At 41.6% G+C, this 241,786-nt stretch overlaps 5 protein-coding genes and 1 pseudogene across 9 annotated transcripts; 4 read left to right on the top strand and 2 right to left on the bottom strand.

The window, feature by feature from the left end:
* The first annotated feature begins 11,848 nt into the window (after window positions 1–11,848).
* Window positions 11,849–30,122, top strand: LOC134363046 (lysine-rich coiled-coil protein 1-like). 3 transcript variants are annotated; one of them, XM_063078578.1, is made up of 4 exons: window positions 11,849–12,021; window positions 23,569–23,620; window positions 25,972–26,084; window positions 28,756–30,122. In XM_063078578.1, exon 4 carries the CDS (start codon window positions 28,778–28,780, stop codon window positions 29,555–29,557), a length of 780 nt encoding a protein of 259 aa, XP_062934648.1. In that variant the 5' UTR covers window positions 11,849–12,021; window positions 23,569–23,620; window positions 25,972–26,084; window positions 28,756–28,777; the 3' UTR covers window positions 29,558–30,122. The 3 variants fall into 3 exon arrangements, with proteins under 3 accessions (XP_062934648.1, XP_062934646.1, XP_062934647.1); XM_063078576.1 differs by having other exon boundaries at window positions 25,910–26,084; XM_063078577.1 differs by having other exon boundaries at window positions 23,569–23,670; window positions 25,910–26,084.
* Window positions 30,123–51,064: 20,942 nt separating this feature from the next.
* Window positions 51,065–51,793, top strand: LOC134362582 (zinc finger matrin-type protein 1-like). The gene has a single exon (XM_063077796.1). The coding sequence runs from the start codon at window positions 51,065–51,067 to the stop codon at window positions 51,791–51,793; it is 729 nt and encodes a 242-aa protein (XP_062933866.1).
* Window positions 51,794–61,126: 9,333 nt separating this feature from the next.
* CD8B (CD8 subunit beta) lies at window positions 61,127–75,401 on the top strand. Its single transcript, XM_063078912.1, has 6 exons — window positions 61,127–61,169; window positions 64,023–64,382; window positions 68,578–68,667; window positions 72,901–72,990; window positions 73,259–73,295; window positions 75,350–75,401. The coding sequence occupies exons 1-6, from the start codon at window positions 61,127–61,129 to the stop codon at window positions 75,399–75,401; spliced, it is 672 nt and encodes a 223-aa protein (XP_062934982.1).
* A 36,118-nt stretch (window positions 75,402–111,519) lies between these two features.
* CD8A (CD8 subunit alpha) lies at window positions 111,520–115,695 on the top strand. 2 transcript variants are annotated; one of them, XM_063078903.1, is made up of 6 exons: window positions 111,520–111,568; window positions 111,657–112,022; window positions 112,568–112,678; window positions 112,798–112,908; window positions 113,526–113,556; window positions 115,644–115,695. In XM_063078903.1, the coding sequence occupies exons 1-6, from the start codon at window positions 111,520–111,522 to the stop codon at window positions 115,693–115,695; spliced, it is 720 nt and encodes a 239-aa protein (XP_062934973.1). The 2 variants fall into 2 exon arrangements, with proteins under 2 accessions (XP_062934973.1, XP_062934974.1); XM_063078904.1 differs by lacking the exon at window positions 112,798–112,908.
* A 4,677-nt stretch (window positions 115,696–120,372) lies between these two features.
* On the bottom strand, window positions 120,373–183,841 carry RMND5A (required for meiotic nuclear division 5 homolog A). Of its 2 annotated transcripts, XR_010021661.1 has the most exons (10): window positions 183,176–183,841; window positions 164,865–165,007; window positions 147,072–147,206; window positions 145,486–145,586; window positions 132,984–133,150; window positions 132,009–132,174; window positions 128,876–128,978; window positions 126,618–126,772; window positions 123,131–125,023; window positions 120,373–121,841 (listed from the first exon to the last, which is right to left on the bottom strand). XR_010021661.1 is itself a non-coding variant. In XM_063078306.1 (9 exons), the coding sequence occupies exons 1-9, from the start codon at window positions 183,315–183,317 to the stop codon at window positions 124,960–124,962; spliced, it is 1,176 nt and encodes a 391-aa protein (XP_062934376.1). In that variant the 5' UTR covers window positions 183,318–183,841; the 3' UTR covers window positions 120,373–124,959. The 2 variants fall into 2 exon arrangements, 1 of the variants encoding a protein (XP_062934376.1); XM_063078306.1 differs by having other exon boundaries at window positions 120,373–125,023.
* Window positions 183,842–208,759: 24,918 nt separating this feature from the next.
* LOC134362581 (synaptosomal-associated protein 47-like) lies at window positions 208,760–210,248 on the bottom strand (annotated as a pseudogene).
* Between the last annotated feature and the right edge of the window lie 31,538 nt (window positions 210,249–241,786).

The following is a 241,786-nucleotide window of genomic DNA, read 5'->3' as shown; positions in this document are numbered from 1 at the left end:
TAGGCACCTCAAAAAGTACACATCACATGTTCCCAAGGAAAAAAATATATATTCAAAAGGAGTTTTTCAGTCTGGGCTAGCTTCTAATCAATGCCCTATATGCACATTGTCTGGCAACTCGGGGCTGTCCAACAGCTAGTCTTCCCACAGGGGCCAGCAGCTCAGCCTGGCAGGGATTAGGTTGCTTTTCTCTAGACAATGTACCCCTGGAATAGGTTCAGCCCAAGCCATGATCAAGGAAGAAATATACCTGCCCTGAGACTAGAAACAGAGAGGAAGCACCAAGCTCAGGGCTTTAGTTATATCCGTGGGTCTCAACCTTATCAGAACAATGATTATTATATTATTAAAGTGTGGTGGACAGAATAATGGCCCCCCCAAAGACATTCAGGTCCTAACCCCTAGGATTGTGAGTAAGTTACCCTACACAGCAAAAGGGACTTCACAAATGAGATTAAGTTAAGGATCTTGAGATAGGGTGATTATCCTGGCTTATCTGAGTGGGACCAAAGTAACCACGAGGATCTTTATAAGAGTAAGGCAGGAGGGTCAGAGTTAGAGAAGGAGACTGACAATGGAGTAAGAGAGTCAAAACCAGACAGATATTTGAAGGTCCTATGCTGCTGACTTTGCAAATGGAGGAAGGGGCTATGAGCCAAGAAATGCAGACAACCTCTAGAAACTGGAAAAGGGAAGGGAACAGATTCTCACCCTAGAGACTCCAGAGAAAGCACAGCCCTTGATTTCAGTCTGGTGAACCCCATTTCTGACTTCTGGCCTCCAGGATTTTAAGATATTAAATTTATGTTACTTTAAGTCACAAAGTTTGTCCTAATTTATTACAGCAGCAATAGGAAACTAACACATAGAGTATTATACTTAGTCTCATTATAGGAAATATTTTATAACATCCCTTTTGCTACTTTGAAATGAAATTTATACATAATATAATTTCCTAGTTCTTGTACCTAAAAAACATAAATTACTACCCTAACCTTACAAGGGAGAAAGAAAATGAAAGTTAACTTATAATAAGTTAATAAATATTAATTGTAAATTAAGTATGTAAATGTGCTCACTATGCATGCGCTTGGGTACAACTACAGTAGAAGACATAAAAATGTGGTCAGATGTTTGCACGTCTAAGTGAAATCACTGTGACAGTGAGAGCTAAAAATGCAGATTGATTTGGGGGACACAAATACCACCCAGGGCATTGTTGTCTGTCACACGATTTTCTGAAATGGTGAACAACTCTTAATGGAGTTCTGAACAAAAGAAAGTATAATGTTCCTTCGGTTAACAAGTTGCATTCCTGGAAAATTCAGCGTATATCAAAACTTTACAAAAACAACTCCATAATTACATACAAAACAGAGTTCTAGACTCAGGTAATTACGAACATGTTTTTCACCTACCTGAAATGCACATCTAGATATCTGAGGTTGAGCAGGATGACCAGAGACTCCTCATTGTATAAGGCTGTCCCTTGCTTCCCAAAACTTCTAGCATCTCTGACCAGGATCAACGAGAGAGGGGATGTTGGCACTAGTTCCCAGGCTGGTGGTGGGGAAGGGGCACAGTGTTCTACTATGGTACATATCAACACAAATCCTATGTAAAAGTTTCTGCCCATCTGCTCTTTCTTGCCTCCCCACCCCCTCCAAGAGAGAATTCTGAGCTAGGAAATTCCAGATGAGGGGTGACAAGAATGAGCACTATAGAACAGGATGTCCAGGCCATCGTTCTATCTACCTCTATTTCAGCTAACCCCCCCTACCCCCCAGAGCGCGCACGCGCGCACACACACACACACACACACACACACACACACACACACACAAGAACATTATTATGTCTACCTGGTACTTCCATACCCTAAAGAAGGTGAAAGGCAGTTGGTGCAGGATATGCTAAGCAAGAGTAATGCTGGGTCTCTAATCAGGCACCTCAAGGGAGAAGAAGGTGACTTGAAGAGGCAGGAATGGGGGCTGTTTGGAGAACTATCAATGTATCATCCAAGACTAAGCATGGGTTTCAAGAATCCTCTTAATGTAAGAAGGGGATCCACTTGTTAATTTGCATTGGGTAGAATCTGTTCCCGGCTGCCACATTGTAGTCAGCAAATTTTTAACCATAGCCTCTATTCGTATTATTGTCCTGAGCCTTTAAGCTAAAAACCTCAGTGGCCTTGAGAGAGTATAGATGTACAAATAAGTGTGAAGGTGAAGACGTAAACCAAATCCATATGGTTTGTGCTAAGTTTTGAATCACTGGGACAATTTCTGTGCCTGTGTTACTACTGTGTTTTTTTTTTTTTTTTTTTTTTTTTTTTTTTTTTTTTATTTTTTTTTTTTTATTTTTATTTTTTTTTTTTTTTTATTTTTTATTTTTTTATTTTTATTTTTATTTTTTTAATTTTATTTTGTCGATATACATTGTAGCTGATTAATGCTCCCCATCACCAAAACCTCCCTCCCTTCTCCCTCCCCCCCCTCCCCCCCAACAATGTCCTTTCTGTTTGCTTGTTGTATCAACTTCAAGTAATTGTGGTTGTTATATCTTCTTCCCTCCCCCCCCCGATTTGTGTGTGTGTGTGTGTATGTGTGTGTGTGAATTTATATATTAATGTTTAGCTCCCTCCAATAAGTGAGAACATGTGGTATTTCTCTTTCTGTGCCTGACTTGTTTCACTTAATATAATTCTCTCAAGGTCCATCCATGTTGTTGCAAATGGCATTATTTCATTCGTTTTTATAGCTGAGTAGTATTCCATTGTGTAGATGTACCACATTTTCCGTATCTACTCATCTGATGATGGGCATTTGGGCTGGTTCCAACTCTTGGCTATTGTAAAGAGTGCTGCGCTGAACATTGGGGAACAGGTATACCTTCGACTTGATGATTTCCATTCCTCTGGGTATATTCCCAACAGTGGGATGGCTGGGTCGTATGGTAGATTTATTTGCAATTGTTTAAGGAACCTCCATACCATTTTCCATAGAGGCTGCACCATTTTGCAGTCCCACCAACAATGTATGAGAGTTCCTTTTTCTCCGCAGCCTCGCCAGCATTTATCGTTCATAGTCTTTTGGATTTTAGCCATCCTAACTGGGGTTAGATGGTATCTCAAGGTGGTTTTGATTTGCATTTCCCGGATGCTGAGTGATGTTGAGCATTTTTTCATATGTCTGTTGGCCATTTGGATATCTTCCTTAGAGAAATGCCTACTTAGCTCTTTTGCCCATTTTTTAATTGGGTTGCTTGTTTTCTTCTTGTAAAGTTGTTTGAGTTCCTTATATATTCTGGATATTAATCCTTTGTCAGATGTATATTTTGCAAATATTTTCTCCCACTCTGTTGGTTGTCTTTTAACTCTTTTAATTGTTTCTTTTGCTGTGCAGAAGCTTTTTAGTTTGATATAATCCCATTTGTTTATTTTTCCTTTGGTTGCCCGTGCTTTTGGGGTCGTATTCATGAAGTCTGTGCCCAGTCCTATTTCCTGAAGTGTTTCCCCTATGTTTTCTTTAAGAAGTTTTATTGTCTCAGGGTGTATATTTAAATCCTTAATCCATTTTGAGTTGATTTTAGTATACGGTGAGAGGTATGGATCTAGTTTCATTCTCCTGCATATCGATATCCAGTTATCCCAACACCACTTGCTGAAGAGGCAGTCCCTTCCCCAGTGAATAGGCTTGGTGCCTTTGTCAAAGATCAGATGGCAGTAAGTGTGTGGGTTGATTTCTGGATTCTCTATTCTATTCCATTGGTCAGTGTGTCTGTTTTTATGCCAGTACCATACTGTTTTGGTTATTATAGCTTTGTAGTATAGCTTAAAGTCAGGTAGTGTTATGCCTCCAGCTTTATTTTTTTTGCTGAGCATTGCTTTGGCTATTCGTGGTCTTTTATTGTTCCATATAAATGTCTGAATAGTTTTTTCCATTTCTGAGAAAAATGTCTTTGGAATTTTGATGGGGATTGCATTGAATTTGTATATCACTTTGGGTAGTATGGACATTTTCACTATGTTGATTCTTCCAATCCAAGAGCATGGAATATCTTTCCATCTTCTTGTATCCTCTCTAATTTCTCTCAGCAGTGGTTTGTAGTTCTCATTATAGAGATTTTTCACCTCCTTGGTTAACTCAATTCCTAAGTATTTTATTTTTTTGGTGGCTATTGTAAATGGGCAGGCTTTCTTGATTTCTCCTTCTGCATGTTCACTATTGGAGAAAAGAAATGCTACTGATTTTTGTGTGTTGATTTTGTATCCTGCTACTGTGCTGAAATCATTTATCAATTCCAACAGTTTTTTTTGTAGAGGTTTTAGGCTGTTCGATATATAGGATCATGTCATCTGCAAACAGGGACAGTTTGACTTCATCTTTTCCAATCTGGATGCCCTTTATTTCCTTCTCTTCTCTGATTGCTCTGGCTAGTACTTCCAACACTATGTTGAATAGGAGTGGTGAGAGTGGGCATCCTTGTCTAGTGCCTGTTCTTAAAGGAAAAGCTTTCAGCTTTTCCCCATTCAGGATGATATTGGCAGTGGGTTTGTCATATATGGCTTTAATTATGTTGAGATACTTTCCCTCTATACCTAACTTATAGAGGGTCTTTGTCATGAATGAGTGCTGAACTTTATCAAATGCTTTTTCAGCATCTATAGAGATGATCATATGGTCCTGGTGTTTGAGTTTATTAATATGGTGTATCACATTTATTGATTTGCGTATGTTGAACCAACCTTGCATCCCTGGGATGAATCCCACTTGATCATGATGAATAATTTTTCGTATGTGTTGCTGTATTCTGTTTGCTAGTATTTTAGTGAGGATTTTTGCATCTATATTCATCAAGGATATCGGCCTGTAGTTTTCTTTTTTGGTTATATCTTTACCTGGTTTTGGTATCAGGATGATGTTTGCTTCATAGAATGAGTTTGGGAGATTTGCGTCCGTTTCAATCTTTTGGAATAGTTTGTAAAGAATCGGTGTCAATTCCTCTTTGAATGTTTGGTAAAATTCTGCTGTGAATCCATCTGGTCCTGGGCTTTTCTTTGTTGGGAGCCTTCTGATAACAGCTTCAATCTCCTTTATTGTTATTGGTCTGTTCAGATTTTCTACGTCTTCACGGTTCAGTTTTGGGAGCTTGTGTGTGTCCAGAAATTTATCCATTTCCTCCAGATTTTCAAATTTGTTGGCGTATAGTTGTTTATAGTAGTCTCGAATGATTCCTTGTATTTCAGATGAATCAGTTGTAATATCGCCTTTTTCATTTCTCATTTTTGTTATTTGAGTCTTCTCTCTTCTTTTTTTTGTTAGCCATGCTAATGGTTTGTCAATTTTATTTATCTTTTCAAAAAACCAACTTTTTGATTCGTTGATCTTTTGAATTGTTTTTTGGTTTTCAATTTCATTCAGTTCTGCTCTGATCTTAATGATTTCTTTCCGTCTGCTAACTTTAGGATTGGATTGTTCTTGTTTTTCTAGTTCTTTAAGGTGAAGTGTTAGGTTGTTCACTTGCCATCTTTCCATTCTTCTGAAGTGAGCATTTAATGCAATAAATTTTCCCCTCAATACTGCTTTTGCAGTATCCCACAGGTTTTGGTATGATGTATCATTGTTTTCATTAGTTTCAATAAACTTTTTGATTTCCTGCTTGATTTCTTCTTGGACCCATATGTCATTAAGTAGAATGCTGTTTAATTTCCATGTGTTTGCATAGTTTCCAGAGTTTTGTTTGTTATTAATTTCTAGTTTTAATCCATTGTGGTCTGAGAAGATACATGGGATAATTCCAATTTTTTTGAATTTATTGAGACTTGATTTGTGACCTAATATGTGATCTATCCTGGAGAATGATCCATGTGCTGATGAGAAGAATGAATATTCTGAGGTTGTTGGGTGGAATGTTCTGTAGATATCTGCCAATTCCAATTGGTCTAGAGTCTTGTTTAGATCTTGTGTTTCTCTACTGATTCTTTGCCTAGATGATCTGTCTAATATTGACAGTGGAGTGTTCAGGTCCCCTGCTATTATGGTATTAGTGTCTATTTCCTTCTTTAGGTCTAATAGAGTTTGTTTTATAAATCTGGCTGCTCCAACATTGGGTGCGTACATATTTATGATTGTTATGTCTTCTTGATGGATCAGTCCTTTTATCATTAAGTAGTGTCCCTCATTGTCTCTTTTTATGGTTTTTAGTTTAAAGTCTATTTTGTCAGATATAAGAATAGCCACTCCTGCTCGTTTTTCTTTTCTGTTTGCATGGTAAATCTTTTTCCATCCTTTCACTCTTAGTCTGTGTGAATCTTTATGGGTGAGGTGGGTCTCTTGTAGGCAGCATATAGTTGGGTCCTGCTTTTTGATCCAGTCAGCCAGTCTGTGTCTTTTAATTGGGGAATTTAAGCCTTTAACATTAAGAGTTGTTATTGAAAGGTGTTGATTTATTCCTAGCATTTTATTGGTTGTTTGGTTGTCTTAGGTGTCTTTTGTTCCTTGCTTTCTGATTTACTGTTTGGTTTCTTTGTTTGTTGGTTCCTTAGGTTGTAGATAGTGTTTTTGTTAGCTTGTTTTCTCTTCATGAATGCCATTTTTATTGTACTAGCGGGTTTAGATTTTTCTTAGGTTTTTATGGCAGTGGTAGTTATTTTTTGAGAACCAAACCCAGTACTCCCTTGAGGATTTCTTGTAAGGGTGGTCTTGTGGTAGTGAACTCCCGCAGTTTTTGTTTGTCTGAGAAATATACTATTTGCCCTTCATTTCGGAAGGATAGCCTTGCAGGGTAGAGTATTCTTGGCTGGCAATCTTTGTCTTTTAGTATTTTGAAAATATCATCCCATTCCTTTCTAGCTTTTAGGGTTTGTGATGAAAAGTCTGATGTTAACCTGATTGGGGCTCCCTTATAGGTGATTTGACGCTTCTCTCTTGCAGCTTTTAAGATTCTCTCTTTGTCTCTGAGTTTTGCCAATTTGACTATGACATGTCTTGGAGAAGGCCTTTTTGGGTTGAATACGTTTGGAGATCGTTGAGCTTCCTGGATCTGAAGATCTGTGATTTTTCCTATACCTGGGAAGTTTTCTGCCACTATTTTGTTGAATATGTTTTCAATGGAATCTCCATTTTCCTCCCCTTCTGGAATACCCATGACTCGGATATTTGAGCGCTTGAGGTTGTCTGATATCTCTCTCAGATTTTCTTCCATGTCCTTGATTCTTTTTTCTTTCTTTTTGTCTGCTTGTGTTATTTCAAACAGCCCATCTTCAAGTTCAGAGGTTCTCTCTTCAACTTCGACAAGCCTGCTGGTTAAACTCTCCGTTGTGTTTTTTATTTCGCTGAATAATTTCTTCAGTTCAGCAAGTTCTGCTACATTTTTTTTCAGGACATTGATTTCCTTGTATATTTCCTCTTTCAGATCCTGTATACTTTTCCTCATTTCATCATGATGTCTAGCTGAGTTTTCTTGTATCTCATTCAGTTTCCTTAGAATTATCACTCGAAATTCCTTGTCAGTTATTTCAAGGGCTTCTTGTTCTATAGGATCTAGAGTATGAGATTTATTAACTTTTGGTGGTGTACTTTCTTGATTTTTTGTATTTCTGGTGTCTTTTTTTTGGTGTTTATTCATTGTGGCAGGGGGTTTCACAGTCCACCGGTTTGAGACTAATGACTAACTAGGATGTTGCTGTGGTTGCTAATTTGGTATGGCTCCCGCCGTGACTGCTCAGTTGGCCTCTAGTGTCTTGTGTGTGTGGTTGCCTCGGGTCTTGGGCTTCTCCGGGGATCCACCTTTCTGGTCAGCTTGTACTCTGCTGGGCTGGTGGATCACGTACCACAGGGTGTGTGATCTCTGTTGAGCTTTCACTTTCTGTACAGGACTTCTCCCCGTTCCGTGTGCTCTGGCCCAGGCTGTTAGATCGTGCAGTGGCGACCCCACCGGGTGTGTGGTTTCTGTCGAGTCTCCCCCCTCTGTGCACACTGTGCTGGGCTGGGGCGTGTCTTCTGCACCCCTCGTCTATCAGCTGGGCCTTCAAGACCCTGCTCAGCACCGCCTCGCCCAGGAAGTCTATCAGGTTTCTGCTAGGCACAGACAACCGGTCTCTCTGGGTGCCTTTGTAGCACTGTGTAGATCTTTCTCGGGTCTTGTTCACCTTTGTATCCCCCCGGTATAAACCGAGTCTAGTGCCTGCCTGCAGCCTGCTCTCCGGCAGGTTCAAGCGGACCTGGGAACTCTCCTACCACACTATTCCCAACCAGAAATTCGTTAGGCTTTTTTCCAAACTGGTGGTCGCAGAGATGTTATCTGCCTCCCAGTAACAGGAAGTTTACCGGGGCCGGAGTCCAGGGTGTGGTGGAGTGACAGTCGGCCCGCCCGTACTTTCTAGCCCTCCCAACACTGGTCGGGACGCCCCACACCCCCAGCCCCGCCAGAGAACCGCGGAGGGAGTGGGAGAGGAGGCCGGCCCGCAGGGTCCGGAAAGCCCCGCGCCAGGCCAAGCAAATGGGCTCAGTGATGGCCGAGCAGGGCGGAGCTGCCCGCACCTGGGAAAATGGAGGCAGCACCGGGGCAGTGAGTGGCCTGGTGGTGCAGGCGGGAGCCGCGTAGGCCAGGGATCACTCACAGTGCTGTGCCAGGTCGGGCGCTCGCTCTGTCTCTGGTTTGTTGCCTTCCGTGTTCTCGGCGCTGCCGCCTCGGGCTGTTCAGTCGCGGCGCCGCTCGGGCGCTCCCAGGAATCTTCTTTAATGCCGGCCTGAAACCTCGAATCCTGAATAGGGCAGCTGGCCGCCTTCAGTGCGGCCCCAGCCTCTGGGATCCTGGCTGCATCCACAGCAGCCCTGGCGCCATGTTCCCTGTTTCAAGACTCGCTTTTGCAGCTAAGAATCAGTTCTTTTCCTGCTCCACACTTCAAAGCTGTTGCCTGTAAATGAGGCAGCCTCTCCTGCCGGGGGCAAAGTGGCGTTGAGCCCCCACGACCGGCCAGCAGCAGCAGTCCTCCCTTAAGAGATGGCCAGAGGAAGGTCCACAAGTTTCCCGGCTGCCTGAGGCCCAGTGGCCACCTTTTCCACCTCAGCTACTCCGCGCCAGCCGCCGCAGCCGCCGCCATCTTGAAACGGTCCTTGGAATTTAACCACGTCAATATGGTCTTTTTTACATTATTAACTGAGGAAAAATGGTTGTCCTTCAAAGATGACTTAAGATTGAGAAACAAGAAGTCAGAAGGAGCCAAATCAGTACTTTATGGTGGATGCCTAATGATTTCCCATCAAAAGTCACAAAATTGCCTTTGTTTGATGAAAGGAATGAGCAGGAGCATTGTCGTGGTGGAGAACAACTCGCCAGTGAACATATTCTGGGTGTTTTTCTGCTAAAGCTTTGGCTAACTTTCTCCAAATACTCTCATAATAAGCAGATGTTATCCTTCTTTGGCTTTCCAGAAAGTCAACAAGCAAAATGCCTGGAGCACCCCAAAAATTGTTGCCGTGACCTTTGCTCTTGACCTGTTCACTTTTGCTTTGACTGGACCACTTCCACCTCTTGGTAGCCATTGCTTTGATTTTGCAGTCTTCAGGGTCATACTGATAAAGCTATGATTCATCTCCTGTTACAACTCTTTGAAGAAATGCTTCAGGATCTTGATCCTACTTGCTTAAAATTTCCATTCAAGGGCCGGCCCGTGGCTCACTTGGGAGAGTGTGGTGCTGAGAACACCAAGGCCCCGGGTTCGGATCCTATACAGGGATGGCCGGTTAGCTCACTGGTTGAGCGTGGTGCTGACAACACCAAGTCAAGGGTTAAGATCCCCTTACTGGTCATCTTTTAAGAAAAAAAAAAAAAATTTCCATTCAAAGCTCTGCTCCTGTCTGCAGCTAATGTAGCTGCAACAGTTTTGGCACCCATTGAGCAGAAAGTTTGTTCAACTGTAATTTTTCAGTCATAATTTTGTAAGCCAGACCCATTAAGATGTCTACGGTGTTGGCTATTGTTTCTGCTGTTAATTGTCCCTCTTCAGTTAGGGCACGAACAAGATAATTCTTTCCTTGCAAATTGATGTGGATGGTCCACAGCTTCAGGCTTCATCTTCAACACCTTTTTGTTCCTTCTTAAAAGGAAATATCCACTTGTAAATTGCTGATTTCTTTGGGGCATTGTTCTCATAAATGCTTTTTATAAAGCATCAGTGATTTCACCCTTCTTCCACCCAAGCTTCACCATAAATTTGATATTTGTTCTTGCTTCAATTTTAGCAGAATTCATGTTAGAGGCTCTTTTCAAACTGATGTCTTATCCTTCTTAGTGACTCAAACTACATCCTGTTCAGACATGTCATAACGAGTTACTACGATTTTATTTTGGTGCAAAAAAAAAAAAAAAATTTTGAAATTCATGCATAGTTTTTTCATAATGTGCATTTTCCATAAACTTTCTGAAGACCCCTCATATGTACTAAAGGAATACAGAAATGGAGGGCCGGCTGTTTAACTCGGTTACAACGCAGTATCATATCACCAAGGGCAAGGATTCAGATCCCTTTACCAGCCAGCTCCCAAAAAAACAACAAAAAAGAAATACATGAGAATGAGAAATGCTGAATTCAGAATAGTATTTACTTCTGAAGGAAGAGGAGTTCATTACAAAGTAGGGGAGAGGCATTCCAGGAAGAGGGAGCAGCATATACAATAAAAGGGGTTATGCAATAGCATGGTATTTACAGGAATCAGTGCTGTATAGGTTTAATGCCACCAAATCATAGGGTGAAAGCAGGAGGGAGGTGAGGGCAGTGGGAAGATAATGAGGTTGGGAGGTGCACAGAAGCCTGGTAGTACTCGGTTTGACTTTGTCCAACAGACTATGGGGAGCCAGTAATGACTGCTTCCTAGATAGAACCCCTTGGTAGCAATATAGAGAGCAGATTGGGGCAGTTGAACTCAGAGGAAGGGAGATCTGAGCATGTTCCTAGCAAGAGATGATGAGAATCTGAAATAAGGCAATATAGGTATGACAGGAAAGTAGAGGATATCCAAGAGATACTCCTGCACGGTGCACCAGGAGACATGCCCATCAACAGGAAAATAGATGGACTATTGTGCAGCCATGAAATGAATTAATTACAGCTATATGCAACAGCTGAGATGAATTTCAAAATGTTAAGTTAAACAATCAAGTCCCAGAATACCACATAAAGATATAAATCGTATAAAGTTTTTTAAAATCTAAACATATTTTAGCCATGCACATGTGTGATAACATAGAGAGAATGGAAATAATGAATACAAACCAGGATAGTGATTCCTTTGAAAGACAGAGGATGAGATGACGAGATTTATACATACATATGTATTTATGTGTGTGTATAACGTGTATATATGCATATACTGAGAGAAGGGGAGAGAGAAAATGATCATTTATGGACCAATGATGACAACGTATCATGACCAAGGACTGTGCTTAATCTATTCTGTGTATTAAAGGCCATAACAAAAGAAAGATAAGGCAGGAGATAACGTATTTTTGAGATACTTTGAAGGTGGATCTGTAAATCTGCAGACTTTTGCCTCCCTTGGTTTCAGGTTCACGCCCCCAAGGTGAGCGGCCTCGCGTGTGTCTCCTTCCCTCCAGTGAGAGGGCGGAGGGACAGGCGTGAATCGGCCCGCGGACGAGGTCACAGCTGAGCCCGGAACCAGCAGAAGTGGGCGGGACAAGCAGGTAGGCGGGACTAGCAGGTAGGCGGGACTAAAGGGGCTTTCTGGCAGCCAGGCTCCCGGCGCAAGCGCAGTAGCGCGCCTCGCCGTCATGGCGTCTGCGCCGTCCAGTCAGCCGCCGGTGGTGGCGGCCACTTCCCGTCAGGAAGCCGGGTCTCCGCCTCCTCCTCCCACCCCGCCTGCTCGGTGGCGGAGGCGGCGGCGGCGGCAGCGGTTGTTCCTGCCTCTCCGCCACCTCCACCGCGGCCTGTTCCCTGGCCGGCGGCGTTGGCGGGGAGGGGGACAGTAGTTGTAGAAGCCCGCCCCTGCCTCAGAGAAGGTGAGTTCCCGCCCCGGCGGCGGGGGCGGCCCCGTCTTCAGGCCCTCAACTCCCGCGGCCCAGTGAAGGCTGCGCGCTCAGCCCGAGTGTGCGAAATGGCCGACCGGGGCGCGGCCTCAGTCCCTCCGCTCCCCTCACCGCCCACCGCCACCGGGAAGGGGCGCCAGGGCTCGCAAGTGGAGCGCGGAGGGCAAGGGGACGCCTCAGCATGTCGAGAAAGTTGAGGTCTGAGAGGAAAGAGAGGCGGCCGGGCCGACTGGACCTGGAGCGTCAGGAGAGGGAAGGGAGGTTGAGGAGACAGATGAGCGGAGAAAAGCAGTAAACTTCCGTTTGGTGACATTTTACATCCCGGGAAGTGGAGTCTTCACAGCAGGATACCTAATTTAGGAAGAGGTGGAGTTAGAACTGGGGGGAGCAGGAAGTAGCGTGGAGCTCTTCAGTTGCAGGGGCCCTCGGAGGAAAAGGAGACGGTGAGGTTTGGGGAGATCACTTGGGAGACTTTTCCTAGGCTTTTTGAGGATATGGCCCTGTAAGACAAGACGGTGTCAAAGATGAACAAAGCTGGACGTTACAGCTGTAAGAACAGATTTTATGCCGTAACTGCTGACTGTAGGAGAAAGAGCTGAGCCCCATTCCGATTTGCGCAGAGGTGACTGGGCGTTTTGAAGGGAGAATGAGGCAGAAGGGAGTGTTCAAGTAGAGTCAGGGAGGGAACGATTACAAAGGGCTGGTCAGTGTAAATGCAAGTAGGCCAGCTGTGTCTGCTAGCTGGTAATTATCAGGATTCTATCCTCCCACAGGGACTGGCAGGCAAAGGCCCTATCCTACCTATTTACATTTCAAATGGCTTTCAGGTCCTTGAGAAAGACACTCCTGATTTGCAGGAGATACTACATCTCAAAGGGTCAGAGGAGTCACAATTATGAGCCTTTTGAAGTAAATGCTTTTCTTAAAAAAAAAGGGGGAGGTCACGGGCCTCTCAACAAGTGTTGGCCAGAACAAACAAATCCTTTTGACAGCCCAGAGATTTTATACCAAACTTTCTGCCGGTGACCAACAAGTAAGTGAGCAGTTTAGGATGTCAAGACTACAACTCGGTTTGGCTCCCATGGCCAGATCACAGGAAGATTTGGAAACAGCTTCTCATGGAAAAACAGCTTTTACCAGACTCCACATTTGTTTTTGTTTTTATTTTTGTTTTGTTTTTTGCAATAATTTTGAATATGTGCAAAAGAATTTAAAAGATGTCAGTTCACAGGATGATAGCAATAACCTTTCTATACCACTTCAAGGTGATAAAATGAGACTAGTGAAATAGGAGTCTGACTAGTAATCGGTTCTAGTGCTAGTTTCTCCATTAGCTGTATGACTAAGTCCCAGACTTTCTGAACTTAAGATTTGTTATCTGAGGGATGGGGGAATTGGACTAGCCCAGTGGTTCTCAAAATCCCCAGGGGCAGTTTTGCCCCCCAGAGGACATTTGGCAACTTCTGGAGGCATTTTTGGTTGTCACCCTGGGCAGGGAGAGATGGTAAGCAAGCACAGATGCTGCTAGCATCTACAAGTACTTCAAAAAGTTCATATAGGGGTGTGCAGCCAAAAAAAAATTGCATTGAAAAATTCATACTTTAATTCTGTTTTCCACGAACTTTTTAAAGTATTCTCATTTGGTATAGGCAAGAGATGCTACAAATATCCTAAAATGCACAGGACAACCCCACACACACAGCAAAGGATTATCTTACCCAAAATGTAAGTAGCATCGAGGTTGAGGAACCCTGGACCAACCAAACTCTGGGGTACTTTACAGCTTTAAAACTGTGGACTGACTTAGCAGCTGTGTATTGGTATTCTTTCCATGGCATGGCTATGTACTAGTACACAGTACTAGACCAGTAATTCTTAAAACGTGCAAAACTTTGAATATCATCTGATGGCCATTATAGGTCAAAGAGTAAAAATCTCTTCTGAGTTAGAGACTATTCACTAGCATTGGAAAAACAAAATATAAATTTTACCTAAAAAATTGCTTCTTGTCACTTTATTTCAAGTAAATATACCCCATTAACAGTTCAGTTAACTGCCACTTGACAAATGATAAATCTTTGATATGTTACACTATTTGAAACACTGTTAGGACTCAATATAATTTTTTTTTTTTTTTTTTTAAAGATGACCAGTAAGGGGATCTTAATGGTTGACTTGGTGTTGTCAGCACCACATTCTCCTAAGTGAGCTAACCGGCCATCCCTATATAGGGATCCGAACCCGTGGCCTTGGTGTTATCAGCACCACACTCTCCCAAGTGAGCCAGGGGCTGGCCCTAGGACTCAATATGATTTTTAGATATTTATAAAAGCCTTAAATAATTGCCAGTTATGACTGGATAAACAAGAAGAGGGAAAAAAATGTTGCTTGGTACTTAGCCAGGATCTTTTTTTTCCTAAGGCTTGTTAGGAAATTCCTTCAAAAGCTAAAGAATTGTTATGCTTTCAGTTATTACAATTCCATTCTCACTTTCAAAATCCTGGTAGGACCATTAAAACTGATTTGAAGAGTATCTGCAAATTCATTTTTACCTATAGCTGTATCACCCTTATGAGGAACTCCTCTGTATTGGGCTTGATAATGAGCAAATGTCAGTAAGGATTAAAAAGTGGCAAGCAAGGAAGATATAGAAGGTATAAGTTTACAAATAGGAAATTAAACTCAGTCACAAAAACCCAAAGAAGTACCATGTGACCAGAATTGAAAGAAGTATACATACTTAAATCTTATGACACCATGACCATAATTTCTTCCAGTACACTTTGTAATTCATTCAGTGGAGTTTCTCAAATATTTTTGATAAAAAATGTTTCACCACGTAATGAGATCACTGAGTAATCATAGTAAAAACAACCTCAACAAAAACTTGTTTATCTACCTCTTCTTTTTAAGAAAAAAAATTAAATCGACTTGGTTTTGGAGTGAAGGATATTTCTGACTTCTTTTTGAGTTATTATCCCTTTTACATAGTAATTGCTTAAAAATATTTTCCTTTGTTTCAATATTATTCAGAGATTGAAGTTAAATGACAAAAAATCTAGCTAATGGCCCTTCCTACGTTTACTCAGAAAACATTTATTGAGATCCTGCTATGTAGTACTTTTCAGGTACTACACTCAGTATGAAAGATATACAGATGAATTAGGCCAGCCCTTTTAAAGGGATCAATAGTAATGTTAGTGAAATTAGGAAGAAAAAAAAAGTGGAGAACATGTGTCTTTAATTATGGATAGGCTCCTGAGATATCGGAGTAGTTTGTTTTTTATAAATATGTGCTCTGCTTATGACATGTTTGCTCTATGCACACCAGAGCACATTATGTTATTGAAATCTAATGTTGACAGCTTGGAAGAATGATGGGGGAGGAAGATGTTGAGAGACATTAGTGATTATTTGTTAGTCTCAGATCTGCTGCCTTTATTAGGTGTCAATATGTGAAAATACTGACTAGGCATGTTAAACTAACTAAGGATTGCTCCTGCTATATTCATCATATGTATGTTAGGACATGAACATTGGTATTTTCCCTCTTCTTACAGACCTATTCACATTTATGAACCATTAGAAGGAATGGCATACATTTGATGACTTTCTGATGCAGGATATCTGCTCAGATCTAAGTAAAACTAACTTCACAAGCATGATTGATCCCTGAGCTAGCTAGCCATAGAGTATTTGTGATTATTGATGTTCAAAGATTTATTTTAAATAAAAACATAAATTTGGTATTAAACATGTAATTACTACTCCCAATTAATGATTTTTTTAATTCACTTGTATTTTGTCACAGGAAATATGCCATAATAAACCCTTAGTTATTTTTTTGATTGTTGTATTAGTGTGAAATAGCTAGAACTTGGCAAACCAAGTCAGATACTAATCTCATTTCCTGAAAAGGCAAGGTTAATAACTAGCATTATAGCTAAGAGTATTCATGATGCTGACAGGTACAGGGCTGCGTTTCCAGCACGATTAAGATCTCTGAAAATGCCTTAAATGGGGTTTGACCTGGGGCAGGGGGGAGTGTGGAAGAAAGCAACATGCTTTGGCAAAAGCCAAAATCAGTTACCTAGTCTACTAAAACAGTGCTGTGCTTTGCTTAGTCTTTCCTAAGATTATAATGCTATTAAAAGATTAGAAAATTCCCTAAGATCAGGAACAAAACAAAGCTGTGCATTCTCACCACTTCTATCTAGTATTGTACTAGAGGTCCTAGACAGTGCATTCAGGCAAGAAAAAGAAAAGGTTTACAGATTGGAAAGAAAGAAATAGTATTGTCTTTATTTGCAGATGATCATCTATATAGAAAAACCCAAGGAATCTAGGAAAAGGCAACTAGAATAATAAGTGAGTTTAGCAAGGGTGTAAAATACAAGGTCAAAATACAAAATTAATAGTATTTCTAAATGCTAGCAACAAGCAATTAGAAATTGAGATTTTTTTAAAATACTACTATTAAAAAACATCAATTACTTTCAGATAACTTTAATGAAATACACTGAAAACTACATAACATTGCAGAGAGAAAAGTTGCAAGTAATGGAAAGAAAATGTCTCGTAATATTTTTTAGTGAATTAGATTGAAAAGTATAGGACTGTGTCATTAATTTGATATAATCGTGAGAAGGAAAGAATTGATCTAATTACACCTAAAACATAACCATAATCCTAATTTTGATCAAAAATTAAAGATAGTTAAGAAACATTTAAAGTTAATTTTGCTGCATTATGTTTAAATGCCATGTCACAACACAAATAATGTGCTGTGAGACACAAACATTTTTTGCTCAAATTCAGTTGATTTATTCATCAAACAGGAAGCTTCTGTAGTTACTAATGAGGAGAATATCTCACTATGTCAGTTAAATAGACAAAAATCCCAAAAATACAAATAGTTCACCCATACAGCACTTACTATGTGCCATGCACTCTTCCAAGCACTTTACTTACATTAATTTTCTTAAGGATCACAACTTTTTATTGTTGTTGTTTTTTTTTTTTTTTTTTTTTTAAAGATAACTGGTAAGGGGATCTTAACCCTTGACTTGGTGTTGTCAGCACCACGCTCAGCCAGTGAGTGAACCGGCCATCCGTATATGGGATCCGAACCCGGGGCCTTGGTGTTATCAGCACCGCACTCTCCCGAGTGAGCCACGGGCCGGCCCAGGATCACAACTTTTTGAAGTGGATATTATATCCCTGTTTTACAAACGAGGAATCTGAGGCAGATAGAGGTTGAGAAACTTGACCAGGGTTACATATCTAATAAGTAGCAGAGTTGACTCCAGAGTCCCTATGTTTGGCTCCAAGGAGCAGTGAGGTAAGTAACATGGCAGGCAGTAGTTTGCATATGTGACTTGGCCTTTGGTAGGTGGATGATCTTTTTGGAAACAAAACTAACATTTAAAAATCAGTTTAACAAATTATGGTAGGATTATCTCTTTTTACAAAAAAATTCATTATAGTTCTCCTTTAATACACTTTATTGAGGTACACTTCACTTACAATTAACTCTACATATTTAAAGTGTACAATTCAATGAGTATGTGGCAGGTGTCTACTCCCATGAAACCACCATCATAAGCAAAACGCCAAGTATTTCCATTAACCCCAAAAGTTTCTTCATGCCCATTTGCAATCCATTCCACCCTCCACCTCTGTCCCCAGGCAACCACTGATCTGCTTTTTGTCACTATAGATTAGTTTGCATTTCTAGAAATTTTTATAAATTGAATCATATAGTAGGTACTCTTGTTTCTGTCTTTCACTCAGCATGATGATTTTGAGATTTGTCTGTATTATGTGTGTTGCTATTTCTTTTTAGTGCTATATGGATATACCACATTTTGCTTATCCATTCAGCTGTTGATAGACATTAGGATTGTTTCAGTTTTTGGCTATTACAAATAAAGCTCTATGAACATTTACATACGAGGGTACTTCAAAAAGTTCGTGGAAATATTCATATAATCTTTTTGTTCTATTTTTCCACAAACTTTTTGAAGTACCCTCGTATTACTTTAGTGAGGATACTCAGATTCCCTGCTGTTTTTTTAGTTATTCAGCAATGTGCCAGGAAGATACTTGATGTTTAAATGGCACACTTTGGGGCTGGCCCGTGGCTCACTCGGTAGAGTGCGGTGCTGATAACACCAAGGCCACGGGTTCGGATCCTATATAGGGATGGCTGGTTTGCTCACTGGCTGAGCGTGGTGCTGACAACACCAAGCCAAGGGTTGAGATCCCCTTACCGGTCATCTTTTTTAAAAAAATTAAAAAATTAAAAAAAATAAATGGCACACTTTGAGGGCCAGCCCATGGCTCACTTGGGAGAGCGTGGTGCTGACAACACCAAGTCAAGGGTTAAGATCCCCTTATCAGTCATCTTTAAAATAAAAATAATAAATAAATAAATGGCACACTTTGTCCAAAGATTAAATGATGACTTTATATCAAATGGAAGTTTTAAGACAAGTTCAAGAAGTTCATGAGTTTTAAAGCTAAATCATGAAACTTGAAATACATTTTTTCATGATTGGTCTCTTCAGGCTATATGCCCCAGATTTTCTGGCTGCAAGAGTTAATTTATGTCTGCCTACAGATTGGTCTGGTCAAAATGAATGAGATTGAGAACCATTGCTGTAGAAACAATGGCTACAAGTTAGGAGTACATTTCACATACTTTTAAAAATCAGCAAATGAGAAAAATAAGACTTCAATGTGGTACAAATAGATTTGAATAATCAGACATAAGGGGGGAATGGTATGAAAAAGCACAAGTGTTTTAAAACATACTGAATTCGATTTTGGAGTAAGAGATTCCATTAAATTCTTAATATCTCTCTGATTAGACTCATAGACTGCTGATGAATATATCAATTCTAGATGCAGGAAGAAAGTGGATTCTTTGTGGCATGCCATAGGTATTATGTTTCCCTTGTCCTGCATAGTTTTCACCAGTGATATGAAAGATAACCTAGACAATGTATATAAAAACTATGTGTGGAAGCCATAGCAAATGTCAAGATAAAAAGAATGTGAATTTGAAAAGATCTTATTTAGGAATGGTGATTTAAACCCACAAGATGAAGTATTAATTTCTGCATTAAGAAAAAGAAATCTGTTACATAAGTATGAGGAGAAGATAGCCAATGTGGGGAAAGAGAAGCTACCTTCAGGATTTTAACAATTATAAAGGTCAATAGAAACCAGTAATATGATGCCTATTAAAAGAGAAAAAAAAAAACAAAACTAATGCTAAATAAAATGGTTAGAGTGAAAACTGTGTCCAGGTCAGAGAATGTGATAATTGCATTTTACCCCACAGTAATCACAGTCTGTATTCTTCAAACTATATAATTCTACAACCTTTGTAATGAGTAAATAGTAATCACTATGCAAATGGAATAGAAGTACCATCAAAATTTTCTGAGAGAAGATTTCTAAAACACGTAGAATTTGCTACCAAGCCTTCTTTCTTTTCTCTAATAGTTCCTGTTGCTTACCATGTGCACTGAAGTTTGATATGTATACAGTTAGTTCAAGTTCCCAACTACTTTAATTTGTAAGGAATTTTAAGGTACATAGAACATCTGCAAGTTATTTAAACCCACTTTCACACAGAAGAAATTGAACACAGGAATGGGAGAGGAAAGGATGAATGGGAAAGATATTATGAATTTGATAGAATCTGAGTTTATTCTAAAATCAAACTCACCATCTTTTTGACCACTTAATGCTTCTCCTCTCTGCTCCCTACTTCCCTCCTTCTGAAGAATAACAATAACTCTTCCTCCTCTTCATTACTCTCTGACGAAAACTTAACCCAGGGTCAAAGTCTTAGAATTATCTGTGCTTCCCCTCTCTCTCTTCTTCTCGCTCTCTTCCCAGCTATCACAGATTCCTTTGATTCTATCTTGAGAATGTCTTTTAAATTCTTCTCCTCCTTTCTGTTTTCACTGCCACTCCTTTGGTACAGCCCAATAATCCCTTGCCTGCAACAGCTTCCTAACAATATGCCTATTTTGAGTCTCTTTTTCTTCCCCTATTGACTGCAAAATTAAATCCAAATGCCCAAATAAGGCTTATTATGAGTTGGCCCCATCCCACCTTTAGCAATGTCTTTTACTACCTTTATGCATATGTTGTTTTATCTGAAGCAGAAATGCCTTCTCTAATGCCCTTACCTCCTCCAGAATACCCTTTCTTCACTCATTTTTCATTTTCTCTAAATTTTACCCGTCTCTTAAGGGTCAATTCCAAGTCCATTCATTATAAATCCTTTCCCTTGCTGTTGCAAGAAGACTTCATACCTTCTTATGTCTTATAGCACTTAACACATTTCTGTCTTGCATCATAGTTCTTTGCATATCATTTTTGCAAAGTTGTAAATTCCTCAATATTAGCAGCTATCTTGTTCATTTGCTACTCCCAGTGTGTGGAACAGCTATGTGCATTTAATAGAAAAAGTCAAGATAAGCCAAGGCTTAAGATCTGGCTCTATCAAATAACATGCATGGCAAGATATTTTAATTTTTTTAAATCTCAATATCCTAATCTTCAAAATACGGGAAATCCTACTTACCTTGCAGAGGTAAAAGACTGAAAGAATAATCTATTCTCTTGTTTGACACACAGAAGGCATTCAATAAATGTTCATCTCTTTTTTTTTCCTATCCCTTCCCACAGTACCCAACATAGTGCCTTGAAAACAAAATAATAAGTAGCAATAAAGTTTAATAAAGCCCAAAGGCATGGAGAACTTGAACTAAGTAGTGTTATGAGAATTGAAAAATGAAGGGATAGCTTTGAAAGAATATTATAAAGCCAAAATAGACTTGATTCGGGACTTGATAGGGAGTCAAAATGGCCGAAATTTTGAGTTTGGGAATATGATACTACTTAATAGAAAGAAAAATAAAGAGCTTGGTAAGTGAAGGAGTTAAAAATGACCCCAGATTTATTACTTTTACTTACAACATTGCCTTTTAGAAATGAGAAGTCTGGTATTAAGGGTTGAACTGGAAGAGAAATCATTCTATTTTAGGATATCTTGAACTTTACTAGTTTTCTTTTTTGTTTTGTTTGTGGTTCTTGGGTTTTTGTAGGGTATCTTGAACTTCTAAATGACAAGTCTTCAGTAAAGTTTCCATCTGTACTGTTTTGGTTGTCACCAAAAGACAATATTTACCTGTTCTTATTAAAGATTTTTAATACAAAAGTCAGTGTCACATCATCATGGTCAGTTTGTGTACATGAATTCTGAATCAAAGTGAGTCCTGAAAACCTTTGTAGTTAACCTTTACCTTGCTGACTTTAGAATCAAAGGTAATTAAATTATATATTTCAAAACAACTCAAAATAAATTGAGATACCAGCTATAATAGAGTTACATTTTTAACTATTGAAGTCCTTTCTAAAATATTTCTGATTTATAATTACTATCTTCAGCACATAATATTTTAAGCAAACTTTTTAAATCTATGCACTGGTGCTGAAATTAGTTCGAAGATACCCAGTATAACTTAAATATTTATGAAGTTTTTAAATACAAAGTCATATATGTTTTTTGCAAAAAATTAAAACAATACAGATGTACAGAGAGCAAAATGTTAAATGTTCTCCCCTCCTCCTTTCCTAACTCCATTTTCCATTCCCCAACCCCATTAAGTTTAGTGTATATTTTTTCAGATTTTTTCTATGGATCTTGAGCTAACACACAAGACCAAGCTGCCAAATCAGACTCATGAATCAGTAATACAACTGGCCCTCCATATCCTCAGGTTCCTCATCTGCAGATTCAACTAACCACAGATCAGAAAATATTCAGGGGAAAAAAATAAAAAATAACTAATATCCCCACACTGGCAGCAATAAAAATTTAAAAGATACAGCATAACAACACTTTACATAGCATTTACACTCTGTTAGGTATTATAAGTAACCAAGAAATTATTTAAAATATATGGGAGGATGTGCAGAGGTTATATGCAAATATATGCTCAGGGACTTAAGCACCCAGAGATTTTGAAATCCTCAGGGGCAGGGGGATTCTAGAATCAATCCCCACAGATACTGAATGATAACTGTATTACCCAGTTTCAAGGTTTACTAATTATTTCCAGGATACAGGAAATGAAGAGACAGATGAAGCACAGAGATGTCTGGTAACATGAAAGATGACTCCTAAGATCATGTTTTCCCATGTTGGACATATATCTCTGGCCCAGAATAATAAATAAGGTTTCTAAGTGAGGTTCACAGGGTCACTTCATACAGTGGGAATGTCTAAATTGTTAATCATCTCTATATTATGCCACAGAGAGTTGTATAGCTTATGTAGCATTCTTCAGGGAGCTGTGCCTCATAGATTCTGGTAATCTGTATAAGTAATCCTTAGCCAGGGACATCTTGCTAAGGACATTTTAGAGATAAGTTCTTTATGTCCTAGCAAATATCATTAGGCTCTTTACTCAGAAGTCCAAGTGTCACCTGCCTTCTGCTCTCCCCCCTTCCCCAAGAAAGGAAATGAAGCCTATCTGCATTAACTCCTTCCTTACAGTAAATACATATGTATATTTTTAATTTGGGCTTTTGTATGTTGGGTTATTTATACTCAATAGGATTTTATGATTGATAGATCAGTAGATGGATGGATGAATGGATAGATGGATAGATCTTGGTTTTTTTCCCCTAGCATATCATCATGGACATTTCTCCATGACATTACATGTAGTTCCAACTCAATCATTTAAATGGCTGCATAGAAAGTACAATTTTGATGTTACATGATTGGCAGCCTATTTGTAAACTGGTAAACTTCTATAAAATAAATTTCAGCTGTTATAGGAATTTTAGATTTAAGTGTAGACCTCAAGTGTAAATGTAATAATTTGGGCATAGATTATTATGGTGAGAAGCACTTTTAGCAAAAGTTCTAGAAGTTAACATGAATATGATTATAGCTTTGAAGGGCTTGGTCTAAGCTTTATTTGGTGAAATTTGTGTGGTTGTGTTTGTACCAACTGAGAAAGAAGTTTGCCTACCACGGATAACGATGGTTTGTGGTTTCTTCATGTGATTCTCGGATGACATTAGTGGTGTAGCTATAATCGGTGACTATCTCAAAGTGGACTGCATTTCCTGAGATTGTTTGCTGTAAAACAAAATGCCAAGACTGGATTTCTTAGCCCAGCCTTTCAGTATTGGTGCCCTAGATCATACCCATAAAATACAGCCTCCTATTGGTGCCCCAGTAAATTTTCATTCAGAATATTTTCTGGACTGAATAAAAATACATTACCATATTAAATACTAGAAGCTTACCAAATGTTTTCATACTAAAATTGCCATTCTAATGAGCTATTACTGTAGCCTTGCAAGCTCTCAGGAAATTAAGATTTGAGATACTATATGAAATGATACTAGTTGAAGATTGAAAATATTACCTTAGATGTTAAATATGATCTTCTGTCCTATCTCCCTTCATTTTCTTTGTAGATACCACGTTGAATGAACAGAGACAACTTTTTCCAGCTACTTTTCATAAAAGGTATCTTTGGGTAGTATTACAGTTTGAGTAACAGGATTTCACATTACGCGGTAGGTTAAAAATAAAGGGAATCTTTCCTAAAGCACCTTTTTAAATGTAGCAGGTAAACTTCACATATGTCATCTTATTTCTTACAAGAACCCTGTGAAGGAAGGGATATTGTCCTTTTGATGGAGGAGGAGACTAGCTTAGAGAAGGGAAATAACTTGCTGACTTACATTTGGGCAATTAGGATTTACACTCAGATCTTTCTGACTCTGAAGCTCATATTCTTTTCCTCATGCCATTCTGTCACTGTATCCAGAAAGCCAGTGTATCCTTGGTTCTTGTAGTAAGTATTAGAGAGACATTATAAAGCTTGAGCAGGAAACTATTAATATGAATCAAGAGATATTGTAGACTCTCAGAGTCATTCTCTACAATAATTGAAGGTTATAAACACAATATGAGCAGTTTTATCCTTGACTTAGCCTTTTCTTTGAGGCATAGAATTATAGAAGGCAAAATGTCTAGTGGTCTTACGAGATCCAGAATAGTAGTGATTCTCCTTAGCTGGTCATGAGCAGGACTAAGCCTGTAAATGAGATCTGATTCCCTATCCAGTGGAGTGCACTCTCATTTGTATCATCTTTTCTGCATAATGGCACACTGGAGAAAGAATAGTTTTTTGTACACTACATTACAGTAGTCTTTTCCCACTCTGCTCTTTTCATGCTCTGTCACCTGGATAAGTTATTGGATCTCTTTAATCTCTGATATCTGGGATATCAAAAGTACTAGATACATTTACTTAAATGAAGCATAAGGCCAGCTATGCTGGTTTAGAGAACTCACCTGGCTTTCCCCATTGGTAGTCTTTTTGGAAACTGCATTTTAGCTGATATTTGGTTGAGATTAAAGTACTGTAATTACAGTCATGTCATCATGTCTTGGTCTTGAATTGAGAGGACTTGGTTTCAAGCCTCAGCTCCACCATTAATTGCTGGGAAAGTTGATTTTCTGTCTCTGAGTATGTTTTGTCAACCTGCAGAATGGGAGTGGTAATCTCTGCCTTGCCGTAGTTGTGAAAATTAAGCAAAATCAAATATGTGAGTGTGTCTAGTGTATTCTCATTCCCCAGAGCCCAAAGGGCTAATGTTAGTGAAAAGAGACAATCAAGAGGCTCTGCAATAATTTGAGTTCCATTGAAATTTTAAAAATGACTTTTATAGGATTAAAGTAATATTCAATGTAGAAAAATAAATAAAAATATAAGAAAATAAAAAGCATTCATAATTGTGTTCAGAAAATGTTAGTTTCCCATTTCCCTACATTGACATTTTAGTTATTCTTATGTGGTTGGTTTTAAATTTATTCAGAGATTATTTTCTGTTATGGCTTGAGCCCATAAGAGTTTATTAATTCTCTCACTTAAGAGAAGTTTGGATAAAGGCAGTGCAAGGCTGATATGACAGCTCCATGATATCAGAAAGGACCCAGACATTCTCCCTCTTTTTGCCCTGAGGCACTGGCTTCTTTCCTCATGTTTCCTTATGACTGTTTGAACTCCAGCTGTGGCATCTTCATTACAGCAGTGAGAGGGGAGGAGCCTGCCTGGAGTCCTCACAGCACTTTAGCTTTCTCCTTATTGACCGGAATTTATTCACATGGCCAGAAGGTGTAGTCTCTTAACTAGGTACATTGCCTAAGGTTTGTTACTAAAGAACAAGAAAAAGTATGTTGGGAGGCAACTGGTAGGTTTTGTCACAAGTAGGAACATAAAAATTATTGGCTTCTAAATCATAGGATTATTTCTGTGGAAGCCGATATTTTGATTTGAACAAAACTCTATTTTTAAACTCTTAGTTCAAACCAAATATACTAAAACTCCTGAGTACTATTTTCAAATTCAGAGGTGTAAGAAGCATAAGAAATACAAAAAAGAAAAGAAAGAAAGAAAGAGAGAGCGAGAGAGAGAGAGAGAGAGAGAGAGAGAGAGAAAGAAAGAAAGAAAGAAAGAAAGAAAGAAGAAAGAAAGAAAGAAAGAAGAAAGAAAAGAAAAGAAAAAAATTTTTAATCAAATTCAGTGATATAAATTTAGGATAATTTATTCTTAGATAAATAAAATATTTTTTCAGGATAAAAAGACATGCTCAGAAAGTTAGGTTTTATTTTCAGATTTACAGGAAGCAAAGTAATAAGAAAATGAAGATGAATTTTGTGAATTTTCAGATAATTGGTCTATGTCGATGATATAATTATAAACTTTGAATTATTTAACCTGTATAATGAGATTGTGCTTGGTTTTAGGTGAATAGGAGTGGAATATTGGACAAAAATAGATTTTGTAATCTCCGCATCATGGTTTTTAGCTTCCCAGTTGTTGCACAGACTCACTATTTGGGGAAAGTTCATCCTGAAAAACTGAAGCAATTAATGGATGAATATGATGAGATTTCTCCACCAAGTTCTCAGCCTGATAAGGGTAATGTTCCATTCACCTCTTTATTATATCTGTGCCTCTGTGGTCTTTTGGTACTGGCTTTTTTCACTTAGCATAATGTCTTCAAGGTTCATCCATATTGTACTGTGTATCAGTACTTTATTTTTTTTACTGCTGAATAATATTCCATTGTGTGATATTCATTGTATGAATATACCACGGTTTATCCATTCATCAGATGGTGGACATTGGGTTATTTTTTCTTTTTGGCTGTTATGAATAATGCTGCTGTGAACGTTTGTGGATGAGTTTTTGTGTGGACATATGTTCTCAATTCTCTTGCATATACACCTAGGGGTGGGATTCCTTGGTAATATGGTAAGTCTGTGTTTAATATTTTGAGGAACTGCCAAATTGTTTTCCAAAGTAGCTGCACTATTATATATCCCCACCAGCAATGAAGGAGGGTTCCAATTTCTGCATTTTCACAGTTTTGTGTAAGTGGAATTATATAGTATATACTCTCTTGCCAGGCTTCCTTCACTCAGTATAATTATTTTAAGATTCATCCATATTGCGTGTATCAACAAAATTCCTTCCTTTTTATCACTGATATTATTCCAATGTCTGGCTATACCATTGTTTCATTTATCCATTCACCTGTTGATTGACATTTGGGTTTTTTCCTTTCTGGGCCTATTACAAATAAAACTACTCTGAACATTCATGTACAAGTCTTTGTATAGACAAATATTCCTTTTTGGGTAAATACCGAGGAGTGGAATAACTGGATCATATGTTAGGTGTATGTTTCCTAAGAAACTGCTGACTGTTTTCCAAGTGCTTGGACCATTTTACATTACTACCAACAATTTGTGAGAGTTGCAGTTTTTTCATATCCTCACCAACAATGGTATTGTCAGTCTTTTTAATTTGTCATTCTAGTGAGTACGTGGTGGTATCTCATTGTGGTTTTAATTCACAATTCTTTGATGACAAATGATTTTAAACATCTTTTTATGTGCTTATTGGCCATTCATATATATTCGTTTCTGAAGTGTCAAAGGGAACTCTTACACACTGTTGGTGAGAATGTAAATTAGTACAGCCATTATGGAAAACAGTATGGAGATTTCCTCAAAAAACTAAAAATAGAACTACCATATGATCCAGCAATCCCACTGCTGGGTATTTTTCCGAAGGAAAGGAAATTAGCATACCTAAGAGATAACTGCTCCCATGTTTACTGCAGTTCACAATAGCCAAGATATGGAATCAACATAGGTATCCATCAACAGGTGAATGGATAGAATGTGGTATATATACAGAAGGGAATACTACTCAGCCATGAAAAAGAGTGAAGTCCTGTCATTTGCAGCTTCATTATATTATTATGTTATGTGAAATAAGTCAGGTACAGAAAGAAAAATACCACATGTTCTCATGTGGGAACTAAAGAAAAAATTTGAGCTTTTTTACTGGTCAGCTGCCAAAAAAACAAAGTTGAGCTTTTAGAAGTAGAGAATAGAATTGCAGTTACTAGGGACTGGAAAGGGGAGGGGGGAGGGGTTGATAGGCAATGGTTGGGTAATGGATACAAAAGTACAGTTACATAGGAAAAATAAGTTCTAGTGGTATACAGTAGTGCTGGGCTTCATAATTAAGAATAATTTATTGTACTCAAATGACTAGAAGATGTTTTCATCACAAAATATTCTCATCACAAAAAAACTGATATATTTTTTGCTATGATGAATATACTAATTACCCTGATTTGATCATTACACATTGTATACATGTATTGAAATGTATTTCTGTACCCCATAAATATGTACAACCAATACATGTAAAGTAAAAACTAAATATTAAAAAATATATATAGGAAGTAAAAGTTAGTATTCCACTTTCATCCTAAAAGAGACACTGTAATTGTTTTCTTTAAACTTCCAAGATATATTAAGCATTCCAAAGTTGATAGGTATCAGTCCTACCCCCTCCTATTCTCTCCCTTAACCCTTTCACCAGTACTTTAAAAGAGAACAAACCAGAAGCATTCTAGAATGCATTTTTCACCAATCAGAAGTAGAAGAATGAAAGGCAGGCTGTACAGGAGATACAGAACTCTTTTCCTTCATTTTCCCTCATGCCCTATACCCAAGAGTAGTTTTCATCTCACCACTGAATTTCTAATTTCCAGCTTCCCAAACCATTTTACAAACATCCTTTTACTATTAAGCCATACAGTATTCTAGTCAGGTGAGTATACGTGATTCTTTGAAGATTTTAAAGCTCAAATTGCTTCACAATGGTTCTGTGACTTCTCTTAGAAAACAGTATACAGGAACTGACTAATCAGAACTTTAGAAGTTATCTGAACATTCAGGTCATGCCACCCACCGTGGATGTGTGGTTCTTATCCACACATCCCTACGTGTCTTACATTTTTTGCCCTACGACAGCATTCCTATGTTAGCTCCTTTCTGCTTTCTTCCTCCTACTTCTGAGAAAGGTAAAGTTACTTGTGAGTGGCCTGGGAGATATTTGACCATCCTGATACTGCTTTTTGGCATTTAATATCATGATATTTAAGTTTTACACTGAAGTAGGTTTTAATTTGTTTGGGGCTTTTTTGTTTTTAAAGCTTTTTACAAGAGCAGAGGAAATATTGAGAAGAAAATAATCTAGTAAGAATTTTCTCCCATCTTCTCTGCAGAGAATCCCTTTTTGTCAACCTAATGAAGCATTCACAGAAGACATCTGACTCTTTTCAAGATGAACTTGAAGATTATATTAAAGTACAGAAAGCCAGAGGCTTAGAGCCAAAAACTTGTTTTAGAAAGATGAGAGAGGACTGTTGGGAAACCTGTGGGTACAAAGAACAAGTTGATTCCAGACCCAGGTATAGAATGTTTGATCAAAGACTCTCATCAGAAACCGTCCAGACCTACCCAAGGTCATGCAATATTTCACAAACAGTGGAAAACCGGTTACCTCAGTGGTTACCAGCTCATGACAGTAGGTTAAGACTAGACTCTCTCAGCTACTATCAATTAACCAGGGACTGTTTCTCCGAAAAACCAGTACCCCTGAACCTTAGTCAACAAGAATATAAGTGTGGCTCATATAGTGTAGAATCTGGGGTTTATAAGCCCCTCTACTCAGAAAATAGTACCAGTGCCCATCAAGCCAGTCATAAACAGATACATCAGAAGAGGAAAAGGAACCCAGAGGAAGGCAGAGAAAAACCAGAGGAGGAGCGGCCCAAGCATAAGAGGAAAAGACGTTGTGAGGAAATGGATTTAGACAAACACGAGAGCATTCAAAGAAAGAAAACAGAGGTGGAAGCAGAAACTGTACAGGTCAGTACAGAAAAGCTTAAGCATCGAAAGGAGAAAAAACACCGAGATGCAGCCTCTAAGAAAGAGGGACGTAAGCATAGAAAAGAGAAAAAGGAACAAGGCAAAGAAAAGACAGAGGAAGAAATGCTATGGGACCAGTCCATCCTTGGATTTTGAAGCTCTTTAGTTGATTTTCCTGTGAGGTTAAATTGAAAAAATAGTTGAGTTTGTTTGTGATGTTCATGTTCATATCACTTTTCTTATGTGAACAGGTACTTTAACTTCTAACTAAGGCCGGGTGAACACAAGTACTTCGTATGCTTGCTCTCCAATACGGAGATACTTTTTCTCATTTTCTAGAAACGTTATTACATTTTTCTTATATATAAGGTAATTTCCCGTTAATGAGGGTAGCTGTACTTTTATTCATCAAATTGCTATGATGATGGATTTGTTTTCCCTTGGGAGGTCACTTACTTTAAGTTGAAGGATTAATAGACTTTGCAGAATCTATTTCTTGATTGGGTTTGTTTTAGTTTTGAGTTGGGTGATTTTATGTTCATTGGTTTTCTCTAGGAAGCAATATAGATTTTTTTTCCTTTGTTAGATCTAACTTGCAGTGTACTTGCTAGGTTGGAAACGGGAAAATGGAATGCATTATAATAATAAGCTTAGGTTACATATACTTTTAAAAGTTTCAAAGAGTCTTGATTAAAAAATCAGTTTATATTCTAGAAATATTTATAATAAAGTGTTCTAATTTCTACATGTTATCTTGTGTCAATGATCTTTTCCCACTCAACAATGATTTTCTTTTGGGAGGGAAAGAACAATAAGTGGGCAGTTTACAGTTAAGAGGCAAGATCTTTTGGGTAGATCACCCTTTAAATTTGTAAAAATCCCTTACATACTATACCTTGCTTATCCATATTTGAATCCAGTTTTTAGAATAGAAATCTGTGACCAAATCTTTCCAAATAGTTGAAACTGAAGAGGAGGAATTTATAAGAAATAAAATACCATTAGATTATTCTGTCCGGGCCAGTGTTTTCATTCTGATAATCACCTTTTTTATGATAAGCATATCTAGTATTTCAGCATTATTATTTTTATGTAGAAAGAGTGATGGCCCAGGGATCTGGGTCCCAGGATTCTAGTCTCAGCTATGCCATCAAGGCTTTACCTAGATTCTAGAGTGTGACTAGATGGATTGAATGCGTGACAACCAGAGCTGACAGCTGCAGAGAATATGAGGGCCCCCGAGAGACTGGATCAGAGGGAGTTCAAGAAACCAATAGGAAGGAGTTTGCATCATAACAGAGGGAGGGATGACTACAAGGCAGTGTTCCCAAGAGCTTAGATTGAAGGACTTGTGCCTGATGAGTCAAGGAAACAAGACAAAGGAAGTAGGCCACTCCTGAAACAGCCCACTGTGTGCTCTGTATACTTTGTTACATGAAACTTGAAGTTTGGGGATTAGGGGTGGGCAAGGTAAAAACCAAAAGCAGAAAGACCAGGCAGGAGGCTGTCTCAGGGTCCTGGGAAGAGACATGGTTAGTCTGAACCAGGTCAAGGGCAGTGAAGTGTGGAGGGAACAGCAAAGGCCATGCTCATGCCCATGTTTCTCCCTTGGGCAATCAAGTGATGATACTGTTCACTAACATGGAGAATCCAGCAGGAGGTTGGAGGAGTAGAAAACAGTTTAAATTTTGGCATGTTGAATCATAACCTGTTGGACATCCCAGTTGAGATGACCAGCAGAGAAATATATTGGAGTCTGGAGCTCAGGAGAGAGATCTGGGATGGAGATAATGTTTTGGGAATCACTTGCGTATACATTTCATTGAAGCCATAAGAATGAGTGATGCCCAGGGAAGACATGTAGGAAGAAAATCTAACAATGGATAAAGCCTACTGAGCACCAACATTTAGGAAAAGAAAAAGAACCAGGAAATGACAGGATAAATGGTCAGGAGCAGGTAGGAACATGTAATGTCACAGAAACAAAATGAAGAAGGGAGGAAAGTTCAACATCTGTCAAAGTCAAGGGGAACCAGAGCTAAAAAGTCTCCCTTGGATTTCCACAGCAGGTCATTGTGGTAGCGTTCCCTCTTCCATGTTTCTTCCTCTCTTTTCTCACAGTAAGAAAACCAGCTCCCATTATCCACAGTTTTTTATATATATATGAGGATACTTCAAAAAGTACTTCAAATATTGCCTAGCCACCTTGCCTAGACTCCTGTCTCACTGGGCCCAAGTATCAGAGAAAGAAGGGAGGGAGAGAGTTGATGACCCATTTTATTTTAAACTAATGACCAGAAACCTCCAATCTATCAAGTTTCTTAGTAAGTTCCCACTCTCAGAGATGTCTGTTTCATATTCTGCCCTCTCTTTTCAAGCCTTCCCCTCCCTAGTTTCTCTGGTATAGGCCCCTTCCTCTCAGCTGATGACCTGACCTCACACTCCAGTGAGAAAATAGACTCCTTCAAAGGGGTACTTATTATCCTACCACCAGATCTATAAACTTCCTTCAAACACCCTGTGTGAGACCGGCCAGTTAGCTCAGTTGGTTAGAGCACGGTATTGTAACACCAAGGCCAAGGATTTGGATCTCCATACCGGACAGCCAGCCACCAAAAAAAAAATTACTCTGTGTTATCTATCTTTCCTTCTGTTACAATAAAGATGTCTCTGCTCTTATTAAAGAGAAATCCCTCCCTCATGCACTGGATCCTACATACACCCTTTTACCTTTTCATGGACTTCATCTCTCTCCTGTACCATGAATCTCTCCTCTTCTACCAAACTGTTTGATCTATATGCAAGCATGCTTCTGTCTCCCCTTTCAAAAAACAAAAAACTCCCTTGTCTCCCTACATTATTTTCACCTATCTCCTTTCCCTTTCATATCAAAACTTGTCTATACTGTCTACACTTTCTCACTTCCCAATCTATTCTAGTCTAATCTTGGTTATTCTAATCAGATTTCTGTCTCTATCACTCTCTGAAGCTCCTCTTTTCAAGGTTTCCATTGTCCTCTAGGTTGATAAAAACAATGGATTTTTTTTTGTTTCTATACTTTCAGGAGCTTCCATCTAGTTGGCCAGGCCTGCTTCCTCTCCTGACTTCTCCATAGCACCACATAATCCTGATTTTCCCCACTTCGATAGCTCCTCCTTCTAATGTTTTCCTTTACTGGTTCCTCCCCCACCTACCTCTAAATGCATCATGAATAGTGCATCAGGGTCCAGTCCTAGGCCACTTCACTTTCTGATCCCTCATCCAAGTGTTCACTTCCAGACCCATGGCTTTAAATCTGTTGATGATTCTAAATTTCTTTTCCTACACTAGACATCCCCCCCTGAGTTGTAGGCTCATATCAGACTGCCTCTGTTGATATTTCCACTTCATCCCTCCTCACTAGTCATTCTCCGGTCTTCCCCACCTCTGTAAATAACAACACCAACTCAATTGGTCAAGCCAAAATTAGTAAAATCACTCTTAACTCCTCCTTTCCTACATCAGACCCATTAGTAGTTCTTCCTGGTTATATCACCAAATTATCTCCCCTATTGTCCAATTCTCTCTTCACTGCCACCATCCCAGTCCATTTATCTCCATGCCAAACTGGACAAATGGTGCAAGAAGAACTGCAAAACTGAAAGAAGTCATCAGAGGTTCTGAGTTGTGGGTGAGCACAAAACCCACACAGAAACATTGGAAGATCAAATAGTATTATGGTCATTTAAACACAGGGATTTCAGAAAGGTTCAGAAGATATTTCTTCCAGAAGGACAACGCCTTCCCTGGAAAGAAAACTGCTAGGCTGGGAACCCAAAATGAGCAGGGTAGTAACACTGTACATAAGGGAAGAAGAGGGAGCAGGGGACGGTCCCAGATGAAGCAGAACCCAGAAGGGCCTGAAACAGCAGAACACAGAAGACCTGAGGTGAGAGTGCCACCTTGGCAAACAAAACCCGAAGACCTGTAGAAAATAGAGCCGAAAAACTTCAGGCTTAACTCCGAGAGGCAGAGAGGTAGCCACATTTTGAGCCCTTCACAATGACAAGGAAGGTTCCCTCGGCGTGTACGGCTACAGCCCCGAACGCTCACACTTCCCACTGGACGGTGACGAAGGTGGCGGCCTATGGGGGTGTGAGCCCTGGTGGCAGGGCCGACTGCCACCAACGCGAAGGTGCGCAGCCAATCTGCCCACTCCTTCCCTTCAGGCTGGAGCTACTCTGCCAGGGTTTAAAACTTTAAATGGGGATTAAAGGGAGTATTTACGAGGAAACGAGAGTGAAAAAAATCATCTCTAACCTCTTCCAGCCTTTTTTCTGCAAGAGAGACCACATTACACTTATAAGTGCTCCCGGCTGTGACTGACCATCAGCTACAGAAGGTGGGAGCAGAGCACGGCCAGATCTGAGAATAGCAAGCAACTCATCCCTTACGGGACATTCGCACTGATGTCCTGTTCTCAAGCTATTTGTACTGCATCATCCCGCCTCCATACCAGCAGTCTGTTCTGTGATCAATGGCATTCACAGAAACTTCTTGAGTAACAAACGAAACGAGCCAGGGGTGTGGAAAATATGACTTTTATATCGGTCTGGGATCGACTATGAGCTCCAGCATTTTCATTTGGAAAAAAAAAAAGGTCTCCTGCGACCTGCCAGAAAAGGCTCCTTGAGAGCCTGTCAAGGGGGTCGTGCATTGTCTTAAAGAATGTTTGTGGTGGGCTGTCTGCTGTCAAGCGTGTATAGAGAACACTTCAAGAAAATATAGCTGGATATTAAGATATCTGCGCATGCTATTTCAGCCTCTTATTACTGGAAAATTTTTAAACTTTAAATAAATCTTGGTTCTTTTTAGTCAAAAAAAAAAAAGAAAGAAAGAAAAAAAAGAAAAGAAAAAGAAAGAAGAGGCGGCCCTCAAACCATGGAGCTGGTAAAGAAACCCTCGGCCGTTCCCCTCTACACGTAAATGTCCTTCCAGTAACTTAGGTTCACACATTTCATTCAAACTTTGGAAAGGACGGGGAGCATGTGATCTAACCGTCCATTAAGTTGTTACAAGAGAGAGGTAAAAATGAACCATAAAATATTTGGCAATGAGAAGACACCAGAAAAATACAAACAGAAAGCAGATGAAAACTCTACCTTAACACTTCAAACAAGACTGCAGAGAATAAGAAAACAGTTAAAACTTTGAGAAAGAGTATAAAGTGGAAAAAGAAGAATTCTGAAATAAATAGCCAGACAACTAAGCAAGTGGGAAAAAAAGGGGGCAATTATTAATTTCAGGGACAATAAAATGTAGTGCAATAAAGAAAAAGTAATTATATTTTTCAGTCAGAAATATTCGTTGAGGATCACACTTGAGCCAGACATGGTGTCTTAGTCCATTCTGGCTGCCACAACAAGGTACCATAAACCGTGTGGCTTACAAGCAACAGAAATTTGGGCTGGCCAGTTAGTTCCCTTGGTTAGAGCATGGTGCTGGTAACACCAAGATCAAGGGTTCGGATCTTCATACTGGCCAGCCAGCAACAGAAAAAAATAAAGCATGATTAAACAACAGTAATATATGTCTCCACAGTCCTAGATTCTGGGAAATTCAAGATCAAGGAGCTGGTAGATTCTGTGCCTGGTGAGGGCCCACTTTCTGGTACTTAGCACTTTCTCACTGTGTCCTTGCGTGTGGCTCTGCCCTCATGATCTGGTCACCTCACAAAGGCCCCACCTCCTAATACCATCACCTTGGGGGTTAGGACTTCAACGTGTGAATTTTGACACAAACATTCAGACCATAACACGTTTACTAACGATGAAATCTGACAGAACACAGGAAAAAATTAGTAAAAGAAAAAAGATCATTTCAGAAATGGAAGTTGAAAGGAATATGAGAGGAATATGAGAATACACTATAGAAAGAACAGTTAGGAAAATTAGGGGGAAATAGGAGAATGAGGAAGAAATTCAACTAAAGTAAAGGAAATGATACAAAAGACTTGAGGAAAGTGATGAAGATGATAAGGGAACGCAAAAATATTTGGAGCCTCTAAAAAAGAAAACAGCAGCAACAAAGCAGACCAAACATTTTAAACTGTAACTGAGGAATTTTTTCCTAAAATAAAATGACTTAAATCCACATGTTGAAAGGGCCCCACTTTGAGGAATATTGATCTACACCAAGACACACCCTCATGAAACAGAAAATCTGAGACAAAGAGAAGACCATAAGAGCTTCCAGAAAGAAGTACAAGTGGCATGCAAAGGATAAAGATTTCAGCACCGCACTCTCCCGAGTGAGCCACGGGCCGGCCCAAGGATGAAGATTTCAGATGTCACTGGACTACTCAAAAGCAACACTGAAAGCCAGAAGACAATGCTTTCAAAATTTTGAGGGAAAATAAATTTCAATCTAGAATTCTATTGCAGTTAAATAATCAATCAGAAGTGAGTGTAGGAAAGGACTTCCAGTCAAGATGGCAGAATAGACAGTCCCCAGCATCACTCTCTTCCACAGTCAAGCAATTTGAAGCTATTAAAAAGCAGTGACAGCCAAGCTGGGGCCGCTAGAGCTCAGGGGAAGAACAGAAGAGACCTACGGAGTTCATGAAGGAGCCACAATGAGAGAAAGAAGGCTCCTACCTGGGGAGCACATGGAGCAGGAGCTGGCAAAAGCTGCAGCTGTGCCCTTCATATGAAGTTGCTTGGAGACTGCAGGGCAGAAGGGGGCCTTGGTAGCCCCCGGGCCAGCTAGACCACTAACCGTGTTCCCATGGACCCACAAGTTGGGTGAGGGGCCACAGACAACTGAAAAAAGAAGCCACTCAGAGGCCAGTGAGTCATTGAAAGGGAACAGTACACAGCCTGTCCCATGGGAAGTGTTTGGAGTGTGGGCAGAGGGGGAGACGTGCCCACCGGGGGAACACTGGGGCACAGCATGGACAGCCGATCTGCCCACCAGTTAGTACAAGACCACTCAGTGGAGACTGGTCAGGAATACAGAACTGCGGGGGTGCAATTTGCTGAAAAGACCCAGGCCCGACCAGAGCTTCCACACAACCCAGGGGTGCTGGATCTCATAAGAGCTGGAAGTGATTATAAGGTCAATAATTAAAAACGAGCTGCACAAAAAGCTTCCCCCAGGGAATCAGCAGGAAAGCAGCAATTTAGTTCAACCAGAGGGTTCAAATGCTGGTTCCCTTAGGAAATTCCCCCATTTTAGAAGTAACCAAAGGACAACAAATTAGTTCCATTGCAGAGTTCAAGTACTGTGAACAGTGAATAATCCAACAGAAAACTGAAAGAAAAAACAAAATACCCACAGATCAGAGACAAAGTTTTGATATCACCCAGTAAAGGTGTAACACCACCAAAGGTCACCTATAAAACCTAGAAGGACCAGAAGCCCCCTGGGCTCTCAAGCCACACTACACACACCCCCATGACCAATACAGCCCAGTGACCACCCCTGAGCTGCCATGGGAAACGCCTCAGGCTCTCATGCCAGGGCAGTGGGGGGCCAAGGGCCTCAGTCACACCCCCCAACTATGTCCACATCCAGCCCAGCAATGAGCAAGCTGCCACCAGAAGCCTCCTGGTCTCCCCTGTCAGAATGAGGGGAGTGCCATGGGCCTTAGCCACACACCCCTTTCTCCTCCTTCCACCTTATTCCCCTCCCCTCAAGTGCTCTGCAACAATATTTTAGAATGTAAAAATAATAATAATTAATTATTTTTCTTTTAAAAGAATGAGTATAGAAAAAAAAAAAATTCAGGCAAATATTACTCTTATGCATCCTTTCTCCAGAAACTACTACACACTATATAATATGGATTGAATTGTGCCCCCCAAGTTTTATGTATTAGAAGATTGATCCCCATTGTAACTGTTGAGGGTGGGAAATCTTATTATTATAATTAAAAGGTGGGGCCTTGAAGAGGTGATTAGAGTCTTAGGACCATGCCCTAGTGAGTGGATTAATAATGGTGGTCACGGATGTGGTTCTGAGGGCTTTAAAAGGAAAGAGCATGAGGAACTACCTCTCCTTTTGCTCCAACATTCTCACCACGTGACACCCTACACTGCTGCAGAGTTACCTCAGCAGATGTGTTCCCTGGACTTTGGACTTCCCAGCCTCTGAAAGTGTGAGCAATAAATTTCATTTTTTTACAAATCATCCAGTTCCATGTATTTTGTTATAAGCAACAGAAATGGACTAACACACTATATATCTACTGAAACGAGAGCTTGAGTTAAAGAGGAGGAAAGTATGAGATCTAGAAAATTGAGGACCCAACCAGAAAAAAAGAAAAGTGAATCCCCAAGACAATGGTGAAGGGAGATCCCAGGATGGTAGTTATATAAACACCTGGTCCAGACTGGAGCAGGCCAGAAGGCTTCAAGAAGATAAAATTGATGAAATACAAATTTGGTGGTAATGAGAGAGATATAAAACTTGGGGAGTACTGGGGGATCCGTTAGCAATAAATACATAGAAAACTAAGCAATTGAAAAGAGAAGACAATCATTAACTCCAAGAAAATAAAATGTAGTGCAGTAAAGAAAAAGTATTATATTTTCTGGTCAATATTCATTGAGCACCAAATTTGAACCAGGCATGGTTTAGGCCCTTGGGAAAACACAGAATCCCTGCCTTAGAGAATCTGCATTCTAATGCGGGGAGATACAGAACAAATAATGAACACAATAGATAAATAGATTACATGTTATGTTAGAAGATTATGTACAGCATGGAGAAAAGTCATAGGACACTACGTGGCTCAGCTACCAAAGCTGTTTAGATGGCCATCAAATACAACTTCTTATTTATTGATGTAACCCAAATTACAATATAACATCATGTGAAGATCTGTGCGGGGAGGATTGTTTAAGGGGAAGATGGGAAGTAAATGGTAAGGCCTAGAAACTGGGAAGGCAACACTGTAGAAAATGTCTAAGATTAAAACATAAAGAAATAACAGTAGAAGCCTGTCAAAATAATCAGCTGAAAGTAGGTGCCTCTGAGGTGCAGGAAGGGGGTTTTAGTTTTTTTACTACTTCTATTTTTTGAAAAAACAAGACTTACAGAACTATTGGACACTCTAAACTATGGACACGCATAACCTTGATAAAAATAAAAACTGATTTTTAAAAATCTATTAGTAGATCACCATGTTAAGAGACGTTAAAGGAATTTTCAAAAATATTTTAAAACAATCTCAAATTTGTAGAAGGGTTGGAATTAGAGTAGAAAGAACTTTTATTTTGTTTTGCTGAACTATCTGAGAGTAGGTTCCCTACCTAACCCTTTATCATCCCTGAATACTGTGTGTTTTCTACAAACAAGGACCTTCTCCTATAAAACTGCAATATAGCCATCAAAATCAGGAAGTTAACACTGGTACATTTCTACTGTCCAACCTTCAGACCTATTCAAGTTTTGCCAAGTCAGGATCCAGTTCAGAATCATGGTTGCATTTATTTGTCATGTCTCCTTCATCATCTTCAGTCTGGAACAGTTCTTCAGTCTTTCCTTGACTTTCATCACATTGACACTTCTAATACAGGCCGATTATTTTGTAGAATTTCCCTGTTTTAGATTTGTTGCCTTAAGATTAGATTCCGATTAGATATTATCAGCAGGAAAATCATAGAAATGACACCGTGTTCTTGCTGCAGACTGTCAGGAGGCCCATGACTGCAATTTGTCCTTACCAATGGTGTTCACTTTGATGATTTGGTTAAGGCGGTGCCTACCAGGTTTTTGACTGTGAGGTGACTCCTCCTTTTGTAACTAATGAGTATTTTGTAGAGAAGTGCATCGAAATTATGTAAATATCCATTGATTAGAAAATACATAAAACAAAATTAGACTATGAATTTAATAATACTTCTAAGTTAATTCACATGTTATTAACAACAACAGTATCTATATACATTTGCAAAGCAGTTGCAGATGTGTGTACAATGTCCTACAGGTTCTGGATTCCTAGATCCTGGGCAATAGCTCCAAGACAGTTTCAAACTTTCAAGAAAGACAAACTCGGTTTCGAATTCCAGTTGTACACTTACAAGCTATGTATGATAGAGTCTCAAGGGGAAATGGCAGCAATAATTCTTACCTCCTATTTCCACCCTTCTCATAGACCCTCCCAGACTGGCTTGGTTGGCCATGTGACCTGCTTTGGCCAATGGGAGACTAGCAAAGATGAAGCACTGAGCCTTGGAAAGTTCCATGCTTGCTACCCTCATGCTACTTTTGGAACTCAGCCACATCATCAAGCCCTGCTGGATGAGAGGTTTGGTGGTCATATCCCCATCACCCCACTGACATTGAGCTCCTCCTCCCCTCAAGAGATGAAGCTCCCTGGCCATCCAGCCCCCACTGACCCAGCCCAGCCAACTCACAGCATTGTTGAGAAATAAGTGTTAGCTGTTTGAAACCATAGCTGTTGGGTGGTTTATGATGCAGCAAAAGCTAACTTATATATTAGATGATCTCTGCTGAATTTTTTAATCCCTTTGAGTCTGTTATCTCATCTGTAGGATGAAGATCAGACAACCACCCTAGGAGGGCTATTTTGAGCCTTAAATGAGAAAATATATGTGAAGTGCTTGGCACAGCATAAATAGTCAACACGTGGTAATAAAAACAACCAACCTCTGCAGGCTGTCGTGGGGGCAGCCCTCAGGCTGGGACACACTACTCTAAGCATTCCTATCATATAATCATAGAATACTAGAGGGGAAGAAATCTGAAAGATGTGGAAGGATCAGACGGTGGAGGCCAAGGTCATTAAGGCGCGCTGCCCCAGGTCACAGCTTTAAACGCTAGAAGGATGGTTCAGATTCTTGCCTACCCCCATCTGTAGAGCTAGGACTAGGGCTCACAGACCCCTCGAGCCTGTTGCACAGACTGGGTCATAAACCCTCCACACTCAGATCTAGGAGCTAGGTCATAGGAAAAGGTCGTGGGAGCCATGGGTAAAAAATTAATAGGCTTTATTCAGAGCTAGGAGCAGCCGCCCTAGTGGCTTCTCAGAGCGTTCTGAGAAGCACGGTGTATCAGAGCTGTTAGTCCTTTATACTTAGGTCCATAACCCAGGACACCCCGGTGCCCATACGCAATTACATTAAGTAGTAACCAAGGAACACCTGAGGATATTTACAGCTAATGCTCAGCAAGATTCTGAACATCTGAGGGGCCCTGACCATCTTCCTATATTTTCCCAGCACCATCGCACCCCAACAATGCTGTCTTCTCCAGACAGGAGGTATGCAGGGGTGCAGCAGTGACTCAGCAGTCACCCAGAAGCATAAAGTATGGATTTCTACGGACAAAACTACCCAAAGAAAAGGATGACCCTGTATTATTCTGTTATGTGTTGTTATAACAGAAATACCTGAGACGGGGTAATTTATAAGGAAAAGAGGTTTATTTGGCTCACGATTCTGGGACAGCTGCATCTGGTATAGGCCTCAGGCTGCTTCTACTCATGGTGGAAAGTGGCAGGCAGCTGGTGGGTACAAGCAGATCACATGGCGAGAGGAAGCAATAGAGAGAGAGAGAGAGAGAGAGAGAGAGAGAGAGAGGAGGTGCCAGGGTCCTTTAAACAATCAGGTCTCACGGGAACTAATAGAGCAAGAACTCACTCATCAAATCCCCCTCCCCCAGGGAGAACATTAATCCATTCATGAGGGATCCGCCCCCATGACTCAATCAGTTTCCAACACTGCCACATTGGGGATCAGATTTCCACATGAGTTTTGGAGTTGACAACACATCCAAACTCCATCAGACCCCCACAGGCAGGATGGATATCCGTAAGTATCATGGTGGGCCTGGAGACTAGGGGTCCCTACTCACAGTATTACCACCACTTTACAAGCTGAGGCTCAGAAAGACTGAGTAATTTGTCGGGCGTTACACTGGAGCCCAGGCCTGAGCGTCGGGTCCAGGTTTGAATTCCCCCCTTTAGGGAGCTGGGATAGAATCCAGGAGGAAGGGGCCGGCCCGTGGCTCACTCGGGAGAGTGTGGTGCTAAGAACACCAAGGCCACGGGTTCGGATCCCATATAGGGATGGCTGGTTGGCTCACTGGGTGAGCGTGGTGCTGATAACACCAACTCAAGGGTTAAGATCCCCTTACCAGTCATCTTTAAAAAAAAAAAAAGAATCCAGGAGGAAGTATGCCGGGCACAGGACAGATAGGTGCTGGCTGGACTCCAGGAGGCCGAGGGTCTCCCTGGAGGGGTGAAGAGGGAGGAAGAGGGGTTTACCACAGACCTCGAAAGGAAGGAGGGAGGCACAGGCCTCAGCGTGTGTGAGAGTATATGCAGAGGAGGGTGGGCACAGACCCGAGGGCCTTGAAAGGAGAGAGGGCTGTACTCTAGTCTGGAAGGAAAAGAGGTGGCTAGTGGCTTCTAGGCAGAAAAGAGGGGACGGTCTCAAAGGGCCAACCTGCTGAACACAGACGGTGATCACACGAAGGCTGGGTGGCTACTCAGCCAGGCAGTGTAGCAGCCTCAAGCCTCCACCTCATCTTATTTCTCCTAACTTATCTTCCTTTCTCCCACCTTATCCTCATTTCTCCCAAATTTCTTCATATTGTAAACTTACTTTCAATAAAGTTCTTATCTTTGTAAACTGCCGCAAAGCTAATCTTGAAGTCTGACTTGAGTAAGCAAACAAGCAAATTTCACAAGCATCTTAGGGCCAGCCCGTGGCTCACTCGGTAGAGTGCGGTGCTGATAACACCTAAGGCCACGGGTTCGGATCCTATATAGGGATGGCCGGTTTGCTCACTGGCTGAGCATGGTGCTGACCACACCAAGCCAAGGGTTGAGATCCCCTTACCGGTCATCTTTTAAAAAAAAAAAAAAAAAAAAATTTCACAAACATCTTATGGGGCATTGGGCCTAGGACTTAAAAGTTGTGGCCTTTCATTATCTTGTGATTAGGAGAGGTTTGGTGGACAAAGTCAGCCATGCGGAACATAAAAGAATAAAGATTACCCAAATAAAAGGAGACATAAGCCATGCGCATATATTGAAATAATATTGGAACAATGTCAGTTCTGCTTAAACGGCCCTATAGATAGGGCAGTCCCAAGCAAAATTGCAAGTGTTTTTGAAAGTTGACAAGCCAGGGCCAACCCCGTGGCTCACTCGGCTGAGTGCGCCGAGGCTCTGGGAGCGCCGAGGCTCTGGGAGTGCCGAGGCCGTGGGTTCGGATCCTATATAGGGATGGCCAGTGCGCTCACTGGCTGAGCGCGGTGTGGGTGACACCAGGCCAAGGGTTGCAATCCCCTTACCGGTCACCAAAAAAAAAAAAGGAAAAGAACGTTGACAAGCCAAATTTAAAATGTATGTGGAAAGCAAAATGCTGGGAATAATCACACATACTCACATACTCGAATAAGGAATTAAGATAGGGAGAGGACTTGCTCAAGCAGATATAAACTCTTCTCATGAAACTATAGTAACTAACAAACAAAAAAACAAAGAAAAAGAAAAGAAACCATAGTAACTAAGACAGAGGGGTATTAGTGCAAAAATACAACAGAATACAGAAAGCAGAACCATGAACAGACATTTGTTTAATAACAAAGGCAGCACTTCAGAGCAGTGAGAAAGACTTTTAAACAAATGGTGTTGTGGGGACCAGCCAGTTAGCTCTGTTGGTTCGAGTACATTGTTATAACACCAAGACCCAAGGGTCCGAGGGTTTGGATCCCCATACCAGCCAGCCGTCAATAAGTAAATAAATAAATAAATGGTGTTAGGAAAGTATGGTATCTGTTATATACATGTGTTTGGTCTTTGTCCCATTTCCTAGCATACAACCTCTAAAATCCCTGGAATCTTCCAAGTGGTGACTGTCTGTTTGAATGTCCGTGAGTTGACATCCCCTAGGTACCTTCAGGACGGGGGCTGGTCACCTGAAAGACCAAGGCAGGATTAGGGTTGAAATTTTCAGCCCCACCCCCTAACCTTTGGGGAGGGGAAAGGGACTGAAGGTTAAGTTGATCACCAATGGCCAATGATTTAATCAATCATGTCTATGTAATGAAGCCTCCATGAAAACCTAAATGACAGGGTTTCGTGACCTTCTAGGTAGTGGAACATGCGGAGGTTCCCGGAGAGTGGTGCACTCGGAGCTGGCATGGAAGCTCTGCACCCTTACCCTAATACCTTGCCCTATCCATATCTTCATCTGGCGTTCATCAATATCCTTTGTAATAGCCTTTATAATAAGCCGATAAACATAAGTGTTTCTCTGAGTTCTGTGAGCTGCTCTAGCAAATTAATGGAACACAAAGAGAGGGCTGCGGGAAGCCTGATTGATAGCTGGTGAGTCAGAAGCCCAGGCAAAATAACCTGGGGCTGGCGACTGGCATCTGAAGTGGGAGGATGGGGGATGGTCTTGGGGACTGATCCCTCACCCCGTGGAATCTGAAGCTACCTCCAGGTAGACAGTGTCAGGTTGCATTGAATTAGAGGACACCCAGCTGGTGCCTTGTAGCAGAATCAATTGCTTGCTTGGTGTGTGAGGGAAAAAAACCCCACATATTTGGTCACAGAAGTCTTCTGTGTTGATTGTTGAGTGACAGAATAGAAAAAACACTTTAGCTTTTCACTTATATCTTCAGAGAAATGAAGTAGGATGCTTACCCCACAGCTTGCACAAGAATCAATTCCAGCTGAATCGTATATCTGTGAAGCTTTTTATAAGACATCAAATGAAAATATCTTTATGATCTATGGCAATGGTTCTCAAACGGGGACAATATTGCCTCCCAGGGGCTGTTTGGCAATGTCTGAAGACATTTCTGGTTGTCATTCTGAGGGAAGACGCATCTGGTGGGTAGAAGCCAGGGAAGCTGCTAAACGGCCAGTGATGCGCAGGGCAACCTCTACAACAGAGAATTATCTGACCCCAAATGTCAATAGTGCTCAGGAAGAGAAACCTGGCCTTGGGTTAGAAAAATGTCTTAAATATGACATTAAGAAGCACTAAAACCGAGGACCAGCCTGTGGCTCACTCGGAAGAGTGCGGTGCTGATAACACCAAGGCCACGGGTTCGGATCCCGTACAGGGATGGCCGGTTGGCTCACTTGGGAGAGCGTGGTGCTGACAACAGCAGGTCAAGGGTTAAGATCCCCTTACCGGTCATCTTTAAAAAAAAAAAAAAAAAAAAAGAATGTCCATCAAAAGATACCACCAAGAGAATGAAAATACAAGGCGAAGAGTGGGCTATCTCCACACACACAGAGCCAGCAAAAGGCTCACTTGCAGAATATAGATAAGGAAAAATGCCAACAACCCAACAGAAAAATGTTCAAGGGACCCCGACCAGCAACATCACAAAAGAGAAAATGCAGAGGGCCAATACATAGAAGAAAAGCTACTCAGTACCACGGTGAACAGGAAATGTAGATTAAAATCAGAGTTAGGTACAGAATTTAAGGTTTGACGATTCCCAGTGTTGGAAAGAATGTGAAGCCTTCAAACACTGCTGGAGGAGGGTATTACTATGTCTGGCAAAGCTGAATAAACTATGGTGGGTAACACAGAAATTCCACTCTTATGTAAACACTCTATCATAATGCAGGCTTATGTGCATCAGGAGAGCTACGAAAGAATATTCACAAAAGTGCTGTTTAAAATGGAGGGCTTTGGATTGTTGTGCCATGGTTAGAGCATCGTGTTATAACACCAAGGTCAAGGATTTGGATCCTTGTACTGGCCAGCCGCCAATAAATACATACATAAATAAAATAAAGTGGCCCCAGTCTGGAGACAAACACAATGCCCATGACTAGATAAATGATCTATGACTATCCCTATCTACACATATATATACACACACATACATGTGTTTGTGAAATACATACATATACGTATATGCACATATATATGTATGTATTTCATAGAATGGAATACTATACAGCTGCAAAAAGGAGCATGTTGAATGGCCGGCCCATGGCTCACTTGGGAGAGCGTGGTGCTGACAACACCAAGTCAAGGGTTAAGATCCCCTTGCCGGTCATCTTTTAAAAAAAGAAAAAGAAAAATGAGCATATTGTAAAATTCGGAAGTATGTTGAGCAAAAGAAGTGCACACTAGGAAAAAACAAAAAAAAAAGAGAAAAAAAGAAAATAGCATTAAAAAAGAAACAAAAAAGAAAAGAAAAAAGTGCACACTGTACAATGTCATTTATATAAACTTGAAACAAAAAGAAACAAGCAAAACTATAGTATTTTGAGACTTAAATACTTAAGTGATAAACTATCCAGAAAAATAAGGATGAAATTACTATAAAAACAAGGCTAGTGGGGGACAAGCGGGGCAGCTACCGTTAGGAGGGGAAAGTGTTCTGCTTATTGACCTGAATGGGGGTTGGATGGACATTGTCTTTACGATAGATCACTGTGCCGTAGATTTTTGTTTTGTGCACATTTCTGCAGATATACTATAGTTCACAATTTAAGAATTGTGTTTTATTAAACTTTTTCAATAGGGGCCAGCCAGTGGCTCACTCGGGAGAGTGCGGTGCTGACAACACCAAGCCAAGGGTTTGGATCCTATATAGGGATGGCCGGTTCGCTCACTGGCTGAGCGTGGTGCTGACAACACCAAGCCAAGGGTTAAGATCCCCTTACCGGTCATCTTTTAAAAATAAATAAATAAATAAACTTTTTCAAGATAAACTCTTCAAACAGGATTTAACAGCACTGATTGCATTCCTACATCCTTTGTGTTCCTGAATCACCTTAGGGGAGTGAGATTGGATTTGTTTTTCCTGAGATCCTGGAGCTGTGGCATGAGGAGACTTGCAACCCAGGAGCCCCAGACAAAGGAAGGGCGTGGCTTCCTGCTTTCCTGTTTACAGAGGTGTGAGGTGCAAGGACCTAGTATTCTCCTGGACCTCAGAGTGAAATTGCCACCCTGCGCTAGGGCTCCTGACTTCCTTCTCAGACTCTAACCAAGTAGACCTCTGTGCTCTGTTTATTTATTTTTTTTCTTTGTTGTTTTTTTTTTATTTTGTATTTGGACCTCTTGCTCTGTGGGGTCCACAGGACTTCGACTTCCACACCCCAAAGACTTGAGGAGGTGAGTGTTCCATCTGTTTATGGAAATTTCTCTCAGTAAACTAATGCATGGTGGTGATTCCAGGTAAGAGATGAACAGAACACATTTCTCTTTTGCTCTAATGCTTGGCAGCATTTAGAGTGCTAGTTGGGAGGGAAGATGGCTGCACAGAGGGGGCAGGTAGGACTCCTTAGATCTGCCATTCCTAGTGGATCTGAACACGTCGGGAGAGGTCAGGGTCTGTCTTCAGCCATTTATTCAATCAGCAAGTATTTATTAAGCATCTATGGTACTTTATGTCAAGTGCAATTTGACATTGATGAGGAAACATCAGTGAATAAGGAATCTCTGCTCATGAGGAGCTTATATTCAAATATGGTGAGATAGAAAATGGACCAAATTTTATAAATTAATTTATTTGTTAATCCTTGGTACTCACAATGTGGTCTGAGTTTGCTTGATAGAAATGCAGAATCAGAATTAGCATTTTAACAATATCCAGAAGCATTGTGTTACGTGATGGTGATACCATGGGAAAAAATACAGCAAGGAAGGGGCAGAGGGTGTCCCATGTTGGGGGCAGGGGTGTCAAAACTCTGAGAAGGTGAGGCTTGGATCCCCTTACTGCCAGCCGCCAAAAAAAAAAAAAAAAAAAGAGGTGACATTCCAGCTAAGACCAGGGAGGTAAAAAGTCTTCTGGTGTAGGTTAAGAGGTGAAGAGCTTTAGGGACTGAGAACCACAAAGGCTTGAGGCCAAGGGTGCTGCATGTTCCAGAGTCCAGAGCAGCTGGAAGGGGGACCCAGGGGGATGTTGTCAGACAGAAACCAGAGACCTCAGGACAGTGGGGCCACCAGTAGCATCAGGCCTTATAGGCACGGTGGGGATCTGGACTTCCGAGTGAGGGAGAGAGGAAACTGATAGTTGTTGTTTTAGTTTTTTTTTTTAAGATGACCGGTAAGGGGATCTTAACCCTTGACTTGGTGTTGTCAGTACCACACTCTCCCAAGTGAGCTAACTGGCCATCCCTATATAGGGACCTGAACCTGTGGCCTTGGTGTTATCAGCACCACACTCTCCCAAGTGGGCCACAGGCCAGCCCTAAAATGGTTTTGAGGAGAGAAGTGACATTAGCTGGGATTACACTACACTGAAAGGATTATTCTGACTGCTTGTTTGGAAATAGACTCAGCAAGCAGGAGCTTGGAGACCAGTTAAGAGGTGACTTAATTGGTCTGGCCCTGATCCGGCCTTGATCCAGAAGAGACGTGGCAGCCTGGCCCCCACAGTTCGGGTGAAGAGAAGTGGTCTGATTTGGGTGGGACCTGCTGCCGGTGCTGCCGGGGAGGTGAGGAAAGCGGGGAGCAGCGGTGGAAGGCAGGACTGGCTTTAATGGAGAGGGAGAGCCTGTGGGAAGGGCAGGCTCCCCAAACTCCCACAGATTCCCTTGTCAGGAGAGAGTGGACTGGAGTCTACTGGGTCTCAGGGGAGCTCTAAATGGAAGGCAATGCCTTAGAGGACTTGGTTTCAACTGGACCTGCTTTGCAAATTTTGCTTTCTACTCTATTGTGGCCATATTTGACTTAAATAGAAGAGCATCCCAGTTGAGAAACTAAACTGAGAGGGGCATGAGAGGAGGCTGAAGAGGGGGCAGGGGGATGACAACTAGCAGATATGTGAGGAAAGAGTAGACGTTGGCCAGGCAGGTCAGGGCAGGGGATAGGGACACTGGAGACTGCTTGAGCAGAGGATCCAGGAGCCTGGAGTTGAGAGAAAGGCTGGGAAAAATGGAGGGCCGCAGTGTGGGCAGCTCTTGGAGACCCAGGAATGGGCAGAAGCCAGACACAGGTGGTCTGGAGCCTTATTAAAGGTTAGACAATGGGGAAACATGGACATGTTTGGCTGTAGGAGTCAAAATCAGATGGATTTCAAACAGATTCCCCTGGCTGCTTCTTGGAGAATGGCTCAAAGGGAGGGTCAGAGTGGATGAAGGAAGACCACAATGGGGCTAATTTGTAGTGCGGGTGAGAGGTGACCGGGCAGCGAGGACGGAGGGTGCATTCCAGGGATGTTTAGTGACACAGGCAGTCTTGATGGCTCTCATGGCACATGAGTTTTCTGCCAACATCTGAGACCTATTTAAGCAAGGCCAGTGGTGGGGACAGAAAAAAGCAGGAACTGTCACTCTTACCAATGTCCGTTCCCTCACCCCTCCCATCCTCCTCCCAGTAAAACAGCCTGGACCCCATCTCTCTCTCCATGTGAATACTTGTCATAGTTGTGTTGCACACGTGGGCTGGGAGGGTGTTTATTGCCTGACCATCATACAAGACTCTAAGCTCCCCCAGGCAGAGAACATGTCCATTGAGTTTGCGTATGTGCCCAATGCCAAGCATCGCACCTGGCTCCGAGCACGTGCTTAGTGAAAATGTGTCCTTTGGTGGTGGGGACATCCCATATCATACCAATTTGAACCTCATACCACCGGGTGCACTACACATGAGGAAATTGAGACCTGAAATAAATAAGACAATTATGCAAGTCAGCACATGAGTAAGTGACCAGCCTGGCTCCAATCCCACACCTTCCCAGAGTTGTGGCCTGCCCAAAGTCATTATGACCTGTCCAAAGGCACTTGGACCAGGATTGCACATCTGAAACCAGCCACACCTGTGCCCTGGAGGCCTGTCCTCCAGGGGATGGGCACCCTGTCTTTTCGCACTGGCACCTTCCTCTCTCACCCTGGGCATGCAGGGCTCTGCACCGCCATTCCATACTAACAAAACCCTTTGCTGTTCAATTTCTCACTCTTCCTCATACTTCCATACTGAGGAGGTGATTTGAGCCCACTCTAAATTCCATTTCACCGTGCCAGAATCTGGATCAATCACCGAGAACTCTCCGCAAAAGAACCTCTGCTGGTAACTTCAGTCTCATTAGGTTCTATTCTAGGATCAGACTGCCAGACCTGCCCAAGGGTGAGGGACCCGGCCCTGCAGCCCTCCCTCTGGGCCCAGGGCATCTTGTGTATGCAAATCACTGCTGGCTTTGTTGGCCAGAGCAGAAGAGTAGGAATAACCTAAATTTGCAGAGATTTGGTTTCAAAAAAAAAAAATCATGTCCCACAGCTGCTCCAGCACACCAAGCAGCCCTCTTAAAAGTGAGATAGATCCATTATGCACTGAAATAGGAAACAGATCTATATGCATTGTTTGGGAAGAAAAAGGCTGAATTGCAAACCAGAATGTACAATCTGACTTCACACATGGTGGATTATGGCTCAGATAGCAGTCTGGAGTAATACACCCAAGATACCAGCCCTGTAGTTATCCCTGGAGGGTGGAATTAGGGGGAATTTGATTTTACTGTGTATATTGCTGCTGTGATAGGCTTTTATATTTTTAGCACAAACAATACTCACTTTGAGTAAATGGAAAGACAAATTAAAATGGAGGCGAGTTCTCAGAATAGACCACTGGTCTATTTAACACATTTAATGCTGCTGCTCGTTCCAGCATCCCGATGAGAATATTCATAGCTAACAGTCACTGACCATTGCTGTGCACCCAGCACTGTCCCAAGCCCATCATTTCCAATCACTCTTGCAGTCCTCATGACACCTGTAAGGTTGGTACCAATATCAGACATGAAAAGCATTCTGAGATACAGCGTGTGGCTAAGTCAGAGGCACTGGACCCTCTCTGCCGGTTCAAATCCTGTTTTCAATTTTTGGCCAGGAGTTAAGTAAGTTACTTAAACTCTCTGACTCAGTTTCCTCATTTGTAAAAAAAAAAAAAGGAATAATGACAGTTTCCAATTTTAACATGCTAAGTAGCATCTCCCTCTATTTTTTCACCCCAGCTATTAGATTTAAAGTAGATAGTGTGTGAGTGACCTGGGAATATGTGTATTGATCTCTATTATTTCTTTCTTCATATATAAGCTAGCCAGTTCTGTTTTTGCAGCATTTATGAATGATTTTAGTTCAATTTAGTTGCTTGATATTTTTTTCATTTTCTTTCTTTTCTTTTCTTTCTTTTTTGGCAGCTGGCATTTGGGGGACATGAACCCTTGACCTTGTGTTATCAGCACTGAGCTCTAACCAAGTGAGCTAACTGGCTAGTTCTTGCTTTCTTAAGATGACTTAATTTTCCTATTTTTATTATGCAAGTAATAGTATTTAGGGCCAAAAAAATAAAAAATAAAAAAATAAGAAAGACTAAAATAATACATAAACCACTGATAAATTTTAATACATATTTATGTGTTACATTTATTATATATTTATAGATCCTCAAATTTAGTGTGTTTTAAGATTCATTTGGTTGGTCGATTATATTTCAAGATTCTCAGTCTATGTCAAAAATATACATTTTCAACATCAATGACTACATACTATTTACAATATACGGCATAATATAATCTCCCCCCAGAAATTTTTTTTTTCCATGTGAGCATTTCCTGATATCCCCTAGAAAGTTGACTCTGATCTTTTCTGGGGGGCAAAGAAAACATTCATAGCAAAATAACACATTTAACAGAAAGTTTTCCCCCATTTTCCCTAACAGAGATTCATCCATGGTCAACAGAAGAGAAAATGCTAAGACTTATGACTCTTTTCAACATGAACTTCAGGATTATATTAGAAAACAGAAAGCCAGAGGATTAAAACCAAAGGTTTGCTTTGCAAAGGTGACAGAAGACTCTGCCTCCCAAGAAAGGAGCCACGCTGGCCCTAAACCTCCGAAGCTGGAGCAGCGACCCTCCTTTGGGAGGCTACAAGAGTTCCCCACGCCCTACGAAAGCCTGAGGACAGTGGACAGCCAGGTACCTCCCGGGCCTGAAATTCATCACCCCAGACAGAGACTGGAATCTCTAAACCACCGTCAGAAAAATCACGACCGCTTCTTCGGAAACCCATGGCTTCCAAGCCCCCCTGTGCAAGACGAGAAGCCTGGGCCCCACAGAGCACGAGGCAGGGACGGTCCCCGTGGCCTCCCCTGCGAGGACCGCAGCCCCATCCAGCGGGCGGGCCATCGAGACCGAGGCCAGCGGACAAGGGACAGGGAGGACCGAAGAGGAGGAGTCGCCGGGGAGGCTGATGCCCACAAAGAGAACAGAGGCCTCGGCAGGAGCGGGGCCGAGCGGCCACCAGCCAGTGCAGAGAAGCCCAGTCGCAGAAGGAAGAGCCACCGTGGAGCCACCGCGAAAAGGGGAAGAAGATCCCGCAGAGAGAAGGGGCCTGGCGGACACGGCCCGGAGGAGAGGGACTTGTGGGACGAGGCCATCCTGGGCACTTGTTACTGAGGGTTGGGGGTTGGGGGTCCCGGTATTACGTGATGTGAATCCATTGGAAAGCAATGAAGCAGCCACCAGCTGCAAAGAAAATAAAATCTCATCCCTGCCTCACACTCCATTCCAATATAAAACCCATCTCACCCAGGGGGCCGGCCCGTCGCTCACTCGGTAGAGTGCGGTGCTGATAAAACCCATCTCACTTAAGATACAGATGTAAAAAGTAAAATATAAAAGTATCAGAAGAAAGGGTAGGAAATTTTTTTTTTTTTAAAGTTGACCGGTAAGGGGATCTTAACCCTTGACTTGGTGTTGTCAGCACCACACTCACCCAGTGAGCTAACCGGCCATCCCTATATGGGATCCGAACCTGTGGCCTTGGTGTTATCAGCACTGCACTTTCCCAAGTGAGCCACAGGCCGGCCCCAGAAATTTGTTTTTAATCTAGGAGTAGGGATGGCCTTTCTAAACAGGACTCATTAGCCAGGGGCCATGAAACAAGAAAAATTAATAGATGCAATTGCAAAAATATTTAAAATGTATGTAAAGCAGAAGATTTTGTTGTAAAATTTGTAAAACGGAGATTTTAAAATAAGCATTGTATATATGCACAGAACAGCTCCGAAATGATACAGAGTACACTGATAACTCTGGGCTCTGGGGGACCAAGAATTGAGTGGGTGGGGGACAGAGGTGGGAGGCAGATTTTCACTTTTATACTGAGACTTTTTCAATAAATAATTATTTCTGAAGGCAAGCAACAGATTGAGGGAAAAAATCACTTGCAGCACTCTGTATTAATATCCCCGTGCCAGTTTTCGAATCATTGCCTCATCTCCAAGCGGCTCCTTTGTGGAACTGGACCACGCCCGTCTGGTTTGCCAGTTAGCTTGATGTTCATCTCGGCCAGTAGGGGATGCAGAGGGTCGTTGTAAGTACCTTTAGAAGGGACTCCTTTTCCCTTTGCCCTTTTGTGTGACAGCAAGTGTGTGTGATGTCTAGCTGCAGCCTAAGCCTTCCAACCAATTTCTTTGTCACTGGTGGGCTGTGCGACCCGGTTATCTCTGGAGAAGTCTGAATCTCAGTCACAAGGAAGAGACTCTTCCAAGCTTCTGGGTCTCTCCACCCCATAGGTGGGGCTTATAGCAGGGAAACTACCACCTGTGGGTCAAATCCAGCCTGCCACCTGCTTCTGTACTGCCCTTGAGCTAAGAATGGTTTTCACATGTGAACCCCAACTAAGCAAAGTGTTCTCCTAGCAAAATGGATTTCATTCTTCTCATTAACAGAACTGTATTCCAAAACATGTACTCGTTATTTTATTTTGAATTTCACCAGTAAAAAGGTTCCGACCATTTGTTTTCTGTGCTGTTATCTAAGTACCTACATCATATCCCTGATTGTGCCTCCTGCCCACAAAGTCTAAAATGTTTACTACCTGGCCCTCTACAGAAAAAGTTTGTCAACCCCTGCTTTAGAGTCCTCTTGGACCCCTTCTGACAGTTAACCATCTTTTATTAGTTAACATGTCTCTTTACTGTATTTAATTTTCTCTGCTTAAATTACTGGTGTGGTTTCTGTCTTCTGATTAACCCTGGCTGATATAACTTTGACAGATGAAGAGTTTCTGCAAATTAATAACAAAGTGTAAACAGCTTAGTAGGAAAGTAGGCATTCACTATTCGTTTAGTCGATATTTGATGAATTCCAGTCATTGTTTAGACACTGAGATCTAGTAGAGAATAAAATGAACAGCTGCAAAAACAGAAAGGAGGAAGGAAGGAGGGAGGCCAGGGGTGAAAACACCAGCCTAAACCACACTTCGTTATCTCGATCACAGGCTAAGAGGTTGGGGTTGGGGGTCAGGTAAAGACTTGAATAGATAGTAATTTAGGGGGAAATCTGGGAAGAATTTATGAGCAGAGAAATGTAGAGCAGTGTAAGGAGTTTGGAAACGTTTCCAAGCCAAATGGTGTGAGCTTTCTAGGAGAGTCTGGGCTGGTCGTGTTTAATAGAAAATGATAACTGCTTGGCTCGTGTGTTTGGCTGTTTCAGCTGCACTTCACATCATCTGAGCTCCCCAACTTGACTGAAAGTTTCTTCCTGGAGAGTTCATGCATTTACGTCATTGTCCCCCACAGCACAGGCACCATGTCTCAGGTCTGGGGAGAGGCAGGTTGAGAGGTTTGGTCCACTTCAGGGCCAGAAGCTGAGCAGAGGCTAGACCTGGCTGTCTCTGTGAACTGAGAAGAGGACTGAGAGCCCACGATCCAGGGTGGTGGGGCATCCAGGCTGCTGGAAAGGAAACTTCTGGAGATATGCTTGTCCTCTCAGGGATCCAGGGAGCCCAAGACTGAGACTTGCACCTCTTTCCAGAAGCTTGCACCATGGAGGAGTGGCAGGAAGGTGGGAGGGAGGGAAGGAAGGACAGAGAGGATGGAGCTCAGGAGACAGGAGGGTCTGGAGGGGAAATGGCCCCTGCCCTTCTCCATGCCTGCATGCCTTGGGCCCAATTCTGGCTCCCCTGTCCCACAGGTGGCTCAGGCTGCCTTACCTGCTGATAAAATTCTATTTCTCCTGGGTAGGTGTCTAGAGCAGAATTAGCCAGACAGAGAATTGTTCCTCGTTCTGATCCAGGTGGAGAAGGATCCACTCCCGGGGTCCCCTGATTCACAGGTATGCCCAAGTGTCTGTGTATATTAGGAACAAGGTGACTGAACGTGTCTGGGACCCCAAGTGTGGATACCCTCACTTGGGGCTGTCCTCAGGACATGAATGAGCAGCCTTGGGTGCTTCCAGGAGAGCTGGAAAGGGGTGGGGATGGCTAGGTAGGTGCTCTGACTGGCTTTCGGAAGAAGCTCCCCACCCCCATCCCTTAAGATCCCACTGAAAAGTGGCTGATTTACCCTCAAGCCCAGAAATGGTCATCCTCCAAGCCTCTCAGCCCCAGGCTCTGACCCAGTGAGCTCTGCAACATCCTACATAGAAGCTAGTCCAGGCCATTCAAAGGCTTATTAATACTTGTTGATCATTCTAGAACTGAAGGTCCCTCTGAAGAATCAATACACTGGGTTGCAGGAACCCAGGAAAAAGAGACCAGGTGAAGTAGCCATGTGCAAATTGTCACCCTGGACTCAGTTTTACTCATGGCTCAGGCAAAAATTCACAGTATCTTGTTATCAAGGCAAACAAAACTGTAATTTTACTTTCCCCAGTGTTAGGAAAAGCTCCTTTAGCACTATGAATGCTGAGCTAGCCATGAACACCAATCAGAATGTGAATACGCAGAACACTACATAGTAAGACATGCAAACGCATAGGCAAACACATTTACACATGCCTTCCATGCACAATCACACACATGAACACAGTCACACACACAGTCCAGCCTCGGGTCTCACCTGAGTCTCTATTTCTTTACCAGGCTCATTAATTGCACAATTTTTCATAGCTTTTATTATTTGTCAGTCCCACAATACTATATGCTCCCTGTGGACAGAAATCCTGTCTGCTTAGCTCACCAGTATACACACAATGCCTGGAAGGCACAGGGCCTGGAATGGCATGCACTCAGTAACCACGGCACATAGCACATCACACTCTGAGGCTGAGCCCATTGTCAAAACGCCTTGTGAGGTAGGTGTGATCCGTGTGAGAATTGCGAGACCCAGATAGGAGAGCCACTCACTCAAGGTAGGGCACCAGTAAGTGTCCAGCCCAGGCTCACATTTCTGTGTTGCTGACAGAACCAGAGCCACAAGGTATAGACGTTCAGCCAAGGAGGTGAGTGGAGGCCCCACTCTGCTTGTCAGGCTTGAGCTAAGCCTGCTAAACAGTAAGAAAATGTCCAGGGCTTGAGCTGATTTTAGATTAATCTCAGAGAATGTTTTGAACTATGTAAAGTAATATAAATGCATATGCATGTGCATCTGTAGATATAGATATACTACATAGCTATATTACTGTAGATATAGTTACAGATAGAGATAGAGATAGCTCCCACTGCCTAAGGACCTGAGCAAGGCCTTAACTGCCATTCAGTACTCCCACCCCCTCCACACCCCCTCATTTCCTTCCTTCTACTCCTGCATTGATGCACGAAGAAGGGAAAGACCAAGCAGGATGGTAAAGTTGGTATAAAAAGTATTTGAGGAAGAGAGATTTATGCTGAAATAAGTTTGCTGATTTAGATTTTAAAATGGTTGCTATAACAGCCAGCTGCCAAAAAACAAAACAAAAACAAAACAAAACCTCAGTGTTACCAGCACCACACTCTCCCAAGTGATCTAACCAGCCAGCCTACTCACGACTTTTCAAACTTCTAAAAGTAACATTCAAATTCATGAAGTCCAGACCTTAATAGTAAATAGTAAGTCAAATAGTATGTTCCCCTAAGGGATCAGCATACCACAGCATGTGGGCTAAGTCAGGGCCTGTTTTTATAAATAAAGTTTTATTGGGACACAGCCATACCCACTCTTTCACACTGGAGTTCAGTAATTGCAACAGAGACTGACCAGCAAAGTTTTAAAAATCTGGCCCTAAAAGAAAGTTTGCCAATCCCTGCTCTAGAGTATTAAAGAATCCTTGGCCAGGCCTGTTAGAATGCCCCAGTACAACATTAAAAGGATTGGCAGACATGCTTTTGTCTTGTTTGAATAATTTCTTTTTAACAAGAGGCTCACTCAGGGGTCTGGAATTGGCAGGAGCAGAAAAGAGACTTCCATTTCTGTACATGATTTTAAAAACACTGGATATTCTTTTTTTGTTTGTTTGTTTTCCAAAATTTTTGAATAAAAACACTAAAATAAGAAAATTAATTTGGCCAAAAAAAGAGTCAAATGTGTGTCCTGGGGGGGATGATACTGGTGGAGATACATATATGCTTAACTGACTTTGGGATATTGACCTTCAACAGGTACAGACCAGCCACATATTCCACTAACCTGGTCTCCAACTTGGAAATAAACTTTCTAAAGACAGTTTTTGTTTTGTTTTGTTTTATTTTGTTTTTTTTGCTTTGCACCTAATGTGATTTCTCTGTGTAAGGGGGATTCTGCTTTCATTTCTCTTATTGATAGTAGTGGAATTATTAATCCCTTACTTGAAGAGGTTTAATTCATGTATTTCTGTTTGGGGTTCCCTTAGATGGTGGTTAGTTTGATATTTGCAGCTTTTTCCTTTGGAGACTAGAAAAAGCAATGCAGACAGCTTTTCTTTGATTTGGTTTAGAATGAAGTATGAGATTTCCAAATGGAAAATGAACACCAACTTAATAAGCTTTTATTTCACAAAGTTTAAAATGTTCTCTGAGAGTCTGACCTAAAATCAGCTCATGTTCTGGACATTTTCTTATTGCACTATTTTAATATTTACGCTCATCCTTTGGTCCATTCTTTCCTTCAACAGCTATTTAGAGAGCACCCTCTGGGCTGGCCGGTTAAGTTAGCTCAGTTGCTTAGAGCAGCATGTTGATAACACCAAGGTCAAGGATTCATATCCCCATTCCAGCCAGCCACCCTAAAAAATAAAAATAAAAAAAAGAGCACCCCTTCTGTGCCCAGCACCACAGCAGGCATGGGTCACTCAGCCCTGACCGAATCCAGCAGTTCTGAACCTCATCAGACCAACACACTTTTACTGCCCTGACATGAGATTCACAGACAACATACTCTACCTACACACATTATTACAAAACAAATCCACATAAATCCTAAACTATAATATAAAAGAGGAGACTGCTTTACGATAAATTGATGAGTATTTTAACCAGCCAGCACTCAGGCACAATTGTAGGAGGTGACATAATGAAACCCCCAAACACTCCCACCACCTTCTTATGAACAAAGGTCCACTGAAGAGAAGTCAGAGCACGACCTGATCTGTAGCAAAGACTAGGAGTTTGGGACAGCAGAGGCACATGTGGTTTCTGGACTAAAACCCACTGTATTCAGAGCAAGTAAGACCTGAGAGGAAAAGATACTTTATGTTGATAGGTAAAGAGGAATTTCATTCTAAGTTCTGATAATTAATTGCAAACAGGTTATTCACTGAATGAATGTCCAAAGGCACACTTGAAAGTCAAAGGAAAGGTCCTTGCTGTGCATCTGGCTTCCCTGACCCCAACCACTAAAAGCCCATAGCCCACCCCAATCAACGTGACCACCTGCTACGGATCGAATGTCCCCCCCGCCAAACTCACTGAAGCTTAAATTGTGTCCCCCAAAGTTCCAGATATTGGAAACTTGGCCCCCACTGGAACTGTCGAGGGTGGGAAAACCAATTATGGTGATTGAAAGGTGGGGCCTTGAAGAAGTGATTAGATTGTAGGACCATGCCATAGTGAGTGGATTAAAAATGGTTGTCAAGGGCGTGGTTCTGAGGGCTTTAAAAGGAGAGCACATGATACGCTGGCTGGTTAGCTCAGTTGGTGAGAGCATGGTGTTGATAACACCAAGGTCCAGGGTTTGATCCTTGTACCAGCCAGCTGCCAAAATCAAAACAAAAGGAGAGCACATGAGAGATTAATCTCTCTCTGCTCTGCCATCTTCTGCCACGTGAGACCCCTAGGTCTCTGTCACCACCACCAAGATCTTCACCAGATGTGTTCCCAGGACTTTGTACTTCCCAGCCTCAGAGACTGTAAGCAATAAATTTCATTTTCTTTATAAATTACCCAGTACCAAGTATTCTATTATAAGCAACAGAAATGGACTAATATGCCATCTAAATGTCCTCATTGTGTTTCCAAACGCCATCCCACAAGAAGGTGGGATTTGAGACTCTCTGGGATAGCTCCTTAAAGTTCATCAACAAGAAATTATAAAGCAGATCTAGGATTTCATCTGGCCCTGAGATACCCAGTGTCTCACATGGCACAGCTGGTACTACTGTCCTCAATTATCTGTGTGGGAACTGAGGCCTGAAAGCAGGTAGGTAGCAGAGAAGCGATGCTAACCAGAGCTCTTTCTGCCATGTCCGTGTGGTCAATGCTGGTTAGGTATTCACTGATTCCATTTCCCTTCCCTCTTGGGAACCAACCTAAACTCCAACTTCCAGCCCCCTTGCAATTCAGTTGGGTCCACGTGACTGAGTTCTGGACAGTGGAAAGTGGACGGAGAGATTTTGACTCTTGCAGGCCTGGTCCCCAGCCCTATACCACCCACTCCCAGCTCCCAACACCATCCCCAGGAGTAATCCATTCTCTCTTTCTTTGCACAGTGAACCCTGGAGCCAGAGTTGAAGATGGGGGAAACTTGAGGCAGAAAGAGCCTGGGCCCCTGCAGAACTGAGTACAGCAAATACCCTCTACCACCTGGCACACTGCATTTGAATGTCACAGAACAATGCAGTGCATTTGTACTGGGTAAACTACTAAGATTTACGGGTTAATTTATCACAAGAGCAAGAAGTTCTTTAACTAACTTATCCAGGGTTTTCCTGTCTGTGGTTTTAGGGATACCCTGACAGAGCAGTAAGTAACTCTGAATCAGTGAGAAAGTCACTCCCTTCACAATGCTCTGGCACTCATGAGAGAGTGGGTAGACAGATGTAGGATGGGTTTTCTAAATAGCAAGTATTTTGAATAGACATACAAAGAAGAAATACAAATGGCCAACAAGCCTATGGAAAAGATACTTAACATATTAGTCATTAGGGAAATGCAAACCAGAGACACCACTTCACACCCACTAGGATGGATGCAAAAAAATACAAACAAAAACAGAGTAACAAGTGATGGTGAGGATGTGGGGAAATTGGAGCCCTCTACATTGTTGCACGTGTGTGCCCAGACCCCATGTGACAATTGAGAACTCAGAGAGGCCAGGATGCTCAGTGTCTGGGAATATAAAAAGGCACAGCCACTGTGGAAAACAGTTGAGCAGTTCCGCAAAAAGTTAAACATAGAATTGCCATGTGACCCAGCAATACACTCCTAGGTATATACTTGAAAAAATCAAAAACAGGTAGTCAAACACATACTTATACAAGAGTGTTTATAGCAGCACTATTCACAATAACCAAAATGTAGCTATAATAGCCAACACAAATATCCATCAATAGATAAACAAAATGTGGTATATACATACCACTGAATATTACTCAGCAATATAAAGGAGTGAAGAACCGACACGTGCTACAATGTGGATGAAGCATTATGCTAAGTGAAAGAAGCCATTCATTAACTGCCACATGTTGTATGATTCCACTTACATGAAATATCCAGCATAGGTAAATCCATAAGACAAAATGAAGACTAGTGGTTGCTAGGATCTGTGCAGAGGGGGTCATAGGGAGTGACTGCTTAATGGGTACAGGGATTTCTTTTGAGGAGATGAATATGTTTTAGAACTTGGTAGAGGCGGTGGTCACACAACACTGTGAATGTGCTAAATGCCACTGGATTGTACATTTTTAAATGGTTAGTTTTTTGTTATATGAATTTCACCTTTAAAAAACGCACACACTAGTGTGGGTCTCCCCAGGGCTATCTGCCCTGTTTACCTCCAGGCCTCAGCAGTTGCTCCTGGGAGCAAGGACAATATGGAGGGAGACACTGGCCTCTCCCGGGCAGATCTTCACGCACCCGGTTCTCCTGGCCTGCCCCCTCCTCCTCTCCTAACCCTCATTTGAACAGGAAAGGGCCCAGCCAGACCTGCCCTGGCGCGTGTCGGGCGGCTGCAGAGCAGGAAAGAGCCGCGCGGGGGCGCGCGCACGCACCGTCCTCTAGGTCCCTCCGGACTCGGAAGGTCTAGGTCTGGTTCGCCCCACCCCCCAGGCGGGGTTGGGGGCCCCTGTGCGGAGTCCCAGCTCCCCTCCCTCACTGATCACGCTGTGTGTCACAGCCAGTTAATTTTCCTTCGTTCCTCATAAGGAAGGACAAGACTTGGGTCTTGGTGACTCAATGTCCAGCGGAGCCCCGGGCACCCAGCAGGTCCTCAATAAATACCCGAACGGAAAAGAAGTGTCCTCGAGGTAGGGTCCCGCTCTCCACGGACTCCTGTGGGACCCTGAGCATCCTGACCTCTCTGAGCCTCAGGTCTCAGCTGTCACGTGGGGTCAGGGTACACACGTGCAACTGTTAGCGCTAGTCAGTGGCGTCACCTCCTTACGGGAAAGCAGAGGGTCCTCGGGCTCTTCGGGAACGCAGGCAAGACCTTTGAAATGAGGGCAGGATGAGGGCGGAGACCGTGCGATCCCCACACCAGACTCCCGCCCCTTACCACGCCCGGCCGGGCCCAGCCCACACCCGGGGTGCCCCTCCTGGTCCCGCTCCCCGCCCACGCCCCGCCGCAACTGTCTCCGCCGAGCCCTGCGGGGACCAGCTGTCCCGGGCGCGCCAAGATGCAGCCGCGGCTCTGGCTCCTCCTGGCCGCGCAGCTGGCAGGTGAGGCGGGCGGGACCGGGTGGTCCGCGCTAGACCCCGGTGAGCGCCGAGCTTAGGCATGGCTGGCCCGGCAGGACGCAGAGCCCAGACCCCCGGGAGGCGGCTTGGAGGGCACAGGCCCTGAGGGTGGGATCCGGAGAGCCCCGGGACTGAGGCCAGCTCTCCCCAAAAACCTGGCCCTAGGAGAAAGGGACGCAGGAGACGAAGAGGGAGGAAGAAAGGAAGAAAAGAGAGAGGGGGCGGAGGTCCAGAAGAAAGAAAGATGTCCTTGTCCGAGATCCCCACAGGGATGTGCCCCTAGAAAGGTGACACCTTGGCTCCGGCCCAGGGTCCTGTAGACATATTGTCATTACTTCCGGGAAGTGTTCATAGTACAATCCGACAAACGCCCCGCTATTGCCAGCTCTCAGACAGCTATGGCAGGGCACTCCCTGGGTCCTCTGACTCGGCGGTGTTGCCTGGTGTGGGGTGCCCTGTGTAGGGTGGCTCCAGCGGGGAGCAGTGCTGGAATCGGGATGCTGGAGGTGGAATGTAGGCAGGGGTCTAGGTGTCCCTCTGACTAAGCCCAGCCAGGCTGCCTTTTGGAAGAAGCCCCCACATACCCCCACGCTGCAAACTAACCTGTGGTTGATTTGCTTCATGCCCAACAAGCCCAAAGCTGGTCCTCCTGCCAGAGGGTGACAAGGCCTGCTAGCCCCAGGTTCTGACCTGGTGAGCTCAACAACATCATAAATAGAAATGAGTCCAGGCCATTCAAAGCTGCTAAAGTTATTGCCAGTCATTCTAGAAACATCAGGTCCCTCTTAGAGAGTCAGATGAGACCCCATGTGTGGTGAGGCCTGGCTCTGCATCTGGCACACAGCAGGGGCTGGCCATGGCTGGGTGCCCAGAAGCTGAAAAGCAAGTGGGCACAAGAGAGACCAGGGTGTGTCTCAGCCAGGAGAGGGTCACTCATGCTCACAGCACAGGAGGAGCCACTCTGGGCTTTCTTGGAAGCGGTCTGGGAGTCCGTGTATTGGCCGGCCTCACTGTGTGCTCATGGGCACATAACCAAGACCCAGGAGAGGGTCACAGGTTGCCTCAATTCACTGGCTCGAAGCTCAAGTTCTGGGGTCCCACAACCTGAGTTTGAATCTGGATCCACTACACACAGGCTGTGTGGCCTTGAGCACGTCTTTAACCTTCCCGAGCCTCTGTTTCATCCTGTGTAAAATGGGTGTAAAAGAGCATCTCCCCCACAGGATTTGGTGAGGATTAAATGAGATGATGTGCACACCATGCCTGGCACAGTTCAATAAATAATGGCATTATTGGTTCTTATGAACTGCCCCAAGAGGTCAGTGAACCAAAACAGTGAAGAACCTCTGCTCGGCTGAAAAGGCAGTGTGGTGTTTGGGGAGAAAAGAGCAGGCCTGGCAGCCACTTGGGCCCCAGGTGCTGCTTCATTCTCGATGCAAGCGGAAGCTCGAAGTGGTCTGGGCGTGAAGTCCATTTCATCAGTGTTAGAGAGGACCGTTGTGGGGCCAAGGAGCCCGCGCTGCAAGTACAGGCAGCATTGTGAGCATGGGCCGCTAACTCAGTAAGCGGGCTCCTCTTGGGTACGCGTGCACACACACACCCTCTGGCCTCTGCCCACCCAGGTCTGTGTCCTTTCTGTGCTTTGCCACTCTTGGTGCTCTGCCCTGGTCTGCAGGGTCTCCCTCTGTTCCACAGCCAAAATGAAAGTCTCACCAGGTCAGATTGTGTTTGTTGGAGTCCCTGTGACCTTGGCTGTGAATGGGACCATTCTGATCCTTCTCCTCGAGATTTCATTTATAGCCAGTAACAACCCTGAGATAGGAGACACATGGATGATATTTATCAGCTTGCAGTGTGCGTTCTTGGACATCATTTCATTTCTTTCTAACTCTCGGAGGCAGGCAGGACAACAGCACCAAGCTGCTCTCCTTTCACAGGGAGGAGACAGAGGGTCGGTGACTTGCCTGAAGTGCCACAACGGGTACAGGGCAGAGGCTGAAGGCCAGGTCTGTGAGTCTTGCTCCAGTTCATGAACAAGCCCCTGCTTGCTGGCTGCTTTCTGTGTGAGACTAAAATGAACTCCCAGCCTTGCTTCTGGGGTATCCGTCCTTCCACTGGGGAATGGGGACCCAGTGACTGATCAATTGCGGGGTTGGAGAGTGATGGGTTGGAATTGTGCTTACCAGGGGACAGTGAGATTTTTTTGCTGTTTGTCATCACTGTCTGGAAATAGTGGCTGGTCCTCTTTTAGGTTGACCAGATCAGCCATGTGCTCTGCCTGTGATCCTGAGCTCCTGTCCAGCTTGCCTTGGCTTTCCTCCAGCTGCTTGGAGCCTATGGAAGGTCTACACATAGAGTGGCACCTGGCAAGGTGAAAGGGAACCTACCTTGGCTTCAGACTTTGAACTCTTGAGTTTAAATTTCAGGCCACTTACCAGCTGCAAGTGGGACTTTGAACAAGTAACTTCATGCCTCAGTTTCCTCATCTGTGTAATGGGGATAAAAATCCCAAAGCCAGTTTGAGGCAGCGTGGTTGATATAATTTATGCAAAAGACCAGACATGTAAGCATGCAATCAACAAATGGCAGCTGTCTCCCCTGTCCCTTTGTAAAGCTGGGCATGGCAAACACTCACCTTGCAGGTGATCTCCTGAGAGGTGGGGTATGTAAGCTCTGAGTCCAGAAGTCACCAGCTACATTTATCACAGTCCCTGGTCCCTGTAACTGGGCAAGCTTTTCCTTTGACAGTTGACTCAGTGTGACTCGGAGGCCCCACAACTGTGGCTGAGAAAACGTGCTGATGTGATGGTCTCTGCTTCTTTTGGCTTCTCATAGCGCTCCACGGCAGCTCGGTCCTCCAGCAGACTCCTGGATCCAAAATGGTTCAGACCAACCAAATGGTGATGCTGTCCTGTGAGGCTAAAACCTCCTTCACTAACACACGCATCTTCTGGCTAAGACAGCGCCAGGCTCCAAGCAAGTACAGTCACCACGAGTTCCTGGCCGCCTGGGACTCCACAAAAGGGATTGTGCGTAGCAAGGAGGTGGAACAGGAGAAGCTAACTGTGTTTCGTGAGGGGACCCGGTTTGTTCTCAACCTCACAAGTGTGAAGCCCGTGGACAGTGGCGTCTACTTCTGCATGACCGTCGGGACCCCTGAGCTGACTTTCGGGATGGGAACTAACCTGAGTGTGGGTAAGAATTAGCCTCAATGCTATAAATGAGCAGCAGGCGTGTGCCAGGCACCAGGGCTGCCAGCTCTCAGCCATGACAAAGCACTGCCACTAAGAGTAGCGGAAAATACATATGGAGACTTACCTACAAGAGTTTTACAAAATTATCTCAGCTAATGCTGCCAACCACCCTGGAAAGTAGGTATACAGGGGTACTTCAAAAAGTTCATGGAAAAATAAATAAAAAGATAATATTAGTCTTTCCCTGAACTTTCTTTGTTTGTTTGTTTTTGTTTTTGTTTTTTTCCATGAATTTTTTGAGGACCCTTTATATTATGATTCCCATTTTAGATGAGAATCAGATGAGTCTGAAAGAGATGGGTCAGAGCCAGAGATGGGCGTCATGCTTCTTATGGGGACAGGGCAGTGCTGTCCTTCAGGCCACATCAGGGACACCTGAGGCTGTGGCTGGATTGGGCTGAGTCCCAGGGCCTATGGTCTCGGAAATCCCCACAGAGTGTACACACAGGGAAAGAAGGCTCTGGATGTTCTGACATACCCAGGGTGAGCATTTCCGGGGGTAGCGAGGTGCAGGTGCCCTTACAGTCTTCATGAGGGCTTTTGCTTGAACCGATACCCGGAGTTACTGAGAGCGAGGAGACGGGACCCCTGGCCCAGCTCTGCTGCAAATGTGCCATGTGCCTTTGGACAGGCCATTCTGCTCCCTAGACCTCAGTTTTCTCACCTGTATGATGGGACTGCTGATGTCCTCCTTGACCCCCTCCAGCCCTGAAAAGCCACATTCCATGAGTTAAGTCTGCAAGTCCAGTAGAAATATTTCCAGCTGCAGATGGAACTTTATTTTTTTTATTTTTTATTTTTTTAAAGATGACCGGTAAGGGGATCTTAACCCTTGGCTTGGTGTTGTCAGCACCACGCTCAGCCAGTGAGCAAACTGGCCATCCCTATATAGGATCCAAACCCCTGGCCTTGGTGTTATCAGCACTGCACTCTCCCGAGTGAGCCACGGGCCGGCCCCCCGCAGATGGAACTTTAAATTGTTTGACAGCTGTGTTAAAAAAGGTAAAAAGAAACAAGTAAAATTAATTTAAATAATATATTTTATTCATCCCAATTTATCAACAATATCATTTCAACATGTAATCAATATAACAATTATTACTGAAATATTTTATATTCCTTTGCCATACTAAGTGTTCAATGTGTATTTTATACATACAGCTCATCTGAATTTAGCGTGGCCACATGTCACATCCTCAGCAGCGTACATGGCCAGTGGCTACCATATTGGACAGTGAGGATTAAGCTATTAGGGGCAGGAAGGATTGTGGCAGAAATTCTCACAGATTTTAGCCCCTTCCCCAGCTTAGCCCATGGCCAGGCCAAGCCCTTGTGGTCCTCCCACTGCCCTACTTCCAGCTTGCCTGGGGACACTAAGAGTGACAAGGGGACACCCGGAAACTAGACTACTCAGTGTGGGAGGTGCAGGGACAGCTGGGGACAGTGGCAGAGTTAGTAAGACAAACACTAGAGTGATGCTCTGTCCCCTCTCCCCAGTGTTGGGTCCTAAATCGGGGGTGGGGGAAAGCCAAGGCATCCCTCAGGGTGGGGTCCAGTGATTCCTGTAGTGAAAAATGGCTTCGGGGGGAGGGAAGTTTGGTTTGATTTATTGGTTTTGTCTCTACAAGCCCCACATCTTCCCACTCATGAGATTTTGGGGTCATGGAAAGGTGGCTGGTGAAATAAGCACAGCTGGTCTTCAGAAGCTTCCCACCACCTCCACCTACTCACTCCTGTCTTCCATGTTCCCAAACCCCCACTGCCCAGCACTGCAGGAACGGCAGCGCCTCCACACAGCGTGTGTCCCACCACACTGCCTCCTCAGGGGGGGTATCCAGAGCACACCTCTCCAGCCGAAAGACCACTGTGTTTCAGAGGTAGAGAAAGTGGGGAGAGGCAGGGCCTTTTCAAGCCCCTTAAGCACACCATGGCCTCAAAAGGCCGATCCTTTTAAGGATTATGGAGAGGGAGAGGTTGAACTGGGAGGCCGGGAGCAATCAAGGAGGACCTGGCTCAGGGGCAAGAAGAAATTAAAACAGAATCTCTCCTCCCCCTTATGACAGTTCCCCACCAGGCCCAGACCCCTGTGCCCAGCCAAGCTCTGAGAGCCCACAGAGCTGGCTCCCTTCAGGGCTCACCGCCGAACGGCCGAGAGACCTCCCTGCTTCCTTAAGTACAAGACTAGGTGAATAGAACTACTTCTAGGGCCACGAAGATTAAAGGAGATCACACCCCCAGCAGAGGGCCAGGATCCTTGCATACTTTTTTTGGCAGCTGGCCGGTACAGGAATCAAACCCTTGACCTTGGTGTTACAACACCGTGCTCTAACCGACTGAGCCTGCTCAGCTCTCCTTGCATACTCTTGAGCACCATAGCCAATGCTGGTTTTCCTCTTACAATAGTTACTCTGATGACCAAGGGCCTAATGTGTTTAACTTTTTGACAGAAAGCATTTGCACCTGAGGCAGTATGGCGACACAAGAAGCCCGGGTTCTAGAATCAAAGACTTTTGGTTCTGATCCTGGCTCTGCAGTGCAGTGACTATCCAACTTCGGGCAAGTTATTTCAGCCCTCTGTGCCTAGTCTTCCTCGTGGATGAAATGGGGATAATAGTGCCTATGCCAAAAGTTGCCGAATTCTATAATCTTATGCTGAGAGAATGGAACTGAGGCCACCAGAGGAGGGAAAGGGGGAGGAGAAGGGGGGTTAGCAAGAAATTGGTAAAGGGCCACAAAAAATGATTACATTGTGTAATGCTGAATATGCTAATTATCCTGATTCGATCATCACATATTGCACACAGGTACTGGTATTCAAGCCAGTACCCCGCAGACATGTACAATCAACTACACTTCAATTAAAAAACATGAAAAAAATAAAATAACCTCATGCTGAAGTGCTTGGCACTGCCACCAGCACGGCGTAGGACCTTAATATGTGTTCATTCTAGTTAGTCGGTTCTTCCCAGAAATGGTGTGAAGGAGGCAGAACAGAATGTGTTCCCTCCACTTTCCAGAGGAGGCTCAGGGAGGAGAGGGGCCAGAGTGTCCACTTCTTATGTAGCACATGCCAGCCCCCAAATGACTTACCTGTTAGCTGCCCCTCGCCATCCCCTTGACTCTAGAGTTTAAGTTCATGGTGTCTCCTTATTCCCTCTCCTGACATTTTGGAAAAAGTCATCTCAGTGAAATCTGTTTCCTCAACTCCCAAAGGCAAGGCTGGATTCCCCAGCAGCCAGGGCTCACATCACCTTGAGCACCCTAGAAGCACAGGGTCTTCCTCGGCTCTGTGCAAGCCTCACTGCCCTATCCCAGCACTTTGGCATGGGGCACTGGGTTAGAATGAAGGAGAGGAGTGACCTGCCCAGGAACCAGGAGAGGGGCTTGGGGTTCCAGCCCAGCACCTATCACCGGTGGGCCTTGGGGCAGCCCCTCTTGTCTCTAGCGTTCACCTTTGAAATTAAATTTAGAGACTAAACATCCCTCTGGTTCTGATGTTATATGATTTTTAAAGGCACCCAAGAAGGAAAATAAATCCCAAAATATGCAACCTGCATCATGCTGTTTATGCAGAAAAGGGTTCCCCCTCCTTCCTGTGAGCCTCCTCCACTACCTCAGGGATGGACGAGGTGGGCTGAGGGGCTGTCATGCCAAGGGCCTGGGGGTCCTGGCTTCAGCTCAAGGTCTTCAGCTGGGTGAAGCCTTGTCTACCGCACACTTTGCTGGGCACGCTGTCCCCTTTAATTCTCACAACAACTCTGAGAAGGAGGTGCAGATCATCTTTATTTCAGCAGATGGGGAATATGAGGCACGAAAAAGTGTTGTGACTTGCCCCAAGTCACACAGTAGTTGATCAAGGGTGCTGGGCTCTGCTCAGGTCAGTGTGGCTCCAGAGCCTCTCTCTCTCTCTCTCCAGGACACCAAGCTGACCCCCCTTCCTAGGCCCTAGATACATCTCAGAGTTGGGAAAGCAGATCAAAAATTCTATTGCTCTGTGACCTTCAAGTCCCACAGCAGCCTAGGGAACAGTTATAAGGACTTCAGTACCTGAATGTAAGGCACACAGCCTTAAGTTGGTCTCCAAGTCCACCTGCTGTTTTCCTGGCTGACATATGTGTCTTGCTTAATTTCTGTAGTCGATGTCCTTCCTACCACTGCCCAGCCCACCATGGAGTCCACCACCAAGAAGAAAGTGTGCCGGCTTCCCAACCCTGTGACCCGGAAAGGTGAGTTCTCTGCCCCCTACACCACCTGAAAGGAGGTAGACATTCCCACTTACCTGCTCCCTCCTGCCTCCCTCCTTCCTTCAGCAAGCATTTGCCAAGTGTTGACTCTGTAGCCTGTTTTCTCTGGCACCGAGCTGGGGTCAGAAGGGACAGAATATGACGGCAACTCACAGTCTAGGGGAGCACAGACTCGCAAATCATCACAGGACAAAGCTTAATGGAGCCTACATCCACCCAAACACTTGCACACATGTTCATAGCAGTATTATTTATAATAGCCCCAAAGTAGAAACAACACAAATATGGATTAACAAATGTGGGATACTCAATACAATGGAATATTATTTGGCCATAATAAAGAATGAAGTACTGATACATGCTACTACATGGATAAACCTTAGAAATATTACACACTAAAAGAAGCCAGTCACAAAAGACCATATATTGTATGATTCCATTGATTTGTAATGTCCAGAATATGACATTCTATAGAGACGAAAGTGGAGAGTTGGGGACAAGTGGGGAGTGACTCCTAATGGATACAGGGTCTCTTGGTGGGGGGATGAAATGTTCTAAAATTAGATTATGGTGAGGGGTGCCCAACTTCGTGAATGTACTAAAAACCATAAAATTGTACACTTCAAACAGGTGGACTTTATAATATGTAAATTATATATCAATAAAGCTCTTAAAAAATCCAATCCAAAGGACCAGCATTTAAAATTTTTCCAGTTTTGATCCTTAACAAAAGACCGAACACATGGTGTGTGCTTAACGTGTTTGTAATTGAATGAGCGGACTTGCCTCTCTGTGCCATGAGCTCCAGACACCTCAGCTGGAGTGCAGGTCCACCCACACACGAGCACGCACAAACACATGCTTTCCTTGAACCCATGAGCCCAAATGTGTTTCTGGAAAAATACTGCCCTCAACCCCCCAAAAGTTACTGGTGACAAACAGAAAGTGCCATCTGCTGCTACCCATAGAACAAACCACAAGCAGTGCCACCAGGGCTGCCTCATGCTCTTCAGGTTGCTTTGTCTTAAATACATAAAGTACCAGAAAGCGCCTTAGGAAGGGCACCTAGTGAGATCCAGGAGATGGGGGTGGGAAGCTGCCACGTGAGATCACAATAAAAAGAAAAACAGAACCCATGAACAGAAGGGCAGAGTCTTAGGGAACATAAAGGTGGGGACAGAGTGACCTCAGTTTATAAAGTATTATGCCCTGACGACTTCACTTGGAGAATTTCAGGCAGACTGCAATAAAAAATAACACAAAATGCAAATACAACGGGACCATTAAGATGAGGAGGCATAAACTGGTTCTGTGCTGTGTCTCTGGAGGCCTCGCAAACTCCACTGAACAAAAGGATACTCCCAATACGTGGCCCCCAACGCCAGTGATAGAAACAACCCGGCATGAAAGGGAGAAACCATCATCCTAGAGCTAAATTCTAGTAGAAATCTGCTCTGTTCCATCTCATGTATGGACTGCTGAATGATAGTGAATTCAGTAACACTTTTAGAAAGGATGGAAAAAGGTCTTCAGATTTCTTGCATCATTTCTTATACCAACCATCAGTAAAATCCCAAGACAAAATGCAAATCGAACATTAGTAGGTTATTGAGAATAATCTGGGGCTGGCCCGTGGCTCACTTGGGAGAGCATGGTGCTGACAACACCAACTCAAGGGTAAAGATCCCCTTACTGGTCATCTTCAAAAGAAAAAAAAAAAGAATACTCTGGAAGTGTGTGAAGGTGGCCAGATGGAGTCAGGGTGGAGGTTGCACTGGAGGAGGGAACGTGAGGTGGCATAGCCTAGCGGTAAGTCAGCCAGGCCTAGGTCTGAATCCCAGTCTGCCGCTGCCTAGGCTGTGAAACTCCGTGTCAGTGATTCAGCCTCTCTGAACTTCAGTTTTCTCATCTGTAAAATACGATGTTCTCCTGGCTAAAGGTGAGGCAGGATTAAAGAGATACTATATGCAAGACCCTCAGAGTTCTGTGGGGCATACACGCGGAGCTCAAAGCTGGTTATCATGAATGAAACCCACAAGGCTGCCATGGGTAGGGAGGGGCCTGTCCTCTAAGGCTTGGAGCTGTCTCTTGAGACATGGACTCAGGAGCAGTGTGGTGAGATCCAGACTTCAGGAGACCCTGAGGCCTGAGCAAGGTGAGGAAGGTCAGCCTGGGGGTGTCACCAGGGTGGCTCTGGCCACTGGCTCCCCACCCAAGCAGACTTTTGTATGGACTTTATTAGAAGCAGCAGCTTTTCCAGGAGGAGTGACTGTCGCTGCATCACTGGCCTGCAGTTCAGTTATGACCACTCCTAGGGAAGCCTCCCAGACCCTGCCCCTCCTCAGAAGCAAGGGCCCTGTGACCTGCGCCCACTTATTTAAAAACTTTATCAGAGTAATTTGCATGCTATAAAATTCACCCATTTAATGCATACAAATTCAATGATTTCTAGTAAATTTACTGAGGTGTGCAACTGTCATCACAATCTCGTTTTAGAGCATTTCTTCACCCAAATAAGACCCCCTGGGCTTGTCTGCAGCTCATGTCCATTCCCTCCCCAGCCCCTGACAACCACCAATCTGCTTCTGTCCTCCCAGATTTGCCTCTTGTGGACATTTAATGTAAGTGGAATCACTCAATACGTGGTCTTTCATGCTTGGCTCCTTTCTCTTACCATCATGCTTTTGAGGTCCCTCCAGGTTGGGAGGACATTAGAGCCATCCAGCCTCGAATTCTTCCCCTCCAGCGATGGCAGGCTCCTTCCCATGGAGAAGCCCACTCCATTCCCGCTGCGGCCTCTCATCCCTCAGGCTGCCCAGGTGGGGCTGGAGGGGCTTTAGAACTGGGAGGACCTGTGTCCACACCCAGGACCTGTGTCCACACCCCGGTCCTGCCTCTGTTTTTTTTTTTTTAAGGTTGACCTTGTGCATGTGATTTAACCTCTTTGAATCTTGTTTTTTTCTGAACTGTAAAATGAGAGATTAAAATCATGATAATAGCTTTCTTCCTTACAAGATGGAAGTTTGCAGTTATTACTGTACTTGGCACATTATATGTATTCAGTACAAATTCTCTCCTTTCCCTGACATCCAGAACTCTTTCTAATTTTTTTAACCTCGAGCCCAAATCTGCAGCCTTGCCCTTTCACCCATGGGCTCTGGCCCTCAACTACTCACAGGGACCAGCCACACATGTTCAAGGGTTCCGGAGAAGGATCAGGGGCATTGATAATATAAACTCTGCTGTTTAAACAGCATACAGAATGAGCAGAGGAACCCATAGCCAACTCATAAAAAATCATATGAGTGGCCAATATATGAAAAGAGGATGAAGCTCATAAGAAATCAAGGAATTGACGTGAAATATTATTTTCCCCCCATTGGACTGCCAAAAACTAAAACACTTTGATGATATCAAGGGTTGGTAGGGTACACTGTTGGTGGGTGGGAATGGAAATCAGTGCTGGCTTTTTGGAAGGCATTTGACAGTATCTATTATAACTTAAAAATGGACAGTCTGTGGTTTGGTAGTTCACATTTTCTGTATCTGCCTCAGGAAAGCACTTGCGCAAGGAAACATACCAGGATTTTCTCTGCAGAGTTGTTTGTAAACCAACATGCCCACTGATGGCTAAATAATCCATGGTACATCCATACTGCCAAATGGAAAAAAGAATGTGCTGACATGATTAAGTGAAGGGAAAGCAGTTGCAGAACAATTTTTACAGTATAATTCATTGTATTAAAAAAATTTTTTTGGTCTATGGAAATTATGTATGTGTAAATGCAAAGAGAAAGGTACCAAATTAATAATGGTGGTTACATCTTTGAAAGAGCAAGGATGTCAAGGGACACTCTAACCATATATTTAAATCTTTTACAGTGAAAATATATTCAGCTATTTCTTGTGAAATTAAAATAAAAGTTTTAAAAATAGTAAAAATCCCACTACCAGGCATGAAAATTGTCTACCTCCTCTGAACATAAATAACTCCTGAGTTTAACTAATTTATTTTCAGTTAGGATGTGGGACATGACATTTTATATATCAATGATGTTTGAAGTGCACACAAAAAAGACTAGAAGGAAATACACCGAAATGCAAATGGTGTTATTCCCTGGGAGGTGCGGCTTCTGGTTGATTTTTCCCTCCCTGTATTTATCTGCGTGTCTCAAATGCCCAGTGTTGAGCACAAGTCATGTGTGTCTTTTCCAGGTCCTCCTTGTAGCCCCCTCACCCTCGGCCTGCTGGTGGCCGGCATCCTGGTTCTGTTGGTGTCTCTGTGTGTGGCCATCCACCTGTACCGTGAGTTGTTCCCCCTTGGGCTGTCATGGTGCCAGTGTTTGCTATTTGAACTGTCCCTGGGGGTACTGTCTTCTCCCGGGGAGCAGAGCAGATGACAGACTGGTGGAACTACCTGTGGTAGTTCTGGAGGTGATTCTTGGCCTGAGTTTAGAGACTAGGGCTGGCCATTTAGCTCGGTTGCTTAGAGCGCAGCCTTACAACCCCAAGGTCATGGGTTCAGATCCCCGTACCAGCCCACCTTGACTGGCGCCTTGCTTCTCTGTTCCAGGCCTGCGGAGGAGAGCCCAGCTTCACTTCATCAAACAGTAAGTGTGCGGGGCCTGGAGCAGTGGCTGAGAGGCTGCTCTGGTGTGGCTCTGGGTTGCTCTGCCCTTGCTGTAGCCCACAGCCTCCAACTGCAGCCGGGAGCCAGAGATAGACATAGCTTTCCAAAAAGCATAAACTGCATAAATGGATGGGAGATAGACTTCAGGGACAGAGATCACATTCACAAACAAAAACACTGAGTTTTGCAAGGATGGTAAGAGCTAGCTCGTAGCTCTTCTGACGGTAGCAATCAGCCTTTGCATGCATAGAATATGTAGGGTATCCCAAACTTTTTCCCACCCATTCCTTCTTTCTTTTTTAAAATAAATTTTATTTTGTATATTTGAGGTTTACCACATGATAATATGGTATACATATAGATAGTAAGATGGTTTTATTCAACTTGGTCCTGCGTGAGATAGGAGGGTTATGACTCCAGTCTTACAGATCAGTAGAGAGACAGCTGGAATCAGATTTGAAGGCAGGTTGATTCATACTACGGCCAGCCTTCTCCACCAGCAGTTGCTTCCTTTCCCAGGAGCTGTCTTCGTCCCACCCGCCATCCTCGACCCCACCTGGGTCCCAGGAGTTGGCAAACCCACAGGCTGGGGCGCATAGCACAGGGGCCAAGAAGCACTATCTAGGCCTGCTGAGCCGGCCAAGCACCCGCAGAAGCCCAGAGGCTGTCAGAGGCAAGAGTTCAGCCCAGGCCAGAGGCAGTGTTCTTGGATTTGACTTTTCTTCCTCAAAATAGTGACTGTTTTACATCTGTCTACCTTACTAATTACATTTGACTCTCAGAACAACCCCCTTCATATAGAAGTATTTGGGGGGGGGGGCGGAAATTCACTCCTGTAAGTTGAAGAGGTCAACAGGGCCTTGTGCTCAAGGGCTCTGGCTCCAGTGGGGGGCAGATCTGGGGTTGAATCCTGTCTGTCACTCACCAACCGTGTCACAGTCGGTGAGTCACTTCACCTCTCTGAGCCTCCGATTTCTCATCTGGAAAATGGGATAACAGTACCAGCCTCATGGCTATTGTGAGGACTTAGGAGTAATACCCATAAAGTGTTTAGCCCCTTGTCTCATAGAGTTGGAGCACAAGCTCATGTAACTTAAGTAAATTCAACCAAGAAACAAAATGTATTTTTAATTACACTAAAACTATAATTTCCATATAAACTCTCATTATTATACACATTATATTTATATAAGAAAGTTGCTTAAACATGCATGGTATATTTTATGGGCAATTTCTAATGATAATTTTGATTGTGTGCAATTTCCACCTTACATGTCAGGTGTACTCCCTACTTAAGAGATAATAACTTGAGCACATCTGTCTAAGCCTAGACCTCCAGAAAGTTGCCTTCAAAGTCTTCCCCATGGTGACCTTTTATGAAGAACGAATCCCCCTCTGGGTATTTCCTGTGGCCTGTCCCCACCCACCCCTTCATTTTAAATAGTTCTCCAGCAATCTGATGCCAGTTTGGAGGAGCTAGTTGCAGAACCTCATTCTTTAGCAAACCCAGGGATTCTGGGGATCAACTGAGGCAAAAAGGGGCCTCAGGGGTGGTCATGGGGGGACTGAACCCCTCTCACCCTCTTTATTCCAAACAACTCTACTCTCATCTGCTGTCTGGGTTTACACTTACCTGTAAGATGTTATTTGAATAAAAGGGTTTGTGGCTTTGCTATCATGATCCAGGTGCAGATGAAATAGTCCACGGGCCTCACAGATTGGCTGTTCCAAACTCAAGATGCAATTTGGGGTAGCTGTTCCCCAGCCACTAACTGTCCTTAGAAAATCACCCCATCAGCAGGCCAATTTCTTCTGGCCCCTTAATATGCATTTGTGCATAGCTTATCTAGGAAGACACTGCAGGAAGTAACACTATGCAAAGGTAGAGTGCTTTGGTCTGCATTTTTTTGAGCCTTTTAATTTTTTTTTTAATGACTGAGATGGGCCCTAAAAACATACTAATACAAAACTCGTGGCCCCAGGCTCTTTGGAGTAGAGCCCGGCCTCTTTATCTGCCATTCCCCTCTGTTACAGGAAATTCAATATCTTTTGCCTGAAAATAAGTGGTTTCACAACTTGCTGTTGATTTCAGGTTTTACAAATGAGCAGAGAATATGCTTTGGTGTCCTGCTACAAAAAGACATTGGTCAGTAATGAGCAAGATCTGGAAAAATGAGAGAGAAGGAACACACTCAACCATGGAGATTTCAATGACCTGCGAAGTCGCCTGCTTTTAACTGCTGCAAGTTTTTTCTGTGGGCCTCATTCCTGGGAGCAACTTGTTAGGTGGTCATCGGGACTCTTAGAGAGAAGCCTTCAGAGCACCAAGGGCACTCACAGAGTGTGCTGGAGAACTGAGTAAGAAATGCTGCCCATGACACCACTTCCGGCTCCTGGACTCTCCCTGAGCTGGGACCTTTGGTGGTGGCCATCCAGCCACCATCTTTGCAAGTTGCTTTGCTCTGGTAGGGCAGAGTGACACTGGGCCCTGGGTCTTTCATGGACGGTGCTGGATGGCTCCCCCTTGGTCCTCCCAGGCGGGACTGACCTTCCTTGCAGAGAGAGGCCAGATCCAGATTGGGAATGAGGCTTCATGAGAGGGGCTGCCCAGCTCCCATCAGCTCTGTCAGTCTCTGAGGCCTTCCTTTGGGGCTGGGAACCTGTGGATTTGGAGGAAGAAGTTCACTTCTTCTTCCATTAGGAAGTTTCTCAGCTTTCACTTCTACTGTCCCTTGGCTTGTATATTTCTTCTCTAACTTTCTGTTCTCTCTATGCAAATGCCTTGGTTATAAAAATAAAGTTCTGGGTTTAAAGATGCAAATGGCTCCTGTGACATAAAAACACATTAGCCCATCTGTAGCAACGATGTTGCTGCCCAGTGGAAAAGAAATAACGAGGATAACATTTGTACATCCTCATTTTGTGTCTGACATCCTCATTTGCCCCACAGTGTGTCCAGCCCACGTTGCAGGTGTAGAGAAGACTAGAGAGGTTGGAAAGCACCCAAGGTGCCCAGGGCACCCAGAGCCAACCCTCGGGTGCCTCGGGGCTATCTCCTCCCGGCCCACTCCCAAGTGCCTTCACTAGCACTTGCTCATTTCTACTGAGGGTTGAACCCCAGGGATTCACGGCCTCAAGGCAGCCTTACACCAAAGAGAAGGTAGAGGCATCCAGGTCTCTCTCATGTGTCCATTCGTTCTTTATTGTCTCTCAGCCTTGATGCTCAGACAAGGAAAGTGTGAGGAGAAAATGCTGAGCTGGAGGGGGAAGCAGAAAGGAGGACCTTGTGCCTTTTGGAAAAGTCCCTGGGTCTCAGCCCCCCACCCTGGGCTTTAGCAGCTTAGGAGCTATTGAGCCAAAAGAGAAAGCAACCCAAGGCTACATTCACAGGAGCACCATGGCCAGGTCAGAAGAGAATCAAGTCACAACTGCTTTTCCTGGCCAGCTCAGGGCAGAGAGATGCCATGTAAGAAGGGCAACCAGGTTACGTTCAGAGGCCTCAGAATGTGAAAAATGTTACAGAAAATGGAAAAGGAAAAACAGCTCAGGAGAGGGGGTAGTGTGCCCATCTCCTGGCATCTGAGAAGCGGCTGTAGCAGAACTGGGTGTGGTGGGCAGGAGTTAGCAAAAGTTTCTGCCCATTATCTCTGAGGACAAGGGACAGGCTGCCTTTCAAGGTTGAGGGGATGAGGGAAAAGGGTTGACGCTGGCTGGACCAGACTCCAGGTGCATTTTAAAGGTGAACTCTTTGCTTGGGCCAACCCATATAAATGTTAAGAAACTAAGGTCCTGACTGCATGCAGCCTGCCCTTCCTGAAGGCTCACACCCAGTCCGCAGCGGAAGTAAAAACAGGCCTCAAGGCCCTGAGTCCCACTGCCAGCTCTGATATTTGACAATGTCTCCCTGCTGCTGTTTTGCAATTGCATTTACTTGTTTGCAAGTTGATGTGGGGCTGGGTTGGGGGCAGGGTTGGTTTGTGCTCCTCGGTCTGTTCTCTGTGCAGCAGGCACCTGCCAAGCGAGGTGGGCTCAGCTCTGACCGCCCAGAAAGCCAGAGCAGCGCTGCGGTGAGGAGGTCTGCTCCTAGCACCTGACTTTTGTTTTGCAGAGGGAACTGAGCTGTTACTACATTCTGTAGGGCCATTATGAGAAGGGGATCATAACCTTAGGCTTAGTGTTGTCTGCACCACGCTCAGCCAGTGAGTGTGCCGGCCATCCTCATGTAGGATCCGAACCCGCGGCCTCGGCGCTATCAGCACCACACTCTCCCAAGTGAGCCACGGGGCCGCCCAAAAAACTTAATCTAGCTATCTTTTGACTAGCAATTCCACTTGGTATTTATCTTAGAGAAACATGTCAAAAAGTGACATACACAAAGAAGTATGCATCAAATTGTTCCTTACAGTGCTGCTTATTAGACAAAAATTGGAGACAATCCAAATGTCCATCAAAAGGGACCAGATAAATTACAATACAGCCTTATATGCATGTGGCTACTATACACGCATGTATTTTAACAACATATGTATTGATTATTCTCATTTTGATACAATACACGGTCATTGTTAAAATTCAAGCACAGATGAAAACAGGCAAAACAAATACACATTGTTAGAAGAGAGAACATGGTTACCCTTGGTGTAGGGTGATCGTTAGAAGGAAGCATGAGGATTGAGGGTTGGCATATTGTGCTTCTGGATCTAAAAGTGGTCATATGGGTGTGTTCAATTTGTAAAAATTCCACGAGCTGTACACTTATAATATGTCAACTTTAATATATAGGTATGGAGATAGATATATATTATGCTTCAACAAGGAGATATTTTAAAAATCCAAGTACAGAACATTACAGAAATGTGTAAAATCAGTATTTGAAAGTTTCTTGTTCTTTTTTCTGCACATATTTTTTCTAAACATTATAAATAAAATCTTATAGAATATAATATGTAACATATAGAATATATAAAATTGAAACTTTTAATATAGTTCTACAAATTTGATCTTTTTTCTCTAATAATATATCAAGGCTTCTGGGTATATTTGTTTGTAGATGTATAGAAAAAGGTCTGCAAGGATTTACTCCAAGCTATTAAGGGCAGTTACTTTGGGGAATTTCCATGTCTTCTTTGTACAGTTCTGAGTTGTATGAAATTTTAGAACAATCATGTATGATTTTGTAGTTGGGGGAAATACAATTAAAAGTCTGGAAAAAGAAACAACTTTCTTTAAAAAAGGGCTCTGGTAATTGTTATAGTAAAAGACTGGAATCAACTTAAATGTGTATAAATGAGAGCTTTGTTCATAATTGTGATGATTATGATGATTTAAAAATTCGTACCATGGAAATCATTGTGAGGCATGTCGGAGGTGGCCAGACAGCACAGCCCAGCTCTTTGCTAGTGTACAACCTTGGGGGAGCTACATAAGCTGCGAGCCTCGGTTCTCTCCTCTGAGACAGGAACATCACTAGCCTCTCCCTCTCTGCCTTGCTGTGGGCCTTACGTGACCGTGACCGTAGGCACGAGGGTCTGGGAGCAGCTCTGGTGTCCTCCCCTCCCTTCCTGTCAGCAGGAAGCAGCCTGCAGGTGCTGCGCCCACCAGAGTCTGTTCAAAGGAGGACAGGGGCTCCCACACCACCCCCTTTCCTTTCATCCTGACTCATCCCCACCCCCACCCAGCAGCTTGTGTCTCTACCTGTAGGAAGTGGGCAACTTGTTTTCAGAAAGTGATCCCTGGCCCCGTGTGGGCTGCAGAGCTGATCCGAATCTACCACCCAGTCAAAGGGAAAGAGAGAAAGAGCCCTGTCTGCAGAGGCATTTCCAGGCTGTGGAGGACAAAAGAGATTTCCTCTGTCACTTCTTGGGAAACCTCCTTCGACACGTCACTGCCACTCCTCGGGGACCATGATTCACTGGTTCTTGGAGTCCTCCTGGCTACATAACTCAGTGCGTCAATTCAAACAGAAGGAAACCATCTTCCCCAGCCCACATCAGTGTGGCAGTCACAGAAATATGCATGACACCTGTGATTCTTACCATGCTGCAAGCAGAGGTGCTGAAAAAGGCCCTTCTATTCCTGCACAGTATTGATGGCTCTCCTGGACCATGTTTTTTCCCATTAATTTGCTGCCTTTCACATGCAAGTACCCATCGTAGAGCTTAGTTTAGACTTCTCAATTTGGAAGGGAACCAGCTCAATTTCTTTTCACACACTTTTCATTGTGGGCCCTGTCCCATTCTGTCTCTCATTTGTGGCTGCACTAATCACCCCACTCCTCTCTCTGCACTCAGTTCTCCCCCTCCTTACACTGTGACCAGCACAGACACAGCCAGGGCCCCAGAGTTCACAGTCTTGCTTACAGGCACTTACCAAAGAGGCCTCTAGGCCTCAGTTTCGTCCTTCTAGCCGGGGGAACAAGGCCTGTAGGAGCCTGCTGGCTTTTTTCTGCCACCTGTAGAGATTGTCAACATTCCTAAGCCTTGAGACCAGAATCTAAACAAATAAATGAAAGAGTGAAAGGCTCAGCTAGGAGGTCCCCAGTCTCTCTCTGCTCCTCAAGGCTGTGAGGATTCCTCTGTGTTTACTCTGCCCCTTAGAGAGCTCAAGCTCAACAACTCAGATATTAATTGGGCCACATGTGTTCCAGGCACAAAGATGCGGCATAGACACTGTCCCTAACCCCACAGGCTTACATTATCATGGGGGGCCACAAAGACCCGAGGCCGGCACGTGCATGACTTTGAGAGTGAATGGACTTCGTGCCTCACTCACCTCACCCTGCTGCTAGTCCCGGACAGACGACAAATGGGTGAACAGAGAAATCCCAGATGGCACTAACACAGGGCAGAAGGCCCGAACTGCCTTCCCACGAAAGCTGTGTTCCACTGAGGGGAGAGTTGGCGGCCTCTCGCCATGGATTTTGTGGCTGTCTTTGCGGTTGGGTGGGGACAAATTTATGAGGGGAAGATTTGAGGTGGTGTTGGCTGGAGGGTGGAGGCCCACCTTCCCCAACACACCCCTCCGCAGCGCCCCTTCAGCATCCTGGGGACATAAAGCTGGCTGCTGGGCAGGACCTACAAGCTGGGCAGGACCAGGCCTGGCAAAAGGGAGGCCATGACTCCTGCTCCTTCCCCTCACCTCAGCCTCAGCCAAGTCTGGGGGACATGGGGAAGGGGTGACAGTAAACTCAACCAGCATTAAAGGTGGAGTCTCTGGCTGGGCCAGGGCAGAAGAAGATGGCATTTGAGTCATCCCTTTTTTCTATCCCAGCACCTACCCTGCAGCTACACAGGAGATTCTGGTTGGGAACAGGCAGGTTAGGTAACTCGCACAAGACCAGCGGGCCGGGGTGGAAGTCCTTTTGTGAACCCTGCTCAAAGCCCAGCTCCCTGGAAACTCAGAATCCATGTGTGGTGGCTCATTTTGTGGTGTGGGGGGCCACAGGAGGTGCCAAGAAAGACTCTCTCGGCCCCTGATGGGGGCCAGTCCCCACTAACATTTCCCCACATCTTTCTTCCTCCGTCAGGAAGCCTGCCAGCCCCACCCAGCATGTAAAGGAGTTTATCGGTGTGAGAGGGATTAATGTGCAGAACTTCAGAGTGAGTGTGTCTGTGTGTGCTCCTGCATGTGGCAGGGGACGGTGTGCAGTAACGTTTGCCTTGTGAACTATTCCTGATCATTGCTACACACAGGGGCTGTCCGTGGGCACCTGCCCATTTTTTTTTTTTTTTTTTTTTTTAAAGATGACCGGTACAGGGATCTTAACCCTTGGCTTGGTGTTGTCAGCACCACGCTCAGCCAGTGAGCAAACTGGCCATCCCTATATAGGGATCCAAACCCGTGGCCTGGGTGTTATCAGCACCACACTCTCCCGAGTGAGCCACAGGCTGGCCCTGCACCTGTCCCATTTTTGAGCCTGGTCAGACCCTGCTGACATTAACTACAAACCTCCCCACCCTCTTGCTTGCCCTGCGTTTAGTATCCAAACTTAAGACCTTGGCATGTGTGTCTAAAAGAGGAAGGGGCGTTCACATGTTCTCACTTCTCCTGCAATGACCTCCACATTAAAATCTCATTTTAGCACATTAGTTGTGTTGCGGGCATGGTTAAGAATACATTTTCCAGAAAAAATGGGAATCTATCACTTGCATACAAATGTCACTGGGCAGGTGGAAATGTGAGAGTAGCCACGGGCACTCAAGTGTTGCTGAGGGTGTGATGAGGCACTACATGCAGCCTTGTGCAAAACAGAGTGACAACATCTAGTAACATCAAATATGAATCACACAGTCTAACTCAGCACTCCTGGGCATCTGTCCCCTACAAAGTAAAAGCATCATTACCTAAGAATACATATGCAAAGACAATTATTTTAATATCATTTGTCTGGGCAAAATAAAAACTGGAAACTGCCCCAAGTTCATCAATAGGAAATCAATGAATAAACGGTGGTCTATTCACATCCCAAAATATCACTCAGCTATCAAGAGAATGACTTAAAAAGAGTGATTTGGCAAATTTTCAGGTTGTACTATTAGGGAGGAAAAGTGGGATGCAGGGAAATATTTAAAATATGACCCTATTTTTGTAAAGCAAATAATCACCTGCAGATAGTGTATGCATGTCTATAGCTGTGTGTATATCACAGCACGTGCTGGCAAATGCCGGTGGGAACAGGGTACCCGCCTGACTGCAACACAGCACATGGGTGTTAAAACACAAAATTTCCTCTGGAAAAGGAGTCAATTTCATTTAAGTAAAAAGAGAGTAAAACAAAAGTATTCCTCATTTTATTTTTATTAATGAGCTTGACTGTTAAAATTCAATTTTACAAAACATGGAAGAGCTCCTATGCATCAATGTTTTCATTTATTCTTGCACTGCCCAATTCCAAAAAGGATTTGGGGCAGTTAGGCAGAAAGGTAGACACACTAAGGGAGCAGTAAGATAAAGGCAAACCAACCATAGCATGAAGGGTGGGGGCAGGAACGGGGGGCATCTGAGTGGCACACGCCTTAATAGAGTTCAACATTCATGTATCACTCGAGCAGGTTCATTTGATGTGACTGAGCCCTTCATCTTATTCGATATGACGTCTCCTCTTACTTTCTGTCTTTAGTTTTATGATCACTCAAGGTAATTTATTTTCTCCTCTATATTTGCCTGACATTACAATTTACCACCCCCCTGGCTGTGGTTTCATGTGGAGAACATCAGGCTGCTCAGAAGTACAGTTAGATGAGAGAGCACAATTAAAATCCTTTTCCACTCATTTATACTTTCTTTACAGAAGTAGAATTTGTGATTACAGTAGGTAAACATATCACAAATTCCTACCTTTAAAATGGATCATTTGTTTGTTTTGTGTTTAGTTTGCTTTGTTTTTCTAAAAGTTTGAGAACAATATTTCCTTCACCTACCCAGCCCCTAGTCTTTAATTCTTTATCAGGAGAACCCAGAGTTCTGGAGTCCTAGAACACAGCTGACTTCTCTAAATCTCAGAGTCCCTGAGGCTGATCTTCAGTTTCTACTTTGGCCACCCCAAGCAGGGGGAACTCAAGTGTTCCCACAAGCTTTGTTACTGACTGGCTGTATTGTGGATTCTGGATTCCCGTTTCCTCGATATGATGCCTTGTTTTTCCCATCCTTAGTTCTTAGCACAGAGAAAAATTGCAGACATGGAGGAATGCAACTCACCCACCTTTTTAGAATCAGAAGGAAAAGATTTTCTTTCTTAAAGACTTTTGCCTCTCCTTCCCCATGGGACTATCTGCTACTAAATATTTACTGGTCAATTTAAAATTACTGATTTCAATAATTAAAATAAAGTGATGCATGAATAGATCCCATTAAAATACATGGATTACCTGATACATATGGCATTCACATACATGGGGAAAGAACAAATTATATAATACAGGGTGCTGAGAAAAAATGGCTATTTGGAAAAAATTAAGTTTTAGCCCTTCATATCTTACACCAAAAGAAATTCCAGATGGCTTAAATAAATGAATATTTTTCAAAAAATACAGAAAGAACAAAATCAAAGTCGGTAATTTAATTAGTAATACACTTTAATAAAAATTAAATGCAAACTTGTTTCTGATGAAGATTGGAGTTGTTTAAATGACAAAAAAGGGATCCAATCAATATGGCAGAATAGATGAAATGCAGCGCCACTCTCTCCCACAAATCAACCAAATTTACAACTTTAAAAATGTAACATCAGCCAAGCTGGGGCTGCTGGAGCTCAGGGGAAGAGGAGGAGCGACCTACGGAGTTCATGAAGGCAGGAGAAACCACGATGAGAAAAAGAAAAAGCTACTCTGAGCTTTTCGGACCACAGCTGCTTTAAGGCTCGAGCTGCTGAGCGCATGGAGCAGGAGCTGGCAGAAGCCGCAGCTGTGCCCTTCAGATGGAGTTACTTGGAGGCAGCAGGAGAGAAGAGGGCCTTGGTGGCCCCCAGGACAGCAAGACCACTAATAGGGTTCCCGTGGACCCACACAGGAGCGAGGAGCCAGAACAGCTGAAAAAGGGGAGCCATTCAGAGCCAGTGAGTCAACACAAGGAACTGGCGCAGGGCCCGTCCCATGGGAAGTGTTTGCAGCATGGGCGGTAGAGGAGACGGGCCCACCAGGGAAACACTGGGACACAGCAAGGACAGCTGATTTGCCCCCCCAATCAACACAGGACCACTCAGAGGAGACTGGTCAGGAATGCAGAACTGCATGGGGTGCAGTTTGATGAAAAAACTCAGGCCCAGATCAGAGATTCTACAGAACACAGATCCACTGGGTCTCTGGAGAGCCAGAAGTACCTATAAGGTCAACCATTAAACCCTGAGCTGCACAAAAAGCCTTCCCTAGGGAAACAGCAGCAAAGCAGCAATTTAGCTCAACCACACAGCTCAAGTACTGGTCCCCATAGGAAGTTCCCCCATGTTAGAAGCAAAGGACAAAAATTAGTTCCGGCCCAGGCACACTACCAGCACCTTGGGGCCTGCCTGGGAACTGGAGGCTTGGATCTGGGGACTGGACCCCACTCCCACTTCCAGGTAAACAGCACCAGTGCCTCGGGGCCAGCCTGGGGATCTGAAGCATGGAGAAGGGGACTGAACCCCCCTCCCACAACCAAGCACAACATGCCAGCACCTCGGAGCCCACCCAGGGACCCAGGGTATGGAGAAGGGGACCTTACCTCTCTCCCACAACCAGGCACAACATGCCAGCACCTCGGAGCCCACCCAGAGACCTGGGGCAAGGAGAAGGGGAACACTCCGCTCTCACACAACCAGGCACACTGAGCCAGCACTTCAGGGCCCGCCTGGGGAACTGAGGCATGGAGAAGGGGACTGGACCTCTCTCCCACAACCAGGCATACCAAGCCAGCACCTCGGGGCCCACCCATGGTCCCAGGGCATGGAAAAGGGGACCGGACCCTCCTCCCACAACCAGGCACACTGCACCAGTACCTCAGGGCTCACCCAGGACCCAGGACATGGAGAAGGGGACTAGACCCCTCTCCCACAACCAGGCACATGGTGCCAGCACCTTGGGGCCTACCCAGGGACCAGAGGTATGGAGAAGGGGACCAAACACACCCCACAACCAGGCATACTGCCAGTGCCAAGGAGCATGCCAAAAACAGCACCTGCACGTGGGTGGCCCACCACAGCCACCACAATAACCATGGCTACTGCAAAAGCAGCTAGATTCCACAGCCACCACGCAGATGGTCTGCCAGCCACTGGAGTGCATTCACACAAGAAGAGTCACCAGCAGAGACAAAGAAAAGAAGAGGATGTCTCTTTCCACAAAACCCATTCCAGAGTGACAGAAGAAGCATCTGCTCTATGATAATATTGGGGGACCTGATCACACCTCTCAGCATTGGACAGATCATCTAGGCAACAAGTTAACAGAGTAACCATTATTCTTTCAGAAGGAGAGAAGAAATCTAGGGCAATTAGAGGGGGGAGGGGGAGGGAATGGGGGAAGGGGAGAGGTTGGACAAGGGACATAAAGAATAATTACAATTTGTAACAATATATATGCTAGTAATATTGATTTAATCAACATTGGTTCAACCCCAAAAATACGTATAATCGATTTTGATTCAATAAATTAAAAAATAATAAAAATAAAAATAAAAGAAAATTTACTTAAAAACAACAAAAAATAAATAAAGTAAAATAAATGACAAAAAAGGAGCTGGCTAGTTAGTTCATTTGGTTAGAGTGCAGCCTGGTAACACCAGGGTCAAGGGTTCAAATCTCCAGGCCAGCTAGCTGCCAAAAAAATAAACAAATGTAAAATGATATTTAAAAAACAACAACAACAAACAAGCAGACCAAAAAAATGCGTTTTTAAAATGCATTGTACCAGAATATAATGTTTTAGGTGGATGAGAGTGGTGATAAATGGCCCTTCCATAGTGGAGTGCAGATGGGAGTTCAGAATGATGCCACCATGCCCAAGGGCAAGTCTGCAGTATGTATCAAGCCCCAAACTTGTGTATATTTTCTGGACCCAGCCATTCCACTTCTATAAATTTATCATGAAAAGATTATTATGGCTATGCACAAGGATTACTAATAGCAAAGACATGCATTATAGTACAGTTAGCATATTTGAAAACATGCTAACTAATCATCCACCCAGTGAAATAAATGAGAATACATCCATAAATGTAATAAGAGCCATTAAAATAAAGCTGTGTTCTATTTACAATGGCCAAAATATGGAATCAACCTAAATGTCCATCAATGGACTGACTACTGGATAAAGAAAATGTGGTATATATACACAATGGAACACTACTCAGCCATAAAAAATAATGAAATTCTGACATTCACGGCAGCATGGATGAGCTTGGAGAAAATTAAGTGAAATAAGCCAGAAACAGAGAAATACCACATGTCCTCACTTATAAGTGGGAGCTAAGAAAGAAGGAAGGAAGGAAGGAAAGAGAGAGAGAGAAAGAAAGAATTACTGTTTTTAAAAAGTTATGGAATAATAGGGCCGGCCCGTGGCTCACTTGGGAGAGTGTGGTGCTGATAAACACCCAGGCCATGGGTTCGAATCCCCATATAGGGACGGCCGGTTAGCTCACTGGGTGAGCGTGGTGCTGACAACACCAAGTCAAGGGTTAAGATCCCCTTACTGGTCATCTTAAAAAAAAAAGTTATGGAATAAATATTCTTAGTAAATATTATTTATCATAAATATTAATATTATAATATTTACATTATATTATAATATTGATTATATTATAATATTAATATTATTATTAATATTTATTATAAATAAATATTACCAGTAAATATTATTAGAGCAACTAGAGTATGGCCCCATTTTTAAGAGAGTGAAGGAATCTGGAAGATGATACAGGAGCAACGGGTGCTGGTTGCATCTTTGGACGTAGGACTATATGAATATTTTCTTTTCTTCTTCTCTTTGCTTTTCTGTAATTCCTAGATTTTTTTTTAAAGACTATGATTTTGATAACAAGAAAATAATATTTTTAAGGCTGTGCCTATTTAAAATATACTCGAATAGAATTTCACTCTTACACGTTGGCTCCAAATTTCACGGGCTTGCCATCTCTAGCCACTCCGAGGGTTTCACTTCTCTGTGTCAAGAGCCATTCCAAAGCCATGTTAACTTCAGAAGCAAGTTCAACAACAGCCTCTCCTGTAGTTGGAAAACTTCCTTTGAGAGGAAAAAATAATAATCATCAAATAATAAAAAAAATAAAAAGTTTCCAAAATATAAATGAGATTACTTTATACATCCATGTTAAAAACTTGTCTGTGGGTCTGAGCGCACACACGCACACACACACACACACACACACACACACACACTTCTACTTCTTATCAGAGAAGTGTTGCCACATTGAACCTCACTAAAAGTTTAAAGTGACCAGATGACCCATATCTCCACATTATTTACTGACATTTGTCCTCACTTGCCAGCTGCTATATCCATTTATTAAGCCATATATTTGTTATGTACTTAGCACTATACCATTTACCTGCATTCCCTCAACTCACCCCTTATGCACATACACAATCTTGACATTTTACAAGCAGGACACTAAGCCTAAGCTCTGTCAAGTCAATAAGCCTAAGATCAATCAAGTCACCAGGCTGGAAAGCAACACTGTGACAATAGGGCTTTACCCAAATACCACCTACCACCCAATGATACCTGGTGAGAAGTCCTTTCCCCCACCCCAACCCAGGGAAACAAGAACCAGGGCATTTTAATCCCAGGTTCTGCACAAGTTGACCTAGTCTTGTCACTCATAAAGCCCCAGAGTTCATTATCACCACTTATATATAAACTACCTGCGGGCTCTTTCTCTACTCTAGTTGTGGCTGAAGCAGCAGCAAACTGCAACTAAAACTTAAAAATCCATGCAATTGGCAGAATCTGATTCTTTAGTCCAGAGTCTTAGATGTCTACGTTAGAAAAAGAACTTAAAGTCTACCTAATCCAGCTTCCAAAACAATACTTGAACACCCTTTATGACAACCCCGCAAAGTACTTGTTGACCCCACACTTAAATACCTTCTGTGACATGGAACTCACTCTTCCTGAGAACCAATATCACATTTAACTAGTTCTACCTGAGAGTTTTTCCTCAATGGAAGTCCCTGCAAGCTTCCAAGAGTCGCTCAAAACCAGGTCTCTACTTAGTGGCTTACACGCGACTGCAGTTTTGAATCACTAATGCACCAAGATGACCTATTCGCTTCCACAAAATCCACAGTGATGTCCACATGTATGACCACTTCTGTGGCTAGTTCCCGATGTGCCGCTGTAATTCCACCCCTTCCTATTCCACTCAAGGAAGCCTACCACATCATACATGAGCAAAGTGACACTATCTTTTATAGGAATAATCTTGAACCTGCTCTGCTTTTTTTTAAGAAAATGGGTATTTTTAATTGCCATGGTTCATATCCAGCAGCAGCACAATAAGTATCTACGCAGAGAGGATTAAGATGGTGGGTTGCGGGTCTTTCCACGTGGTGGGGCTCAGATGATTCACCCAGGTCCATCATCACCTTTGCTGGGTCATCCACTTTCCCAACAGATCTGTTGGTGTCCCCTGACTCAGAACAACTGCTGCTTTCAACACTGTCATTATGAATTGATCAGGGGTTCCTGTTTCTACCTTACAAAACTCCACATGTCACAGAGTCTCAGACTATTCTACTACTCGCAAGAAAGTCACCAGTTTAGAGTCACTCCGTTTTGATTGTTGGGAGGAGCACATCGGCTTTGTAGTTCCATCACCCTGCAGTGGATGAGGTGACAGGGGAGGTGTCACTGGCTAAACAGGAGGCAGTGTGACCACCTCTTCCCACATGGCCCAGCTGAACCCTTCTGACAACCAGCAGTAGAGCTATGAAGACAACACAGGCCCTCCTGTTGCTTGCACAGAACTCCCCCACGAGACCACACTTCCTCCCAGCTTTTCAAGAGTACATCAATATAACATAAATGACACTTTCTAAAAAACCGCGTGAAAATGCAGATGGCTTGGCCTGCATGGTCCACAGATATATCAAAGCTGGGGGAAGCTGTCTTGGGTGTCTTCCTCCAACAGCGCCTGCTGCAGATGTCCACACATCCAAGTAGGAGCTCCTGTTCATTACCGAATCATGCCTCGTGTCCCTTCCCGAGGACAGGGTCTGCAGCTGCTCTTCATGGTGTGTCTTTGGGGTGACTGGCAGATGCATGCTGAGTCACGCAGCCTGATTCAGTCAGGTAAGGGCAATAAAGGGTGGGGTGGGCCGGTAGGAGGTGACTGGCACACAGGACATGGGCCGTTTCTGGGAGTATCACATACCTCCCTTATGGCCCACGTGCCATTCAGACTTGGAGGGGACAGCAAAGAATAGGCCACAGCAGTTCTCTTTGCTCTGGCTGCTGCTGCGTATATTTTCTGTTGGTTTTTTCCAAGAGAAGTCCGGTGCACAGTCACCAGCCAGTGCGAGGCTGAGTCGGCTGTAGCCCAGACTCCCAGGGCCCAGGTCTCTCCCAGTGCCTGGGAAGGCCACCTGGCACAGTCTTTTCCCACCTGAGACATGCCCGGGTCCTGCCTACAGGGCAGCCGTTGTCTGACTCGTGCGTGATCACAGCCACCGCCAGCCAGCCACAAGCCTCAATCTTAGCATGATGAGGGGGGGGGGGGTTTGCTGCGACAGTTAGGGATTCAAATGGGGTCAGGTTAAAATGGACAAAGTTCCCTGTACCCTGGACTCCTTCCCAAAGAAATTAAAAGGAATGGCCCAAGGAGAAGTTGGGAGGACCCTTGAGAAGGGTGATCACCCCCCAGGAACAGGGGCAAGTCAGGCAGAGCTGCCACCACTCAGGGTCCCACCTGTGCACCTGCCCCTTTCATGTGGGGATGTTATGTAGGGCAGCCCCTCCCCCATCCCGGCAGCCCCCACCACCACCTCGTGCTGCTTGGGACAGAGCTAACAGGTTCACAAACAAACGCAGATGTCGCCATCATCCCTGTTCCACCATCACCCCCCTCCTCGGCTGCCCAGAGCCACCTTAGCAGCTGCGGAGGGCCAGAAATGACAGGACTCAAAGAAACTGCTCGGACCTTTGGAACCCATTCTGGAGATCAGTCCTCAGGAAATACTACTCAGTGTTCCTATCCTTTTAAAATAACATTAGTTATGTATTTTAGAAATATTGAAAACAACCGAAATGGTAGGCTATAAGGGAGAATTTTAGTAAACTGTGGTCCACTTACTTGGTAGACAATTATTCAAACCTCAAAAATTGTGGTCATACAGATTTTGGAAGAGATTCAGAGAACATTTATGCAATTACATAAAGGAAAGCAGGATATAACATCACGATTACTATAAGAGGAGGCCTTAGGAAGGAAGCACATGGAGGTCACTCAAGTGTGCTCTGGACAGACTAGAATCTTCTTTTCACCTTAGTGGTGGGCCCTGCTCCCCCCTCTACTTCCCTCCACCCACAGGAGGCCTCTCTGGCCCAGGAGAGCCATGAAGAGCCCCCTTCCCCAGATCCTGTGAAGGAATAGGGGTGGGAAGCTGGACCCTTTTTCTCTTTTCATCTGCTCGTTCATTCAATCTCAGATTCACTCTTCTGTCACTTACTTGCTCTTCAGTCTGGAGTACATGGTTTCTCATCCTTGAGCCTGTTTCCACTCCTACCAATTGTAGGCAACAATTGCTTCCCTGTTGTATGCCAGGCGTGACAGACGCTGTACACACAGCTGCCAGCCATGCACAGAGACACAGAACAAAGTGGTGGTTCCAGCATGGGCCGTGAGGATGCGGCTGCTTTCCAGCTTTGTGAGAGGCGGTATTGATCTGCACCCTGGTCCTGCTGTCTGAGAAGTGGGGCTCCTCGCAGTACCTGGCCCAGGAGGTCACGCAGGCTAAGAGTGTGGCAGAGTTACTGCCCAGCAAGAACTACTGGCACTTGTTCCTCAGTCTTGGCTGTGCGCTCAGCCATAGTCCAGACCTCTCCTTCCTTCCTCTCAGGCTGGGCAAGGAGAAGAGGCTCCCCCATTCCAACTCCCCACTGCACCTAGAATGCATTCCAGCTCTGTCCCCAGCGCCACACACACACACACACACACACACACACACACACACAAACGCACAGTACAAAGGGCCTCCCTCCTCAGGCACCCTGCCCTGCTCCATCTGCCTGGACACCTCAGGGCCCCCTTGTCAGCCTCTCCAGGACCACTCCCCCATTCATCCTACAAATATTTAGCCTTTCCAGAAGGTCGTCTCTGTCACCACGCTTAGAGCACTTCTCACTATCTGTCATTCTTTTTTCTCTCCGTTTTTTCTTGTTATCTCTGTCCCACTACACTGTCACCTCCAGAGCCTACATGGGTTTCTCGAGCGTTGCTTAACCCCAGCCTAGCACAGTGCCAGACACTCATGCTGTGAGTGTACAATAAACACTAAATCAGTGAGCAAATGAACATTATGTCTAAAATGAAAACAAATCAGGGCCTCGATCCTTATCCTCAGGGAGCTTTTAAAAATGGTTGTGCAGAAAGGACGGATAGGGTATGATCCTACTTTAGGAGGTAATTAGAGTGGTCCCATGCATCGAAACAGAAAATAGAGTTGTGGTACCAGGGGCGGGGTGTGGAGGAGGAATGGAAAGTAAGTGTTTACTAGGTACAGAGTTTCAGTTTAGGAAGATGAAAAAGTTCTGTGGATTGATGGTGGTGATGTTGTACAACGATGTGAATTTACTTAAAGCCACTGAAGTGTACACTTAAAAATGGTTAGGATGCTAAATTTTATGGTAGGTGTATGTTTTCACCACAAATTGGAAAAGCTTAAAAAATGATTGAAGAGAGATATAAACACACTAAATGACTGGAGAATTATGAGACAACAGATAAATAAATGGCACAGACAATATGGGGCACGAAGCGACACACACTGCTGGATTCCAGCCCCCATGAAGAAAAAAGTCCAGCTCTGAAGGCTGTCTCTGGAATGAGGCTTTGCCCTGAGCATCGCTCTCCTGGAACGGAAGTGAATTATTTTTGTTTTCCATTTGTAAAGATAATATAATTGCAATAATATACATTGCAAAAATTTTAAGACTATCTCCCTACAGGCCAGAGGCCAAAAAAGAAAAAAGAGCAAGGGAAATTCACTTTGATATATTTTCTTCTAATGTGTATTAAACATTTTTTATATTTTACATAGCTGCAATCATGCTGAGTGTATGTTTTTATAAAATATCCTATCTGTGTTTTCCTTGTTCCTAAGTAGGTTTCATAATTCTAATACTATATAATGTTAATGCTTAAAACTTTATTGGATTATCATCTTTTTCTTAAATATTCCTTTATTTCTGAACATGTCAACGTTTAATATCTCTGTTCATACCCTATTGTGCCAAATCTAAGATTATTTCAACCGGAGAGACTTTCCAGATTGAAATTACTGAGTATGTGGGTATAAACATTTTTATAACTTTTAATACCTGGTATCAAATTGCTCCCTGAGGCCACCACCACTCTCACCCGCCATAGGTATCTTGTTTTTCCCCCTCCTGTTGGGTTATAGGTGGAAAATACTTCTTCAGCACTGCTATAATTTTGCTAGATTGCAGCACTTGAAAACTCTGCGTTTCCCAAGTGGACCATCTATCTTTAGGCGCACAGACCTGCCTGCTGTGTTTACAGAGCTAAAGCAGAGAGTGTGTGCTATAGACAGGGAGGGAACCCCAAACTCTAGGTGGAGGACCTGGCTCATCTCCGCTTGAGTGGCAAAAAAAAATTAAAAAGACAGGACGGAATGGAGCTAAGGAATTACCCAGGAGGCAGATTAGGAGGCCGGCAGCAAGAAAGCTCCCTTTGGAGACGACCGGCGAGCAGGGGCTTCCCGCCCCCCTCTGCAGCAGGGGCTTGCGAAAAGTGAGACTGATTTTCCGAGGGTTCTGAAGGCGTTTGCCCTGGGAGGGAAGATGTTCCGCTTGGGGGTCCCCACTTGGCTTAAAAACAGTGCCTTCAGCTGTCTTCAGTTACCGAGGCCCCTTAGCGTCTTCGGGCAACTCTGGATTGCTCTGAGGCTGCAGCAGGGCCCCAGCGTGATCTTAGCTCACGTGTGCCTGCCAGGACAAGACCCCATCTTGCTTCCTCCCTGCAATAGAACGAAAAACAACGAAGCTCTGATCTGCCGAGCGCTTCCCAGGCGCCAGCGTCGTGCTGGGAGCTGTGTGCTCCTTTTCTTGTTTACTTTCCTAACAGCTGAATGGGGTCGATATTAGCCACTCCTTTAACAGGTGAGGAAACAGGCTCAGAGAGGTTCAGCGACATGCTTGAAATCACACAGCATTTGATAAACTGGAGGGCGAGGATTCAACCCCAGGCGGCCTGACTCCAACGCCTTACCCTTTCCCCACACGTGCCAGGAGCCCAGCTGTTCTTTGAGACTTTGAGCAGCAGCAAGCCCCAAGAGTTTGGACAAAAACTTGGGAGAAGGCCAAGGTAACCCTGATAAAAAGTCGGAGTTATTAGATCATTTGGGGTAAAAACAAAAAAAGTAAAGGCGGTCCTTTCAAGAGCATCTATAAACCCAGTAGGTAAACCCAGCTATGCGGTGAGTGGTTCAGGAGAAGAAGTGAAGCTGGAGGGGAAATGGGTCAGAGCAGGTGTTACAGATAGGGTTGTTCAGTGGTTAGGGTTGGCTTCTAGCAGACACCGGCTGCCTGTGTGACCCTGGCCAAGTGAATTAACCTCTCTGAACCTCAAATCTAATACAAGGATAATGATAATGCCTACCTCACACATGAGCATTAATAAAATTGCACTTGCAAAGTGCATGGCACATGGTAATCAATGGTAGCTGCTAGCATTGTTATTTTCATTATTACATTATATTATATTCTAGCTATTTTTGACTAGCCTAAATATGACCCTCACTCAAGGCCCTGGAAAAGATGTTTTGTTAAATTTTTAAATTCCAATATTTTAAACAGTGCCAGTATTTTAAACTGGAACACAGCAGTTACTCATTACATGTAATTATTCCAGTAACCTAAAGAGGACGGGGTTTTAAATATTTGTTTCAAATTACAAAATATGTCAAATAAAAAGAAAAGTACTGAAAGTAATATAATAGATGCTCAGATACCCACAGTTAAATTTAACAAATTTAACATTTTGCCAAATTTGTTTCAGTCTTTTATTTCAAGAAATAAAATGTTAGTACTAAGACCACTCCTTCATCTCCATTCCATCCTCCATACAAACCCAACCTATCCTGAGCTTTGTGGGTTGTGCCTTCGGGCTTTTATATTTTTGTGGTTGTAATGCTTTTATTATATAAGTATTTATCTATAAATCATGATATAATAATGAATAGTATGTAGCATTTCTTACATGTGACTTTATTTTATAAATGATGTCAGGTTTTATGTACGCTTGTCAAATTTGCTTATTTTATTTAATATTATGTTTTTGAGATTCATCCCTGTCTATGCCTGTGGATCTAGTTCATTCACTGTCATATTTTATTGATTTATCACCATTTATCCATTCCCCTATTACTGGAGATTAGGTTGTTTCCAACTTTTGTAGTTACAGATTTTCTCACTTCTGTTGTTTGTGCTTCTGTGAACATTCTTACATGTCAGTTTCTTTGAGTGACAAACCTAGAAATGAAAGTGCTAGGGCCAGGACATCTTAATTTTCATAGATATTTTTACTAGATTTTGCCAAATTGTCTCCAAAGCGGTGGTACCAATTCATATTCCCATCAACATTGCATAAAAGTTCTCATTTGGCCATATTCTCACGTCTGCCTGATATTATTAGATTTGTTCATTTTTGCCAATCTGGGTATGAAGTGATAGCTGTTGTTTTAATTTACATTTCACTGATTAAAGTAAGGTTTAGTGTCTTTTTATTTGGATATTGGCCTTGTCACAAAATTTTCCCATTTTTAATTGTTATTTGTCTACCTTATTAATTTGTAAGAATCTTATATATTATGGATAATGATCTTCTGTTGCTTTTATGCATTGCAAATATCTTCTACCAATCTAAGACTTGGCCTTTAAATTTGTACTGCGTTTTGTCCTACATACTTAAAAAAATTTTAATATTATCACAGTTTTATGATTTGTGCTTTTATGTCTTGATCAAGAGACTCTATCCTTACCCTATGTCTTAAAGTCACCTTTTTAAAAAAAAAAAAAAAAAAAAAAAGTTTTAAAACTTTGCTTTTCACATTTAGTTTTTTTTTTTTTTTTTTTTTTTTTTTGTCAGCTGGCTGGTATGGGGATCCAATCCCCTGATGTTGGAGTTACAAGGCAATTCTCTAACCAGCTGAGCTAACCAGCCAGCCCCACATTTAGCCTTTATTCTATCAGGAATATACTTTTATGACTGATTTGAGGTAGAGCTCAAGTTTTGCATTTTCCCACATGGAGAGCCAATGGTCACAGCACCAGTGACTGAATCATTTATCCACTGATGCATACAGCCACCTCCGACATTTTCATCTATGTGTTTTCTGGTCCTCCTACTCTCTTTCACTGGTCTATTGCTATTTAAATTATTACAGTTTATAAATTATGATATTTGGAAAAGTGGGTTCCTCCCTTAACCTTCACTAACATTATCTTGGCTATGTTTGGTCCTTCATACTTCCATGTGAATAATAAACTTGCCAAGAAAATCAGGTTGACATTTCGATGTGCTGAATCTGTAGATTAACTGGGGGAAACTGACATCTTTACAAAGTTGAGTCTTCACGTCTGTTATAATGTGCTTCTGAGAGGAAGCTTTCATCTGGACAAACTTATGGACATTTGGGACAGACTGGCTTGTCTTCCAATGACTGAGATGACAATATCAACCCTACCTCACCACTCTGCTGGGAGAAATTTTAACGCATGAGGATGTCTCTAAAGTGTCTTGCAGCCATAGACTCACACATCCTTGATTCCAAATAGCAGGGAACTAACTAATTTGCAGGTCACACACTACTGAAATTCACCTCGATTAACTACAGCAGTAACATATAGAGTGATGCCCAAGAAGGAAAGGTAAAACCCTCATCCCACTTTCCCAAGTGAGATTAACTTGCTTACCTTTGGGGCATAATTACAATAGGCGATTCTGTATGTGTGATTTCCTCTTTCTGAGGAGAATTCAGAAGAAACAGAAAGAGTTTTCTGGCTTTGAGGTCCTGAATGAGAACGGATCCCATTATAAACCCTAGTCCATTGAGTACCTCATCCTTGCTCTTTCCTTGCTTAAGTTGACACAACACTTGACTGGTCAACTGAGTCAAAGAAAAATCAGTCATTCCTTAGCAAGTAACCAACAAATTGACTTGGTGAATGTATTGAGAGACTCCCTTGGTTTTTTATAGGGCCTCGAGGGCAAAGTATTTCAATAATCCCTGTCCCTTGATAATAACACCTGCCTGGAAACTACAGCAGTGCTATAAGCTCACAAAACCTGCTTGGCCTATGGGTCCCTGAAAATCATGGGCAAGAAGTACAGGTCCACATGAGTGGAGCTTTCACGCTTTCACCAGATTTCTGCCCCCAGGGGAGTCTTCCAGAACACTCCAGCACAGCCTTCTCTGTCCCCACCATCCCCCAAATTCTAGGGGGCACAAGCTCTTCCCTACCAAGCCATAGGTCCCATCCTTATGAATCACAGAGTGTCTGCCTTGTGGAACCAAGGGTGTCCACCTTTAATAAATTTGCCCAGTGTCCTAGAAAATGGGGAAAGGGCAACATTGAGATGGGCAAGCACTTGGGAACATCTTTGCTCCCTGCATCCTGGCCCTGGATCACCATGGGTATGGAACACCCATTTCAGATGAGCATCCCAAATACCAAAGTTAAAGACAATTGTTTATGTCAGGTACATCTTCTCTTCTTCTGAGGGAAAGCACTTTAAAGCTCCTTTCGTTTTATTTTAAAGCTTTAAAAAAAACTTATGAATATACGAATACAATTTTTGTCAGAAAAAAAGTGTAGCAAATAGCTCTTTGCTTTTCAAAGCCAGCATCAACACATGTGTCTATAATGCCAGAGCTTTTTCTGTGCATTTACACACACATGCACACACACAATTTTTACATAAAAGAATCATAATGTACTATTGGTATACAACTCACTTTTTTCACCTAATATATTTTAGAGTTTGCTTTATTCTAGGACATACAGATATATTGGCTTACTTTTAACTGCTGTCTGGTATTTATTTAGGTCAGTGAACCATAATTTAAATTTCCACTGCCCTATTGATGAACATTGGGTTTTCTTCCAAAATTCACTTTAGAGGCAGTGCTGCATGAACATCTTTGTACATGCATCATTGTGTTTAGGGGTAAGAAAGCATGTTTTGCTGCACACAGAGCTAGACATGATGTTGGTCGAGTGCTCAGGCAAGCACTGGGAATACACTGATAAATAGTTATTTAAATGGTTGGTGCAAGGTGAGTGGGACAATGAGCAAGTGCAACAAATAGAAAACAGTTACAAATGTACTAGATATTAATGCAATTGTATCAATAATCACTTTGAATGTGAATGGTCTAAATACACCAACTAGAAGACAGGGATTGTCAGAGTACAAAAAACAATTTCTAACCATATGTTGTCTATAAGAAATCCACTTTAAATATAATGACTCGTGAAAAAATGTTCAACATCACTCAGCATTTGGGAAATACAAATCAAAACCACACTGAGATACCATCTCACCCCAGTTAGGATGGCTAATATCCAAAAGACTGTGAACGATAAATGCTGGCGAGGTTACAGAGAAAAAGGAACTCTCATACATTGTTGGTGGGACTGCAAAATGGTGCAACCTCTATGGAAAATGGTATGGAGGTTCCTCAAACAATTGCAGATAGATCTACCATGTGACCCAGCTATCCCACTGCTGGGAATATACCCAGAGGAATGGAAATCATCAAGTCAAAGGTATACCTGTTCCCCAATGTTCATTGCAGCACTATTTACAATAGCCAAGAGTTAGAACCAGCCGAAATGTCCATCATCAGATGAGTGGATATGGAAAATGTGGTATATCTATCTACACAATGGAATACTACTCTGCTATAAAAAACAATGAAGTACTGCCATTTGCAACAACATGGATGGACCTAGAGAGAATTATATTAAGTGAAACAAGTCAGGCACAGAAAGAGAAATATCACATGTTCTCACTTATTAAATAAATAAATACACAAATAAACTGGAGGGGAGGGAAGAAGACACAACAATTACAATTCCTTGAAGTTGATACGACAAGCAAACAGATATGAGGTTGCTGGGAGGGGGGGGGGAGGAGGGAGGAAGGTTTTGGTAATGGACCACAATAATCAACCACATTGTATATTGACAAAATAAAATAAAATTTAAAAAATAATAATAATAAGTAAATATAATGACTCAGATGGGTTGTAAAGAAACGGAGAAAGCTATACCATGTTAACACTATCTAAAGAAAGCTGGAGTATCTATATTAATTTCAAATAAAGCAGACTTCAGGACAAAGGAAATTATAGGGAATAAAGAAAGGCATTATGTAATGTTAAGGGGTTCAATACTCCAAGACAAACAATCTTTAACATGCATGCTCCTAACAACAAAGCATCAAAATTTGTGAGACAAACGATAAAAATGCAAGGAGGAATAGTAAAATCCTCTATTATAGTTGGATATTACAGGATATTTCTACAACCCTTCCTTAATTGATAAATTCAGTAGGGAGAAAATCAGTAACGATTTAATTGACCTGAACAGCACTGCCAGCCAATTTGATCTAATTGACATTTATAGAATATTTAATCCAATAACAGCAGAATACATATTCTTCCCAAGCTCATATGAACATTCACTAAAAGAGACCATATTGTGCACCATAAAACACACCTTAACAAATGTAAATGAATAGAAATCATATAAAGTAAGCTTTCAGACCACAGTAAAATTAAACTGGAAATTAATAACAAAAAGATAGCTGGGAAATCTCCAGATATTTGAACATTAAACAACATACTTCTAAATAACACATGGGTCAAAGAAGAAGTCTCAAGAGAAATTTTAAAATATTTTGAACTATATGAAGATGAAAATACAACTTATCAAAATTTGTGGGATGCAGCAAAAGCAGTGTTTAAAGGGAAATTTATAGCATAAAATATAATAACTTAAAATATATATTACATATTTAGTTAATATAATATAATTTTAAATATATTTAAAAGAAAACATCTAAAATCAATAATCTAAATTTCTACTTTAAGAAACAATAGAAAGAAGAGCAATATAAGCCTGAAGCAAGTAGAAGAATATAAATAATAAAAATTAGAACAGAGATCAATTAAATTGAAAAAAGGAAAATAGAGAAAATCAATGAAAATAAAAGCTGGCTCTTTGAAAAGATCAATAACATTGATAAACCTCTAATCAGATTAACCAAGAAAGAAAAAGAAGACACAAATTATTAATATCGGACACAAAAGAGAAGTTGTCACTACTGACCCCACAGACAATAAAAGGAAACTAGAGGAATATAATAAAAGGATGGGGCCACCTGCATATGGCAGGCTGGGCCATTCCTTCTCTTTCTCAGTCCTGAACAAAGGCAAAGGGTCCCAGCTCCACATACTTCCTTCCCTCCTTCCCTACCCCACTCTCTTTCTCCAAAAGACATTGAAACAGAAATTTATCAATCCCAGGAAAATCATATAATCTCACTGAGCATTACTTTTCCCCATCTTTCAGCCAAAATACCCTAAAATCTCACTCCTCAAAAAAAAAAAAAAAAAAAAAAGAAGTTAAAGAAGGCCCCCAAATCGTAAAAGCTTTAGGCCCCATAGGACCTCTCCCTGCTTTGTGCACCACGCTAAAGGATCTGCTCAGGTCCAGGCAGAGCAGGAGAGAGAGTCAATCAGGGTGAATCTGAGGAATCTGGTTTGATGGCTGGAATTTTTCTTTTTCTATAAGGTGTTTTGCAGTGGAAGAAATAGAAACATAACTCCTACGGTGTAAAAGCTGGAAGAGATCACCTCCTCAAGTTAAGTTAGAAAACAGAAGCACAAAAGAACAAGTATGGACAATCCACATGTAAAACTGAAAATTCAACTGGTTATCAGAACTACGGGGGGAAAAAAATGTCAACCAAAGTAAAAATCAAAGAAAATTTTAAAAATTATCCCAGTTCTTGCATCTCTCAAAATAACACTGATATATACATTTTTTCATTCCTAGTGCTGACCAGGGTTTAGTAAAAAAAACAACCACTCTCATGCCAACCATATGTATTTGTCCAATCCTTAAAAGGCCGACTTGGCTTTAAAAGGCCATTTCTTTCTGAAAATCCTGTCCAATAAAATAATTTCAAATGCATAGAAAGATGTATGTGTGAATATTTTTTGTTTATTATGTGGTTTTTACACTTCATAATATCACTTTTAAATATATAAATATCACTAAAAATATACAAAGCACAAACAATTAGAAATATAAAAAAGAAATGGTAAATTCACAAACATGGAAAACTTACAGCACTTTAAGAAATTAACAAGGTCAGGTGGACAAAAATAAAGAACGTAAAAGAGATGGGTAATATATTTTACAAAGTTTGATATAATATACAGAATTTTGTACCCAATCATTCATACAGAACTATTTCTAAAGTTATTTACAAAATCAACCATCAGTCAAAACCTCAATAAATTCCAAAAATCATAAATACAGCCACATTCTCACACCACAGACCAATAAAACTATAAACAAAGGAAGCGGGGAGGGGGGGAATCTATCCACTTGAAAAATTGTAAACACCTTTTAAGAACTCAGGGTAACTAAGGAATAAAAATTGAAATTACATACTATTTAGAAATCACTATATCATAATGAAAAAGTAGGCATGACCTAACTGTCCAACTATTTGGTGGTGTCAGGTGAGATTCATGAAGAACATGTTATAAGAGAAATTGGCTGAAATATGATATAAGAATTTTTTAAAGCAGTCTTCATATTTCTTGAATAGGAAATATGATGACAATGATGAAAAAAATAAAAATACGTAAGTACAGGAAAAGAAATTTTTAAAAAGGCAAAAAATAATACAAAATAAATACACCATAAAGAGTGATTATAGTTCCAATACAGGCGATTATTCTTTTTTTTTCTGTTTTAAATTTTCCAAAATATTTTTAACCTAAAAAAGAAGGCACAACTACATCCGAGGCAGAGAGGAATTTAGGGATTTGCTAAAGTCACAAATTCTCAGCTCTGGACTCTTGTGAATGACAAAAACGACAAAAAACGAGGATTCACATCAGCAGAAGAAGAAACAGGCTGGGCTTAAGGACTTTGTGGCCGACAGCTGGGGACGTTTTGACCAAAGGGCTCTGGTTCCAAGCACCGCGAGGGCCAGCGCGGGAGAGAACGTTCCAGGTAAACAAAGCTTAAGAGCGGATTGAAATCGGCGAATCAACCAAAACCTCAGAAAAACCTCGGCTCCCATAACCTCCCGCCTCCCGTAACCTCCCGCCTCAGCGCTTCAGATTTCCCCTGTCCCAACCGGGCCAGCCCAGCGCGTGCGAGGCTGGACCGCAGCGCGGACCTATCTCGGGATGGCGACCTCTGCGCCCTGCGCGGGACACCAGGGACCAGACACTCCACAAGCCCTAGGACACGCCCCGAGCCCCCGAGCCCGTCCTCTTCCTGCCCCTTGCTCATCTCCTCCTCCTCCCGGGCCCAGGGTCCCCTTGCAGGGCTACAGGTACGAATGAGCGAGAGAGGACCCCACCCGCGGCCCACCGGAGCCTCTGCCGAGCCGTCCCAGCCGGGGACCAGCAGACGGCAGCAGGGTCAGTCCGGGGCGGGGTCCCCAGTGCCCAGGATCTCTACCTCCACTCCAGTCCCTTTCCTAATTTTTGACAAGTGAGGAGAGGAGAGTTGGGAGAACTCCTAGCCTGGCCCAGATAAGAGAGGTTCTCAAATTTGGGGACTTCTATCCACCGTTAAAGCTCTGACATTCTAGCCATTTCTACAGACGGATGCATTACACAAGTGGCACTAATTGCTAGATATTGAGGGATAGGGGGAAGTTAAGGGGTCTGCCCTCAATAATTCCCCACCCTGTCATGGGCCAGAAATTCCGCCATGGACCAGTCATTTGATCCCTTGCAAAATGCAAATCCCTCCCTCCACCCCACCACCCAGTAGTAATCTCGGTCGCCAAAGAACAGCAGGATTCTAAGGGGTCTGTGCTAGGACAGGTGGCTCTTGCCGGGGGCGGGGAGCTGGCGCTCGTGACAAAGGCGCCGGGCACCCGGTGGCTGGGCGGGAACGTGTACGCGCACGCGCGTCAGTGTCGCTGGAGGTCAAGCGAGGTCTGAATTCACAATCGCTCCCTCCCCGCCCCCCAACGAAGCCAAAACTGAAGCAACATCGCCCCCTGATGGGCTGGCGGGGCGTTCGCTTTCATTCCAGACGGGACGGGCGACGAAGGGGGTGTCCTGGGCTGCTAGTCCCAGCTTCAGTCAGGGCCCCCTGGGTTTCTTGGAGTATGAGGCTCACTCTTCCTGGGCCTCCGTTTGTCTTTCTCTGTGAAATAAAATGTGACTGGCCGGATCTTTTCTGAGTTCGCTTCCAGCTGCAGATTCTCTGAGCCCTTCTCTCTGTCGCATCCCACCCCGTCCCCCCTGCCGGAGCCCTGGACGGCCCTTCCTTCTGTCCCCGCCTCCCACACACACACTCTAGACGCCCCGTTTCCGCCTCGTGCGGCCGCGGAGCTGTGCGCGCTACCAGGATCTGACCTCCCCGGGGCCACCGTCTCCCGGGGCAACAGTGGGGAATTGTTGGCCGCCCCCACTCAGCGGCTTGCCGTGCCCGTGTGAGCAGTGGCGAGGGGACACTTTCGGCCCCTGCCGAGGCTGACCCAGAGAGTCGTGCAGGAGGAGCCCGGCTGGTGCGAACCGGCTGCACCTCCTCTCCGGCGCCCACGTGTTTCCTCCCGTCCTGTGCTGCTCGGTTCCCCCGACACACCAAGATGTTGTGCCTTTGCTCCTGCCTGCCCGCAGCCTGGGCTGGCCTCTTGCCCTTCCCGTGGCTCCCCGCCCCTCCCGCCACGCTGCCCCTTCGCCTCCTTTAAGAATGATTCGGGCACGGCCGGCTCTAGTAGCCCTGGTCGCCCACCCCAGTCCCCTCCCCCCTGGTCTGGGTGGCGCCCTCGACTGGGCTCCTTGTGCGTCTGTCCGCAGATGCACCCACCACATCCTGGCACCCCCATCGTGGCATCAGGCGTTCCCTCGTCTGTCCCCATTGCTGGAGTGCCCCTCAGCGCCGGGGCCTGCCGAACAGGTCAGCAGCAGTCCATGGAATAGGACGACGGCCACCCCCACCCCCGCACCCCAGCTTCACGTGGCTCCTGTCCACTACACACCCGCCTGGGGAAACGCCACCCTGTACCCTCCAAGTGAGAAGCTGACCGCGGGGCACAGGGGAGATCCCGTATCATGGCTCTGCCTCTGGGCAGGTGCAGGGACATTCGCGAAGGACAGTCGACCTCAGTGTCTGAGGGGTGCAGGGAGCGGCTCGTTCCTCTCTCTCCGGCTTAAACTGGGAAGGTGCGAACTCGAGAAATCCTCTTAGAGAGGGGGGATGACAAAACAAGGGGGAAGGGAGGGAAAGGCTCTTGGCTTCTTCCTCTTAACTTCTCTTGCTGAGCTCAGCCTTTTCTGCCTCCCTCTCTCTGGGGCCACAACTTCCCTCCTCCTCTTCCCACAGAAGAAAAGTCCTGTAAACGGGTCACCCGGCTGCCGCAGGACAGCAAGCCGTGCCTGGCGCCCGCCCTCTGACCCGGGTGGTTAGCGGTGGAAGCAGCCGCCCTCCCGTCCTGCAGGGTTGCCAGCGTTGCGTCCTCCCGCTTCCACAGCTCGCCCCGCAGGGGACCGAGCAGAACGGCTCACAGCCCCTCCGAAAGTTACGCGGGGGACTTGCCACCAGCAAGGTCACCGTTCGTAAAACGTGGGCGTGGAAAGCTTCGTATGAGGTCGAGTTGACGTTACTTCATGAATCCTTGGCCCGCGCCCAAATGAAGAATTAACCATCTTGGGTAAAAAGAAAATTTTCCACTAACTTTTTAAAAGTTTCTATTTTGGGTAAACTGTTTGAAAACAATAAGTCGCCTTTCTCTCTCTCTCTCTCTCTCTCTCTCTCTCTCTCTCTCTCTCTCTCTCTCTCTCTCTCTCTCTCTCTCTCTCACACACACACACACACACACACACACACACACACACACACACACACACACACACACACACACGAACAAGAAGAAAGAGAAAAAGAAAGAAAGAAACGAGCCTTGCTAAATAAGTTTATTTTGCCTCACCTGCGACTACAGCAGGACTCAGGACAGCCTTCAAACAAAAAGAGCTGAAGCCCCATTTGGTTGTTGAATTTAGCAGTACACACTTGGTTGGAAAGAAATCAGCTTCTCTAAGCACCAACAAAATTCACCTCTTAAGTTGACAGGATTTCTGGAAGGCAGGCGCCGAGCAGCGGGAGGTCTACAAACAGGCAACTTGCAGAAGAACAAAGCTGAATAGCCAACTTCAGAGAGACACTGTCAATCGCTATGGGGCCAATTCTTCAAATCGGTCATTCCCCTCAAGGTCAAGGTAATTCCTCCAATCATTCCTTTTCTAGGACAACACCCTAGAGAAACTCTGGTACTTGGACTCTAGGGAATATGTACAAGGATGGTTCACTGTAGTGTTGTTTAGAACAGCAAAAACTCCAAACAGCCTAAAGGTTCACCAGCAGAGGAATGGATAAATAAACAGTGGCAGCCGTCATCAAACATTATTGCTCTTGTATCTCTCCAAAATACGAAAGACTATGTACTGCACTCACTTAAAAAAAAATTATTATAATAAAATACACATAACATGTTTACCATCTTAACATTGTATAGTGTCCAGTTGAGTGGTATTAAGTACATTTGCATTGTTATGCTACCATCACCACCGTCCATCTCCAGAACTCTTTTCATCTTGCAAAACCGAAGCTCTATACCCATTAAACAATAACTCTACAGTACCTCTCTCTCTCCCCCCAGCCCCTGACAACCACCGTTCTACCGTGTCTCTATGATTTGACTACTCTAGTTACCTCCTATAAGTAGAACCATAGAGGTACAGCATTTATCTTTCCGTGACTGGCTGATTTCACTTAGCGTAATGTCCTCAAGGCTCATCCGTGGTGCAGCATGTATCAGAATTTCCTTCCTTTTTAAGGCTGAGTAATATTCCATTGCACCACTTTTTTTTTTTTTTTTTTTTTTTTTTTTTTTTTTTTTTGTCTTTTTCGTGACCGGCACTCAGCCAGTGAGTGCACCGGCCATTCCTATATAGGATCCGAACCCGCGGCGGGAGCGTCGCCGCGCTCCCAGCACCGCACTCTCCCGAGTGCGCCACGGGCTCGGACCCCATTGTACCACATTTTGTTTATTCATTTATCTATTGATGGACACTCAGGTTCTCCACCTTTTAGCTATTGTGAATAATGCTGCTATGAAATGGGAGTACTCCCTCACTCATTTTTAACCTGATATCAAACATTTTTCATCATTATAAAGGAGATAATTTCCAATGTAAATATCGGTATTTTAAAATAAAACCTTTATTTTGCCCTTTTAAATTGTTTCTAATAGCATGTAAATAATGTATCAATTTTATTTCAACCATCGCTCATTTTCAAAATACAAATTATTTAACTTCTGGAAATTTATTATTACTCTTTTTTCTCCTTGAACTCATGAATTGTAGTCTACTTCCTCCATAGAAAGTTTATTTTAAGGTAATATGTAATATCATACTTCTCTGCCAAAAAAAGCATATAAATTGAATTTTTAACTTCCTATAACCATAAATGTCTAAGTATTAAAAATTTATTTAGATTATGTCATCATTCAACTATTAGTACTGCACAATTGTTCCAAATAACATAAGTAAATCATAAATATTAAAAATTAATTAGTAAACATAAAAAGTAACCTGTAGCAGTATTGTAGTATAGTCATGCAAGATGTTATCATTAGTGGAAACTGAGTGAAGGATATGGGATCTCTCTGTATTATTTCTTATAACTGTATGTTAATCTATAATCATCTCTAAATAAGTTTTATAAAAACATAAATTTGGGTAGAAATCCAACTATTAATGAAATGGATAGGACCCAATTAATTAGTGAACCCATAGGATAATAAGACTTATTGCTAGAAAGGGACAGAGTTCAGCACTATTTTCTTTTTTGTTTTGTTTTGTTTTATTTGTCATACAATGTAAGCACTGAAAAATCTTTTTCGCATAAATAAGTGGTTGGTTTCATTAGAGCAGAGTCACTAAATCTTTTAACTTTTTCCAAATTCTTTTTGGCAAAAAGAAAAAAACAACGAACACAATAGCGGTGTATCATCAAAAATTAATTTTATTGCTCTATTAGTTGCTGCATTAGTTTGCTAGATCTGCTGTAACAAAGCGCCACTAACTAGGTGGCCTAAATAACAGAAATTTATTGCCTCACAGTCTGGAAACTACAAGTCTGAGATCAAAGTGTCATCTGGGTTAGTTTCTTCTGAGGGCTACGAGAAAGAAGGCTTCATGCTTCTCACTTAGCTTCTGCGTGGCTAATCTTTGGCTTTCCTTGGCTTGTAAAAACATCACCTCAATCTCTGCCTTCATTTTCAGATGGCATTCTCCCTGTGTGTGTCATGTCCTGATTTCTCCTTTTTATAAGGACACCAGTTTTATTGGAATAGGACCCACCCTTATGACCTCACTTGAACTTGATTGCCTCTGTAAAGATCCTCTATCCAAATAATGTCACATTCTGAGGTGCTGAGGCTGAGGACTTCAATAAATGAATTTGGGGGGACCCAATTCAACCCATAACAGTTGCCAACTTTAGTAGGTCTTCTTTCAATTTTTTTGGAAAAAAAAAAATTGACCAGCACCTGGACTTGTTACCATCTTTAGAGTCACTCACTTTCTCAGTTTCTGCAAGCCCACTTAAAATAGGCTTTTCCAAAGCCTTTCAAGTAACTATCAACTACACCCTTTTCTCACCTAAAAGCAATTGCATAAACTTAGAAACTCAGAAAGGGCTTGGGAAATAGAAATATTCTAAATTTAATTTCAATATAAATTTCAATACAAACAATATTTTGATAAAATGTTTTTATCTTATCATAGGTTTCAAACTTTATTTTCATCAAAACCTTAGAGCTAAAGATTTAGTTCATTTGATTCATGGAAAATAAAAATACTTCCAAAACCTTATTGGCAAAGCCAGTCTTCAATGTTAAACCAATCAGCAAATCAGACTTACTTTCTATTTGAAAAAGAAGTCTGATTTCTTTTGTAATCTTAATGAACACATTAATGTGCATCCCCATAACAACTGTCTCACCTCTGACTTCTAGCTCTACAATAGAGAGGTGGGTAGAGTAACGAGGCCCAAGAGTCTGCCACGAGGTGCTCTGCCTCCAGCACTTCTCCCAGATGCCTCTTTGCCTGGATCTCCGGGACTCTACTCGAGAGTCATTCTTTGGCAATTCCTAAGGGATGGACATTAAATGAAAAATATTTGGATTTGTCCCTTTGATTGGTGTCCCGGAGTGTTTTGTACCTGTGGGGCATAGTAAGGTACAGAAGGGTGGGAAGTCTGCCTTTCAGTTTTAAAATGAGAAAAGAACAGTCATGCAATGGGAGGCCAGGAAGGAGAACCAGCAAAACACAGGCACTTGTTCTTGGGCAGCTCTGTCTTAGGAAAGAGGAGCGATGGGAGTTGAGAGTAGAAGTGGGGTGACCAGCGAGACCACCATTGCAAAAGTCCAGACAAGAGAGGACAGCAGCCTAGATGAGCCTGGGGGTCCCGGGGTGGAGGAAAGTAAGGATGGCAAAACTGAGGTCAAACTGACAAGTATTTATGATTGAGATAAAGCAAGTCCCCCATAACTCAAGTTTCAAAGGCGTTTTTTAGCCAACAAGCTAACTCCTGCCAAGGAGACCAGTGACATCTCTGCAGACCTGAATTGGCAAGAGGACACAGCAGGTAACTTCACAGCCATGATTCCAGGTTGTCCCTACAGTCAGTGTCTAGGAGCTGTGGCACAGAGCCTGATGAATATCCTACCACTGCCCTGCCCAGTGATGCATTTTTATTTTTATTTTTCTCACCACTATACTTAGAAGGATAGTGATGCTTTTTAATGTCTTTAATTATCGTAAATAACAATTAATTGATTTCTTTGTTTTAAGAACAAACACTTTGAGAAAAACAAAAATCTGTTTAAATTAAGCATAGAAAGTGGTTACTATTTTACTCTCTGTGGATATTTTTTAAATAAGGGGCTTGCTTAACAGAGTGCGGTCATTCCCATTTCTTCACCCTGTCCTGTGTGAGTGCCATGGTGGGGGGTACGGCAGCTTACCTGGCAGTGATGGACAGGCCCATCCCAGCCCTCTGCACACCTGGTCTACAGAAAGCAAGCACCTCCACAGCTAGTGTATTCGCATCTGCTCTTCTGCTTGCTGCAGGGCGGATGTCACTGTGGTTACAAGGAGAAGCCACCACATTCTGTGAAAAATATCATTGGGGTCACAAAGCCTCCTTGGTGGGTTTGATATGTTGTCTTGGCATACCTTCCATCCCCCCATGGTACTCTGCCACCCCCATGGCTGATACTTTTAGCTATAAGGCTGGAAGTCCCCTGTATTAGTCCGTTTCTGTTGCTTGTAACAAGATACCTGAAATTGGGTAATTTGTAAGAAAACGAAAATTATTGCTTACAGTTTCAGAGCCTGGGAAATCCAAAGTCCAGGAAACACATCTGGTGAGTGTCTTCTTCGGTGGTGAAGAGGGGTATCACATTGTGAGAAAGGCAGGACTCTCACACGCTCTCCTTTTAAAGCCCTCAGAACTATGCCCATGACCACCATTATTAATCCATTCATTAGGGCGTAGTCCTCAGAATCTAATCACCTCTTCAATTCCCCACCTTTCAATTACCATAATAGGATTTCCAATCCTCTAAACGGTCACAGTGGGGATCAACCTTCTAATACATAAAACTTGGGGACACAATTCAACCCATATCAGCCCCCAAGCCAGCTACATACAGCTCACTTCTGGGAGACCGAGATAGAACTACCCCATTTTTTAGCTGTACACCTCCAAATCTGGCCATTATCATACTCAGGGGCCTGGTTCCCAAGATCTAAGTATCTGGAGGCTGACTCTGTGCCCCCTCTAATGCTTTCTCCACCCTGTAAGGTGTACTTTCATGTCTAGCCATTCTTACCACCCTCCTGGTTGTAGGCTTTGGCCAGTGGGGCCATTGGACAAACCTCCTGCAGTGAGAGCAGCAACCAAGCAAAATGGGAAACTTCCATCTAAAGCAAGGATTGCAGTGTTGGTGGCCTGTCTGGAATTGGTTGTTTCCTTGTTCCATTTATTCATGTGAGTGAAGGGACAGCATTGCGTCTATATAGCCAGGGACACACACACACACACATGCAAACACCTACCCCGCCGCATGCCTGCCTACATCTATATGCCAGTCATAACCATCATTGCAAAGGTTTTTCATTCCTCGACTCCCTCATCTTCCATTTGAAAATGCTGCATGTCCTTGGCGTAAGTCCTCAGTGATACAGGTACACTGTATCTACAACAGCCTTGCTAATAATTGCAAAAAATGAGAAACTGCCTAAATGTCCACTAACAGGAGAATTAAATAATGGAACACCCATATAAAATGCAACCATTTAAAGGAATGGGGTGAATCTACATCTGCTGACATGAAAAGCTTTCCTTCTACTGTTAAATAAGAAAGGCAGGTTGCAAATATACATATGCACAATACAATCCCATGTGTCTAAAACGATGTATAGCATGTTTATGCACAGATAATATCTGAGGAACACACTCAACTATAATAGTGGTTTTCTCTGGAGAGTAGATGACAGTGAGGAGAGATGAGACAGGGACTTCCTCTGTATTCATTTTTGTATTGTCTGAAATTCTTCAAGAATATATTATTCTTGTAATTTAAAAAGGCACTTTAAAAAACACTTACAAAATGTTCCATGTTCCATATTAGAGTAAGTACCTTGAAAGCTTTGAGAAGGCAGTGGGCGGGGGGGGGGGCATTGAAATCAAAGTAATTTTTTTAAAAAAGCTCATCCAACGCTGAAGTTTGGACCCCAGGAGGGGAGTGCAGTTCAGCAAACACAGCTGAGCCCACGCTGTGATGAGACACCTGAGGGGTGGAGGACACATCATGAAGTCTGGGACACAGTTCTCACCCAGCAGACTCACAAGTGGGGCAGACACATGGCACAGAGAATGCCAGATGGCTTGCCCCTGAAATCAAGCAGCAGCGGCAATGTGATGTGCACCCACTGTGAGATTCAAAGTGGGCAGCCCCAGTAACCTTGAAGAAGTGGGAGGAGGGCTCACCACTGGGGCTGGAAGGTTTCAGGAGAGCAACAGGCAAAGGGGAAGGGGACACATGTGCCAGGTACAGAAGAGGGAAAACTGCCTCCATTCACCAGGCCACACACACCACCCTGCAGAGCCACAGGTGAGAGAAATGAGATCCAAGTCACAGATCAGGAGAGCTGGCCCCACGGCTTAAACAGAACACGTTCCAGGAAGAGGGACAGCAAATGCAAGGGCCTGCAAGCACAGAGGAGCACAGTTGAGATGACTTGAAACCTGTGAGGCTGCAGCCACAGGAGAAGGGGAAGGGCAGGGCAGGGGACTGGGGCAGAGGCTGGTCAACCAAGCCAGGGTTTGAACTTGCATCCAGCAACATGTGTCCTGGGAGACTGCAGTAGTGGCACCTGTAGATCCCCTTAATGAAGATAATTTTCATAGCAGGGGGGCTGGAGGGCTGGTCAGGAGAGAGGCTGGTGTGAGGCTGTTGCCTCCAAGAAGGCCCCAAGAGGGGATGGGGTTTGGTGGTGAGTTTAGCCCTGAGAGAAAGTCCCCAAGAGTGTGGTCGGCAGAGGACCGCCAGGACCCCACAAGGCTTCTGCTGCTGCTGCCACCCATTGGAAGTCTCCTCGGTGGAAGGGAGAAGGCCATTCTTCGGTGATCACTTGGGTTTCCCTGCCTGAGTTCCCCAGAAGCGGGCAGGTCACTAACGCCTGTCCCTTCTCAGTCCTCAGTGCTCATTTTGCAGACAGAGCAGGAGATGCTTCGAACGAGGGCAAAGAAGTGGACAGTCCTCTTCTTTCCTGCCCACTCTCACCCTCACTTCTTGAAATCTTTCATCTCTTTACCCTCTGTCTCTGTCACTCCCACAAGAGGCATTGCCAAGTGCCATTTCTAAACCCTGTTCCTCATCTGTCAGTTTTCGACGCCCCCAGCTGCCCCATTCACCACTCACGGCCCCCGGCCTCCTCAGCGGGCTGGAAAGTGACGACCGCGAAAAACAGGGCGACTCTCTCCGTGGCGGGGGCTTCGGGTGACATCACATCCTCCAAATGCGAGATCGGGCTGGGCGGCCGGCCCAAGGGCGCAACTTCCCGCCTCCGCGCCCCGCCGGCCCCCGCGCGCGTCGGAGCTCGCGCTGAGCCGCGCCCCAGGGAGCGCGCCATGGCCTCGCCGGTGACCACCTCGCTCCTGCCGCTGGCCCTGCTGCTCCGTGAGTTTGCGGTCCCCGGGAAGGCAGCGGGTGGGGCAAGAGGGGCTCGCGGGGCTCCGGGCTCAGTCTCGCTGCCCGCTGCCCGCAGACGCCGGCGCAGCCCTCGGGAGGAGCCCGTTCCGGATGTCGCCGCGGGAGGTGACCGGGCAACTGGGCCAGCAGGTGGAACTGCGCTGCGAGGTGCTGCTGCCCAGCCCGGGGGTGGGCTGCTCGTGGCTCTACCAGCCGCGTGGCGCCGCCGTCAGCCCCACCTTCCTCCTGTACGTCTCCCAAACCCGGATCAAGACGGCCGAGGGGCTGGACGGCGAGCAGTTCTCGGGCCGGCGGGTCCAGAACGACGTCTTCAGCCTCACCCTGCGCCGCTTACGCGAGGAGGACCAAGGCTACTACTTCTGCTCCGTGCTGGCCAACTCCGTGCTATACTTCAGCCCTTTCGTGCCCGTCTTCCTGCCAGGTCCGGGCGCGGGGCGCGGCTCCTCCCCGCATGGAGGACGCCCCGCTTTCCAGCCTCTCAGCGCCCCTGGGGTCTACATAGATACTGTTCCCATTTCACAGACGGGGAAACTGAGGCTAAGGTGCCGCTCATCAAGGACTGGAGATGGCTTTTATCTGTCCGGCCGATCTGGGCTCCAGTCGGGTGCTTGTGTGGTCCTGGGCACGTTTCTTAGATTCCAGGCGCCTCTGTTTGCTCGTCAGTAAAATGAGGATACCCCAAGTTCACGGGGATGCGGGTTGAGCCCTGGAGAGGGGCTGGGCGGAGGGGAGCGGGCTCGGGTCGGGTGCGCTGCGTGCTATGGCCCCATGCCGCGAAGGGGTCCGCGCGTGCCCCGGGGTCCCCACCCCTTCTCCTCTGCGCCGGGTGCGGAGTTCGGCGACATACGGTTCCGGGGGTGGCAAACCCGGAGCAGGTGTCGCCATGGGTAAAGGCGCGAGGGGCGGAAGGGATGGCGCGTCCCCAACCCCAGCCTGGCCCCCAACCACGCTCTGTTGCTGCTGCAGCGAAGCCCACCACCACGCCGGCGCCGCGACCACCCACGCCGGTGCCCACCACCGCGTCGCAGGCCCCTTCCCGGCGCCCAGATGTGTGCCGGCCCGCGGCGGGCGGCCCAGGTGAGGCTGGCGGAGGGGCAGGTCTCAGGGCCGGGGCCGGTAGACGCGCCCGGGATGGCGGGGCGGGGTGGAGGGTCCCGGGCTCGCTCGCTCCTAAACGGCGTCTTCGGTGTCGTCAGTGGACACGAAGGGGTTGGACTTCGCCTGTGACATCTACATCTGGGCGCCCTTGGCAGGGACCTGCGCGGTCCTTCTCCTGTCACTGGTCATCACCGTCATATGCAACCACAGTAAGTCCTGAGGATTCGCGCGGGGAGGAGGCTGCCCCGCTGCAGCCCTTGGCGCTGCTCGATGGGGTTGAGATTTCTGGGACTCCCGAGCGGCACCGCAGGGCCAGGCACGGCCCGCTTCTCTCCTGGAGAGAGAGCGCGGGAAAGCCCCTCTCCGCCCCTTTCCACGCTCGGAGAGGCTTTTGGGAGGCAGCGGGCGTGTTCCAGTCGCGAAGCCCGCGGCGGGCGCGAAGGTCCGGACTCAGCGCAAACGTCCGCCGGGGAAGGGGTCGCTGCGGCCCTGCGACCCGCGCCCAGCAGGGCTGGGTGAAAACCACGACCGGTTCGAGGTTTGCCCTTGGTCCCCTCCCCGCGAGCCCCCACCCCGCTGTGGGTCCCACGCAGATGACTGTGCCCGCTCAGGTCTGCAGGTTCCCCATGTTCACCCGCATCTGTACTTGCAACGTTTTAAAAATTGATGCCTGAGAAGAGGGATGGAAAAGAAGCCCCCATCTAGGTTCTCAAGAGTTATATTCCTCAAAGAAATAGGAAAAGGGAAGGGGAAACAGTATCTGGGGACTCTTGGTTGGGGGGTCGGGGCAGGGGACTCACTGTTTGCCTTCTTTTTCCGTATCCAGGGAACCGGAGGCGCGTTTGCAAATGTCCCAGGTTAGTCTCTTTTAACCCCTAGACTGCTCTGGGAGGCCCCGGCCGTGCCCGGGTCCTGGCTTCCCCAGCAGTAGATGGTGGGAACTTTTCCCAGAGAGAGGCCATCGTAGTGGAATCAGGTAGTCCCTGAACTAAGAGAGGCAGTAGGCCGGCCACGTGGCCTGCACTCTTGAGAAAATTCAAGTCCAGGTTGGGCTGGTGGGGAGAGCAGTGTAACTTCAGTAAATCTATTTGGCCTAGCAACAAAAAATCTGTAGGAGGGATGCCCCCAATTCATCCTAGCTTCTCAGAGGACCTAAGGTTTTTTTTATCTGGATAATTCTGAGTTTTGTTGTTTTAAGAAAAGTTTTTTTTTTCCCTACTTGGCAAGTCTGGGTTTTTGAGGGAGAGCCAATCTTTTATCACCTGAAACAAATAAATAATGGCCTTGGTTCCTAATTTCCTGGTGTCAGTTCAGGGTCTTGATTTGCTGCAAAGGACAGGAGTGGAGGAAAGGGGGACCCAGAGGCAGGGACAATTAGCTCTCTGGCAGCTCAAGTGACTGCCCCATCCTATACTAGCCCATGAACACTCTGATATGATCAGGGTCTGATATGATTACACAGTCCGTAATAGAGGCCCCATTCTCCTCTCTCCTTCGCCCTTAGGCTGAGGCAGCCCTGTGGTGACATGTAACAAGTGCTTGCTTTGGCCCCAGCACAGTGATGGGGGTTCTACTCAGGATCTCTCTTAATCCTCATAGCAACTTTGTATGGTAGATGCCACGGTCCCAACTCACAATCTCCAGCTCAGAGTTAGGAAATCTACCCAAGGGGGGCAGAGGCAAAATTACACTCAGACTGTCAAAAATAACCATCTGAGGAAAGCCTACAGTTTTCCAGTTCTTATATATATATATATATTTTTTTTTTTAATTCCAAGTTTCATAACAATTGTTAAAGTAGTTACTATGACTTCCATTTTACAGATAAGGGAACTGAGGCTTATGACATTTAATGATTTTTCCAAGGCCATACTGCCAGCAAGCAGCCCAACTGCAACTTCCAGCCAAAGCTCAGCTTCCTTCTTGTGGTCGGGGAGCTGGAGCAGAGTGTTAAGAATAACCAGCTGTATACACCAGTTCCTTTCAGTAGATGAAAATATTTCATATTTTTTTACCTGGGGTTTGCATTTTGCACTCCTTGATATTCCTCTGAAGGAATCCAAATTTAGCATCTTACACATCATTATTTTCAACCATGGAAATGTAAAGAATTTCCAATGCATGTGTTACAGGTGATACACCAAGGGAATAAAGACTCTTTAAAAACAGAGAAGAATTTTTAGCATTTTCATTACTTGGGGTGCAGTTCCGAGCTTTTGCAAGATAATCCCTTATCTCTTTTTTTTTGAAAACTCTTATTTTGAAACAAATAGCTAAAAACAAAATCCTGCCCTGAAATACAAAGTGATGCAGATTAAACACATCTGAGGAATTCACACATTTAGGTTAATATACTTAGTGATGATGGAGGGCAGTTTAGCTTTAACAGATTGGTTCTGGAGGATGGGGTACTGCAAACATGACACTCGTGAAGAATTAGCCATTTAGGAGGCACTAGCCCAATACTGAATGAACATGCATTTTTAGCATAACATCAAGTTTGGGTTGTCAAAGGGACTTTTAGATAAAGCAGCTCTTGGCTGCTGATGGTGGTTCATGCACCTTCTCCTCTGTCTCTGTGATCCTCCTGGGCTGAGAGGTCAGATGAAGACTTTGGTTGTCAGCCTCATTCTCTCACCTACACAGGGACCTTGACAAAGGCTTCAAGAAGCCAGACTAACTTGGTTCAGGTCCTGGCTCAGCCACCTCCTAGTTGTGTGGCTTTGGTTACGTTCTCTAACTTCCCAGCGCCTAACCCCTAAGGTTGCCATGAGGATTACACAAGATGGTGCTTAGCAGTGTTGCTGAGGTCATTCACACAATCCCATGCCCAGGGACACACTCTCAGAACCTTCAAAGGCTGGGGAAATGGGGGGCTAGACTTGGATGGATACTCCATTGAAGGGGCTCTTGTTACAGTGACAGTCTCCTGCCTCTCTTTCAGGCCCGTGGTGAGACCAGGAGCCAAGCCGAGCCTTTCAGAGAGATACATCTAACACAGCGACCAGCCCTGTGCGACAGCCACTACACAACATCAAACTGAAACTGAGCTCTCTCCTTAAGAGGAGAATAAGTCCTTCCCTTTTGGTTTTTCCAGCCTTCCTTCCTTATGTATCCATTCTTGTTTTCACTAATTTAGTGATGGTGGGGTGGGAAGGGTTCCTTTTTTTTATGTTTACTTTAATTGATGCAAAAAAAAAAAAAAAAAAAAAAAACCATGCAATGTCTATGGTACACCGCAGGGGTCACAATACTGTTGTGCACACACATTGGGGTAAAGGGCGGAAAGGGGCAGGCCACTGCTCTCTCCCAGAGCTGTGTTCTCAGAACCAGGCTGATAGAGCTGGAGGCAGCCTCAGCACCCATTTGGTCTAACCCCACCCATTTTGCAAAGGAGGAAGCAGAAGCCCAGAGATGGGAGTAGCTTGCTCAGTCACACAGCAAGTCAGGGTTGGAGCCAGAGCTGAAACAACCCTCTTCTCCCAGCTCAGGACTCTTTCCTCCACACCATTCAGGTGTTTCTTCTGGAGGTCTCTGTCTCAGGGTGGGGTGCTTGTGTCTCAGACAGCAAGGGATAAGTATTTCCTGAGCACCTGTGATATACCCACTCCTGTGCCCAGAGCCTAGAGGAGATAATGAAATAAAGAGAATTTCTGCTTTCACAGCGTTCTATAAATGTAGTTGAATAGTATGAGATCCTTTAATAATCAAGCATAAAGTTGTATAGAAAGTGAGAATTCCCAAAATAAAGTGAAGGGGTGAACTGAATCCTGGAAAATGAATCCCTCCATCTCTAAAGAAAATCTCTGTGAAATCCCTATGGGGAGGCAAAATTGCTATCCCGGCCCTTGCACTGCAGAGGGACCCATGAAACGGGCAGCCCCCTTATAGATATGATTGAGCATCAGTAAAGTTGAAAGGAGGTCTTTCTGATTATTTTCTATGCATATATGTAAAATATATACCTTCTTTGTTAAAAATGGGATTGTACTATGCTTTTATAAGTGGCCTTAATAAACATTGGCATCTTTTAATGGCTAAATAGCATTCCATTTTCACTTGTGCCATCATTAACTCTTACCAGGCATTTGTTTCCAACTTTTCACTTTAATAAAGCTTCTAAAATTTTGCACGTGTTTGTTTCTTTAGGATAAATACAGTACCTAAAATTATTGGGTCAGTCCACAGCTTCACCCTGGAAACCCCATTTCACATCAATCAAAACAGATTGGCCACTTCTTGTATCATTTTTCTTCCTTTTGTTCTGAGTAACAAATGAGATGATACTATTCATAATAAATCACAAAACCATCTTGTCGAGGTAAAACATACATACTGAAAAGTGTGTTGTCACAAGTGTACAGCTCGATGGCATCATAAACACACTCCCATAACCAGCACCAGGTCAAAAAGAGAGCTTTACCAGCCCCCCAAAACCTGTGTTCCACAACCTTAATTTTTAACACCAAGACACTTTTAGAGAACAGAAAGCAAGAGGGAAAAGCATCCTGTGTGGAGGAAAGCAGAAGAGAAAGCTGAGAAACTTCGTATGAAACAAAGTCTGGCTCTTGCCCTTCCTCCCTGAACCCATCCAGCTGATCAGAGCCAGGAGGCACCCCAGGGACCAAGGCCCAGCTTGGAGCAGGTGCCAGGCTCTGAGTCCTGCAGAAACAGGGCCTGGGCTCTGGGCTGTCTTTGGATTCCCTGCGAAGGATGAGGAGGAGCATCCCACAATGGGCTCCTACCCTCCTGGGGCAGGGGAGAAACTTGTGAAGATGACCTTGGAGCACCAAGGTCAAAGATCTGGGCTGGGGCGAAAACAGGAAAAGGGCACTCCCACCCTGAGCAGCATTTCCTCTTCAACCTTCAGCTTGGTGGTGAGCAGTGGAGGGCCACATTTGGAAGGTTCCAGAGGGAGTCAAAAACTTACTGATGTTTTTTTCATATCCTCAGAAAAAAAAAAAAAAAAAGGATTTAACTTACCACAAGTTAAAATGGTAAACAAGAATTTGGAAATCAGAAGTATCAATATAGGAAAAAGTATTCATTAGAATTGGCCTCTAGGCCAGGAAGAAAATAGAAAACAAATCTGCATGCCATGCACGCCTCAAGCATGAGAAATGTAGGTGTGAATTTAGGCTCAGGGCTCCCTGATGACCACACCTATCCAGTTTGTTTTGTTCTGAACATGCAGAAAGAGCACTCAACAACAACTCAAAGCTCCCTGCCTCAGCAATATTGCCTCAACAATATTTCATTTGCCAATTGCTAGCCTGAAGCATTGGTTCTATAAATCTTACTAAGCAAAGATACCCACATTTTTTGGACCCTGAAAAACAGGGCAAGAGAAGTGACTCCTCTACTATGCCCTAAACTTTGTATCAGCTGGCTGGAATCCAGCCTCAATGTGGCTCATTTAATAAACATTCATTCATTAAACAAAAACATACCGTATTTGTGGAAGGAAAAAAACCGAGGAATTTGTCATTTCTTCAGCTGTTAACAACTGCTTTTGGGAAAATCCACCCTATCCTTGGAAATCACCCGTGAATCTCCACCTCTTCTACCAGCTAGAAGCTGGCCCTCCCTCCTGCCTTGGGTCTGCATGCAAATCCTTCTCTGCACACAGTTTTATGACCATCTGGGGCATGCACCACTTAACCTAATCTGAAAAGCAGGCTGGAGCAGCATTTCTCCACCAGAGAGAACTAAAGGAGGCAATGATAGACAGTGCTTAAATGCAGAGGCTATGAAACCAGCTTTCTGTGGGGTGGCTGAATGCTCCAGGATCTAGGCTCTCTACTCTTGTGTCTTCCAGCAGTGCATAAGCTGTTTCATCTCAGTGCCTGGTACACAGTGAGTACTTTAAAAATTTTCTGCATTTAATATATACACATCTGTTTATTAAATGAAAGGATTCTATTTGTATTGTACAAGCCAGTATTTAGTATGAGGCACTTATCATTTTTCTAAGCCAGAAGGAAGTACAGCTAAGTAAATGCAAAATTTCCTGACACACAGGAGCTCAGTAATGAGCTCTTGATTATACTTCTAATATTTAGACATTGCCACACTATGCTAGCAAAGAAGACTCACAGGAGTGTAAGAAACACCCCACTGCTATAAGGAAAGGTGGTGGTTATGTGTGTTACTTTCCATTACACATGTACTGACAGATTGGAAAATAGTCTTGTGAATGCATGGATCACTGTATCACCATCCCTTCATGCAAGGTTCTAAAAACTGTGGTTCTCAGTTCATTAGCAGGTCATGAAATCAATTTAGAGTCTTGATGAGCATTAAACAAATAAAAGAAATAGAAAATAGAGTGCATCACATTTGTAAAACTTGTTTCAGAACTATAAACTTTGTGTGTACACGGTTGTGATATTAAATTTATTTCTTTCTGGGTGCTGAAGAAAAAAAACGTCAGGGAAGCCTGCCCTCTGGGAAATATTTGTTTGCTGGGATACCGTTTATCGTCTCTACCAGTCAGGGATGAGATGGATCAAGCCACTGTTTTGTATAAAGGTGCATTTTCAGTCCTTATTTTGCCATTACAAAAATCCATTATTTTACACATCTTTGGTGCTTACTTTCACAGTTTTGGTGGGGAGGGGGTTGCAAAATGCATTTTACCATGCTGCACACACAACACTCTAATTACCTGGAGGGTTAAAGAAATACACTGATTTTTTAAATAACTAAACAGTTCAAAGCACGCTAAATTTAACTTTTCTTGATGACTCAGGACTTAGTCATCAAGAGAAGGGTAAATTCTGCTCAGTGTGATTTTTACCTCCCACATCTGAGAGGATACTTCATAACACAGGGAGCACCCCAGAGGCTCCTCATAAGGGAAGCCAGTTTGCTTGCAAGCATGCAGCTTTTGATTCCCTAAGTCTGGGCTGAGGCCTGAGACTGCACTTCCCATAAAAATGCCAATGCTGCTGATCCAAGGCCACACTTGGAATCCTGGAGAGCCCAAGTGCGGCAGAGAGAGGTGGCAAGACCCTGGTCTGGACTCTTCTATACCACCTGGGCCCCTAGCCCCAAATGCGACTGCGTGGGACACATACAGGCTCCCATAGGTAGAAACACTCTAAAATCCCAGATAAGACCAACTCTCTCTCAAAAAATATTCAAAAGGAGCACAAATAAATCCCTGGTCTCTACAACCTTACTTTGTCATTGAGTAAGACAGACAATTTGACCACTGTTCCTTGCTGGCAATGCTAAGTGCAAACACCCCACTGCACCCGCAGCCTGGACATCGAGCTGATTCAGAGCCCCTCTTGCCACACACTCACTGCCACTCTGGTGACAGCACAGCAGAGGGCCCCAGCTGTGCACAGGATGGCAGGAGGAGGCAGCAGCCTGGAAACACTAAGGCAACCCCTATTTAGAAACTGGGGAAGGTGCCCAGCCACCTCCCCTTCTCACACTGTTGGCTACACTGGAACAGGATGAGATGGTAACAAAGATATTTTCTTAAATTCTTCACACCCAGACCCTTCGCAAATGCAGGCAGCAATTTCCTCTTCTCACAATTTGCACGTCCTCACTCCCTCCCTCATACCTCTGTCACCTGGCACATTTATACAGACAGGGTCCACAAAACAATTTTTAAATGTGCATTTCTTTAATATTTAAAAATATACACAGGAGAAGCCATGTGTTTTACATAGGAATACACACATTAACAAAGTATTTCTTATAGTTTTCAGAAACTCTATTATATCGGTCCAAAATTTATAAATTAAACATTTCAGAGTTTTTTAAGTTAAAATGAAATCCCTGAAACTACTGAGTATGCTAGACTTTTTCTAAAATCAAATAAGCAGAGAATATGAATATGGTTTGTGTTAAATAAGGTTTATTGTTAGCTTTATTGCCTATAGTCTATAAGATACAACTTTATTGTGCCTCTGCAAACAGGATACATTTCTTAAAAAACTGATCAAAATTTTCCATACATATAACTTTATATGATAGATTACAGTGCAACACTATTCTTGTTACATAATTATAGAAATACTATAGAACCCAAGAGCACAGGGTAAGCAAAACAAATACAATCCTGAGCCATCTGAACAAGATGATTTAATGAATCCTTTTAGTGTAAGTTTAGAAAACACGGAAGAAAAAATACATGCACACTGCAGTCATGAGCAAAGTACATCAAACACCTGCTCCTTGCTAGACACAAGTGGGGGTAATGGTGAATTCCAGACACATGCACACTCACTCACACTCTCATTTCTTCTCTGCTTCTCTCCCATCCCAAATACATTCACTCCCACCCCTCCCCAAAAGAAAAGATCAGGCACAAAATCCTAATGAACCCCACATCTGCCTTGCTGTAGAAGGGTAAGTGACTCTAAAATAAGAGTGGACGTCTTCACCCATACCGCGAAACAAAGCATGTGCTGTAAGCCAGTTCCAGCTGCTTTTGCCTCTTTGGAAGAAAATGAAGCATATGCCCACTACAGTTTAAACTGTAGCAGAAATGTCTTGAAAACAAAACTTTTTTTCTCTCAATAGGTCTTGAAGTAAAATCAACAACACAGAATGCATCCTACAACCAATTGCCTCATCTGCTGTTAAAATACATTTGTCATTCTATTTTTGGTATCTATTCAATCATAGTTCGATAAAAACAGTTCGTGAAGCTTGTACCTCTTTATGGTAAACACTACCACACTACATAATACCTGCCACAGCTGGATAGGCTTATGAAATGCCAAACCTTCTGTGTGCCTCCCTCCCTCAAGACCACAGCATTTCTAGTGTTACTAAAGATAATATACTAGAGTTAAGTAGTGAAAGGTATTTGGTTTATGTCTTCACCTTACACATCCTACTGATGAAACTAACCAAACAATGCCTCCACACCTTCCCTGAAAATAACCTGAGTCTGCTGACTAACAGAGTGAATACCATGGCTATCAGTCCACTTTATCAGCGGTTGAGCTGGAAAGCCAGAGGGCTCATGAAGTCTGCAAGCAGTTTGTCTTGTATGGACAGCCAAGCGCTCCTGGTTTTTGCAATATCCACTGTCTCAAAGGCTGAAACCACTGAGGTGGAAATAACTCACAGCATAAAGAATACTGAACTTGAATGGCATGAGCTGTGGGACTACCTGGAGAGAAAAAAAAAAAAAGATCCTCATTCCCCACATAATTTGGTGTGGGTTTTAGTGTCTCTGTATACATTAGCTGCTGCAGAAAAGTTTAAAAAGATTTACTTCATAACTTTCTTATTTTCAATTAAATGCTCACACACTCACAAAATACACACCCTATGAAAATGAGGTGGCTCTTTTCTCAAAATTTTTAAAATAAAGAGGCACCAATACCCGTTCATTTATGTATTAGAAGTCTCATATAATCACCACTAAAACAACAGAAATGGCATCTGTGATGATCACACAAAGGAGAAAGATCAGAAGACAACCTTAGCCAGTGTAAAGACTGTACTTGAAAACACAGATATTCTGGCTAGGTCAAAACCTAAAGATTTGATAATATGATTTTATTGGTTTAGCATAGTCCCATGGCCTTTGCCCACAACTGATAAATGGAAACGGTTCCGAAAGAAATTTAGGAACCATTCTGAAAGTCTGTTTTCAATGTATATTATTATAATTAGTCTGACTATAAAAAACCTTGCCTGTATCATTTTTTGCAAGCGAACTCAGAGAGAGACAAATAGCATCACCCTCCCATACTGCTGACATACATATAGCATCAGCAATGATATGGTCAAAACACCATTTGTGAAGGTGTTTCTAGAGTAGGAAGGACAGAACATTGAACTTCAGCATCTTTGGTAAAAGTCTGGCCTCTTCAAATCCACCTCTCCTTCACATTTAGTCTCCAATGAATTTTAAGTCCGTGCACTTAAAGAAGATCACGAGACATAATTTTCATGTTAAATTGTCAGATCAACAGAGTTTCAAATTTTTGGCCTTCTGTCCAGTGGGACTATAAGGAGCTTAACACAGGAACCTGTAAGTCAAATGCTTCAGTTAATGTATGTTCTTGTTAAAGTTTTATGAGCTGCACAGAAAACTGTCAACAGGAGTCCCAAAACTGGGAGAGGGACAAAGCATAGCTCTGGCTTTTGTCCCTAAAAGTGGCCTGAGCCAACTGTGTGAAGTGTCTGGCCACCAAAAATATTTATCACCAGCCTCTAGAGCATATCTGTATCACTCAAACCTTACGTGAAGGCTAAATGCTGTATCAGTGGTTGAAGTGGAAAGGTGAGGGTAAGTTGTGAATAAGGCTAAATTTGGCCTAGGGAGAAAAAGGTTTTATAAAAAAAAGAAAGAAAGAAAGAAAAAGATACTCTAGGCTTTAATTCAAAGGAAAACTGTATCTAAGAAGCCAGTTAACACCCTCAACCAGAGTACTGGCTGGAACTCTCTACCTTCTCTTTGCAGTCCAAGGAGCTCGTCTCAGCTTTCTTCCTTCACTGCTTTAGTGGAGAGAGTGGCACCTTTACAGAGGGTTCCACCAGTGAAGCAGAAACATGCGGCAAAAGTCCTATGGGGCCAGAGGTTGGACAAGGCAGGCATTCTGAGCTGGGCCAATCCCGATTGCTGGCTAAGCTGCACAGCACACAGGAGCCATCAATGTAGCCTCACCACACAATAAGTAAGCAGGGCTTTTCTGCAGTACCCATTTTCTTCACAAACTAATCCCAGCTCTCCCAGGTAAACATTTCAGGATAAACCATTCAGGCTGGTATATTACTGCAAATGCTGCCAGTTTCCAATTAACTTAGCACCAAACCTGTTATTCCCCTCCCTCAAACTAAGTCCATTTGTAGTTTAAAATGTGAAGTATCCCATTTCTCTTTGCTTCTGATTTCTTCTTTTTTCACTTTCTCATGAATGTACTCGTACATTGATGATCAGTTCCATGTCAGATGAAATAAAGTTGCAAAATATTTGGTGATTTCCATAACACTCTTCTCATAATGAAGTAACTTCATGGGTTTAAGTCAAAATAATGTCCACATAAGTCTCTTCCATGTACATACAGGGAAAGACTCTTACACATGGCTATTTCTGGACAGTGCATTAAATGAAAATACCTCACAAGAGAAAAGATCATTATCTGTATCCTTCAGAATAATATACAGATTCACAGTCAATGAGATGATACACTTTGCAGAAGAGAGGCATTGAACAGTATACCATTCAAACACAAAAACAGCAGTAAACATATTCTGCATGACAGAAAATTTGCTAGCTTCTAACTTTAAGGATTTAAAGTGATGGGTCTGGTAACTGCATTTTAGGACTGGAACATGCTTCTTCCCTTCTAGATACACAATGTTTGATGCTGGTGCACATATATATACACACATGCACAACACTGTGTCTGCAATGACATACAAATGCAATTGACAGCCAAGTCCTGAAGGCAGATTTCAGAGAAGTGGGCTACCAAGATCAAGAGAGCAAATATCAACTTAAGAACACTTCTAACTTCAGCATTTCATTTTATTGAACATACTTTTAAAATAAGCACCTCTTGGCAATAAAAGCAAAAAAACAATAGTACTCCTTCCACTATCCAGTGGGAGACTTCTCACACCAGCCTGCTAAATTCATGATGGAATTTTAAACAGGCAGCCTGCTGGGGCTATAAGCACAGCTCAAATGCAGGTGTGCTGACTTCCTGGCAAGAGCTGGAGCAGAGAAAAACATGAAAAAGCAAATTTGGAGTCTATCACATCTTTCTTACTTAAGCGAAAAAATGCAAATTAGCTTTATAACCACAATTCCATTTATGAAACTTTTTCTGAAGAATATTCATTTAATTGTGTATACATAACAAGAAATAAAAACTTTTTCACAAACACTCTCAAGGCTTACAATTATCAAGAAAATGACAAAAGTAAAAGCAGGAGAAATATTAAACACATGGCGGGGAGGTCAATTTCTGTTTCTGCTGTTAAAAAGTAAAAAAATCACCGTATAATTAAGTACAAAAACCTGCACTGAATGACAACTGCTGGTGTATTTACTTGATCAGAAATGAAGACCAAGAATATAATAAAGCCCTATGATAATATTCACCTGGAGCGTTCCCCTCAGTGTGTGTACACTAACATGTTGGCAAAGTTTCTGGAGCATTAGCTTATATAAACACAGGAATCCTTGGTTAGCTGCATTTAATGGAACGTTCTCTTCTGATATGCACTCATAATTCAGTTTCACTTACAAATTGCACACTAAAGTTATTTCTTCAGAAAAATATCTGTTTGGCATCTCCTGGACTTTGTTCCATTGGACAATATGGACATTTTAATCTAAAGACAAGAAAGAAAACATTGAATCAAGGAATAAATCAGTACCAGAGCATTCCATTTTCATCTAATTATAGCACAGTTGTTCCTCAGTATTCACAGAGTATTGGTTCCAGGACCCTTGCAGATACCAAAATCTGCCAATGCTCAAGTGACTTATATAAAATGGTGTAGTATTTTATTTACCTATAACCTACACACATCCTCCCTTATAGTTTAAATCCTCTTTAGATTACTTTTAACACTTAATCCAATGCTTACACATCACTTCATTTGCGTGGATTCAAAACAGTACTCAGTGCATGACAAATTCAAGTTTTGCTTTTTTGGAACTTTGTGAAATTTTTTCACCCCGAATATTTTTGATCTGCAGTTGGTTGAATTCACAGATGCAAAACCCATGGATATTGGGGGTCAACTGTATCTTTAACAATTCAAACACACACACACACACACACACACACAACATGTCTGTCTATATTTGCTCTGAGGATTTATTATGCTATCCTTTAATAAAAATGCCAAGCTTTGAAGGGTCACAAATAAATATCATCCAAGACAGACCCTAAACTGAAAGCCTCTTCTTCAGTGGGAATCAGTGAAAACTGTTTTGTAAACAAAACAACTTTTCTAGACATTGCTTTTGGTGTTTCAGAAGTAAATCCAACTTCTCCAGAAGTTCCGGTTGTACCTATCTCTAAACGAATTTCAAATGTACTGGTCATATAGTCTATTCAACGCAGCAAATCTGGTGCCAGCTGCCAAGCTTTCACCAAGAACAGCCCACATACTTTGTAGCAGCACATGAAACCAGCACAGTTTCAGCTAAGATCAATGATCTATCTGGTTCTAGTCACCACTAATCTCCACTACAAGGGTTGCTGCATGGTCTGGGGAGGGCATAAACAGCATCTTTACATGCGAGGGCCTTCCCACAAAAGAAGGACCTTCCCATAATGGGTCTGAAATGAAGTCCAATGAAAAATTTTCTAGCTGCCTAAGTTAGAAATAGGCTTTTGAGACTGTTTTTCAAAAGCTGAGCTCATTGTCTATAAAAATTACAAATATATATACCCTTTGAATCAATGAGCAATTCCAATTCTAGAAATTTATGTATCACAATAGATAAGGTAATTCACTTCACTATTTATAGTAACAACAACTTAAATGTTTATCAATAGGGAACTGGTTAAATAATCGTATTTCCATATGGATGAATACTCTGCAGCTCTAACCAAAAAAGAATGAGGGCTCTTTCTACAGCATATAAAAAAATCCACAAAAAACACTAAAGTGAAAAAAGGAAAGTGCAGAACAGTGTATAGCACCCTACACTGTATAAAAAGGGGAAGGGGGTGTATCACCTACTCAAAAAGTTAAGAATTAAATATCACGCTTATAAATCTAATCACCAAATCCATGAACAAATTTAAAGACTGACAAAAGATCAGATACCACCCGCTTTGCCAAATGAATAGTTAAGAAATCTATTTATTTCTAAATCTAGCTACAATTATTTATCTTCTTGTTGCTTATCCTCCCACCAAGTTAAAAAAAAAAAAATTATTTACTAACACTTAAAATGTCAGATACTTACTTGCTACCATTAAACATTTTATTCAGGGCATCTCTTGATATAATATGACCACAGACCAATTTCATGGGTGGATTGTTATCTGTTGTTTGCTGACGAAGGATAGGACAGGCAAATATAGAGTGATACCAGCACTTTTTACCAAGGTCCACTTCAATCTGTTTTAAAAAAAAAAAAAGGAAAAAGCCTAAATTTGTATTTCAGAAAACCATCCACATGTGAATACGCACTGTGCAGCAAAGAACATTTCTCATATCTACGCATCTGAAAGTAACTTTCTACAGCACTGTTCTAAATAACTCAAAGATGGATAGTATCAGGGATTCAAAGTGCTAAATTAGTCTTCAAAATTATTTATAACACTATTTTTCAAACCAAATTCTGTTTAAGAGTTAGATTCAAAGACAAGGCAATGCTCTAGAAGTCAAACACTCTTGAAAATTTGTCATATACCTAAGAGCAAAACCCACCAAAACCCTGTTTTTTTTTTTTTTTCGGTGACCGGCGCTCAGCCAGGGAGTGCACCGATCATCCTTATATAGGATCTGAACCCGCGGCGGCGGGAGCGTCGCCGCGCTGCTAGCGCAGCACGCTACCGAGTGCGCCACGGGCTCAGCCCACCACCAAAACCCTGTTTTGTAGCACACTTAGCTAGGTGATAAAGTTCAGTGTAGTAACTTCTTTAAAGGTTGACTAATTATGGTTTACTTCCATGTGAGCTTCAGATCTGAGTTTCCCATTTTTTATGTGTAATGGTCAAGAGAAACCACCTGAAACAGGCTAAGTTTCAGCAGGACCTTTCGCAATCTGTACATCAATGCCCCTGGCACTTGTATCAATAGTTTCTCTCTGCCACAAACAAAACAAATCATCCAAGAGCTAAGAAATCACCAGCAGAATGGTTGACATATGACAGAGGCTCCACAAATGTCAGAACTCTGTTTTCTTTCCTTCTAAATAAAAAATGACTACCAAAGTCCATTACCCACACTCTTTCAAGAAAGTTGATGACAAAGTGTAAAACAATCCTCACGAAAGATGGCCAAATCACCACCTCCAATTGCTTTACCAGTCTGATACACAAACTTCTGGCAAATTCGGGTTTCAATCCACTCTGCTCTAGTGTACAGTGTCAAAGATGCTTCAACATAACTAGGAAACTGAGAGCTGCCAGGCACCTGCCTCAGCAAAGCAAGGGAAGGCTCACGTTCTTTTCACTTGCTCAAGTTAGCAGCAGTGGAGCGGGGGTGCTGCTTGTGTCCTGACCACACTCAGGACTGGGAATGCACCTGTGCCTTTAATCAAAAACGATCTTTGAGGAGAGGCTGGGGCACCAACTGACAGGGTTACCAGCTGAAAGAACAAGGTAATTACAGATAACCTGTGCACAGGTGTGGCAGAAAAGAGGCATAAAGCCAAATACCTATTTTAGCCCTGCAGGGTCTGTGACACAACTGTGACAGGAATGATAACTCCAGGCACAAGTCTTAGGGCCTACTGTCAGAGGCCTGGGAGAAGCACACATACAATGACCTCTGCTACTCCACATTGTAACTGCACCATGGCAGCCACAATCCGAGTACCTATTACGTGTCCCCTATTATTCTAAACCTTCCTATCCTCTCTCTAGCCTTCAGTAGCCCCATAAAGAGAAGGATGGTCCCTATTTTAGAGATGAACAAACTACTGCTTAGAGAAGTTACAGAGTTGGCAAGTGATTGGAGCTGATGTTTAAAACCATGGCCCTTTCCACAATAGCAGCAGACACACAGCACTGGAGACACTGATGACTGCAGGTGTCACGGGGATGACATCTATTTTAACAGCTATTATTTATTTCAATTGGTATTAGAAAAAAATAACCAGCACAAACCCATGATTTCATCAACATCAATGCTTAGGACAAAAATAAATCCAATTAAACTGATGCACTGCTTTATATTTAAAAGAAATCATAATATGAGTGGTTTATGAACTGCACTGCAGAACACACCGCATGCTACAGTATATACAACCCTCCCCACTTCTCATATTTTCCCTCATCAGCTTTCACTACCACTTTACATCAAAATATTAAGAACACTCCTTCAGTGCCTCTAAAATGTACTAGGTTCCTCATTTCTACTGACATAAAAGAACTACTCTCAAATGGCTACAATAATGTTTTCTGGTTAAAAGGCAAGATGAGCATTTTAAACCCTTAACATCCACAATCTTCTAATGGCTAGAAAAGTAAACAACCAATAGAAAGTGGAACTCACGGGTAATTCATCTTTCTGGTTCCAAACTCCAGTGCACTGCCTCTGTTCAATCACAGCTTTGATGTTAATTAAAGCTGGCAGGGCCACACAACCTGCCGAGAAACTGGGAGAGCAGAAGAGGAACTCAGTGACAGGCCATCTATCAGGTTGCTTGGTCCAACGAGATGTCAAGTCTTCCAGCCTTCGTGTGTCACAGACTCCAGCTACAGGACAGGACACAGAGCCTTCTGCTCTGCTAAGAGCAAACTCTGCTAAAAGCAAACTTCCATTTCTACTAGAAGAAAAATAACTTGCCTTCCTCTCCCACTCGCCGGGTACACTGGTATTTATTTCCCACAGTAATTGAAAAACAATCCCCATTTTAAAACAATAAAATACAAAACACTACATTTACTAAATAAACCTTACCAATATGGGGAAAATGCAATAAAAAAAAAACTTTAAAAAGAAATTAACTAAAACTATCATCTGGTAGGGTGCATAATTCCTCAATAATTAGAAAAATAAACAGTTCTATACATTAAAAAAGGAAGAGGCTTTGGCATCCAGTGTTGAAAGGGAGGACTCACCATTAAAAGAGGTATGAAATATGTTAATTTACATAAAGGAAAAAGAAAGAACAGGAATTAAGAACTACTGCTCTTAGAAATATGGTGTTTTAGCATTTGAGTCTGAAAGGGAAAGATGTTTTTGCATAGGATTCTTCACTCAACATTGCACAAACCTAACACCCTTTCCTGTTCTCTACCTTTACTGACTATAGACTAGCATACTTAAGTTTACTTTCCTTACAAAATACACTTACTAGCGCAATGATACACAAAATGTGGTCTGCTGACTGTTGCTGGTTCATACACCATTTTTGGCCCAAATGAAAAAAGTACAGGAACTGAGAATAAGGTTGCAGAGAATTTTATAACAATCTGACGTTAGTGCAAAAAAAAAAGTTCCTATGTTTTACAAAACAACCAGATTTAAAGGGCCCTGCTTATCAGTCATCATTAACATTCTTGCCCCTGAAACATTTTCTTGGATGGTTCCTGCTACACCAGGATCGCCTCTGTCCAAGGCAGATCATTTCTCAGATCTGGAAGTGTTGGCAAGCCAACTGTCAGCTGACTCCTTTTTCAAGACTGTCCTCAGTTGAAGACAGCCATCTGACCAGAGTCACATCCAGTGACTGCTCCATGTCAGGATACAAAAGCCCCGGCCCCACTGCCCCAACTTGGGACAACGTTGTAGGCCCATCACAGCCCCAGAGCACCTCAGGGATCGGGGGAGGACTTTGTTTCAACTGCATCAAGTCCAACTTTTCTCTCTGCCCAATCCTGATGCTTTAATTCCCCCCACAGGTGCTGATCTCAATAAATTTCCTGCATGTCTGTTCCCCAGAGAACCTGACAGCAACAGCACCTTGCACTTGCACGCATCTGTCTCCAACGCTAGGATGGAACACTCTGTGGAACGCAGACCATATCTTATTCATGGTTGTATCCCACACAGTGCCTGGCACATAGCAGGGATTAAAAACAATTGGGGAATAAAATGAAAAAAATTATTTTCTTAAAACAGATTCTTAAACTTTTTGGTTTCAGGACCCCTTTACACGCTTAAATATTAAGGATGTCACAGAACGTTCCTTTTTGTGGGTTATATCTATCATTACTTAATGTAATTTAATCAGAAATTAAAACAGAAATTTTAAATATACTATTTCATTTAAAAATAGTACACATGCTATGTTATCATAAATAACATTTTTATAAAAAATAACTATATTTCCCAAAATGATAACACAATTGTGAGAAGAGTTGAACTGTTTTACATTTTTACAAATCTCTCAATATCTAGCTCAAAAGAAGACAGCTGGATTCTTACAGCTTCCTCTGCATTCGTTGGTTGTGATTTGTTCTTCTGGTTGAAGTAAATGAAAAAAAATCTAGCCCTACACAGACATATAGCACTTTAATGGACTTTTCAGGTAATTGTGGATATTCTTTGATACCACACCAAAATTCAACAAGTGGTAGCTTCCTAAAGGTTAGTCACAAAATGAAATATAAAACTGCACCGCCGAATTTTCTGTATCCTACTACATTACAATCCATTGGTCTGTCTTACACTTAGAATGACTCTAGTACCCATATATAATTTTGTAAGATCGCACTGAATTAAGACGTTGCAAATGTTTTTTCCAGTATACAAAATTTAAAAAAAGAATAAAATTGGTTATATCACCACCAACCTAATCAGAATAGCCTTAAGTATTAGGAAGCTGACAAGCTCAAAGTGGAGGATATCAGTTTTCTAAAATTTCAATTTTAGCTTAAAACCTTGAATCTTATCACGGCAAGAGATAAGAGATAACGTCAGTTGCTTTCCTTGTCAGTTGCTTTCCTTGACGTAACAGGTTTACTTCGTTCATTTAAAAAATGACTGCCAAAAACCTGAGTGTGAATAACAGTAGTTTATGTGTTAGTGATTCTTTCAAGTAAAAACTGTGTTTCATGAAAAATGTGACTAGTTTAAGCTCATAACTCAAACAACATACAGGTGCTTTTTCCTGAGACAATCATACTTTGGCATGAAACTTAAGTGCTTTATGTGAATTTCCTATTTTGTCACAAGGAATATTTAAAAGATGTGTACTCAAAAGTCAGGAATTAATGAAACTAATAAATTTAAAAAATTTTTTCCTTTCTTTCCACAGGCTGCTGGATAGAAAAATCTAATAATTTTTAATGTTTCATCAAAAACATTTAGTAAAACGAGCGTTTTTTAAATGGCAAGTGTGTAGTAGTGAGGAATCCAGTGAGTACATGTGGAGTTTGGTACCACTCTCGACTTGTGCTACGGCTCTAACACTTTAACCTACCCTTATTTTTGCATCATCTGCATAAATGTAACAGTGGAAAAGGCTCTCAGGACCCCCTGAAGTTCACAGACCACACTCTGAGAACTGCTGCCCTAAAACTGTGTCACTGCCAATTGTGACGATCTCTTGAAATACCAACTGTACTCTTCTTCAGAAAGACCAAAGTTCTCTTGGCTTTAAACATCAAGAACTAGACAAGTTAAGAGGAGCTGACCAGTGCATGGTATATTTCAATAACAGGGAGGGTAATTTCCATACCTGACACTGAGTGGAGACTCCACAGAGAGCCCCAGGAGGGCACAGGCATCCCGTGTAAAGATGTCACAGATATCAGCCCACTGGTTTGCATCAAGCAGGTGAACATATGGTGAGTTCTCAATTCCTTGTCTCAGGTACACAAGGCTTCCCATCAAAACCTGAATGTCTAAACAAAAAAGCATCAGCAATTTGGAGGTGTGAATAACCACACCCACAACAGAGTTTGCTTGCAGCTAATAGGCCAAGAAAGGCAAGAAAAACCCTCACACTAACTGACACAGTCTAAAATAATGTGTTGACAATGTCTCTTAAAATTCTGGTCCTGAAAATCTTGGTTTCTTCTCTCACTTTAAAATAAGAAACAGCAAGAAAAGAAAAGGGAAGAAAAAGAAAGCACTGAAAATACTGAACTTACAATTTTTTTATTCTTATATGCAGCGTAATATAATTACCATTATCTATAGGAGTAATGATGTCATAAATAGGGTTATCACATGCCTTTGGCTGCTGAACCAGCCAGTACACATGGGTTTATGGCTGCCCCCCCCCAGACTCTTTGTCAAGGCAACAGCAGCAGCATCAGGGGATAGCAAGTGCACACCTTGCTCTTTCTCATGTATCCTTGGTTTAATATGGAATCCCCACATCTGCAATGCCTCATTCTGACTTTTCATTTAAGAGGCTTTAATGTTTCATTTTTTTCCTAAAGCCAGAGCCTTTTCTGTATGAGATTATCATCAACAATTGTTTTACTTTATTAAACAATTGTTAAATCCCAGTGGTGGCTATAGCCCTGTTCAAAACATTAAAAACTTTTGACTCCAGGGCTGGCCTGTTAGCTCAGTTGGTTAGAGTACTTACTACTGCCTTGTAACACCACGGTCAAGGATTCGGATCCCCATACCAGCCAGCCACCAAAAAAAAATAAGAAGAAGAAGAAAATCAAAAAATCAAAACATATGACTCCAGACTCACCTTTTTGATGATTTAGGGCAAATGGCTGAAAATTTTTAGCATATTGTAATGCCTCTCGCTGATTTGTAGTTCCACCCATTAACAAGCTAATAAAATAGAGTCTGTGTAGCTTAAATTCCAAGGAGCTGTTTTGGGCTATAAGCATTTCTCGGTTTGATACTGCCCACCTAAAGAAAAAGCAATAAAGATTTTAACAGTAATCAAGAGCACAAGTAAGGTGTGTTAAAAATTGTTTGAAACCGGGCTGAGCCTGTGGCGCACTCGGTAGCGTGCTGCGCTGGGAGCGCGGCGACGCTCCCACCGCGGGTTCGGATCCTACATAGGAATGACCAGTGCACTCACTGGCTGAGTGCCGGTCACGAAAGAACGACAAAAAAAAAAAAAAAATTGTTTGAAACCTAGTAACGTGAAAAAGAGGTTTGGTCTGCCATCTTGTGGAAGTCTGTGGTAACATCAATCCCTAGGCAGAGACTTGTAAAGAAAGTGAACATAATACCGGCTACAACTAGAGGCCCCTCAGCCACTGAAAGAAAGAAAAAATATTAAGTTAGATGATAATTACATATTTAGTAAGGTTCTACATCAAGTCAAAAACTACTTTAATGTGTCACATGATGCATATGGACTTGTACAAGACCCACTCTTTGAAGCAGGTGTCAGCCATGAGATTCATGACTAGATTGCCTAGATCCACTGTTCTTTTCCTGTCAAACTGGCCCGTTTATACATAAATCAAAGTTTCTGATGGGGAATCATTATTTTTAAACTTTCATTAGCTGCAAGGTTTTGTGCTACTTACTTTGGGATTAAAAACTGTAAACACAGGTATTTCCCCTCAAGGTACTTTTAGTCTAATCAGGAAGATAAGTACACAAATATCATATGGTTTATCTCACTATGTCAAAAGTATTTGTATAAACATAGTGGCTAATGAGGGAAAGAACAATACTCAGTTCTGAATGATCCAAAATATAGTGACTCAAACCTCTATAGTACAAACAGCTGGAATAACCCATCTAAGCTAGGACTACCAGGTCAAGTGAGCACTAAAGCAGAAAAGGATACCAGCCAGCTGTTAACATCAAATTTTGCAATGAAGTGATAAGGAAGCATTACTTTATTTCTCTAAACATATAATACAGATGATGTTGGTATCATATTCTTTAATTTCATCATTTGATAAATATTCCCCACTTAACCCAATTAACCAAAGACTGCCAGAATCTGAACAGTGTTTGAATATAAAATCTGAGTTAATTCCACAAACTACAAGAGTAAAATGTTTCAAGTTATTCATAATGAATCAGTTATTTGGGACTGATTTCATAGAGCTGAACTTTTACTGGATCCTACCCTTCCCAAAAAGGGCTGCACATGCATACAAACATTCCAATTAACCTGCTGATGCAGCCACATATTAGAGCCAAATCATGAAGCTTCTCTGACCTCATAGTAATTTTTAAAAATATTAATCATCTGGATCTTGAAAATATTTACTTAAATTTAAGTAAGCCTTGGATCTTTGCCTGGCACTAAGATGAATGCAGTCGCAACATCACATCTGGCAAACCTACAGACACCAACGAGGTTCTCCTGGAAGCTATCTTTTGTGAATGGCCACCACCAACCAACAGTACCCACAGTACTGTGCTTTTTTTTTTGCAGAGTCTAGTCTTCCGGGCACCTTATGGGCTCCCAGTTCCAAGGAGTACATTTAAATCAGGTCACTTACCAAAAGTTTATTCTACCTCCTCACTCAAAAAAGCATGAGTGTGTTTCTTGCTAAAAGTAAAGAGAGGCAGTAAGCTTTTTTTTTTTCTATTTCTGATATGAGGTACGCATGCAAGAGTTTGTAAACTCAAAGAAGGGAGTTTCTAAAAAGAGTAACTACAAATTTTAATAAAAGATGAAAGCCAATAGAAAAAAGATGAAGTCCAAAAGTATGCAATTCACAAAAGAAAACCAATCTATCTCGCTTTCATAGGAAAGTGTTCATGATACAGTGTTAAAGGGGGGAAAATGTGATATGTGTATGTGTATGTGTGTGTGTCACATTTATTTATTTATACATATAAATAAAATAACTTTTAGTCTCCAGAATTTTTAACAGTAACGACTCCAGGAAAGTTGGATTTCAAGCATTATTTAGCAACTGCTACAGCATGGGCTGTGACTAATCAGACCAGGGCACCAATGTAGACCAGCACCAGGGGGCTGACACTACCAGGAAGACAGACCAATGAATACCAGCTGAACAGCAGTCCACATTACAGTGATTTCTGGAAGAGTTTATGCTGTCCTATATGTTTCAAGTTTTCTATAATGAACCTATGTTACCTTCATACCTACAAAGGGAATAACTTTTAAGCTAATGTAAAAGTACAAAATTTCTTAACTTCCTTTTTTCACAAAAGGGCCAATAGAGTAATTACAAACTACTTTTCCTAAAAGTAATTCAAGCTGTGAATTATGAATTCAAGCTTTTCAAGCTATGAATACCTATCCTCCATTTAACTTGGAGAGGTATTTATTTAGACAACATAATTTCTGCTTTACTAAAATATATTTTCACACATTCTCAAATTTTGCTATAACAAGGCTATAAAATAATCAGAAAAAAACAGCATGGCTTAATTCCTCCTCTCCCCGTTCCCTGTCCCCCCCACCCCCCCAAGAAACGTTCAGAAAAGTAATACCCATTACACAAAGGAACTGGGAAGAAAGAAGGGGAGGACAACACAAAACCCAAATTCACAGAATACAAGCTTTCGTATTTCTTAAAGTCTTACTCCTTTTCATCCTATTCTGAAACAATTTACTGCCTTCACTTAATTTCTGAATACTAAATCTCACAAGTCAAGGGATTTCTAAGCTTCTCTCTCCCTGGCAAAATGTCATTTTCTAAACTAAGGATGGTTTGTCTCATTTTTACCCCCTAGACAATTAAGCATTAAGGTGAAAACTTTGCCTGATAGGATCTCTCCCTCACATTCCCAGGACTGTACCCAGAAACCCACAATTGTTTTTTCTTGGCCCCAATTTCTTGGCCACAGTTAACTAGCCAGATAAGCACAGGTTTTATTTAAAGTCATTCTCTGCAGCTGCCTCCTAGTAACAGAGTTAATCTATCTTTAACTCTTTTATGACCACATCACAATCTCATTCCTTTTGCTAAGTTCTTCATGGGGTTTCCTTCCTTGAAAATTATCATAACATCTGCCTTAACTCATCTTTGGAATCTGAATACAACTTTTTTTTAAGTAAAATGTTTGCTCTTTTCTTTATCTGGGTGCAAGTTTCACGGCAGCATTCTTATCTACACTAGCAGCTTTCCCCAATAGTTTAACATTAATCAATTCATGACAACTTCTTAAACGATGAAACCATCTTTTACTGACAGTAATGTTCTTCTTCAATATCTTTCTAACTAACATTTTATTTCAATGAGGCAACTAAGACGTTGGCCTGAATGTTAGCCAAACTGATCGGGATTTTTTTTTAATAGTATTCAATCCAAAGTAGAAGTAAATGCTCTATTTACACCATAAGCATCTTTCTGCTCTAGCACATCTTAAACGAAAAGATGTTGACGTGACTTCACTTTGGTTTTTCGAGGCACAGGACTTGTTCGCCATGCGTTGTACCATCATTTCCTATAGGCTCAGCTCTAGTCCTAGCTTTATTTTGCTATTGTCAGTTTCCGATCTTTCTAATCACATCTGATTTCACTTCCAGCAATACATCTTTGTTACCACGTCCTTTTTTCAATTATCCATTTTTCTAACATGGCACATGGTTTATCATTGGAGATGAGGAGGTGACACCACACACTTGATGTCTTAGGGTGAAGTGAGCAGCAATGCACAGTGACCAAGCATTGACAGACCAGGAAAGAGGCAACATGACTGGTCATGATCACGTTGTGCACCTGTTATTTATGTGGTGATTTGGGGATTAAAGAGCTAGCAGAGAATTTGTACTTTATACAATTACTCACAGCTAATATATCACGGTAACTGAAATTTGAACCATGTTGTTGGAGGCCTTGTGTTATTTAACTAAATTGTGGTGAATAAAATTTGTGCATATTGGAACTGTGCAAAGAGAGCTAGCTGCCCACAGGTTCACTACAGAAGACAAACAGGAGAGAAAAAAAACAGGTATCTCAGAGATAAGAAGTATTTTATAAAGACAAGGAAGGCCCAGAGTGATAAAAATGAAGATGTAAAGTTTGAGGAACTGAGAAAGTCAGGGTGTCTATGGCCCACTATCACGAACCCTAAAGAATCTGGAAAAAAAAAAAACGAGATCAGTTTTCTATTTCTCACCAAGATCCTTGGCCTTCCCCCTTTCTTTTTGGAGAGGAGGCAGACTGGGCTGGAAAACCAAGAAGTTTATGGCAGGGGGGGAAATCACACAACAGGGTAAAAAAGTAGTGCTTGGCCAAGAGGATAAATGAGAGGCATTTTTCATGTGGCCTGAAGAGTTACAGGAGGAAAATAACAGGCTGGCCGAGAATCAAATGGAGATGGAGAGAGGTGCAGGCCAAAAAAACCATGCAAACATATTCAGATAACTTAATCCAGCAATTGGCGATTGCCATCGAGTGACATGTCCTGGCAATTTAAAGATAGCCCAGGAAGACTTGTTCCCTCCATGAAGAAGCTGTGGTACTATCTACCAATGTAAGTGCTAGTTAATTTTTGCAAAAGTATAATCAAACACAAATTGAGTAACTGAGAATAGGGTTGAAAAATTCAAGGCTCAGGCTCAATTACATTTTTTACAACTTTCCCAATAATCTCGCCATCCACAGAACTCAAGATATTCTTTATTTGATCCTCTCATATGGCTCATATCACAATGTTTTTGATAGCATAGTTTCTGGTCTCTTAAGGGCTCTGTTTTGCTCACCTATTTTGACACTCGTATGTATACATTCAAAGTAGGGAGTATTTGACTCTCCCAACAGGTGCACTTTATCACTACCTGGTCCTCCTGCAATGTGAATTTGGGCAATCTGTTACATAATTCTCTAAAATCTATTTCCTTACTATAAAATGGGGGCACATCAAAGAGTTTGGGGCATTAAAGGAGAGGGCTACTTAAAGCATTGAGCACAGAGACTGGCACAAATAGACATCCAATAATAAGCTACTCAATGTATGTTTACTGAATGTATGAACAAACAGTTCCTCAAAATCATATTTTTAATATGAAAATTATATTTAAATACAAGAGTTACTTGGGCACTTCCATGTAATACTCAGAGCCACTTTGATTTTTACAGCACCAACCAACTTGGAATATGACTACATGTATGTATGTATTAATCGCCTTCAAAATACTCTGAAGTTTTCTTAGCTAGAAGTTCTCGTTGAATATTTAGGTATTTGATTCACTGAGCAGGAATAAGAAGACAGTCACAACCTTAATCTGATAACCAAATCCAAAGACTACAAAGCATATGAAACTACAAAGCACAAAACTGTAACTGGCACCAAAAACTTAACCCACTGCCTACAAAGCACTAGAAGCCGTATGACCAGAGAAGTAAGCCAAAAAACTAGATAATGAGATATTACTGAATGGGGTGCTGTATTCTGGATAATGGCATTTCCAGCAGAAAGCTTTCAATTTTTAACTTCTCAAAAAACAACCAACACTGTATCAACCAGCAAGCTAACTAAAAATTCAGTTAAATTATTAACTTTTCCATGATTAAAAAAAAAATTCTGCTGCTCCAAATCTCCAACATGGATCATTAAGAGCACGGTCACCTTTGAAACTATTCCTTGTTTACTGAAACACTACAGACCAAAAAATGACAATAAGGTCACCAGTGTCACAATTATCTATGTTCACTGCCACCGCATTCTCCTAATGAAGAGAACTTTTGGGCCTCTTCCATAAAGAGACTCCAAAACAATACTACTTACTTAGGTGACTAAGTCAGAAGCAACCCACATCTACACAATTATCCAACAGAAACAGTAGCATTAGTTATCGTAATTGTCAGGCCTCTGAAAAGACTCAGCACACTGTTAGCTTCATATTTAGAATGCCCATATCATATTCCAAAAATAATTCAAACAAGACTTCACCTTTATAGTTAGCTATTCTCTCCTAGGAACCTAACTGACAGCATTCGTTTGTTTATCTCTCTCTCCTTGCAATTTTGCCAATCTGGATGGGAATCTATTTCCGGTAACACTGCAGGGGAAAAAAGCCTCTTGCCAAGTACCACAGCACACTCCATTATAACCTTTTACAGCATTTTGAAAGACTCACAGACACCTTCTTTTTCTTTTTTTTTTTGTCTTTTTGTGACCGGCCACACCACGCTCAGCCAGCGAGCGAACCAGCCATCCCTATATAGGATCCGAACCCGCGGCGGGAGCACTGCCGCGCTCCCAACGCCGCACTCTCCCGAGTGCGCCACGGGGTCGGCCCAACACCTTCTTTTTCTAGTCTCCCTTAGGGCCATACTCTTGGGGGCATAAAAGCTGAAGTTCAGGGGAATGAATGAATGACATTTATTTACTCCACAGGTATGGACTTGATGGGATGTTATCAGTAACATGAATCAAATACTTAAAAAAATTCAGAGAATGGCAAACATGGCAAAAATCGAAGTTTGGCCAAAGAGTTAAGAGCCCTATAACTTTGCTTTAGTCTCCTGGCTAGTTTGGCCTCCTGGCTAGTTTGGCTCTTTGTGCTTTTAAACACTTAATCTTGGAGACAGTTTATTTAAAATTTTTCCTTTCTTTTTAAGAAGATTCTCAATTTCTCTAGTCATGGCTTGCCTACTCATTTCCAATACTGCTCAAGTCCTTGATGAGAATGTGTTCAGACAAAATTCATTCCTTCTCCTGAGGAATATCTAAAATCTTGAGACTTCCTATAAATTTTCACCAGCAAAAAAATGAAAAACAGACTGCAGAAAACAGCGTTATCAACCCAAATATTTTTTTTCTTCTGGCCTTTCTATTCCATTGTGTTATCTTCTTTTCTGTATCCTTCCCACTGGGCACCTCTACCCATTTTCAATTAGCTTCTCTTTAATAAAGGTACCCTTTCTCCAACAGACTTAGCGCAAAGGCACAGTGAATTAAAAATGTATTAATCAACTCTCTCCTGTTCTGCCTTTTCAGAATTAAGACAGGAAGGGAGGAAAGAGGGAGCAGAATCAAACTCTGGAAAAAAAATTCGATTTGTTCAAGCCTTGATTGCTCCTCTCCACTGACACATCTATCAGAGCCTTGTTTCCTCTGTGGTTCTATGAAGCTATCAAAAAGTGCCTGAATCAGGAAGAATGCCCACCTACAGGAAGCCACAACTAAGAACAAGACAGACACCAGAAACTGCTTAATCACTGTCACCCTCATTTCCAGTGATAGTCAAGGATCCACAACCTGGCAACTCTGCTTGCTTCCTGTTTCAGTTTCTAGAACTATTTCCTGCTTAGACACTATATTTTATTCATTGATACTACAATTTCTCTTAAGTCTAACAAGCATTTTCTCACCCTTTGGACCACTGATTGAACATACCACCAAGAAACCACAATGGCAGCCTCACCTCACATTCCTCTGTGGTTTGATTTCTTTTTTTTTTTCCCCCTATCCTCACCTAATTGCCAGCCTTGGAGATGGAGTCCTCCCATATTTCAGCAGCCTGTCTGATACTGTTTATGGCCTGTCCAATCTAAAACCTTTCTGTGCTCTAAACTAAGAAAATAATTTTTTTCTCCTCTTCTATGAAAAATTCTGTGACCTCTCTCTTTCCTTTTTTATAGCCATTCAGCTGTTTTCTGTTCCCTTATGAGATTCTACTGAGGCTTTTGCAAACAGAACTATGAAGTCTTTGGGAAAAAAAGTGCTACAAGGTTTCCCAGAGGCAGTGGCGAAATGCTCTCACAGGCCCTTGGAAATCATTTTGTGGTATAAGGTGGTCACATATCTCAGTAGTGATCCCTTCAGTCTTAAGATTGCCCTTAGAGTCAAAGCCTGTTAGCCTAAGCCAGAAGTCTAAACCTCCGCCAAAATGAAGGTATGAGCATATCTAGAGAAGAGGAGACTCGACCTCACTCATGAGATGAATGCAAACTGAAAATATGAGATGCCTTTCTTCCCCTACCACACACACACCCATGAGACTTGCAAAGATTAGAGAAAACAAACAAACACCACAGAGAGGAGGAAAATCAGCTGCGGTAACAAGGATGTGAAACAACCCCTGCTATTTGTGGTAGGACTATATTTGGGGGCAACTTTAATAGAAAGAAATTTGGCAAGGACAATCCAAATTTTAAATGCACTTCTGGGGGGGGGGGGGGCGGGGGGGGCAGCTGGCCTGTATGGGGATCTGATTAAATGCACCTTGACCCAACCTTCTAGGAATGTACCCTATAGACAGACATAGTTGAGCAAGTGGAAAATAATGTGAGGGGCTGGCTGGTTAACTCAGATGGTTAGAACCTGGTGCTGATAACACTAAGGGGTCAAAGGTTCAATCCCTGTACTGGTTGACTGGCCCCTACCCCCCACCGCCAAAAAAAGAAAGAAAATAATGTGCAATGGATATTTGATTTTCACTGCTCCACCACTTATAAAGCCAAAGACTGGAAACTACATAATATCTATCAATGGAAACTGGTTAAATAAGATTAGGGTATAATCCCTAAAACAGAACACTAAGCAGCCACTAAAAAATGGGATAGTTCTGTATATTCTTATATAGAAAAAACTTTATTTCAAAGTTTTTCAAGTGAAAAAAGCAAGATGCTAAACTGTTATACTATGCAACCATTTGTGTATTAAAAATGTAATATACATAACACACAAGCTTTTAAATGTATGGAACATCTCTGGAAGGATGCACAAGAAAAAGGTTAATGGTGACTACCTGTATGAAGAGAAATTGAGTGACTAGGAGGCAAGGGTGGGAAGATTTCTTTTTCACCGCATTTTAATTTTGTTGTCCCTTTTGATTTCGTTCCCTGTCCATGTATTACCTATAGGGATAATTAATGCTGACTCAAAATTCAAATATGGAGGTTTCATATAAAATAAAGTTTTAACAATGTAAATTTTTTAAAAAGGAGTTTGGCTAGTAATAGAAGCCTAAAAAAGGGCTGACCAAGACAATCCAAGGACTATTTAGCGAAAAGGAGTCAGCCAACAAACGCTGAACTGCCCAACAGCTTTGCAAGGCTATCTCCATTATGGAGATAATAGCATCAGGTCTTTTAGCCTGAGAACATTAAACATTTTCTGGAACAATCTCCTCTTGTTCCAACTCCATGCTCAGCAAGTTCATATCAATCTGTGCTTTCCACATGGATCTGCCTGGCATGAGCTAGTCTCAGAGCCTCTAATAATCCAAACTGTATATATAATTTACCAATTCAGATTTTTAGTTTTTAAAAGCCCAGGCCTGTTCTCTCTTACTGTTATAAAAAAAAATAATTTTTTTTTTTTAAAAAGGTTTCTGAGTCTGCAAGGCTAAAAGTAAAATCCACTAAGGTAATATTCTTTGAGACACCTTTAAGGAAGGTAACCAACTGACTTCCCCTAATAGCACTTTCTTTCAAAATGTCAATTAATTGGTATAGCTACAAGGACAGTTTCTATTTTCCTAATATTTCCCTATCTCTTTGTATTAAGTTACTATTATTCTCTGTTGATACTAATTATTTTTTACTTTCCTTCTACCCGCCACATGAAAGAGGAGGACATATTTGTTCTAAATTCTCCTTCAAACTCTTCCATCATTTACTGAATGCCTACTATGAAATATATGCGTTATTCTAGGTGCCAAGAGGAATTAAAAAAACATTAAAAAGTCTGAGTGAGGAGAAAAACAATCTGGATGAGGGGAAAAATCTGTACGAACTCAGAAAGGGCACGAACAAAGGAGGCAGGGTCCTGACAAGGTCTGTATACATAATTAGCTGTTGTTTACCACTTCTCTCTGCAATATCACCACTCTTTCCAGCCTTCTGTCCATTGCTGCAACTAAACAGCTAATATTCTCCAGGCTTCCTTCTCACGTAGGCCTTCCATGGTCTCTATCCACATCAATTTTTTTGCCTCCTCAACTGCCTTGGTTGCCTGCAGAAACCACTGCAGTCCCTCACCTTCCTCTTACCTGTGGGTGGCTCCATGATGCTTCTTTCCAGCATGGACAAAGAAGATGCTACGTAACTGCAAACATTTTCGCCCTTGTATCTGAACCGGAATTGCCCAAACTGGTGTCCTATATCTTTCAACTTTTGCTATAACGTGAAAAAATGAATTTTCTGTACCTAGCCCGTAAAAAAGATACTTAGTAGATATTTGTTCTGCTTCCACCAGTAACAGGCAAGAATTAGAAAAGTTTGAGTTAGCAAATTATCATTTTCCAAACTTATGTTCTGTAGAACTCCAATTTTGTGGGGTTTGATAAGTGCTATTTGGAACAAGGGTTCTTTGGTCAAATATGCATAGGGAACACTAGGTTATACAAAGTTAAATGAGTTAAATGGGTTTCTTTCCTGCAGGATTACTTATTAACCATTTAATAAGTTAAGTTAGGGGACTATTAAATGAAGTATTTCTCATATAATCTTTTGATTCCACATCCTTTTTTCACAGAGAATCTTCCAGGCCTTGATTCTTCTTTTTCTGTAAAATGAGTAACTTACCTCATAGTGTTATTAGGAGGACTGAATAGGTTAAGAAACGTAAAATGCTCAGGACAATACTAGGCACACAATAGGCACTCAAGAAGAATTAACTTTAATTACCACTACATTCCCCCATGCTGATATTTTACATGACAATATTCACAGAAAAGTAAAATGAGAACATTTTTGTTGTATAGTAATTCCCACTGTTACTACCAAGTGCATGGAACAAATGCCTCCTTTTGTCTGAGACTACAAATAATAGAAAACATTTACAGAAATAACTGATATACATCATATGGTTATCAACAAGAAACATCCTACAGAAAACTTTGAGGGATGAGACAGTTCAAATACTCAGCACAGTCACCGGTACACAGTAAGCACTTAATAAAAGTTTCATGAAAAATCTAAGAAACAAATGGATAAATTACCTTGAATAACAACTCAAATATCATTTCCAAGTCACTATAAAACAACTGGGAAACCCATTACATTTTATATTTAGGCTCTCTCACTCTCCTTTACAGAAAGAGTGGTTGCCATATTTTGTTAAGAGTTTTTACAGGCACTTGGTTGAACTTATTTATCTCCCAGGTGTGTCACACTCTAAAATCTACTAAAAACAAAATACACAAAGGTAATACTTGTAATGAATCTTACAAAGTGGTCCAATTTAAATGAGATCTTTCTTTAAATATAGAGTACCTACCTCATATTTTTAATTTATACAGAAATTTTATAATTAATAAATTTACACAGGAATCTCTCTGTACCTGTTCATCTGGGCTGGTTTTACAACTACGCAAAATTTTCTAAGAACTGAGAAATGATCATAAACAGAAACTAAACTATGAAGAATTAAATAGGTTAGTGTAAGAAAAAAATGTGCATTTTATAAAAGTCAACACAGATCTTCCTATTTTTTTTTTCCTGGTAATACTGATCTCAAATCTTTCCAGTTTTAAAATACCAGGATACTGAGGCTATAACCTCACAACAATATCATGGCTTCTATCATCAAGTTTTTCTCCCCTTTACTTTATAAGTTATTTATTACAAATAACCTGGTAATCCTCACATTAAAAAATTTTAGGACAGTGGTCAGCAAACTATGGCACAGGCCAAATACAGTTTGCTGTCTGTTTTGTACAGCAGATGGCCAAGAATGGTGTTTTATATTTAAGGGTTGTAAAATAAAACAAAAAAGAATATGTGACAGAGATCCTATGTGGCCTGAAAAGCATAAACTACTTATTACTTGGCCCTTTATGAAAAAGTTTGCCAACACTGCTCTAGGACAATATTTATTACAGCTTACTCAGTCATTTCAGATAATCCGTTTGAATGACAAATTCACAGTGAATCTTCAAAATCCAAGGAATTAAGAACAGATCCCCTTTATAACAATATTCGCTCTCTTCATGCATACCACTTAGTTCCAACACCCAATGAAATAACTTTTTAGAATGCTGGCACAGAACCCAGCACATTATGGAAGCTCAAATATCAAACTAGGACTGCCTGAACAATAGTGCTTCAGTTATAAGGCTAGTCCACACAGAGTGGTGGTATAGCCTGGATACAGGAAACCCTTTGCTCTCATGGGAGTTTAGATGAACTGATAAGTGAAATAAACTCTAAGCATTTTCTCATATTGCGCATCCCCCGTATTCACTGGCTAAAATAAACAAAGTAATTCTCTCTCGATTTCTCTGAAGTCTACCCCAGGTCAGATAAATAGATATCTAAGAATCTCTAATGTGTTTTCTAATTAAGTTTTACAGAGAGTTCTCTCAAAGCATTCAAAAGAAAATGAACTCAGTAACTCACTCCAGAGCCGGTCTCAGAACTCTGACTTTTAATGCTTCTAATATTCGATTTAACTCCACAAATGGTTCCTTCTGACTTGGGTCTACTGAAAGACCAGATTCCTGAAAAAACAGAAAGAATTTTTGTTAGCAATAATCAGGGTAAAGACACAGTGGGAAAAGCATATTATAAATCATAAAACATGGGGCAAACCATTAAAGATCATTTCCTTTTAACATTCATTTTATGGCAGACACTAATGACTGCCCGCTAGTACCATTCTTCCCCCCTTATCCATTGTAGTAGAACCCACAAATTTCACCTGGGCACATGGCAATACTGAATAAAGCTGGGTACTGCTCTGCGAGATGTAAGTTCTGGGCAATGAAATATGAGCAAGCACTCTTTGCCCCTTCCCAAGATACAATGTATGGCTGGAGCTTTGGCTGCTATCCTGGAAGCATGAGGACAGGGGACACTTAGAAATAACAGGGCCACAAGGAGCACAGGTCCCTAAGAGATTCATGGAGCAGAACTACCATATATGCTGTGAGAGTCTTACTACCTCCTATTTCTGTGCATGAAAAATAAACTTCATTTTTGTTTAAGCCGTTGTTATTCTGGGTTTTTGTTAATGGAAAACAAATGTAACCCTTAATGACACAATTTACTGTAGGAAATTTATAGGGACACACACACACACACACACACACACACACACACAAAATCCCTGTAAGGTAAGAAAAGACCGAAGTTATCATTTATCTGAATTGTTTAAAACAGAAAAGGCTTAGATTAGAGGTTCGGTTTATAGACTGGCTTTAAATTATTTAATCCTTTCAGTCCCTCATTTTTCAAAACCGAAAATGCAATAGCAAATGGTGGTTTAGAACAGAATTTGGAGACACATGAATTGGGGACTGATTCCCAGTTTCTTCACAAAGAACCTGCATGGCCTTGGACAAGTTATCTACTTCTGCAGTCCTCAGACTTCTAATCTGTAGAATGGAAACAGTAACTTCTACTTCAGGGGGTTGCAGTGAGAAATAAAGGCAGGGATTGGCTTGAGGTAAACATTCAATACGTGGCAGCTGCTACTATTATGACTATGTAGTATTAGTAAACTGTTCTGAGATCCCTAAACTCATGTCTAATAGAAATAAAAGACAAACACTGCTCACCTGAAGTATATTTTAGTTTGAAATTCATTTAATAAACAAAATTTTTTAAGCTGAGCTGGATGAGAAGAACAAACATTAATGTTTTTGTCCTTTTCCTCTTCTCTGCTATACTAACTTTCCCTATTAAAAGAGGAAATGGAGAAAGTACTATCCCTTCAGATCCCCTTGATTCATGACCCAGGCCAACCTTCTGGGCCAGGAACAAGCAAAGAACAATTTGGATAACAAGTTCTAGGACAATAATTTCACCACTTTACCAAAAAAAAAAAGATTTCCTAGTAAAATGAGGTCATCCCTGATAACTGAAATATTTTAAAATTCTAACTATAGCTAGCAAAAGATTCAAAACTCTACTCTGCAAATAATGCAGACTCTAAGGAGTTCCCTTGTTCCTTTTTCATATCCTCCCAACTGGCACACAGTTACCTGGCAGAGCTCCTCGGCTACATCCAGCATTCCTTGTCGGAAGAAGTGCTCCACCATCACCTCATTGAGAAGCCTTTGGCTGTCTGCCTGCCAGCAGCCATCTATTCCCACACTGCTAATGTCAGAATCAAAATTCTGGAAGAAAAAAAAAGAAAAGGAATTATGAATAGATTATTCTCACCCTACCTAACACAGAGAATGGTCTTCATTTCACTCTGATATATTCCCAATAAATACCTAATTCCAAAATATCAATAGTGTATCACAGGAAGGAATTTTCCCACTGCTCCTTGCTATAACTTGTCTCTCTCACAGATTATTGCTGGAAGAGTAAAATAAGTACACTTCAAAAGAGCATTTTGTAAATATATATAGATTTAATAATAATTTCTGTGAATAAACTAAAATCAAGTGAATAAACTGATTTCTAGGCATTACATTGTAGCAATATTTTCAGCTTACTCAATACAGCATTGTCTGTAATAGGGAGGAAAAAAAAGGGAGAAAACAAATATGCCCATCAACATAGGATTAGGTAAATAATCCATGGCACATCCCAACAACTACAGTACTGAGGTCAGGGTTGCGGTGGATGGCCAGGTGGTTAAAAGAGCGATTTATATACTCTTGGGCTTGCCTTTGAGCTGTGCATGCATGGGTTTGACTCTAAACAGCATACACAGACTTTAAAAACTGAACTAGAAAATAGACCTAGTTCTCAGGACCCAGATTGGCTACTGGGTGGTACACAGACAGACAAATGTGAATAGATGTAATGGGTTTGGAAACTAAACTGACATTAAAACTACTACTGAGAGAAGACTGGTCAGAACTTGTGGCCTGAACCCAATGGTTGACTGCCTGGCAAAAGCAAAAATATCAACATTCTCCACAGAATTTAAACAAGGCCCAGAGGACCATAACATAACACTCAAAAAATCCAGGATACAATGCAAAATTATTTGGCATATAAAGAACCAAGAAAATGTCAATTCTCATTGGAAAAGATGACCAACAGACACCAATGCTAAAATGACACAGATCATTAAAGACTTTAGAGAAGTCATTACAAAAATGCTCCAAAAATAAGAGCAAATACTCTGGAGACAAGAGACAGACACACTTAGCAAAGAAACAGAAGATACAGTAACTAAAATTAAAAACTCACTGGAGTGACTCAATAGCAGAATGGAAGCAGCAGTGCAAAAAGTCAATGAAGATCAACAGAAAGTATCCAACCTGGCCAACAAAAAAAGATTGGGGGGAAAAAAAGGAAAAAAAGAAGAACAGAGCCTTAAGGACCTGTGGGAAAATAAGATCTAATATTTGTATCATCAGAGTACCAGACGAGAAGAGAGAGTATAAGAAAAAAAATTTGAAGAATGTTTCCCAAGTGTGACAAAAGACATAAACCTACAGATTCAAGAAGCTCAACAAACTGCAAAAAGAGTAGACTCAAAGGAATCCTACCCAGACACCTCACAATCAAACTACTGAAAACTAAAGACAAAAAATTTTGCAAGGAACTAGAGAAAAATAATGTGTTACTTACAGGGGAACTATGACTCCAATGATTGCAGATTTCTGAATAGAAACTACAGAAGCCAGAAAGAAGTGGCACAACATTTTTCAAGTACGGAAAGAAAAGAAATGTCATCCCAGAATTCCATATCCAGTGAAAATATCCTTCAGGAGTGATGATATAAAGACATTCTCAGATGAAGGAAAACTGAATTTGTTGCCAGCAGACAGACTTGCTTTAAAAGAATTGCTAAAGTAAGTTCTTTAGACAGAAGAAAATGATACTGGACGGAAACGTGAAACATCAAGAGTAAAGGAACAGCAAATCTATACCGTAGTCTAAAGGCTTTCCCTGCCCAGTTCCACTTCTGCCCTTTATCTTTCACAGGCATTACCCCTCGATAAACCTCTTGTATTGCTTTTTTGAAAACTGTATAAACTTAATTAGCCAAGATCATTTAGATCTAACTGAAATTACAATTCTAGTCAACACTGGCTAAGAACAGTCCAACCAATATGAGATTATTTTACAGGACATACAAGAACAGATAGTAAGTAACCCACAATAGCAACTGTGAACAACTTATCCACAATCACCGCAATGCAGGACAGTGCTCCTCTCCAAAATTAAGCACATTTTCTTCCCTTTAAAGAGCTAACTACCCTATTTTTAGATGTCAAACCAGTAGCCTAAAACTGAATACATAACATTAAGATCTGGAATCACTCTGACAAAAAAAAAAGATTACTGTCAGAGTTTTCATTTTTATTCAATTTCTTTTTATACATTTTTCTTGGCCAAGTACTTAACCTAAAGAATGGAAATAATACAAAACACCTAGATGCTAAAGCAAGTGTCCATGCACTTACTGAATAGACTGTTTCCTAGCACTGAAGAACCACAATTCCTTGCATAAGATTCTTGTCTTTCATTTCTACTTATCAGATTCTGCCGGTTGAGAGTTAATTTTACAACAGTTCATCAACACTTTTAAGCAAGTTATTGTAACTTTATGATGTCTATGACAACTACACCACTGGAAGTGAGACCAGAACACTGGAGACCAACAACCTTGGTTCTACGTCTGTACTAGAATAGAGACCCAGAAGGTAATCAAAGTTATACCCTGAATTTTTTGCTCCCCAAAGGGCCATTCAAATGAATAAAGGAGGCTCTTGCTGCTTCCACCATCTCGCTTTTTGAGACCCCCAGGTCACTGTCTCTACCACCAGATGGACTCAGGACTGCCCGCCTCAGAAACAATAAGCAATCTATGTGGAATTAATTATTTTGTATAGTTTGAAGTAAGGATTGGGCATTTCCGGGTTGGAAGAGGAGAAATAGAGGAATCAAAAAGTTGGCCTGGACTTCCGGTCAAGATTGCAGAATAGACGGCCCGCAGCGTCACTCTCTCCCACAAATCAACCGATTTACAACTATAAAAACATAACATCAAGTGCATACGGAACGGGGAGACATCCAGTGGGGGAGGCAGAAGCTCCACGGAGACCACATGACCTGCAGGGCCAACATCACGCGATCCAGCAGATAGGCTTCACCGCCGCCACCCGGCTCCACTCCCAGCCTGGCCCAATGCGCGCGGAGTGGGGAGACATCCAGCGCGGGAGGCAGAAGCTCCACAGAGACCACACCACCACCACGCACTCCAGCAGCCCGGCCCAGTGTGTATGGAGCAGAGAGACATCCAGCAGGGGAGGTGGAAGCTCCATAGAGACCACACGTCCTGTAGGGCCACCCTACAGTGATCCAGCAGGTAGGCTTCACCACTGCCACCCAGCTCCATTCCAAGCCCAGCCCAGCACGCACAGAGCAGGGAGACGTCCAGCAAAGGAAGGAGAAGCTCCGCAGAGACCACACACTCTGCGGTGCCTCCGTGCATCCCAGCAGCCCGGCTGAATACATGGGCAACAGGGAGACATCCAGCAGGGGAGGTGGAAGCTCAGCAAAGACCACACACCCTGCGGTACCACCCCGTGACCCAGCAGCCTGGCCAAGTCCAAGCTGACCAGAGAGGTGGCTCCCTGGAGAGGCTCAAGACCTGAGGAGGCAACCACACACACAAGGCACTAGTGGCCAACTGAGCAGTCACTGAGGTAGCCATACCAAATTGGCAACCACAGCAACATCCTAGTCAGACAATAGTGTCAAACCTGTGGACTGTGAAACCCCCTGCCACAATGAATAAACATCAAAGAAGAGATACTAGAAATGTGAAAAATCAAGAAAGTACACCACCAAAGGGTAATAACTCTCAAACTCTAGATCCTATAGAACAAGAAGCCCTTGAAATGTCTGACAAGGAATTTCGAGTGATAATTCTAAGGAAACTGAATGAGATACAAGAAAACTCAGCTAGACAACATGATGAAATGAGGAAAAGTATACAGGCCCTGAAAGAAGAAATGTACAAGGAAATCAATGCCCTGAAAAAAAATGTAGCAGAGCTTACTGAACTGAGGAATTCATTCAGCAAAATAAAAAACACAATGGAGAGTTTAACCAGCAGGCCTGCGGAAGTTAAAGAGAGAACTTCTGAACTTGAACATGGGCTGTTTGAAATAACACAGGCAGACAAAACAAAAAGAATCAAAGGCATTGAAGAAAATCTGAGAGAGATATCAGACAACCTTAAGCGCTCAACTATCCAAGTCATGGGTATTCCAGAAGGGGAGGAAAAAGGGGATTGCATTGAAAACGTATTCAACAAAATAGTGGCAGAAAACTTCCCAGGTATAGGAAAAATCACAGATCTTCTGATCCAGGAAGCTCAGCAATCCCCAAATGTATTCAACCCAAAAAGCTCTTCTCCAAGACATGTTATAGTCAAATTGGCAAAAATCAAAGACAAAGAGAGAATCTTAAAAGCTGCAAGAGAGAAGCATCAAATCACCTATAAGGGAGCCCCAATCAGGCTAACATCAGACTTTTCATCACAAAAGCCAGAAAGGAATGGGATGACATATTCAAAATACTAAAACACAGAGACTGCCAGCCAAGATTACTCTACCCGGCAAGGCTATCCTTCCGAAATGAAGGGCAAATAGTATATTTCTTAGACAAACAAAAACTGCAGAATTTCACCACCACACGACCACCCTTACAAGAAATTCTCAAGGGAGTACTGGGTTTAGTTCCTGAAAAATAACTACCACTGCCATAAAAACCCAAGAAAAATCTAAACCCACTAGTATAATAAAAATGGCATTCATGAAGAGAAAACAAAAAGGCTATCTACAACCCAAGGAACCAACAAATACAGAAAACCAACAGTAAATCAGAAAGCAAGGAACAAAAGACACCTAAGACAACCAAACAATAATCAATAAAATGCTAGGAATAAATCAACACCTATCAATAACAACTCTTAATGTAAAAGGCTTAAATTCCCCAATCAAAGGACACAGACTGGCTGACTGGATTAAAAAGGAGGACCCAATTATATGCTGCCTTCAAGAGACACACCTCACCCATAAAGACTCACATAGATTTAGAGTGAAAGGATGGAAAAAGATTTACCATGCAAACAGAAAAGAAAAACCAGCTGGAGTAGCTATTCTTACATCTGACAAAATAGACTTTAAACTAAAAACCATAAAAAGAGACAATGAGGGACACTATATAATGATAAAAGGACTGATCCATCAAGAAGACATATCATAAATATATACACACCCAATGTTGGAGCAGCCAGATTTATAAAACAAACTCTATTAGACCTAAAGAACGAAATAGACACTAATACCATAATAGCAGGGGACCTGAACACCCCACTGTCAATATTGGACAGATCATCTAGGCAAAGAATCAGCAGAGAAACACAAGATCTAAACAATACTCTAGACCAATTGGACTTGGCAGATATCTACAGAACATTCCATCCAACAACCTCAGAATATTCATTCTTCTCATCAGCACATGGATCATTCTCCAGGATAGATCACATATTAGGTCACAAATCAAGTCTCAACAAATTCAAAAAAATTGGAATTATCCCATGTATTTTTTCAGACCACAAAGGATTAAAATCAGATATCAATAACAAATGAAATTCTGGAAACTATACAAACACATGAAAATTAAACAGCATTCTACTTAATGACATATGGGTCCAAGAAGAAATCAAGCAGGAAATCAAAAAATTTATTGAAACTAATAAACAATGATACGTCATACCAACACCTGTGGGATACTGCAAAAGCAGTATTAAGGGGGAAATTTATCGCATTAAATGCTCACTTCAGAAGAATGGAAAGATGGCAAGTGAACAACCTAACACTTCACTTTAAAGAACTAGAAAAACAAGAACAATCCAAACCTAAGGTTAGCAGAAGGAAAGAAATCATTAAGATCAGAGCAGAACTTAATGAAATTGAAACCCAAAAAACAATGCAAAAGATCAACGAATCAAAAAGTTGATTTTTTTGAAAAGATAAATAAAATTGACAAACCATTAACATGGCTAACAAAAAAGAGAGAAGATTCAAAAAACAAAAATTAGAAATGAAAAAGGTGATATTACAACTGATTCATCTGAAATACAAGGAATCATTCGAGACTACTATAAACAACTATACACCAACAAGTTTGAAAATCTGGAGGAAATGGATAAATTTCTGGACACACACAAGCTTCCAAAACTGAGCCATGAAGACGTAGAAAATCTGAACAGACCAATAACAATAAAGGAGACTGAGGCTGTTATCAGAAGCCTCCCAACAAAGAAAAGCCCAGGACCAGATGGATTCACAGCAGAATTTCACCAAACAATCAAAGAGGAATTGACACCGATTCTTTACAAACTATTCCAAAAGACTGAAACAGACGCAAATCTCCCAAACTCATTCTATGAAGCAAACATCATCCTGATACCAAAACCAGGTAAAGATACAACCAAAAAGGAAAACTACAGGCCGATATCCTTGATGAATACAGATGCAAAAATCCTCATTAAAATACTAGCAAACAGAATACAGCAACACATACGTAAAATTATTCACCATGATCAAGTGGGATTCATCCCAGGGATGCAAGGTTGGGTCAACATACGCAAATCAATAAATGTGATACACCATATTAATAAAATCAAATACAAGGACCATATGATCATCTCTATAGATGCTGAAAAAGCATTTGATAAAATTCAACACTCATTCATGACAAAGACCCTCTATAAGTTAGGTGTAGACGAAAAGTATCTCAACATAATTAAAGCCATATATGATAAACCCACAGCCAATATCATCCTGAATGGGGAAAAGCTGAAAGCTTTTCCTTTAAGAACAGGAACTAGACAAGGATGCCCACTCTCACCACTCCTACTCAACATAGTGTTGGAAGTACTAGCCAAAGCAATCAGAGAAGAGAAGGAAATAAAGGGCATCCAGATTGGAAAAGATGAAGTCAAACTGTCCCTGTTTGCAGATGACATGATCCTATATATCGAACAGCCTAAAGCCTCTACAAAAAAACTCTTGGAGTTGATAAATGATTTCAGCAAAGTAGCGGGATACAAAATCAACACACAAAAATCAGTAGCATTTCTATTCTCCAATAGTGAACATGCACAAAGAGAAATCAAGAAAGCCTGCCCATTTACAATAGCCACCAAAAAAATAAAACATTTAGGAATTGCGTTAACCAAGGACATGAAAAATCTGTATAATGAGAACTACAAACCACTGCTGAGAGAAATTAGAGAGGATACAAGAAGATGGAAAGATATCCCATGCTCTTGGATTGGAAGAATCAACATAGTAAAAATGTCCATACTACCCAAAGTGATATACAAATTCAATGCAATCCCCATCAAAATTCCAATGACATTTTTCTCAGAAATGGAAAGAACTATCCAGATATTTATATGGAATAACAAAAGACCACGCACAGCCAAAGCAACGCTGAGCAAAAAAAATAAAGCTGGAGGCATAACACTACCTGACTTTAAGCTATACTACAAAGTTATAATAACCAAAACAGTATGGTACTGGCATAAAAACAGACACACTGATCAATGGAATAGAGAATCCAGAAATCAACCCACACACCTACAGCCATCTGATCTTTGACAAAGGTGTCAAGCCTATACACTGGGGAAGAGATTGCCTCTTCAGCAAATGGTGCTGGGAGAACTGGATATCAATATGCAGGAGAATGAAACTAGACCCATACCTTTCACCATACACTAAAGTCAACTCAAAATGGATTAAAGAATTAAATATACACCCTGAAACAATAAAACTTCTTAAAGAAAACATAGGAGAAACACTTCAGGAAGTAGGACTGGACACAGACTTCATGAATATGACCCCAAAAGCACGGGCAACCAAAGGAAAAATAAACAAATGGGATTATATCAAACTAAAAAGCTTCTGCACAGCAAGAGAAACAATTAACAGAGTTAAAAGACAACCAACAGAGTGGGAGAAAATATTTGCAAAATATACATCTGACAAAGGATTAATATCCAGAATATACAAGGAACTCAAACAACTTTACAAGAAAAAAACAAGCAACCCAATTTAAAAAATGGGCAAAAGAGCTAAATAGGCATTTCTCCAGGGAAAATATACAAATGGCCAATAGACATATGAAAAAATGCTCAACATCACTCAGCATTCAGGAAATGCAAATCAAAACCATACTGAGATACCATCTCACCCCAGTTAGGATGGCTAAAATCCAAAAGACCCTGAACAATAAATTGCACCTCCCTCCGTCAAGGTTGTGGAGGAAAAGGAACTCCCATACACTGTTGATGGGAGTGTAAAATGGTGCAGCCTCTATGGAAAATGGTATGGAGGTTCCTCAAACAATTGCAGATAGATCTACCATATGACCTATCCCACTGCTGGGAATATACCCAGAGGAATGGAAATCATCAAGTCGAAGGTATACCTGTACCCCAATGTTCATCGCAGCACTCTTTACAATAGCCAAGAGTTGGAACCAGCCCAAATGTCCATCATCGGATGAATGGATACGGAAAATATGGTATATCTACACAATGGAATACTACTCAGCTATAAAAACGAATGAAATACTGCCATTTGCAACAACATGGATGGACCTAGAGAGAATTATATTAAGTGAAACAAGTCAGGCACAGAAAGAGAAATATCACATGTTCTCACTTATGTGGGAGCTAAAAATAAATAAATATCACATGTTCTCACTTATGTGGGAGCTAAAAATAAATAAATAAATACACACACACACACACACACACACACACACACACACACACACACACACACACACACAACAGTGGGGGAAGACATAACAATTGCAATTCCTTGAAGTTGATATGACAAGCAAACAGAAAGGACACTGTTGGGAGGGGGGAGGGGAAGGAGGGAGGGAGGTTTCAGTAATGGGCGACAATAATCACATTGTATATGGACAAAGTAAAATAAAATAAAATAAAATAAAATAAGAAAAAAAACAAATGAATAAAGGAACACGTATCTGAAGATGACATAATTCTTTTATTTTTTTTAACAAATTCAGGAATCTGCCTATAACTCTCTAAACGTATAAGCGAACTTTATAAGCAAGAATTACTGAGACTAATTAGAAAAGGTCCCTCACCGACCTATCAACTTGATTCAATTCAAATACAACGTTTAGGTTTCTACTTACTCGTTCAATGACTATTCCGCAAGCCCATCAACCCCCAACCAATTTATCAGGTACCTATTCCTCAGGAAATAAATAAAACAACTTTCTTAAAGACACGCTGATCAGCTCAAAGCACAGACCAGTTTAAAACAGACGATTTTATTTGGAACTATATACCAAGCTAGAATTTTAATAGTTACCACCAGACAGTGAATTCCTTGAATTCTTTCCTTAAAATACACACCAAAAGTAAATCTACCTAGAAAACTTTAAAAAGTAAGAGTCTAATATTTGGGTTCATTACAAAGTTTTACAATGACTCCCTTCACGTACCTTTACTTCCTTAAGGCTTACTATGGTAACTACTATACAGGTAAAGAAAAATCAAAAACCTTTACTTACACTCAGAATATGTCTAACTACATTCAAGCTCTATAACTTATTTGCTAGTCTTCTAAAATAACTGTCAATGAGCAATACATTTGCTGAAATTTTCTGAGCTCCCTTCTACCATTCTGATTCTCTAGTTAAAACCATTGAGGTATATAAGTACACTTTCATAGCTTATTTTCTGGTCACAGGTAGTAAAACTTAAAGCAGAGATTTTTAAAAAAGGGGTTGAGGGAATGCAATATAGTGTGGAACTCTTTTCATCATAACTGCAAGTTCTGTTGCATCAGAGCTGGAATCAGTACCAGGTCCGTTGCTAGGTGACCAACCTCATTTTGCATGGCTGTTCAGAAAAGCAGCAGCATTACAAACCCACCGAGAGGTGGCTAATAAAGAGAAATACTTGTCTATTATCAGCATCTTCTGTTTTATTATACTCTTTCCTTTCATTGTTTCAAAGCAAAGAAGAGCCTTGGCACAATGTTCTTAAATGGGAAGGAAAGATCCCAACAAGAACCAAAAGCAAAAAAACACACATTCAAGGGTATGTCCATCTACAGAGGATGTTATAACTTTAATAAAACATTATGAAACTGTGAGACCTAAACAGACCACCCTACAAATCAGCCCCCCTAAGAACTGGCTTTCGTTGTTTACCATCAAAAAACAATGTTTCTCAAATGTATTTTATAAAATCATAATTATTGAGCAGACAGTGTTAACAATACATAGTAAAACTCGGTATTCATTTTAATTCCTAAGTGCCAATTCTCTAATAGTGTTAATATATTTTTTAAAGCTTCCCCATCTACTTTGAATAAAAATTGGTATATGAACCTAACAATGCACTATTGTTGCACCTACCAGAAATCAATTTCCCTTCTAAGCATCCATTTAATCTGGTTTAGTAGTGAGTAGACTAGACTGCAAAGCATACTTAACAGAATAAGACCTGGATTCTGGTTCCCCTAAGACAGAAAAGACAGCTACTTCACATACAACCCACAAAAGATTAGTATTCAAAAGAGTTTGAAAACAGACAAAAACCTTTTCTTAATAAGAAAACAACCTAACAGAATAAATAGACAGAAGATCATGAAATTCACAAAAGGGGGAAATCCTAAAGGTCAAACATGAAAACATGCTCAATCTCAAAGACAATGAAAGAAAAACAAAATTAGTACAACCAGATACTATTTCACACCCATCTGATTAACTTAAAAATTTTAAAGTCTGACAATACCAAGTGTAGGTCAGCAATGAGGAAACAAGAACTGTTATACATGTCTGGTGGGACTGTAAACCAACATAAACCCTTTAGGGAAAATTTGGCAATATCTAGTAAAGCTGATGATGAAGCACATGTCCTTTGAGGAAATCACCCATATGTAGGCATATACCAGACAGCAGTGCTTTACAAACTACGGGACAGGAAATCAATTTAGTAGTGTGTCAAAATCAGCATTTTGTAGATGCATTTTTAGATGTAGATGCTTTCTTTTTAGACATCCATATTCTCCTCTGTATGGTATTCATGCCCCTACTTTGATTTTCAAAATTAAGAGAAAGGTAGGTTCACACTGATACGTTCTCACTTTATAAACAAAGGGGAGTAAAGTACCAAACCACTCTGCTGGGTTTTTAAGATCCTTAAAATGCTACACAATCTAACCATCTGTCGTATTTGCATCCCCATCCCTCATCATTATTTTACATACCTTTCTGCTCTGGTTAATCTGCTCCCCCCAATTCTCCCTTATCTGAACAGATGACAGAAATTTGAGTGACTATTTTATTAATTCTCCCAAAGACAGTAGGTACTTCTTACCATCCTCGATGAAAGAAGAGAAATTCATACAAAGAGTGGGTATCTTCAGGGCACTAGGTTTTAATTCTCTCGAGGAACTCCAGGTGAGAAAGATTCCTCAGAGTCTTAAAATCTGGGTTTTAGTCCCAGTTCTTCCACTTTACTTTCTAGCTCTGTGACCTCAGGCAGGTTATTTAATCTAAATCTCAGTTTTTACATTTATACCTGGGGACAATAACCCCAACCTTACAAAGTGTTGGTGACGATTAAATTAAATAATGTGCATGAAAACCTCTACGGATTAAGTATCCCTTATCCGCAATGCTTGGGACCAAAAGTGTTTTGGACTTTGGAATATCTGCAGAATTCATACTGATTAAGCATCCCTAATCAGAAAGTCTGAAATCCAAAATGCTCCAATGAGCTTTTCCTTTGAGCGTCATGTCGGTGCTCAAAATGTTTTCAGAGCATTTTGGATTAGGGATGCTCAACCTGTACCATTATCCAACCAACAGGAAACTTAGTACACAGTAGCTGAATCTGAGAGCCCAGCCTTGCCACCAAATCTTCTGATTCTGTATTTCAAAGAATCTTCATTAGAAAATATAAATAAAAACAAATATACAAAAGCATATTAACTATTAATAACAAATTCATTTATTTAAAATTGCTTAAATATAATTAGAGACTGATTTAGTTGGTGCACCTTAACGTCCTTTTGTCCCTCTTAACCCAACCTTGCTTGGATGCTACATCCAGCACATATTTCATCTTCCAGCCTCAGGTAAAAGTGTGTCTGCACCACCTCCATGTCCAGTGGGATTCTTTAAACCTGCAACCTAATATGAGACCTGACTGCAAAGGCCCAGGCTTTCCTCTGTGGCCTGGACTATAATTCATCAAATCATTATCAACCAAATAATGTAGTTGACAATGTTCAGAACAGGAGTAGTGAGATAAATATCAATCTATAGCTTAGGGATAATGATGTAATGTGGCAGATGGCAGAGAAAGCAGAACTCAACTCATTTTCCTTTTTGAGAATGATCTTCAGACTGAAAAGGACAGAACCAATATTGTTTCACAGGAGCTGAAGTCCAATATGACTGAAGAGTGACAGAGAACATCTAGCTATCTGTGTAAGTCAGGACTCTGGGTTCATATAAACAGAAATCCTTTTTGCCTAAACAAGTTAGATTTAAAGAAAGCGGTGGGCAGGAGAGTAACTGGGCCTCAAAGATGCTCCCTCCACTTCTCTTGGCACCTGGGCTTTGTTCCCACAACACATCAGATTCTTTCAAGGGTTACTCATCACTCCTAGGCTCACATAGTCCCAGCCCCTCCTTTCTTAAGAGGTCCAATGAGAAAGATCCTGGGGAAGGACTTTGAGATACCCACCCTGTAGCAAACAACTGTGGCCAAGCCTAGTTGGGTCAGGCCCAACCTCAGACCAAGCACTGTGGCCAAAGCAAACGGGGTATTGAGAATATGGCAGCTCCTGTTCAAACCACATAATTTTAAAAGCAACATCTTTCACCCTGACCACAAAGATATGAGATATTATATTAAATGCTTTGCAAAAGTTTAAATACATTGTCTACCGCATTTTCTTGAATACTCTCTAGTAATTCAGGGAGGGGAGGGGATAGTTTAATATGTTTTGTTTTATTCTCTGGGAACACATTCCCTGCTTTTTTCACTATTGTTTTTTATAACTTTGTCACCTATTCCTTTTCACTAATTCTAAAAATTCTGCCCAAACTATACATCAAATTATGTCCATATTTCAGAACTCAACTTAGTTCTTTTTCTTCTTAGAGTAAATTTTCTAGTCTTTTTAAATTCCTTTTTTTCTTCTTTAAAACTAACATTCCTCTACTACATGAGGATTTATTCATTACATAATAAAAGAATTTTAGAGTTAGCATATATATAACTTCACCCACTCTAAACTACTGTTTAAGGCGAAACACCTTACCTCCCACTGTCATCTTTTCTCTCTTATACCCCAGTCATATCTACATAAAAGGCAGTTCCATACTGTTCACCCAGAACTATCTTAAAATATTCTATACTTCACTTTTTATACCATTACTCTATTCATTCTTAATAGTCAGCATTTTGCCTCACCAATGTAGATGCTCCATCTAGTGGCGGAAGATCAGTTTAAACAATGTAAAAAAAAAAAATTAACCTTTATTTTCCCCCTTTAACATTACCAGCCCTTCTAAGGCCTCAATGATTTTCTAGTATAGCAAAGTGTTTAAGAACAGACTCTCTTGGGTGAAAACTTTTTCCAAAACTTGATCCATCACTTTCAAGCTATATACCTGGGGTATATAATTTAATATCTTTGAATCTTAGTTTCCTTACACGTAAAATGGGAATAATGTACCTGCATTATGGAAGCACTTAGCTCAGTATCTGGATCATGGTCAACACTCTATAAGCGATAGCTACTGTCTCCTCACCCCTGACTACTCCTGAGTCTACTTTCATCCCATCTAATGAAGTCAAGCAAATCCTCAACCGCTTTCTTCATTTACTGCCTTCTCCCCTAATCTCCTATCCTCTCAGGCCTTCCATCATTTGTCTTCCCTCAAACCTGATCTTTCCTACTCCCAACATGGGCAGCCACTCTAACCAAGTCAATACTAAAGAGTTTTTAATGAGTCAGCATATTCTCAGTTGTGTTTTGGCCCCTTTCCCAGCCCCACAGAAAATCACACCTCATTCTTCTGATGCTCTAAATCTTACCCAGTCTTCCAAGTCAAATTTAAGATACCAACTCCACATATTTTAGATTAAGAGCACAATAATCTTCCCTTTATGATATAATAAGCAGTGTCCGTTCCATGCAAACTTTAAGTTGCCTCAGAATTTTTTCCGTTGTTTTATGTGTACAAAAAGTACTTTTACATAACCAAAATAGATGGCCATTTTATAAAGGATATGTACAGTACTATGTTTTTAGCTTTCAAATATACCACAGCAGATTTTAGACACTAAAATCTTAGTACTGTTTACTTAACACATATATACATACATCTGGAAGGCTAAAGCAGTAATCTGCTTTACTGACTTTTCTTAGGAAGAAAAATTTTTAAAAAGTCACATGACTAAGCAAAACACTGAATAAAATTCCCTAAAGAGGACAGAATTCTAGATTTTCTAAAAATGGGGGAGGAAATTAAAAACAACTGAACACATTATTATTTTTACTATAAAAAATTTGGTCACAGAACCCAATGGCTGATATTTTATATAGTGTTTAGAATATGGGCATTTGAAAATAGTTAACACCTAAAAGCAGAAATCTTCAACAACTTTTTACGTTCACAATAATAAGCCAAAATAATGTCTTGGCTAACACTACCAGAAACTTCTTTTCTGCTTACATTTCCAAAGAAGTGATAACTAGAGAACTTTAAAACACAAGAGGTATTAAAACAATAAAGGAAACAAACTACCATTTAGCATGTCAAAAATTTACCAATGTTTCTCACTCAAAACCAGCCTGCACATACAGGAGCCACTGGCTACTTTGACTTGGCTCCTCTCATGAGGGTAGGAGCACGTGTCCATAAAACAGCACCCACAGGCTGCTGGACAGCATTCCAGCTTATTACTCAGGCCTGTCGTCGTGGTACTTAAAAGCCTCATGCCATAATGGCTTCAGCTTTTTCCTGTTTGCTCACTACTAATTCATGAGTCCACCAGCCTTTACAACAGGCTGCCCAGAGCTTGCACAAATTTATCAGGTTAAAATTAAAAGAGTTGGAGGACTTAAGTCAGTGGAGTCTTATGTGACAGACAGCCTACACAGAATTCCTCACGTATGCGAGAAGCCAACTCACAATGTCTAGGTAGTTCTAGTAGGGAAACAACTTCCTCCTCTTCAGCTGAGGCCAAGGAGATGCCAAAAATAGAAGAAAGTGTACAAAAGATGTTAGTGAACTGGGTTAAAAGATCCAGGCTTTCCTCTGTAGCTCTGGACTATAATCCAACAAATACTTATCAGTATCAACCAAATAAGGTAATTTCACACAATGGATGAGAAGAATTCAGAATCCAACTCACCTAGATCTTAAGCTACTCTCACAGGAACATACAATTTTTTGAAACAAACTATAAAAGAACTACTTTGAAAAGCCCTTATAACTTCCAAGTACATGAAAAAAAATGTCCTCAAAAGAGTAATGAGTAAATTAAAACACTTAATTAGGAACATTCACCTCAAATACACCCCCACTCCAAACAGCCAGAATTTAGATTATTCACTATAAATATATCCCTTGATAACCATTCTCAAAGAGATACTTACATTTTTGGGCATCAGGGAAACTGAAATGCTCTGCCTCAAAGAATAATCAAAATATCTGACAACCCTTATGAACATCTGTAAAGACATACTCAGCAAGTCACAGTAGCAAGGGGGCAAGAGCGAAAGAGGGTATTATTGATAATTACGACAGAACAACAGACATACACTAGGAAACGGGGACATATTGGGGCCCTACCAGTGGCAGAACACAAAACTGGTGAATTATGTGCCCAATTGCTCCAGATCCAGGTGGCCAGTAGCCCACACACTTGAAGTATGGTTGCTGAGATCATCTCCACTTATTCAGAGAATCTGGGATCCCTCCCCAGATACTTTCTCTGATCAGCTGCCTTCGAAGCTTTAGCTCTTCTCACTGTCACAGCACCTATCTGTTTCTGTTGTCCAGATATTAACCCTCTGTCATAATAGCAGGCAGCCTTGTGGTCAAGCAGATATCCTCCCCAGAAACAACGTGGGGATCTCTCTAAGCTTTGAGCCAGCAGAATCACTAGGAAGCCTTGGTCACTGACAACCGCCAAAATCTGAAGTTTTTTAAACACAACCAGTAGTTACTGCACTCTAGAGAAAATGAGGGATCCCTGACCACAGTGATTTAAAACCATCTCTAAAGGGCCCCACAACCATTCCTGTAGTCCTTTAGTTAATAATACATATCAACCACCATTCCAGGTCCAACCGAAGACTTCCAATGCCATAGCCCCAAACAGGTCTGATGCCAAACCCATTTCCAAAGCTGTGTTCCCTCCCTTGGAGTTACCAAACAGGCTTCACAACCTCAAAGCTACTTCAGAAATACTCACTGCCTTCCCAGCATTTTCTGGCAACTGCCATCACTGATCCAACAATGTGACTAGAACCCTGCTGCTTCGAACACCATTCTCTGACCTCTTTTGCTGAATCAAAGCCTCACACCACTGCGGGAGTGGTGAGAGATTTCTAAAAGGCCACTAACACTTCTGTAAGCCACAGCTACCAAAACAAGTCCCCAGAGCCCCTGCCACTCACGGTCCTGTCATACCACAACTACCAGTAAACGATACCTCCTTATAAGCATATAGTTCTGACTCAGGCAGCCTCACGCCTAGCCTTTCAATACTAATGCTCTATAGGATAACACCTAAAAGTTGGGCTTACCCATGAGTCAGATGAAACCACTCTGGATTCAGTGAGCTTATATTATCTATGTTACCATTATTACTCTTGGGCGTAAGACTAAGCAACTCACAGAATGTTTAGGAGATGCCTTTGCTACAAAGAACTCTCCCCAAAAGTTCTTCCTACCCTCCCAAAAGTTTACAATGTGTGAAAAGAAACACCCATGACCAGTCACAATCTCCCCAATGGCTAAAGTGCACAGAGGTATCACACAGTAACTTTGGGCTACTTCTCTTAGGTCCCCCATTAGGACTATGAACTCCACGGAGAAACCCGCCCAGTGCAAAAAAATAACTGCTTATAAGTCAACCACCAAGTCAATCACTGTTTATTCAAGAAATGTCACAAGAGTACTGGCAAGAAGCCAAAAAAAAAAACAAAAAAACTAAAAAAAAGTCATAAGAAAAAAAAATCACCCAACAAAAAGTGACTGGCCTCACTGGCTAGCAACCAACTCACTCACGCAGAAGGCAACACTTAAGAAAAGCAACTAGTGTGGCCACAGGAAGACAAGAGTTAGGATAATACAGGGGAGAGAGATGCCATGGTGTTACTGTAATCGTCCCGTAACAGAGAGGCACAGCAGAATTACTCAGGCAGTAAGAAAAGTACTCCTGTAAACAAACTCCCACATACTGGGTTGAAATTTCTTTGGAACTTTATTCATCCTGTCCTCAGGAGCTCTAGCCATACAAGCAAATGGATAAACAACAAAGCTATAAAAGGAGAAGTTTTTTGTTTTGTTTTGATTTTTGTTTTTAAAATAATATCAACAGGGAACTTTAATAAGAATAACATAGCAAAACCAGACCTGCAAAAGTAATCAAAAGCAAAGATGAAAAGAATAGCATAAAATAATTTGGGAGAGCTAATGCTACCAAAGTACTGACAGAAGAAAGGTGAAGCTAAAAATACACATTTCCTTCAATATCATACCTTATCAATGGCTTTTCCAACTCGAGAAACACTGCTGTGGATGTCTTTGTGGTCTGAGGCCAATTTTTGAACAGTATCCTTTATTCTTTTACAGCATTGTGTCAAAACAAGTGAAAGTGTCCCTGATAATTCAGCATCTTGGCCTAAAAAAAAAAAAAATTGGTTACTCACTACAGCAAATCCAAAGATGGCAAGTTTCAAATAGACCCTCTGGAACATGAAAGATGGAAGAAAAGTGAAGAAGAAAAATCAGTATCTGCTTTGAAGCAAATGGTCACATTCACATGTTATTTTTCAAAAGAATACTAAGAATGCATCTTATTTTTTTTATTTTTGAAAATAAGAAAATGTTACTGTGAATTAAACCACTTCTGTAATTACAAAAATCAACACAACTATGAACGATATTGCCAAGGCAGTATATTTCAGAAAACAGGTCTAAACGAATAAACTCACTTACTCAACCCAGTTAAACTGTTCAAGTCTTTCTCGAAACTGTGGTTATTACTAAATTTCCTGAAGACTGATGATTTAGTCTAAATGCTTTATATTCCACACAAAGAAGCTGAAGAAAAAAAAAAAATTCTCGGAATACCGTGATATGCAGAAAAGAGTTATTAACACAGCAGGCCTGAGACTGCTACCCTCAGAAAACCCTGCTTGCAAAGCTGGCCCTTAGCTGGCATCTGGAAACTCGGAGTTCAGGAGGGTTCCCACTATTCCCTAACTGATAAGACCGGCTCACTGTGCCTAAAATATTATACAATGCGGTTTATGGTGAACATCTGCTTTCCTTCTGGGAATCTGGAATTTTGGTACATGCTTGGTAAAGGATGCCTGCTTGACCAGCCTCCAATAAAAACCCTGGGCACTGAGTCTCTAATGAGCTTCCCTGCTAGACAATACTTTAAACTTGTCACAACTCTTGCTGGAGGAATTAAGCATGTCCTATGTGACTCCTCTGGGAGAGGACTCTTGAAAACTTTATCCTGGCTCTGGACTTTGCCCCATGTGTTTTTTCCCTTTGCTGATTTTGCTTTGTATCCTTTGGCTGTTATAAATCTTAGCCACCAACCAGTACAACTATATGCTGAGTCATATGAGCCCTCCTAGTAAATCACTGGAACCTAAGGGTGGTCTTGACCCGTGATACACATGATAAATCAACTGAAAGTTACCACAGTTTATATCCTCCTTCCCTGTGCTACCTCCCTCCAAACCTTGTTCCTCTAGGAGGAAGAAGGGAGGAGGAGAAGAGGGGAGAGGATGAGGAGATGGGGGAGAGAGAACAAATCCAATTAAGGTATGTCAGTTATCACTGTATCTACATATCCCCACCTGTAAGCAATGGGCCTGATTTCTGAAATCCTACCCAATACAGTGGTTCTTAAACTTTAATTTAGATTAGAATCACCTGGAGGCTTAATTGAAACAAGTAGCTGGATCCCATCCCCAGAGTTTCTGATTCAATAGATCTGTGATGGGGCCCCAGAATTTGAACAAGAACACGCCCAAGAGTACAGTAGCCCTAGGTTGTTCATTCATTCAAACAAGTATTTAATAAGCACTTCCTATGTGACAGCTATAGCCGTGAAATAAAACAAACCAAAATCCTTGCCCTATAACTTACCTTCTGGTGAGAGACATAAACAGCACACAAAATAAGCAGAACACCACACAAAATAATTATGTACTATGACAAAAGATGATAAAAGCTACTAGAAAAAAAAAAGGCAGGGTAAGAGAGATGGGAAGCAATTGCAATCTTAAAGAGGATAAACACGGTAGGCCTCACTGAGTGACATTTGAGCAAAGAGTTGAAAGAAGTGAAGGAATTAACCATGTCGCTACCTTGGGGGAAAGCATTCCAGGCTGGGAGGACAAAAGCCCTACTGAAGAAACATACCTAGACTATTCAAAGAATAGTAAAGAGGCTCATGTGTCTAAAGCGGATTTCTGGCAAAGGAAAATAGTAGGAGAGGAGATCAAGAGATACTGGGGGTCCTGGTTTTTCAGGGCCTTCTTGGCATTGCACAGACTTTGGCTTTTGCATTGAGTGAAAGGGAGATCCAATGCAAGGTTCTGAGCAGAGAAGACACATAACACAGTCACTCTACTCATGATAGGAGTACAAGAACAGAAGCAAGCTAAGTTAGAGGCTGGGGCAGCAATCTAGATGAGAGATGTCAGTGGCTAAGTCCAGCACTTCCTGACTAGATATGAAGGAAGAAAAGGACTCACAGATGTCTCCAAGGTTTTTAGCCTGAGTCACCTGGAAGGATGGAATTGCACCAATTAAAATGAAAAAGACTAATGGCTGAGCATGTATGAGGGGTGGGGAGAGACAGAGTTCAGTTTTGGGCTTGCTAAATTTGAGACATTGAGTAGGCACCCCAGTGCATACACGGAGTCAGCTGGATATACAAACCTGGAGTTCAAGAACAACATTAGGGCTGGAGACACAAATTTGTGAATCACTGGCATAGAGATGATACATAAGCCAAGAGACTAAATAAAATCACTAAGGGAGTCAGTGCAGACACAGAGAAGTGGTAAAGAACTGAGTCCTGGGAATTCCAAGTTTATGAGGCTGAGATGAAGTGTAACTGGAAAAGGAGACTGACAAACACTACTGAAGCACTAACTGGGATGGAGAGGAAAATCAAGTAAGTATGGTGTTGGGGAGACCAAGTGAAAAAAACGTGTCAAGGAGATTATTCCCTAATAACCAACTGTGTTAAATGCACTGCTAGGTCAAGTAAGATGTGGACTGAGAACTGGCCATTGGATTTACAATGTGAAAGTAATCAGTAACCATGACAAGAATAGTTTCTCTAGAGTTTCAAGAAAAGAAATCCTAGAAGTTTGCAGGGACTGTGAAGAGAGAATATAGCAAGTCTGGTTCAATTACAACCACTAAGAGAAGTAAGAAGACGTGCAATCAGAAGGTAGTGCCATAAGGTACCCAATCCAATATGGGGTGGCCAAAATAGAAACTGCCCTTATCTCTGAATACAGCTGCACAATGTTTCTATCAGGTGCTTCTAACTTCTAATAACATAATTTAGGCTAAAGGAAGACTTGGTACTTCAGGAAAATTTCAAAATCTGTCTAAATGTGTTCCATACATACCTTAGACCAAACGAATCTAACTGCTTCCATAAATCTGTTCTGGCCATTTGTGGTCTTTCTGTACCTAAATCTTACCAAACCTCAACGGCCTCATTTCTTCTATGAATCTCTCTGTCCACAGCCTTAGTCCCTCTCTGAACTCCTCATTAATTTCCATCCTCTCCACCACTCCTCTGGTACTAATTATATACCATTTAACAACTTCAGGTACATATGCCATCAATCTCAACTAATCATAAGTCCCCAAGGAAAAAGTTCTTACTGTAAACTGTATACTTCACGGTCATATATTAACATTGCCTGCAAATATGCAAGACATACGATAAGTATTTGTTTTGTTTTTGTTTTTGTTTTAAAAGATGACCAGTAAGGGGATCTTAACCCTTGACTTGGTGTTGTAAGCACCATGCTCTCGCAAATGAGCTAACCGGCCATCCCTATATAGGGATCCAAACCCTTGGCCTTGGTGTTATCAGCACCACACTTTCCCAAGTGAACCACAGGGCGGCCCCATATGATAAGTTATTTGGATTGATGGTAAATAAAGCAAGGGAAAAGAACAGTTAAAAATAAAGTCATATTCAATAAATGGTGCTGGATTAAGATACCCACATGTAAAAGAATGACACCATATACAAAAAGTAACTCAAAATGGAATAAAGACCTAAATGTTAAAAACTGACACTATCACATTCTTAGAAGAAAGCAGGTGCATACTTTACTCTTGATTAGGAAATGGTTTCTTAGATATGACACTAAAAGCACAAGTAACCAAAGAAAAACATAAATTGGACTTCATCAAAATTTAAAAATTTTCTGCCTCAAATGCTATCAATAAAATGAAAGATAATTCACAGGAGAAAATATTTGCAAATCATATTCTGCTAAGGATTTAGTATCCAGGATGTGTAAACAACTTTTATAACTCAACAATAACAAGACAAACAACTCAATTTAAAAATGGACAAAGAATATGAATAAACATTTTGCCAAAGAAGATATACAAATAACCAATAAGCATACAAAAAGATGCTCAATATTATTAGTCATTAGGGAAAGACAAATCAAAACTACAGTGAGATACTGCTTCATACCCACTAGGATGGCTGCAATGAACAGACAGACAATAACATGTCAACAAAGACATGGAGAAATTAGGAGCCTCGTACATCACTGGTGGAACATAAAATGGTGCAGCCACTGTAGAAAACAATTTGGCAGTTCCCCAGAAAGTTAAACAGAATTACCTTATGACCCAGGAATTCTACTCCTAGGTATAAGAGAACTGAAAACACACAAACTTGTAGACAGACATTTATAGCAGCATTATTCATAATAGCCAAAAAGTGGAAACAAACCAAATGTCCAAATAATAAATGGTTAAAGTGACGTATATGCATACAGTGGATTATTCAGTCATAAAAGAAATGAAGTACTGATACATACAACATGGACAAATCTTGAAATTATTACTTTAAGTGAAATAGGCCAAACACAAAAGGACCACACAGTTTATAATTCCATTTATATGTAATGTCCAGAATAGGCAAATCTATAGAGACAGAAGTAGATTAATGGTTGTCAGAGGCAGGGGGAGAGTGAAATGGAGCGTGACTGTTAATGTGAGTACACATTTTCTTTTGGGAATGCTGAAAATGTTCTGGAATTAGGTAATGGTTATAAGTGCATATTCAACTCTGTGAATATACGAAAACCCAAGGAACTGTACACCTTAAAAAGGGGGATTGTATGGTAAGCAAATTATATCTCAATTTTAAAGATCTTTTAAAAAGAAAGCCATAACTCCTATCCATCTAGACACACCTGTTTCTACAACCAGTAGACAAAAAAGTAGACAAAAGGTTAACGAACAAAAAAGCAGAAACCAAACTGGAAGACAGAGAGATCAGGTGGAATTTACCAACTGAACTTCCAAGTACCAACCTTGAAATCCACTGGTATTTTCAAATCTTAGTAACTTAGGTATCTGGAGTTTCGTGCAGCTGTTACCTCCTTTTCTTCCTTTACCAACTACAATTCCTCTACTTTTTGATTTTCAATTTTATAAATGATAGATACACATAGTATATGGTCAATTAATTAACACTGAGAGTTCTCAGTATGCTCCAAGGAAAAATAATTTCTACAAGGTATTTGGAAGCTCAAGAAAAGTATAATGGAATAATCTGAAAGAGAACCCTGGGAAAGCCCTATTCAGAGAGAACAAATTCCATTAATGCATTTTCAAATGGATTCAGTGGAAAGCAGCCAAAGGAAAAACAGGTTTGAAAATTATTACAATGATCAGACTGACTGAGACACGACCAAAGTCCTCATGGGACAATTCTAACATTCTTTTTATCTCTATATATGAAAATACAACCTGCTTCTATTTCTATGTAGGAGGACTTTTCTGTGAAAGAAATCTAATTGGATTCAGTTCCTAAAAGTAAAGCTGCAGAATTACTGTGACAGCCATCTTCACCATGACCAAACGAGATCCAGATTGGCCACAGTGGTGATCACTTGTCACTCATGATAAAGTCCTGTGCCAATGTGTCTTTTAATGTGACAAACTTCCCCAGAACCAGGCCCCATACATAAGCATGAAAGAAATAGCTCTGAGGCAGTGTTCATCACTGTTGGTCACAACAAGTACTTTTTAAAGTCACTTCTATCATGACTTGATTCAATAAGTACAATAATTTGCATGTTACATCCAAGCAAAGAACCAACACAAGTGGTTGGTCTAAGTTAAAAATAATTTCCTTTCAATACAATTAAATAGCAGATTTTAAGTGTGATATTCTCAGTAATTAGAATAGTCCTGGTCTCCTCCAAAATCAGATACTCCCCACACTAAATTAAACATAACTGAGTTAACTCCTTAACTATTTTTTGTAAAGCTTTGCCCTTGGGCTTCACTGCCTAGCCACTTCAGGACTAATGTCCACTAGTTTCACAAAAACAATAAATTAGAAAAATGTGTGTTTCCATAGCACCCTGTATTTCCTTTTAGGGTTTCACATTTTGCTGTAAATATGCTGTCATTTGTCTATCACTCCCACAAAATTCACTGAAGATGACTGTCTAATCTCCAATGTTTAGATGGTAATTGGCACATAGTAGACATTCAATAACTATTTACTGAAAGAAAATAAAAAATAATAAATTATATATTACATATTCTCAATTTGAAGCCCAGCATTGGAAACTATCTGATACTACCAACACCCTCTAAACCAACTCCCCCACTTCACTCAGCAGTTTGCTCATCACCCCCTCGCAGAATGTTGACTGCCTATGTTTAATGTCTATGTTTAATGTTTACACAATAGCACCGTGGCCTAAATTTCTCAAATACCAAATAATTTAGGAAATAATACTGTCCTCATTTGCCAATGACATTATTGTCCAAGGACAAAATCCCAAGGAATCTACACACACACACAATCCTAGAATTAATAAGTGAGTTCAGCAAAGTTACAGGATGCAAGATCAACACACACACACACACACACATGCATGTGTGCCAATTTTCAAATATGACACATTCACAAAATAGAGTCCCCCACCTCAGTTTTAAGATCCTTGTCTCTTCCAAATAACAAGCCCTCTACACCAGAATTCACAGGCTTATGCTCTGACTCAAGTAACTTTTGAGCCAGTTTCCCTGTTTGTAAAAGAAAACTCTGCCAAGGTCTGTCAAAGATGCAACAACATACATCTCAACTGTAATATATAATGTGTTCCTATAAAAGTGTATCCTAGGGGCCGGCCCATGGCTCACTTAGGAGAGTGTGGTGCTAATAACACCAAGACCAAGGGTTCAGATCCCTGTATAGGGATGGCCGGTTAGCTCTATTGGGAGAGTGTGGTGCTGACACTACCAAGTCAAGGGTTAAGATCTCCTTACCGCTCATCTTTATTTAAAAAAAAAAAAAAAAAAAAAAAAAAGCGTATATTAAGTCAAAATATAGGAAGGTATAGAAACATACATGTTTAAAAGGAGCTCCTGATTCCCACAAAGCTAAAAATTATAAAATCCCTACTTATATTTTGGTTTTTATAAACAAACTTCAATAAGTTTTGACATTTTATACATACATGTATTTGTTCTATTTTCTTTTTACTCATCATAAGGCTTAAGACAATCATGTGTCCAACTACTTGACAAGATACACTCACTATTTTGGCCCACCTAATACAATCAAGACAAAGATATCATTAGGTTTGACAACTATGATTCTCATCTCTACACATTTGCACTTTCAATTTTCTGTCTGCTACTTATTTTTATAATATGGGGCGGGAGGACCACAAATAATTGCACAAATACACACTGTTAAAGAAAGGTAGCAGTGCTAAAACTAAACAGCTGGCTGGTAGGCAGTATCAAAATGCTATAGCTTAAAATGTCTGCTCATCAGGAAATAATCAACAGTTCTAATTTGAAGACTGACCTGGTAGCTCAGTTGGTGAGAGCATGGTGTCATAACACCAAGGCCAAGGGGTGGATCCCCATACCAGCCAGCTGCAAAAAAAAAGTTATCATTTGGCCTATAAAAGGCAATTTAAAGGTGTCAATTACACTGTAAAGTACATGCTGCCCAACAGTCAAACACAAGAGATGAGACTCACCATAATCAAAAGCGCTCTATAAAGATGGCAAGGCACAACACAAAAAAGTATTACTATGATGATGATAGTTATTCACTTTTCAAAAAGGCTGAGAACTTCACCATCTAACACTAGATTATTTTGGTGGAAATAAACAGTAGGATTCCCCAGAAATCGCTAAGACCTGACTGAACATTCTTATGAATATCCTGGAAACAGAAAAAAATTTAGATATCCAAGTTTATAAATATTATATATACTGCATTTGAGCTCTTCTGAGTTATTAAAAGTTAACTCCACTTTCATAAAATGGACAGAGATCTTAAATTTAAAATTAAATGGAAAGCAAAATAGAACACAAATTTTGATCCAGATAAATACAAAGAAGTCCATTTAGTTAACATAATCCTACCTGTACATAAATGAAAACTCACATCTCATAAAGATATACTCCAGAATTCATTCTAGATTAATTCCTTTGAAAAAAAAAAAAAAAACATTAAAATCAAAAACCAAAGCAATATTAGGCATTACTAGGAAGGCTAGAAAACGAAAAAGTTTCTATGTTATCTCACCCTTATAAAAATCTTAATTAACACTTTAAAATAAACAAAATAAAACTAAGACAAAACAGGGAAAGAAAGTCAAAAGAAAATGAGAACTATGACATTTAAATTCAATTAACGTTTAGGGAGTGCTGAAATCCTGTGTCAGCAGTGTTCAAGGTATTTTCCCACGTTACCAGTTTCTAGATAGAGTAAGAAATTTAGGATGGAAATAAAAGTCATTGACAAGGTGAATATGGATATCCCTGCAAAGTATTAGAACAGAAAATCTTTGAACTTGAGAAGGTAATGTTGTTATTACAAATTGACAAAGGACTATTTTATAGTGTCAGCAGTAAACTCAGCTGTGGCCTATAGAAGCTTTGGGCTTCTTTTGGGCTTCCTCAGCACCTAGACACGGAAGCTGCTCAACAGATCTACTCAGAGGAGAAAGGAAAAGGCACAAATCGAACACATCTAATTTTTTTCTAGAGGTGGCACATACCGAAAACAAAAATTTCTTTCAGTATATTAATAGCTGGTACTGCTAAGTAAACAAAAAGTATGGTATTTGGTGTTCAACCCCTAACCTTTCAGAACAGAGATTCACAGATAGATGTTCTGATCCAGAGAGGTTATTAAAGACACCATTGCATAAAATCACAGGCCTAGTGTGCTGCAAAACCAAGTATGAGAAAAAAACAAAACAAGAAAGTTTGTATTTAAGAGCTAAATTACATGGCACAGACTAATAGTGCTCCTAGAACAGAAAACAAGACCAATGACTGTCATAAAAAAGAAAGGGAAGGCCTCAAAGTTTATGAGGCAAGAACTGCAGAGAGAGAAGAAAAAGGGGATGTAGACACAAGTTTTTAAATGTCTGCCAGACAGTCCCATTTTAGAGAACCTACTTACTCCCTACAAATTCAAAACATAGAGACTAAATTAATCTCTAGGCATCTTTATCACTGAAATAAATGGCTGTACTATTTAAATCTGGATTTCATATTTTTAAAAAATCAAACTCATATTTTTACTTTCTCCTCTCCTTAACTTCCTATTTTCTTCCTGGTTCCATAATTATCTACCCATCACTCATGCTCAAAACCTTAGATTAATCTTTGATTTTTCCAACCCTTCTCTCCCACTCTGCCAGACTCCATACATGCACCTGGTCCTGGTAATTCCTTTTCTAAGAAGATCCCCTGCATAGGTTCCTTTAAATTTCTACCACCACTACCCTAAGACAGACCCTTATTTCATCAGACCTAACCTTAACTAGTCTTCTTGCCTCTAGTCAAACTCACTCCCAACTCCAACCTAACCTAAATACTGCTGACAATAGGTCTCTGATCATGTCCCTGTCCCCTCCCTATTCAAAACATTCCCACCCCAACCCAATGCCACTCAATATCTAAAGTCTACTACTGTCCCCAGTATCCATGGCTCTACAAAACCTGGTTCCAATTTAAATTCTTTTATCCCATTTCGCCCCAACCTGGTCCTTCACTTTCTCACTCCTCTACACCTCTGGTCTTGCCATCCTCCCCTCCAGGCACTCCATCCTACTATCCAGATTCAATCTCTGCTACTAAAACTTTCCAGGGGTGAGAAGAGTCTCTCTCTCCCTGTCTCAAGTCCTACCCCTTCTCGTCCGTACCATCCATTCAGCATTTGGCCTGTACACGCGGCACTGCATTACAGGGCACTGTTCTTGTTTGTTTGTTTGCAAAAAACTTATCTTCCTTAACTAGATACATCTAACTTCCAGTCTCATCTTCCTTAACTAGATACAAAGTTCTTAGAAGATGAGAACTTTGTCCTTTGTTACTCTCACAAGATTTAGTCTACTTCCACATACAGTTGGTGATTGATAACTGCTAACTAGGCGCTCTAAAGTTCAACTGAAATAATACCCAACCTCCAACCCTCTCCCATACGGTTCTTTCTAAGGCTCCCTCTCTTCCCATTTCTCTGAATTACTAAGTATTTGTATTAACCTGAAGTGCTGTTATATAATGTGCCATGGCCTTGGCTTTTTTCCCCTTTGAGATGTTGGTCTCTCCAACTCAAGATCATTTCTTGTATCTTTTCAGTATTTCTTACAGTGTTAAGCAGACCACTGGGCACAGAACAATATTTAACATAAACCAGTAATAAAGACACCTAAATATTAGTCAAAGTATCTCAATTAAAAGTTTTTAACACTGCTTAAAGGTCGAGACCTTATAAATAAAAAGTATCCCCCATTTTACAAATTTCAAAGCCAATTCACATCTACTATCTATTTCATTCCTATAACTTGGTGAGATAAGTGATCAGTTTACTGAAGGAAAATCAGGCTAAGCAAGATTGTACAACTAGTTAAGTGTCAAAGCAAAGACTTAAACCCAGTTTTCCTGAGCCCAAGGACAAAACTTTGTATACTATCCCACAAGTACAGGTTCATACTATCTTCTCAAACTAGACTTCAAGTTCCTGGAGGATCAGGGACATCATATATGTTTCTTTCAAAAGAAGTCTCTCCTTATCTCCTGCCAAATATCTTCATATATCAATAAGATGATATTAAATCTATATAGATTCCGCAGATATAGCAAAATCATCAGAGATAAAACACAGCCTGACACTGTGCCCACAAGAAAAGAAATCACTATTCAGGCCTCAATTTTGAGTGGAGAAAGACTTGGTAATACTTGCATAAGCTTTACAGCCTCCCCAAACAACATTTTGAGCTCATCCATACAATCACCAATCCCAGGTAAGATGAAAATATTTCTAAAAGCCTCAAGTCCTACCTGATATTCCAGTTTCTGTTCTTTGAAGTGTTGGGCTAACATTTAATCTAAGGAGAAGGGCCAGAAGTTTCTACCATACTTCTATGAACTCTTGGAGCTCTTAAAGAAATATCCACTTAGAAAACATCACCTCCCTAGTATCTGTCAACTTTGGAAGTACCAAAGGGCTCCAAGTACACAGCTGAGGACCAGGGACCTTCACAATTCTCCCGAAACTGAATTTTGGAGTCATTTGCAAAGACTCCAGAAGCCTTACAGATGAAGAAACAGGGTCACAAATAAAAACAAGTCAGGTTTAATATTCCAAGTGGACAATTTGCTAAACACCATCCTAACAACTAAGAGACTAAGACAGAAACAATGGAAATTTCTCTATTAACTCTAGTATGATAGTATCACAGAAGTGTAGGCAAGTCGTGCACGCGCCGCCACATTATTATCCAGAGTTAGAAACTACTTGAGAGAAAATAACCTTAGGAAAATAACTTTATTACGCCAAGCATAAAAGCAATTTCAAGTAAGTTCCCAAAAATATCATGAACCAAGTTGTTTTCTCTAGTCTACTGATTAAATCACACTAAAACTCAGTATTTGAATTATACGAACATTAAAGTTAGGAGGTAAGGCAACAGCTGAAAAATAGAGGTTGGGCTAGTCATGAAATCACCTCAAGAAAACATTGTTATTGATATAACCTGTAGCTGTTCAACTATGATACACACACACTGTCTGGGGGCAAGTGTTTCTTTCTAGATCCATTTCTCTTCTACCTGCTGAATGGTGGATCACACGGCCATACATCTCCTGACACAGGGTGAGTATAGCTCCAAGTGGCCAGAGGACCCCATGCCCCAGCCCCCATTACTGATTCATGGAGAGGCATAGGATCCAGAACAGGATGATAAACCTACTCCCTGGAAAGTCTGTTGGAAATGCAGAAAAAAGGCCATGTTCCTGTCTTCTGAGCTCCAATGTCCATCTTCACCTCCACATGGAGAAAATTCCTCTGAGAAAGAAGCCAACCATGGAAAGCACAGCTGACAGAAGAAAAGAACAAGACCAGTCCTGATGACAACCTTTGTGCCTCTGGAGCCAGCCTGACCTAACCTCAGCCTTTTTAGTTATTTGTCACCAAATTCCATTTTAATAAAAACTATTACATCACCTGCAACCAAAAGTCTGAATAATATGCAACCAGTCTAAATAAATAATGTGCCAAATAACAAAGAATTATTTCCCAAATGAGCCTGGAAAAGAATAGCTAACAAAGTTAAATCTGCTTCTAAACCCAACTGGAAACACTGACACTGACCTATTATTCTTACCACCTAAAAGAGGCCAAGTAGCTTGGTAACCATCTATTCTCCTCTTAGAATATCTGAACAATGGCTATTGTCATCCTCCCAAACTTTTATTTATGACCTATTTATATGCTACTTTCCAGGCTAGATGTTAAACATAGATATCAAATTGCATTCAATTCAAAACTTAAAGTTATTATTCTCTCAAGAGTGTCTTGTTAGTATTTAACAAAAAGTATGGGTAACAAATGGGAGAAGACCTGGCTATGTAGCCTACTCCTTGTACACCAAGGAATAAGGCTAAGTAAACAAACCATTAGTCCACCAAGCCATGATCTTTTTACTCTCATTCAGCACAATACATAACAAGATTCAACACTTGTATGCTGTGAAAAGTACAGAGCAGTTATACATGCAAACAAGCATACTTTTCAACACATAAGTATAATACACACAACCCAAATTCTAGAGTGGCAGGTTATTCCTAACACGTGAACCTCAACCTCTGGCTTCTATCTACTAATGCAATATTCATTCCACAGAAATGAGTTAAAAATGTGACATCCAAAATCTACTTTTTTTTTTCATGCTTACTTGCCTTCTTACGTTCTCATGTGTCTCCCTCCAATTTTTAAAAAAGTAAGCACTTCTGCAACTAGCAACCAAATTTTCAACAATTTCTTTGATCCAAAGAGATAGATAAAGGTAGGAGTCATAATGTAAATGAGTTTTACTACTAAGAGTCACACCAAACCTGCACACACAAGAAAGGAGTTTTAGGTGCTATTATATGTTAATCAGTTCTACAGATGAAGATGTCTTTACCAACTTGCAAAGATAATACTAAACCTAAATCACAGAAAGTGGAGTTACATATCCAATGCCTTAAAATTTTTTTACCATTTCCCCGAATTCTTTTAAAAATTTTTCTGGAAACTGGCATCTCTGTTAGTGAGGTGGGCTAAACTAGGTGGTCCAAGAACAAGAGTACAAGGGAGACTTTTCACTGGGTACCTTTTTAATTGTTTGAATTTGGACCATTTGAATGTGCTATCTACTCAAAATAAATAAATAAAAATTAAATTTAGAAAATTCCTTGAGTGTCACTTTCAGAAACCATACTAGAACTCTCCTTAATAGTGTAAAACCGATTTTAAAATATTGCATACCTGTTAGTCTTAGAAATACTATAATTTCCTAAGTACACTTTAAACATTTCCTGAAACCATTACCTAATTGTTTCGGCCTCATCTTTTTTCACCAAATGTGAATTCAGAATACCAGCAATACATGATATATAGTTCTTTTCTGTTCTCCCTTCCATCACATAGGTACTAATGGGAAAACAAAAATATAAATATATTTACCAGTGGGAAAAAAATGCTAAAAAGCATTATAAAAATAATCACCAAATTACAAAAAATTAATCATACTATTTCTCTGTTAACCAAGGGTTGTCCAAAGTGTAGTTCTCATACCATTGATGTGAATGATAATTTTAGCTTGTATAAGAATATTTTAATACTTAAGCATTTATTTTTAATATGTAGCTTATTATACCTAACCAACCAAATCTATGATTTCACAAATATCACTGGCTAGAATGAGGATAAATCTACCTAAGTAAATCTATGAATCTATCTGAAAAATAAGAGTGCATGTGTGTGACTGAAGTCTGAGAAGCACCAGGGCATTATCCAAATTAGATCAAGAGCATACCAACCAATATTAGCCACACTGAATCTTAAATTAGACCAAACTTCATGCTTACAGGGAAACTCTCACTGAAAGGCTGCCACAACTAAATGACAGGAATACTCTCCTCTCCCCTCAGACTTGGGGCAATTAAGAGAACCCTAAAGTTCAATTAAAATAATTAAGGATAAGAATCAGAGTTCAACACAATTCTTTAACTCCTGACAAATTAGGTTTAAAAAATGGTTTTACTTTCTCAGACTAACACCTCGGCACAGACCTTCCATTTCCCATGAACAGTTAGTTATCCCTATTCCTTTTACCTTGGACACCTCACTGCAGGCTCTAGATCACTCCCCCATCCTCCTATCTACCACCCTTAGCTTTGTTCTTAAGGCAGTTCCTATCGCATAAAGAAGCCCTTAATCAGTCTCCAGGAAGAGGAACGGATCAGGCCTCAGCAGAAGTCCTCTTTAGCATTCTCCCTAGTTCTTTCCTCCCTCTTCATACTTCTATACACCTAAGTGGTCCCTCAACCATCAAATTCCCCAACTGGCTATATAGCACCCACTCAAAGCCTGCCCCTCCATCTCAGAGCCACATACTCCTATACTATTCCTCTGTTGTAGGCCTGACACCTCCATTTTTTTTTTTTTAAATTGTTTTTTCCTTTTCCCAGGCTGACGGATTTAGTTAGGGTTGGTTTAAATGGCAGAGCAAAAACTAACTGACTTGGTGTGAGTGACCATCCCATACCACCCTTATTTCCCCAAAGGTATCTGCATAAAGAAATTTGCTCTTTAGAAGAAATGGTTAATTATAGAAATTTTATTTGAAAGAATTCCAGGCTATATAGAGGCAAATTAGAGCAGCTGAGAGATTTTAAGGCTCACTGCAGGGCTATTTCCAGGCCAGCTGCCAGGCTAGCCCCCTTAGGGCAGTGTTTACAACCTAGAGTAAGAGTGGCGAGAATGGAGGATGGAAGGGGGTTGTCATCCAGCTTACTAAATCCATTTATGTATGATCAGTTTCCACCACAAATCCTAGCCCTGATCATTTAGTATAGTTGTCTGCTCACAACTTCTACAAAGAGAGAGAAAAGAAATTTCAAAATAACAAATTGTAATTCATTCTCAGAAACTGAACTGATTCCCTGACCCTAGCTAAAGGACGCTTCTGAAACACCAATATGATGCAATAAAGTGTCCTATATAGGACCTTGAGGGATCTGTATAGTCCCCAAGATTCTATTTGACTCATACCACATTCCTGAAATAATATGAACTCACTTAAACTCAGAGTATGAGATCCAAAGCCCGGAAAGAGCTTCCTAATTAGAGCCCCTTTCTCAGGTCACAGCCCACCAGGTCATTTGTCCAGATACGAACCTTCAGAAGCTCTGAAAATTTCCCTTTAAACTTGAAAACTGAGTTCAAATTCTATGAAGGTACTTCAAAAAGTTCATGGAAAGATTCACATTATCTTTTAATTCTATATTTCCATGAAGTTTTTTGAAGTATCCTTGTATATCTTTCAGAAGGGTATATTCAAGATTCATTATAACATCCACCACATCACCTACAGAGAACTTTAATTCAGAAATTATCTGCTTTGAAAAATACCATAACCCAGATACCAAAGCATGATGTTTGTCTGCACACAAAGGAACACCCAAAGAGAGAAATTTTATTTTGGAAACTAGACTTGGCACCTGTGGTATTTATCATCTTTCCTGTTTCTTCTTTTTTACTACCTTTAACCACTTAATTCTGTTACTACAGAATAAAAGAAAATCAAAGGGATACCAACATAAGACTGGCAATTTGGTAGACAAGAGGATAGAAAACAGGAGGCTGAAAAGGGAACACACAAAACTCACCAAGTCAGACTCTTCTGACAGCATAGTATATCCCATGGCTAGTACCATAAATTCCCAGAAAAGTTCCCTGATACCAAGCAAAGAAATCTAAAACAAATTCCTGCTTTAGCAATTCTTCACAACGTTATCCATCTGGGATTGCCCCTAAATTCCCTAAAACAAAGCTCACAACCACATCCCCTTCAATTAATATCCTCCCTCTCTTACGGAAGAAAGGCACTTTACTTTCCATCTTTTCCCTCTTAAACCCTGCCTATCCAACCCAACTTCTAACCTAGTCACTAAAAAGGAAATGTTCCTTCCTCCTCTCCAAGTTTAGGCCCTTCATTCATTCTCTTCTCCCACGGGCTCCTTCCTTTCAGCGTTTAACAAGACAAAGATTTCCAGGGAGTAGGGGAGTGGGAATACCTTCTACCACTGCACTGGTGCAGCCTTGGGTTTCCTTATACCTGTTTGCATCATATTTTTCCTAACCTCCAGTAATCTGACTTGTTTTAACAATTCTATAAAACTTCGATTACAGAAGGCCACTGACTCACAATAGCCAAATAACTGCTGACCAACCCCAGCTCTTTTTGGTTTCTGTTGGATCCACCTTGGCCCTCCACTCTCCAAGGGTAGTTCAAAGCTGAGGTTGGACCCTACTGTCTTTCCTCCTTGCATCCTAAGTGATCCTCTCCACTGTTCTCTTAAAATGACATCAGAAACCAGTCTTAGACCTATACATCTCCAGCCACGAGTTGACATTAAGCTGTTGACTCTATCTTCATTAACCCCTTCAACTTTATCTCACATGACCAAAATCAGTCATCAGAACCTTCCCAGGATTCCCACCCCACTCCACCTCTACGTCCCCACTTCTACCAACTATATCATTACCAAGTCCATCAAATTTCCCTTCACAGGGAGCCACCAAAGTCTGCTCATTGTTTCATATTAATATTGCAACTCTTACCAGGGTTAATGGGATTTTTCCCTATCAATATTTCAACCACTATGGTTGCAGGATTGCTTCTTCAGCAGAGTTCAAAAGTGACTTCTGCCCAGAATGAGATGTTGTCCCTTACTGTGGACTAGCACCCACCCTCAACTGAAAGGCAGTCTGAGAAAGGAAGGTGTAGAAGAATAAAGAAGTTTAGCTAACACCACTGCCCTCATCTCACCTGCCACAAACATCTGCATTTCTCCCCAGCTACCAAATCTTCCTTTACATAAAATTTCTGTTTAGCCCACAAGTTGAAATCTTGAATAAAACCCATTAAATGAAAAGCCCTTTACTTCTTGACAGGCGGAATCATCCGTGACTACTATGTAAGGATACCAGACCTTTAACGTTATTTCAAAAATCCAAAACAAAACCCCTTCTTGACCAGCTTCCCCACAAGTTGAGCTCCTGAATAAAACCCATTAAATAAAAAGTCCTTCACTTCCTGACAAACGGAATCATCAGTGTGACTACTATGTAAGGATACCAGGCTTTTAATGTTACTTCTAAAACTAAAAACAAAACCCTTTCCCAACCAGCTTTCCCATAAGCTAACTTTTGGCAAACCATCTGTCCCCAGGGCCTAAGGCAATAATGAAATAACCAAGGTAAAACACCTTCCGTAGAAAACCTGTTTTCTGAAACAAAAGCAAGTACAAACTTGACCAGGTAAGGCAAGTAACTAACAACTCGTGCCACAGTTTGCTTCCTCAGTCTCATCAGAGGCTGCCCCAGGAGAGCTGAACCGCTCGATTCAGCGGGTTTCCTAGGAATCATGTCAGTGCTGCTGCGGAGTTCAGAGGAGCTGCTTCCACCCATCAGTCACATTATGAAGTTGCAGGAACGGCTGTTCTGTTAACCCACAGCTAAGAATAACACTAGACTTTCTAATTTTTAAAAAAAACAACACGAGGGTAGGAAGTCCCCCTGCCGAGAATTTGGGGTGGGGCAGAGGGAAGGGGCTTCCTGCACTGACCCTCCTCACTCAGTTTTGGGTCGACGCAGGACAGCGTCCGGGGACCACGTGAGACCCCCGGGGCCCGGTGCGGGGCCCACTCTGGGAGGTCGGCAGTCCGCAGATGGGAAGGACGGCCCCCCGGAGCCCGCGAGTCCCAGCCGGGTTTCCGGGAGGCTTCGCGCTCATTCTGAATTAAAAGCGAGGTCGCGACAGGTTCGGGGCAGATCGGACGAAATGAGAAAGAAAAGTCACAGCGGCCTGGGGGGTCTCCGCGCCTCAGGGGAGGCGGCGGCCGGGCCCGAAGCGCGAGGGTGGATGAGGAAGGGGGTCCCACCGCGGGGTTGGAGCTGAGGCTCGGCCGAGGGCCCTGCCCCGCGCGCCCACCCGGGCCGCCCTACCGTGGCTCTGCAGGATCTCGTGCTTGAGGCCGCCCGTGTAGTCGATGAGCTCCTCCAGGCCGCGCTCGCACAGCTGCCCGTAGCCCGAGAACTTGTGCAGCACCTTCTCCAGCTCGCGCTCCACGGTCACGCACTGATCCATGCCGGAGGCGGCGGCGCTCGGCTCCCCGGCGCCCGGTGTCCGCAGCCGTTCCGCCCGGGCCCCGCCGAGGCCGCGTCCTGCTCCTCGTCCCCCAGGCGGGCGGCGCGGGCGGCTGAGGGTGCCGAGGCGGCTGGCGCGCTAGCCGCGGCGCCAGGGGAGCCCCGCGCAGCCCGTGCCCGCCGACCCCATGGCTCCTCGGCCCCCCCGGCGCGTCGCCGCTGCTCCCGTTCGCTCGCCCCTCCCGGCCCCACGTCCCAGACCCCTGCTTGCCGCGTTCGACTGCTCGCGGCGGCGCAGGCGATTGTTTTTGTTTTCACGGGAACCGACCGATGACCTCGTTCTCCCGGACGGCACCAAGCGCCGCCGACCTGGAGGGGGGGCAACTACCCCGGACTTGGGAAGGAGGCAGCGCGGGCCGTACCAAGCGCACCCTCGAGGGGGAGCAGCCCGGCAAGCGCGGGCGGAAGAACGCGAAGGGCGGCCGCACGCGCCGCCGCTCTAAAGGTGTGGGCCGTACCACGCGCAAGGCGTGCAAGGGAGAGGGCGAGGGTGAGGCAAGGACTCCATTGGTCCGAGAAGCTAAATAGGGAACTTTGGAGACGGCCCCACCGCTCGGAGGGCGCTACAATTACGCGCCCGGTAAACAAGGGCGTGGAAACCGTCCCTAACCACTCCGCCCAGAAACGGGGAAAATGAACCAACGGGCGCGGGGAATATGCAAGAAACTAACATCCTCCAATCACTAACCGAGGCGTAAACCTTCAGCCAATCCGGGCTGAGAGGACAAACCAATGGTCTCACTGTTGGAGGGGGTGACTTGAAGAGCGTACCGAGAAGCAAGTGGTTTCTGGAAAGCCGTAGGGGGAAACCAGACAAAAATTAAAAGGGCTGTTTCCCATAGGACTTCGCCTTAAACACGGTTTATTTCATCTCTTCATCGCTTTCAAGGGAAAGGGGTATCGTCATTCCGAAGTTTTGGTAGACGGACCCGCCTCCCCGGTTGAAAAAACCAGCCAGGCCACCTGGAGGCGGGTCGTGCCGGGCGCGGGTCGCTAACAGGGATAAAGGCGGGGCGATCTGGGGGTTGCTGGTGGCGAGGGGCCCGCGCCGGCGATCAGTGCTGCCCTGGCGCTTGCGACACCCTGGAGGTCACACTCCTCACCACCCCCCGCGGGCCGCGGCCCCTCGGCCCCTCATCTCTTGACCCATCGCGCCCTCCACCGTGCCAGGTGCGGGTCAGCTTCGAGGAGTGGGAAGAACACGCGCTGGAGAGCCGGACAGCCTGGCCCTTGCCCCCTGCCTTATTCCTCTGAATCGGATTGGGTTACCCCATGGCGCCTCCAACCTTGGCCTGTACCCCTCGCTCACTAAGCTCCCGCCGCACTACCCTTTGCGTTCCTCCGAGGAGCCCGGCTAGTTCTTGTCTCAGAGCCTTTGCACTTGCCCTTTCTTTCGCCAGGAAAACCCTTCCTGCCCCTCTCTCATCCTAAAGTTCTCAACTCACGTGTCCCCTCGGAGGGCCCATCCCGACCACACTGATGTAGCTTCTACCTTCCCGCACTTCTAACCCCATCGCTATATCATAATTATATCAATTATAGCACGAGTTTTATTATTTTCACAGCACTTACCAAAATCTGAAATGATCTTTTGTTTTACTTTTTTGTCTGCACCATTTCGATAAAACCATGAAGGCAGGCCCCTTGCCTATTTCTTGCCTAGAAAGCTCCTGGCAGTTTGGTAGGCTTTTTTTTTTTTTTTTTTTTAATTAAGGTGATAAAGTTTTTGATCCTCAGTTTCCTTTTTATAATTTGGAAATAGTTGGAATTAATAATACTTCACTAGCTTGTTAGATACGTTGTCAGACAATATATGTAAAAACCCGTAATAGGCAGAGTAGTGGCTACTGTTAGTGCAGCCCCAACTCGTGCAGTTACCTATCTCCTTTCTCCTCCCCTCATTTTGTTTTCTCCCCTCTTTCATGGCAGATGGTCTTGATTCCTGCTTCAGAGAAGATTTTTAAAAAACATCCAGCTCCAGCACTTTGTGCCACTTTCTCAAAGTATTTCTGTCTACCATCCCTTTTGCAAACGTCCTCCTACCCGAAGGAACAGGAGTCCCTTACCTCTTCCAAAGACAAACCTAGGGCCTGCTGGCTTCATCTCCTGCCTGTCAAATATTTCTCCCCTCCCTCTGCACTAGGTACTTCCTCTCTGCTTTCAGGCTGGATGGGTCTGAACTGCCTGGGGGGTGTGAGGGTAACCTTCATTTAACCTTCCTCAAGCTGTTTCCCTTTTCCTCAATCTTTTCACTGCCATACTGCCCAGATAAATCTTCTGTGCTTATTCCTCCCTTTTCTCTAAGTATCTCCTTGATAAGCTCAGCCACCCATTTCTCAGTCTTTCTTTTTTCTCAAAGTGTTGTTACAATAATTAAATGAGATAATCCATGTAAGGCACTCAACATAATGCCCAACACAAGGTAAGAGTATTATTATCCACTGGTCAAAAATAATCAACGACGCCTCATTACTTACCGCTTCAAATCCCAACTCTCAGCACTGCGGTCTGCCCAGAGCAGCAGCCCATCACAATCCTCCATCCACACACCAGCATTTTCACACTCTCAATGTGAATTGAGCATAACTCAGTCATGCTTTTCTTCTGGAACCCTTCTTTTTATTCTCAGCTTTTCAAATCCTCCCTTTCTTCATGTAACAGGACAAATCTTACTTTATTGAAACCTAGAACCTACACCTGCACTGTTCAATACAATAGCCACCAGTCACAGGTAGCTTATTAAAATTAAAATTTAAGTAAAATAAATTAAAATTTTAATTCCTCAGTTGTATTAACCACACTTCAAATACTCAATAACCATATGTGGCTGGTGGCTACTGTGTTAATCAGCACAGAATGAACATTTCCATCACACACACAGAAAACACCCCACTCCAGTATCGAATGGACTCCTGCCCCCACATTCTCTTCCATCTGCAGACTATTTTGCAATCACTCTGAACTTTGCTCTGATCCTCCCCTTCTCTCCACATTTGATCTCTGTAACATTTAAGTAGACATTCATCCAAAAAAAGGGAGAAAACCTTTTGTCTTCTGACTAAAATACTTATTCATTGTAGGAAAATTAGAAAATACAAATAAGTAAAGAGAAATAAAAATCTCATCAAATCCCAAGATCCAGAAAAAAAAAAAAATCAGATTTAACATTTGGGGAGAATTTCCAGAGCTTTTCCTGTACATACACATACACCCATATGTGCATTTTTACAAAAGATGGGTCTCATATTTACTATCTTGTACACTGCTTTTGTTGTCCACTTAACATTTCTCTAACCATAAAAAAAAGTTTTTAGAACTGCTTTTGACATTTTTGTGGAATTGCTTAATAGCTGTTAGACATGGTTATAGCTTAGCACTCACTCTTGTTTAGCATATCTCATACTTATTTTTTTCATTTTGATCTATTTATGGAAACCTGAAACCAGACAGAGGCAAAGTAGAAAAAGTTTCATCTCTTAGGTTTGAGAAACTAAGAAAAAACTGCTTTAAAAATGTACTTTTATGCAAAATACACTTTCAGATAAGGGTAAGAAAGACTATGTGATTTTAATTGTAAAAATGAATTGGCAAGGTTTGCAAAGACCTTAATTTCCTGACTTTATTCTAGCTCACAGCCAATAAAAAAGTAAGGGTAAACTGACAAAATGTGTTATTAATAAATACTTTTCCTTCTAGCTAGGGCCTTGGTAGAAAAGAAAAGAAAAAGAAATACCAAATTACAAAAAAAGTCATTCCTTCTCATTATTTCAAAAAACATCAATTTTCAAAAAAAAGTCTATATCTGAGATATTTCTGGAAATTCTTACTAAGACCAGTTTAAGAAATAGGTAAAAGCACAACTATTAGCAAAAAGTGTTGCTCTGAATATCTTCTACTTCTTTCCTATCTCCTGGCGGGGGTTGGGGGGCACATTACCACTTCAATGTCCGTTTGCTGGCTGGGTGAACAATATTTATTTGCTTACCATTATGACCCACTCTTAGGAATTGGACAGGTGGTGTTGACAATAATGCCTTTTCATCTGTATCGACTATGCCCTTTTTTTTTTTTTTTTTTTTTTTTTTTTTTTTTTTTTTCGTGACCGGCACTCAGCCAGTGAGTGCACTGATCAGTCCTAATATAGGATCCGAACCCGCGGCGGGAGCGTTGCCGCGCTCCCAGCGCAGCACTCTACCAGGTGCGCCACGGGCTCGGCCCGACTATGCCCTTCTTTCAGCTCCACAAATGTTTGTAGAAGATAGCCTCTCCTTAGCAGTGAATCCCTTTACGGTGCAACCTTCACCGCTTCCAGAGGCCAGGGCAATTGTAATCTGGTTGCCTACCAGTTAAGCGACCTCCTTGTGGATTTCCATAAGGATGGTACACAGGCATTGCCCTAGCACCTGGTGCCCACTCTGTAGTGGGGTATTTATACCTTTTGGACCTGTTGAATCTTTTTTCTTTCTGGAATCTGGATGTCTTTTTTATACTTTGTTTCCTGCTCACTCTTTCGTGTACTTTACCAGATGTAGCAGGAAGGGTGCTAGCACTGTAAACTTAAAGTAATTCATTCAACCTCCCTCAGCCTAAATTTCATTATCTCTAAAATGAGAAGCTTGGAATAGATGACCTTTTAGTTCCTTCCAGTTCTAAAATTACAGAGATGCCAATGCTTATTAAGTAACATGTGATGTGCTACACAACCAAACAGGAATCAGCAAATGCACCCTCCCTGTTTTTGAAAGCCTTGAGTCTGAATCATTACTTCCTCATTATGGAAAGGCAGTTGGGTTTGTTTGTGTGTGTGACTTTGTTTATATATCTCTAATATTAGTCACCATTTACTGAGTGCTTACAATATGCTAGGCACTCTGCTTCTGTTTTAAATGTGTGATTATCTCAATCCTCAAAGCAACCTTTTAAAGTAAATAGTATTTGCTATTGTATTAGTCCATTTCAGTCACTTATGACAAAATACCTGGAATTGGGTAATTTATAAAGAAAGTGAAATTTATTGCTTACAGTCTCTGGGGCTGGGAAGTCCAAAGTCCATTTGGTGGTGGTGACAGTTACCCAGGGGTCTCACATTGCAAGATGGTGAAAGCAGAGAGAGCAGAGAGAGAGACAGACTCTCCTCTCTTTTAAAGCCCACAGAACCACTCCCCTGACCACCATTTTTAATCCATTTACTACTGCGTGATCCTACAATCCAATCACCTCTTCAAGACTCCACCTTTCAATTACCATAATAGGATTTCCCACCCTCCTAACAGTCACAGTGGGGGCTAAGTTTCTAATACATAAAACTTGGGGGACACAATTCAAGCTTCAGTGAGTTTTGGGGGGACATAATTCAATCCACTAAAGCTATGTTTTGAATGTCCCCTCCAAAGCTCATGTTGAAATTTGATTGACATGTGACAGTATTAGGAGGTGTGACCTTTAAGAGGTGATTAGCTCACAAGGGGCCTGTCCTCATGAATGGATTAATGCCATTATCAGGAGAGTGAGTTAGTGAGAGTTCAATTCCCTTTTTTCCCCTGTCTTGCATACTCTCCTTGCATACTCTCTTGCCCTTCCAACTTCCACCATAGCACAGTCAGCATGAAGGCCCTTGTCAGATACAGCGCCTTAGACTTCCCAGCCTCCAGAACCATGAGCCAAATAAGTTAATATTGTTTATAAATTACCCAGTCTATGGCATTCTGATATGGCAGCAGAAAATGGAGTAAGACAGTGTTTTTATTACTATCTCCATTTTAGATGAAGAAACTGAGGCACAGAGGAGCTAAGTAATTTATCCAAGACTACATAGCTGTTAAGTGGTGGAGCAGGAATTTGAATTCAAATCTTTCTGAGTCCAAAACCCACAAGTCACTACCTCAAAAATGCAAAAGTATGCATTTTTTTTTTTTATTTGTTAAGCATGTAACCTCCAGTAGAATAAAGGATATTCCAGTAGAATAAAGGATATTCCGGTAGAATAAAGGATGTACCAGGTTTATTTGTTAAGCATGTGACTTCCAGTAGAATAAAGGATAATTTATCCTAGGTAATGTGGTTTGGTAACACAAGCACAGGGCTAAAACTCACAAAAATTGTAACACTTTCACTTATCAGCTTGTCAACCTTACGCAAGAACTTTAACCAAACTGGGCCTTTATCTTTTTAAAAAATAATAATATCTACTCCGCCTACCTGCAATATTGATGAGAGTATGTGTGTGTGTGTGTGTGTGTGTGTGTGTGTGTGTGTGTGTGTGTGTGTGTGAGTGTGTGTGTGTGTATACATACATTAAAGATAATATGAATTTTTCCATGAACCTTTTGAAGTACCCTCATAATATATAAAATACACATATATATGTATTTTTTTTTCAGCACTCTGTAAACCATGAAGCCCTATAGAAATGCAGGGTGCTGTTACTTCCTCTTATTGATTCCACTTTTTCTCTCTCCTTTCTTAGCATATCAATTACACTACTTTTACTCTTTTTAGTATCTGCCTTAGAGTTTGTAATATACATTTACAACTAATCCAAGTCCACTTTTAAACAACACTGTAACACTTCACAGGTAGTGCAAATGCCTTATAATAACAAAATGTTGCTAATTTATCTGTCCCATCCCTTATAACATTGCTATCACTCATTTCATTTATACATAAACTATAATCATCAAATACATTTTTGCTTTTATTATTTTGAATAAACTGTTACCTGTTAGATTAAGAATAAGAAAAATATTTCTATTTTACCTTCTTCACTCTTTCCTTCTCTATTGCTCTTCCCTTCTTTATGTAGTTCCAAATTTCTGACCTATATCATTTGCCTTCTCTCTGAGGAACTTTTAACATTTCTTGCAAGCTGCCTCCACTGGCAACAAATTCCCTCAATTTTTGTCTTTTTTTTTTTTTTTTGTCTTTTTCATGACCGGTACCCAGCCAGTGAGGGTACTCAGCCCGTGAGTGCACCGGCCATTCCTATATAGGATCCGAACCCGCGGCGGGAGCGTCGCTGCGCTCCCAGCGCTGCACTCTACCGAGTGCGCCATGGGCTTGGCCCTCAATTTTTGTCTTAGAAAGTCATTGTTTCTCCTTCACTTTTGAAGGGCAATTTTGTGGGGTATGGAATTCTAGGTTGGTGTTTTTTCTCTCAACACTTTAAATATTTCACTCTGCTCTCTTCTTACTTGTGTGGTTTCTGAGAAGTCTCATGCAATTCTTAACTTTGCTCCTCTATAGGTAAGGGCCCTTTTTTCTGTGATTTCTCTCAAGATTTTTTATGTTTGATTTTATGCAGTTTGACTGTGATATGCCTAGGTGTAGGTTTTTTGTCGTTGGTTTTTGCTTACTTGTTTGGTTTTGGCATGTATCTTGCCTGGTATTCTCTGGGTTTTCTGGATCTGTGGTTTGGTATCTGACGTTAGTGTGGGGAAATTCTCAGTTATTATTTAAAATATTTCTTCTTTTCTTTCCTTTCTTCTCCTCTGGTATTACATGTATGTTACATCTTTTGTAGCTGTCTCAGTTTTTGGATATTCTGTTTTGTTTTGTTTTCAGTCTTTTTTCTCTTTGCTTTTCAGTTCTGGAAGTTTATGGTGACATAGCCTCAAGCTCAGAGAGTCTTTCTTCAGCTGTTTCCAGTCTATTAATGAGTCCATCAAGGACATTCTTTATTTTGGCTACAGTTTTTTTGAGCTCTAGCATTTCATTTTTATTCTTTCTTATAATTTTCATCTCTTTGCTTACATTACCCATCTGTTCTTGTATGTTGTTTATTTTTTCATTAGAGTGGTTAGCATATCAATACCACCACAGTTGTTTTAAATTCACAGTCTGTTAATCCAACATCCCTGCTGTATCTTAGTCTGGTTCTGATGTTTGCTCTCTCTTCAAACTTGGTTTCTGCCTTTTAGTAGGCCTTATCATTTTTGGTTGTAAGCCCACCATGTTGTACTGGGTAAAAGTAACTGCTGCAAGTAGACTTTTAGTAACACGGTAATAAGGTATGGGAGGTAGGGGAAGTGTTCTACAATCCTATGATCAGGTCTCAGTCTTTTAGTGAGCCTGTGCCCTGGGGCTTTTGAACTTCACAAGTGCTTCTCAGTTTTCTCTTCACCAATCTCTCCCACCCCATAAGGGGGACAGAATAGGTAAAGGCGGATGGAGTTGGGCATTTTCCTTTTCCCAGGTTAGTTGGGCTCTGATAAAATTGTTTTTCTTGAGAGGAGGCCTTGTTCAAAAGAACAGGATACTCTGGCATATTTCAAAACGGTTGCTTTTCCCCTACCCCTGCCAGAAGCATAAAGGGATTTTTCTCCAGTAGTCACTGTGAGAACCTGGTACAGTTCCCAGAGGTAAAACTCACAAAAGTGTGGTGGCTCTCTGTGACAGGGTCCTCAAGTTTTTAACTCAGACTTGTCCACACTGAGTCTCAGCAATTCCTCAAGTACAGGTCAGGTTTTTCTCTCCAGTACAGGTTCCCTCACAGGTTTCTGATCACAGGTTTCTGCTCTGGGACGTTACGATTCTCTGTGTCCACCACTCTGTCTCTCCAATTTGGGGGGCAGTGATTTGCCCTGTGACCTCACTTCTCTAATGAATCTAAAAAGAGTTTTTTATTTTTCAGTTTGTTAGGCTTCTTACGTGCTGTTAGAATGGAGTGACACCTTCCAAGCTTCTTACATAACAGACCAAAGTCCAGAAGTTTCCTCTTACTATATATGCATTTTATTCAGGCTGTTTATATATCTTATTATGCATCTGGGCAGGGTCTAAGTTTTAAATTGTCGAAGTACAAGATCCATGACTTTTGACAATCTGAGGGAGATTCCAGGTAATAAATTAAAATGGCCTTTTGAGGAGACTTCTGGTTCCACCAAGATGGAGTAGCCCCATTCCTCCCAGGTCCTCCCTAAAAAACCCTGGACATCACACACCCAAAAAAGCACAGGAGGACTTTGAAAGGTGGTAAGAAGTTGACTGCCTAGGGATCTCAGGACTTAAGGAATGACACAGTGGTAAGTTCCCTGGTTTTCCTTATATTGTGGATTGAATTGTATCCTCCCAAAGTTTAATGTGTTGGAAGCTTGGTGTTAAGAGGGTGGGAATTACTATTATGGTAATTGAAAGGTGATGCCTTGAAGAGGTGGTTACATTGTAGGACCATGCTATAGTGAATGCATTAATAATGGTGGTCAGGGGCATGGTTCTGAGGGCTTTAAAAGGAGAGCACATAAAGAGTTATCTCTGTCTCTCTGCTCCACGATTTTCTGCCATGTGAGACCCCTGCATTGCTATAAAGCCACCACCAAAGAAGAGCCTCACCTGATGTGTTCCCTAGACTTTAGACTTTCCAGCCTCTGAAACTGTAAGCAATAAATTTATTTTTATTTATTTATTTATTTCAAATTACCCAGTTCCAGTTATCTTGTTGTAAGCAACAGAAGTGGACTAATACACCTTACTTCTTGCCATATTCCAGACAGGGCACTACCGAAGCCTCCAACCCAAGAATAGGCCTGGAAAAAACAAAAACCCAAGAAAAGTCTGCTTTCCCTGCCAAAGGATGGAAAAAAGAGTAGCCAAGATCTCTACAATGAAAACTATAAAACACTGATTAAAGAAATTACTTTTTTTTTTAAAAAAGAGTGTCCAAACAACAGAAAAACTTATTGGCAATACCTGCCCTACTTCAGGAACACCAACAGAAAAAATACACCCTCCAGCCCCCAGCACAGTTCAGCAGGGTCAAGCGGGAAGTTAATCTTCCACTCCACCATCTAATCCATGGAGGTGGGAGGCAGCTCTCCAATTCCCCTATGGATGGTTTTGGAAGGTTTGACTGGGGACTGACCTTCCACTCCCTGCCTGGTAGAAGCAGGTGGTGCTCCAATTCCCTTAGCAGGTAGTGTCAGCCAATTGAGCTGGGAGCTCAGCTTATACCCCCACTCAGACACAACAAGGTGGTAGGATTTGGTGCCCCACTTTCATTAGGAAGTTGTCAGTGGGGCAAGGGAAGAGCTGAACTTCCACTCCCCCATTTGCAGCAAAGCCACGTGAGTCAGTACTCCACTTTTGCTAAAGTGGTATCAGTGGGGCCCAGAGGGATACTAAACATAAACTAAACAATGGAAACTAAACTCCCAGCAGCCCATGTACTAAATCTCAACAAAGGCACTGCCTGCTAAAAATAATAATAATAATAAAGATTAAATAGGGACGAAATTCGCATATTATGCTATATAAAATGTCCAGGATACAATAAAAACATTGTTCACCCACACACCAGAAAAATCACAACATGAATGATAAAAGGCAATCAACAGATACCAAATGATGAAATGAAACAAATATTGGAATTATCTAACAATGATATGAAAGCATCCATCATAAAAATGCTTTGACAATCATTTACTAATTTTCTTGAAACAAAAATTAAAAAACAGCAAAGAAATAGAAATTATTAAAAAGATCTAAATTGAAATTACAGAACTGAAAACTGAAAAGTACAATATGTAAAATTTAAAAACTTGCCATATTGGCTCAAAAGTAGAGTGAAGATAATGGTGGATGGAAGAATTGAACTTGGGGACAGATCAATAGAACTTATCTAATCTGAACAACAGAGAAAATAGTCTGAGGGATAAATGAGTCTCAGAGTCCTGTGGGATATTTAAAAAAAAAAAGACTAACATTCATATCATAATTCTACAAGAAGAAAAGATTGAGAGGAGAACTAAAAAAATGTTCAAAGAAATAGTAGTTGAAAACTTCCCTAACTTGCCAAAAGACATGAATTTACAGATTCAAGAAACTGAACAAAAAATAAATAGGATAAACTGAAAGAAATCCACGCCAAGAAACATGATAATTAAACTTCTGAAAACCAAAGATAAAGAAAAAAAATCTTGAAAGCAGCTAAAGAGAAATAAATAATGCATTACTTACAGGAGAATGCCAATTCAAATGAGAGATTTTTCACCTGAAACCATAGAGGCCAGAAGGAAGTGGCACAACATTTTTCAAGTACTGCAAGGAAAAGAACAGTCAACCCAGAATCCTATGTCCCATGAAAACATCCTTCAGTAATGAAAGGGAAATCAAGACATCTTAGGTGAAGGAAAGCTAAGGGGATTTGTCACCAGCAGATCTACCAAAAGAATGGCTAATTTATAACATCAGGAATGAAGAAAGAACACACTAAGCAAAAATATGGGTACAATGATTAATGCATGAGGTGATTGATGTATTAATTACCCTAACCTGATTATTATACAACATATATATGTACCAAAACATCAGATCATATCCCATAAGTATGTATAATTACAACATGTCAATTAAAATTAAAATTTATATATATATGGGTACATACAATAGACTTTCCTTCTCTCCTTGAGTTTTTCAAATTTCTAAATTGACAGTGGAAGCAAAAATTATAAAACTATTTGATGTGGTTCTAAATTTGTGTAGGGAAAATATTTAAGACAATTATATTATAAATAGGGAGAGCAAAGGGAGTATGATTCTATACCTATCTTGAACTGGTAAAATGATGATACTAGTAGACCATGATAAACATATATAATGTAAAACCAAGAGCAATGATGAGAAAACACTATACAAAGAGTTACAATAAGAAACTAGATAAAGGATAACAATAAGAATATAAATAAAGAGGAAGTGGGAAATTATTGTCTAACGGATGCAGAGTTTCTGTTTGGGATGATGAAAAGTTTCTGGAAATGAATAATGGTAATGATTGCACAAGTAACCCACAGGATGGCAAGAAAAGATAAACTAGAGAAATTAGAAACAAAAGAAAACACAGAAAAAATGACAGACAAACTATAACATGTCAACAAATACATTAAATGTAAATGTACATTTACAAATACAACAATTAAAAGATGAGATTGCTAGAGTAGATTTAAAACTATGACCAAACTATATGATATATACAATATGCTCATTTCAACTATAATGATGTAGGCAGGTTAAAAGAAAAAGAATTGAAAAATATGTATCATACAAACATTAATCAAAAGAAAGCAGGAGTGGCTATTTAATATCATATAAACAAGACTTCAGGGCAAAGAAAATAACAAGAGACATAGATGGACATTATATCATGATCAAAGGGTCAATCCACCAAGAAGACATAGCAATTCAAAATATGTATGTAACAGGCAACAGAGGTGCAAAATATGTGAAACAAAAACTGATAGAACTGGAGAGAGAAATAGAGTAATTCAAAATTATAGTTGGAGATTTCAACACTCCCTCTCAACAATTGATAGAAGAACTAGACAAAAAAAAAAAATCAGCAAGGATAAAGAAGAACTCACCATCACCACCAACAAACAGGATCTGGTCAACATTTATAAAATACTGCACCAAACAACAGCAGAATACACTTTCTCTTCAAATGCCCATAGAACACATACCAAAATAGACTATATCCTGGGCCATAAAACAAACCTCAACCAATTTAAAATAACTGAAATCATTCTGAGTATATTCTCTTAGTACAATGGAATTAAACTAGAAATAAACAGCAGAAAGGTAATAGAAAATCTTCAAATACTTGGAAACTAAATAACACACTTCTAAATAATCCATGGGTCAAAAAGGAAGTCTTACTTTAAGAAATTAGAAAAAGAAGAGCAGAATAAACCTGAAGCAAGTGAAAGGAAGGAGATAATAAAGAAAAGTACAGATAGGGCTGGCCCGTGGCTCACTTGGGAGAGTGTGGTGCTGATAACACCAAGGCCCCAGGTTCGGATCCCATATAGGGATGGCCGGTTGCTTACTGGGTGAGCGTGGTGCTGACAACACCAAGTCAAGGGTTAAGATCCCCTTACCGGTCATCTTTAAAAAAAAAAAGAAAAGTACAGATATAAATGAAATTCGAAACAGAAAAATCATAGAGAAAATTAGTAAAACAAATTTAACAAGCCTGTAGCAAGACCAATAATGAATAAAAGAGAGAAGACACTAATTACCAGTATCAGGAGTGAAACAGTGGATTTTACTGCAGACTCTGTAGACACCAAAAGAATAAGGGAGTATTACAACAATTCTACACATATAAATTCAACAGTTTAGAAGAAATGAACCACTTCCTCAAAAACATAAACTACCAAAACTCACTTAATATGAAATAGATAATTTGAATAGCCCTGTAGCTATTAAGGAAATTGAATTCATAATTTTAAAACTGTCAACAAAGAAATCTCAAGAGACTGAAAAAAAAAAAAAGGAAATCTCCAGGCTCAGATGGTTTCACTGAAAATTCTGCCAAATCTTTAAAGAATAATTAACACCAATTCTATACAATCTCTTCCAGAAAATATAGCAGAAGAAAGAGAACACTTCACAATTCATTTTATAAAGCTCTTATTACCCTGATATCAAAACCAAAGACAGTACACCAAAAGAAAACAATAGATCAATGGCTCTCATGAACTTAGTTGCAAAAAACAAAATATCAGTGACTTGATTCTAGTAATAGATAAGAAGAATCATATGCCATGACCTAGTGGGGTTTATTCTACATAAATGGATAAACCTACTATGTACATGAGTTGGAAGACAGTATAGTAAAGACATCAGTTCTCCCCAAATTGATTACTATAGATTTAATGTAATTCTGATCAAAATCTCAGCAAGGTTTTAAAAATAACACAGACATCTTATTGTAAAATTTATATGGAAAGGGGCAGACCCTAGAATAACTGCAACAATTTTGAAATGTAAGAAAGTGGGAGGAATCACTCTAGTCTTCATATATAGCTACAGCAACCAAGACTGTGTGGTATCAGCATAGGCATAGACACACAGATTAATGGAAAGGAATAGAGAACCTGGAAATAGGCCCACACAATGTGTCCAACTGATTTTTGACAAAGGTGAAAAAGCATCCAGTAGAGTAATAATAATGTTTTCAACAAATGGTGCTAAAAGTATTCCATTAAACAAAAGAGAAAAAGAGAGAGAGAGAGAGAACCTCAACTTAAGTCTCACACTTTATGAAAATTAACTCAAAATGCATCGCCTCCTTAAATGTAAAATGTTTAATATAAAATATAAAACTTAGTACAAATAGGCAAAATCTTTGGAACTTAGGGCTAGGCAAAGAGTTCATAGATTTAACACCAAAAGCACAATCCATAAAGTGAAAAATTGATAAACTGAACCTCATCAAAATTAAAAACTTTTGCTCTACAAACGATCTTGTGAAGAGGATGGAAAAGAAAAACTACAGACTGAAAGAAGATATTTGCAAACCACATATCTGAAAAAGGATTTGTATCTAGAATATGTAAGGAAATCTCAAAACTCAACAGTAAAAAACCAAACAATCCAATCAGAAAAGGGGCAAACGACACCAACATACATTTCACTAGAAAGTATAAACAATGGCAAATAAGCTCATGAAAAGATATTCAACAATTATTAGCAATTAGCAAAATACAAATTTAAATCACAATGAGATGGGCCAGCCTGTGGCTCACTCGGGAGAGTGCGGTGCTGATAACACCAAGGCCACGGGTTCAGATCCCATATAGGGATGGCCAGTTAGCTCACTGAGTGAGCATGGTGCTGACAACACCAAGTCAAGGGTTAAGATCCCCTCACTGGTCATCTTTAAAATAAATAAATAAATAAATAAATCACAATGAGATATCATTACATGCCTATTAGGATAGCTAAAATAAAACATAGTGATATATCAAATGCTGCCAAAGAAGCAAAAAAGTTAAATTGCTCGTACATTGCTGGTGGAAATGTAAAATGATACAGCCACTCTGAATAGAGCATGGCACCTTTTTCCAAATCTAAACATGTACTTATCATGCAACCCAGCAATTGCATTCTTGGGCATTTATCCCAGAGAAATGAAAACTTACATTCACAAAAAAACCTGTACACAAATGCTCACATAAGCTTTAGTTGTAATAGCCCTAAACAGGAAACAACTCAAATGTTCTTCAGTGGGTGAATGGTTTAACTGTGGTGCATCTACACCATGGAATACTACTCAGCAATAAATAGGAATGAACTATTAATACACATAACAACACGGATGAATCTCAAAGGCAATATGCTGAGTGCGAAGCCAGTCTCAAAAGGTTCCTTTTATATGGCATTCTTGAAATGACAAAACTATAGAGATGGAGAAGAGATTAGTGGTTGCCGGGGATTAAGAGGACAGTGGGAGGGACAGAGGTGGCTGTGGCTACAAAAGAGTAGCATGGGGGATTCTTGTGATGGAGCTGTTCTGCATCTTGATTGTAGTAAAATTGAATAGAAGTAAACATACACACACAAACAAGTACATATAAAACTGAAGAAAACTGAATAAATGTGATGGATTGTATCAATGTTAATCTTCTAGTTGTGATACTGTGCTATAATCATGCAAGATATTGTCACCGGGGGAAACTGGGTGAAGAAAACATGGGATACCTCTGCATTATTTCTTACAACTGTATGTGAATCTGCAACTACTCAAAAAAACATTTCTAAGTGTCCTTTTGAAGATAATTATGATAATGGGGGAGGGGAGGGAAGGCAACCATTCTGTCCTTAATTATTGTATCTACAGCCTCTTTGTCTTTAGTGTTGCCTGGTATAATTTTTCCAGTGATTAATTCTGTGTTACATGTAATCCCCCCTCTTTTCTGTTGTCCCAATTTTTCCTCTCAAATAATCAGTAGAATATTTGAGTCTGATGCAAGCTTATTTAAAGTTACATTTAGGGCCGGCCCGTGGCTCACTCGGGAGAGTGCGGTGCTGATAACACCAAGGCCCCGGGTTCGGATCCCATATACGGATGGCCGGTTTGCTCACTGGCTGAGTGTGGTGCTGACAACACCAAGTCAAGGGTTAAGATCCCCTTACCGGTCATCTTTAAAAAAATAATAATAATAATAAATAAATAAATAAATAAATAAATAAATAAAGTTACATTTAAAAATAGAAACTTGACTGTGGTTCCCAAATTTATGACTGATCTTCCCCGTAGTTCCAAAGACAGTGGACAGCATTATGGTTGCTGGGCACTGTGAGTGGACAGCACATGGGCAGTGTGTAAACGGTGTGCTTGTGTTGCTACAAGAGACAAATAAATGCCTCCATTACTAATCCTTTAAATCACTTCATGTGTTAAATAAGTTGATTTTTCTGCTAACCTCACTCTGAACCTCTGTTATTGCTCTTGGTTCAGAATCAGGTATTACACTTTTCTAAAAAAGAGTAATGGCTTACTAGAATTCAAAGAGGGTAGTGTCTAGCAATTTTAAAAGGTCAGAATATGAAGACCACAGTTACTGATTACAAAGATTTGAAAGGAATAGTAACATATGTCCTTGGAAAGTACAAGTTATTTTGTGCCTCCGTACTTTAGCGTATGCTATTCCATCTGTCAGGAATTCCTTCTCTCCATCTTTCAAATCCTGCTTAGGTGTCTGTGAATCCTTCTGACCTCTTTATCCTACAGTTATAATCACTTCCTATGCTGTACTACTTCTATAATGTATATGTACTTCTATTTTGGTATATAAAATGGAAAGAGGTGGTGTAATATAGCAATTAAGAACTTGAATTCCGGCAAAACTGAGTTTGAATCTCAGCTCCACTAGCTGTGACTGTTAGCAAGTTATTTAACTTCTTGTTGCCTTGATTTCCTCATCTAATACTTACCTCATAGAGTTATTGTAAAGATTAAATTAATCAATATATGTAAAATGCTTAGAAAAGTACCTGGGCTATAGTAACACTATATGTGTTAGCTATTATTTTTATTTATATGCTTATTTCACTTAATTAAACTGTAAGCTACTTGAGGGCAGTGTAAATTACTTATTGCTCTAAATTAGTCCAAAATTACTCCAAATCTTAATGACTTCAGCATTATCCCATGGTTTCTATGGGTCAGGAATCTGGGAGTATTTTTAGCCAGGTCACTCATAGGCTGCAGTGAAGGTGCTGGCTGAGCCTGCAGTCACTTGACTCCACTGGGGAAGATCTGTTTCCAACCTCACTCAGGTGGTTGTTGGTAGGATTAAAGTTCTCATGGGTTGTTGGGCTCGACCTCAGTTCCTCACCAGCTGTTGGCCAGAGGTCACCCTCAGTTCTCTGCCACTTCGGCCTTTCCATAGGGTGCATACAACAAGGCAGTTGGCTTTCCTCTGAATGAGCAAACGAGAGGGTAAGCAAGAAGAAGCCATCCTAATTTTAAAACCTAATCGCAGAAGTGACTCACCTTTCTGGCATACTACTTCTTAGAAGTGAGTCACTAGATCCAGACCACACTCAAGGTGAGGGAATTATACAAGAGCAAGAATAGAAGAGGGCAGGAATCATCAGGAGCCATCTAGAGGCTGCCTACCATACTCTGCCCTTGGGCCCCAGTGATTCACATTCCATCCACATGCAAAATACACTCACTGCCCCCCAAATCCCCCAAGATCTCATCCCATTATAAACAGATGACTGTATCTTATTCATATTTGTAACTACAGTAACTTTATCAACTTAAACAAAAGCAAAATGGTATTGTTCTTCCTTACAAAAGAAAAGTATGGAATTTCGTGTCACTAAAATTTAAGCTATGTGAATAAAATTCTATAAGTAAAAATATAATGAAGAGTATGATTTTTCCTAGCTGTTATTTTGAATGCCCTGATATTTTTGGAGAATTTAATAATTACATTTTAAACATTCATCATTTTATTTTGCTTCCATGTTTGATTTGAGTGCAAAGATACCCCAAGAGATCAAAAGGTAAAAGTTAATTTTACATCTTAAATTTCAACAAGTTCATCCATATAATTCTGTTTATGGTTGGGTTCATGATGCCAAGGAATGCAGATAATTTACACTTCTTTTTCCAAATCAACTCCTGATCATGGTTGTGCCTCCAATAAGATACAATCAACCAAAATACCTTATTGCATTGAAATAGAACTCTCCTTGTCTGACCGTCTGCAGGGCATTTCTCCAATCCGTAGGTGTGGGTGCATTCAGCTTTAGTGTCTATGCCCTGTGATATGAAAGGAAGACAGTAGGTACTTGCCATGCCAGGTGCCCCTTTGCTCTCTAATCCTCCTCTCCATGATTCACATTATCCTAGACATTAACAAAAACTACAACTCTTTGCCATGAGCCTCTGCCTTGTGGCTGCAACAGCCTTTTCAATGAAGAGTTGAGTTCAATGCCTTGAAGCAAACTGCAAAAATTGAACCTGAAGTTGACAGGTCTGCCCAAGGTGTATATTTTGATGGCATAATGACTGAAATATGTTTTTCTTGTTCCCAGCCCAGTGGGCCAGAAAACATTTTTCCTCTAGTAAGAGTTTGGGATTTTAAAACAAACTTAAGCTTTTAGACTTAAATTATTGAAATAAGGGGAGTTTCTCAAGCTTCTTCATCTATCAGGGATAAAGATCTTGAAACCCTATTTTTATTCACTCCTGCAAAAATAAAAGTTATAAAGTTTTTCAGTAGGGATTTTAGGTTAATAGTGTTATTTTTCATGAGAAACTGTGAAGGAAGTTATTCACAAAAAATAAAATGGTATATTACGAATAATAAATAGTTCTGTCCCTGTATGATCAGTCTCCTGAAATAGCACTTCCCAGAGTCTCCATGCACTGCCCACTCATTAAATCCAGTAACCTCTCTTGTCTGTCTCATTACTGACCCGTTTGTTCTGGGAAGTACTTCCCCCAGCATAAGCTTCCAGTTCTGACCAAAATTAGTCTCTTCATTTTCTCTCCTCACACTGTTCTTGCTTCTGCCCCCACCTCTCTGCTCATCTAAGGCCTTCCTTTCAACCTGCTGAAGTCTGATACTACCCCTCAGAGCCCAGCTTCAAGCATGCTTTTTCTTTAAAGCCTCCCCACATCATGAGAGCCCTCCTAAATCTCCCCCCACTGTGGATTTCTCTTGTAGATGAAATTGTCACTGCTTATTTTGGTTCTTAGCCAAACACTCTTTGTTTATTTACAACCTTTTAATGATGTGGGTCCACCACAAAGCTGTCATATCATGATCATTGTTTTGCAGTTTCGGACCTTTGGAGATTAAATAGGTTATGAAGTGGAAGTTAGTCCTGCACATGCTGTGCAATGTTACCAAGTGCTGGTAAACAATGCTGCATACTTGAGACTAGAAGGTGCAGGAGCAGAAGAATATGTCTTTCCTGAATTAAATGGTAGGTTTCTGCCTGACCCTATTTCAAAATTAGAGTTGCAAAACACAGTACAGAAATAAGCTAAAACAACTTGCAATTAAGCAGTCACCCAAAGATGACTTGCATCTTATTAAAAATATTATACATGTGTGCACATGCATGTCTATGTATTCTATGACACGTATGGATTTCTTTCCTCATGGCTTCTTCACTTCTAAAACTCTATGATTTTCAAAATTTCCTGAATTTTCACTTAAACTAAGTCCTTTTGTGGGCAGTTTGTCAAGTTTACTACCTTTGCTGACAAGTCTTACATAACAGCTCCCGAGACTCAGAAGTAAAATATCTATGTGCTTCTGAATGAAATTGTAATAATAGTAACGGGGTTTTTATCACTCTCCCTTGGGCAGCTTGTCACATAACTTTCCAACCTCTCTCTCACTTTTCTCTCCAGTCATTTCTTCATATAAAATATACAAGACACTGTTTTATAGTCAGGAGTCAAAACTTCTGGTATATTTTCCACCAAACCAAACATAGTATTCAGCCACTTCAGAAAATTCAACTCAATTTTATCCTCTCCCATGGTCATCTTAGGCAGGGAGCCAGTTTGGCAATTTTTATTTGCTGACCTCAATTACCAGTTTAACAACTCTTTTGTCAGTTTTGCTTGGCAAACCAGTGTGTGTGTGTGTGTGTGTGTGTGTGTGTGTGTGTGTGTGTGTGTGTGTGTGTGTGTGTGTGTGTGTGTGTGTGTTATTTTGGTAGATCGCTTCATATTAAATTTAAAGTGACAGCATCTCTTTCAGGGTAACAGAAAAATAACTGGTTTCATCATACTCAATAACTAAATTGTAAGTTGCTCTTTAATTTTGTCTTCCCTTTGCACCTCTCCCAATTTAGCACTGATGTTTAAGAAGTATAGTAGTATTGAATTAAAATTACGTTCTATAATACCAAAATCAGAATGTCAGTGCACTATTATGAAAAGTTCTAGGTCTCCTCCCCTTCTATTATCTACCATTAACATTAACCATAATGATATAAATTTCATTTGTTGGAAATGAAATTTTTAATTTTAAGACCAATGAATGATTAGCAACTTAACAAATTACATTTAATACCTGTTGATGAGAATTCAAGATGGTAAAACTGCTTAATTTCTCAACCTGTTATCTTTATATACACAAAAAGAGAAAACTGCTGTTTTTAAGAGACTCTGTGTATGTTCTTTCTGTAATCAGTCTTGGTTCTCTCTTTAGGATTAAGAGAGCCTAAAATCCATGACTCAACATACTATTGGAAAAAAAGTGATAAAGCATTGATCCAACAACTCCCCAAAATAAAAGCTCTGTTACAATTTCCTGGGCTGGACTTCCTCTGCTGTTATCCAGCCCTCTGGACCCAGAAAGAGTTGGGAAGAAATGTCATGGTATAGTTGCTGTATTACTTATCTATTGCTGCATAACAAATTATCCCAAAACTTAGTGGCTTAAAACAACAAACATTTATTATCTTACACAGTTTTGGTCATTCAGCAATCCAGGAGTGTCTTAGCTGGGCAGTTTTGGCTCAAGGTCTGAAAAATAGATGATTTTTTTTATTGCATTTAAAAATATATACACAGTCACCTGTTGCTTAATGATGGGACTACGTTCTGAGAAACACATCGTTAGGTAATTTCATCTTTGTGCAAACGTCACGGAGTATATTTACACGAACCTAGATGATATAGCCTACCACACACCCAGGCTATATTATTAAAGTTATAATACAGCCATTATAATTTTGTGGAACCACCATAGTATATGCGTTCATGGTTGAGAGAAATGTTATGCAGCATATGACTGTATATACATACATATAATTGCAAACAAGTAAGGACATTTCATTTATATGAACATTACATTTCATCAAAATACGTCATGTGTTTCATTATAATTTCAACTGATTTCTGATCTTTTTTAAAAAAGTAGTTTCTGGAATGTGATTCTGGCCTGCATAGTTCTAGGAATGATATTCTAGTATGGTTGTCCACTATGTGCCCCACAAAAGCAGCACTTAATTTAACTGTATGATACATGTAACTATCCTTTATGTTTTACTTTAAAGGTTAACATGAATGACTTCATCAAGAACATTAGTTCATTGATAATCATGATGTTGATGATAACAGTTATATTTACCCAGTGTTTTTTTTAGTTAACAAATTACTTTCACATACTTTTTCTCATTTGACCTCACGTCAGTTCTGTTTACCAGGCCTGGCAGCAAGTACTCAACCTATCATGGAAACAAGGGATGCTTAGAGAGGTGGTTCATACGGAGAGGAGCCAGACTATAATCACTACAGTCTCCACCCCAGTTTTTACTGATGATTTACTTCACATGCTAGTGTGTACAATACAATTGAAATTCTGTATTTGCCTGCGTTTTATAAGCAGAAGGGTTCTGTGAAGAAGATGGAGTGAATATGAGTGTTTTTGGAAAAACCACTAAAGTAACAAGAGACATGTAGAAGACAAAATGAGCTTAAGCAAGACTCGACTCAACAAAGTAAGCCTCAGTCATAATAAGCAAAGTGGCACTGGGGGAAAAGCCTGTACTCACGAGCCCACAGAAAAGGAAGAAATTGGGGGGCGGGGAAATTGTAAGAACAACAAGCATGAGACTGAAGCACCTCAATCGTCTGTAAGAAAGAAAGAAAAAAGAAAAAGAGAAAACAAGACCTGAGGCCTATAAATTAGGAAAAGATAGTGTTATTAAAACGTAGGTCATAGTCTTACAGTAGCAGGGTGGGAGAAAAGGTTATTAAAAGCTTTTTCAGACAAGACAGGTTTACTTCCAGAAAAATGAGACAATGTAGTAAATAAGTAATAAAGGAAAAAACAAACAAACAAAACAAATAAAAACATCAGTTACAAACCATGAGGAGATTAAGCAGAGAACAATTAAAGAGAAATGATGTTCATCATAGAAGGATGAAGACGATGTCGTGAAAAGGGCATAGAACAGGGAATCAAAAGCTTGGAGTTCCCCCCCAGGTCCCCCAGCTGCTTGGCCTTAGGTAAGGTATTTACTTCACTATGCCTTTGTTTCCTCATATATAAGTTGAGGAGGTGAGACCATTGTATTTGAGGTCTCTTCCTGAAAGATTGTGGCTGTCTGCATCTAAGCTCTAATCAAGAAGATGTAGAGGTATATAAGAAAGGAAAGGAAAGGCAAGCAACATGCACAATTTAAGAAATAATTGAAGAAAAAAAATTCAGAAGCAAAAAAAAAAAAAAAGATGCACTTAATCTGAGATCAACAAAGTTCAAATTGCCTCAAAGAATAATCTTGAAAAAGAGACTCACTCTCACCACTGCTAGTCAAGCATATATGAAAAAATAAACTATCATAAATGAAACAATATAAGTATAATTATAATTGAAGGCATCAAATCTACACTTTCAAAAGATTATGATAAAAAAGAAATTTAATAAAGATACAGTAGATTTTAATCGTACAACGAATAAAATGGAACTGATACAAAAATCTATGAATATACTTTTAAATGAAAAGATTCAAATGAATCTTTTATAAGAACTACACAATAGGCATAAAGAGCATAAATTCTATAAATGACTTTATATAATTTCAAATAATAATTAATACAGCATTTTAAAGTACCTAAATTATAGAGAAAATGGTAAAACATTTTTAAGAATTATTTCAAAAAGATTCTCTTCAGGGAGGAAATATAATAATGATCTTGAGGTATAGTTAATGTACAATAAACTGCAACATGTTTAAAGTGTACAATTTGGTGAGTTTTAGCAAATGTATATGCCCATGAAGCCATCACTACAATCTAGACAATGAGCACACCCAAAACTCCCAAAAGTTTTCTTGTGCCCCCTGGTGATCTCTGCCTCCTGCATTTACATGCCTCATGCTCATTCATATGATTTACTTTCTAGCATTACAGATGATTTTGAATCTTCTCGACCTTTATGCAAAAGGAATTATACAATATATATTCTTTTTTGCCTGGCCTCTTACTCAGCATCATTATTTTGAGATTCATCCATGTTATAGCATGTATAAATGGTTCTTTCATTTTTATTGCTCAGTAGTATTTCATTGTATGGAGATACCATGATTTGTTTATTCGTTCACCCGTTGATGGACCCTTGGGCTATTTCTAGTTTGAGACTACTACAAATAAAGCTGGTATGATCACGTGTGTACAAGTCATTGTACGGGCATATACTTTAATTTTTCCTGGGTAAAACCTAGGAACAGAATGGCTGGTTTATATGGTAAGTGTATGTTTACATTTTAAGAAACTACCAAACTGTTTTTTAAAGGGGTTATACCGTTTTTCATTCCCACCAGCAGTATATATGAATTACAGCTGCTCCATCCTTGCCAGCACTTGGCATGGGCAGTCTTCTAAATGCAAGACATTCCATTTGGGGCGTGGTGGTATCTCATTGTGGTTTTTAATTTGCATTTTCCTAATGGCTAATGATTTTTGAGCATCTTTTTATATGCTTTTTTCCATCTGTGTATCTTCTATAGTAAAGTGTCTTCTTTTGCCTATTTTCTATTGGGTTGTTAGTTTTTTACATTTTTATTAATTAGTTTTGATAATATTTCTATATCCTTTACATATTAAAGGACACAAGTCCTTTATCAGATATGTGATTTACAAATATTTTGCCAACACTGCATGCCTGGTCTCTTCATTCTTAGTAGTATTTTTCAAAGAGCATAAGTTCTAGATTATGATAAAGTTAAAACTTTTTCTTATATGAATTGTGCTTTTGGCATTGTTTCTAAGAAATCAGCCTAATCCAAAGTCACAAAGACTTTTCTCCTATGTTTTTTCCTAGGATATTTATAGTTTTAAGTTTTACATTTAGGTCTATGGTCCAGTTTGAATTAATTTTTCTATGTAGTATGAGGTATGGATCAAAGTTCATTTTCTTTCTTTTTTTTTTCTTTTTTCTTTTTCTTTTTGGCATATGGATATCCAATTGTTCCAGCAGAATTTACTGAAAAGAATGGAATTGCTTTTGAAGTTTGTTACAAAAATGTTGTTGTATATGTGTGGTACTGTTCCTGGGCTCCATATTCTTTGCATTTATCTATTTGTCTGTCTTGATGCCAATTCCACACTGTCATGATTACTGTAGTTTTGTAATTTCTCGAAGTCAGGTAGTAAAAGTTCTTCAACTTTGTTCTTTTTTCTCAAAGTTGTTTTGGCTGTTCTATACACCTTGTATTTCCTCATGAATTTAATCATTAACTTGTCAATTTTTACAAAATGCCTACTGGATTTTGGTTGAGATTACATTGAATATATGAGCCAATTTGGGGACAGGTGGCAATTATTTATCTATCTATCTATCTATCTATCTATTTATTTATATATTTATTAAAAAATGACCGGTAAGGGGATCTTAACCTTTGACTTGGTGTTATCAGCACCACACTCTCCCAAGTGAGCCACGGGCCTGCCCTATTTTATTTTTCTAAAACTAGCATTTTCCTTTTATTTCTGCATAGAAATGGGACAGCCAAAGCAGAAATCAACATTTTGTTTAAAGGTTCAGTAACACTATTCACTTTGTGCTAAAAACTGGGCAGTGCAAGACGACATCAGGTGTTTATGGAATGCCTGGAGGTGTTCTGGGCGCTCAACTTCAGTTACAAACTCACAACACACCTGGGGAGGAAGCCGCCCATCCACTCGAGACCAGGGGAGACAGGAAGCGGGGGACGAGGTCAGTGCCCCCCAGGCCTGCGCTGGGTTGTGCAGGGGGCAGGGGACGCGTCTGAGGAAGAGTCTACTTCCCCGTGTCACTCACAGACACGCCTACAGTGTCTAAAGGGCAGAGGTATGGGAACAGGCAGCCACATTTCTTTCATGAGGACTCGGGTCTTCCTTTCATGCTCAGCAAAATGGCCAACGCAACTGGTTTTGATGCTGGGCATCTTGGACGGTCGCCGTGCAAGGGTGTCACGGGGCTAGGACCTCCCCGTGGACGGGAAGAACGCCAGGCTGTGTCCTGAGGCCCCTGGCAGGGCTTCAGCGATGTCTCAGCCTGGAGCTGCTTCCCGGTGGACACAACGGCCGGCCGGCCGAGAACAGCAAACCGAGAGAAGCTGGGAAGCAGGCACCCCTGAGCTCTAGGCCAGCCTTTTCATCCGCCGGTTGTGCCTGCGGACCGTCAAGGTCGCCTGGTCCAGGCAGCGGTGATGCCGTCCAGGGCCTTGTCCTGCAGCTCCAGCTAGGTCTCGGCGTCCAGGGCCAGCCCCTTCAGCTTCCTCAGGATCTGTGTGCCAGGCGCCGCAGCTCTTCTCCGCGGGGGAGAAGTTCTCTTGCTTCTGAGCCTCGATCTTCCTGACTGCCGGCATCCCGGCAGAGAGCAAGCGACAGGCCACGTCTGGCTTCCCAGTGAACCGCTGGTGCACGCTGATTGCATAGAGCGAGTGAACCTGAACGTGATCCACGTCTTCTCTCTCGAACCTGTGTGTGAGCATGGCACTGCTGTCGTGCATTTCCAGTGCAGACACCAGGACAGTGAGCCTCTGTATTAGTACGTTTTGTGTTGTTATAACAGAATACCTGAGACTGGGTAATTTATAAAGAACAGAGGTTTATTTGGCTCACGATTCTGGGACAGCTGCATCTGGTGTGGGCCTCAGGCTGCTTCTACTCATGGAGGAAAGTGGCGGGCAGACGGTGGGTACAAGCAGATCACATGGCGAGAGGAAGCAAGAGAGAGAGAGGAGGTGCCAGGGTCTTTTAAACAACCAGCTCTTACTGGAACTAATAGAATGAGCTCTCACTCAAGCTTCCCTCCCCCACGGACAGTATTAATCCATTCATGAGGGATCTGCCCCCATGACTCAAACAGCTTCCAGCACTGCCACAGTGGGGATCAGATTTCCACATGAGTTTTGGGGAGGACAACACATCCAAACTCTATCAGCCTCCCAGGCCAAACAGGGGACTCTGTTTTTCAGGGAAATAATAGGAGGAATTCTGAGCACGATCCCCTCTGTGAAAAGGTTCACAGCTAGCCGTGGAGGCGCCTTCCCTGGGCTTCGTTTCTGGCGGTGTCTTCCAAAGGTTGGAGCTGAAGGGCCATCAGGACAGATTCCAGTTCTGTCTGCAATCTGTCCGCCACATCCAGGCCCAACTCCATCTTGTCCAGGTTTCTCCTGACACTGTCCAGCTGCTCATCCTGATGGTGAAGGACTTTTGCTGTGTCCTCCAAACACCTCTGGGAAGAAGCTATGAGGTTGGTTGGTTCCTTCCCCCTGGTGCTGGGATAGGATGTGGCCTCCCCAGCGGTTCCCAGAGGCAACAATAGCAGCGCCCTCCAGAAGTGCTCAATGATGCTGAAAACAACGTTGCCACTGGACCGCAGAGAGTTCGACCAGGACTTGGCGTGGCCCTCCTCCAGGATGGTGGTGGAGCTGAAGATCCAGTGAGACGTCTCCTTCTTCATCTCCACTATGCTGGACAGGAGAAAGCTAACCAGCAGCTTTTTTTTTTTTTTTTTCATCCACCATGAGTTTCATTGAAAGCCAGTTTTCCAGGCACCCATCATTTCTGGGGCTCTGAGTAGTAGGAGCAGGGCCAGGTGTGGGTACAGACATCTCTGCTCATTGGTACCCAGGTCCTCTAAGCCAAGGGCAAGGCCACTGCCCTTGCCTCTGAAGTGCTGCAGGAGGCTGGAGGATGGTGAGACATAGGCCCTGGTGATCCAGACCCCCACATGCTAGACACCATCTGGAGCCAGTCAGAGGTGCTGTGAGCACTCATGCACTGGCACCTTATTTTAATATTTGAGTCTTCCAACCCATGAACAAGGTATGTCTCTCCATTTATTTAGGTCTGCTTGCATTTCTAACAGCAATGTTTTGTAGTTGCTGGGGTTTGAATGTCCCCACCAAAACTCATGTTGAAATTTGATTGCCATTGTAACAGTGTTGAGAGACAGGGCCTTTAAGAGCAGATTAGGTCATGAGGTCTTCACCCTCATGAATGATTAATACTATTATCACAAAAGGGGGTTAGTTATCATGAGACTGGGTTTGTTATAAAAGTGAGTTTGCCCCAGTTTCCTCTCTCTGTCTTGCATGCTCCCTTCCACCTTCTACCCTTTCACCATGGGATAACACTGGCCAGATGTCAGCACCATGCTCTTGGACTCCCCAGCCTCCAGAACTATGAGAAATAACTTTCTTTTCTTTACAAATTACCCAGTTTGTGGTATCCTGATATAGCAACAGAAAACAGACTAAGACAGTAGTTTTCAGAGTATAGCTCTTATACATTTTTTTCAGGTTTATCACTATTTCTTTTTTTGATGCAGTGTGTGTGTGTTTAATTTTTTAGTTTCCAATTGTTTTTCAACAGTGTATGGAAATACAATTGAATTTTGTATATTGATCTTATATCCTATAACATTGCTAAACTCACTTCTAATCACTTATCACTTCTAATATCTTTTTTGCAAATTCTTTTGGGTCTTCTAGATGATCGTGTTGTCTGCAAATAACAACAGTTTTACTTCTTCCTTTTCAATATGGATGCCTTTTATTTCCATTTCTTGCCTTACTGCACTGCATGTAATCTCCAGTACCATGTTGAATAGCAGTGGTGAAAGTGCATATCCTGACTCTTCCTAATATTAGGAAGAAAGCATTCAGGTTTTCACAATTAAGTATGATAGTAACTGTAGTTGTTTTTAGATGCCCTTTATCAGGTAGAGAAAGTTCCCTTCTAATCATAATGCATTTTCTTCATCTACTGATATGACGTTATGGTTTTTCTTTTTTTGTTGTTTGTTAGTATGGTGAATTACATTCATTGATTTTTGAATGTCAAACAAGCCTTGCATTCTTGTAATAAAATCCACTTTGGTCATGACATGTTATCCTTTTTATATAATGCTGAATTAAATTTGCTCACATTTTGTTTAGAATTTTTGCATCCCTGCTAATGAGGAATACTGGTCTGTAGTTTGCTTTTCTTATTTTATTTTATTTTGTCAATATACAATGTGGTTGATTATTGTGGCCCATTACCAAAACCTCCCTCCCGTAGTTTGCTTTTCTTATAATGTCTTTGTCTGACTTTGGTACCAGAGTAATACCAGATCATAGAATCAGTTGGAAAGTATTCCCTACTTTTCAATTTCCTGAAAGAGTTTTTGTAGAATTGGTATAATTTAATTTTTGTGATTTTGTAGACTTCATCAGTGAAGCAAGCCATCTGGTTCTGGAGTCTTTGGTGGGAAGGTTTTTAACTACAAATTGAATTTTTAAGGTAAGTATAGGACTGTTCAAGTTACTATTTCTTCTTGACTGAGCTTTGGTACTTTGTGCCTTTTGGAGTAACTTTTTTTTCTCTCTTTCTTTCTTTCTTTTTTTCTGGTGGCTGGCTGGTACAGGGGTCAAACCCTGGACCTTGGTGTTCTCAGCACCACACTCTAAACAACTGAGCTAACCAGCCAGCCCCAGTACTTTGTGCCTTTCAAGGAATTTGTTCTGAGATGGGGGAATAGATTTAATTTACATAATGGTTGTAAATTGATTTTGGTTAATGTTATTTCCAACATGAAATTTATTTATTTATTTATTTATGTTTTATATATATAAAGAGCAGAGATTTATTTCGCTCACAATTCTGGGACAGCTGCGTCTGGCATGGGCCTCAGGCTGCTTCTACTCATGGCGGAAAGCGGCAGACAGCCGGCAAGTACAAGCAGATCACATGGTGAGAGAGGAAGCAAGAGAGAGCCCAACATGAAATTTACTGACAGTGTTGAAAAGAAAAGCTACTAAAACTATAAACAAGGGGATGTGAATAAAAGTTTGGCCTAAGATAGTTTTATTCAAAACCATATAAAAATATTTCTACTGAGTGACATGATCAGCCTCCCATACAGGCCTAGCAATTACAAAATTATTATATACATGTATTACTTTCTTTATCTCTTTTATTGGTCTGTATAAAAGGATTAATAGTGTTATTTTTAAAATTAAAACTAAAGAATGAAATTTACCTCTTAACTGAACCTGTGCTTGTGTATTTTTGCTAATCTAACACACAGATTCATTTTTATCTGAAATAAAACAATTTCTGATGCTTCTTAAGCAAGAAAACCTTTATTTACATATTTTATTTACATATTACAGAAGTTAAAAATTTCAGCAAAATGTTCATTGTTTTCCCATGAATAGCAGGAGCCTATTTTTTCACAGAAATCCAGAACTTGTCTAGAGGCAGATTATTAAACTCATCTTGAGTACACATCAGACTGCTGCTCACAAAGTCCTTCTCTTCTCTCAAAGTCACATTCTCAGGCTAAGCAGAAGATTCAATGAGAGGGTCTTCACCCAGTCATTCCCTTGTCATTCCCAATACTATCAGCATTGTTTTATGGTTCTCTCTGGTGATTTTCAATAACACGTGAGATTTACAGAAACCCTTCCTCACCTTCAAATCCAGTCAACAGTGGAAACATGTCAAGATTTCCTTCTGCAACATAATTTGTCAAAAAATTCCATTTCTTTTAAATCCAAGAACCTTGCCACTTGAAGTTAAAACATTTTCTGCAGGATCTGACAGTTCATCTTTTAGCCCAAACTCCTCTTGAGAACTCTTTTTCTGCTAAGCCACCAGATTTGTTTGTAGCAGGAGATTTATATGCTCTTTGTCCAGGTATTTGCATAGTTTCAAAAACATTTTTGAGTGGATTGGTCTCTGATTAATAAAGTTGACCGTTTTTGTCACATCATCCAGACTTTTAAAATTTCTTCTTTCACAGACTTTGACTCCAGCACCACTCTGAAGAAAACTGTGTTGTGAGTAGTCAGAACTTCTTTTGTTTTCTTTTCCTCTACTGGAGCTAACCACTGGTGCATCCTCTCAGTATAGATGCCATGCGGTTCCTCCAGGTCAGACCTCTTGATTCCAGACACAAAGATAAAAACATCCTGGCCTTTGCTTGCTTGCAGCAGCTCTTTTTAGCAAAAAAAGGTGTTCTCAAATTTCATCTTATTTACAAATCTTACAAATGTTACAATATGACGTTTATTGGTAAAAATCTGTTGACTCATCAACCTGTGTAGAAAACCAATTGTTTTAGCTCATCACACAAAACTTCTTGGGTATAATGTTGCATGTCATCAGTATGTTGACTGACTGTATTGCTTCAGAGAGGAACCTTTTCATTTCCTCCTACTACATCTTGTCCTAGCATTTCACTCACTCTATTTTTAAATGCTGGCATTATTAGGTTCTCATCACTGTGCGCCTTTTCCTTTTCTGGACAGTAAACAACTACTACTAAATAACTTGCTTTCTGAGCCTTTTCACTGACTACGACTTTTTTTTTTTTTAGCAAAAGCTTTACTCTGTTTAGAGATTCCAGTAACCACTGAAAATAATCAGTTCTTTTACTTGTTTAACAGCTATGATTTAGAGTTAAGTGTCTTTGCAGTTTTCATGAGGCCATTGCTTAATGTGTAAGTTGTTTACCACAGACAATGCATGAAAGAATAGAACAACTTGGATTACTAGAATCCCTTGACCCTAGTGCAGTAAAAAGACTCAAGAGAGTAAAACTCTTTATCAATCTCATCAGAAGGGTCCATAGACCTAGTCCTAGAATCTTTCACCTTCATATCACATCTAGTAAGATCAAGAATTCAGATCCCCATACTGGCTGGCTGCCAATAAATAAATAAAAAACTATCTCAGGAAGTTGTGACTAAATTGGCCCCAGGTGTGACTAAATTGGCCCCAGGTGTGGCTGGACCCACAGCTTTGGAAAATATAAGCTGGAAGCCTTGGCAGCTTACACGTGGTATTAGGTCTGCAGGCCACAATGCCAGAGTTGTGAAGGCTTGGGAGCCTCCAACCCAATTTCAAAGGATGTATGGAAAAGCCTGGGAGCCCAGGAAGAGATTTGTCACAGGGGCAGAGTAATCACAGACAGCCTTTGCCAGAGCAATGCCAAGTGGAAATGTGGGGTCTGAGTTGCAGCAGGGAAACCCCATCAGCACCATGCCTAGTGCAGCCATTGGAGCAGGACCACAATGGAGACCCCAGATTTGTGGAGCAATGCCAGCCTGGGAGAGCTGACACATCGCCTCAAACCAGGAAAGCCACAGAAACAGAGTTGCTGGAGGACTTGGGAACCCAACCCCCACACAAGCATGCAGAGGACGTAGAACATGAAGTCAAGGTACATGATTTGCCAGCTTTAAGATTTAGTGACAGCCCTGCTGGGTTTCAGACTTCTTTAGAACCAGTTACCCCTTTGTTTTGTTTAATTTCTTCTTTTTTGAATGGGAATATGTACTCTATGCCTGACCCACCATTGTAACTTGAAAGTAGATAATTCATTTTGATTTCACAGATGGGACTTTGGACTTTGTACCTTTTAAGGTGAAACAAGTCAAGACTTTGGGGATGAAATGAATGTATTTGTATGTGAAAAGGACAGGAGTTTGCAGTGCACGAGTGGAATACTGTGGAATGAATGTCCCCCCAAACTCATTGAAGCTTAAATTGTGTCCCCCAAAGTTCCAAATATAGAAACTTGGCTTCCACTGTGAAAATGTTAAGAAAATGGAAAATCCTATTATGATGATTGAAAGGTGAAGCCTTGAAGAGGTGATTAGACTGTAGGACCATGCCATAATGAATGGATTAATAATGGTCATCAGGGGTGTGGTTCTGAGTGCTTTAAAAGGAGATCACATTGGAGTCTCTCTCTCTCTGCTCTGCCATTTCTGCCATGTGAGACCCCCACATTGCTGTAAAGCCACCACCAAAGAAGACTCTCTCCAAATGTGCTCCCTGGACTTTGGACTTCCTAACCTCTGAAACTGTAAGCAATAAATTTCATTTTCTTACAAAGTACCCAGTTCTGTGTATTCTGTTATAAGCAACAGAAACAGACTAATACAGGGAATTAGTGTTTCATGGGGACAGAGTTTCAGTTTCACAAGATGAAAAAAGTTCTGGAATGGATTATGGTGGTGGTTGCACAACATTGTGGGTGTACTTAATGCCATTGAACTGTAAACTTAATAAGTGGAAAATTTTATGTTATGTGTATTTTATCATAACTTAATTTTTTTAATTTAAAAAAGTCAGCTTCTAAAAAGCCAATCTAAAAGCAAGAAAACAGAACAACAAATATACACAGTTAGGGATGGGAAAAGGGATTGAAGGAAGTGTTTTTTCCTTTCAAGCTAGCCGCAGTAACGCCATTTTACAAGAGTATAGGAAAAGTACAGCCAAAAAGTCAAGTTAAGAAACAAGGGGAACAGAGCTAAACAGGATATCTGTGGTTATACACCTGGGCCCCGGCCCGAGGCAAAGGGCGGGTAGTTCCCAGAAGTAGATAGGTCAGTTGCAGTTTCAAGAGTGCCCCTCAACTGTTTCAAGGGCTCCCACTTGACCGGAGTCCACCCCTGGCTTGATTTGAACTAACCAATTACCTTGCTTCTTGCTTCTGTACCCGCGCTTTTTGCTATAAAACGAGCCCAGGAACTCCACCCGGCGCGCCAGTCTTCCGAAAGACTGTGTCGCCCGGGTACCCGTGTGTTCAATAAACCTCTTGCTGATTGCATCCGAACTCGTGGTCTCGCTGTTCCTTGGGAGGGTCTCCAGACCGATTGACCGCCTACTCCAGGGGTCTCTCATTTGGGGGCTCGTCCGGGATCGGAGACCCCCACCCAGGGACCACCGACCCACCAACGGGAGGTAAGCTGGCCAGCAGTCGTTCTGTGTCTCGTTTCTGTGTCTCGTCTCTGTGTCTGACTCAGTGATTTCGACTGTCCCTCAGGGTGCGCACATTTTGGTTTCGGGTTTGTTCCGGGTTGATGTGTGAGTAGCGAACAGACGTGTTCGGGGGCTCACCACCCGGTAATCCTGGGAGACGTCCCAGGATCAGGGGAGGACCAGGGACGCCTGGTGGACCCCTCGGTAGAGGATCTTTGCGTTTTGATCCCGTCGTCGCGCCTAGGGAGGCGCGCTCTGCCATCTGAGTCCTTTTCCTGCTTCTACGCAACTCGATCTCGCCGACGTTTTTGGTTTCTTTTTGTCTTATTTGTAGTAAGTCTCTCTGTTATTGTCCCTCTCTTCGAAATGGGACAAGGTACTTCCACCCCTCTCTCTCTCACTCTGGATCACTGGAAAGATGTAAAGATCAGGGCTCATAACCAATCCGTGGAGATCAAAAAAGGAAAATGGCAGACTCTCTGCTCTTCCGAATGGCCTACGTTCGGCGTAGGGTGGCCGCCAGAAGGAACCTTTAATCTCTCTGTCCTTTTTGCAGTTAAAAAGATTGTCTTTCAGGAAACCGGAGGACATCCGGACCAAGTCCCATACATTGTGGTGTGGCTGGACCTCGCCCAGAGCCCTCCTCCGTGGGTGCCACCCTCCGTCAAGGTCGCTGTTGCCTCTGGCCCAGAAAATTCTCGAGGACCACCTGCAAGGAGGCCCTCCGCTCCTTCCCCAATCCCCATATATCCCGCAACAGACGAATTACTCCTTATGTCTGAACCCCCGCCTTACCCGGCGGCACTGCCACCTCCCTTGGCCCCCCAAGCGGTCGGACCGGCGCCGGACCGGGCGCCCGATACTTCTGACCTTGGGGGACTAGCCACCAGGACCAGGAGCCGTCGCGTCCGTAGCCCGGCGGACGACTCGGGTCCTGACTCCACTGTGGTTTTGCCCCTCCGAGCCGTGGGACCCCCGGCCGAGCCCAACGGCCTGATCCCTCTACAATATTGGCCTTTCTCCTCAGCAGACCTCTATAATTGGAAATCTAACCATCCTTCTTTCTCTGAGAACCCAGCAGGACTCACAGGGCTCCTTGAATCTCTTATGTTTTCCCATCAGCCAACTTGGGACGACTGTCAACAACTTTTACAGATTCTATTCACCACTGAGGAGCGAGAAAGGATCCTCCTGGAGGCTCGCAAGAACGTCCTCGGGGACAACGGGACCCCTACTCAGCTCGAGAACCTCATTAATGAGGCTTTTCCCCTTAATCGGCCCCAGTGGGATTACAACACGGCCGCAGGTAGGGAGCGTCTCCTGGTCTACCGCCGGACTCTAGTGGCAGGTCTCAAAGGGGCAGCCCGGCGCCCCACTAATTTGGCCAAGGTAAGAGAGGTCTTGCAGGGACCGGCTGAACCCCCTTCGGTTTTTTTAGAACGTCTAACCGAGGCCTATAGGAGATATACTCCGTTTGACCCCTCTTCTGAGGGGCAGCAGGCTGCGGTTGCCATGGCCTTCATCGGGCAGTCAGCCCCAGATATTAAAAGGAAGTTACAGAGGCTAGAAGGGCTCCAAGACTATTCCTTACAAGATTTAGTGAGGGAGGCAGAAAAAGTGTATCATAAGAGAGAGACAGAAGAAGAGAGACAAGACAGAGAAAAAAAGGAGGCAGAAGAAAGGGAAAGACGACGCGATAAGCGCCAAGAGAAAAATTTAACTAGGATTCTGGCCGCAGTAGTAGGTGAAAGAGAGTCTAGAGACAGGAAGGCAGAAAACCTGAGCAACCGGGCGAGGCAGACACCTAGGGAAAGAAGACCCCCCCTGGACAGAGACCAGTGCGCATACTGTAAAGAAAAGGGGCATTGGGCAAGAGAATGTCCCCAAAAGAAAAACATCCGGAAAGCCAAAGTTCTGTCCCTAGATGACTAGGGGAGTCGGGGTTCGGATCCCCTCCCTGAACCTAGGGTAATGCTGACTGTGGAGGGGACCCCCATCGAGTTCCTAGTCGACACTGGGGCTGAGCACTCGGTATTGACCCAGCCCCTGGGTAAAGTAGGGTCCAGACGAACAGTCGTGGAAGGGGCAACAGGCAGTAAAATCTACCCCTGGACCACAAAGAGACTTTTAAAGATTGGACATAAACAAGTGACCCACTCCTTCCTGGTCATACCCGAGTGCCCTGCTCCTCTGTTAGGCAGGGACCTCCTAACCAAACTAAAAGCCCAGATCCAGTTCTCGGCTGAGGGTCCACAAGTAACGTGGGATGATCGCCCTACTATGTGCCTGGTCCTAAGCTTAGAAGAAGAATACCGGCTGCATGAAAGACCAGTTCCCTCCTCTATTGATCCGTCCTGGCTCCAGCTTTTTCCCTCTGTATGGGCCGAAAAAGCAGGCATGGGACTGGCCAAACAAGTCCCACCAGTAATAGTAGAACTAAAATCAGGTGCCTCACCGGTGACTGTTCGTCAATACCCAATGAGCAAGGAGGCCCAAGAAGGCATCAGGCCTCACATCCAAAGATTCTTAAACCTAGGAGTCCTGGTGCCCTGTCAGTCGCCCTGGAATACCCCTCTGTTGCCTGTAAAGAAGTCAGGGACCAATGACTATCGGCCAGTCCAAGACCTGAGGGAAATTAATAAGAGGGTGCAGGATATACATCCTACCGTCCCAAATCCTTACAGCCTCCTGAGCTCCCTCCCGCCTAGCCACACCTGGTATTCAGTCCTGGATCTTAAGGACGCCTTCTTCTGCCTCAGGCTACATCCCAACAGCCAGCCGTTGTTCGCGTTTGAGTGGAGGGACCCAGAAAAAGGCACCACAGGTCAGCTGACCTGGACCCGGCTGCCACAGGGGTTTAAGAACTCTCCCACCATCTTCGACGAAGCCCTCCACCGGGATTTGGCTCCTTTTAGGGCCCTCAACTCCCAGGTAATATTACTCCAATATGTGGACGACCTCCTGGTGGCGGCCCCCACATACAAGGACTGCAAAGAAGGGACACAAGAACTCCTACAGGAGTTAAGTAGGTTGGGATATCGGGTATCAGCTAAAAAGGCCCAGCTCTGCCAGAGAGAGGTCACCTATCTGGGGTATCTGCTCAAAGAAGGAAAAAGGTGGCTGACCCCGGCTCGAAAGGCTACTGTTATGAAAATTCCTACCCCCACGACCCCTAGACAGGTTCGTGAATTCCTGGGCACTGCTGGATTCTGCAGGCTTTGGATCCCTGGGTTCGCCACCCTAGCTGCACCCTTGTACCCCTTGACAAAAGAGGGCAACTCTTTTATTTGGACTGAGGAACATCAGAGGGCTTTTGATCACATAAAAAAAGCCTTGCTGTCAGCCCCTGCTCTGGCCCTCCCGGATCTCACCAAACCATTCACTCTATATGTAGATGAAAGAGCCGGCGTAGCCCGGGGAGTGCTCACTCAGGCTCTAGGACCCTGGCGGCGGCCGGTAGCCTATCTATCAAAAAAACTAGATCCGGTGGCCAGCGGGTGGCCAACCTGCCTGAAAGCGGTTGCAGCCGTTGCGCTCCTTCTCAAAGACGCTGATAAACTAACTCTGGGGCAAAACGTGACTGTGATTGCTTCCCATAGCCTCGAAAGCATCGTGCGACAGCCCCCCGACCGATGGATGACCAACGCTAGGATGACTCATTACCAGAGCTTACTACTGAATGAAAAGGTAACATTCGCTCCCCCTGCCATCCTAAACCCAGCTACTCTACTACCAGCCGAACCGGAAGCCACCCCAGTGCACAGGTGTTCTGAGATTCTCGCCGAAGAAACTGGGACTCGCCAGGACCTCAAGGATCAGCCATTGCCTGGGGTGCCAACCTGGTATACGGACGGTAGTAGTTTTATTGCGGAAGGTAGACGGCGGGCAGGGGCCGCCATCGTAGATGGCCAGCGGACGGTGTGGGCGAGCAGCTTGCCAGAAGGTACGTCAGCTCAAAGGGCCGAACTGGTGGCTTTGACCCAGGCGTTGCGCCTAGCTAAAGGAAAAAACATCAATATTTATACAGACAGCAGGTACGCTTTCGCCACCGCTCATGTTCATGGGGCAATATATAAACAAAGGGGGTTGCTCACTTCGGCTGGAAAAGACATTAAAAACAAAGAAGAAATTTTGGCCCTGCTAGAGGCCATCCACCTCCCCAAACAGGTTGCCATTATCCACTGCCCCGGCCATCAGAAGGGAAGCAACCCTGTAGCCACCGGAAACCGGAGGGCCGATGAGGCTGCAAAACAAGCCGCCCTGTCGACCAGAGTGCTGGCAGAAACTACCAAACCTCAGGAGCTAATCGAACCTGCCCAGACGAAGGCCAAGCTAGGAGAACTCACCCCTGACCAGGGAAAAGAATTCATTCAGCGGCTACACCGGCTGACGCACTTGGGACCAGCAAAACTTCTCCAGTTAATAAACCGCACCAGCCTCCTCATCCCAAACCTCTCGTTGGCAGTTCGCGAAGTCGCCAGTCAGTGTCAGGCTTGTGCCATGACTAATGCGGTCGCAACCTACCGAGAGACCGGAAGAAGACAACGAGGAGATCGACCTGGCGTATACTGGGAAGTAGACTTCACAGAGATAAAGCCTGGTCGGTATGGAAACAGGTATCTGCTGGTATTTATAGATACTTTCTCTGGATGGGTAGAAGCTTTTCCTACTAAGACTGAAACGGCCCTGACCGTCTGCAAAAAGATATTAGAAGAAATCCTACCCCGCTTCGGGATCCCTAAGGTACTCGGGTCAGATAATGGCCCAGCCTTTGTTGCTCAGGTAAGTCAGGGACTGGCCACACAACTGGGGATACAATGGAAATTACATTGTGCGTATAGACCCCAGAGCTCAGGACAGGTAGAGAGAATGAACAGGACAATCAAAGAGACCTTGACTAAATTAGCCTTAGAGACCGGTGGAAAAGATTGGGTGGCTCTCCTTCCTTTAGCGCTGCTCAGAGCCAGAAACACCCCTGGCCGGTTTGGTCTGACTCCCTATGAAATTCTCTATGGGGGACCGCCCCCTATACTTGGGTTTGGAGAGACGTTGGGTCCTGATGATAATTTCTTTCCTGTCTTATTCACTCATTTAAAGGCTTTAGAAGTTGTAAAAACCCAGATCTGGGACCAGATCAAGGAGGTATACGAGCCAGGTGCCGTGGCCATCCCTCATCCGTTCCAGGTCGGAGACCAAGTGCTTGTTAGGCGCCATCGGACCGGCAGCCTTGAGCCTCGGTGGAAAGGCCCGTACCTGGTGCTGCTGACCACGCCAACAGCGGTAAAAGTGGACGGCATTGCGGCCTGGGTCCATGCTTCTCACCTCAAGCCTGCGCCACCCTCCATACCAGATGAATCCTGGGAGCTGGAAAGGACTGATAATCCTCTTAAGCTGCGCATTCGGCGGCGGCAGAACAAGCCTACCAAGTAATAATCCCAACCAGCCCACGTCCCTCACCTGGCAGGTACTGTCCCAAACTGGAAAGGTTGTCTGGTCCAAGACAGAAGTCCACCCCCTTTGGACTTGGTGGCCCCCCCTTACCCCTGATATATGTGCCCTGGCAGCGGGTCTCGAGACTTGGGATATTCCAGAAATTGATGCATCGGCCTCTAAAAGAGTCAGGCCTCCTGACTCAAATTATGAAAATTCTTACTACCAGGTCACTTGGGGAGCTCCAGGGTGCAGCTACCCGCGAGCTAGGAACAGGATGGCAGGTTCCTCCTTCTACGTGTGTCCCCGGGATGGCCGGGACCTCTCAAAAGCTAGAACATGCGGGGGGCTAGAGTCCCTGTACTGTAAAGAATGGGGATGTGAGACCACGGGGACTGGTTATTGGCTATCTGGGTCTTCAGATCTCATAACTGTAGTGCGGAACCAGACTTCGGGGAACGGGGACTGTAACAACTCCGGCTGGTGTAACCCCCTCCAGATAAGCTTCACAGAAAGAGGGCAAAGCTCCAGGGATTGGATGCAGGGAAGGACCTGGGGTCTAAGGCTCTATAAGACCGGGCATCCAGGCGTACAATTGACTATTCGTCTGGTGGCCGCCAGCTTGCCAACTGTAGCCATAGGCCCCGACTCCGTCCTTACGGAGCAAGGACCTCCTGTAAAAGCGCCGTCTGACACCCTAGCCCCAGCGGCCAATAACTCTGCCGCCGCGGGACGAAAGCAAAATGACACCCTATCTACCCCGCTCCCTACCACGGGTGACAGACTCTTTGGCCTTATACAAGGGGCTTTCCTAGCCCTAAACAATACCAACCCTAACGCCACAGAGTCTTGCTGGCTCTGTCTGGCAATGGGCCCCCCTTATTATGAGGGGGCAGCCTTTCCGGGGGAACCCACCTATACCTCCAACTACTCCCAGTGTCGATGGGGGGCCCAAGGAAAGCTCACCCTCACTGAAGTCTCCGGAAGCGGGTTGTGCGTAGGAAAAGTACCCCCGACCCATCAGCGTCTTTGCAACCAGACCCATTCCATCAGTTCCACCAGGAACAATCAATACCTGCTCCCCTCCAATCATAGCTGGTGGGCATGCAACACCGGCCTAACCCCCTGCCTCTCTACCTCAGTCTTTAATCAGTCTAAAGATTTCTGTACCCAGGTTCAGCTGATCCCTCGCATCTACTACCATCCTGGAGAAACCTTGTTGCAGGCCTATGACAATCCTCACCCCAGGGTAAAAAGAGAGCCCGTCTCACTTACCCTGGCTGTTTTACTGGGATTAGGGATCGCAGCAGGAATGGGTACTGGGACAGCCGCCCTAGTTAAAGGGCCCCTAGACCTCCAGCAAGGACTGACCAGCCTCCAGACCGCTATAGATACCGACCTCCGGGCCCTTCAAGATTCAGTCAGCAAGCTAGAAGCCTCACTAACCTCCTTGTCTGAAGTAGTGCTCCAAAATAGGAGAGGCCTTGACCTATTGTTCCTAAAAGAAGGAGGCCTCTGCGCAGCCCTAAAAGAACAGTGCTGTTTTTATGCGGATCACTCAGGTGTAGTGCGGGACTCCATGAACAAGCTCAAAGAAAGGCTAGATAAAAGGCAGTTAGAGCACAAACAAAACCAAAATTGGTATGAAGGGTGGTTCAATAACTCCCCTTGGTTAACCACCCTACTGTCAACCATCGCCGGGCCCCTATTACTCCTCCTTCTGTTGTTCACCCTTGGGCCCTGCGTCATCAATAGACTAGTCCAATTCATCAATGATAGGGTAAGTGCAGTTAAAATTCTGGTCCTTAGACAAAAATACCAAACCTTAGATGACAAAGATAACTTTTAATTCCGCTCTAAGATTAGAGCGATCCACAAAAAAAAAAAAAATGGGGGAATGAAGGAAGTGTTTTTTCCTTTCAAGCTAGCCGCAGTAACGCCATTTTACAAGAGTATAGGAAAAGTACAGCCAAAAAGTCAAGTTAAGAAACAAGGGGAACAGAGCTAAACAGGATATCTGTGGTTATACACCTGGGCCCCGGCCCGAGGCAAAGGGCGGGTAGTTCCCAGAAGTAGATAGGTCAGTTGCAGTTTCAAGAGTGCCCCTCAACTGTTTCAAGGGCTCCCACTTGACCGGAGTCCACCCCTGGCTTGATTTGAACTAACCAATTACCTTGCTTCTTGCTTCTGTACCCGCGCTTTTTGCTATAAAACGAGCCCAGGAACTCCACCCGGCGCGCCAGTCTTCCGAAAGACTGTGTCGCCCGGGTACCCGTGTGTTCAATAAACCTCTTGCTGATTGCATCCGAACTCGTGGTCTCGCTGTTCCTTGGGAGGGTCTCCAGACCGATTGACCGCCTACTCCAGGGGTCTCTCAGGATACAACCATGGAGGAGATTTTGAAAATTAGTAGAGCATTGCATGTACAGATCTAGGCTAATAAAAATTTTAAATCTGGGTGAAATAAATGACTTACAATTTCCAAGAAATTATAAAATTACCAAAATCGACTTTAAAAAAGTAGAAAACCAAATAATATATTAACAATGGAAAAATAGACAATTTTCTCAAAGAATTCCCCCTCCAGAGAGAGTCTCTGGGCCCTGATAGTCTTATGTCTGGAACAGGAAATCCCAAGATTCAGACTCTCCTGCAGCAAAGAAAAGAAGGGAAACTTCCCAATTTATTTTACAAAACTTGCATAACCTCATTGCTGAATCATAACAAAGACAGCACAGAAAAATAAACTCTTATGAATAAAGATTAAAAAGTCATGAATTTTTAAAAAACAGAATAAAAGAAGGAAAAAAGGAGAAAGCAGAAAAAGAGTGAAAGACAAAAAAAAAAAACAGAGAAAAAGGGCAACGAATAGAAAACAGTTAAAATTTTGGTAGGTATTAATCCAACTATAACAATAACCACTTTAAATGTGAATCATCTAAGTACAAAAATTAAAAGACAGACTGTCAAAATGGATTAAAAAAAAGAAGACCCAACTAAATTTTGTTTAAAAGAAACACATTTTAAATATAAAGATACAGGTAGATTAAAAGTAAAGTGATAAAGAATTATATACAATGTTAATACAAATCAACAGGAAGCTGGAGAACTGCACTAATTTCAGGTAAAGCAGAGTTAAGTGCAAAGAAAATTATCAGGGATAAGAGGGGCACTACGTAATAATAAAGAAAAAAATCTTTGAGAATACACAATTCTTAATGTGTATACACCTAGCAACAGAGTGTCAAAATACATGAGGTAGAAACCGATAGAAGTACAAGGAGCTATAGGTGAATCCACTATTATACTTGAAGACTTCAGCACCCCTATATCAGTAGTTGGACAGGCCCAGCAGGCATAAAATCAGAAATTACAAGGTTGAACTGAACAGCATCATCAATCAACTGGATCTAATAGACAGTTATAGAATACTTCATCCAACAACAGAATACACATTCTTCTCAGGCTCACATGGAATGTTCACCAAGAACGACCACATTCTGGGTCATAAAACAAACCTTAACAAATTTAAAAAAATAAAAATCATACAAGTATGCTATCAGGTGACAATGGGATTAAAGTATAAATCAATAGCAGAAAGATAGCTTTAAAAATCCCCAAATATTTGTCAATTAAACAACACACTTCTAAATAACAAATGGATCAAAGAAGAAGTCTCAAGAGCAGAGAAATTTTAAAATATTTTGAACCCAATGAAAATGAAAATACAGCTTATCAAAATTTGTGGGATTCAGTGAAAATAGTTCTTGGAGGGAAATTTATACCATTAAAAGCATATGCATTTGTTCCTCAGTATCCATGGGGGATAGGTTTCAGGACCTCCCATGGATACCAAAATCTGTGGATGCTCAAGCCCCTGGTATACAATGGCCTAGTATTTGCTTATAACCTATACACATCCACATGGGTACTTTAAATCATTTCTAGATTACTCATAATACATAATACAATGTAAATGTTATGTGAATAGTTGTTATACTGTATTGTTTAGGAAATAATGACAAGAAAAGAAGTCTGTACATGTTCAGTACTGCTGCAATTTTTTTCTGAATATTTCCACTCTGCAGTTCGTTGAATCCATGGATGCAGAACCCAAAGATACAGAAGGCCACCTGTATTGGAAAAGAAGAAAGATCTAAAATTAGTCATCTAAGCTCCCACCTTAGGAAACTAGAGAAGAAAAAGCAAATTAAATTAAACATGAGCAGAACAAGAGAAATTATAAAAATTAGAGCATAAAACATTGAAATTGAAAACAAAAAGTCAATAGAAAAAGAATCAATGAAACCAAAGCTGGTTCTTTGCAAAAATAGTGAAGTTTATAAACTTCTAGTCAGGCTAACCAAGAAAAAAGGAAAAAAGAAACAAATTACTAGCGTCAGAAATGAGAGAGGACATCACTGTCGATCCTGTGAACATTGAAAGGATAATAAAAGGTTGTTATGAAAACCTAGATAAAATGAACCAATTCCTTAAAAGACAGAACTCACACAAAGAGAAATCAACAATCTGAATAGGCCTATATCTATTAAATAAATTAAATCAGTAATCAATAATCTTAGAAAACAGGGGCTGGCCAGTTAGCTCATTTGGTTAGAGTGTGGTGCTGACAACACCAAGGTCCAGGTTTCAATCCCTGTACTGGCCAGCCACCAAAAAAAAAAAAAAAGAAGAAGAGTGACAAAACAGAATGCACCAGGCCCAGATTGGTTCATTATTAAATTCTACCAAACATTTAAAGAAGAAATTATATCAATTCTCTACAATCTCTTTCAGAAAATAGAAGCATAGTGAATACTTCATAATTTATTCTTTGAGGCAAGCATTACCTTAATACCAAAACCAAAGATTTTACAAGAAAAAAACTATAGACTGATATCTCTCATAAATATAGATGCAAAAATCCTCAATGATATACTCATAAATCACATCCAACAATGTAAAACGAATTATACACCATGACCAAGAGGGATTTATTCCAGGTATGCAGTGCTGGTTCAACATTCAAATTTAATTAATGTAATTCATTATGTCAACATGCTAAAGAAGAAAAAAATTATATGATCAAGTACAGAAAGACATTGGACAAAATCCAACACACATTCATGATAAAAACTCTCAGCGAACTAGGAACAGAGAGGAACTTCCTCAAGTCGATAAAGAACATCTACAAAAAAATTTTACAGCTAATATTATGCTTACTGGTGATCCTTTTGCCTTAAGATTAGAAACTAGGCAAAGGAGTCTTCTCTCACCAGTGCTACTCAACATTGTTCTGAAAGTTCTAGCTAATTCAATAAGACAAGAAAAGGGAATAAAAGGCATGCAGATTGAGAAGGAAGAAATAAAACTGTCTTTGTTTGCAGATGATATGATGTCTATGTAGAAAATCCCGAAGAACTAACAAAACAAACAAACAAAACAAACAAACAAAACAACTGACTTCTGGAAGTAATAAGCAATTATAGCAAGGTTGCAGGATACAAGGTTAATATACAAATTCAGTTGCTTTACTATATACCAGCAATGACCTATTGCAATTTGAAATGTAAAAACACACCATTCATATTAGCACTCTGAAAAAAAAATAAAAAGAAATACTTATAAATTTAAAAATATATACATATAAGAGCTATATAAGGAAAATGACAAAACCATCATGAAAGAATCATGGAAAGGAAACTCAATATTGTTAAAACATTGGTTTTTCAAAACTTGATCTATAGATTCAATGCAATACCAATAATAATCCCAGAAAGTTATTTTGTGGATATTGACAAATTCTAAAGCTTATATGGAAAGGCAAAAGACCCAGAATAGCTAACACAATATTGAGGAGGAAAACAGTCAGAAGACACATTATAAAACTTTAAGACTTACTGTAAATCTACAGCAATCAAGACATTGTGGTATTGGTGAAAGAAAAAATAAATAGACCAATGTAACAGAATAGAGAACCCAGAAATAAACACACAAATGTAATCAACTGATCTCCATCTTTGACAAAGGAGCAAAGGCAATTTAATGGAGAAAGGATAGTCTTATCTACAAATGATGCTTGAACTCTACTTGGAAAAATGTTAATTTAGACACATACCTTATACCTTTCACAAAAATTAATTCGAAATGGATCATAGGCCAAAATGTAAAATGCAAAGGTCTAAAACTTCTAATGCAAGATGTTAGCAATAGGAAGAATGGGGGAGGGGAAAAAAGGGAGAGAAAGGAGGTGTATGAGAGATCTCCACTTTCTGCTCAGTTTTTCTGTAATCCTAAAACTGCTGTTTATCAATTATTTTTTTAAAAACTGTACCTACATAGTTAATTTAAAAAATAAAAATTTAAAAAGCATTTTCTAATTTAGATGTTTTACAGAGCACTCTAGTGACTTTTGAGTACATTTGTTTAAAACATAAATGGAGTGTATTCTGATTAATTTACAGGTGCAATTGATTGTCATTAGGGAATATAGAAATTTACTAGCCATTTTTAACAAAAACTTTTGCATAACTGTTAGATAGGATTGAAAATATAAATAACTTGGAATTAATTATCTTTGTGAGGTATCTTTTTCAGTTAATGATAGACATTGAATGATACCTTCAAATCACTGCAATACATAATGCTAAATTCACATTTTTAAAATCCATATTTTAGTTGACATATACTGCTACTACGTTCCAGGCATACCTCTGAGAACTTTATATGTATAAGTGCATGTTATCCCCATAAAAATCCAACAGATAGGTACTACCATTCACTTTATAGATGAAGAAATTGAAGCAGAGAGAGAGAGAGAGAGAGAGAAAGAAAGAGAAAGTTTAGGTAACTTCACCAAGATCACACAGACTATAAGTTGACTAGCCAAAACTTGAATCTCAACAGTCTGGCTCCAAAATTTGTAATATATAAATAATTATATTAAATATAAATGGATTAAGCAATCCAATTAAAAGGCAGAGATTATCAAGTTTTATTGAAAAAATCAAGATCCAATTAAATGCTATTTGTAGGAGATGCAGTTTACATTTAAATGTACATGTAGGAAGAAGTAAAGGGATGGAGAAAAATATACCAAGTAAACACTAATCATAAGAAAGCTCATGTGGCTATGTTAAGATCAGACAAAATAGACATCAAGTCAAGAAGTATGAACAGAAAAAAAGAGGGATATTTTAATCACAAAAAGGTCAATTTGTCAATAAGACATAACCATTATAGATGTGTATGCACCTAATAATAAAGTTTCAAAATACATAAAGCAAAAACTACAGAACTAAAGGGAATAATAGACGAATCCACAACCATATTTGAAGAGTTGAATACCCTTCTCTCAGTAATTAATATAAGAGGCAAACAAAAGTCAGTAAAGACACAAGAGATCTCAACAACACTATTGAGCAACTTGATCTAATTTACATTTACAAAATACTAACAAACACAAGATACACATTTGTTAATGTGGAAAATTATCATAAAGAAAATTTTACACATTTATTTTTTGTAATAATGAAACACTGGAAACAAAATTGGAGAAGGGATAAATAAATTGTGGAATTTTTATGCAATGACAAACTGATGTCAGAGGTAGGGTCGGGGGGGCCCAATAGTCAGCCTCAACTCACCCAGTCCTCTTACCAGGTTCTTGACTCCATCACAGAAAAGAATTCAGGGGCAGAGTCACAGAAGAAAGTGAGAACAAGTTTAATATACCAGATAAGAAATACAGGTTCCACAGAGAGAGTGTGGCATAGGTCCAGAGACTGAGCAGGGCCCACACCAAGTTTAACACAAAAGTAAGTTTAGTACAGACATCAAGTCTAACACACAAGCAAGAAAAACATACTTAAAGTTCAGTACAAAGTGCAGGCTGGCTCAAGAGAACAAGCAGCTGCTTCCTGAAAGTAAGTTTGATACAAAGTAAAGTATACATACCTCAGCCAGCTGAAGTGCTGAAGTGGTGGCTGCCTGCAGGAGAGTGAGCAACAACCCCACCTTAGGCTATAATTTGGCTTTTATAGTTTCTATATCTAATGAATAGTCAATTAAGGGGGTGGTTCCCAGTTATGTAACATTTCATCTTGCACACGCTCAGTTAGTCTCTTCCTGGAGCATGTTCATTGGTCAGATCCTATCACATGCCCCAGACATATTCAAGAATATTCTGTGCTCTTTACTGAGCATGCCCAGCCACTGGATTTCACAAGCAAAAGGAGTAGGAGAGGGAAATGGGATCAGGTGTTCAACTGTACAAAGCGTCTTTAAAAGTTTATGGAAAGATTAGTATTATCTTTTAATTCAATTTTTCCACGAATGTTTTGAAGTACCCTCATATTAATAACACGTTTTTTAAAGTTAAAAGGGAACTGATGAAAACTAACTTTTTCTATTGCTTATAATGTTGAAAAACTAGAAACTATCTCATTGATCATCAGTAAGAGAATCCAAAAATCCACTTTACACTCAAATTGCTGAAAGCCTCTGGGGCAAACCAGACCACCAAGCAGGGTGGTGCCCTCACAAATGGTTTCCACTTTCTGTTCAGGTCTTAGTGTCCTTCCTCCTATCTCAGAGGGTAAGGTGGCCTTCTACCTATTCAGTCTCTCTGTCTCTACACATAATCCCAATCGCCTCATCCCAATTTCAAGTTCCCATTCCATCAGTTATTATATCCCTGTCATACTTGTTCAATCTCTTATTTTTTGTAGCCTATAAACATGTACATATCTCTGTATTTTAAAAAAAGTAAACAAACAAAAAGTTGATCTTGACCTTGACACCACCATCTTTCTCAACTTTTTTGGGGGGGGGAGGGGGGCTGGCTGGTACAGGCATCAATTTTCTTTCTGTCTGCAGTTAAATCTCTTGAAAGGGAAGTCTAACGACTTCCTTCCTTTTCCCCAGCTCATTGCAATCTGGCTTCCACTCTGTAGTTACTCTCTTTTCAAATTTTCTCCTCTAAATTTCTAAGACCTACATCTTTCCTGTTTATCTCAGGCCTCTCTTCTTCAGTCTTCTTCTTTGGCTTCTCATCTCACTATTCACCTCTTCCCCATCAATGATTTTCTAACTAACTTTATCAACTTTCCAGGCTTTCTATCTATGTGCTGATGAACTCACAAATCTTTATCTCTAGCAAAACCACTTTCCAGAACTCTAGACCTATGAAAGCAACTGGTAAATGGACCTCTCTACCTGATCATGCCAGATGTATCTCAAATTCAGCATGTCCAAAATGACCATATTATCTTTACTATGGTGCTGTCTCTTTCTACTCCCCACTCCCATTCCTTATCTTAGTCAATGTATCTATCACCACCCTGGTTACCCGCTAGAAACCTTTCGTTAGATTCTCCTACTTCTTCATCTCCCACATCTCATCAGACACTAAGCACTACTGTATTAGTTCAGGCTCAGGTCCTCTCTCACCTATGCTATTGCCATAGTCATCTGCCTAGAAGTCGTCTGCTTCTATGCATTTCCTCAAATCACCCATTCTCCTCCCCACTGTCAGAGTTCCTAAATTGCAAATTTGATAACGTCCTTCTCATTTCAAATCCTTCAGTGACTCCGTTCCATTCATGTTACAAAATCCAACTGCCTCAGCATGGCTCTAGTTTCTAGTTCCCCTTCTGCTACATTCTAACAGTAATTGAAGAAATTAATGTTGAAACACCTCTAAGTTACTGATGCACATCTTTTGAGCTATTAAAATAAGTAAAACAAGGTTTTAAAACATTGTTTAATAGCATCAAACTAAAAACTAACCAAATGCCTATCAAATGAAGAAATGGATAAAGAAATTGTGACATATCCATTTAATGGACTAATACTCAGCAATAAAAAATAATGACCCACAGCCATACACAACAACAATATGGAATGATTTCTCAATATGGAATGGTTTCTAATGGTGAGCAAAAGAAGGCAGGCATACACAAGTACACAAGTATGATTCCATTTATATGAAGTTCAAGATTAGACAAAACTAATCCATGGTGATGAAAGTCAGAATAGTGGTTATTCCTAAAGGTGGTATTGACTGGCAAGTGGGAGGAACATCTAGGTCTGAGGAGCTGGAAATGTTTTGTATCTTCAGTTCTCTGTCTATTTATTTATCCATCTATCTGTAAATATTAATCAAGCTATAAAGTTAAGATTTGTACACTTTGCTGTATATATGTTACACTATGTCTTAGTCCATTTGGGCTACTAAAACAAAATACCATAAACTGGATGGATTACAAACAACAGGAATTTATTTCTTACAGTTCTGGAGGCTGGGAAGTCCAAGATCAGGGTGTTGGCAGATTTGGTGTCTGGTGAAGGCCTCCTTTCTCACAGACAACCATTTTCTCCCTGTAACCTCACATGGAAGAAGGGGTTAGGAGTCTCTCTCTGGCCTCTTTTATAAAGGCACTAATCCCATTTATGAGGGCCCTGTCCTCATGACCTAATCACCTCCCAAAGATCCCCTCCCCTAAAACCATCACACTGGCTGTTAGGATTTCAACATATGAATTTTGGCAGGACACAAAAATTCAGACCATATCACACCTTAATTTAAAAACTGCTAAATTAAAAAAGTTTGATGAGGTAAGTGCACTGCTGGCTGCACTATAAAATGATAATCTTTCAGAAAGCAGTCAGACAATATGTAATGAGAACTAACACTTGACATTCTGTCCCCTGCTGATTCCACTTTTGATGAGAAAATTTCCTAATAAAATAACTGGAAAAGGGACTTCTGGTCAAGATGGTGGAATAGACGGTCCCTAGCATCACTCTCTCCCACAAATCAAGTGATTTAAACTATAAAAACATAACATCAAGTGTATATGGAACGGGGAGACATCCAGCAGGGGAGGCAGAAGCTCTGCGGAGACCATATGCCCTGCGGAACCACTGTGACACGATCCAGCAGATAGCCTTCACTGCCACCACCCAACTGCATTCCCAGCCCAGCCCAGTGCACACAGAGTGGGGAGACGTCCGGCAGGGGAGGCAGAGGCTCAGGAGAAATGACACACCCTGTGGGGTTGCAACTGTGTGATACAGCAGGTATGCTTCACTGCAGGCACCTGGTTCCATTCCCAGCCTGGCCTAGTGCACTCAGAGAAGGGAGACGTCCAGCAGGGGAGAAAGAAGATCCATATAGTCTAAACACCCTGTGGGGGGGCTGCCGCCGTGCGATCCAGCAGCAGGGAGGCTTCACCACCGCCACCCAGATCCATCCCAAGCCCAGCCTAGCGTGCAGAGAGCAGGGAGACATCCTGCAGGGGAAGGGGAAGCTCTGCAGAGACCACACGCTCTGCGGTGCCTCAGTGCATCCCAGCAGCCTGGGTAAGAGCGCACAGAACAGGGAGAAGTCCAGCACAGGAGGTGGAAGCTCAGCAGAGACCACACACCCTGCGGTACTGCCCTGTGATCCAGCAGCCCGGCAGAGTCCAAGCTGACCAGAGAGGTGGCTCCCCAGAGAAGCCCAAAACCCGAGGCGACCACACACGCAAGGCACTAGTGGCCAACTGAGCAATCACTGATGTAGCCATACCAAATTGGCAACCACAGCAACATATTAGTCAGACAATAGTGTCAATCCTGTGGACTGTGAAACCCCCTGCCACAATGAATAAACATCAAAGAAAAGATACCAGAAATACAAAAAATCAAGAAAGTATACCACCAAAGGATAATAACTCTCAAGCTGTAGATCCTATAAAACAAGAAGCCCTTGAAATGACTGACAAGGACTTTCGAGTGATAATTCTAAGGAAACTGAATGAGATACAAGAAAACTCAGCTACACATCATGATGAAATAAGGAAAAGTATACAGGCCCAGAAAGAGGAAATGTACAAGGAAATCAATGCCCTGAAAAAAAATGTAGCAGAACTTGCCGAACTGAAGAAGTTGTTCAGCAAAATTAAAAACACAACAGAGAGTTTAACCAGCAGGCTTGCAGAAGTTGAAGAGAGAACCTCTGAACTTGAAGATGGGCTGTTTGAAATAACACAAGCAGACAAAAAAAAAAAAAAAAAGAATCAAAGGCATTGAAGAAAATCTGAGAGAGGTATCAGACAACCTTAAGCACTCAAATACCCGAGTCATGGGTATTCCAGAAGGAGAGGAAAAAGGAGATTGCATTGAAAACATATTCAACAAAATAGTGGCAGAAAACTTCCCAGGTATAGGAAAAATCACACATCTTCAGATCCAGGAAGCTCAATGATCCCAAAATGTATTTAACCCAAAAAGGTCTTCTCCAAGACATGTTATAGTCAAATTGGCAAAACTCAAAGACAAAGAGAGAATCTTAAAAGCTGCAAGAGAGAAGTGTCAAATCACCTATAAGGGAGCCCCAATCAGGCTAACATCAGACTTTTCATCACAAACCCTAAAAGCCAGAAAGGAATGGGATGATATTTTCAAAATACTAAAACACAGAGATTGCCAGCCAAGAATACTATATCCTGCAAGGCTATCCTTCCGAAATGAAGGGCAAATAGTATATTTCTCAGACAAACAAAAACTACGGGAGTTCACCACCACACGACCACCCTTACAAGAAATTCTCAAGAGAGTACTGGGTTTAGTTCCTGAAAAATAACTACCACTGCCATAAAAACCCAAGAAAAATCTAAACCCACTAGTATAATAAAAATGGCATTCATGAAGAGAAAACAAACAAACAAAAAGGCTACCTACAACCTAAGGAACCAACAAACACAGAAAACAAACAGTAAATCAGAAAGCAAGGAACAAAAGACACCTAAGACAACCAAAAAATAATCAATAAAATGCTAGGAATAAATCAACACCTTTCAATAACAATTCTTAATGTAAAGGGCTTAAATTCCCCAATAAAAAGACACAGACTGGCTGACTGGATTAAAAAGGAGGACCCAACTATATGCTGCCTTTAAGAGACACACCTCACACATAAAGACTCATATAGATTAAGAGTGAAAGGATGGAAAAAGATTTACCATGCAGACAGAAAAGAAAAACGAGCTGGAGTAGCTATTCATATATCTGACAAAATAGACCTTAAACTAAAAACCATAAAAAGAGACAATGAGGGACACTACTTAATGATAAAAGGACTGATTCATCAAAGAAGACATAACAATCACAAATATATACACCCCCAATGTCGGGGCAGCCAGATTTATAAAACAAACTCTATTAGACCTAAAGAAGGAAACAGACACTAATACCATAATAGCAGGGGACCTGAAAACCCCACTGTCAATATTGGACAGATCATCTAGGCAAAGAATCAGCAGAGAAACACAAGATCTAAACAATACTCTAGACCAATTGGACTTGGCAGATATCTACAGAGCATTCCATCCAACAACCTCAGAATATTCATTCTTCTCATCAGCACATGGATCATTCTCCAGGATAGATCACATAATAGGTCACAAATCAAGTCTCAACAAATTCAAAAAAATTGGAATTATCCCATGTATTTTCTCAGACCACAATGGATTAAAATTAGATATCAATAACAAATGAAATTCTGGAAACTATACAAACACATGGAAATTAAACGGCATTCTACTTAATGACATATGAGTCCAAGAAGAAATCAAGCAGGAAATCAAAAACTTTATTGAAACTAATGAAAATAATGATACATCATACCAAAAGCTGTGCGATACTGCAAAAGCAGTACTAAGGGGGAAATTTATTGCATTAAATGCTCACCTCAGAAGAATGGAAAGATGGCAAGTGAACAACCTAACACTTCACCTTAAAGAACTAGAAAAACAAGAACAATCCAAACCTAAAGTTAGCAGACGGAAAGAAATCATTAAGATCAGAGCAGAACTGAATGAAATTGAAACCCAAAAAACAATACAAAAGATCAATGAATCAAAAAGTTGGTTTTTTGAAAAGATAAATAAAATTGACAAACCATTAGCATGGCTAATGAAAAAAAGAAGAGAGAAGATTCAAATAACAAAAATTAGAAATGGAAAAGGTGATATTACAACTGATTCATCTGAAATACAAGGAATCATTCGAGACTACTATAAACAACTATACGCCAACAAATTTGAAAATCTGGAGGAAATGGATAAATATCTGGACACACACAAGCTCCCAAAAATGAGCCATGAAGACGTAGAAAATCTGAACATACCAATAACAATAAAGGAGATTGAAGCTGCTATCAGAAGGCTCCCAACAAAGAAAAGCCCCGGACCAGATGGATTCACAGCAGAGTTTTACCAAACATTCAAAGAGAAATTGACACCGATTCTTAACAAACTATTCCAAAAGATTGAAACAGACGCAAATCTCCCAAACTCATTCTATGAAGCAAACATCATCCTGATACCAAAACCAGGTAAAGATATAACCAAAAAAGAAAACTACAGGCCGATATCCTTGATGAATACAGATGGAAAAATCCTCACTAAAATACTAGCAAACAGAATACAGTAACACATACGTAAAATTATTTACCATGATCAAGTGGGATTCATCCCAGGGATGCAAGGTTGGTTCGACATATGCAAATCAATAAATGTGATACACCATATTAATAAACTCAAACATAAGGACCATATGATCATCTCTATAGATGCTGAAAAAGCATTTGATAAAATTCAACACTCATTCATGACAAAGACCCTCTATAAGTTAGGTATAGAAGGAAAGTATGTCAACATAATCAAAGCCATATATGAGAAACCCACTGCCAATATCATCCTGAATGGGGAAAAGCTGAAAGCCTTTCCTTTAAGAACAGGCACTAGACAAGGATGCCCACTCTCACCACTCCTACTCAACATAGTGTTGGAAGTGCTAGCCAGAGCAATCAAAGAAGAGAAGGAAATAAAGGGCATCCAGATTGGAAAAGATGAAGTCAAACTGTCCCTGTTTGCAGATGACATGATCCTATATATCGAACAGCCTAAAGCCTCTACAAAAAAACTCTTGGAGGTGATAAATGACTTCAGCACAGTAGCAGGATACAAAATCAACACACAAAAATCAGTAGCATTTCTATTCTCCAATAGTGAACATGCAGAAAGAGAAATCAAGAAAGCCTGCCCATTTACAATAGCCACCAAAAAAATAAAACACTTAGGAATTGAGTTAACCAAGGATGTGAAAAATCTCTATAATGAGAACTACAAACCACTGCTGAGAGAAATTAGAGAGGATACAAGAAGATGGAAAGATATCCCATGCTCTTGGATTGGAAGAATCAACATAGTGAAAATGTCCATACTACCCAAAGTGATATACAAATTCAATGCAATCCCCATCAAAATTCCAATGACATTTTTCTCAGAAATGGAAAGAACTATCCAGACATTTATATGGAATAACAAAAGACCACACATAGCCAAAGCAACACTGAGCAAAAAAAATAAAGCTGGAGACATAACACAACCTGACTTTAAACTATACTACAAAGCTATAATAACCAAAACAGTATGGTACTGGCATAAAAACAGACACACTGACCAATGGAATAGAATAGAGAATCCAGAAATCAACCCACACACCTACAGCCATCTGATCTTTGACAAAGGCACCAAGCCTATACACTGGGGAAGAGACTGCCTCTTTATCAAATGGTGCTGGGAGAACTGGATATCAATATGCAAGAGAAAGAAACTAGACCCATACCTTTCATCATACACCAAAGTCAACTCAAAATGGATTAAAGAATTAAATATACACCCTGAAACAATAAAACTTCTTAAAGAAAACATAGGAGAAACACTTCCAGAAGTAGGACTGGACACAGACTTCATGAATACAACCCCCAAAGCACGGGCAACCAAAGGAAAAATAAACAAATGTGATTATATCAAACTAAGCAGCTTCTGCACAGCAAAAGAAACAATTAACAGAGTTAAAAGACAACCAACAGAGTGGGAGAAAATATTTGCAAAATATACATCTGACAAAGGATTAATATCCAGAATATACAAGGAACTCAAACAACTTTACAAGAAAAAAACAAGCAACCCAATTAAAAAATGGGCAAAAGAGCTAAGTAAGCATTTCTCTAAGGAAGATATACAAATGGCCAACAGACATATGAAAAAATGCTCAACATCACTCAGCCTCCGGGAAATGCAAATCAAAACTACACTGAGATACCATCTCACCCGAGTTAGGATGGCTAAAATCCAAAAGACAGAACGATAAATGCTGGCGAGGTTCGGAGAAAAAGGTACTCTCATACATTGTTGGTGGGACTGCAAAATGGTGCAGCCTCTATGGAAAATGGTATGGAGGTTCCTCAAACAATTGCAGATAGATCTACCATATGACCCAGCTATCCCACTGCTGGGAATATACCCAGAGGAATGGAAATCATCAAGTCGAAGGTATACCTATTCCCCAATGTTCATCGCAGCACTCTTTACAATAGCCAAGAGTTGGAACCAGCCCAAATGTCCATCATTGGATGAGTGGATACGGAAAATGTGGTATATCTACACAATGGAATACTACTCAGCTATAAAATACTGCCATTTGCAACAACATGGATGGACCTTGAGAGAATTATATTAAGTGAAACAAGTCAGGCACAGAAAGAGAAATACCACATGTTCCCACTTATTGGTCGGAGCTAAAAATAAATAAATAAATTCACACATACAAAAAAAAACCGGGAGGGGGGAAGACATAACAACTACAATTCCTTGAAGTTGATACGACAAGCAAACAGAAAGGACATTGTTGGGTGGGAGGGGGGAGAGGGAGGAGGGAGGGAGTTTTCCATAATGGGCCACAATATTCAACCACATTGTATATCAACAAAATAAAATTTAAAAAAAGAAAGAAAAAGAAAGTAACTGGAAAAAATTTAGAAACCACTTGTACAAATATGTTTAGAACAATACTATCCATAAAAATGAAAAGCTATACAAACCAAATAGCCAGTTATTGGGGAAAAGCTTAAGTAAGTTACAGTAAAGTAATACTATGGAACTGTATATAGTTTTTCAAAATTACCTTGCAACTTGTCCAAATACACGAAAAATTATATAAAAAATAATGTTAATTCCAAGATCAGAATGTGAATATCAGGTACCAAGTTATATCAGCTACCTATAATTACTTACAAACTACCTAAAACTTAGTGGCTTAAAACAATCACCCTATTATTTGTTTGGAATTCTGTGGGTCAGCAATTTCGGCTGGGCTCAGCTGGATGGTTTATTGGTTGGCCTGGCCTGGAGTCACTCATGTGACTGCAGTCATCTGGTAGCCCCAATGGAGTTGGATGGTGTTAAAAAAAGCCTTGCTCACATGTCTGCTGTTTGGTGCTGGCTGATGCATGAGCGTTTTTCTCTCCACATGGTCTGTCTTAGCAGAGAGGCTAGTCTGAGCTTCTTCACATGATGGTGGCAGCACCACAAGAAGGCAAGAGCAGAAACTGTAAGCTGTTGGTCAAAGCCAGTTATAAGGCCAGCAGAGACTCAAGAGGAGAGGCAATCAATGCCATCCCTGGATGGGAGGAACATCTTGGTCACATCGCATAGGGCCATGTGAACAGGGAAGGGAGGAATATGTGGCCATTAAACAATCTACACACCAGGGCCGAGCCTGTGGCGCACTCGGGAGAGTGCGGCGCTGGGAGCACGATGACGCTCCCACAGAGGGTTCAGATCCTATATAGGAATGGCCGGTGCACTCACACACACCAATGATTCACAGCTAACCCCAAAATGAACATGTAAATCATATGTATGTATACTGATAAGGATTGGAGAAACATCCTAAAAGCTGTAGCAAGTTGTTTTATATGTATGATTTTTTTTTCCTGTAAAATTGTCAGTAAAGTAAAAAAGTAAAAAGATTTACATACCGAAATATATTCATTTGACCACATTAAAAGGGAACACAGAAGACTATTTTCTGTACAAGCAGTGCTCATGAAAGATACCAGATGAGTAACTCCAGCATCTCAGATTCTATATTTAAGGGTGGAGCAGATATGGCAAGGATCAGATCGATCTTTCTGGAAGCTTCACAAAAAGATTTTCTGAAAGATTTTTCACATTTTGTCACAGAAGAAAATGCTACATACCTGCCTGGGAGCAAAGGTTTTTATTTCACCTAGAAATTCTGAGTAGCATTGCCCTGTGCCACCAGAACAGGTCTCCCTACACTCCATTGTTTTAGATTTCTTCCATTCTGTGAACATTTGTTCTCACATTCTTGCTTCAAAAAATTGTACTTCACATCTGTAGTCACTTGAAACCCACTATTTATTTCTTTTACCATTTTGTTCTGATTTCTTCTTACCTAGATAGACACCTAGGACTCCTCCTAGACAGAAGAATGGACAGCCCCTAAAACTTAGCATGACTGAAAACAGAACTCATTTCCTCGCAGAAGCGGCTGCTCTCCCGGCCTCTCAGTTAACAGCACCCTCATCATTCCAGGCACGTCAAAGATCAAAATTCTGGAGTCAACTTTGTTTCTTCCTTTTTACTCTCCTGTTAACAACCAGTTGGCTTTCTCAGCCAGCTAAATCAACTTGTGAAAAGGTTTCTCTGGCTGCTTCCATTCTAATCCTCGAGGGGCCTCAATTCAGGCCTTTATCAACTCTGGTCTGGTTATAGCTGCCTCTCATCCATCCTCTAATCCCTGCCTCTCATCTGGTCTGATTACAGCTGCCTCTAATCCCTCCGTGGTTCTTTTCCATACCTCATACTGCCACCTGAATTATCTGTATAAATAAAACAGACCTGCACAGATAACCTGATGAGGAAACTACATACCATTTTGTCTTCTGGGTTGTAGACAGAAAGGGATCTCTACCTCTTACCCTGTTCTTGGCAGCCGGAGCTCTATGCATTAAAAGGTTGGGCACCAAGTCTGAGCCTTAGGAAAGACAATAGGAGAGGCTGAGGGTTGAGCTTGAGGTGCATCTAGTTATGGTGTCATGTCTTGTTGCTCAAAATGTGGTCTGTGGACCAGCGGCACTAGCAGCACCTGGAAATCTGTAGAAATGCAGATCCTCAGGTACCACCCCAGACCTGCCGAATCAAAATTTGCATTTTAACAATATCCAATAAAATAAAAATAAAAATTTTAAAAAGACTGCAGAGTCAGTTCCCAGAGCGTCATCTCTACTACCAGTTCCTGCCCCCGTGTATTCTTGTATCTTTACAATAAATTCCCTTTTTTTCTGAAAAACAAAAACAAAAACAAAAAACAATATCCCTATGTGATTTGTGTGCACACTAAAGTTTGGGAAGCATTGTAAGGGATACCTCTCGTGCACCACTGTAAGCACTTTAAATCCTCTTGGCCTCACCTCTTTCTGCAGCAGTAGTCACGGGTAGCAGTGGCCAGCATTGGCCGTCTCACTTACACATCTATACGGTGCCTCGTCCTCTTTCTCTCATTTGCTCCCTCTGTCTCACTCCTGCTCCTGGGTCGACTTTCCAAGTAAACTGTTGCACCCAAGTCCTTGTTTCAGTTCTACTTCCAGAGAAATGCAGGCTTAGCTTATAAGAAAATTGAGGAAAGCCTGAGGAAGCAAGCAGCGGTGCTCTGGAGGTGGCGGAATCACAGCTGGTGATGATGACGTAAAAGCCCAGGACCTAGGCAATGAGAACTATGTTTGGGGGAAACAGAGTTGAGACTCCTAGGCCTTAGTTTGGCAAAGAACCACACTAGATTACCTGCCTTCAAGGCAGGTCCAGCTTCCTGGGCCTGTGATCTGTGCTGCTCAGAAAGGCCCTACATTTGGTTTAATGCTCAGCTGTCACCATCTTGAAATTCCTAATAGTTGCTGAACAGGGTGCTCTGCATTTTCATTTTGCAGTGGGCCCTTTAGATTATGTAGCCAGTCCTACCCGTAGGGTAGGAGGAAACAGCAAAGTTCATACCACAAGCTGAAATATTTCTCTTTAGGACACACATAAGCTCCCAGAACTAGTGATTCTAATGGA

The sequence above is a fragment of the Cynocephalus volans genome, chromosome 14 (genome assembly GCF_027409185.1).
Source record: "Cynocephalus volans isolate mCynVol1 chromosome 14, mCynVol1.pri, whole genome shotgun sequence".
NCBI lineage: Eukaryota > Metazoa > Chordata > Mammalia > Dermoptera > Cynocephalidae > Cynocephalus > Cynocephalus volans.
This window is presented reverse-complemented; position numbering and strand designations above follow the sequence as displayed.

What these genes read in the sequence shown, in the direction of transcription:
- LOC134363046 (XM_063078578.1), top strand. Translation starts at nt 28,778, where the DNA reads ATGAAGCATTCACAGAAGACATCTGACTCTTTTCAAGATGAACTTGAA.
- LOC134362582 (XM_063077796.1), top strand. Translation starts at nt 51,065, where the DNA reads ATGGTCAACAGAAGAGAAAATGCTAAGACTTATGACTCTTTTCAACAT.
- CD8B (XM_063078912.1), top strand. Translation starts at nt 61,127, where the DNA reads ATGCAGCCGCGGCTCTGGCTCCTCCTGGCCGCGCAGCTGGCAG. An exon ending in CCTGGCCGCGCAGCTGGCAG is followed by an intron (nt 61,170 to 64,022) that starts GTGAGGCGGGCG and finishes GGCTTCTCATAG; the next exon opens with CGCTCCACGGCAGCTCGGTC. An exon ending in TGTGGCCATCCACCTGTACC is followed by an intron (nt 72,991 to 73,258) that starts GTGAGTTGTTCC and finishes TCTCTGTTCCAG; the next exon opens with GCCTGCGGAGGAGAGCCCAG.
- CD8A (XM_063078903.1), top strand. Translation starts at nt 111,520, where the DNA reads ATGGCCTCGCCGGTGACCACCTCGCTCCTGCCGCTGGCCCTGCTGCTC. An exon ending in GCCGCTGGCCCTGCTGCTCC is followed by an intron (nt 111,569 to 111,656) that starts GTGAGTTTGCGG and finishes CGCTGCCCGCAG; the next exon opens with ACGCCGGCGCAGCCCTCGGG. An exon ending in GCCCGCGGCGGGCGGCCCAG is followed by an intron (nt 112,679 to 112,797) that starts GTGAGGCTGGCG and finishes CGGTGTCGTCAG; the next exon opens with TGGACACGAAGGGGTTGGAC.
- RMND5A (XM_063078306.1), bottom strand. Translation starts at nt 183,317, where the DNA reads ATGGATCAGTGCGTGACCGTGGAGCGCGAGCTGGAGAAGGTGCTGCAC. An exon ending in TAGCCGAGGAGCTCTGCCAG is followed by an intron (nt 145,587 to 147,071) that starts GTAACTGTGTGC and finishes CTGTTTTTTCAG; the next exon opens with GAATCTGGTCTTTCAGTAGA. An exon ending in TGCCCTAAATCATCAAAAAG is followed by an intron (nt 132,175 to 132,983) that starts GTGAGTCTGGAG and finishes TTTTTTGTTTAG; the next exon opens with ACATTCAGGTTTTGATGGGA.